The following is a 247,138-nucleotide window of genomic DNA, read 5'->3' on the forward strand; positions in this document are numbered from 1 at the left end:
TCCTTGTCCCATCACGCTCTAGCGACTCCTGTGGCGGGCCGGGCGCATGTGCGCTGACACGGTCGCCAGTTGTACTGTCTTTCCTCCGACACATTGGTGTGGCTGGCTTTCGGATAAAGCGAGCAGTGTGTCAAGAAGCAGTGTGGCTTGGCAGGGTTGTGTTTCGGAGGATTCATGGCTCTCGACCTTCGCCTCTCCCGTGTCCGTACAGGAGTTTCAGCGATGGCACAAGACTGTAACTACCAATTGGATACCGCGAAATTGGGGAGAAAGAGTTGTTTTTTTTATAAAATACGCACATCAACGTAATTTATTTCATTGCCTAAAGAGCTGGAGGGAAAGGATGTGGAGGACCTCTTCACAGCGGTTCTTAGTCCCAGCACCAGCCAGCCTCCACAGCTGTCTCACCCTGGGGCCAATGGACCTGGAGCCATGGCCCTTCCAAACCCAGGTACCACCACCACCCCAAGCCTCTTGGAGAATTGTATTTGGTCACATTTTTATCTAATCTACTATTGACTGTAAAATGAATGTGTAGCCATGGGCATTTATTGATTGAGGATCACATTGATTTATATGCATGTCATGTTCACATAATCAACAGGACATGAGGATGTACACGTGAGTATACCAAACATTAGGAACACCTTCTTAATATTGAGTTGCATCCACCCATTTGGCCCTCAGAACAGCCTGAATTTGTTAGGGCATGGACTCCACAAGGTGTCAAAAGTGTTCTACAGAGATGCTGACCCATTTTGAATCTAATGCTTCCCACAGTTGTCAAGTTGGCTGGATGTCCTTTGGGTGGTGGACCGTTCTTGAGTGTTCAAATGCACTTAAATATTTTGTCTTGCCCATTTCACCCTCTGAATGGCACACATGCACAATCCATGCCTCAATTGTTTCAAGGCTTAAAAATATTTTTTTAACCTGTCTCCACCTCTTAATATACACTGACTGACGTGGATTTAACAAGTGACATCAATAAGAGATCATAGCTTTCACCTGGTCAGTTTGTCTTGAAAAGATTAGGTGTTCTTGATGTTTTGTATAATCAATGTATGTATGGAACTACTTATCTGACATTCTCTATGCTCTCTGTTGCAGGCGACGGTGGGATGTTCCCCCGGATGCCAATGATAAACGGCATGATGGGGCCCAACCCCCATTTTCCTCCAACTCCCATGATGCCCGGCGGCACAGGCCCCGGCAACTTCTCGCCCATCCACAGAATGCCTTTCCAAGAGAATATGAGGTAAGAGCTGGCATAGCAGGAAGCTGTTGTACCCATCCGGCGTATTACTAGAGCATTGCTTTCACCTTTAAAGACAACTGCTGGAAGGCAATCAATTGGATGCTGTTTTATTTTTTAACTTACCTATTGAGTCTTCTTGACTATGTTTTCCTCCATTGTTTGGACTTCATTGTAGTTCGCTTTTTAAAAAAAAAAAATCCTCTGAGGTCTGCTCACTTGTTAGCGTTAATATCTCCATCAATGAATAGGATGTATTTTTTATACTAAAGCCCAAACTACATTTGCCTCAAGGTGATCCACATTGTAAGTGACATAGAAAGTGCCAGTATAATAATAATGTGTCTCTAGAATGCCCTTCAAGCCAATCAGAAACAAGTATCCAACAATGCAATGGTATAAGTCAATATAATGTGTAACCAGAGAGCTCCTTCCAGGGACAAGAAGTTTAGCCAGATGGGGGGTGAAGTAGTGATTCCATGGAGCGCGCCCGTCCCCGGCCCCCTTCCGGAGGGAGAGACAGACACCATGTCCAACGCGCAGAGAAGCACGCTCAAGTGGGAGAAGGAGGAGACTCTGGGCGAGATGGCCACTGTGGCCCCAGTCCTTTACACCAACGTCAACTTCCCCAACCTCCTAGGGGAGTTCCCAGGTTGGTACAGAAGTTTTGGTTCTTTAAAATTCTTGTGTGAATTATCGAAATGTTATTTTTTTTTATTATTAAAAATAATGAGCTCGGAAGTTGTCGCACCCATTTAAAAGATTGTATGGATATTGTGAAAACGAGACTAGAAAAGGTACTCTACTTGGCCATATTGCATGCGTGTCCTAGCGCTGTACGTTTTAGCTAATCTTTTTTCTATCTCAGACTGGGCTATGAGAGTGAAACAAATCGCAAAATTATGGAGGAAAGCCAGTTCCCAGGACAGGGCTCCATATGTGGTAAGTTTGTTTACATCCATGCTGGACTATGATTCAATGCATTTATTTTAATCAGCATTTGGTTTTCCTGATTGCTGAATAGAAGTTTGTATAAACCTGTAGACAAAATCCATACATTGAAGAAATAATGGCAAATCTTTTCCAAAACTTCCAACGAAAACAGCCGTAGTACCAATCAAAAATGAATTATTTCTACTTCACCAGAACAACTTTGTTATTGACTTACTCCACAAACCAGATTTGAGATTTTGATTGAATGGGGCCCTATGTTTATTGGACTGATGAATGAAAGGAAAGTAGCCAATCTCTGACGAAATGTTCAAGAGGCCATTAGGGAGAAGGATGGTATTTGTTTGTATTGTTCTGTTCATCTGTTTTCTGATGGCATTATAAACCTAAGGGCTCTCTCTCACTCTCTCTCACTCTCTCTTATCTTTGTTCTGTTTAAATGTTGTGCCTAGTAAGTTTTCCAACTTTACAGATAGTTATTTGAGGGTTTTTCAGGACAGTTAGATTTTCTCCATGATGACATTACATTCAACGATGCTCTGCATGTCAATTTCTTTGTTGTTGATGAGATTGGGTGATTGTAGATGGTTTCTTTACCTTATGTTTTCCCCAAGACATTCAGATTTTTTTTATATACACAACTGTTCAAAAGTTTGGGGTCACTTAGAAATGTTCTTGTTTTTGAAAGAAAAGCCAAAAAAATGGTCCATTAAAATAACATCAAATTGATCAAAAATACAGTGTAGACATTTTTCATGTTGTAAATGACATTTGTAGCTGGAAACGGCAGATTTTTAATGGAATATCTACATAGGCGTACAGAGGCCCATTATCAGCAACCATCACTCCTGTGTTCCAATGGCACGTTGTGCTAGCTAATCCAGTTTATCATTTTAAAAGGCTAATTGATCATTAGAAAACCCTTTTGTAATTATGCTAGCACAGCTGAAAACTGTAGTGCTGATTAAAGAAGTAATAAAACTGGCCTTCCTTAGACTAGTTGTTCTATTGTGTTATTGACTGTACGCTTGTTTATTCCATATGTAACTGTGTGTTGTTTGTGTCGCACTGCTTTGCTTTATCTTGGCCAGGTCACAGTTATAAATGAGGACTTGTTCTCAACTAGCTTACCTGGTTAAATAAAGGTGAAATAAAATAAATAAATAAAACATGTCATGGAACACAGGAGTGATGGTTGCTGATAATGAGTCTCTGAACGCCTATGTAGATATTCCATTAAAATTAGCAACAATAGTCATTTACAACATGAACAATGTCTACACTGTATTTCTGATCAATTTTTGGTTATTTTAATGGACAAAAAAACCGTGCTTTTCTTTCAAAAACAAGGACATTTCTAAGTGACCCCAAACTTTTGAACGGTAGTGCATATGCAGTGTATATATACAGTACCAGTCAAAAAGGTTTAGACACCTACTCATTCAAGGGTTTTTCTTTGTTTTTACTATTTTCTACATTGTAGAATAATAGTGAATACATCAAAACTATGACATAACACATGAAATCATGTAGTAACCCAAAACGTGTTAAACAAATATATCAAAATATATTTAATATTTTAGATTCTTCAAAGTAGCCACCCTTTGCCTTCATGACAGCTTTGCCTACTCTTTGCATTCTCTCAACCAGCTTCACCTGGATTGCTTTTCCAATAGTCATGAAGGAGTTCCCACATATGCTGATTACTTGTTGACTGCTTTTCCACTCTGCAGTCCAACTTGTCCCAAACCATCTCAATTGGGTTGAGGTTGGGTGATTGTGGAGGCCAGATCATCTGATGCAGCACTCCATCACTCTCCTTATTGGTCAAATAGCCCTTACACAGCCTAGAGGTGTGTTTGTTCATTGTCCTGTTGAAAAACAAATGATAGTCCCACTGTCTGCAAACCAGATGAGATGGTGTATCGCTGCAGAATGCTGTGGTAGCCATACTGGTTAATTGTGCGTTGAATTCTAAGTAAAGCACTGACAGTGTCACCAGCAAAGCATCCCCACACATCACACCACCTCCTCCATGCTTCATGGTGGAAACCACACATGCAGAGATCATCCGTTCACCTACTCTGCATCTCACAAAGACACGGCGGTTGGAACCAAAAATGTCAAATTTGTACTCATCAGACCAAAAGACAGATTTCCACTGGTCTAATGTCTGTTGCTTGTGTTTCTTGGCCCAAGCAAGTCTCTTCTTATTATTGGTGTCCTTAAGTAGGGGTTTATTTGCAGCAATTCGACCACGAAGGCCTGATTCACGCAGTCTCCTCTGAACAGTTAATGTTGAGATATGTCTGTTACTTGAACTCTGTGAAGCATTTATTTGGACTGCAATTTCTGAGGTTGGTAACTAATGAACTTATCCTCTGCAGCAGAGGTAACTCTGGGTCTTCCTTTCCTGTGGCGGTCCTCATGAGAGCCAGTTTCATCATAGCGCTTGATGTTTTTTGTGACTATTTCAGCTGTTCTTGCCATAGTATGGACTAAGCCCTATTTGGTAAAAGACCATCTTCTGTATTACACCCCTACACAACTGATTGGCTCCAATTCATTAAGAAGGAACGAACTTCCACAAATTCACTTTTAACAAGGCAAACCTGTTAATTGAAATGCATTCTAGGTGACTACCTCATGAAGCTGGTTGAGAGAATGCCAAGAGTGTGCAAAGCTGTCATCAAGGCAAAAGGTGGCTACATTGAAGAATCTCAAATATTAAATATATTTCGATTTGTTTAACACTTTTTTGGTTACTACATGATTCCATATGTGTTATCATAGTTTTGATGTTTTCACTATTATTCTACAATGTTGAAAATAGTAAAAATAAAGAAAACCCCTTGAATGAGTAGGTGTCCATAGTTTGACTGGTACTGTATGTGTAACCATCTGTAATAATTAGCTTTATCATGGGTCAAGTGATTGACCACTTGGAAAAATTACAAAATTGACCCTTTCTTCCAGCAAAAGGCACGCGATAACCGGGCAGCGCTGCGCATTAACAAAGTTCAGATGTCCAACGATACGCTGAAGCGACACCAGAATCCTCACCAGCAGCCGTTGACTGACCCCTTTGACCCCAATAGTGTCCCCATGGATGCTGAGCTGCTCTTCAAAGATGCTCTCAAGCCCAAGGAGTCTGAGCACGAGCAGGAGTGGAAGTTCAGACAGGTAAGAGTACCTTTAGGGTTAAAGTGTGCTGGAAATGGGGGGGTATGAAGCATGGGTGCACTGTAAAGCAGGGTTTCTCAACCACTTTTCTAGGAGTTGTTGTGGATTTGTTTTTCCTTAATTTGTTTTATGTAAATGTTTTTTGTTTAAATTGGATGCAAGATTGTGGGGCAATTGCATGCATGCCTTTTATAAAATTAGGAAGTTATTTGTTTCATGGCAGCAAAATGGTATAAGTGGGATTTTATTCCTGCCTGTTGAGAAACCCTGGTGTAAGAGAGCAGTGTGCGTTTATTTGTGTGTACATGTATTTTATGACACCATAATACACCACCATAACAATCAAAGTACCGCATGTCAGGGGAATTGTGAGTGGAAGCAAGGTGGTGAGATTGAACATAACATAACTTGGGGGGCATGAAACATAATTTTTATATTTAACTTTATATATGTGCATGGTTGAGTGAGTCATTTTTAAACAATACATTTGGCGTTCTCATACAGTCTACTAATTCTTAATTTGCATTGAAAAGGGAGAGTTAAATCAGATGTGGGGACCGCTTAAGACGCAGCAGGAAAAGGTCCCAAAAAGCAAAGCCATAAAATCAACAAATAAAGACGTCCTTTTTGGACATTCCAACCAGGCAACTATAGCTGCAGGAGGTGGAAAAATGTCTCTGGTAAGATTCCCAAGGCAAGGCACTGTTCTGGTTTTCGTCTGCCGAGAACCAATAAAGCAAAATTTACGAGGTGTAAGAAAAGCAAAATGTAAAGTGGAGTTGTAGGGAGAAAAGCTTGGTTAACTGGTAAAATCTGTCCTTTGCCCTGAAAACACAGTAACAGCCTCCAGAAGCTTTTTTTCATGACCATATTACATACACCCTCACATTGTTCCCTCTTGCATGGCTTAACAACACACGCTAGACCCACTCATATTGAAAAAGTATTAACTTTGTTGTGAGTGAGGGAAAGAGAGCATTCTTAGCACCATGTCATCATAAAATTTCAAATTCAACACTTTCAAAAAGGCTTCATTCACTGAAGTGCCTCCCCTCCCCTGCTTTTCTTGTTTCCATGGCAGCAAATGAGACAAAAGAGCAAGCAGCAGGCGAAGATCGAAGCTACTCAAAAGCTGGAGCAGGTTAAAAATGAGCAGCAACAACTCCAGCAGCAGCAACAACAACAGCTGTTTAGCAGTCAGTCATGTGGAGATACAACACCTAATAGTGGGAACCAGAGCCCCATGACACCTCAGCCCAGCAATGGTGGAAAGTCTGGAAACTCATCCCCTCTGCAGCCAATAGTGTCTAAGGATGGCTTCGCTAGATCCCAACTCCCAGTCACGCCCACCTCCGGGTCACAGGATGACGTGTTCCTCAGACCACAGCTCCTACCTTCGTCGTCGAGGACACCCACCCAGGAGACCTCGTACCCGCAGCAGGGACCATCCTCCGAGCCCCAGTCACCACAGATGTTCTCCCCGAGTTCCTCCTCAGGCTCCCGGCCATCCTCACCTTGGGACCCCTACGCCAAAATTGTGGGCACCCCGAGACCGCCTCCTGTGGATGGCGGATCCACCACGCCCCAGCAGAACTCTCTGTCAGAGATGCAGGAAAGGGGAGGGAGGCCTTCCCCGGCACACGAGTCCTTTGGCTCGCCCACGTCTGGTAATGCTGACCCTTATGCTAAGATGCCAGATACCCCCAGGCCACCTGACCCATTTGTTAAACCCATGGGACCCGCCAGGGTGGGCCCTTCAGGACTCGTTGAGCAGCAGCAAAAGCAGCAGGTCAAGCACATGATGAGCCCTCCCTCTGGAGGTGAGGCTTTTGCCAGAATAGGGGGCCACCGAGCTGAGGTCTACCAGCGCATGTCTCACAACCGCATGATTCTCTCGGACCCCTACTCCAGGCCCTTGCTCACTCCCATCCCCGGTAGCAACGAGTCGGGCTCTGTGCCAGTGTTCAAAGCCCCCATGCCTCCCCAGCAGTCCCAGCAAGAGCCCTACGGTGGCCCTATGCCTGGGGGACTTAGACGAGGGCCATCTAATGGCTTTCCCCAAGGACCACAGCCCGACCCCTATGTCCAGCAGCCCCTCACCCTCCGTCCGCCCATGGGGGAAGGGTTCCCCAACGAGCCCAGGATGATGCGCCAACCCCAGGAGGGCCATTTCTCTCAACCCGTGCCAATGATGAGACACCCTCACAGAAACTCATACGCCCAAGCACCATCCACCCCGAGACCAGATTATTCCCAGCAGATGCCTGACCCTTACGTCCAACCTCCAGGCACCCCCAGACCTCACTCTGATGGCCATGCCCAACCTCCCGGCACCCCAAGGCCACACTCAGATCCTTCATACCTGCAGACGCCACCTAGCCTTCATCTAGACCAGTTTCCCCAGCAGCACCCAGCCAATCGCAGACAGTCTCCATCTCACTCCATTGATCCTTATGCCTCCATGCCAGGTACCCCCAGACCAGCCCCAGGGGATAGATTTCCCAAATCCCCTGCTAGTCAAAGGAACATGGACCCCTATGCCCAACAACCCGGTACCCATCGGCCCTCCAATGCCATTCTATACGTACAGCCCCCTGGAACCCCAAGACCACTCCTCACCGACCCTTATTCCCAAGCTTCAGGGACGCCCCGGCCAGGAGCTGGTCCTGACGCCTTCAATCGACTAGGCTCCAGACCGATACCCATGTCCCAACTCCCAGCTGACCCCTTCTCCCACCAGTCTCCGGGCAGGATGCAGGACACGTTTGCCCATCCAAGTGCCCCAGGCTCTCAGATATCTAAGCACCCGGAAATGTCGGACGAAACTTTCTCTCTGCCGCAGTCGAATCATCACGGTGGTCAAACGCCGATTCACGACCCCTTTGAACAGGGTCCAATGACACCTTGTGTTCAAGCTTCAGAAAGGCCAGCCCATGATATCCCCCAGTTGAGCAGCAACACTGTTGCTGCTCAGAACAGCATGCAGCCACACCTGGGAGACACCGAGGAGAAGCTCAGACAGGTATTTGCATTTAGTAGAGACGCAATGACACTATCACATGGATAACACTTGAATTGTCATAAAGCCTTCTTCTGTTTGCACAGTTATTAGCAGGTGATTAGTCATTCCCAAGCCAATATGACAGTGCACGTCAGTGCAACATGAAATAATTGGTTCTTCTCTGTAAGGACCCCTAAAATACAAATTAATTAATAGCTGGATTTATTTGTTGATGCAGGATTTATTTGTTACTTGCTAATGTGTACCTTGCTCCCCCCCGGGCAGCGCCAGAGACTGCGCCAGCTAATCCTGAGGCAGCAGCAACAGAAGACGGCCATCCGACAAGAGAAGGGACTACTACAGGAAGCTGGTGGAGCTACTGGTGCGGTGACACCCCGTCACTGGTCACAAGAAGATCCCACCCCGCAGAGCCACATGTTTGGCAGACCACCACCCCCTTACCCAGGACCCATGAGGGGTGGCCCCCAAGTTCCCGGGGGTCAAAGGTTCCCTGGTACCTTCCTAGGGGACCAGCGAGGACCCTTCCCCAACGAGGGCCAGTTTGCCATACCGCACTTCCCCAGGGACATGGGCAACATGGGCTTGAGGCCTCAAGGAATGAGGTTAGTCAAGATTGACAGCATAGGTATACATAAACTCTGGCCCTTGACACTTTATTTTTTTATGGACAAGGCCTTTACCACATTTAAATGCAGCTGTATATTTTCATAATGCAACACATTTGTGGTGGATGAGGTGAGTTTCCCCCTACTATGTAAAGCGTTTTGAGTACCTCATTTGGTAGGAAGACGCTCTATATATCAAATCCAATCCATTATAATTGTCTTAAAGATTGTGTTGCTCCTCTTGAAACGATTCAGTTAATGAAATTATGTTAAACATGCATTGTGGAATGAAGTGGCATTTTTGAAGTGCTACTCACTGTGTAATCTTCCTTATTTGTGTGTAGGGAGCAATCAGCAGCAATCTGTGACATTGTGTTCTGCCTTGTTCATGGATTAGCATTTGACAATGTGTTTTTCATCTTTTCTTCTCTCAGGTTTGGATTTCCCTCCGGCCAGGAGCAACATTTCCTCAGGCCCCCTCAGCAGATGCCTGGCGGGCCCATGGTCGAAAACATTCCTCCCCAGATGAGAAGGTCCCCCTCGGTGGACTTTTCCAGGGGGGGCAATCCCCAGATGGGACTCCCCCAGGACTTCCCTCCACGGGGCCTTACCGTCCAGCAGCACAATATCATGGGTCAGCCGTTCATCGAGCTCCGCCACAGGGCCCCTGAGAACAGGATGAAGATCCCCTTTGGGCATGGACCTCCCGACGTCATGGACCCCTCCAACCAAACCCAGAGACCACCCCAGTGCTTCATGGGAGGCCAGGAGATTGGCTTCGCCAGGAACCAGGGACCCAGAACGATGGATCCCATGATGGGCAGACCTTCCCAGGGATCGGTTGGCCAAATGCAGATGTTGGTTAATATGGAGAACCTGCACCAGCAGCAGACTGAAGTGCAGGTGACCACTGAACAACAACAGCATCCTCCACTGAATAGGTCCCTCAGCCACCCTGTCACTAGTGAGTCACTCAATGCAGAGCCATCTGGTATGCTCTTGCCTGGGTCTAGCACCGGTCAAACGGAGGAGACTCAGATACCCAGTGGAGATGGAATCGACGAAAACCTGGACGCTGACGACTCTGCAGTGAAGGACCTCGAAGACGTGGAGGTCAAAGACCTGGTCGACCTGAACCTGAACCTCGACCCGGATGATGGCAAAGACCTGGACCTGGGACCCAATGACCTGCACCTCGACGCCTTCCTCATGTCTGGGAAGTTTGACCTCATCGCCTACACAGATCCTGAGCTCAACCTAGATGACAAGAAAGACATGTTCAGTGAAGATCTCGACCTGGGTGACCCCATGGAGGAACACCAACAGGGAGAGACCTCTGACCTCCAGAAAGCCCTGTCGGAAAAGAGGAACGCCAGCGGAGACTTCGCAGCCACCTCGTCCCAGTCCGTAGGGAAATCCGTGCACGGCCAAATCAGACAGGAGGCCAACAAATCGAAAGAGACCTTGGACATAGTCAAAATAGAGGAGACAATCAAAACAGAGGTCAAAGATGGACACATGCAAAACCAGGACCAGCCACTCTGCAGTGGCCGGATGAATGACAACAGAACCATGACTAACCAAGGGGCCACAGGGCTGTATGAGCAGCCTGGACAGACTGTCTCGGCTCCGGTCCTCTCCAACCTTCTGGTCAAAGAGAAACTGGAAAACACTGGGTTAGGCCCAAACGGCTCTCCTCATCAAGGGAACATAGCTTCCCAACTGAACCAGGCCACTGGGCTACACCCAAACACAGGCATGCAACATGCCCAAGACAACAACAGGCTCAATCCCAGCGTGGCTATGGGACATCGGGTGAACCCTGAATTGGTTCAGAGCAGGCTTTCAATGGGAAACCCAAACCACATCCTAGGGGGGAACCACTGCTTCGGGGCCTCAGCAAACCAGCAGGTGGAGCTAAACCTAGCCATGGTGGGAGCCAGTCAGCAGCCCACTACCCATGGCCTGAACCCCCAGGGCCAGCAGGGCTCCTCGCTGGGGCAGGCCGGTCCACAAAACAGGCCTCTGCTGCTGGACGAGCAGCCCCTCCTACTGCAGGACCTGCTGGACCAGGAGAGGCAAGAGCAGCAGCAGCAGAGGCAGATGCAGGCCATGATCCGACAGCGCTCCAGCGACTCCTTCTTCCCCAACATAGGTAAGGACAATGAGCTTCAGATAGACGTGACTGCTGTTTTGGTGATCCGTTTAATTGAGTCACACACATTACCCCTCTACATGTAGTTATTTCCAGAGTGTAGTCAGAACAGTCCTCTGGGGGTTTTGCAGTCATTTTGCATAATCATCCTTTTTGGTAGATATGTGGAATATGAAGCCATTTTCGTTTGAGACAAATGCTTTTTTATATATTTCAAAGCAAAAAAAAGAACGTTCCCCACATGTAATTGAGGAACAGAATGTTGGACATAATTTTTCTTGACTAAGAGACACTTTTGGGAGTCTTACTTCACCAGCGTTCCATACATAATTTAGATGTGGCACTCGTGACGGGTGAATTCTTTTAAAATGGCTTAGAAAGAGGTCAGACCTTAAAGGAGAAGTTATTTTTTACAACCAAATCTCTATTCCTGATCTAAATGGCATGTTATAGACACCTTTTTTGTGACTTCACTTATTTTTGAGAAACTTACCCCAAACAGCAAATCACTTCTTCGTTGAATATTATGGGGGCCCTGAAAAACATTAACAATTGCTCCAAGAACACCCAAATACTATAAAGCTCTCAGTATATTGATGCAGGTCTTTAGATGCTGTACACATGAAATTGTGTCATTCCGAACTTTATCCATTACGTTATATTCCATTTCCCCCATACTACACAACGAGATGTTAAGTTTTTCAAAAACAAGTGAAATCACAAAAAAGGTATATGGACCCTTCTATAACATGCCATTTACATCAGAAATAGATATTTGGTTGTAAAAACTTCTCCTTTTAAAAGGAGGTCAAATAATGCCTTTTATTGCATTATTCGGAGTGGCATCACAGGAGACCCCTCGAAGCAGTTCTATGGGCAACATGCTGGCATGTACTACTCTTCTAGCTAGACGTCTTCTGCTGTTTAAGTGGAAGGATTGGTTTCCTCCTACTTTTAACCATTGAATAAAGGAAGTTATGCAACATCTCAAGCTAAAGAAAATACGCTACTTCGTTAGGGGATCTGCAATTCCATTTTATAATATCTGGTAACCTTTCCTATCCTTTGTAGAAGACATGGATCCAACTAATTTCACAACTCCATTAACCAACCCAAATTCGAATTTGTATCCTTATTATTACTCTTTTTAAATTATTATAAAACAGTTTTTTTTAATAGTATCTTTGTATTCTTTTACTATTTGCTTATATTACTCATTGTATATCATGTCTGGTTTTGGGGTGGGGTTCTGTTAGAGCATGGAGGGGTTGGGGTGGGTTTTATTTAGTAGGGGATCCATGTGTGTTCTGTTAGAGCATGGAGGGGTTGGGGTGGGTTTTATTTAGTAGGGGATCCATGTGTGTTCTGTTAGAGCATGGAGGGGTTGGGGTGGGTTTTATTTAGTAGGGGATCCATGTGTGTTCTGTTAGAGCATAGGGGGGTGGGTTTTATTTAGTAGGGGATCCATGTGTGTTCTGTTAGAGCATGGAGGGGTTGGGGTGGGTTTTATTTAGTAGGGGATCCATGTGTGTTCTGTTAGAGCATAGGGGGGTGGGTTTGATTTGGTAGGGTATCTGTGTGTGATCTGCCCTCTACCTGTTCGTTATCTGTAGAATCATAAAAAATGGCAAATAAAAAACACGGAAAGGAAATCAACTACAATTAAGGGGACTTGTCAAAAAAATTGCTGATACTTTTTAGTTTTGTTTTCTTATTTAGCAGATTTCGATGCCGTCACGGACCCGATCATGAAGGCTAAGATGGTAGCCCTGAAGGGAATCAATAAAGTCATGGCTCAGAACAACATGGGAATGCCCTCAATTGTCATTAACAGGTAAGGCAAAAGCTTCCCCAATGCTAGCTTTGAGTTCTTGTGCTAGGTAATGTTATTAAATTGAAAGGGTAAAAAATTATTTAATGTTCCCTAAAGCAATGATCCTCTCAGAATTCAGCATACGCCAGGAGCCCATGGACCAGATGTTGCTGCCACTCTGCCTCCACATGTGTTTGGACAGGTAAGCATCGTGAATCAACCACTGTTTGTCTGTCCATCAGTCCGCCTGCCATATGTTTCATATATTATGCTAGAAAAAAAGGCCACATTATCGTTTGTTAATTGTCTTCGCAGGACGGGAAGTTGGCTCCACAGATGGCGAGACCGAACCCCCCAAATTTTGGACCTGGATTTGTCAGTGAGTGGACAACCCAAAGTTTTTCTATTTGCATTTGATTATGACATCCTCATTCATTTTAACCAAATTATTAATCATAGACCCATTTGGTCTCTTCAGTATTTCATTTGTTGACGACCATATCCAATCCAAGGTCTATTCGATTTCATTTGTATGTCTTTTGGATTTATGTATACAGTTTTGTCTCCCGTCTCTCAGACGATGGCAAGAGGAAGCAGTACGAGGAGTGGCTCAAGGAGACCCAACAGCTCCTGCAGATGCAGCAGAAGTTTCTGGAAGACCAGATTGGGGCCCACAGGAAATCCAAGAAGGCCCTGTCAGCCAAACAGCGGACGGCCAAGAAGGCTGGCCGTGAGTTCCCTAAGGAGGACGTCGAGCAGCTGAAGCATGTGACAGAGCAGCAGAGTGTGGTGCAGAAACAGTTGGAGCAGGTAGCTAACTAAATGTAGCAAGGGTTCATTGCAGGCATTCTATGTTGAGGTTTATGAAAAGATTGGGATTTGAGTTATTTCTTTAGTCTCTTGATTCTACATCTTTACATGGCATTATCTGTAACATAATTGGAAAATCCTGAGACCTTAAATAATGTGAAGATGTGAGGTTGTACATGCTGTGTCTATATAGAGCTGTCATTTACCTTGGAGAGGTGGATGAGAGAAAGATCTCATATCTTAAGCCACTTGAAACATTTTGTATTTGAATTATTAGGATCCCAATCATCCGACGCCAATGGCAACAACTGTCTTACTGGGGTCCGACACATAACTAAAAAGACATTACAGACAAAAGACTTTACAATTTACATACATTTAAAAACATGAACATGTAGTGTGTCTGAATATTTCTGAATGCCCTGTACATGACAGTACATACACACAACAATTAGGTCACATGGGGGAGAGGTGTTGTGCCGTGAGGAGTTGCTTTATTTGTTTTTTAAACGATGTTTGCTGTTCACTTGCACTATATAAGATGGAAGGGAGTTCCATGCACTCATGGCTCTGTACAGTTGAAGTTGGAAGTTTACATACACCTTAGCCAAATACATTTAAACTTATTTTTTCACAATTCCTGACATTTAATCCTAGTAAAAATTCCCTGACTTAGGTCAGTTAGGATCACCACTTTATTTTAAGAATGTGAAATGTCAGAGTAATAGTAGAGAGAATTATTTATTTCAGCTTTTATTTCTTTCATCACATTCCCAGTGGGTCAGAAGTTTACATACACTCAGTTAGTATTTGGTAGCATTGCCTTTAAATTGTTTAACTTGGGTCAAACGTTTCGGGTAGCCTTCCACAAGCTTCCCACAATAAGTTGGGTGAATTCGCACATACTTTTTCAGTTCTGCCCACAAATCCTATATAGGATTTAGGTCAGGGCTTTGTGATGGCCACTCCAATACCTTGACTTTGTTGTCCTTAAGCCATTTTGCCACAACTTTGGAAGTATGCTTGGGGTCATTGTCCATTTGGAAGACCCATTTGCGACCAAGCTTTAACTTCCTGACTGATGTCTTGAGATGTTGCTTCACTATATCATCATAATTTTCTTTCCTCATGATGCCATTTATTTGGTGAAGTGCACCAGTCCCTCCTGAAGCAAAGCACCCCCACAACATGATGCTGCCATCCCCGTGCTTCACGTTTGGGGTGGTGTTCTTTGGCTTGCAAGCCTCCCCCTTTTTCCTCCAAACATAACAATGGTCATTATGGCCAAACAGTTCTATTTTTGTTTCATCAGACCAGAGGACATTTCTCCAAAAAGTACGATCTTTGTCCCATGTGCAGTTGCAAACCGTAGTCTGGCTTTTTCATGGTGGTTTTAGAGCAGTGGCTTCTTCCTTGCTGAGCGGCCTTTCAGGTTATGTTTATATAGGACTAATTTTACTGTGGATATAGATACTTTTGTACCTGTTTCCTCCAGCATCTTCACAAGGTCCTTTGCTGTTGTTCTGGGATTGATTTGCACTTTTCGCACCAAAGTACGTTCATCTCTAGGAGACAGAACGCGTTTTCTTCCTAAGCGGTATGACGGCTGCGTGGTCCCATGGTGTTTATACTTGTGTACTATTGTTTGTACAGATGAACGTGGTACCTTCAGGTGTTTGGAAATTGCCCCCAAGGATGAACCAGACTTGTAGAGGTCTACAATTTTTTTTCTGAGGTCTTGGCTGATTTCTTTTGAGTTTCCTATGATGTCAAGCAAAGAGGCGGTGCGTTTGAAGGTAGGCCTTGAAATACATCCACAGGTACACCTCCAATAATGTCAATTAGCCTATCAGAAGCTTCTAAAGCCATGACATCATTTTCTGGAATATTCCGAGCTGTTTAATGGCACAGTCAACTTAGTGTATGTGAACTTCTGACCCAATGGAATTGTGATACAGTGAATTATAAGGGGAATAATTTGTCTGTAAACAATTGTTGGAAAAATTACTTGTGTCATGCACAAAGTAGATGTCCTAACTGACTTGCCAAAACAATAGCTTGTTAACAAGAAATTTGTGGAGTGGTTGAAAAACAAGTTTTAATGACTCCAACCTAAGTGTATGTAAACTTCCGGCTTCAACTGTATTTTTGAATTTGTTCTGGACCTGGGGACTGTGAAAAGACCCCTGGTGGTATGTCTGGTGGGGAAGGTGTGTGTAAGATGACTATGCAAACAATTTGGAATTTCCAAACCATCTTTCCTCAACAGTCTTTACTCAACTCTTAGCCAAGAGAGACTGACATGCATAGTATTAATATTAGCCCTATGATTACAATGAAGAGCAAGATGTGCCACTCTGTTCTGGGCCAGCTTAACTAGGTAATTTTTTGCAGCACTTGACCATATATTTGGACAATAATCAAGATAAGATAACTAAACCCTGCAGGACTTGCTTTGTAAATAGATTCTCTCCATCTTTGAGGGCTTAATTTAGGGTTTTCCTCTGGCCTGTTTGTCTTTAGCTCCCACATCCTGTTGGATTCCATCTTGTCGATTTTCTCTTGAAATTAAACTCTTGATGTTGGCTCAGTTATCAACTCTTTGCTTTGAATTCCTGTCCCCTCAATTTTGACAATCTTAACTTGTTTGTGACCCTCCTCAGCAACACACACAGCACACAAACTTCATTGCTGAAAAACAGCTGCTACTTTAAAATAACTGTTTGGTTTCTTGAGAATCAAGGGAAACATTGAGCCTGAAAACAAACCTTTTGACCTTTTCTTATCAAAAATGGCGCCTTTGCTAATTATTTCCAACTTCCGTGACCTTTTCAATGTGGCGAGGTGCGAGACAAACACCACAGGAGAACAAAGGCATGATTTTTTCTGTGAAGTTAACACACATCCTCCACTCAGTCAATATTTTCACAAGTTTTTTTTAAAGAGGTTTTACTATGATTACGCTATTTACCTGGTATTTACTTCGTAATGGTTCAATCTGATTTCTTGTGGATTCATGGAAACATTTACTGTATCGATACGCATTATCTGGTTCCAGGTAGTTGCCAATTTTACGGAGGTATTTTGAATAAGTAACAGGAAATAGCATTTGATCACTGTTCTTTCTGTGATTGTCAGGTAAATACCAGTTGTAATTGGACTGTAAAAGCAGTGCCTAAAAATGTCTCTCAATACCATCTTGCACTGTGAAGAATTGGGTGGGATAACATTCAGTCTGCTCACATTTCTCTTATTATTTTTTTTCCTCTTTTGTGTTATTTCTCTCTGGTAGATTCGGAAACAGCAGAAAGACCATGCAGAGCTGATAGAGGAGTACCGTGTCAAGCAGCAACAGCTAAGTCTACAGGCTCCTATGATGCCAGGGATGCCAGCTCATGCTGCCCCTATGATGCCCAGGGGGCCCCCTTTGGGCCAGCCCATGATGACAATGCAGCCCCACCCCAGCCAACCTAACCTTGCCCGCATGCCCAATGTGCCAGGCTGGCACCCTGGGGGAGCCCCAGGACCGATGGGAGGCCCGGGTCCAAGAATTCCAGCTCATATGCCCCCTGCCAGCCCTGCCCAGTTACCACCCCAGACCCAACTACCGCCTCAGCCTCAATCGGCCTCAATGGTGCCCGGAGTAAAAGCCACACCTGCAGGCAAAGGAGCAGGAACCCAGGGAGCAAGCGGTGGTGGTGGTGGCAGCAATAGCCTCGCTGTGAAATTTGATGACAACAATCCATTCAGCGAGGGCTTCCAGGAGCGCGAGAGGCGGGACCGCATGAGGGAGCAGCAGGAGAGACAGCGGGTTCAGCTGATGCAGGAGGTAGACAGGCACCGGGCCATGCAGCAGCGGCTGGAGATGGAGCAGCAAGGCCTGGGTATGGGTCCCGCTGGGCTCCCACACGGCTCCGGAGCGACTAACCCCAGTGGGGATAGCCTGGCCCACATGCCATTCTACAATACTGATCTGCCCCAAGACTTCATGCAGCCCTCTAGACCTCAACAACAAGCACCACCACAGCAGGGGCAGCTAGGGCCCATGTACCCCCAGCAGGGCAACGGGGCCTTCATGCTGGGAGACGAGCGCAGGCCTATGCCCAAGACTGGGGCTTTTGGTGGTCCCGAGATGGGTCCCAATTTCCGTCCCAAAAACCCCATGCTGCAGGGGCTCAACTTCCCCTCGGGACAGCCCCGTCCCGCCAGATTCGGAGGCCCTGAGATGATGCCCCAGGGTGGGGGCCGAGGCGAGGGACAGGGACCACCGTTCGGAATGGACTCATCCACCCCCCTGCCTCCCAACTACCCCGGCTCAGGCCAGTCCTTGATCCAGCTCTACTCCAACATCATCCCAGAGGAGAAGGTCAAGAAGAAGAGGAACAGGAAGAAGAAGAGAGACTCGGTCGATGACACAGACTCTGTCATGACCCCGTCCACTCCCCACTCAGACCGCTGCTCCCCGCTGACACCCTCCCGCGGGTCTGACACCTCATCCACCCGGAGCCTCAGCATTCCCGGTGAGCAGGATCTGTCCGATCTTTTCCTCCCAGTGGGGTCCTCTGGTTTGGCCCCCTCCACAGAACTGGAGAGGCAGCTCTCAGGCAGCAGCTTAGCCCAGGGTGGCTGCTCCAGCATGGGCTCTGAGAATGACCGGGCCCCCCTGTTTGACAAAACCCTCCAAATCAAGTTGGAGAGCATAGAGACTGAGTGCAGAAGGGACGAGGCGGCCAACGAGGGGTCTGCCATGCAGCACGTTCCCCGAGCCGGCGGGACAGTAAAGGTGGAGGAGGGAAGCGAGGGGGGGTTTTCTTCGCCCCTCCACGGTGCCAAAGGTGGCGACACAGGGAACGAGCTGCTTAAGCACCTGTTGAAGAACAAGAGCACACCCCCACCGGTCGCCAATGCCAACCAGACCCTTCCCACACAGCAGATGTCCTGTGACAAACTGCGCTCAGAGCAGGAGGACTCATCAGACCGCAAAGCTACTGCCAGGCCGGCCTCCACCGCCAACAACATGGTGAGAAGGGAAAGACCACAGTCACTATAGTATAGCATAGGTTACTGCATGTTCTATCTGAAATCGAAATATTGGGGTACAAAATTGGCTAAGCAATTGCTATACAGTACTACATTCCTAATGAAAACTCTTTGTTGTGTAATAGTAGCTCACCAACCTTGTCTCGTTGTAATTTCCCAGACTCCCCGGCGCAGTCAGCTTACAGGAAGCACCGAGCTCCTAGAACCCTCGGTGCCGGAGCAGGGCAAGAGGAAGCAGCAACGCAACAAACTGATGCATAAAAACGGGGTGGAGAAACCACCATCGCGCTACAAGAGGAGGAAGAAGGAGGAAGAGGAGAAGCAGATTGGTTATTCCAGTACTGACACTCTGATGACCCAGCTCAAACAGGTACAGGTCATAGTAGTCAGCCACCGAACAGTGTTGAATGAATGTGTTGATTGGCTGATTGGTCTGGTCATGTTCCCAGTCCTGAAACATAAAAACGAGTTTTATTTTGTACATATTTCCATATATGGCATTAAATATTTCACGTGTGTGGTGTCGCTATGTGCAGATTAGCACTCAGGCTGCTGATTTTATAGATAAAAGTGTATCATTCTCTGCAGTTGCTTAGGTACAAATGTGGGTGTTTATTTTGCTATTTTCTGTTAGCACACCTCATAAATCACTCATCTTAATGTGGAATGAAATGGTCTGTGGATTTTTTTAAAGAATCACTCGACATTTGTGGAAGGCATAAACCGAATACTAATGATAAAAGAAAGAAATTGTCATTCAAATTATGACGAGATATACCATGGGTTATGCAGTGGTGAACCTTTCACAGGGGCACAATGAAATGTTTGCCAAAAAAATCCCAAGGCTGCAATTCCCAAGGCATACACTTTTGATAACCATATAACATTAGGTTAAAATTACTTCAGTTTTTACACCCCCAAAAAATGTCATTAATTACAGTCAAATGTTTTCATTCAATTTCTAGAACTAGTTTTGATCCTGTTCAGTGCTTACCTCGAAATATAAGCAGTGAGAAAGCCTTTAAAATACAGTACCACGTACAGCGTGCCTTCTGCTCTCACTAACCCTCCTTCCTCTCTTCCTCCACCCCCACAGCAGCTTTCCCTGCTGCCCCTGATAGAGCCCCTGATGGGGGTCAACTTTGCTCACTTTCCCCCCTTCGGCAGCGGGCCGCTGAACGGGGAGAACAATCTGTCAGGATCCTTTGGCAGCGCTTCGCTGGGCGGCGTGTCAGACTACTACTCCCAGCTCATCTACAAGGTGAGGAGAGATCACTAGTGTATGCACATCCATCCTATTCCCAGGTGGAGTGTAGAAAAAAGTATAGGATAGGAAAAGGAAAATTTTTCCTAGAAAATAAAATGGATAGCCGCACATTGTTGAATGCTCCTGTATACCAAAACAAATTTCCCTAGTTGGATCCAGTTACAAAGTTGTGTGGTTTGCCATTTTGTAGCAGAACAACTTGAGCAACCCACCTACCCCTCCAGCATCACTCCCTCCCACGCCGCCCCCCGTGGCGAGGCAGAAGATGGTCAACGGGTTCGCCACGGCCGAGGAGCTTACCAGGAAAGCTGCCGTCTTGGGTGGCCATGATGGTAAAGTGGGACTCAACATCTTCTGTGCCTCTGTCTCACTTCTTTGGAGATGTAATGCTGTAGTAATATTATAGCTAATATTAAAGAGTGATCTAAAATGTATTCTATATCAAAGAATCCCTACTGGGATTGCAATGGAAAAAGACACATTTCTAAGGTCTGAAAATAAAAGGAACAATAAATGTTTTACTTTCTCCCTATAGGCCTGAAAGCCAAGCAGCTACCTGCAGCGTTCCGGACAGAAAAAGACCTGCTGGCCCATGCCATCACCCAGGGGCCCAAGACGGTGGACGTCCCTGCCTCGCTCCCCACACCACCCCATAACAACCAGGAGGAACTCAGGTGAGCCTTTGAAGGACTTGCAAATCCACATTTCAATGGGAATTTTGCTTCTGAACGGAGAGTGGAGTATTAAACAGACTTATACCCTTCTGCACTACTGAGCTGAGCCAAGCTGTGCTGCCCGGGCCTGGTTACGTGAAGGAGCCCAGTAGTTGAACTAGTTTCCCTGATTCTGTGTACATCCCAGGAGCCAGGACCACTGTGCGGACAGGGACACCCCTGATAGCTTCGTCCCCTCCTCGTCCCCCGAGAGTGTGGTCGGTGTGGAGATCAGCCGCTACCCCGACTTGTCAAATGTCAAGGAGGAGCCCCCCTCCCCTTGCTCCTCCCCTGTAATTCCCATGCTGCCTAGCGCCAGCGGGAAAGGTAAGAATCACACATACACAACTTTCACTCCTGACTGAACAAGGGCTACAAAAATCGAATCCAATTTTATTCATCAGGTGTGAGCTAACAGTGACATGCTTAATTACAGGCCCTCCCAGTAATCCAGAGAGAAAGAAAATAGAGAAATAATAGATACACAATGAGTAACGATAACTTGGCTATATATATATACTGAACAAAAATATAAACGCAACAAGTCTGGTTGACATTCTTGCAGTCAACATGCCAATTGCATACTCCCTCAAAACTTGAGACATCTGTGGCATTGTGTTATGTTACAAAACTGCACATTTTCATGACCCTTTTATTATCCCCTGCACAAGGTACACCTGTGTAATGATCATGCTTTTTAATCAGCTTCTTGATATGGATTATCTTGGCAAAGAAGAAATGCTCACTAACAGGGATGTAAACAAATGTGTGCACAAAATTGGAGAGAAATAAGCTTTTTGTGCATATGGAACATTTTTGGGATCTTTTATTTAATCAGTGTACAAGGGGTACCAGTACAGAGTCACTGTGCCAGGGTACGAGGTAATTGAGGAAAATATGTACCTATAACTAGGAATAAAGTGACAGATCGTAAACACTACCAGCAGTGTATGTGATGAGTCGGTTAAATAGCTTCCCAGACTATTTGCATTAACTACTTATCAGTCTTATGGCTTGGTGGTAGAAGTTGTTCAGGGTCCTGTTGGTTCCAGACTTGTTGCATCAGTACCACTGGTCGTGCGGTAGCAGAGAGAACAGTCTATGACTTGGGTGTCTTTGACAATTTTTAGGGCCTTCCTCTGACACCGCCTGGTATAGAGGTCCTAGATGATAGGGAGCTCGGCCCCAGGAATTTACTGGCCTGTATGCACTACCCTCTGTAGTGGTTGGATGTCAAGCAATTATCATACCAAGCGGTGATTGACTGTCAAGATGCTCTCAGTGGTGCAGCTGTAGAATTTTGAGGATCTGAGAGCCCATGCCAAATCTTTTTTGCCTCTTGGGGGGGGGGGGGAAGAGGTGTTGTCATGCCCTCTTCACGACTGTGTTGGCGTGTTTGGACCATGATAGGTCCTTAGTGATGTGGACACTGAAGAACTTGAAGCTCTCGACCCTCTCCACTACAGCTCTGTGTGCTCGGTCCCCCATTTCTTGTAGTCCACGATTAGCTCCTTTGTCTTGCTGACGTTGAGGGAGAGGTTGTTGTCCTGGTACCACACTGCCAGGTCTTTGAACTCTCTATAGGCTGTCTCATTGTCGTCAGCAAACTTAATGATGGTGTTGGAGTTGTGCGCGGCCACGCAGGAACAGGGAATACAGGAAGGGACTAAGCACGCACCCGAGGTCTCCCAGTGTTATTTTATAGTTATGCTGAGTCATAACAAGTTTTTCTTGTTGGTAAATATCTTTAATAATCATTCCCAGGCCAGTGTTGTACAAGCATCATTTGTGTTAGTTCCTCTATAATATTAGATTGTCTGGTTGTTTCCCTCAGGGACTGAGATTAAGCGAGAGGTCAAGACTGAACCCTCAAGCTCCTTTTTCGGGTCCCAGTTCAGACAGGCTCCCTCCTGCTCCAAAGCTGGCCTAGTATCCATTGCTATCACCTTGAATCCGGTCGCAGCGGAGGTGAGTGGTTAAATACAACTGTAAACAACCCATTTTGACGACTATAGTTGATCTGATCTTAGACACTAAATGGCAGTAGACATTCTGAAAACATACATACAGTTGAAGTCGGAAGTTTACATACACTTAGGTTGGAGTCATTAAAACTCGTTTTTCAACCACTCCACAAATTTCTTGTTAACAAAGTATAGTTTTGGCAAGTCGGTTAGGACATCTACTTTATACATGACACAAGTAGCTTTTCCAACAATTGTTTACAGACAGATTATTTGACTTATAATTCACTGTATCACAATTCCAGTCAGAAGTTTACATACACTAAGTTGACTGTGCCTTTAAACAGCTTGGAAAATTCCAGAAAATGATGTCATGGCTTTAGAAGCTTCTGATAGGCTAATTGACATCATTTGAGTCAATTGGAGGTGTACCTGTGGATGTATTTCAAGGCCTACCTTCAAGCTCAGTGCCTCTTTACTTGACATCATGGGAAAATCAAAAGAAATCAGCCAAGACCTCAGAAGAATAATTGTAGATCTCTACAAGTCTGGTTCATCCTTGGGAGCAATTTCCAAACGACAGAAGGTACCACGTTCATCTGTACAAACAATAGCACACAAGTATAAACACCATGGGACCACTCAGCCGTCATACCGCTCAGGAAGGAGACGCATTCTGTCTCCTAGAGATGAACGTACTTTGTGCAAAAAGTGCAAATCAATCCCAGAACAACAGCAAAGGACCTTGTGAAGATGCTGGAGGAAACAGGTACAAAAGTATCTATATCCACAGTAAAACGAGTCCTATATCGACATAACCTGAAAGGCCGCTCAGCAAGGAAGAAGCCACTGCTCCAAAACCGCCATAAAAAAGCAACACTACGGTTTGCAACTGCACATGGGGACAAACATCACACTTTTTGCAGAAATGTCCTCTGGTCTGAGGAAACAAAAATATAATTGTTTGGCCATAATGACCATCGTTATGTTTGGAGGAAAAAGGGGGATGCTTGCAAGCCGAAGAACACCATCCCAACTGTAAAGCACGGAGGTGGCAGCATCATGTTGTGGGGGTGCTTTGCTGCAGGAGGGACCGGTGCACCTAACAAAATAGATGCCTTCATGAGGGAGGAAAATTGTGGATATTTTAAAGTAACATCTCAAGACATCAGTCAGGAAGTTAAAGCTTCCTGACTTATTGTGGGAAGCTTGTGGAAGGCTACCCGAAACGTTTGACCCAAGTTAAACAATTTAAAGGCAATGCTACCAAATACTAGTTGAGTGTATGTAAACTTCTGACCCACTGGGAATGTGATGAAAGAAATAAAAGCTGAAATAAATCACTCTACTATTATTCTGACATTTCACATTCTTAAAATAGTGGTGATCCTAACTGACCTAAAACAGGGCATTTTTACTAGGATTAAATGTCAGGAATTGTGAAAAACTGAGTTTAAATGTATTTGGCTAAGGTGTATGTAAACTTCCAACTTCAACTGTACATTTAAATAAACTACCGGGTAACCAAGCCAGACCATATGCAAGATAGACAAAATGGGTTGTCTCGCATAAGGCTGTTTGTATTGGCCGTCACTGGCTATGAACTTATTTGACCCCCCCCCTGACCCTTTCTGGACCTGTAGAACATCCCTGGCATGGTGGCTGCGGTGGCCAACCTGCTGTGTGTGAACATCCCCGTTAGCTATGAGGTGAGCCGCGGCCCCGAGCGTAGCTCCCTGGCCCTGCTGGCTGGAGTCAAGGTGCCTCAGACGCAGGGTGTGGACCCCCACCACGCGGCCATGTTCCCCCAGCAGCCCCCCGCCATGAGGTTCCTGAGACCCCCCGGACCGCCCACCCATCCTGGAATTAGCCAGCAGCCACCTACCAGCGCTGGTCAGTACACACCAGTAATGCAACTTTAAACTACTGATAGTGATGGGAGAAATAGGTGTTTCTGGCCCACAGAGCTAGTTAAATCGTGGTGGAACCATACCTTTAAGTTAGCACTTTCTTTTACTGATTTTCCTATTACGTTCCATACAAACAATTGTCTGTTTCGAAAAGATTTTGAACAAAGAGCTAGGCATGGAAACACTAGTCTGTGTGTGAGCCAGAGCTCTCTGATAGTCCTATCTAGCCTTTATCGATCATGTCTGAGATTTGAAGTTTAATGAAATCCCCTAATGGTTGGGGATGATGAACCTGTTAGGTTTTCAGTTTCAGACTTTCAAAGTATAATATGGTTGTCTTAATTGATTTTGAAGAAGCCATGTGAAATGACCCAAATGCAATCGTACTAGCGGTCTGTTTTGTTCTTGTTCACCCGTCTTTCACCCAAGTGTTTTGATTGACGAATTGAGGTTGAAATTGCATGTTTTGTTGGTTGATACATTTAAGTGTTCTGCAATGTTGATGGTCAGTTTGATTGAGTTGTTTGTGTTTTAGGTCCGTCTGCCAGGGGAGACAGGCCTAAACCCCAGTGGTGCTGGAACTGCAAGGTGCTGGTTCTGGGAAACGGAGTCCGCAAGTCCACCAAAGACCTACCCTGCAGCAAACGGGTATGCCCCAGATCAGTTGTTGCTCGACTGAAGCAAATATTTTTATTTTACTAGGCAAGTCAGTTAAGAACAAATTCTTATTTACAATGGCAGCCAAACCCTAACGACGCTGGGCCGCCCTATGGGACTCCCAATCATGGCCAGTTGTGATACAGCCTGGAATCGAACCAGGGTCTGTAGTGACGCCTCCAGCACTGAGATGCAGTGCCTTAGACCGCTGCCACACTCGGGAGCTCCAAAAGTATTGTTAGTTAATTTGAACACGTTTAGTTATTTGAATTGTATAAGGCTGAAAGTCATTCCTATCATGTCTACAGTATCAGTTTGGTTGCTGAGGAATGAGATTTATCTGAGCCAAAAAAGGAATGAAAAAAGTAAAGCTAAGGCCTGCTTTTATGAATTTATCAACCCCTCTTTGGGATTGACAGTTTTTTTTTTGCGTTCTTATTCAAATTCATGTCATCATTTGCTCTTAGTTCCTCCAGCCCTCCCTTATGTACCATCCATATAAAGAGCTTGAGGTTAAAGTATACTTGGAGGACTTCAAAGCATGCGACCTGCCTCAAGTCCTCCCCTTAGGGGGGTACGTAGAAAACGGTTGCCTTATTATGCTAATCCCCATTCCCTTTGGGGAAGTAACGATCCGCCCCAGAACAATTACCAGTTTAACTGCCTAACCCCCGAGGGACCACTGCCACGACACACTTCCTTATTTACCACGGGAGGAGTCGAGATGGCCCGAGTTGAGTATGTAAATACAAGTCTGTTTAAATCAGGAGTTATCTTTGTCTTCCTCCTCTTCCTGCCAGCCCACACACAGGCTATGCAAATGTCCCGACTCTTTATGGCGTCAACACAATGGCTGTGGCACAGCAGGCTTTTTGATCCATAGGTTCCCATATGTAGGATATCTTGAGGATCACTTTCAGGAGTGCATATGGGGTAGTAGTAGTTTCTGGACTGTGCGTCTCATGCACGTTCAGGCAGAGTGGCCTTGTCTGTAACCTGGGTCATGTTCATTAAGGCAAAACGTTTTGCAACGGAAAACAAAAATGAGTTTCTCTAATTGCACAGGTTGTTAATACCTGCCCGTTTCACTGAGACGTTTCTTCCTTTTTGTGCTAATGTACATGATGCCGACTTGTCTCTGCTTTCCACAGGAGAGACCGAACCATGCGGGGGGCAGCATGGTCTTCTGCAGCCATAACTGTTTCGTCCTCCACGCCACTGCCACACAATCCAAAACCATAGACAGTAAGGTGTGTATCTCTAACTGTACTCAACACTTATCTTTTGCTCTCTTAGCTTTTTGAGAGAACCTCACTGATACCAGTATGGTATGTAGACAATTTGTACTGTCAAGAAAATCCTGAAAAAGTCCAGGATTTTTTTTAATGGTGTTTTCCAGGTCAGGAAAAGTAAAAATTATAAATTAATTTCATAGTTTCTGTTAAGGTAATTTATTCAGGCACATTTTATCAAAGGAATAAAAATCGACAGGAACGGAATGACACTTTAGTGCGTCTGTGTTTGCGAGCATCACCTGCATTTGTGCAAGATGAGTGGGCCGTTGCTCAAGTAGAGCAAGACAGTCGGCATTGCAACAGCATGTAGGCCTAGCCTATAAAATGATAGTCTGTTCTCTAAAAACTAGGTTGCCAATTCAAAACATATATTGTACCCCCTAAGGTCGATGTCCGCGCCCCCCCGCAAAAATCGAATTAGCATAATACAAAAATATATTTGTTGACTGATCTCTCTCAGATATATAGGACAGACGGTTCAGAACAAATTTCCTTTAGACTATCCGTTGTTCCATTCATTTGTATGGGTTAATAGCAGTAAGGCCAACATTTATTTTATCATATTCTTTTTTAAACTTCAAGGGGTCTTAAAATTCTAAATCAAATAGCAAAATGATCCTTGGTATGACCTTCCTAAAACAATTCCATATAGCTTAGCTCCCCGGCTTAACCCATAAGAGTCTAATTGTTTAGCTATTATTAGCATATAATGTTTTCGTCATGTCCCAAAAAACTTTCCACCGACACTTGCAAATAAGGCCATAATGTTTCTTAACTTTTTTTGAATGATTCATGTTTAATTTAAAATATTATTTTAGAAAGAATGATTCACTTCGCTGTTGTATTATTTGGGATTCGTTCAATTCCAGTTGATTTGGATGTATGGGACATTGCAACTCGATAGATGCTAGTCAGCCTGCAAAGTAAACAATTCTAAAGTAGCTAAGATAAATATGACTAAACCAGAAACATTTATTTTAGAAAATGGCCTACCATAGCCATTTGATCTTTGATATATTGAATGAGCAAATTTTTTCAAAAGGCATGAAATGTTATACATTAAGGGTGGTTAACCATTCTCCAGAAGAGCTAATGGGTGTGCAAGCTTTTATTTCTAATGGGTGTGCAGGCTTTTATTTCTAATGGGTGTGCAAGCTTTTATTTCTAATGGGTGTGCAGGCTTTTATTTCTAATGGGTGTGCAGGCTTTTATTTCTAATGGGTGTGCAGGCTTTTATTCCCCTCCAACAAAACACATTTTAGAAATGACCTGCTCAACCGGACCTTGATAAATGGGCTCTGATGTGTTTCACGAGGTAGCTCTCCAGACTGAGGGTTGACTATGTGTTTGATACAGTTGCCTAACAGGTATTCTACTGTGGGGGGTTAAGTACCTTGCTCAACGACAGGAGATGGTACATGTAATCAGAGAGCAGACTCCCAGAGAGCCTCACTTATTTATACGTACATAGCGACGTCGCCAATTGTTGGTCATGGAAATGTTTTTAAGTCATGAAAAAGTGTCTCCAAAAAAGATTCCAGCTGTCAAAATGTGTATGAACGTTGGTATTGTTATAATGGGTTGGACTCATAGATTGCATGGAGAATGAGTGGATTTATGTGTTCATTTAAGCGCAGTCAAAAAGCAGGTGGATTATTTTAACATGGTCTAACAATGACCAAAGATGCCATTGCTGAGAGGAATTTGCATTGGATTCCTAATGAGTAAACTCTCTTTCGCAGCCAAACATGTCTCCTCTCTTGCCTGAGTCGTCGGTCAAAGAGAGCCCGTCCAAGGTGCTCCACCAGTATAGTAACAACATGTCCACACTGGACGTCCACTGCCTGGCCCAGCTGCAGCCCAAACAGTCGCCCCCCTCCAGCCCCCGTCTCATCTCCTTCCCCTCTGAGAAACCCAAGCTGGACACTCTCAAGGTGACGGTCAAATTCAAGCCAAGGCCCAGGGCGGTCCACTCAGCCAGCGGGGGAGGTGATATGTTGCCGCACCACCACAAGCGCTGGAAGGGCCTGCGTTGGCGCAAGTGGAGCGTGCACATTGTGGTTCCCACTAGGAGAACCCTGCTGTCCTCTCTGCCCAGTGAGGACGAGATGGACAAGCTGCTGAGGAAGCTGGGTGCCTCTCTGCGTCCTGATCCCCTTTTCCGCGACCTTCGACGTTGCTGCTTCTGCCACGAGGAGGGCGACGGTGTGACGGATGGGCCCGCCCGGCTCCTCAACCTGGACCTCGACTTGTGGGTGCACCTTAACTGCGCACTGTGGTCATCGGAGGTGTATGAGACGCAAGCAGGCGCCCTTATCAACGTGGAGCTGGCGTTACGGCGGGGCATGGCGGTGCGCTGCGCCTTCTGCCAGCAGACGGGTGCCACCAGCCGCTGCCACCGGTTGCGCTGCGCCAATGCCTACCACTTCACATGCGCCCTCAAGGCCCAGTGCACCTTCTTTAAGGACAAGACCATGCTGTGCCACCTGCACCGGCCCCGGGGCAGCGACAGGGCCGTGGCGCCCGCCACTAACGACCACGAGCTGCGCTGCTTCGCAGTGTTCCGCCGTGTCTACGTGCAGCGTGATGAGGCGCGGCAGATGGCCAGCATCATGCAGCGTGGCGAGAACCAGCACACGTTCCGTGTGGGCAGCCTGGTGTTCCACACTGTGGGTCAGCTGCTTCCTCAGCAGATGGCCGCCTTCCACTCGACCAACGCCATCTTCCCCGTGGGCTACCGGGCCAGCCGCATCTACTGGAGCACGCGTCACGGCAACCGCCGCTGCCGCTACCTATGCTCGGTGGAGGAGAACGAGGGCCGGCCGGAGTTTGTGGTGCGGGTGATGGAACAGGGCTACGATGACCTGGTACTCACCGGCGCCTCACCCAAAGGTAAGGGGGCGTGGTGGGGTGAAAAACAGACGTGGGGGGGGGGGGGGCTTGCAACAGAAAATGAAAATGTCCAGGTAGTCCCTCTCTGTTTCAGTCAGTTTTAATGTCCAGCTAGTCGATCTGTTTGTCAGTTTTCTTCCATGAAGTGCCTTATGAACATGACCTTATTGACCTCACCCCCGAATATCCCTTTTGTTGTGTTGTAGGTGTCTGGGACAAGATTCTGGAGCCTGTGGCTGAGCGGCGTAACGAGTCTGGAACTCTGAAATTGTTCCCCGTCTACCTGAAGGGAGAGGACCTGTTTGGATTCACTGTCACTGCTGTCACCAGGATCGTGGAATCGGTAAGAGCAGAGATGGCAAGAGAGAGTAGAAGGTTTTAGGTGGGTGTATACAGTGCATTCGGAAAGTATTCAGACCCCTTGACTTTTTACACATTTTGTTACGTTAGACTTATTCACAAATTGATTCAATCGTTTTTTCCCCCCTGTTAATCTAAACACGATACCCCATAATGAAAAATAAAAAAATCAGGCCCTTTACTTACTTTGTTGAAGCACTTTTTTGGCAGCGATTACAGCCTTGAGTCTTCTTGGGTATGACGCTACAAGCTTGGCACACCTGTATTTGGGGAGTTTCTCCCATTCTTCTCTGCAGATCCTCTCAAGCTCTATCAGGTAGGATGGGGAGCGTCGCTGCACAGCTATTTTCAGGTCTCTCTAGACATGTTTGATCAGGTTCAAGTCCGGGCTCTGGTCGGGCCACTCAAGGACATTCAGAGACTTGTCCCAAAACCACTCCTGCGTTATCTTGGCTGTGTGCTTAGGGTTGTTGTCCTGTTGGAAGGTGAGCAGATTTTCTTCAAGAATCTCTCTGTACTTTGCTCCGTTAATATTTCCCTCGATCCTGCCGAGTCCCTGCCACTGAAAAACATCTCCAAAGCATGATGCTGCCACCACCATATAGGGATGGTGCCAGGTTTCCTCCAGGACACTTGGCATTCAGACTAAAGAGTTCAATCTTGGTGTCATCAGACCAGAGAATCTTGTTTCTCATGGTCTGAGTCCTTTAGATGCCTTTTGGCAAGCTCCAAGCGGGCTGTCATGTGGCTACTCTACCATAAAAGCCTGATTGGTGGAGTCCTGCAGAGATGGTTGTCCTTCTGGAAGGTTCTCCCATCTCCACAGAGGAACTCTGGAGCGACCATCCGGTTCTTGGTCACCCCCCGACCAAGGGCTTTCTCCCTCGATTGCTCAGTTTGGCTGGGCGGCCAGCGCTAAGAAAAGTTTGTGGTTCCAAACTTCTTCCAGAATGATGGAGGCCACTGTGTTCTTGGGGACCTTCAATGCTGCAGAAATGTTTTGGTACCCTTCCCCAGATCTGTGCCTCGACACAATTCCTTTGACCTCATGGCTTGGTTTTTGCAGTTGTGTGCCTTTCCAAATCATGTCCAATCAATTGAATTTACCACAATTAAGTTGTAGAAACATCAAGGATGATCAACGGAAATAGGATGCACCTGAGCTCAATTTCAAGTCTCATAGCAAAGGTTCTGAATACTTATGTATTTTTAATACATTTGCAAACATTTCTAAAAACCTGTTTTCGATTGGTCTTTATGGAGTATTGTGTGTAGATTGAGGGAAAACATGTATTTAATCCATTTTAGAATAAGGCTGTAATGTAACAATTTGGAAAAAGGGAACAGGTCTGAATATTTTCCGAATGCACTGTCGCTAACCCAGTTTGGGTTTGACTTTTGAATTTTCTTCTCCAAGGCCATTGGTTTGGGTAAATCAAAACATTTTTGTTAAAAGCACCAATACAAAATAGCTTCAACTCCATGAAGTGCTTTGAAGGAAAAGGCTTTTCACAGGCACAGGAGGTTCTCCAGCAGACACTATTGGCTTTTCAGTTGATTATGAAAGCACTTTTTCAATCGAAGGTTAAGTGGTGTAAGACATTTCTTTAAAAAATTACCTGTAGGAAAAACTGTTCAATATATCCACTTACACATCATAATGGAAACCTGCAATGCACTATTGAGTGTTTAAATTAAGTTTAAAACTTTTGGTCATTATAAACCCTCAAACCACTTAAATGTTAGAGATAATGAAAAATATATATTGTGTGTGTGTGTGTGTGTGTGTGTGTGTGTGTGTGTGTGTGTGTGTGTGTGTGTGTGTGTGTGTGTGTGTGTGTGTGTGTGTACGCCTGGATCTCCCAGCTCCCTGGAGTGGAGGCCTGTGAAAGTTATACTTTCCGTTTTGGACGGAACCCTCTGATGGATCTCCCCTTGGCCATCAACCCAACTGGCAGTGCCCGCTCGGAACCCAAGACCTGCACCCATGTCAAGAGGTTGGTGTTAAGGTATTCTGTATGATTTTACACTTAACTTCCTGCCATGTTTGTTTCGGCCACTGTTTTAATCTCTGGAAAACGTTGTCTTTGTTCTATCCACAACAAGGTGTTTTCTCTCTTCTTCAGTATCTTCTTTATGCACGTTTTTTTTAACGTCACTTCACAGATTCCTAGTTGTAGGAAACGAGTCATGAGGTTCCTTTGATTTAAATCAATGTAACAAAAACAACCGCTTTCCTCCATCACTCTTTTCTTGTGATGTCGTCATCCTTCATTGTCACGTCCATTTTCAGTCAATCTTGTACGTGTCACTGTTTTAGTGCTATATTAACCCATAATTCTGTTTATGTAAATTCTACTTTCTTATAAAGCTAGATGTTGGTATCCCTGCTAGAAAGGGTTTTGCTCTTAGCCACACAATAGCGGCCTCTCCACCCAATAACTAACTCCTACTTGATTCTCGTTTGGTGAAACTCTTACGGCCGTCCAAATTAAGCCTATTCCTGTACCTTTAAATGGACTGTCGCCATTAACAGTTAGGAGTGGGCATAATCTGGGTTCAGGAAGCCCCCATACACAGTCCAACCCTACAAAAGTAGTACTGTAATTCTAACTTCCTGTTGTGGAAATGCTTCAGGGTGTCTCGTGTGTTTTGGCTTCTCCTCTTCCTGTAGATCTCACACTTTGTCCAGCACCGGCGGCTCCTCTAAATCCATGCAGACGGTTGGCAGCGTGGGTGTGGTGGAAGCACCAGAAGAGGTGACCCCCAAGCAGTTTGCATCCGTCCCCTTCCAGTACCGACGCATGAAGGCAGAGTGGAAGAGCAATGTGTACCTGGCGCGCTCCCGCATTCAGGTGGGCACCTTTGCCACTCTGTGCTAGGGCTACATGCGGTCTCTACACATCACTGATGCAGATTCAATATACTTCTCTAACTTATTACAAACGTGTCATAAGCTATTTTGTTTTGATGTACATTGATTGGGTTATGACTGATATGGCAGCATTCATAGTGGTTGTTTGCTGTCGAGTTAAGTTGTTTGAGGTGTTGACCCGCACTGTGTCTGTCCTCGGGCAGGGGTTGGGTCTGTACGCCGCCAGGGACATTGAGTCCCACACCATGGTGATTGAGTACATCGGTACCCTCATTCGCAACGAGGTCGCCAACCGGATGGAGAAGATGTATGAATCCCAGGTGAGTTTAAATAGTCATTTTTACCACAAGACTAGATACACTACATGTGTAAGGCCATTCTGCTGTGTGCTTGATTTTATACACCTTTAAGCAACGGGTGTGGCTGACATAGCCGAATCCACTCATTTGAAGTGGTGTCTAAATACTTTTGGCCATGTATCCGGCCTCCTAAAAACATAGCGCCTCCAGAAAGTATTCACATTACAGCCTGAATATAAAATGTTGATATTTTTGTCACTGGCCTACACACAAACCCCATAATGTCAGTGGAATTGTTTACAAATGAAAAGCTGAAATATTTTGAGTCAATAAGTTACATGGACTCACTGTGTGCAATAAGTTTTTAACATGATTTTTGAGTGACTGCCTCATCTCTGTACGGTCCCTCAGTCGAGCAGTGAATTTCAAACACAGATTCAACCACAAAGACCAGGGAGGTTTTCCAATGCCTCGCAAAGGGCACTCATGGGTAGATAAAACATTATTTACAAAAGCAGACATTGAAAATCACTTTGAATAGTGTATAAATACACCCAGTCACTACAAAATATACAGGTGTCCTTAACTCAGTTGACAGAGAGAAAGGAAACCCCTCAGGGATTTCACCATGAGGCCAATGGAGACTTAAAAACAGAGTTTAAATGGCTGTGATAGGAGAACACTGAGGATGGATCAACAACATTGTAGTTAGTGCATTCAGACCCCTTGACTTTTTCCACATTTTGTTACGTTAGCCTAATTCTAAAATTGATTATAGTTGTTTTTCCTCAATCAACACACAATACCCCATAATGACAAAGCAAAAACAAGTTTAGAAATGTGTTAATTTAAAAACACATTTACATAAGTATTCAAACCCTTTACTCAGTACTTTGTTGAAGCACCTTTGGCAGCAATTACAGCCTCAAGTCTTCTTAGGTATGATGCTACAAGCTTGGCACACCTTTATTTGGGGAGTATCGCCTATTCTTCTCTGCAGATCCTCTCAAGCTCTGTCAGATTGGACGGGGAGCGTCGCTGCACAGGTATTTTCAGGTCTCTCTAGAGATGTTAGATCGGGTTCAAGTCCCAGTCCAGGCTCTGGCTGGGCCACTCACACTTGTCCCGAAGCCACTCCTGCGTTGTCTTGTCTATGTGCTTAGGGTCGTTGTCCTGTTGGAAGGTGAACCTTCGCCCAGTCTGAGGTCCTGAGTGCTCTGGAGCAGGTTTTCATCAAAGATCTCTCTGTACTTTGCTCCGTTCATCTTTACCTCGATCCTGACTAGTCTCCCGGTCCCTGCAGCTGAACATCCCCACAGCATGATGCTGCTACCACCATGCTTCACCGTAGGGATGATGCCAGGTTTCCTCCAGATGTGACGCTTTGCATTCAGGCCAAAGAGTTCAATCTTGGTTTCATCAGACCAGAGAATCTTGTTTCTCATGGTCTGAGAGTCCTTTAGGTGCCTTTTGGCAAACTCCAAGCGGGCTGTCATGTGCCTTTTACTGAGGAGAGGCTTCTGTCTGGTCATTACCATAAAGGCCTGATTGGTAGAGTGCTGTAGAGATGGTTGTCCTTCTGGAAGGTTCTCCCATCTCCACAGAGGAACTCTGAGTGACCATCGGGCTCTTGGTCAACTCCCTGACCAAGGCCCTTCTCCCCCAATTTCTCAGTTTGGCCAGGCGGCCAGCTCTAGGAAGAGGTTGGTGGTTCCAAACTTCTTCCATGTAAGAATGATGGAGGCCACTGTGTTCTTGGTGATCTTCAATGCTGCAGACATTGTTTCACTGTCATTACGGGGTGTTGTGTAGATGGGTGAGAGTCAATTTAATCCATTTTGAATTCAGGCTGTAACAAGTCGAGGGGGATGAATAATTTCTGAAGGCACTGTATCTACAAGACAAGCATGGCAATTTTGTATCTTACATATTTGATTCTATTGCTGTGCTGCAGAACCGTGGAGTCTACATGTTTCGCCTGGACAGTGAGCATGTCGTCGACGCCACCATAACAGGCGGACCAGCAAGGTAGGAGTTTCTACGTTCCAAATACATCATTTGACCCCCACTTATGTTACATTTCAATGCTGAGGTCAAGCTAGTCATTTCACTAGCATTTAGAAAAGTTGTTTACCCTTTATCATCCTCAGATATATCAACCACTCCTGTGCCCCCAACTGCATCACTGAGGCCGTGAGCTTGGAGAGAGGTGTTAAGATCGTCATCAGCTCCTGTTGTAATATCCAGAGAGGAGAGGAGGTAAGATATGTACCTTTCATTAACAATATTACTTTATATTGGGAGTAGAGACTGGGAATGAATTGCACTGTAGCTACCTCAAACATTAAGCTGACACATGAATAACAATAGTCTCGTCATATCAAGCATGCATCTTTATCAAAGTTTTGCATGTCGATAGAGCTGGATTGAACTGATTTCTCTCTCTTCTTCTTAGCTGTGTTACGACTACAAATTTGACCTGGAGGACGACCAGCATAAGATCCCTTGCCACTGTGGTGCAGTCAACTGTCGGAAATGGATGAACTAGAACAGAGTTGCAGGAAAAGACGGGCAACGACACTTTAAAATTACACACACACGTGCATTCCTTATAGGCTTGTTGGTTGATACGCTATTACTTTAAAAAAAGAATTTATCGGGGGAAGAGACTGACCGCAGAACTGTTAGGGGAATCAAAAGGCAGAAAGACTATTTTTATAAAGGCAGTGAGCCGAGTCTTTCACTCTGCAAAAAAGAGTTGAGATGGATTTTTGTTAATATTAAAAAGTGTGAGAGGGAAATGGGTTAAGGGATTGGGGTAGAATTCACCAGTTGACCAGGAGAGTTTTGTGCTGGCCACCGCCTTATTTAGTTAGAGAGGCAGGTCCTCCGGATTAAGAAATATATACATATATAGTTACAGAAATGTAGACGCCACTGAACAAGGAATGTACAGAGAGGACTTCCTTAGGGACAAAGCTAAGGGATTATTAACTTGCACTAAAAACAAAAAATTAGTTAAATACTTGATTCCATGAGTCAGTTTGTTTTTGATTTATGTAAAATAAGAGATTTTTTTCGTATTTATTATCAAATGAAGTTATTTTTTTAAATGAGGAGAAAGCGTCACCGGCAAACTGCAGCCCAGTCTAATCAGAACGTGTTACTATATACAATGTGTAAATATCTGTAAAAAAGGAAAGATGAAATTAAGTAAATGATCAGCCAAATGCTACCTTAGCTTCATGGATGATTCTTTTGAAAAAAACAACAACAAAAAAGTATTTAAGAAGGATATCATTGTGCAGAATGTGTAAAAGTCCAGAGTATTTTTGTTTTATTTAGAATGTAGTTGTGTTGTCTAAAATTATGACCACTTGAAGAATGTTTTCTGTTTCTTTAATTTTACGACAATTTATTTGCATTGACACGCGCAATCTAAGAATTGCACAGAGCACCAATCAGAGACTGTTACATCCTAACCCTTAGTTAATCAGATTTGAACGTAGAATTAGAGAACTGTGAATTTAGGTTGGAAACCACCTACACCATCGGTTAGCTTCTTTAACTGTATCATACGCACAGTAGTCTGATTTACCTCATGCAGTTAATTAACAGACACATGTTTAAAAAATATGTCTTTCACTTACCCGTTGCAGGGGACTCCATTATGCTTTTGACAAAATTTGTTGTTTACATTTCGTTTGAAGAAGAAACATGCTGGGTAGTTGAGAAAAAAATTCTGATTTACTTCTTGACTCAATCACAAAAGTCAATCTGGTACTAGCATTTTTCTGACCAGTTTGAAATGAAGTTTTCATTTGTGTGCACAAAAGTCGGTATAAACAGTACATGGCATGTATGTTTTCAAATTGTACATAATTTTCCCTCGTACAATATTCAGACCTCTTAACAGTATGTGTATTTTCTTTGTCCTGTATAGTAGTATCTAATGTAAGAAAAAAAAATGGAAGGCTTTTTAAAGTATACAGAGTGTGATGGGTTGTGGAATCAGATCATTTACAAAAAATAAAATATTTTACATCTGAAATTTGCTATATCTCAGTTCCGTGCCACTTCTGTACTGTGGGAGGAAATGGACCAAACTTTAATGTCAATCAATTGCAAATTAGACAAGGCATGTTCATACTTCAATTAACATTTATTTGGTTGTCTCATTTGCAAGATAATTACTCAACTGCACATTTAGATAAGGAAAAAACAAAACAAATCATAGCTCACTAGAACAGTGCAGGACAGACGGCTAGTATGATCCAAGACTGCTATAGTCTTCAATTTACTTTGGGAAATTGAAGACTATCCCTACATTTCCATTTACCCAATTCAACATGATTTCCATAGACTGCACACAATGTCAATAAACCTGATGATGTATAAAGTAGAGCTAATGCAGTGTAGCCCAAGGCTCTCCAACATACCTGATTCTAATAATTAGCTGGTTGTAGAGCGGAATCGGGTTAGTTAAAACTGGGGTTGGCGCAAAAACCTACAGGAGGGTAGCTATCCAGGACCAGGGTTGGAGAGCCCTGTTCTAGCCGATCAACATTTTCAAAGAAGTTGCTGTGCACAATTCAAGGGTATGACTGACAAATACATAACTTCAAACAAAATTCCAGTGAAATATTTGTACAATAGAAAGTTTCTGCCAAAGACAATTTTACTAAATAAAATTAAATGGTGTATGTCATAGTAATTCAAGTGGAACTGACAGCATTGTAACATTAAATCTGTTTGTATACACCCCCAGGAAGATTTTTTTGTTTTACATATTATTTCCACATATTCATAGAATGTTTGGGAATGACGTATAATAAGGCATTTGTGAACATTTTTAAGCAATATAGAGTGGGAAACAGCTGTGCTTTTAGAGAGTTAGACACGAGTAAATAAAACCTAATCTGTCTTGCCCAGGACCGGAGACTCCGCAGACCGGTGCGCCGTAGGCTTATATGCAATTAAGCCATTTGCCACATGGGCCTGGCATAATTCACTTTGAACTGGACTGTGTTTACAGGCAGTAGTAACAGCGTGACTTTAGAATGCATTCGCCAAAAGCCATAAAATACACTTGAATCGATTTCTGCAAATATGTACAGTGCCTTCGGAAAGTATTCAGACCCCTTGACTTTGTTACGTTACAGCCTTATTCTAAAATGTATAACATAAAAACTAAAATCACATTTACATAAGTATTCAGACCCTTTACTCAGTACTTCTTGGGTATGACGCTACAAGCTTGGCATGCCTGCATTTGTGGAGTTTCTCCCATTCTTCTCAGCAGATCCTCTCAAGCTCTGTCAGGTTGGATGGGGAGTGTTGCTGCACAGCTATTTTCAGGTCTCTCCAGAGATGTTTGTTTGGGTTCAAGGCTGGGCCACTCAAGGACATTGAGACTTGTCCCGAAACCACTCCTGTGTTGTCTTGTCTGTGTGCTTAGGGTCATTGTCCTGTTGGAAGGTGAACCTTCACCCCAGTCTGAGGTCCTGAGCGCTCTGTAGCAGGTTTTCATCAAGGACCTCGCTTAACTTTGCTCCGTTCATCTTTGCCTCGATCCTGACTAGTCTCCCAGTCCCTGCCGCTGAAAAACATCCCCACAGCATGATGCTGCCAGGTTTCCTCCAGATGTGACGCTTGGCATTCAGGCCAAAGAGTTCAATCTTGGTTTCATCAGACCAGAGAATCTTGTTTATCATGGTCTGAGATTCTTTAGGTGCCTTTCACTGAGGAGTGGCTTCTGTCTGGTCACTACCATAAATGCCTAATTAGTAGAGTGCTGCAGAGATGGTTGTCTTCCTGGAAGGTTCTCCCATCTCCACAGAGGAACTCTTGTCAGAGTGACCATCGGGTTCTTGGTCACCTCCCTTGCTATGTCTTGCTTGTCCTATGTTGCTCTGCGTGTGCTCACTGCTCATCGATTGTCTGTATTGTAATTGTTTTTAATAACCTGCCCAGGGACTCCGGTTGAAAATTAGCCGGCTGGCTAAAACCGGCACTTTTACTGAAAAGTTGATTAATGTGCACTGTCCCTGTAAAAATTGAACTCAAACCAAGGCCCTCCTCCCCCGTTTGGCCGGGCGGCCAGCTCTAGGAAGAGTCTTGGTGGTTCCAAACTTGATCCATTTAAGAATAATGGAGGCCACTGTGTTCTTGGGGACCTTCAATGCTGCAGACATTTTTGGTATCCTTCCAAAGATCTGTGCCTTGACGCAATCCTGTCTTGGAGCTCTACGTACAATTCCTTCGACCTCATTGGCTTGGTTTTTATTCCGACATGCACGGTCAACTGTGGGACCTTAGACAGGTCTGTGCCTTTCCAAATCATCTCCAATCAATTTAATTTACCAGAAGTGGACTCCAAGTTGTAGAAACATCAAGGATGATTCATGGAAACAGGTTGCACCTGAACTCAATTTCGAGTCTCATAGCGAAGGGTCTGAATACTTATGCAAATAACATTGTTTTTAATACATTTGCAAAAATGTCAACTCGTTTTTCTTTGTCGTTATGGGGTAGTGTGTGTAGATTGCTGAGGATTAGATTAAGGCTGTAATGTAACAAAATGTAGAAGAAGTCTGAATACTTTCCGAAGGCACTAAAATACCACGATAGTCCTCTTACATTTGGGAACTTCACGGTCCTATTGATCAAACAGTAATGAAAAGGTAGGCTCTCTCACTCAGTTATGCACATCAACAAGGGGTGTGTTTGTAAATTCACTCGAGTGCCTGGGTGCTCCGGCCAAGGAGTAGGGTTGATCCGAGGCTTCTGACCTCACAACGGCACCCAAGCTAACTGGCTAAAGTTGGCTAGCTTGCTACTTCCAGACACCACTCTGACCATTTACTCACCCAAGCAGAGCTGGTTATGCTGTTTTCATGTTATCTAAAGTGTTGCTGACAATTTTTTTTTTTTTTACTGACTGCTCATTCATAAATTCCTGTTATTCTGCGCTATGGCACACTCAGACAAGAGTGCTCTGAAATTGGAGTAGATAGCATATCTCTTGCGTTCGTAAATTCGCTCTGGCTAACTGGAGCCGTTCAAGCACAGCCTAGCTAACTCGCAAAGCGATTCACATTTCATGCTTGCTCAACAAATGACACCTGCATCCCTAGCCACAAAAAAATGATGCGGGGAAAAAGGTCACAAAAACATTTCTAGCCCAATGACCACTCAAAACCCTCCCAAAAGGCCTGAAAAGTAGCAAAACATTTTTCAGCGAGAGGAGTTGCCATATCTATACAATAAACCATTTTTCCATAATGCTATTGAGCCAATTAAGAAGGACTATCATAGTAAATTGTAATGACATTAGAACAAAATTTGTATGTGGCAAGAGAAAAGAATTCGCCCTTAAACTCACCAGAATTTATCAATGGATGTCAATTTAACTCGTTTGACAGCTTGGATTAAGCAATAAGGCACAAGGGGGTATGGTATATGGCCAATATACTTGGGCTAAGGGCTGTTCTTATGCAAGACACAACGCAGAGCCGTTAACCGCTATATACCCACCAATGTTTTGTTTTACCCATGGTATATGGTCTGATATACCACGGCTTTCAGGGCTCAAACCAGGTTTCTAACTGTAATTATAAACTGGGTGGTTTGAGCCCTGATTGGCTGAAAGCCATGGTATATCAGACTGAATACCACGGGTATGACATAACATTTATTTTTACTGCTCTAATTACATTGGTAACCAGTTTATAATAGCAATATGGCCAATATACCACGGCTGTGTCCAGGCACTCCAACAGAAGCAAATGTATAATTCTCTGCATTTAGCTTGTCAGTTTCATTGAGAACTTTTCCCCATAAAAAGAACTACGTGAGGGAGTTCCATAACTTCCATTTCAAATTTCCACCCGGGCAGCCCCTGAGACCCAAGAACTGAGCATGCATAAAGCACTTCGCTTGATACCGTTGTCTTTAAGCAGTCAACATTGGAATGCAGTTTAAACCACTTCGGAGCAAATATATGTAATGCGCCCAGTCTTTTTCCAGTGCTTTGTGTGCATTATTTCTTGATTTGCATCAGTTCTAGCACATTAATGTTTTATGGAAAAAGGTGTTTCCATAATGAAAACGTAATTACCTACCTACAACTGGTAAAAAGTTGCCACAATGAGCGCACGTGCTGCTCGCTCTCCTCTTGCGCACGTGACTCAGCCAATAACTCTAGTGCTCTCAACACACACTCCTCTGGTCCTCCCCACCACTCACTCAGCAACAGCCTGCCTCACTGCCTGACAGTCAGTAGCAGGTCTCAGCAAAAAAACATTTTTTAAGAGAAATGCCATGGCAGCCGCAGTGCAACTTAGCCCAAAAACCCACAACCAATACATTTTCACCCACAACATTGTTTTCAAAGTGGAGGTAAAACTGCAAACATGGCAACAATGGGTCACCCACTCCTCCAATGGCATGACACCTTCCCAATGTTAGGCTCCGTGTTTTTAGCTTGCTAAATAAATAGATACGCCAGGTTGATTGTATTGAGTTACATTCATCCATTTTTGTCCAAAATATTGAGTCATTGAAACTAACACAGTGCATCCTGATTGGGTGGATGCAGCAAACTATAGTGTAACAGACCAGCTGTGATTTACAGTCTGATAGCAGTATTTCATGCATTGAACCGCATCCAGCTATTCTGCCAACAATGGCTTACTGTACGTCATGGAATTTTCAGTCATAAACCTTTATAAAGTTGGTTTTGATATTGTTGACTGATGATTGTCTGTTTCATATCTGAAAAGTAGTTAAAACGCTGCCAATTCCACTTAAATAACAGATTGTAATAAGTACAGAATAAAATTATTCTAAAACCAGGGTCCTAATACTGGTAGTCCAAAGTTCTTAGTAAACACTTTTTTGGGACTTACACAATATTAATTGTCTAATGCAAGACTGCTGTGCAAATTTGATAAAATTCATTTAAACATGATTGTAAAAAAATGTTTCAATCACTTGCATGACACATTCTAAAACATAGGACAAGGAATAGATTGTTCTCAGGGAAAAGAATGGAGTACTAATTTTCAAGAGGGGAAGTCATACAAATGCGGTTGAGACTACAGTGTACTTACTCTGTGCACTTCAGGGAGGCTGGAACCAGTTCTGAAGACAAACAACATTCGTTCTCCAAGTCTTCAAGAAGACAGTCCGTATAATTAGTTCCATCCCTCTTTCCTTGTCACAGCAGCAGCGTGCAGTATCCCCCTCCATCCAGAGGGGGGCAGTCAATGTCTGGAACGTTACTAGTCGTGGCGTATCAACATCAGCCCTCCAACTGCCACTGCTGGGACTGAGAGCCATCACAGATCGCCATGGCAACGTATCCCTTGGGGCTGATTGTGTCGACCACGGCCAGGCATTGGCCCACTGAGACTTGATATAGCCGGTTGCTCTTCTGGAGATGGTTGGAGGAAGACGGGGCCATGTTACATAGAGAATGGAGGGAGAGGAGAGCCATTGGAGACTTTATATAAGCATTTTCTACTGATTCCAACACAGCATTACTGTACCTAATAAAAAGGTTAGTGCAGTAGCCCAGAGCCAACTGGTGGTGGTCGAGTAGAAGTTGCCCTTCTTGCCATCATCATGATGCCCCATGGTACCAGCCAGTATTAAAACCACAGTAATACTGTAGTATTAGTTATATCAGTACTGGTCTGGTGGTGGTAGCAGTCATTACTATAGTCTTATCTGCCTATACAGATATGGGGACAATTTGATTCAGCAACAGTGTGGTTGAGTGAGGGCAGGGGGTCTAGTTAACTCACCCCCAGGGTCCACTGCTGGGAGCCTCCTGAGCCGTGACACTTCATGAGACGGGGCGGGTCAGACGAGCGGATTTCGGACATGTCCAGACACAGCAGGCCAGTCAGGATCAACTCGTGCTCCTCATCATAGGCCCACTCCTAAGGAAGGGAGGGACAGCGAAAGTGGGTGAGTGAGAAAGAAAGGCCGATGGATTATATAGTGTACAGTTAAAATTCTATACTGTACAGCGACTAAAGAAAGTATTCACCCACCTTGACTTTCCACATGTTGCGTTACAGCCCAAATTTAAATTGTGTAGGCCAGTGACACACACAATACCCCATAATGTCAAAGTGGAATTATATTTTTCAAAATGTTAACCAAAAGTATTCAACCCCTTTGTTATGGCAAGCCTAAATAAGTTAAGGAGTAAACATTTGATTAACAAGTTGCATGGACTCACTCTGTGTGCAATAATAGTGTTGAACATAATTTTTTAATGACGACCTCATTTCTGTAACCCACCCATACAATTATCTGTAAGGTCCCTCAGTGAATTTCAAACACAGATTCAACCACAAAGACCAGGGAGGTTTTCCAATGCCTCGCAAAGAACGGTGCCTATACATTTAAAAAAATAATAATCTACTCCATTTTTTCAAGCATAGGCAAAATCCTAGAGGAAAACCTGGTTCAGTCTGCTTTCCACCAGACACTGGGAGATGAATTCACCTTTCACAGCAGGTCAATAACCTTAAACACAAGGCCAAATCTACAGTTGAAGTCGGAAGTTTACATACACTTAGGTCGGAGTCATTAAAACTCGTTTTTCAACCACTCCACAAATTTCTTTTTAATAAACTATAGTTTTAATTAACAAGTCGGATAGGACATCTACTTTGTGCATGACACAAGCAATTTTTCCAACAATTGTTTACAGACAGATTATTTCACTGTATCACAATTCCAGTGGGTCAGAAGTTTACATACACTAAGTTGACTGTGCCTATAAACAGCTTGGAAAATTCCAGAAAATGATGTCATGGGTTTAGAAGCTTCTGATAGGCTAATTGACATCATTTGAGTCATTTGGAGGTGTACCTGTGGATGTATTTCAAGGCCTACCTTCAAACGCACTGCCTCTTTGCTTGACATCATGGGAAAATCAAAAGAAATCAGACAAAAATGAGGACCTCCACAAGGTCTGGTTCATCCTTGGGAGCAATTTCCAAACGCCTGAAGGTACCACGTTCATACAATAGTACGCAAGTATAAACACCATGGGACCACTCAGCTGTCATACCGCTCAGGAAGGAGACGTGTTCTGTCTCCTAGAGATTAACATACTTTGGTGCGAAAAGTGCAAATCAATCCCAGAACAACAGCAAAGGACCTTGTGAAGATGCTGGAGGAAACAGATACGAAAGTATCTATATCCACAGTAAAACGAGTCCTATATCGACATAACTTGAAAGGCCGCTCAGCAAGAAAGAAGCCATTGCTCCAAAACCGCCATAAAAAAGCCAGACTGCGGTTTGCAACTGCACATGGGGACAAAGATTGCACTTTTTGGAGAAATGTCCTCTGGTCTGATGAAACAAAAATAGAACTGTTTGGCCATAATGACCACCGTTATGTTTGGAGAAAAGAGGGGGAGGCTTGCAAGCCGAAGAACACCATCCCAAATGTGAAGCAAGGGGGTGGCAGCATCATGTTGTGAGGGTGCTTTGCTGCAGGAGGTACTGGTGCACTTCACAAAATAGATGGCATCATGAGGAAGAAAAATTGTGAATATATTGAAGCAACATCTCAAGACATCAGTCAGGAAGTTAAAGCTTGGTCGCAAATGGGTCTTCCAAATGGACAATGACCCCAAGCATACTTCCAAGTTGTGGCAAAATGGCTTAAGGACAACAAAGTTAAGGTATTGGAGTGACCATCACAAAGCCCTGACCTCAATCCTATAGAAGATTTGTGTGCAGAACTGAAAAAGCATGTGCGAGCAAGGAGGCCTACAAACCTGACTCAGTAACACCAGCTCTGTTAGGAGGAATGGGCCAAAATTCACCCAACTTATTGTGGAAGGCTACCCGAAATGTTTGACCCAAGTTAAACAATTTAAAGGCAATGCTACCAAATACTAATTGAGTGCATGTAAACTTCTGACCCACTGGGAATGTGATGAAAGAAATAAAAGCTGAAATAAATCACTCTACTATTATTCTGGCATTTCACATTCTTAAAATGAAGTGTTGATCCTAACTGACCTAAGACAGGGAATTTTCACTAGGATTAAATGTCAGAGTTTAAATGTATTTGGCGTATGTAAACTTCCGACTACCAAGAAGAGCTGTTCCTGAGTGGCTGAATTACAGTTTTGACTGAAATCTGTATGAAAATCTATGGGAAAACCTGCAAATGGCTGTCTATTGATGATCAACTTGACAGAGCTTGAAGAATTTAAAATAGAATGTGCAAATATTGTACAATCCAGGTTTACCCAGATTGACTCCGCTGTTATCGCTGCCAAAAGTGCTTCTACATAAACTCAGCAAAAAAAGAAATGTCCTCTCACTGTCAACTGTGTTTATTTTCAGCACACTTAACATGTGTAAATATTTGTATGAACATAATTCAACAACTGAGACACAAACTGAACAAGTTCCACAGACATGTGACTAACAGAAATTGAATAATGTGTCCCTGAACAAAGGGGGAGGTCAAAAGTAACAGTCAGTATCTGTTGTGGCCACCAGTTGCATTAAGTACTGCAGTGCATCTCCTCCTCATGGACTGCACCAGATTTGCGAGTTCTTGCTGTGGGATGTTACCCCACTCCTCCACCAAGGCACCTGCAAGTTCCTGGACATTTCTGGGGGGGAATGGCCCTAGCCCTCACCCTCCGATCCAACAGGTACCAGACGTGCTCAATGGGATTGAGATCCGGGCTCTTCGCTGGCCATGGCAGAACACTGACATTCCTGTCTTGCAGGAAATCACGCACAGAACGAGCAGTATGGCTGGTGGCACTGTCATGCTGGAGGGTCATGTCAAGATGAGCCTGCAGGAAGGGTACCACATGAGGGAGGAAGATGTCTTCCCTGTAACGCTCAGTCCGATGATGCTATGACGGACCATCCACCTCCAAGTTGATCCCACTCCAGAGTACAGGCCTCGGTGTAACGTTCATTCCTTCGACGATAAACGCGAATCCGACAATCACCCCTGGTAAGACAAAACCACGACTCGTCAGTGGAGAGCACTTTTTGCCAGTCCTGTCTGGTCCAGCGACGGTGGGTTTGTGCCCATAGACGACGTTGTTGCCGGTGATGTCTGGTGAGGACCTGCCTTACAACAGGCCTACAAGCACTCAGTCCAGCCTCTCTCAGCCTATTGCGGACAGTCTGAGCACTGATGGAGGGATTGTGCCTTCCTGGTGTAACTCAGGCAGTTGTTGCCATCCTGTACCTGTCCCGCAGGTGTGATGTTCGGATGTACCGATCCTGTGCAGGTGTTGTTTTTTCTTCTTCTTTTTTTCCCCTTTTTTAAATAATTTTTTTCAAAAAACACAAGGAAGGGGTAACATTAAAGTATTAGAACATGAAGGACAAACAATACAGCATCAAGACACTATCAAACATGTATCAGTTTCTCCGCAACAAAGCCATCCTTATGTGTGAGGGTGCGTGTGCATGATAGTGATATAAAATGTCAGTTTCCTTTTTCATGATCACAACCTTGTGAAACCGAACCCTCCAAGATCCCCCCCATAGTTCCCCAATAGTTCCCCGAAGAAAAATAATAAAAAATACTATTAATTCCATTCCCCACCCCCAATGCACCAACAACATGAACTAAAGAGAAAAAAGGATAAGACAGAAGAAAACAGCAAACAACAATGCAAAAAAAGAATACAAAGGACAACTGAAATCATAACAGCAATGCCTACTTTATATGTTTCTGTGCATGTCTGGCACTATTACATGAATGTGTGTGTTCCTGTATGTGTTTATTTGAATGAGTGTGTGTCTATATGCATGTGTACAAACACCTGCACGGCATCAGCCTCAGGCAAACCGGCATTAGTTGTAAAAACACTGCCACTTAGTGTCATTCAAATGTACTTTTATTATGTTTTATTTTGACTTGTTTTCCCCTTTATCTTTTGACCATCATTCTCTCTCACACACAGCAACTCCACTCCCACTTGTCTCCAATTCCACATACCAACCCTTAGCTTATCCCATTTATCTCTGCTGGCCACCCACTTCATGTTTCTACGCAACACATATCTTTCAACTATGCTATGATGTTTAAAGTACAATTTCTATCTAATCAAATAGAAACTACAGATTGCGTGTTGACGATAAATACTTTTACCAAGAGTATTAGTATATTAGTAATTGACTGACCCGGTCTCTCCAGATTTCCTAAGAGTACTATTTCTGGGGTCAATTTTAGATCAATGCTATGCATTTTCAGCCATTCCTGAACCTGAGACCAGAAACAGGCTACCTGAGGGCAATACCAAAATAAATGGTCTATTGATTCTGTACCCTCTATATAATAATTTTAGCTGAAAAGCACGAAGTCTTGAATCTTACGTTTTTATATATCAACTCATACACCCTGTACCATGGAATCGGTACATCAAAAATCTCTTCCCAACTATTTTGCAATCTGTATGGCACAGTTGTCAACATCCTGGTCCTCAAATGAAACTGGTATACTTTCCTATTTATGCTATTTTTATTTTTCTGCCAGTTTTGATCCTTTATATTGGGCAGACAGACCAGTTCCCTACCTCCTCCCGCTGCCACCTGCCTCCATTTTTGGGGCAATGCTGTAATCAAATCCCATACAATTCTGATAACTCCAATGAAGGACATAACTCTACCATTACAATATAATTTAAGAACAAAATACCCTTTTCAAACATCTTTCCCATAAATACAGGTATTTAATCAACCAACACATTTGAGTTCAGCCATAATATCTTTTCAGGGGGATGAAATTGTAGCCAGCTCTGCAATGCTTGTTTGAAAAAGACAGATACTTTGAAAAAAGTATCATTTTCAATTAATCAAAAATGAGACATGGCAATCTGCACAAAGGCGAAATGGCAATTTTTAAACTATGGATGAGCTTTTATTAATCTACTTGAGAACCATTTAGGGTTCAAATAAAACTTTTGAATGAGTGAAGCTTTTAGAGAGGTTTAGTGCTTTTATATTTAATAATCTCAACCCACCCAATTCATATTCATTATATAGATAGGCTTGTTTTATTTTGTCTGGTTTAGTGTCTCATATGATGTGAAAAATGAATCATCAGGAGTAGGCAGCACCATAAGTAAGTGAGTAAACTGAGATATGACTAAGGAGTTAATCAGGGCAATTTTTCCTTAAATAGACAGGTATTTACCTCTCCATGGTTGCAGGATCTTGTCTATTTTTACAAGTTTTCTATTGAAATTCATTGTGGAGAGCTTATTTATATATTTTGTGATATGAATACCGAGTATGTCTACTTCACCATCAGCCCATTTTATAGGTAAGTTGCAAGGTAATGTAAAAGTTGTATTTAAGGATCCAATACGTAATATTGTACACTTATCATAATTAGGTTTTAGTCCAGAGAGTACAGAAAAGTTATCTAGATCTTTAATGAGACATTGCAGGGATCTAGCTTGCGGACTTAACATAAAACTTGAGTCATCGGCATACATGGACACCTTGTTTTTAAGCCTTGGATTTCTAATCCTCTAATGTTGTTATTGGATCTGATTTTAATAGCTAGCATTTCGATGGCCATAACGAATAGATATGGTGACAGCGGACACCCTTGTTTAACTACTCTTGACAATTCAAAACTCTGAGAAGTAGCCGTTTACTATTTTACACCTGGGGTTGCTATACATTATTTTTACCCATTTTATAAGAGAATTACCAAAATTGAAAAACATCCAGGCATTTATAAATAAAGTCCAGTCTTACTTTATCAAATGCCTTTTCAAAATACCATTCCTGGCTTATATGTTTCATGATGTTCTATTATTTCTAGTAGTTGCCGTATATTACCTCCAATGTATCGTCCATGTAAAAAAACAGTCTGATCAGGATGAACAATACCTGGTGCTATTCATTTTGATAGTATTTTTGCATCACAACATTGAAGTATAAGGGGCCTCCAGTTTTTTAGATAGACCTTTATATTTGCCATCTGGGTCTTGTTTTAATAATAGAGAAATCAGACCTTCCTGCTGAGTACCTGACAGACTACCATTTCTATAGGAATAGTTAAAACAAACTAACACTGGAGATTTTAGTATATAAAAAAATACTTGATATACCTCTACCGGTATGCCCATTAAGCCCTGAGGTTTTTCCAGACTGAAAGGATGTGATAGCCTCAAAACGTTGTTCCTCTGTAATTTGGCCTTCACACTGATCTTTCTGTACATTTGTTAATTTTCCATTTTTTATATTATTTGGAAAGAATTCCTTACCGTAATCTTCATTCAGTGGGAGAGGATGAGTATCTTTTTTATTGCCATCTACCTGTACTATTAGTTCATGGATTTCCCTTGTTAGTCTTGTTACTTTAGCCAGATACTGCTTTTTTAACATTGATGAATATTGAATTGAATGACCCCTTAAGGTATATTTAAAGGTATCCCAAACAATAAGGGGATTTGCTTAACCTATATTATACAGGAAAAATTCAGTTAGAAATTCTTTTGTCTTAGTTAAAAATAAGTTGTCCTCCAGTAAACGTTGATTAAATTTCCAATATCCCCATCCACGTGGAAAATCTATAAGAGTTATGTGAATGCCAAATAGATGATGATGCGATCACATTCTGTCTCCTATAAAAATAAATGTAATCTTTGATGCAAGAGAGAAAGAGACAAGAAAGTAGTCAAGACGACTAGCTTGATTAAGTCTCCTCCATGTATATCTCACTAGGTCGGGGTTTTTTAGTCTCCAAATATCCACTATTTCTAATGTGTCCATAATATTTGTGATTTCCTTAAGGGCACGGTGATGATAGTTTGTAGAGTGATTACCTTTACGGTCCATTGAGGTACTTAACACTGTGTTATAGTCTCCTACCATAATGATTAGATCATGTGTTGCCTGTAAGTTCAATAAATTGGTATGTTTTCGAAGAAGTGTGGATCATCCTGATTTGGACCATATAGATTAATGAGCCAAATCTCTTTTTCGTCCACTTTCATATTCAAAAGAATCCACCTTCCTTGCGAATCATTCCTGATTATTTGCACATTCAGATTGAATTTCTTGTTAATTAATAATCATCACACCCTTTGAGTTCCTTTGTCAATGACAGAAAATTATTTCACCCCCCCATTCCTTTTTCCATGCAACTTCCTCTAAGGATGTAGAGTGAGTTTCCTGTAAACAGTATATGTTATAATACTTTTCTTTTAGAGATGTAAAGACTGATCTTTTTTATAATCTGCCAAACCGTTACAATTATAACTAGCTATACTTATTTCACCCCTTACCATAACTAGATACTATTCTCAGTCTAAATTGACCATAATTAGTTCTTGTAAAGATACTGCCATCAGAGAGGTATTATAAAAAGGTCAAAACTAGAGCTTTCAAATGTCTGATATTTAGAATTCAAGAAATAGGTTCTAGCAATATTATTTTATTCCCTTGCCTGTTTGCCTGTGAGCCAATGCCACAGATGTTAGAAAATTGAGACAAATTAGGTGTGTAACAAATTTGAGTAGGTTGATGTGTATGATATTGGATATGATATAATGAGTGTGTATGATGTCTGTATAAGAGAAAGACTATAATGTGTGATGTCCAAATAAATAATAACTCTGCCAATTTGCATGTTTGAGTGTCTGTGTGTAACATGTAGTGCGTATAGCCTTAATATTCATAATTGTAATCCATATCGTATCACCATCATAGTTGCATCATAATTACCTTTAACATAATTGAAAAACCCATCCCAGCATTTCCATAGCAATTGACGTTTCACATGATCATGAAAGAGACCTTGCATTACTCTAGAGATGGCTTCACTACAGTACAAATGTATTCCGTACAATATGTTATTATTCCCCAATGCCGCTATTTTGATATCTTCCCCTTGCTTGTTGTAAACATATATAAACTTGTAGACAAATACATAAAAAAAGACAAACAATAAACACATTCAATTATAAAACAGTTTTACAAGAGCGAGAAAAAAAAAAGAGAAGAGAGAGCGAGATCAGGTGTGTATGTATAAGTCCATATGTGTAAGCAAGCATGTAGTTGAGTACGTGTGTGTTCATATCCACTTCATAATGTTCAGATATTTTTAACAGTTCCCATACCTTTTTTTTCGTAACCTGAAGTCCCTGTAGAATTTAGTACAGCCATGGTGTTATGGAGCTGTCTCGGGAATAGCTGACCATCTATAAAGAGTTTGTCTACAATGATAAAGGCACGCCTACCATCCATCCTTTGTCTTTGTACCGGATACAGTCTCTTACGACGTTCGTTTATCTCCTGTGGAAATTGTTCATTGAGACCGAATTTGGTCCCTTTAAGCTCCCTTCCTCTGCTTTTGATCAGCTGCTTTTGTTGGTAGTGTTCAGATTTTGCGATGATCGGTCGGGGACCCTTGGTCTTGTCGCTCTGAGCTCCAAATCTGTGTCACTAGGTGGAAAGCCACCTTGTTACAGTCTCTATAGGAAGTTTCAATGCGGATTTCATGAATTCTCTGATCGCGGCCTCTGGATTATTGGATGCGTCCTCAGGAATACCAGAAAAAAATATTTCACGCATGCTACGACTTTGTATGTCTAGTAGCGTCTCCATCACCCTGTTTTCCCTGAGTGGACAATCCATGTTGGAATCGTGTATTTTTACCTTGGCTGCGAGTGTTATGTTTTATCTTTGGAGCTTGAGAATTTCACTCTGGCTGAACTCCAAACTCCCCCTCAGCCCTGCTACCTCCTCACACAACTTTTCCATTGTTGCATGGATTCCAGCCAGAGCACTAGCCTCTACGTAAGTAAGTAAATCGTCCTTGTCTGTAGATAAATCTGTTTCTTTTTTTTGTCGGGTTAAAGTTATTTTGTGAGGTGGTCGGATCTTTCCACGAAGGAGTATGTTGTTCCTCCATAGCGTGAAGCTGTTGGTACTCATCGATTTCTCTCAGGTTCTCCTTGGTATCCAGATTGGCTCTATACTGCAACCAGTTGTTTTACGAAAAAGATAACAAAGAGTCTTTCCCACGACAACGACAGGTGTCTGTAGTACAGACAGCTAGCACTCGCGGAATCCAGGCAACAAAAAAAAAAGGAACACAAACTTGCAGTCCCAGCCGTAAAGGCCAACTGAGTTGTGGAATCCTTAGTAACAAAACTTTTGTTCGGATTAAAATCGATTTAATGAAAAAGTTTTAACGTAAACAACAAACCGAGTGTAGACAGTAAAGTGTCCTGTTGTGCGCTCTGATGACGTCTCTCTCTCTCCAGAGCTGTGCAGGTGTTGTTACACGTGGTCTGCCACTGCGAGGACAATCAGCTGTCTGTTCTGTCTCCCTATAGTGCTGTCTTAGGTGTCTCACAGTACGAACATTGCAATTTATTGCCCTGGCCACATCTGCAGTCCTTATGCCTCCTTTCAGCATGCCTACGGCACATTCACGCAGATGAGCAGGGACCCTGGGCATCTTTCTTTGGTGTTTTTCAGAGTCAGTAGAAAGGCCTCTTTAGTGTCCTAGGTTTTCAGAACTGTGACCTTAATTGCCTTCCTGTTAGTGTCTTAACAACCGTTCCACAGGTGCATGTTCATGAATTGTTTATGGTTGTTTATACCCTTTACAATGAAGATCTGTGAAGTTATTTGGATTTTTACTAATTCTTTTTTGAAAGATAGGGTCCTGAAAAAGGGACGTTTCTTTTTTTGCTGAGTTTAGTATTGTCTCAGGGGGTGTGAATACTTCGGTAAATGAAATCTTTCTGTATTTAATTTGCAAAAATGTATAAAAACATTTTCACTTATTGTGTGTAGCTGGGGCCGAGAAGCTGTTTTTTTTTCTATATCTCAAGGCCATTAGACTGTTAAATAGCCATCACCAGGCGTCTTCCACCCGGTTATGTAACCCTGTACCTTAAAGAGGCTGCTGCCCCATAGACTTGCAATCACTTGCCACTTTGATAAATGGACCACTAGTCACTTTAATAATGTCTACATATTTTTGCTTTACTCATCTCATATGTATATACTGTATTTTAGTCTATGCCACTCCGACATTACTCAACCTAATATTCCATTATTTAACTTTTAGGTTGTGTGTATTGTTAGATATTACTGCACTGTTGGAGCTGGAAACACAAGCATTTCGCTGCACCCGCAAAATCATCTGCTAAACATGTGTATGTGACAAATAATATTTGATTTGCTTTAGATGGGAGAGAAAAATAAATATTTAATTCATTTTGAATTAGGGCTGTAATACAACAAAATGTGGAATAAGTCAAGATGTGGTACAGACCCGAGTGAGGAATGTAAATTAATCTATTACAGAAACACCATAACCTTATGGGAATTTAATAGAAATGTAGATCTTGACTAAAGCAGAATAGAAAAATTGCAGAATTTCAACTTTAAATACTGCCAATATTTATGAAAAACAAAACTACTTCCCAATATATACAGTGAGGGAAAAAAGTATTTGATCCCCTGCTGATTTTGTACGTTTGCCAACTGACAAGGAAATGCAATCTATAATTTTAATGGTAGGTTTATTTGAACAGTGAGAGGCAGAATAACAAAAAATCCAGAAAAAAGCATGTAAAAAATGTTATAAATTGATTGGCATTTTAATGAGGGAAATAAGTATTTGACCCCTCTGCAAAACATGACTTAGTACTTGGTGGCAAAACCCTTGTTGGCAATCACAGAGGTCAGACGTTTCTTGTAGTTGGCCACCAGGTTTGCACACATCTCAGGAGGGATTTTGTCCCACTCCTCTTTGCAGATCTTCTCCAAGTCATTAAGGTTTCGAGGCTGACGTTTGGCAACTCGAACCTTCAGCTCCCTCCACAGATTTTCTATGGGATTAAGGAGTGCTCCTAATCTCAGCTCGTTACCTGTATAAAAGACACCTGGGAGCCAGAAATCTTTCTGATTGAGGGGGTCAAATACTTATATCCCTCATTAAAATGCAAATCAATTTATACCATTTTTGACATGCATTTTTCTGGATATTTTTGGTGTTATTCTGTCTCTCACTGTTCAAATAAACCTACCATTAAAATTATAGACTGATCATTTCTTTGTCAGTGGGCAAACGTACAAAATCAGCAGGGGATCAAATACTTTTTTCCCCTCACTGTAATACTTCATTTTTGGATGTCAACATTTCACTCCTCACTTGTCAGCAGACAATTTCACAAACAACCGTTCACAGCGGAAGTTGTTGACCTCATCGTGTACCCGAAGACTCAGTGCCGCAGAGGGGGAGGGGTTCAAATGGAAAGAGAATACAGAAAGTGAGAGAGTGGTCCGTATGAGGGAGAGAAAGAGAGCAAGAGGGGGAGAATGCGTGTCACAGTGCAGAACTGCAGTAGCTTCAGCCTCTGCTGAACTTCTACCCGACAGACACACACACACACACACACACACACACACACACAGGGAGTGACTCACTCTGCACCATTTTTACACACACAGGAAAGTGGAGGACCTAATGGAACAGTCATTTTCAGTTGAATGCAGAAAAGATGGATGACTCTTCCAGTAAGTGTGCACAAAACTAATCTCTGACCATGAGATCCTGGAGTGAGAGGAGGTAGTGGTACAGTTCATGTACATCCAGCTTGAGATACTGCACTTTCACCATGTGGCCAAGGTACACTCTTACAAAAGTAATTGTGGCCAGAAACAGTTGAAATAAGGAAATTAAAGCATACAGTAGAAAGATTAGGGATACGAGGATGAAATGGAACTAATTTCACGTTCTAGCCCGAACCCGAACAGGCCAGGCTTGTGTTATGGTTCTATCATCACTGTAGAATGTCATAGGCCGACATCATTACTAATGACTTGTGTTGTCATGAGTCCCAGTGTCACATAGACCATATGATGGAGACTCTGAAAAATATGAGGTGAATTCATGTCAGAACTCTAGAAAGAGACTCGAGTTCCCGAGTTGGACAACCATTCCAAACAATTTTTCAGAGTTCCCAGTTGTTTTGAACACGCCATAAGTTTACCTGTTCTAGGTTGTGTGCGTCACAGGCCCTCAGCACCACGGCACCCCCCTTCTGGCTTGGCCTCCCCTGAGCCACCAGACACTTGTCAGCCTGCAGGTTCCGCAGCTGAAGAGAAAAGGAGAAGGGAGAGGTCAGAGAGGCCATCTAGTTGTATTCCAACTCATGTCCCATGTGGCTCAGTTGGTAGAGCATGGCGCATGCAACACCAAGGTTATGGGTTCGATTCCCACGGGGGACCAGTATGAAAATGTATGCACTCACTAATTTATTTTATAACCTTTATTTAACTAGGCAAGTCCGTTAAGAACAAATTCTTATTTACAATGACGGCCTAGGAACAATGGGTTAGTGGCAGAACGACAGATTTTTACCTTGTCAGCTCGGGGATTTGATCTAGCAACCTTTCGGTTACTGGCCCAACGCTCTGACCACTAGGCTATCTGCCGCCCCAAAACAACACCCACCCACTAGGACTAAGTCGCTCTGGATAATCTTTTCTATTGCAACCTGACTCCGCAACTGAGTTTTATTCATGTGATTCCGGAAACGTTACATACAGCTTCAGGAAATGTAAGATCTGATTATCTGTGCAGTGCTACTGCAAAGAATATGACAAGGAACATGCCTATAAACTCAAATAAAAAGACTGATAAATACCAAGTGAAGTTACGTCCAGAATATGGCACTGAAATGCACAATATACCAACACCCACCCACTAGGACGGCAGGTAACCTCGTGGTTAAGAGCATTGAACTAATAACCGAAAGGTTGCTGGTTCATATCCCAGAACCAACTAGAAGAAAAATCTGTTGTGCCCTTGAGGAAGGCACTTACAGGAGCAATTGGCTTTAAGTCGCTTGAAAAAATGTGGGGATTATCTCAACGCCTTGCACCAACTGCCTCACTGCTAAGTTTGCCTATTTCCATAACTTTATATCTTCAGAAACCAAGCCTTTTTAGAATTCACGATCTTTCCTTCCAGACTAACTAGAATATGAATGTTCTCTCTGGGAAACTGATGTAGCAGAGCTGTTGGTTGTTTGACTTGCATAACTCTCGTTTTCTATTAGTCTTTTTGAAGCAGGAGAACTTATCTATTCCTGAGTTATGAGCTAAGTGGTGTGTGTCTGTAACCTGGGGACTCCTTAATGACTTGTGCAACACCACATTGCCCCCTGCTGACTGGATATGGCATTTATTCCATTTCATTCAATAACAAAAACTTAAAAAGGTGCAGTATGTAGTAATGTTGTATTTATTATTTTTGCTTTCCCTCAGTTTTTGAAGAATGCAACGCAGAAATACCTGAACAATCTTAAATGCTTTCTGACATTACCATATGAACCCCAAACAACCATGTGCAGGAACGTGGGATATTGTTACCGTTTACAACTTCTGATGACCTCTTGTCCATCAGGAAGCAGCTGCTGTTTATACACATTGAAGGTGCATCACTCACAGTTAACAAGCAACTTTATTTAATGTACAACTATAGATCTATCATAGAGGGCTATTTGCGTGTGAAAGATATACAGAATTACATCGAAGAGATTGAGAACATACACCTGAAATGAAGAAAAATAGAATGTAATTTTTTGGCCTCTGTGGCAAGGGTTGACCGTCAACAACACATGGCTCTATTGGTGAAAAACAAACCATGTAAAAGTTATGGCAGAAATTGTCAGTCCCCAGCTACTTAAGACAAAATCCGGGGAGGGGGTGGAGAGTGATGTATCGCTAAAAGAAGACCAATTGGCCTCCTTTTGTTACACTAAATTGCAAGTGAAGTGCTGAAGTTTGAACAGGGTTATTCTGAGACATGATGTAGCGTACAACATAAGTGAAATTACTATTTCTATGGTGGACAGTAGCATAGCTCTAGCCTGGTCCCAGATCAGTTTGTGCTGTATAGCCAACTCCTATGGTTGATGCGACCAATGGCTATAAAGCACAAGTTCAACTTTACTTTAGTGGGTTAATGGAGAGAGCGAGTCTACAGTGGTTTAGAGCGTCGAGGGGCCGGGGCTTTTAACCAGCTGGCCTATCTTACCCGGCCTCTTTCCAGCACTTTGGGCCGGCGGAGACCTTTGTTGACGAACACAGGCTGCTGAGGCTTGTTGTGTGTGGAGGCCACCTGCATCTCGGGGTAGATGGTGTCCAGATACCACTTGAAAGAGTGGCACTGCAGCCGTTGGCGCACCGCCTGCCGCTCGCTGATGTCACCGTAGGCGCGTTCCCGGAGCTCCGGCCGCAGGTTGAAGTACTGCTCCTGATTGGAGGAGACAATAAATAGGTGAGGTTGATTGCTATTGAAACGTTAATTGCCATTCCACAATTAATATAGCTGCATCTCTGTTGTCTGTAAAAGCACATGGTTTAATAAAGTTAGTTTATAAACAAACATTATCAGAAAAGCTGAATAAACCTAAAACGTACAAACCACTAGCTAATAGTAGTGCAAGACTCAATTAGTCTTTCAGAGGTAAAATTCAAATTGGGCTAAGCAATAATAAAACCAAGATGTTCCCTCGATTGAGAATCTGTTTGATACATCCTGATTTGGGCCAGCTGTTTCCGTGGAAAAAAAGCATGTCCCAGTCTCTGATTAGTGTGGTGACGGAGAAGCCAGAATCCTAACCTGATCTTAACCCTCTGGAAGATTTCAACAGTACTCTGCTGTACTAAGAATTCAGAGTGAGGGATGGCAATTTATGAATCACACTCTTAGTTCAAATGTACTGTATATCATTTCAAAGTGGAAAGGAACAAATGGAAGTTAGGGAAAGAGCACAGAAGAGAGACTACATGGCAGCGTCCATAATCTTCCCGGAAACAGCGGCACTCTCGCGGATGCCTTATGTGCCCCTAAGGCACGAAGATGTCTAATTAATAATGATTATGTATTAACTAATAATATTCAAGGCCTCTGTGCACATTGCATAGTCAGGGTAACAATAACCGTCCACACACTGAGGGGAAATGAGAAAGCAAATTCAGACTCAACGATGAGGTGTGTGAAAGGGAGATCACAACGCAATTAGCTTACTTTCCAATTAGATCGGCAATTTTCAGACCGTGGAAAGCAATTATAGCTCTCCTTTGTAGCTTGGAAAGGAACAAACATCACTGTGCTGATAAAGACATGGAGCTGAGAGTAATTAGAAGAAATGGTGAACCCATTGGAAGTTTCCTTTGCTTATGGCCATAGATGGCTTGGGGGCTATAATAGAAGCCTCTGGGAAAAATAAGATGTGAAAAGTGATTTCTTCAGATCAGTGGTTTTCAGTCTTGGCTATTACCTATTACAGGCCACCAGCATGGAATGGGTGACTTAGGACTGAATTTCAATCGTGTGTACTAGGGCTGGGCGATATGGCCAAAATATCATATCACAATATTTTTCACATTTGACGGTATTTTAGGTTTTTGAATAATACAATTTGTAAATATTGTTTATGAGCAGTGCATGGCAACACATTAAGTGTTTTTATTTTATTTAACTTTTTAGGGTATAGGGGGCAGTATTTTCGATTTCGGATGAAAAGCGTGCCCAGAGTAAACTGCCTAATACTCGGCCCAGAGTCAAATATTTGCATATTATTAGTAGATTTGGATAGAAAACACTGAAGTTTCTAAAACTGTTTGAATGATGTCTATGAGTATAACAGAACTCATATGGCAGACAAAAACTTGAGACAAATCCAACCAGGAAGTGGGAAATCTGATGCTTAGTAGTCTTTTCAAGTCATTGCCTATCTAACACACAGTGACTTAGGGTTCATTTTGCACTTCCTAAGGCTTCCACTAGATGTCAACAGTCTTTAGAAAATTGTTTCAGGCTTTTGCAGTGAACAGAGAGCGAACAAGAAGTCCGGGAAATTGGTGACTCAGAAAATGACATCAGTTCATTGGTGCGCATTCACGTGATGAGGTAGCTGTGTTCCATAACGTTTTTCAAGACACTGGAATCGTCCGGTTGGAATATTATTGAAGTTTTATGTTAAAAAGGCCCTAAAGATTGATGCTATACAACGTTTGACATGTTTCTACGAACGTAAATATAACTTTTTTTGACTTCGGCGTGAAATTTTCGGCGTGCTTCCTACATTTGGAGTAGCTTACTGAACGCGCAAACAACAACGAGGTATTTGGACATAAATTATGGACTTTATCGAACAAAACAACATTTATTGGGGACCTGGGATACCTGGAAGTGCCTCATTTTTACATTTAAGTCATTTAGCAGGCGCTCTTATCCAGAGCGACTTACAAATTGGTGCATTCACCTTATGATATCCAGTGGAACAACAAGGTAAGTGAATATTTATAATGCTATTTATGATTTTAGATGACTCCAAAATGGCGGGTATCTGTATTGCCTGATGTATTTTTCTGAGCGCCGTACTCAGATTATTGCAAAGTGTGCTTTCCCCGTGAAGCTTTTTTGAAATCTGTCACAGCGGTTGCATTAAGGAGATGTTTATCTATAATTCTTGAATAACAGTTTAATATTTTATCAACGTTTATGATGAGTATTTTTGTAAATTGTTGTGCCGATTCACCGGCAGTTTTGGAGGCAAAATATTTTCTGAACATCACGCGCCAATGTAAAATGGGGTTTTTGGATATAAATATGAACTTTATCGAACAAAACATACATGTATTGTGTAACATTGAGTCCTAGGAGTGTCATCTGATGAAGATCGTCAAAGGTTAGTGCTTAATTTTAGCTGCATTTCTGGTTTTTGTGACCCCTCTCCTGCTTGGAAAATGGCTGTGTGGTTTTTATTGTGTTGGCACTGTCCTAACATAATCTATCTTTATGCTTTCGCCGTAAAGCCTTTTTGAAATCGGAAATGTGGTTGGATTAAGGAGAGGTGTATCTTTAAAATAGTTGTATGTTTGAGAAATTTGAATTATGACATTTTGAATTTGCTGCCCTGATATTTCACTGGCTGTTGAATAGTGTGAACCGTGAGTGGGACGGTAGCGTCCCACATAGCCCTGAGAAGTTAACCAGGTAGGCTAGTTGAGAATAAGTTTTTAGTCACTCACTCACACACTCACACACTCACACACTCACACACTCACACACACACTCAGCAAGACAAAAGAGCTGATCATGGACTGCAGGAAAAGGAGGGTCGAACAGGGCCCATTAACATCGACGGGGCTGTAGTGGAGCAGCTCGAGTGTTTCAAGTTCCTTGGTGTCCACGTCACCAACAAACTATCACGGCCCAAACACACCAAGACAGTCGTGAAGAAGGCACGACAACACCTTTTCCGCCCTCAGGAGACCTTAAAGATTTGGCATGGGTCCCCAGATCCTCAAAAAGTTCTACAGCTGCACCATCGAGAGCCTCCTGACCAGTTGCATTACCGCCTGGTATGGCAACTGCTTGGCATCTGACCGTAAGGCGCTACAGAGGGTAGTGCGTATGGCCCAGTACATCACTGGGGCCAAGCTTCCTGACATCCAGGACCTATATACTAGGCGGCGTCAGAGGAAGGCCCAAAAAATGGTCAAAGACTCCAGTCACCCAAGTCATAGACTGTTCTCTCTGCTACCGCACGGCAAGCGGTACCGGAGCGCCAAGTCTAGGACCAAAAGGCTCCTTAACAGCTACACCAAAGCCATAAGACTGCTGAACAACTAATCAAAATGGCCACCTGGACTATTTACATTGACAAACCCCCCGTTTTTACACTGCTGCTACTCGCTGTTCATCATCTATGCATAGTCAAATTACCTCGATTAACCTGTACCCCTGCCCATTGACTCGGTACCGGTACCCCCTGTATATAGCCATGTTATTGTTATGTACATTTCTAGTGTTACCTTTTGATTGATTTTATTTTACTCTTTTTTTCTAATTGGATGATTTTATTTGTATTATTATTCATGTTTATTTTATTAATTATATTTCTTGAACGGCATTGTTGGTTAAGGGCTTTTAAGTAAGCATTTCACTGTAAGGTCTACACCTGATGTATTCGGCGCATGTGACAAATAACATTTGATTTGTATTAGCTAGCTACATTTGCTCTGACTAAGTACATTTAGCTAGCTAGCTACCCAGCGATTAGCATTAGAGGCTAACACGATTTATTTTAACCACAACTTTCTAAAAAAAATATACAAACTAGCTGTTTGCAGATAGTAAGATACATAAACTAAACTAATAGTGTAGCTTCCATTTTCAGACCATCAGAATCTTAAAACAGTCATCACTAACTGGCCTCCGCCCAGTAACCTGCCGTGAACCTTAGACATTGTAACTAGCCGGCTACCACCCGGTACTCTACCCTGCACCTTAGAGACTGCTGCCCTATGTACATAGAGTCATAGAACATTGGTCACATACTGTTTTACCACTTTATATGTGTATATACTGTATTCTAGTCATGGCTCATCCTATATAACTACTGCAGTACACACCTTTTCTATTCATATACTGTCTATAAACACACACCATTTACATATTTATTTATATTCCTGACTCTGACATTGCTCATTCTGATATTTCTTAATTTCTTGTTTGTTTTTTGGATTGTGTGTATTGCTAGTTTATTGCTGCACTGTTGGAGCTAGAAACATAAGCATTTCACTGCACCAGCAATAACATCTGCAAAACTGTGTACTTGACCAATAAACATGGATTAGATTTTTATAGAACGCTTGTGGATTTATATTAAGAAGCAAAGTGGAAAGCATTATCGTTGTCACCATCTTGTTGTATCTGCAGCATTGACCATGCAGACACTCACTGTGAGTGAATGGCAAGTGAAATGGTTGTGACTTGTGGTAGAGCACTCTGGGATTGGTGTGTGTGGAAGGAGAAAGACGACTCGGCGTAGTGGCATAGCACATTAAACAAACCAAACATTGAAATGCCGTTATAAAAAAGTTGAAGTAAAAACCCAAAACTGGTCCATGCATCAAATACCGGTATAGAGTAAAATACACTATACCACCCAGCCTGTACTACTACTCCTTACATGTACCTTGTATTCATCCATCCATACGTGGGCCAGGCGCAGGGAGTTGTGGGCCATGGTGTCCTGACCTCCGGGTGACCCGTAGGGCCGCCGTTTACGAAATATATGACCAACCCGCGAACAGGGAACGATCAGGAGCTGGCCCCCACACATCCAGATCTGAGAAAGTGTAAGACACATTCAGCAGTTCAGAAAATATTTGAATTCTTGGTTAGAGCGCCAGCGCACTTCATCTAAGCTATATTATATGCATGTTGTGAATAACTTCCTACTGTAGACCACACACACGTTCATGACTTTGAGCTCCTATATAGAAAAACTCAAACCCCTTTTACTTAAACCATGCAGAAGCCGTCTCTATGGCCAAGTACACCACTATGAAGATGACTCTACAAACTTGTTGAACGCATTTGCAGTTTGTTTTGTCCAAATACTTACGACACCTTCAAATGGGAGGGGGGAGGGGGGGGGGCTAGATACATAAAGTACTTTCATGTATGAAAATACCCTTAAATAAAGTGACATTCTGTACTATCGCCTCAATATTTTTTTTTTAATCTCAAATAAAAAATGCTGGAGTATAGAGCCAATATTTAACGTTTTAGCTTAACTGTCCAAATAAATATGTAGGGGAGTGTATAAAGTCTGACCAAACATCAGCTCCATTTCCCATAGTAGAGAGCCATATGGTTCATGTAATCTGACAATGTTTCACATACAGAGCTTTCGGGAAAGTATTCAGACCCCTTCCCTTTTTCCACATTTTGTTACGTTACAGCCTTATTCTAAAACTGATTACATATTTTCTTCCCTCATCAAACCTTCCCTCAATTTATTTGGACAGTTAAGCTAAAACGTCTAATTTGGCTCTATACTCCAGCATTTACCCCATAATGACAAAGTGAGAACAGGTCTAGATTTTCTTTTTGCAAATTAGAAATAAAAAAAAACAGACCTTATTTACATAAGTATTCAGACCCTTTGCTATGAAACTCGAAATTGAGCTCAGGTGCATTCTGTTTCGAATGATCATCTTTGAGATGTTTCTACAACTTGATTGGAGTCCACCTGTGGTAAATTCTATTGATTGGACATGATTTGGAAAGGCACACCTGTCTATATAAGGTCCCACAGTTGACAGTGCATGTCAGAGCAAAAACCAAGCCATGAGGTCGAAGGAAATTGTCCGTAGAGCTCAGAGGCAGGATTGTGTCGAGGCACAGATCTGGGGAAGGGTACCAAAACATTTATTCAGCATTGAAGGGCCCCAAGAACACAGTGGCCTCCATCATTCTTAAGTGCAAGAAGTTTGGAACCACCAAGACTCTTCCTAGAGCTGGCCGCTCGGCAAAACTGTGCAATCGGGGGAGAAGTGCCTTGGTCAGGGAGTTGACCAAGAGCCCGATGGTCACTCTGACAGAGCTCCTCTGTGGATATGTGAGAACCTTCCAGAAGGACAACCACACTCCACCAATCAGGCTTTTCTAGTAGAGTGGCCAGACGGAAGCCACTCCTCAGTAAAAAGGCACACGACAGCCCGCTTGGAGTTTGCCAAAAAGCACCTAAAGACTCTCAGACCATGAGAAACAAGATTCTCTGGTCTGATGAAACCAAGATTGAACTCTTTAGCCTGAATGCCAAGTGTCCCATCTGGAGGAAACCTGGCACCATCCCTACGGTGAAGCATGGTGGTAGCAGCATCATGCTGTGGGGATGTTCAGCTGCAGGGACCGGGAGACTAGTCAGGATTGAGGCAAAGATGAACGGAGCAAAGTACAGAGAGATCCTTGATGAAAACCTGCTCCAGAGCGCTCAGGACCTCAGACTGGGGCGAAGGTTCACCTTCCAACAGGACAATGAGCCTAAGCACACAGCCAAGACAACACAGGAGTGGCTTCAGGACAAGTCTCTGAATGTCCTTGAGTGGCCCAGCCAGAGCCCAGACTTGAACTCGATCGAACATCTCTGGAGAGACCTGAAAATAGCTGTGCAGCGACGACCCCCATCCAACCTGACAGAGCTTAAGAGGATCTGCAGAGAATGGGAGAAACTCCCCAAATACAGGTGTGCAAAGCTTGTAGCGTCACACCCAAGAAGACTCAAGGCTGTAATCGCTGTCAAAGACGATTCAACAAAGTACTGAGTAAAGGGTCTGCATACTTTTGTAAATGTGATATTTACATTTTGTATTTTTAATACATTTGCAAAAATGTCTAAAAACCTGTTTTTGCTTTGTCATTATAGGGTATTGAGTGTAGATAAAATAAAATACAAATGTTTAATCCATTTTAGATTAAGGCTGTAACGTAACAAAAGGTGGAAAAAGTCAAGAGGTTTGAATACTTTCCGAATGCGCTGTACATAACGTTTCCTTAGTGAAGTAATATACTGTACTCTCTTTTCAAATAGGGTAACATAGCAACACATGAGAAGGCAGTCTTGCCAAGAATATTCAAACAGGACTGGAAGAGAAATGTACAACTCTGATGTGGTAAAAGTAACTAAAAACTCTGAAGCGAGAAAGGAATTTCTGTTGGAGAGATTCGTGTAGCCAAGCCAATATATAGTTGCCAGCCTGCGGCGATCCAACTCAAATGAACCAAAACGTAATATAGAGAAATAAACTTGCCTTTGGCTGTCAGTTAAAACATTTGATTTAATTCTGTATTTTTCTTCGGGGAAGAAAAGCTTGACTTTGCCAAGGCAAAGCCTTAGACTAAATGAGCCAAAACGTGGGTAAATAAACCAAGTGTCTTGAGCGTATGACGAGTGGTTTACATGTCACCGCTCAGGTGCATGTGTGCTCCCCACCTAGTTGATTTGGCACGCCTCCTAAAACGGGAAAAATATGTTCAATTGAAAGGGTGGGTGTCACTTTGGGAGCATCTGTACCCTGCCTAAGAATAACATGAAGCAGACATGTTGTGTATGTTATATGACAGAGTGTACACACTACAAAGACAGGCTGTGTCGTGTGAAAGACAGTGAGTATGTGTGACCCTTTTGTTTACCCGGAAGGAGATCTCGAGGTTCTCGCCGCCCCAGATGTCCATGCCGCTGTCGTATTGGCCCAGCTCGTTAAAGTACTTCCTGTCCATGGCAAACAGACCACCGGCCATGGTGGGGGACCTGGGGGAGGGGGAGTAAGACAGAGTGTGAGTCGGCACTCTCGTTACTTCAGTATCCTTTAAGGTATTACTAGCAGCGCAACCACTAATATGTGAGAAAACAATGCCTCTGTCTTCTAGTCAGGCTAGTTAGGCTGTGACCAGAGAGAATTAATGATTGAGAATGTTTTTTCCAATGGAGCCATCCGTTTGACAGATCGCCAGAGATGATTGTCCGTCCAAACAAATAACACAACGCCGGCCTGCGTATAAAACTCTTCAGAAAATAATTGACTTGAATTTGACGATGACGGACCATGATGAATGCGTATCTGATTTAATACGTTTTCATGCATCTCTGTGTGACCAAAGGCTTATGTTCTTATGGAAAGTCCAGAACGCAAGCATTTGAGCGAAACGGAGAGAAATTGAAAGAGATTGTATTTTTTTTACACTAAGGGGTGTCCGAGAAGCCCTTAAGGCTAAAACCGGCCTACGCCATAGTAATGGATTGAAAGCACTCAGGCTCTTCAAAACGTGGATCGAACCAGGCGTCCTACTATGGCCACTAATTAGCTTTCACATGACTCCATACGTAAGGGGATGGGAACACAATGCTATACCACATGGGCTTTATTGATATCAGGTTCATGCACACTGAAATAAAAAAAATGGGGGGGGGGGGGGGAATCTGAGCTATTCCCAATCGATTTGAGCATTAACCCTTCATACTCAATGGAATTGGCCTATATGGATACATGTGAAATGTGTCTTAGAGCAGAAATATGAAAACATATGCATAACAATGGTAGCAATTTAAAGGGACATTTTGAAATTATGGGGAAATTATTAGACCAAAGTTGAGTAAACAGTTCACCTGACAGACTAAATCCAAACAGCACACTGATTTTACGTGCATTTTACATTTACTGTACTTTGCCACATTTGTTGAATGTATTCTGGATACATTCAGTAACAAGAATATTCTTGGTAATGTGAGGTAGGTGCAACATAAGACAAAACAATGACAAGGGTTTGAGTGAGAGGACTAACTGGTGTCTCCAAGGGGCAACACCTCTCCAAAGTGTGCACAGTTCCTACGTCATTTCAATGCACTTTAATGACTCATTAGTTTAACTATAAGGTGCTTTTTTTTTAGCTCTCCTAGCTGTGCTGTTGAGGAACTAGAGCAAGCATACTTGTAGTTGTTTTGAACACAACCCTGCCTCCTCACCAGCACACAATTAATGTTGTTTAAGCAATCCAAAAGGTCCATTATAAATTACAATCTGGGTCAGGTGAGCATCATTTGAAATTTCACTCTGGCCTTGCAAGTTGCCTATGTTTTGACCAGGGCCCAGGCACTCCGAGGCAGCTGGAGAGAGAACAGAGATACGGATGAGCATATAACGACTGTCTCGTCTTTGGAATGGGGCAGATTGGAACCTCTCAGAGGAACGTGTGTCTCCCTATTGTTTGTCTATTAAACCATTAAATATAGAAGTCATTGGCCTTATCCTTGGGTTCAGCCTTTTCCACACCTTGAGCAAATCAATTATTCCTGACAAGGTCTGGTTGGTTTCCCGCCAGGGGGTTACCTGATGGCGCCCAGTGCTCCGTCGGGGCCGTTGAGCTCTGAGGCGGGCACAGGGTCCCACTTGAAGTGCAGGCCCCAGTTGAAGCCCCCCCGGACGATGGGGGAGGGGCTGTAGGCCAGCGTGTCGGCACTAATTATGTCGATGACGGGACACACCACCATCTTGCGGTCCCGCTGGATGGGCGCCAGCAGGGGCCGCAGCCACGCCTCGTTTACCTCGCAGTGGCTGTCGAGGAACACCAGCACCTCCCCTTCAGAAAGGAAACACCAGGAGAGAGGATGGAGAAGAACGGGGAGAGGGGTGGCATGGCCAGTGTGGATGTATCTGAGAGGCAAGACATCTTCAGTGGTTCCTGGGGTTAGAGGTACACACTGTTCACACAGACACACACACACACTGTTCACACAGACACACACACACACACACACACACACACACACACACACACAGTTCACACAGACACACACACTGTTCAGACACACACACTGTTCAGACACACACGCACACACTGTTCACACAGACACACACACACTGTTCAATCACACAACACTGTTCACACACACACAGTTCACACACAGACACTGTTCACACACACACAGTTCACACACAGACACTGTTCACACACAGTTCACACACACAGTTCGCGCAGACACACACACACTGTTCGCGCAGACACACACACACACACTGTTCGCGCAGACACACACACAGTTCGCGCAGACACACACACAGTTCGCGCAGACACACACACACACAGTTCGCGCAGACACACACACACACAGTTCGCACAGACACACACACACAGTTCGCGCAGACACACACACACACACACTGTTCGCGCAGACACACACACACACACACACACACACTGTTCGCGCAGACACACACACACACAGTTCGCGCAGACACACACACACAGACTGTTCGCGCAGACACACACACACACACAGACTGTTCGCGCAGACACACACACACACACACAGTTCACGCAGACGCAGACACACACACACTGTTCGTGCAGACACACACACTGTTCGCGCAGACACACACACACACACACTGTTCGCGCAAACACACACACTGTTCGCGCAAACACACACACTGTTCGCGCAGACACACACACACACACACAGTTCACGCAGACACACACACAGTTCGCGCAGACACACACACTGTTCGCGCAGACACACACACACACACACACAGACTGTTCGAGCAGACACACACACAGTTCGCGCAGACACACACACACACACACACAGACTGTTCGAGCAGACACACACACAGTTCGCGCAGACACACACACACACACACACACACACACACACACGCACTCCGTTCGCTCAGACACGCACTCCGTTCGCTCAGACACGCACTCCGTTCGCTCAGACACGCACTCCGTTCGCTCAGACACGCACTCCGTTCGCTCAGACACGCACTCCGTTCGCTCAGACACGCACTCCGTTCGCTCAGACACGCACTCCGTTCGCTCAGACACGCACTCCGTTCGCTCAGACACGCACTCCGTTCGCTCAGACACGCACTCCGTTCGCTCAGACACGCACTCCGTTCGCTCAGACACGCACTCCGTTCGCTCAGACACGCACTCCGTTCGCTCAGACACGCACTCCGTTCGCTCAGACACGCACTCCGTTCGCTCAGACACGCACTCCGTTCGCTCAGACACGCACTCCGTTCGCGCAGACACGCACTCCGTTCGCGCAGACACGCACTCCGTTCGCGCAGACACGCACTCCGTTCGCGCAGACACGCACTCCGTTCGCGCAGACACGCACTCCGTTCGCGCAGACACGCACTCCGTTCGCGCAGACACGCACTCCGTTCGCGCAGACACGCACTCCGTTCGCGCAGACACGCACTCCGTTCGCGCAGACCGCACTCCGTTCGCGCAGACACGCACTCCGTTCGCTCAGACACGCACTCCGTTCGCGCAGACACGCACTCCGTTCGCTCAGACACGCACTCCGTTCGCGCAGACACGCACTCCGTTCGCTCAGACACGCACTCCGTTCGCTCAGACACGCACTCCGTTCGCGCAGACACGCACTCCGTTCGCGCAGACACGCACTCCGTTCGCGCAGACACGCACGCAAGCACACACTGTTCGATTCCTCTGTAGCCTCTTGCTCTCATCCTACTGCAGCGGATCATAATACAACACTATTACTTCTGTGTGGAACTTGACAGACAGCATACAGTAAACAGTTATTTTACCTGCATCCCTGCCTCAGGGGGCATGTTACATTAGTGAAGAGTTATGGTCTCAGGAGGGCTCACCTGTGGCATGAGAGGCCCCTATCATCCTCCCTCGGATCAGTCCTTCTCTCTTCTCGTTGCGGACCACCTTGACCTTGCCCTGGAGGTTGAGCTGGACATAGCTGTCCAGGTCTTCCTTTAGGTCCGCTGTGGTGGAGGGAAAGGACAGTAGCTTTCAGTTGAGATTCATTTATACAGGTAGATCCTATTGAGATCCAAGATCTCTGACTTTATTTGACTTTATTTACACACAGGCATTCGATAACGTCAGCACAATACAGTAGCCTGCGTTTGTTCACCAACTAGGTAATTGAAGCATGCACACTGTAGACAGATGCACACTGCAGACAGATGCACACAGTCCACGACAGCATCCAATCATTTACTGGGCCTTGTTATAGTCTACCTGGCTCAGGCGAGCCTGAACAAAACCCAAGAGTTCACGTCCTAAATAGAAAAGAGCAGCTTGCCGAGTTCACTGCTGTCATCCACCAGTATAATCTCATGCAACAGGTAGGCAGGCGTGCGATCTAGGACGCTGTGCACGGTGCGCAGCAGGGCGGAGAACGCCTCGTTGAAGAAGCAGATCACTACGCTGGCCGTGGGGAGGGACAAAGGATAGATCCCATCTCGGCACCTGAGAGACAGAGAGGGGGTGGGCGGGGCCACCAGCACATATTAGCCAACCCCTGGGTGTCACAACAGGGACCATAGACATTGCTTCATTGTATCTGTCCCATTGTGGGCAGCGCCATCGAGGCCAACTCCATTTTGAAGTAGTACATTTTCTTCTACTACTACTTCTAGGAGTTGGTAAACAAACTGAAAGGGTGCACACAGCCACCTAGAGTGTGTTGTTTGATCAGTTATAAAACCAAGGTTGGCAATTTACTGCCAGCTGCAGTTCTGGAATGTTTCCTCACTAGTATAATTCATTGGCTGATCCCTCCTGGTGACATGTATGGAATTAAGTGATCCTTCCTTTTACCCATAGGAAGTTCCACCATGTTGACTACTTCAAAATTGTGAAAATTCAATGGCGCTGCCCATGCTAAAACTGTCTTTTGGGCACTAGAGTCCTATCTAGGTATTTGACAGGGACAAACATAACTAGGATCAGTATTCACCATCTTTAGTAATGGCATGCATAAAACACTCATGCGGTTTCACTGTGCGGCTTGTAGTGAAACATTTGGATCAAGACGGTCACACCTACAGAGCTTTCCTCAACCTTGTGAAAGCCTTGCCCCTTGGAAACATTAACAGTTTTTACCCTTTGCTTCTGTAACATATTATGCCTTAACTACTCACCCTCTGCCATATCCTAACATGTCTGCTGAGTAAGCAGGATTTACAAACTCTCCTAAAACCACCTGATTGTACCAATGATTGTCAAGACTGACCAAGCCAATTCATTTTTGCATTTACAAGCAACTCATCTTAACACATAACATGTGGGAATACTCCAAGCTGCAGGTCTACTTGTTAGCCTCAGAGCGTTGCTAAACCAAATCATCTCTAGACAGATGCCTTTGCTTTTATTTGGATTTCGTAGGGCTGGCAGAGAGAGACTGACATGATCCCATTTAATCTTTGGTTACCGTTGCCCTTCATGATGGCTTGCAAAGTGCTGCGTCGGTGTCAGCTGTTCACGCTCACAGAGTCAATAAACCCAAATGTACGGCACACGCTGTCGCCCTCTCACTCGCCTGTCGTCCCTAGTGTCGGGGAGGTCTCGGTGGAAGCCCAGTCGATTGCTGATGAGTACGTTGAAAGCGTGCTTGTGATAGCCCATGTCTCGAACCTCCTGGTCTTGCTCATTAAAAATCATACCTGAAGAGGAAAAGACAGGATGGAGAGAAGAAAGAAAGAATGGTTCAAAATAGTACGGGCGCTTGTGTCAGTATGAGGATTTGGTGGTGGTTAGGCTGGTCCACATTGCCATGGTAACACAAGCAGCCTTCATCCTGAGTGTGTGGTAATGGCTTTGCTTAGTAACTCTGTGCAACCATGGAAACAACTCACTCACCAGCCATCTGAAGGCCTCACTCCAATCCAACGACACTTCAAACATGCCTTTGTATTGCTGCAATGCACAATGTGTGTTTCTTGCGCCTGCTTCGGACAGTTAAAAAAATAATAATAATAAATCACTCAATACCAACCGAACCTGCTCAACAATAATCCATAATGAATTATGGTTAGCTTGATTGTTCCTATGTTTCTCACTGTCCAGCTCCAAATGGGCATTGACGCATAAAGGCATCGTGGAATCGCCTAGGCTACATTCTGGAGCCGATCGTTTTCACATCACTCTGCCTGCCTGTTAAATGTTTCATTAGTTGACATGGGAGCAAGCCAACACGACAAGCATCCCTTGGGGACCAATGAATAACACAGACCGTCAAAATGTCCTAACCATTCGAATCGGTCATGAGTACGAGTGAGCTTGTGGAGCTTAAGCTCATCATTCTGGATGTGTGAAACTCTGAAGGCAACGCAGCTGGTTATGAGGCAGTTCACATGAGCTTTGTTAACAAACTGACAACCATTTATAAACTCCTATCATCAGAACATTCCTTCTCACGTACACCCCTCCTAAATTCTGTATATAGATGAGAGAGATCTTTCACCAATGGGGGTTGTTTTCAAGTTTCATGCTCTGAAGGGCTCACTTACCCATCTCCGGAGAGAGATCGGCCTTTTTGTTGCCTCTTGCTGCAGGGACTGCCTTGATTCCTTGCTCGTGGCCTCCTCCAGGGCTCCTGGTGAAGCGTGATTGGAAGCGTTTGGCCTGGGGCCCCTGGATGGGCACATTCCTGAAGGAGGGCTGGCCGCTGTCCTGGCTCAGGCTGAAGTAGAGGAAGAGCAGGACGGACCAGGTCACAGAGGTGAAGAGGCAGCCATAGCAGAAGTAGCGCAGTGTGACGCTGCCCATGGTAGCCCTAGCATTGTCGGCGGTCCATGGCTCAGGCCCCTGTTGAGGAAACCAGAGAGAGACAACAGGTTAAAGATCTAGATCAGGGATGGGCAACATTGATGGAGGTGGGGGCCACAAAACAACGGAACGCATCGCGAGGGGCCGTACTGACTCCATTTTAGCGCCCCCCAACCCTTGACAGCGGAGAAGGGAAAAAAACGTTTCAAAGTTGATTTCCTGCAAATTTGCACTTTTTGCCATGCATGGTAGAGAAAATATGCACTTTACAGCAAAATTCATGCTATTTTATTTATTGGACATACAAATTGAACAGATACATGCTTTTATCCCCCTATACTTATTGAACCACCTCCCTCTAACAAAAGCAGCATACATACAAAATAAAATACTTTTACAATTGGAAATAATATATACATATACAAAAAAAATATATATATATATATCTATATCACAACATACTATTCCTTCCTTCCCACACCCTCCCCTATCCCGTTGGCCAAAGTTCTTACTCCTGATCAATAGAAGGGAACTGTTCAAAAAAGGAAATGAAAAGGTTGCCATCAAGAAAAAGTTATCAGTACATCCTGAGTATATTTAATTGTTTCTAAGTGTAGAAAAGACATTAGATCATTCGACCAGGATGATGCAGTGGGAGGTTTGAAGGATTTCCAGTTAAGTAAGATCTGCCGGTGGGCTATAAGGGGGGCAAACACTACAACATCCGCTCTACTTTTAGAGAGACTATACAACAAAGATGGAACTCCAAACATAGCTATTAGAGGACAAGGCTCCAGGTCAAGATCTAGAATTTTAGAGAGAGTATGAAAAAAGGTTTACCAATACTCAAGACAGCTTAGAACACATGGGTGTGGTCTGCCGGATGAATGAACATCTATCACGTGTCATTTGTTTCTGGGAGGAATTTAGAACGTTTTTCTTCGGTGTAGTGAATTCTGTGCAAGACTTTGAACTGAATGAAACTTAACCGGGCACATGAGGATGTGGAGTTAACCCTAAGAAGGGCCTCCTCCCACCAGTCATCTGCAAGGTCAAGTTCCCTACCCCAGTCCGTCTGGATTTTGTTTATTGGAGAGGGTTCAGAGGACAGCATAATGTCATATAATCTACAAATCAGACCTTGCCAACTCCACAGAAGGGACAAATTCTCCTCTAGCAACGCCTTGGGAGGTAGTTGTGGAAAGGTAGGAAAATTAGAGCGAACCAAGTTATGGGCTTGAAAATAGCAGAAAAGATTAGAATGAGCCAGATTAGATTTAGCTACGAGATCATTAAAATTGACAAACATCCCATCTAAAAATACATATTTGAAACAAACCAAACCTCACTCACGCCACAAAACAAAAGCCTGGTCAAGTTTGGAGGGTAGAAATAGGTGGTTGTTACAGATAGGGCTTAGAAGAGAAGGGGCAGAAAGTGACGAAATTGTCTCCAGATCTTCAAAGTAGAGCACACAATGGGGTTTCCAGTATACTTTGAAGGACACAAGGACAGTGGGGCACAAGCTCGAGCAGAAAGGGAGGATGATTGGCAGGAGTGCACCTCCAATGAGCACCAGTTGGTATCTGGAGCATTACACCAGACCATCTTTTGAATATTGGCCGTCCAATAGTAAAGCTGTACATTTGGAAGTGCCAAACCTCCATCATGTCTCGTCTTTGAAGTATTGCTCTACGTATCCTAGGTGATTTGCCTGTCCAGAAAAATTAGTGATGAGCCTATCCAACTTGGTAAAAATGGCTTCGGCAGAAAGATCGGAAGACATTGAAAAAAGGTATAGAAACCTAGGTAAAATGTTCATTTTAACAGATTGGATTCTGCCAGCTAATGAGGCAGACTATCCCAGTTAAAGTCCACTTTAACTTGTGTGGCTAGGCTTGCAAAGTTAGTTTTATGGAGGGAAGCCAGAGACTGTGTTATATCCACACCCAAATAGGAAAAACCAGAGGGCGACAGACGGAAAGGCAGGGCTCCAAGGTGAATTTGCTTGGCAGCAGGGTTGATCGGAAAACATTCACTTTCTGAATGTTCAATTTGTAACCTGAGAATGATCCAAACGTGTTTAAAATATGCATTATGTTATCGACACAGTTCACAGGGTTAGTGTTATAATAGATCATCGGCATACAGCGACACTGTGCTCTTCACCAGCTCGGTGGATTCCTGTGAATTATGGTGATAATTTTAAGGGCAAGGAAAGCAGTTTTATCCCAAGAGCAAAGGGGGGTATTTTGAATGTTGGTGTGTACGCTAGCCGTAGGAGCAGAATAGAGCAGACATATTTCATGAGATGAAATTGGACCCAAAACAAAATCTTAAATAAATAATCCCACTCCACCAGAATTCTCCGCATCAAGAGAAAAACAATTTTGGGGTCTGGAGAGATAGGAGAGTATAATGTTCAAAAACCGGCGTACAGTTGTCACTCTGATGAAACCTGTTGGATGATCAGATATGACATCCTGAAGGCAGGTTCCAACCGGCATGCTAGAACCTTAGCTAATAGTTTAACATCAGCGTTCAAAAGTGAAATGGGCCGATATCCACCACATTCCGCCGGATCTTTTATCTTTAAGTATAAGTGAGATGGAGGCTTGAGTTACCGTCGGGGGGAGAGAGAGCCCTGAGATAACGAGTCGGTGAACATATCTAATAGTAATGGGGCGAGTTGATCTGAGAATGTTTTATAAAAATCGACAGGGAAGCCATCAGGGCCTGGGACCTTGACACTTTGCATTAACTTTAGACCCTTTGTTATCTCATCAAGATGCAGATGGTTATCCAGAACTTTACTCATGTCCATATCAATGGATGGGATATCCACGTTATCTAAAAAGTTGTCCATAGCCGTATTATCTGACGGGGGTTCGGATTGGTAGAGGATAGAATAAAATGACACAAAAGTTGAATTAATATTAGAGGGATCACTTGTAAGATTACGGGAGGAGTCATATACCTGAGAGATGAGATGATATGCTGACTGGCGTTTAAATTGGTGTGCCAAAAAGCGGCTGGCCTTGTCACCATATTCGTCGTACGTCCCCTTGGTTCGTTGCAATTCTACACATTTTGCCATAGGGTGGAGGCAAATGTTTGCCGTTTTTAATATGACAACTGATGATCAAATGTGCCTCACGCCAGTCGGTAATTCGACCATGCTTTCTACAAATTTACATAGCTGGTAGCTAGACTAATTTAGCTGACTTGGGCTAATTGAGTGACGACTGATGCACAACCACATTTCAAAATAGAAAAGTAGAATACATAAGGTGCTAACTCTCAACAGTATGTTGAGACCCCGACTTAGTTCCTAAAAAAAACTAAAAATGTATATTGGTCCGCAGACCTACAAAAAGGGGGGGGGGGGGTTCTGCTGTGCATATAAGCAGTTCTGCTATGCATCGAATGAGTTCTCCGAAACTTCAATGAACTCAGATCTGCTCAATAATTTCTATGAATAGCCTGAACTTTATAGACAAACGCATGAAAGAAATATCACGTCTTCTCTCAGGGGAAAAAATTTATTAATTATCCAGATGAGGATTTTACTTCAACACAAAACACTTTGGAAACGCACAGCTATTTATAACCCACAAACATCCCGTATAATTTATGCATTACTCTTCCCCCATCCCCGGCAGAATACCAGATATGTGCGTTTCAACCAGTCTGGTTGAAATGGTGGGCTTTTGGCACTGCATTCAAATATATTTACTAATATTAAGAGAAACATTGAAAACAACAAAAGAACCAAGCCTGGGGGATTTGCGCAATCACAATCTCTGTCAGATGAGGACAGCAGGGTGGAAACAAGGTGAGTCCTCTGAAAAACAGACTAAGGCCTAAGCATGATTAATTGGTGACAAGATGCACACGGACGTCAGTGTTGTCTTGCTGTGGCACTTAGTGGCTCGTTAGTCGGACCAGCGAAAAGCAATGTCCATAAACACAGCTGAAAATGGAAAGATGAGCAGAGAAATAAGACAGACACAGACAGACACAGAGTCATTAAGAAGAACAAATGGGAGAGATGGAGCAAGTGCAAAGCCATAGGTAGATAAATATGGAAGCAGTAGCACTGCATGTGATGAAAGGATTAGACTATTAAATAATAGGCCTACATATTGCAGAGTAAGCTGTAAAGTTCCATACGAAAACAAGTGTAGCTTTCTAGCACCTACAGACGGAAGGTTATGGAGTCTAAAGGAGGCCTGGGTCACATGGCCAAAATGGCATACATACAGTTGAAGTGGGAAGTTTACATACACTTAGGTTGGAGTCATTAAAACTCGTTTTTCAACCACTTCACAAATTTCTTGTTAACAAACTATAGTTTTGGCAAGTTGGTTAGGACATCTACTTTGTGTATGACAAGTAATTATTCCAACAATTGTTTACAGATTATTTCACTGTATCACAATTCCTGTGGGTCAGAAGTTTACATACACTAAGTTGACTGTGCCTTTAGACAGCTTGGAAAATTCCAGAAAATTATGTCATGGCTTTAGAAGCTTCTGATAGGCTAATTGACATCCTTTGAGTTAATTGGAGGTGTACCTGTGGATGTATTTCAAGGCCTTCCTTTAAACTCCGTTCCTCTTTGCTTGACATCATGGAAAAATCAAAAGAAATCAGCCAAGACCTCAGAAAGAAATGAGGACATCCACAAGTCTGGTTCATCCTTGGGAGCAATTTCCAAACACCTGAAAGGTACCACGTTCATCTCTACAAACAATAGTACGCAAGTATAAACACCAAGGGACCACGCAGCCGTCATACCACTCAGGAAGGAGACACGTTCTGTCTCCTAGAGATGAACGTACTTTGGTGCAAAAAGTGCAAATCAATCCCAGAACAACAGCAAAGGACCTTGTGAAGATGCTGGAGGAAACAGGTACAAAAGTATCTATATCCACAGTAAAACGAGTCCTATATCGACATAACCTGAAGAAGCCACTGCTCCAAAACCACCATAAAAAAGCCACACTACGGTTTGCAACTGCACATGGGGACAAAGATCACACTTTTTGGAGAAATGTCCTCTGGTCTGATGAAACAAAAATAGAACTGTTTGGCCATAATGACCATCGTTATGTTTGGAGGAAAAAGGGGGATGCTTGCAAGCTGAAGAACACCATCCCAACTGTAAAGCACGGGGGTGGCAGCATCATGTTGTGGGGGTGCTTTGCTGCAGGAGGGACTGGTGCACTTATCAAAATAGATGGCATCATGAGGTAGGAAAATTATGTGGATATATTGAAGCAACATCTCAAGACATCAGTCAGGAAGTTAAAGCTTGGTCGCAAATGGTTAGCCATTTTCACTGGCTAACGTTGAAGTTCAGCTAGCTACGGTTAGCTGTCCTCAGCTATCCATTAGCTCGAAAAGCTATCGCCAGTTTTTGTACAGCGCGACTCAGACCAGAGCATATCGGACCTATTCTCTCTCCTTTCCTCGATTTCTACCGCAGGCTCTGGACATTTACACCTGGATCTTGCAGCTAACTAGCTGCTACCTGAGTGACTATTGGCAACGTCGGTCACGGAATTTAACACACACTATTACGGAGCTAGCTAGCTAGCCAGCTGAAGAGTTCCGTCAGCCACTCCTGGGCTATTCCTGAGCTAGCCAGCTGAAGTGTCTCCTGGGCTACAACTCACCTATCCTGACCCGTTTTACTGCCGATGCGGAGCCCCATTGGGTCTTCACGACTGGATCACCGACGTTATCTGCCCGAGGGAGTTGTCCAACTGGCCCCTCCGTCGCGACGTAACCTGATCGCCCATCTGCGGCCAGCTAATCGTTAGCTGTCTTTTCGGCTGCGATCTGAATAGGTCTGTCGGACACTTTTCTTGGGCCACTATAACTAACTATTTTGCCAACTTGGACAGGTCCCCCCTTCCACACGGAACCCCACTAACCCACAGACGGAAACGCACGAGGCGGCTAAAAACAGACCTCCCTCCCATCTTCCACCAGCTTGCTACCTATGGCCCGGCTAGCTGTCTGAATCTCACTGGACCCTCTGATCACTCGGCTAGCATGCCTCTCCTTAATGTCAATATGCCTTGTCCATTGCTGTTCTGGTTAGTGTTTATTGGCTTATTTCACTGTAGAGCCTCTAGCCCTGCTCATTATACCTTATCCAACCTCTCAGTTCCTCCACCCACACATGCTATGACATCTTCTGGTTTCAATGATGTTTCTAGAGACAATATCTCTCTCATAATCACTAAATGCCTAGGTTTACCTCCTCTGTACTCACATCCCACCATACCTTTGTCTGTACATTATACCTTGAAGCTATTTTATCGCCCCCAGATACCTGCTCCTTTTTCTCTCTTTTCTGGACGTCACAGACAACCAATTCTTATAGCTTTTAGCCGTACCCTCATACTTATTCTTCTCTGCTCCGCTGGGGATGTAGAGGTGAATCCAGGCCCTGCAGTGCCTGGCTCCACTCCTACTCCCCAGGCGCTCTCTTTTGATGACTTCTGTAACCGTAATAGCCTTGGTTTCATGCATGTTAACATTAGAAGCCTCCTCCCTAAGTTTGTTTTATTCACTGCTTTAGCACACTCTGCCAACCCGGATGTCCTAGCTGTGTCTGAATCTTGGCTTAGGAAGTCCACCAAAAACTGTGAAATCTTCATCCCTAACTACAAATTTTTCAGACAAGATAGAACGACCAAAGGGGGCGGTGTTGCAATCTACTGCAGAGATAGCTTGCAGAGTTCTGTCCTGCTATCCAGGTCTGTACCCAAACAATTTGAACTTCTACTTTTAAAAATCCACCTCTCCAAAAACAAGTCTCTCACCGTTGCCGCCTGCTATAGACCCCCCTCGGCCCCTAGCTGTGCTCTGGACACCATATGTGAACTGATTGCCCCCCATCTATCTTCAGAGCTCGTGCTACTAGGCGACCTAAACTGGGACATGCTTAACACCCCAGCCATTCTACAATCCAAGCTTGATGCCCTCAATCTCACACAAATTATTAATGAACCCACCAGGTACAACCCCAAAGCCGCAAACACTGGCACCCTCATAGATATCATCCTAACCAATGTGCCCTCTAACCAACACAAAAATATCCTGTGGCGTTCTGCATTAGCATCGAACTGCCCCCGCGATATGCAACTTTTTAGGGAAGTTAGAAACCAATACACACAGGCAGTTAGAAACGCCAAGGCTAGCTTTTTCAAACAGAAATTTGCTTCGTGCAACTCCAACTCTAAAAAGTTCTGGGACATTGTAAAGTCCATGGAGAATAAGAACACCTCCTCCCAACTGCCCACTGCACTGAGGATAGGAAACTCTGTCACCACCGATAAGCCCACTATAATTGAGAATTTCAATAAGCATTTTTCTACGGCTGGCCATGCTTTCCACCTAACTACCCCTACTGCATTCAACAGCACTGCACCCCCCCACAGCTACTCGCCCAAGCCTCCACCATTTCTCCTTCTCCCAAATCCATTCAGCTGATGTTCTGAAAGAGCTACAAAATCTGGACCCCTACAAATCAGCTGGGCTTGACAATCTGGACCCTTTCTTTCTAAAATTATCTGCCGAAATTATTGCAACCCCTATTACTAGCCTGTTCAACCTCTCTTTCGTGTCGTCTGAGATTCCCATAGATTGGAAAGCAGCTGCTGTCATCCCCCTCTTCAAAGGAGGTGACACTCTTGACCCAAATTGCTACAGACCTATATCCATCCTACCCTGCCTTTCTAAGGTCTTCGAAAGCCAAGTCAACAAACAGATTACCGACTATTTTGAATCCCACCGCACCCTCTCCGCTATGCAATCTGGTTTCAGAGCTGGTCATGGGTGCACCTCAGCCACGCTCAAGGTCCTAAACGACATCGTAACCGCCATCGATAAGAAACATTACTGTGCTGCCGTATTCATTGACCTGGCCAAAGCTTTTGACTCTGTTAATCACCACATCCTCATCGGCAGACTTAGTAGCCTTGGTTTCTCAAACGATTGCGTCGCCTGGTTCACCAACTACTTCTCTGACAGAGTTCAGTGTGTCAAATCGGAGGGCCTACTGTCTGGACCTCTGGCAGTCTCTATGGGGGTACCACAGGGTTCAATTCTTGGGCCAACTCTTTTCTCTGTATACATAAATGATGTCGCTCTTGCTGCTGGTGAATCTCTGATCCACCTCTACGCAGACGACACCATTCTGTATACTTCTGGCCCTTCTTTGGACACTGTGTTAACAACCCTCCAGACGAGCTTCAATGCCATTCAACTCTCCTTCCGTGGTCTCCAACTGCTCCTAAACACAAGTAAAACTAAATGCATGCTCTTCAACCGATCGCTGCCTGCACCTGCCCGCCCATTCAGCATAACTTCTCTGGACGGTTCTAACTTAGAATTTGTGGACAACTACAAATACCTAGGTGTCTGGTTAGACTGTAAACTCTCCTTCCAGACTCACATCAATCATCTCCAATCCAAAGTGAAATCTAGAATTGGCTTCCTATTTCGCAACAAAGCATCCTTCACTCATGCTGCCAAACATACCCTCGTAAAACTGACCATCCTACCAATCCTCGACTTCGGCGATGTCATTTACAAAATAGCCTCCAATACCCTACTCAACAAGCTGGATGCAGTCTATCACAGTGCCATCCGTTGTCACCAAAGCCCCATATACAACCCACCACTGCGACCTGTATGCTCTCGTTGGCTGGCCTTCACTTCATAATCGTCGCCAAACACATTGGCTCCAGGTCATCTACAAGACCCTGCTAGGTAAAGTCCCCCCTTATCTCCGCTCACTGGTCACCATAGCAGCACCCACCTGTAGCACGCGCTCCAGCAGGTATATCTCTCTGGTCACCCCTAAAGCCAACTCCTCCTTTGGTCGTCTCTCCTTCCAGTTCTCAGCTGCCAATGACTGGAACGAACTACAAAAATCTCTAAAACTGGAAACACTTATCTCCCTCACTAGCTTTAAGCACCAGCTGTCAGAGCAGCTCACAGATCTCTGCACCTGTACATAGCCCATCTTTAATTGAGCCCAAACTACTACCTTTTCCCCTACTGTATTTATTTATTTTATTTATTTTGCTCCTTTGCACCATATTATTTATATTTTAACTTTTAACTTTCTTCAAACTACAAATCTACCATTCCAGTGTTTTTCTTGCCATACTTTATTTACTTTGCCACCATGGCATTTTTTTGCCTTTACCTCCATTATCTCACATCATTTGCTCACATTGTATATAGTCTTATTTTTTTTCTACTGCATCATTGATTGTATGTTGTTTTACTCCATGTGTAACTCTGTGTTTTTGTATGTTGTCGAACTGCTTTGCTTTATCTTGGCCAGGTCGCAATTGTAAATGAGAACTTGTTCTCAACTTGCCTACCTGGTTAAATAAAGGTGAAATAAATAAAAATAAATTAAAAAAATGGGTCTTCCAAATGGACAATGACCCCAAGCATACTTCCAAAGTTGTGGCAAAATGGCTTAAGGACAACAAAGTCACGGTATTGGAGTGGCCATCACAATGCCCTGACCTCAATCCCATAGAAAAGTTGTGGGCAGAACTGAAAAAGTATGTGCGAGCAAGGAGGCCTACAAACCTGACTCAGTTACACCATCTCTGTCAGGAGGAATGGGCCAAAATTCACCCAACCTATTGTAGGAAGCTTGTGTAAGGCTACCCAAAACATTTGACCCAAGTTAAACAATTTAAAAGGCAATGTTACCAAATACTAATTGAGTGTATGTAAACTTCTGATCCACTGGGAATGTTATGAAAGAAATAAAAGCTGAAATAAATCATTCTCTCTTCTATTATCCTGACATTTCACATTCTTAAAATAAAGTGGTGATCCTAACTGACCAAAGACAGGGAATTTTTACTAGTATTAAATGTCAGAAATGGTGAAAAACGGAATTTAAATGTATTTGGCTAAGGTGTATGTAAACTTCCAACTTTAACTGTATGCCAACCTTGATTAATTTTTTCTCAATTATGCTTTTAGATACAAAATGTCAACAATCCTTCCTCCAAGGGACTATATGGTTTACATTTTGGGAAATCAAACAAATTCTTATTTACAACGACAGCCTACCCCAGATGACGCTGGGCCAATTGTGCGCCGTCCTATGGGACTCCCAGTCACGGCCGGATGCGATACAGCCAGGATTCGAACCAGGGACTGTAGTGACACCTCATGCACTGAGATGCAGTGCCTTAGACCGCTGCGTCCGTGTGTGTGAACTATTTAACTGTACTGGAATGCTTAAACATTTTTAAATATCGTTTACAGGTATCATTTTTTTGGCAAAGGAAATATCGGCCAAAAATGTCATATCGGTGCATCACTAGAAATTAGGCTTAATGAAGTGCACCAATGCACTAGTATTGCCTGCTAGACTAGTTTATATTTCTGTGGTCAGTAGTATAACAAAAAAGTTATAGCTGATGTCAAAATGTTGACAGCCGTTTATTTCCCAGAAAAAGAGAACGTTATAAGGACAAAGGTCTTTTGAATTTCACCAACAAGTTAACTATTAACCACCCACACACGAGAGAATAAACCCCAAAAAGTTCATATGAATAGTTAGGCCAAGATTCATATACTAGGCTAACACAAAACTATTGTACTCAGCAAAACAAGTCTGTTAAACACAAATGATTAGCGTAAAGGTGAAACCAAATAGGCCTAGTTCAACAGGAAAACCCTGAGCTTCTCTTGGTCTCAAGTGAGCTGGCCTGAGGCTGGGGTGACCAGCTACTGATTTAACAAACCAGAGACGATTCAGGAAAGAATACTAGATCATTCTTTGCTAAACAAAGCAGTTGTATTTCAAAAGTATAAAAACAATGAACACGCGTCAGAATAAACCAGTTAGTAAGGTGATTTAGGCTATGACTTATGCTCGCTAGACAACTATTTGACGGCTCGGGACTTTAAGGTTCTATCTGCAAAAAGACGATTGAGATAACTGGCTTTAAAGTTTCGAACCCTCATTTGTTTGAATGGTGTCAGAAACACTTATCTAGTATCATTATGAATTTAACAACATGAATTGGGTTATTTAGAGTACAAGGCTATGTCAAAAAATAAATGTTGACAAAAATGCAGATAGAACCTTTATAGTCCCAAAATACACACTCATACTACTCACTGATACCCCGCGTCATTTCATGATAGCATGGCTCCAATGACGTTGCAAAAAGATACAACAAAAATATGAGAGTAACTGGAGACCAGTCGTCCTGCTACATCATGATGCCAAGAGGGGAGGGACATTATCCGCTATGGAGATGAGGTGCCATCTGACCTCAGATCCTGCTTCTACCGACCTATTTATGCCCATGGGTCTCTTTCAGATGCGACTGTTGCCTTGGCAGGGCTAGGAACTCAATCATTCTGTTCGTCCTTCTATAGGCTACTTTTTATGAGTTTAATGCGCCATCTAGGTAAACAATGTGTGGCATTTACTTCATCAGGCTTAATCCCATTTAAAAGAAAAAAATGTAATCCTGAGATGACAAATGTAGGTCTACACTAGTACATTTCGATCTTCAGCCATGTAACATCTACAACTTGCTGAAAAAAAGAGAGTATATTTCTAAGAGCCCACTCAGTTTCACAGAGTACCAAAATGACATCGCCACGCCACCACAAATGAATCAGAGGGACCAAGCCGGGCAGGGAGGGGACTATGAAAGGGAACGTTTGAGAATTTGAGATCTCTGAGACACGGTTAGGAGAGAAACAGCCTGGCTCCGGTTCCTAACCCCCTGCCCTGCCATTGAGCCCAGCAACACGAGAAATTCAATAAGTCATCAACAATTAAAACACCAGTGGGGGAAGGCCTTACCCAGGGAAGCCTGTCAACCTGCCTCATTATCTAATAGTGACTCTTGAAGGGCCATCTAGGCTATGTGCCTGGTAACATTTAATGTCTAAATCCAGTTGTCCTATAATCCTATATGGATTAACAGATTCTGCATCAACACAATACATTTTGACTGTTCATTGACGTTATTATAACATCTCTTCTCTGATTGTCTGTCAGCGTGCACTCCAGGAATTGGTCTTCGTACTGTTCCTTGCATAGAGTATCATCTCCCATATTCTCATGTTTTGACTCATTGTCAAACCACCCCATGCTTTTACAAACAAGGCAATAGACAGTATTTTTGCCCTTGAGCTCTGACAGCTGGTCAAATAACAGGACTATCAACTGTGGCTAGCACTGTCCCATTAGGTTGACTACAGTATGTCTGTGGATCAGGGCTCCAGACTGTCCCATTAGGTTGACTACAGTATGTCTGTGGATCAGGGCTCCAGACTGTCCCATTAGGTTGACTACAGTATGTCTGTGGATCAGGGCTCCAGACTGTCCCATTAGGTTGACTACAGTATGTCTGTGGATCAGGGCTCCAGACTGTCCCATTAGGTTGACTACAGTATGTCTGTGGATCAGGGCTCCAGACTGTCCCATTGATCCACGGCTGAAGAAGGTGCCAGCACAAAACAGCTGCTAACTGTAGCCTAAACGTTAATGAGCGTTAGGCCTAGGCTACGTGTGCTAATGCTACTTCAGGACAGTAATTGAGGCCTGAATGCTCAATGCTTGTCACAAATTAGGCAAGTTGCTCTCTTGACACTTTCTAAATGGAAAAGGCTTAAATAGTGTGTGAAAGAAGTGGAAAGGACATTAACTTTAAAAATGACTGGCTGAATTTATTAACAAAATCAATATCCATTTCAGAAGAGTGCGAGCGTTTCAAACGAAGTAGAATTTGAGTGCTTTTTGAGGCCAGAGTTTCTCAACTTGAGAAGAAGGGGCCTGTAAATTAAAGTTGGCACCGAGCTAAATGGGATTCATCAGATGTAGCCACAGTGGTCCAGAGGGACAAGGCTGTTTTAAATTGTACCACAGAAAAGAGAACAGAGCCTTGCTAATTCAGTTCCCTTCTGGTTTCAATTTAGAAAATGGAACGAGCAAGTTCAAATATACTTGCAGTCTGTCTCTCGCTCTCTCTAGCATAGTCCCGTCACACACACACACCCCACACTTTTACATTAATAACAACTTTTTTCCAAAATGCTGAACTGGCCCCATTACAAAGATTAAAGGCTAGAAAAGGAAAGAAAACACCAGTGTGGACTATAATTAGCCACCTGGAGCCTTTCTCCAGCTGAAACAATAACTGAGGGGCTCATGCAGTTAGTATAATCTGAAGCTGCCATATTGCAGCAGTGATTTGGACTGTATGGCTGCCTGTCACACCCGAGTCAATACTTTGTAGAAGCACATTTGGCAGCGATTACAGCTTCGAGTCATCTGTATCAGCTTTGTACATCTGGATTTGGGGATTTTCTCCCTTGCAGATTTTTGTTGTTGTTGTGTGTATGTGTGATTTAAGCCTTGTTCACACTGCAGGCCTTAATGCTCAAATCAGTTTTGTTTTTCAAATCGGATGTGTGTGTTCAGCGAGCATTCATTTGCCGACATGGCTACGCTAGTTGACATAGTAACGATGGGTGTGTGTGCACAGTGTTCTAGGCTGATTGGTGTTGGTGCTTCCCATCACTCAGAAGTTATGTTGCAAGCTTAGGTGACGATGCCTGCTATGGACATTTCCCCAGTCATAAGATGATCCATCTTTTTGGCTAGCCACAGCAGTCATCTAGCTAGCTAGGTAGCCATTTAGCTTTCTAGCACATTCACTCATTTGTTTGTAAACAATTCACAGAGTAGCTAACAACAAGATTGAGGGCAAATAAAAACCCCTTCAAGGCAAATACATCAGATTTAACCATTCACACACAAGTCCCATGGTCAGTAATCAGATTTGTATTTCAGCGGCTACATTCGGCCACATTTGGCTCCATGTGAACTACAATTCCGACACTGTGTTTTAACGTTTAGAAAAGTAAATCAGAATATGCCGAATAAGAAAAGATACACTTACTGTAGCAGTTTTGCACAGATCCACAAGATGTACGTGCCTTCAGCTGATGAACTACACTTCCTCCACAGCTATGCTTACACATAAGTGTTCGGAGCACGCTAGATAGATAATTAGCACAGGTGGCAGCCTATGTCTTCGGTCTGTCTTCCGTAAACAAGCGATGTAACATGGAGATATGGCATGGAGATGTGGTAACACTAACCCTATCCAAAAGGTGTGTAGTAATTTAAGCTTTTGCTTACTTCTCACTAATATGAAAGATAGTCTTTATGTTTCCAAGAATGTACCGCAAGCGATGCGTGTTAATGTTTAGAGCAAGCGTCGAGGCTCTTAATAACAAAACTCCCCCAGTCAGAAGATACCATTTCTACCAGCATGTCACCTGTGCAACTAGAGGTGAAAAAAACTGTAGATCACCTTTACGCCACAGACACATACAAAGCTCTCGCCCTCCATTTCACAAATCTGACCACAACTCGATCCTCCTGATTCCTGCTTACAAGCAAAAACTCAAAACAGGAAGTACCAGTGACACGCTCAATACAGAAGTGTTTCGATTCTACAGCTACAGGATTGTTTCGATATCACAGATTGGAATAAGTCCCAGGATTCATCCGATGGCATTAGTCACCGGCTTCATTATTAAGTGAATCGACGTTGTCGTCCCCACAGTGACCGTACGTACATATCCTAACCAGAAGCCATGGATTACAGACAACATTCGCACTGAGCTAAAGACAAGAGCTGCCACTTTCAAGGATCAGGATCAGGACACTAATCCGGATGTTTATAAGAAATAACACTACACCCTGCGACGAACTATCAAACAGACAAAGTGTCAATACAGGACTAAGATGGAATCTTACAACACTTTTTTTTTTTTTTTTTAGCTCTGACACCCATCGGATGTGGCAAGGCTTGCAAACTATCACGGATCACAAAGGGAAACCCAGCCGTGAGCTGCCCAGTGACACCAGCCTACCAGACGATGCTACCAAGCAACACCAAACCATGCTTGAGAGAAACAGCTGTTCCGGACGACTGTGTGATCACCTACGCCGTAGCCAATGTAGTTTTATTTTTGAACTCTCCCTGACCCAGTCCGTAATACCTACATGTTTCAAGCAGACTACCACAGTCACTCTGCCCAAGAACAGCAAGGTAACCAGTCTAAATGACTATCACCCCATAGCACTCACATCTGTAGCCATGAAATGCTTTGGCTGGTCAGTGCTCACTCAACACCATCATCCCAGACACCCTGGACCCACTCTAATTCGCACACTGTCCCAACAGATTACGCAATCTCTATTGCACTCCACACAGCCCTTTCCTACCTGGACAAAAGGAACACCTATGTGAGAACACTGTTCATTGACTACATCTCAGCATTCAACTCCACTAGAAAGGTCTATTGAGTGCTGACGTCATTTCCTGTCACAACTTGTGGACTTGTTTACGTGCTGCTGTGCATTTTGTTGCTAGCATTACTTTGCGTTTTTTTTTTTTTAAATTCAACTTATTCACCCCGGACGCTTTATCTGGACATGGTTCTACAGGACCTCCTCCAGGCGAAGCTAAGTAGTAACATGAACATTATGCATTCTAATTGCAGTCACTGTACTCATTATATACAGGAGAACGATCGCCTTATGGTGAGGATAGCCGTGCTGCAAGCCCAGCTTCAGAAGCAATCGTTAGACAAGGGTAATGTAAGTGTAGGAAAGGATGAAATAGCGTCTGTGCCACAAATAAGTACAGATAGTAGTATAAATCCCCTCGCACAGTCCCCGCAGTCAAACAATTTTATCATGGCTTCTGGAAGGAAATGCTCAACCGGTGTCGCTCATTCAGCCGACAAACTTTCAACCAGTTCTCCCCATTAAGCAATGAGTCGGAGTCAGAGGCCGAGCCTTCTCTGGTCTCTCCACCCGTTACGGGGTCTGAGACGCCGAAGCCTCCCACCATTGGCGCCTCCATTACCCGCAGTATTAGACTTAAAGAATCATCCAGCGATGCCTGCAACATCCTCCAGCATGACCGGTTTGGCGGTGGGTCAGTCATGGTGTGGGGTGGCATTTCTTTGGGGGGCCGCACAGCCCTCCATGTGCTCGCCAGAGGTAGCCTGACTGCCATTAGGTACCGAGATGAGATCCTCAGACCCCTTGTGAGACCATATGCTGGTGCGGTTGGCCCTGGGTTCCTCCTAATGCAAGACAATGCTAGACCTCATGTGGCTGGAGTGTGTCAGCAGTTCCTGCAAGAGGAAGGCATTGATGCTATGGACTGGCCCGCCCGTTCCCCAGACCTGAATCCAATTGAGCACATCTGGGACATCATGTCTCGCTCCATCCACCAACGCCACGTTGCACCACAGACTGCTCAGGAGTTGGCGGATGCTTTAGTCCAGGTCTGGGAGGAGATCCCTCAGGAGACCATCCACCACCTCATCAGGAGCATGCCCAGGCATTGTAGGGTGGTCATACAGGCACGTGGAGGCCACACACATTACTGAGCCTCATTTTGACTTGTTTTAAGGACATTACATCAAAGTTGGATCAGCCTGTAGTGTGGTTTTCCACTTTAATTTTGAGTGTGACTCCAAATCCAGACCTCCATGGGTTGATAAATTGGATTTCCATTGATTATTTTTGTGTGATTTTGTTGTCAGCACATTCAACTATGTAAAGGAAAAGGTATTTAATAAGATTATTTCATTCATTCAGATCTAGGATGTGTTGTTTAACCTCTACGGGCCACGGGGGCAGTATTGAGAATTTTGAAAGAAATATGTGCCCATTTTTAACTGCCTCCTACACCAACTCAGAAGCTAGGATATGCATATTATTAACACATTCGGATAGAAAACACTCTGAATTTTCTAAAACAGTTTGAATGGTGTCTGTAAGTATAACAAAACTCATATTGCAGGCAAAAACCTGTGAAAAATAGATTAAAAAAAAAGAGAATTTTGTGACTGTACTATTTAGTGTCATTGTTTTAAAGATACCACAGTGAGAAAGGATTCAGTTCGCAACTCCTACTGCTTCCACTAGATGTCAACGATCTTTAGAAAGTTGTTGGAAGCATCTGTCATGAATACAGACCGAATTAGAAAGCTTACAAGTTGACACGTCATCACTTCATTTTTTGCGCCTGCGCATGAATCTGAGAAGAGTGCCTTTGTCATTATCGTTTATTCTAGACACTTGATAGGTTGTGTGAAAATATTACTGATGTTTAACGTTAAAAATGGAACAAAAGATTAGTGCTAAACAACGTTTGACATGTTTAAACAAACGTAAATAGATTATTTACTAGGTTTTCTTTAGCTTTTCGACGTGACTTTACACTGCCCACCTCATTTTGTGGGAGCCTACTGAACGCTAACTATTTGGACATAAATTATGAACTTTGTCAAAAGAAACCACATTTGTTCTGGACCTGGGATCTCTGGCAGCGCCTTCTGATGGAGATAATCAAAGGTAAGGGGATATTTAGAATGTTATTATCGATATTAGATGATGCTAATGCTAACGGTATAGCTTAGCTTAGCTTAGCATATAGCTTATTGTTGTTAGCATAGTACCCAGTTTATGCAAAATGTGATTTCCCAGTAAAGTTATTTTGAGATCTGGCCATTCGGTAGCAATTACGAGATGATAATATATTATTCTTTGAATGACAATATTATAATTTACCAATGTTTTCGAATAGTAATTCCGTGATTTGTAATGCTGGATTCACTGGGTGCATTCGAGCCGAAAAAAATTCTGAATTTCACCGCGACTGTAAATGCTGTTTTTGGATATAAATATGAACTTGATGGAACTAAAAATGCATGTATTGTATAACATAATGTCCTATGAGTGTCATCTGATGCAGATTGTCAAAGGTAAGTGCATAATTCTAGCTAGTTTTCTGTCTGTTGATGCCCTTCTTTGAATTGGCTAAACATTACACGCAGCTATTGTCAATGTACTCTCCTCACATAACCTAACTTTATGCATTCTCCGTAATGCCTCTGAAAATCGGACAGCGTGGTTAGATTTAGGAGATATATCTTTCAAATGGAGGAAAATAGTTAATTATTTGATTTTTTGAAATGATTACTCTTGCAGTTTTGAATTCCCCGCCATGGTCACATGACAATGAATCCCAATACCGGGATAAGATCGGGATAAGATCCTCAACAGGTTTTAAGTGTTCCCTTTATTTTTTGAGCAGTATATTAAGTTAAAATAAGTGTTCATTCAGTACTGTTGTAATTGTCATTATTACAAATAAATAAACAAAACAAAAGAAATTGGCCGATTAATCGGTATCGGGTTTTTTGGCCCTCCAATAATCGGTATCGGTGTTGAAAAAGGCTCTGCTGAGCCTTCTTCACCACGCTGTCTGTGTGGGTGGACCATTTCAGTTTGTCTGTGATGTGTACGCCGAGGAACTTAAAACTTTCCACCCTCTCCACCACTGTCCCGTCAATGTAGATAGGGAGCTGCTCCCTCTGCTGTTTCCTGAAGTCCACGATCATCTCCTTTGTTTTGTTGACATTGATTGTGAAGTTATTTTCCTGACACCACACTCCGAGGGCCTTCACCTCCTCCCTGTAGGCCGTCTCGTCGTTGTTGGTAATCAAGCCTACCACTGTAGTGTCGTCTGCAAACTTGATGATTGAGTTGGAGGAGTGCATGGCCACGCAGTCGTGGGTGAACAGGGAGTACAGGAGAGGGCTGAGAACGCACCCTTGTGGGGACCCAGTGTTGAGGATCAGCGGGTGGAGATGTTACCTACCCTCACCACCTGGGGGCGGCCCATCAGGAAGTCCAGTCCCCAGTTGCACAGGGAGGGGTCGAGACCCAGGGTCTCGAGCTTAATGACGAGTTTGGAGGGTACTATGGTGTTAAATGCTGAGCTGTAATCGATGAACAGCATTCTTACATAGGTATTCCTCTTGTCCAGATGGGTTACGGCAGTGTGATGGCGTCATCTGTGGACCTATTGGGGCGGTAAGCAAATTGGAGTGGGTCTAGGGTGTCAGGTAGGGTGGAGGTGATATGATCCTTGACTAGTCTCTCAAAGCACTTCACTTTAAGCAAACAGCTGGAGGCAGGGCTTTCTACTATAGAGCTCCATTTTTATGGAATGGTCTGCCTATCCATGTGAGAGGCACAGACTCTGTCTCAACCTTTAAGTTTTCATTGAAGACTCATCTCTTCAGTAGGTCCTATGATTGAGTGTAGTCTGGCCCAGGGGTGTGAAGGTGAACGGAAAGGCACTGGCGCGACGAACCGCCCTTGCTGTCTCTGCCTGGCTCCCCTCTCTCCACGGGGATTCTCTGCCTCTAACCCTATTACGGGGGCTGAGTCACTAGCTTACTGGTGCTCTTCCATGCCGTTCCTAGGAGGGGTGCGTCACTTGAGTGGGTTGAGTCTCTGACGTGATCTTCCTGTCCAGGTTGGTGCTCCCCTGGGTTTAGTCCCGTGGGGGAGATCTTCTTGGGTTATACTCGGCCTTGTCACAGGGTAGTAAGTTGGTGGTTGAAGATATCCCTCTAGTGGTTTGGGGGCTGTGCTTTGGCAAAGTGGGTAGACTTATATCCTGCCTGGTTGGCCCTGTCCGGAGGTATAGTCGGACGGGGCCACAGTGTCTCCAGACCCCTCCTGTCTCAGCCTCCAGTAATTATGCTGCAATAGTTTGTGTCGGAGGGCTAGGGTCAGCCTGTTATATCTGGAGTATTTCTCCTGTTTTATCCGGTGTCTCTCTCAGGACCAGAGCCCTCAGACCATGCCTCAGGACTACCTGGCCTGATAACTCCTTGTGGTCCCCAGTCCACCTGGTCGTGCTGCTGCTCCAGTTTCAACTGTTCTGCCTGCGGCTATGGAACCCTGGCTTCACTGGACGTGCTACCTTGTCTCGGACCTGCTGTTTTCGACTCTCTCTCTACCGCACCTGCTGTCTCTAACTCTGAGTGATTGGCTATGAAAAGCCAACTGACATTTACTCCTGAGGTGTTGACCTGTTGCACCCTCTACAACCACTGTGATTATTATTATAACCCCGCTGGTCATCTATGAACATTTGAACATCTTGGCAATGTACTGTTATAATCTCCACCCGGCACTGCCAGAAGAGGACTGGCCACCCCTCAGAGCCTGGTTCCTCTCTAGGTTTCTTCCTAGGTTCCTGCCAATTTTGGGGAGTTTTTCCTAGCCACCGTGCTCCTACATCTGCATTGCTTGCTGTTTGGGGTTTTAGGCTGCGTTTCTGTATAGCACTTTGTGATGTCGGCTGATGTAAAAAGGGCTTTATAAATAAATTGGATTGATAGCACCCTCCAAGCTCATCACTAACATAAGGACCCTGGGATTAAACACCTCCCGCTGCAGCTGAATCCTGGATTTCCTGATGGGCCGCCCCCAGGTGGTGAGGGTAGACAACAACACATCCACCACACTGACCCTCAACACGGGGGCGTGTGCTTAATCCCCTCCTGTACTCCCTGTTCACCCACGACTGCATGGCCATGCACACCTCAAACACCATCATTAAGTTTGCAGATGACACAATGGTGATCACTAAGGACCCACATCACTAAGGACCTATCATGGTCCAAACACACCAACAGTCATGAAGAGGGCACAACAACACTTCTTCCCCCTCAGTAGGCTGAGAAGATTTGGCATGGGCCTTCAGATCCTCAAAGTTTCACAGCTGCACCATTGAGAGCATCTTAACAGGTTGCATCACCGCTTGGTTACTGCAGCATAAATATTGAAGAATGTATTGGGCTACTATTATGACATTGATGTTGTGTAAAACGAAGTGTTCAAAACCTATTGCTATCATGTTTGAAATCATTAACCCTGAACTTCTGGTTGTGTAGCCTACCCTCTAAACTGCAGTAATGGTTCAGTCCAAGCTGGGCAGGGCTGTGTATGCATTTAGCTGGGCTCAGCTTGTTCTGAGGTTGTAGAGACTTTTGTATAAACGGTCTTTCTTTATTCTAATTAATTAAGCTTTCTTTAGTCATTCTCATATCCTGGGACCCTTCATTTTACATGTCTCATTATTTTTGTAACTCTTTTGGTTAATAAATCCACCACCTCTTTTGCATGGACCTCTGGCATTCCGCTTCCATCCTTCTCCATGCACCATCGTCTTTAAAAGGATAATCCAATTCCATCTAACTTTAGACACAAACACATCCCTACTCGGTGGTGCTGCTACTGGCGTCCCCACAATTGGGTTAGATCACACGCAACCAGGGAAAGATTAACAGACTAGTGCCCATGCAATCTGGTTTATTTTTCTGCATAGTTTTGTATTATAATACATGGTTGTTTTTACTAAGCTTGATATCCTTAGTTTGAGGTCTAAAATATGAGCGTTTTAGTCATGAAGATCTGGTTTGTCAACCATCGACATTGTTTCCACAGGCAGGTTCCATGCACCTCTGTGGCATTCTAGCCATAGAGGACGCCAGAAAATATTCGGTGTAGTTAACGTTCTAGCTAGAATGAATACGCTCTTATACTGACGTAGCTGCACGCGCAGAAACTTTACTAACTTGTTATTATATGGTAGCTGAACATAATTCATAGATTCGTGAATGCACCCATCTGCAAGTAGTTAACGTTAACTAAAGTTGGCTATTGTGTAAGGTCAGCTAACAAGCTAGCTAGTTGGGTAACGTTATAGTTAGTTGCCAGGGATCAAGAGTACACTGACGTTACAGTAGCAGGCAAACTAGTTACAGTCGCTATTGGCTGATAATATGCATAGCAATGTAGTTATATCTTTCGCTATAGCAAAACTGAGTGGCAAAGTTCTAGTTGCTAGCTAATTAGCTAGCATGCAATACAAGACACGCTAGCAAGTTAGTTACTTTGCTTTAACTAACACATGAGTTGACATGTAATATTGGTCATTCATTGCAGTGATCATACCAAGCAATAAGCAAATAACGTCAGCTAGTTTTGCTGCCCGCTAGCTATTTAGCGCGAGCCCTGAAATCGCCTATGAGCGAGAACCGAGGCAACTCGAAGGAAGACTGTCATGCCAACATTTCTGAAATGAAAAGTGTAATGTAAACTTACGATGAACTTGCTTCATGGACATCCCAATGTGTCTATGCTGGTGTTGCAAATTCAGTTGGCTAGGTAAACAGACAGCGGCAAGACCCAAGTGATACCTCCCCACCGTCAGTCAGTACACAACACAACAAGCACCCTCGTGACACAAAATTACATACACCCCAATGATCCCATCCAAATCCTTTCCTGGCTACTTAACCATTATTTTACTTCAGCTTACAACAACCAAATGCACCAACTAAAATGGCTATAGCTAACGTTAGCTAGATACATTTTTAATGGACTACCTTGGAGTGCAGTCTCTCTTACATTGAGTGGGTCTGCGCAGTGGCAGTGATACTAGGAGTTGCTAAAACTGGATTACCCAATCAGATATGAGCAATTCACACAGTTCAGACCAATCGAAACTGGAACAAACCTGCAGTCAACTAGTGTGAACCATAGAGATTGATAGAGGATTCATCTTTGTGTCTGTGCCATTGTAGATATTTTTCCAGTACAGGGCACACTGACATTACGCAAAGATTAGAGCGACTCTTGGCGGCAGTGAGAAAGCCATCGCCATCTGCGCCCATTCAACAAAGATTTACGTTTTTATTACTTCTAAACAAAATAACCTTTTTAGGATCTCAAACACTTACAATGATGTTTTGTTTCTTGCTTGAACAGTCGCTAAGATTATATTTGGTTGTGATCTTTGCAAAATAACTATTTTGAATGCAGCAGTTGTTAGCTAGAATGCTAAAGCTAATTGATATAGGTTGTAGTTAAAGCTAGCCAAAGAGACATTTTACTGTGTCACATCCTGATCTGTTTCACCTGTCCTTGTGATTGTCTTCACCCCCCTCCAGTTGCCACCCATCTTCCCCTGTGTATTTATAGCTGTGTTCTCTGTTTGTCTGTTGCCAGTTTGTTTTGTTTGTCAAGTCAACCAGCGGTTTTGTTCTCAGCTCCTGCTGTTTCTAGTCTCTCCTTTTTCCACACCCTCCTGGTTTTGACCCTTGCCTGTCCTGACTCTGAGCCTGCCTGCCGACCTGTACCTTTGCCCCACCTCTGGATTGGAATATTAAACCATTGTCAATTCGACGCATCTGGGTCTTACCTTGTTTCCTGATATACTGGTAGAAGTTGAAGTGTTTAAGTATAATGCCATTGATTTGCGATGATGACACAAACATTATATTAAGCAGTACATTCGTATGAGCCTTAAAATCCTATTATAATCCAAAAGCAGTGTGAAATGCACTCATTTTAGCTGGCGTTCTATAAGAACTCCCACTTGTTCTGCCACCAACTTGCGCACATCGCCCTAGTTTGTAAACACAAAGGGGTCTATAGTGATCAGCTTTTCGCTAACAACACAAAAATTTCCTTCGAGTCAAGTTCTCTACATAATGCTACAAAAGTGTCAATAACCTGTATTTATTCATGATATGTTAAAAATAATTGTCTAAACATTAACAATGATTAATATTTAAGTGACATTTGCATCACATTTGAGCTCCTGAGTGGCGCAGTGGTCTAAGACACTGCAACTCAGTATAAGAGGTGTTACTGTAGTTCCTGGTTCAAATCCAGGCTGCATCATATCTGGCCGTGATTGGGAATCCCACAATTGGCACAGCCTTGTCTGTGTTTGACTGGGGTAGGCTGTCATTGTAAATAAGAATTTGTTCTTAACTGACTTGCCTAGTTAAAGGTTAAAACATGTTTTGGTTTTAAAACATGTTCCAAGGTCAAATAAACGCTCTCAATGCGAATCACTGTATTTTGAATCAATACATATTGGCTTATAGAGCAAAAACTATTCTAGATGTCGCAGTAAAAGTATTGTAGGGAATACTCATTAGAGCCTGTACACTCCATATATGGTGTCATTTCAAGGGGCACTGAATAATATGGAGTGTTGCTGGCATTTTACTCCACCCATTCCATTGGCCACAATGTAAATCCACTGCATATGTTATACATATGGGCTTATTAGAGAAAAATATATTATTTTGTAAAAGTGGGGTGATTGATAGCACCCTCCAAGCTCCGTTATTTGTGCTGATGTTTCATTCTTAACTTTTTCTTTCAGTAATTGGAGTGACTTGATTTCATCAGAATCCAAAAAGTTATTTGTGCGTTTGTGCGGCAGTGTTATGTAATGATAATGCAAGTTGCTCCCTCTCTGGATCTCAACATTTTTATATAAATATATCCTTTTCTGAGTGACTGAAAATGTATGATGTCGAAAATGTACAACGCATTAAAGATTGGGCTCTTGAATCTTTCCTGCAAATAGGCCTACCCATGACAACTTTTTGAAATACTTACCACTTCTCTCCGAATGGACTTCTCCCATTCATCACGATTCAATGTTAACACCATTATTTGGAGTGGTATGCCTGCACCCTCCAAAATTTGCCTCATCTGAAGAAACACATTTGAGTATCCTGGCTTATTTCGACTTCAACCTCTCCAGTTACACACTGCTCATCTGATTCGGTTGTCATAGAGTTTACGATTTCCTCATCTGATAAACGTCTACCACAACATTTTGTCTCTAAGTGGTAGCATTCCTTCCCAATATCTTATTTGTCAGATTTGATTGTGCTGCACCACTGACATTTCCTCATACGAACTCTTGGCTACATCAGGATGAAAATCAGAAGCAGGATCTTTATCCTCAAACGTGTGTACGTTTAACATATGTGGAAGTCTTCTTTGAGCAGTTGACATTCCCTCCTTTAAACTCTCCACAGGCAATAGGTTTGGAACCTGAGCTTCATTTACATTCTCTGTTTGTACCGTTTTGCTTCATTTCACCCTGTTGGTCACTAGCAATAGAATGTATAAATGTGTCACAGTCATACAGGAATGACAGTCCATCATTGTTATTCTTAATAATCACCTGCTGATAATCGGTACACTCTTAGAAAAAAAGGTGCTATCTGGAACCTAAAAGGGTTCTTCGGCTGTCCCCATAGGATAACCCCTTGAGTAACCCTTTTTGGTTCCAGGTAGAAAGAACCCTATTGGGTTCCATGTAGAACCCTTTCCCCAGGGGGTTCTACATAGAACCCAAAATAGTTCTACCTGGAACCAAAAAGGTTTCTACCTGGAACCAAAAAGGGTTCTCCTATGGGGACAGCCAAAGAACCCTTTTGGAACCCTTTTTTCTAAGAGTGCATTTGGCACTTCAATTAGCGCAAGGCAAGAGTGCATGAAAGTGGTAGATGGAATGGTATTTTATTTCACACTAGGGTAAGATTTTAAAAAAAGTTTTAAGGTGTTTTGTTTCTTCAACTGATATTCAACACAAAAACAGTCAATTAATATAACATGCAGGATTAAATTAAGGCATTACAAGAACGACAGTGTAATAACCAGCAGGCTGTTCGACACAGCCCCCCCTGAAAAACAAAACATATTTGCTTAGTTGAACCCCAACTGAGTAATTTCCACCCCAGTTTATTTCAGGACAGGTAGTAACGTTTTCTCTTTACCAGTGTGTCATCTTTCAATGGCTAAATTATGAAATCACATGAATATGCTTATGGACCAGATATTTTGACAGTGACAACATAACATTCTAAAAGGGTAGCTGTCCATGGTGCTGATATGTCTCACGGTTCAAATGTCAACATAAAGCTTCCTATGACCTACCTTTTTGTTCAAACTCACCTGTTTTGATTTCTAGAGACTACTGAGTAGACTGGATGGTTTTTCCTGTACAGTGCTATATTTGTACCATTTAGTGTCCATGCACCCCACTTTATGCTGTTTGACCACAGTAAAAGTCCAGCAACACTCCGTATTATTCAGAGCCCCATGAAATGGTACCATATATAGATTCCACAGACCCTACTGAGTCCTTCCCACCCCACCTTTCTTAAACATTACATTTCAAAATTACATCTCCAAACAATAGCACAAGTAAATAAACAAGAATCATACAATCAAAATTATAATTTATTATTGAAAATGTTGATTGTATATTTTTTACCAGTAGGCTATTATTATGTTCCTGACATTAATTTACTTAAGCTCTTAGCATTTGTCAATGTGCTCCACCTTCTAATATTTGTTATCTTATATAAAGTAGTAATTCTCTTTAGTTTAGATTTTTCCCACATGCAGTTATAATATTTTTTCAACATCATTTTAACATTATGCACTATGTGAAGCTGCAAAAAATATTGATTTCGTATCATGCACCTAGCGTTTTACCGTGGACTTTTATTTTTAAGTCAAAATATGATAACGGAAGTCTTAATGTGGATAGGATCCAGCTAGTGTTGCTGTCATGACGCTAATGTTATCATGTGACAGCATGGGCAGAACCATTGAGGCAATCCCATTTTCTTCTTCACTATTGGCTGATCCCTCCTGATGACCTGGTTGGACATGACTCCAACAGGGTCACCATAGGGATCAGCCAATGAAGTTGAGCCCTCCCGATGACCCGATTGTACATGACTCATGACTCAATGAAGTTAGAAGTCCCACCCAGTTGGCTACATTAAAATGGTGGAAGTCCTCAATGGTGCTCCCAATGCTAATATGGCCTTTTGGCCACTAGAGGCCTCTATGATTCTCTATGGTGTGGACCACTGAGGTGAGGACAAGCAGTTAACTTCTTCAGACAAAAAAATTAAGGTGAGAGCGACCCCGTTTGTACAATGTACGAATTTTATAGATAGGTTTTTAGAAATTCCTAGGGAAAGTGATAAAACTGATGAACTGATGAGTTTGCAGACTATTCACATCAGAGGAAAAGATGGGAGCTATGATTTCATGCCACTCCGATACGAAATAATTTTCATTGTAGGTTAGGAAAGCATTTTCGCTAACCCTAACCCTTTTTCTAACCTTAACCTGAGCCTCTTAACCTGCTATGTTAATTCTCCTAACCTGCTGCGTAAGTTCTCCTAACCTGCTATGAAAGGCACTCTGGTATCAAGAAGTAAGTGGGGTGAAAAAAAAGAGTGTTTCCCATTATGTAACCAGGTAGGAACCATGATTTCTAATTATGTTTTGCAGGGGACCTTAATTAGTGCTTTACATGTAAAAGGTATAAAAGCCAATGACTGTATATATTAAACATGTCTCCTGTTCAGCTGAAAGCTCTCTGTGTCTCTCTGTGTCTCTCTTTGTCTCTCTTTGTCTCTCTGTGTCTCTCTGTGTGTCTCTGTGTGTGTCTCTGTGTGTCTGTCTGTCTGTGCTTGCACATGCACTTGTATTACTATCCTCGTGGGTAACAAAATACCAAAAAGTCCCCACAAGGACAGTAAAACAAGGAATATTCTCCCTCATGGGGACATTTCCCAGGTCCCCTGAGGAAAAATGTTATTTTAGGGTTAGGGAAAATAGGATTTTGGAAGGAAATACATTTTAGGTCCCCACAAGGATAGTAAAACGTGTGTGTGTGTGTGTGTGTGTGTGTGTGTGTGTGTGTGTGTGTGTGTGTGTGTGTGTGTGTGTGTGTGTGTGTGTGTGTGTGTGTGGTGGCGGCGTTGTAGCGTGCCGGTCATGCTGGGGTGTGGTCGATGTGTGTTCAGAAGGCGATGTGTGTTCAGAAGGCGATATGTCTTCAGAAGGTGATATTCGTTCAGGAGGTATGTTTTATTTGTATCAGTGTCTGTTGATTTTAAGGTTGACAAAATCCAAGTGTTTAATGCTTTGAAAGTTATTCCACTGCAATAATGTTTTCAGATGGTTGCTTATTATGTTGTGTTTGGAGAGGTTTTGATGGAGAGGTTTTGATGGAAAGGTTTTGATGGAGAGGTTTTGATGGAGAGGTTTTGATGGAGAGGTTTTGATGGAGAGGTTTTGATGGAAAGGTTTTGATGGAGAGGTTTTGATGGAGAGGTTTTGATGGAGAGGTTTTGATGGAAAGGTTTTGATGGAGAGGTTTTGATGGAAAGGTTTTGATGGAGAGGTTTTGATGGAAAGGTTTTGATGGCTTTGGGGTCCAACAAGTTTATTGAGAGCACCTTCCCTAAAGGTAACGTCCCCAGCAAAAAAAGAAGCGTCCCTTTTTCAGGACCCTGTCTTTCAAAGATAATTCGTAAAAATCGAAATAACTTCACAGATCTTCATTGTAAAGGGTTTAAACACTGTTTCCCATGCTTGTTCAGGACTGACAGGACTGGCAAAAAGTGCTCTTCACTGATGAGTCACGTTTTTTTCTCACCAGGGGTGATGGTCGGATACGCGTTTATCGTCGAAGGAATGAGCATTACACCGAGGCCTGTACTCTGAGGCGGGATCAATTTGGAGGTGGAGGGTCTGTCATGGTCTGGGGCGGTGTGTCACAGCATCATCGGACTGAGCTTGTTGTTATTGCAGGCAATCTCAATGCTGTGCGTTACAGGGAAGACATCCTCCTCCCTAATGTGGTACCCTTCCTGCAGGCTCATCTTGACATGACCCTCCAGCATGACAATGCCACCAGCCATTCTGCTCGTTCTGTGCGTGATTTCCTGCAAGACAGGAATGTCAGTGTTTTGCCATGGCCAGCAAAGTGCCCTGATCTCAATCCCATTGAGCACGTCTGGGACCTGTTGGATCGGAGGGTGAGGGCTAGGGCCATTCCTCCCAGAAATGTCCGGGAACTTGCAGGTGCCTTGGTGGAAGAGTGAGGTAACATTTCACAGCAAGAACTTGCAAATCTGGTGCAGTCCATGAGTAGATGCAGCTGGTGGCCACACCAGATACTGACTGTTACTTTTGATTTTGACCCCCCCCCCCCTTTGTTCAGGGACACATGATTCCATTTCTGTTAGTCACATGTCTGTGGAACTTGTTCAGTTTATGTCTCAGTTGTTGAATCTTGTTATGTTCATACAAATATTTACACGTTAAGTTTGCTGAAAATAAACGCAGTTGTCAGTGAGAGGATGTTTTCTTTTCTGAGTTTATTTACTGTTTATTCCTAAGTGTGCAGTAGATAACTGTTTAAAATGTTCTTTCATTCAGAAATTGTCACTGTTTTTGGTGTTTTGAACTGGGCCAGTAACTAGGCCTAGTCTGTGAAAGCACTGTGTAGCACTTTAGAAAGTGATAGGGCCATAGAGTGAAAGTATTGTGAGATTTCTGTATTTGTACATGTCAATCAAGATTTTACTGCACACATGCAAACTTAAACCTGAATTATATATTACATGATATTTGTGCGTCTGTAACTTTCTCACATCATTATTTACGATACATTCAGGATTATCTGTAACCATGGTAGCATCCACAGTAATGTAAAAGTGTTTAGAAACATTCTATTCTTATTTACAATAAAAGTGACTCCAAAATTACACAATACATTATTTACCATTAATTTCTATTGGGCACAAAATAATCTGAAACACAACCAAAACAAACAGGACATTCAACAAATTTGTAGTCACAAGCTTGATGCAGTCATTGCGTGCTATGAATATGGGACCAAATACTTAACTTTTTACTACTTTAATACACATAAGTGAATTTGTCCCAATACTTTTGATCCCCTAAAATGGAGGGGGGGGGGACTATGTACAAGAAGTGCTGTAATGTCTATGGTTCATCTGATATGGATGATAATACCCTGAAATTAAAGCTGACAGTCTGCACTTTAACCTCATAGTTCTGGAGTTCAGAGCCAAAACAACAATGTGTCACTGTCCCAATACTTTTGGCGCTCAGTGTATATGATTGTAGCTCCACCTTGCCTCAGATGGGTTAGGTGGAATTTTCACCATATTGCTTACAACTATCCAACCTGGGTGTAGGTAGAGACTAAGCTAGGCATTTTTCTGGACCGAGTCATAACAGGTATTGGAAAATGACTTCTAATTTGTATCTTCATGCAATCTTCAGGCTATAATATTGTGGAATGGCGGGGAAGCGAACCCAGGTTGCTGGTGTGAAAGGCAAACACCCTACGCATCGTGCCAATTGTTATTGGGCTCATAGAGTGAGGATTCCTACACTGCTCACTCCAAACAGTAAGCCACATCCATGTGTGTCAACTATTCAGCCCCCTCACACATCCCGGGCCGTGCGTTCCATTGGCCAAATGGTTACCAACCCACTTCTGACACCAATGTAGCGAACCTGGGTTGCTGGTGTGAATGGCAAACATCATATGCATCATGCCAATAAGGTTAACCCACTTTGTGGGAATTGTAATGTGTCTCATATTTAGCTCGAATATTTTTAAGTTGCCTGTTATTAAATCACAAATCACTCTAGGTATAAATTCAACAATGGGTGGATCTCAATATTACATTTATTTTTATCCTTTCCTTCAACTAAACTGATCTGAAAACAGGTGAAAGCTAAATGAATTCCTGATAACTCATTCCTATTCATGAATTGAGTTTGAGTTTCGAACAGGCCTGTCCGACCAAACTAGTTAAGATGAGGAAGATGTGACAAGGAGAAGAAGCCACTTTCTAAATGATCACATCAATTGGATACCACGAAATTGGGGAGAAAAAGAGGTAAAAAAATATATATCAAGTGTAGTATTCCATTAAGACCACAAGGTGGCCAGATCGGAGAGACCTGGGACTTTGATTATGATGATGACTGCAGATCTTGAGAGTGAACTGTAGGGCCGCCATATGTTGGCCATTGTAGAATGATTGTGAACAGAATCAGTCTAAAGCTTATTAGCTGGTGAATATGATGGTGTACGTCAAGAAAATAGAATACTTACACTTTTACTCAATTATAGGTCAGTCGCTTCCTCATGCTGCTGCCACAACGTAAACACAGCCATGTGACAATTCGGAGCTGCGCGCAAAGCTTGACGCACCCACTGGCACTGGTCCCACGATGAGCCCGAGCTGGTACAAGTGGCCACTGGCCAACCAACGTGCATGCGTACTTGTCTCTCCACTCTGAAGCGTGAACCCATCAAATCCTTTCTGGGAACGTCCGTATTTGGATTGTAATACGATCGTCTTTGTTTCAATTGTGGATTTACTCTTGCTGTTTGTTGTCGTTTGAAATATCAGCGCGTGTAATAAGCCACCCAGAAGGGAAGGTTTGGCTACATTTTATGCCAAGTGAATCGCATTCTGCGCGGTGTATTTTTTTGTCAGGTCTGGTATATCCGATCTCAAGCCGATAACTTTCATCAACACACGAGTTGAGTGGAGGAGCACATTAATGCGTACAGTACACGGACCTACTTGCCATAAGGACATCTGTCAGAATCCGAATAATGTTTTTGCAGTGATTGTTTTGGTATCGTTTACCACACTTCCACTGTTGCCAGTCTATCTAGCACGAGAGTAGCCAAAGTAACGCTTTTTAAAAACGATTTAATGAGTCCAGTTGTTTAGAGAATTCTAGAAAAATATGGGAAGCACGGCAAATGACTCCAAGAAGAGAGACGTGAAGAAGACACCTAGAAAGAAGAGGACGCTTCGATTGAACATGCCCGTAAGTTTTTGCCTTCAGACATATTAATTGGGGCGAAATGATAGCCTATTTACTATTTATGTTCGCTCTGCTCTGAAGTTGGGCTTGTAGCCTACACGTGGGCGGGGTTGTGGTATGTGTTTCCTTCAGTGAAAGATACTGTTGCAACATTTTTTGTTGTTCTCCATAGTGTTTCTTTTGAATGTGTATACAATATATCCGCGGTAAAGAATGCCTGGCTCGGATTCTGTTGCATATGTCATGCAGAAAATAGAGTAACACAACACACATGCTTAGTTATCTCCATATTTATGGGGTTAGCCCAGTTGTTTGCGTTGAGATTCCTGTCTTCTTCATGCTGAGTGTAGGTTACATTTTATGAACCATATTCAATTTATGTTCATGACAAGACATTTACATTTTACAGCATGCACAAAGCCTTTGTTTCTTTTCAGAGACATTATAATAATAATAATAATATATTTTCAGGGCCATTATAATAATAATATTAAATGTATAGCCATCGTGACATAACTCGGTAGTAGTATTTTCAGAGCTTCCTCTTCGGCTGTAGGGAGAGAATGTAACATCTGTATTCAGTTTGAGGTCATCGTGAGTCATTCCTAGTCAGTATGATATCAGCTATACCAAAAGCACTGCACATATATCCTGTAATTACACGTTTACTGCTGATGTGACCGGTGACAATAGTTAGTAGAGATACTAGGGATCATGCCTCATGATGTGAATACTAATAGGCAATCGATATCATTACTCACATATTCATGTGCACACACAGACACATACATTTACTTATGTGGAGATGTATGCTGTCATTATTGTCAGTGATATTGCTGTTATGCAAAATCCCAGCCCTTGAGAAGAGGGATGACCTTCAAATCAGTGGTGCTGATGTTAAGGCAAATTCACATCATGGAACATTCTGTGATTTAGGGCCCTTCCTCATAGATCTCCAAGCTCACCATGTGTTATAAAGGAAGTGGTCACAGACAGTTTATAACCAATGACCTGCTGGGCATCCATCTGCACTCCCTCAACAAGATGGTGTTTTATTTTTGGAGCAAAAGAGCAGAAGGACCTGATTCCAAATTGACAAGGCTCTACTCTTTCTGCCCTTGTGGCCTGCTTCTCTGTGGTCTGACATGGTTGTCCTTGTAGAACTACAGTGTAATTAATGTACAGTAGATCACTTCATCTCTACATTTTGTATACAAAGCTCTGCTGCACAAGCTTCCAACGTATCTCACTTCTCTATTAAAGTAGAAAAATACGGGCACCAAACCCGCTCGCAGGGTTGGTTAACTCTTGAGGTCCTTCGTGTCTCTACCAACCTAAGGAAATCAGCATTCAACTTGAACACGCCCCATGTTTAGAATAATTTACAAAACTCTTACATCTTGAACCCCTGGTGCCAATAGGTCAGTTTAGAACACGGTAGAGGGATGAATTCACTGAGGTTTGCAAGTGTTGTGGTTGATTGTGGTGGTTTATTAGTGTTTTGGTTGATTGTGGTAGTTTATTATTGTTGTGGTTGATTGTGGTGGTTTATTAGTGTTGTGGTTGATTGTGGTAGTTTATTATTGTTGTGGTTGATTGTGGTAGTTTATTATTGTTGTGGTTGATTGTGGTGGTTTATTAGTGTTGTGGTTGATTGTGGTGGTTTATTATTTTGTGGTTGATTGTGGTGGGTTATTATTGTGGTGGGTTATTAGTGTTGTGGTTGATTGTGGTGGGTTATTAGTGTTATGGTTGATTGTGGTGGGTTATTAGTGTTTTGGTTGATTGTGGTAGTTTATTATTGTTGTGGTTGATTGTGGTGGTTTATTAGTGTTGTGGTTGATTGTGGTGGTTTATTATTTTGTGGTTGATTGTGGTAGTTTATTATTGTTGTGGTTGATTGTGGTGGGTTATTATTGTGGTGGGTTATTAGTGTTGTGGTTGATTGTGGTGGGTTATTAGTGTTATGGTTGATTGTGGTGGGTTATTAGTGTTTTGGTTGATTGTGGTAGTTTATTATTTTGTGGTTGATTGTCGTGGGTTATTATTGTTGTGGTTAATTGTGGTGGTTTATTATTTTGTGGTTGATTGTGGTGGGTTATTATTGTTGTGGTTAATTGTGGTGGTTTATTATTGTTGTGGTTGATTGTGGTGGGTTATTATTGTGGTGGGTTATTAGTGTTGTGGTTGATTGTGGTGGGTTATTAGTGTTGTGGTTGATTGTGGTGGGTTATTTACATTTTACATTTACATTTTTAGTCATTTAGCAGACGCTCTTATCCAGAGCGACTTACAGTAGTGAATGCATACATTTCATACAATTTCATACATCTCATACATTTTTTTTTCTGTGCTATTAGTGTTATGGTTGATTGTGGTGGGTTATTAGTAGAGGTCGACCGATTAATCGGAATGGCCGATTAATTAGGGCCGATTTCAAGTTTTCATAACAATCGGTAATCGGTATTTTTGGACACCGATTTGCCGATTTTAAAAATGTATTTATTTATTTATTTTTACACCTTTAATTTAACTAGGCAAGTCAGTTAAGAACATATTCTTATTTTCAATGACGGCCTAGGAATAGTGGGTTAACTGCCCTGTTCAGGGGCAGAACGACAGATTTTTACCTTGTCAGCTCTGAGATTCAATCTTGCAACCTTACGGTTAACTAGTCCAACGCTCTAACCACCTGCTTTACATTGCACTCCACGAGGAGCCTGCCTGTTATGCGAATGCAGTAAGAAGCCAAGGTAAGTTGCTAGCTAGCATTAAACTTATCTTATAAAAAACAATCAATCAATCAATCATAATCACTAGTTAACTACACATGGTTGATGATATTACTAGTTTATCTAGCCTGTCCTGCGTTGCATATAATCGATGCGGTGCGCATTCGCGAAAAAGGACTGTCATTGCTCCAACGTATACCTAACCATAAACATCAATGTCTTTCTTAAAATCAATACACAAGTATATATTTTTAAATCTTCATATTTAGTTAATATTGCCTGCTAACATGAATTTCTTTTAACTAGGGAAAATGTGTCTTGCAACAGAGTCAGGGTATATGCAACATTTTGGGCCGCCTGGCTCGTTGCGAACTGTGTGAAGACTATTTCTTCCTAACAAAGACAGCCAACTTCGCCAAACGGGGGATGATTTAACAAAAGCGCATTTGCGAAAAAATCACAATCGTTGCACGACTGTACCTAACCATAAACATCAATGCCTTTCTTAAAATCAATACACAGAAGTATATATTTTTAAACCTGCATATTTAGCTAAAAGAAATCCAGGTTAGCAGGCAATATTAACCAGGTGAAATTGTGTCACTTCTCTTGCGTTCATTGCACGCAGAGTCAGGGTATATGCAACAGTTTGGGCCGCCTGGCTCGTTGCGAACCAATTTGCCAGAATTTTACGTAATTATGACATAACATTGAAGGTTGTGCAATATAACAGGAATATTTAGACTTAGGGATGCCACCCGCTAGATAAAATACGGAACGGTTCCGTATTTCACTGAAAGAATAAACGTTTTGTTTTCGAGATGATAGTTTCCTGATTCGACCATATTAATGACCAAAGGCTTGTATTTCTGTGTGTTTATTATATTATAATTAAGTCTATGATTTGATATTTGATAGAGCAGTCTGACTGAGCGGTGGTAGGCACCAGCGGGCTCGTAAGCATTCATTCAAACAGCACTTTCGTGCGTTTTGCCAGCAGCTCTTTGCAATGCTTCAAGCATTGTGCTGTTCAAGCATTGCGCTGTTCAACTCCCAAGATTAGGCTGGTGTAACCGATGTGAAATGACTAGCTAGTTAGCGGGGTGCGCGCAAATAGCGTTTCAAACGTCACTCGCTCTGATACTTGGAGTAGTTGTTTCCCTTCCTCTACATGGGTAACGCTGCTTCGAGGGTGACTGTTGTCGATGTGTTCCTGGTTCGAGCCCAGGTTAGGAGCGAGGAGAGGGACGGAAGCTATACTGTTACACTGGCAATACTAAAGTGCCTATAGGAACATCCAATAGTCAAAGGTATATGAAATACAAATCGTATAGAGAGAAATAGTCCTATAATTCCTATAATAACTACAACCTAAAACTTACTTGGGAATATTGAAGACTAATGTTAAAAGGAACCAGCAGCTTTCATATGTTCTCATGTTCTGAGCAAGGAACTTAAACCTTAGCTTTTTTACATGGCACATATTGCACTTTTACTATCTTCTCCAACACATTGTTTTGCATTATTTAAACCAAATTGAACATGTTTCATTATTTTTTTGAGGCTAAATTGATTTTATTGATGTATTATATTAAGTTAAAATAAGTGTTCATTCAGTATTGTTGTAATTGTCATTATTACAAATACATTTTAAAAAGAAAAAAATTGGCCGATTAATCGGTATCGGGGTTTTTTGGTCCTCCAATAATCGGTATTGGTATTGGCGTTGAAAAATCATAATCAGTCGACCTCTAGTTATTAGTATTGTGGTGGGTTATTAGTGTTGTGGTTGATTGTGGTGGGTTATTTGTGTTATTGCTGTATCCTGCGGTACATTTCTTTTCTGTTTTATTGATTTATTGAATTATGTTTGAGAGTTGTTTGTTCTCAGTACACCATTGAAAATGAGACTATGGTCTCAATTGGGCTCCCCTGAATAAATAATAACTATAGTAATGGTGTACCAAGATCACTAGAGAGCTACTTAGATGGGGGGAAGAGGGCTTTATTGGATTAGGGAAGAGAGCTTGGCATTAATCCATATTCTTCAGCTCTTCTTCTTGTTAGGTTGTTTCTGGACAGGGCCTGTATGTGCCCCAGATCACCGACCTTTTCCATACCCTTCAGACGAGTTCTACAGGTACTTGTGATGTTTTTACCTGACGTCCAAGGACTGTCACACCTGGTAGTGATACGGAAAAGTCATAGAATTCCATTGGTCAGGAATATGATGCTCAATTATTATTGGTGATGACAATAGATGTTCCCACCGTTAGAATCTATCTTATCTTCCTTTGTGCCACCATGCTATTTCTATGACATGCCAAGATAAATGTACGAAACCAAATGCCCTACATTTGTGCAAACGGTAAGAAGCTTTGCCCTGTTCTCATAGACATGGGAAATGGTTTCATTTTGTGTAAATCGTTGAATAACAACAAAAAACCTCCATTTGAATAGGTCTGCCTGCGTATCCCCTCTTCCATACGTGTAGGTCTACTTATAATGTCCAACTGGAGTGCAGTATGTTGACCAAACAAATGCAGTAGTGTTGATTTTCAGAAGTTACACACTGATTTGTGTGATTCACTGTTACGTTAGATTGCCTCATATTGACTCGGATGCCGTTAAGCCTGCTTGACAAAAAAGACAAGGTCACTCTTGGGTTTATGTCAGTTCTATAGTGTAGGCGTAAAGAATTCCCCTCTCTCTCTATCATGTGCAATGCTGGGCAATGGGCTTTATACGTGACACCAGACATGCTTAGGAGACAGTGGATCACCATACCTCCTTACAACTAGTGATAGTAATCTGATTTGTATTTTATCCATACAGCTATTTTTGAAATACCACTGGCACATACATTTAGCCTACAACATATCTGAGGTATGTTTTCTTAATTTGCAGGGGTATGCTTATGTGGTTTGTGACTGTGCTGGGTGGATATGGTATGGCTCGGTTAGGAGGGGAAGCAGTGACATGTCTTACAATGGAACATGTTGGCAACGTTTACTCTCTTTGTTTTCAGCTGCTGGTGATTTTAAGCTAGGAGCAGACAGAGAAAGGGTTATATTTCTTATTAATTGTGATGATAATAGTATTGATTAGGCTTTGCACAGTGCTGTTGTATTTTTGGAGTGAAGTAGTTGTTTGGTAGGAGCATGGGTTATCTCCAATGCTGGGTTGGTCAATATTTAGGCTACTATTGACAGGCTGATAATGCAAGCCATGTGAATCGGATGCACATTTCAGGAGACTCCCATTTTACATTTTGTCTGGATAAAAATGTAGATGTGCATTTCACCTTTTTCTCCTTTTTACATGTTTTCGTTATCCTATTGAAAGGAAAAAACTTGTTCTAATAGAATGAATGCATGTACACATTTACTTCTCTGATCATACAATTCTCTGTCATAGTGTAAGAGTACATGTCAAAAGTATGTTGAAAAATAGATACATGGCTGTATACGTACATATACGCTCCCCATGGACAATGAGTCCACAATGGACCATGGTGACAATAATCACCTCTCTTTTGTTGTATTGTGTCTTGACAATAGGCCGCTGCAGTGTTTATGGCCCTGCCTCTGTGCAAATACTTGTGTAAATTTGGAACGGTGTGATGTTGATTCTGTGTTGTTGTTGGGTTAATTTGCATTGGAAAACATTTGACTGCACAAAATACTTTCGTTTTTTTAAGTATTTTTTTTTAAGGGGTGTGTGACGAATCCTTTTGTAAAGAGACATTTGAAGGTCAGGGACTCTCGCCAGACCAATCACGCGCCCGCTGAAGTTCACAAAGCGAGGGATGGCGTTCAATTACAATTGATAATGAATATATATTGTACTGAAAGGCTGTAGGCTATTTTGTAATCCAAGGTCTTGTTTTTCAATACCCGCTGGTATTCCTGTCAGTTCCATTTTAACCAACACAGTGAGGTATGTATGTGTGGCAGATGACGCAGGGGGCTTATCTGCAACTTCCTCTTCCTCTGTCTGTGTGCGGAAGAGGAAATGTGTTTGTCTCTATTGATAGACTTTACGGAAAGATGGACTCGTTTTTTTTCTTCTTCCAGATGTTAGCAATTTCGTACATGTATATTAGTTTCTCATTGTGTTTTGGAGCTATCATTTCTAGTTTGAGGTATCTTATTAACGTAATGTGCTTGAATGTATTTTTTTTATGGGTCTGCCAACTAATTGGTAGTTTAGTCAGTTAAGGTAGCATTAATGCATTGGTTACTTGCATGATAATAGCATGTCTTTACAGGATGCAATTAAATAAGATGTCATATGGAGGAAACTGAGAACTATGGATTAGACAATTATGGCCTATTTGAGTAATGGGAAATATTATTGTATGTTCTCATGTTGTAGAGGATCAAACCAAGGTCAAGGTTGTGCCATTTATACTTAGCCTGGGGAATTCAACCTGAAATCCCAATGGAGATACATGCATCTTGTTGGAATGTTCCATTTGTCCTGGACAAAGATTCCCATGTAACTACACATCATGAGGTACAGTGATGCTATTGGGGCAAAAAAGTTACAATGTATCATATTATGGGCTCCCGAGTGGCACAGCGGTCTATGGCACTGCATCTCAGTGCAAGATGCGTCTCTATAGTACCTGGTTTGAATCCAGGCTGTATCACATCCGGCCATGATTCGGAGTCCCATAGGGGGCACACAATTGGCCCAGTGTCGTCCGGGTTTGGCCGGAGTAGGCTGTCATTGTAAATGAGAATTTGTCCTTAACTGACTTGCCTAGTTAAATAAAAAATTATGTGACCAATTTAGATATGTGTATGTCTTTGGTTTCACTAGTGTGTCAATATATATTTATGATGGCTGTAATACATTAGTTCAATAAATACTTTATACAGTGCAGTGGTGAGACATTTTGATAATCGATAATGTCGTGTCTTATACAATGCCTGGTTAATGCTTGTTGGGTAAAGGATACCTGCACATTAGTTGTCTGACAAAAACTCGGTCAGTAAATGCTGAATTGTCTTGCTTTCAACAAATGCTCAGGTTTTCAGTGATAAAATATGCATTGCCATAAAAATAGATCTAGTTTTATGCATGTATGCCAGTTAAAATCATGTAGGGTCAAAGTAAGGTCAATGGGGGTGATAATAACACATGGCAGCTTTTCCTTGTGTTTAATCAAAAACAGTATTTTGGAGAATACGTCTGTGATGACATTATTGTTTCTTTGCTATGGGGTTTGGCTTGGGGGAAAGGGGTCATCCTCTGACTACATAAAAAATGTCAGATTGGAACCAAGTCAAAATCTTAGGGTAATATTCTTCTGTTCCACAGAATGTGCTCTTTGAATTTGCTAATCTCCAGAACATTCAGATATTGACCTACATCCTACACAGTGTTTCACAGTTGTAAAGCCCAAAGTTATGGAAACACTGAGATGATGATACAAATTCTGCTTGAGGAACAAGTGTTGAGAAAGCTACTATAGGAGGAGCATTGGAGTCTCTGCCTGATTTTGAATTTTCCTCAGAACAACATCCAAAACAGAACAGTGGGTTCATCATAGAATATCTGTGGACTTTGATACAGTGTGGTGTGATTGACTAAGGGTTTAAAATACTTTTGAAGAATTCGAGGCGAGGTTAGTTCAGCTTAAACTGTTTGGAGGTTAAACAATCGGCGTCTATTAATAGCTTTTACCCACAATAAACAAAGGTGGCAGTTTGAACTTGAAGGGCTTGACGGACAAAATGCACTGCCCACAGCACAGTCTGCTTTTTCTTATCAATGTCTTCCAAACTGGCAAGTGAGTTAGTATTCAAAGAAGGAGCCTCTTTCTCGGAGAATGACCCATCTAGGCTGGCAAATGAAAGGGTTCGTTAAAAAAACATAGGAACTCAGAAGAATAGAGTCGGGGCATAATTGAAACCAATGATGGAATGTGATTGAAGCAATTATTTTAAATGAAGACATTTCCCCTTCAATAACTACAGCTCATGAACATAATGTGGGTTGTGTGTTTTTCAAAGCACTCGACCGATTTTGATTTCATCCACCAAAACTGTATGAAAGCATCCATAAAGTCTTCATAAGCCCTACATAGATGTTTCACAAATGATTCATAAGTACATTCATACTTTATAAAGGGTGATATAAAAGGTCCTTATTTACCAAATAGGGTTTGGCTGATTGTATATGATTAAATCCGTTATCATGATATTTGACTATGAAAATATATTGTGAAGTGCAAGATGATATATCGTGATGTTCAAGACTACTATTTGAACTTTACAACTTTAGGCTGTATCAATATGTTGAAAATTAAGTCTAAATGAATTAACTAAGCTTTATGTTTTTCGTCATACTAAGATTATTTAATGAGAATGTGACAATATTACAGTAAATAAGCACAAATTGCACTGTTTGGAATGATCTAGTCATTACCGGTGCAGAATGATTAAATCGGATATCACGATATTTGGAGTAGCATATCTCAGAAGAGGTCTCCCAAATATCACCCAACCCTATAAAGCCAAATGTGGCCTTACCCTATTCTCAACCTTAGTGTGACATTTGTTTCGGAGTGATTTCTGAAGCATTTATAGAGCCCCGACAAAAGGCTTTTTACAAAGGCTTAATTAAAAACGCATGTTTAATTTCAAGTGGGACCATTATTTTACAGTAACTGTCATGCCTGTGAATTGTTGTTCATTCATGCCACAGATGATCCATTATATTGACCAGATACTCAGGTGGCAACTCGAACAATGAAAATAAATGTCTTAAAAATGGAAGGCAGTTGGGAGGAGGCAAGAACAGGTGGGACTATTCTTGCCTCTTCCTCTCTGACTGGAAGTATCAAGCATGGCCAGAGAGGTCACACGCGAGTGGGGTCACTAGGCCCAAAATCTGTTGTTCCAGCAGGTGGCTTCTTATTTCACCAAGCAAAAGGTTTTTGTATGCAGGTCAATGAGAGTGTTGAATTTGGTTAACAAAAAATGCAATGGCTTATTTGCTATGTGTGACTTTTTTGATCAACTAGAAGTTTCGCAATGCTTAGATTGTTAAGAGTGGACTGATATAAGTAGGACACGTGTTGTGCCTGTTGTTCACACGTGTATCTGCCGTCTCATTGGTTAAAATGCTTCCACCTGATCTTGCCTCCTCCATATTGCCTTCCATTTTTGAATACATGTATTTTCATTGTTAGAGCTGCCAATAGAGTATCTGGTCAATATAATGGATAATCTGTGGCATGAAAGAACATTAAGAATCTGATGATGATTGACAGACACTGCTCCTCCTACCTCTGTAACCGTGCATTCCTCATAATGAAAAGCTCAACTCTTAAATTGAAGAGAGACATCACAACATGGAAACGCTGACTCCAAATAGAAGCCCCATAGCTTGAATGTGATCTGCACCTCCACATAATTGCCATTACTCAATGCCAGCATTGCAATTGTGATATTCGAGGTGTGTTTGTTATTTTTTTCTAGACATAGCCCATTACTTGCACCAACATTTCATGATATAATGTGTGAATTCTATAGCTTAATTTTGAATTAAAAAAGCATGGGGTCATTGCCCACCGTGTTCCTGTTGTTCAGTCGCCGGGATCGGCTCGATAAAGCGTCCGCATGCTTCACAGCCGAAACAGTTCAGAAGAGTTTGTGCATATATTATGATGACATTTTGTTAGTTTTTGTTAGTTTTGGACTTCAATTAGTTGTTTTTTTCGGCTGTTCGGGCACACTGCATTTTTTATAGAGGCAAGCTGAAGTTCAGAGCCGAAGTCTACGCACCTTCGTCTTTAAGAGATACTGCACCAAACATCTTAGATGTAAAATTACGCGACTAAGATGTACTCAGTAAAAACGTCAAGATTAATGATAGATTTCTTGAGTTATTTTAAATAAATTCTGACTATTTTGAGGAAATGTATACTGGCTACGGTGTTTCAAAATGGACAAACATTACTATTGCTGCTTTTTTCTCGTTTTTCAAGCGGAGTTTTTTTAAGGGAGCATGTGAGCGCACAAGAAGGACTAAGATCCTTCTTTATCTCTCTCCCCTTCTGAGGTTCATCAAATAGGATTTGTAAGCGCTTGAGGCAGCACTTTTGTTGACTATCTCATTACAGCATAGCTAAGTACTCATTATGCAACACTGGACTAGCCTTGCGCTCAGGGAAAGGCTACTGTTTAGGCAGTTAGACTTTGAGTTGTGATTTTTAGAGCTCTAACAGATTAGCATCACCGGTGATTGGTTTTTCTCTCAATACCGAAAGGCAGGTTTTTTTTTCCAGACTCTGCTTTTCAAGGCTGGAGGAGGAAGGTCAAAGTGAGCTCCGATCTTGGGGGAAGGAAGTTTTTCTCCACTTGTCATTCTCCTCTTGCCTGCACGTAGATAAGAACACGCAGTGGTTCAGAAACATATGCACGGCAGAGGGGATTTTGCTGGTTGTTCTGCACTTTGGGAGTAAAGGTAAATTAAAAAGTGTGTGAGTGTTGGACTGGAGTTGGGTTTGTGTTCTAAACTGAAGACATGCAAAGAGGAGATGGTGATTGGAATGAGAAGAGAAATCAAAGTCCTATGGGGAATATTTGTTACATGGTTCTATTTGTTACTTGCTCAGAATATGTAGTAGCTGGATCCACTGTAGTAGCTGGATCCACTGTAGTAGCTGGATCCACTGTAGTAGCTGGATCCAATGATGCAATTTCCCATTTTCCATTCATTTCAATACGTATAATTGTTTCTCCCACTATGTTGTAAACCAGGGGTGGGGAATATTGCCCTTCAAGGGCAGGTTTAAGTGCAGGCTTTTGTTCCAACAAAACAGTAACACAGCTGATCCCAGGGTCTACAGATGGAAATATTTACAGAAATGTTGATTGATGCATATTGTCAATTTTACATGACATTTCTCTAATCAATGTCTTGGTTAAAGACTGTGAGTAGTTAATTAGTAGAAGTGGAATGAAAACACAAAAACACTGATTCCCAGGGTATTTAAAAAAAATGTTTAAGTTGCATTATCTACAATCCTTTAATTGTGAAGGTATTTTTAAATAAGCATGTGATACAAAGTGCAAAATAATAAAATCCGGACTAAGAACTATGTTAATGCATTTATTATCAGTGTGTAGACTTTTAGGAAAACTAAGTGCACCGTGTACAATTCAAGCCTTTCCCGGATTTCATGTGGCCTTCAGCGGAGTGGTCTAACTTGGAATTGTATCTTGGGCTGTCCTATTTCTGTTTTAAGAGTGTGTACTGTAGACCGCAGACAACAAGATGGGGTCTGGCACAGGCATCATGGTTCAACTGACAAACACTGTCTCTAGATTTGAGATAAAGATGAGGTGGGACCTTGAATGAGTTCAAGGTCAACCAATCTGGACCAGCTGGGAACAGCATGTCGTGTGGTTAAGATCGCCTGGTCCCTAGTCTGTTTGGGCTGTATTGCAAACTGTTTATGACCCTGGACCACTCTGGCAAGACAGCACAAATAGATCTGTGATCAGGCTAGGGTTAAGATGCACACACTCCAGATATGGTACAGTGGCCTTGTGTGTGTGATACACATTTTCATTTGTTTAATTTTGGATGGACTTCTTAGCAGAGATACTTGAAAAAAAGATATGGTTGGGGGGGATTGGGGGGAGAGGGAGTGGGGGGGATTGGAGTAAGAATGAGACAGAAGTGAACAGCAGGATGACAGAGGATGTTTCCCAATATGTTGAATTGATTCAATTCCTCATTATCCTTTCTGTAATAACCACTAATACATTAAAGTACCTTGTCGATTCCATATTTTTATATTCTTTCTAGCCCTTTCCGATTAGTGGAGGAAGGAATCATGCCAACTAGGGTAGGAAATGATTAAAGACTATTGGGATGTGGCCAGAGAGCCACTAGCACTGAAGTTCATTTTTTTGGCTGGGATGTCACCGACACTAAGGATCTGTAGGATTTATGAGGTCATCATTCATTTGTGGCTGTCATCATTGATGCGATTGGGTAAGGGGCTGGCCTTCATTTGTGCACATGGTTGGTTCACTCAAGATTGGACCTGTCAGTCAGTTGTCATCGGCAACAAGGAGGGATTTGTATTTAGGAAAGATTTATTCTCCTGACACAATTCTAACCATTGAGTGGTAAGAATGTTTCTCAAGTCCTACAGTGCATTCGGAAAGTATTCAGACCCCTTGACTTTTTCCACATTTTGTTTTGTTACAGCCGTATTCTAAAATTGATTAAATTGTTTTCCCCCTCTCATTAATCTACACACAATACCACATAATAATAAAGCAAAAACAGGTTTTTAGACATTTTTGCAAATGTATTAAAAATAAAAACGGAAATATCACATTTACAGAAGTATTCAGACCCTTTACTCAGTACTTTGTTGAAGCAGTACTTTGTTGAATCCTCTCAAGCTCTGTCAGGTTGGATGGGGAGCGTTGCTGAGAGTCCTTTAGGAAAACATAAAGTGGGCTGTCTTTTACTGAGGAGTGGCTTCCATCTGGCCATTACCATAAAGGCTTGATTGGTGGAGTGCTGCAGATATGGTTGTCCTTCTGGAAGGTTCTCCCATCTCCACAGAGGAACTCTGGAGCTTTGTCAGAGTGACCATCGGGTTCTTGGTCACCTCCCTGACCAAGGCCCTTCTCCACCAATTACTCAGTTTGGCCGGGCTGCCAGGTCTATTAAGAGTCTTGGTGGTTCCAAACTTCTTCCATTTAAGAATGATGGAGGCCACTGTTCTTGGGGACCTTCAATGCTGCAGAAATGTTTTAGTACCCTTCCCCATATCTGTTCCACGACACAATCCTGTCTCGGAGCTCTACGGACAATTCCTTCAACCTCATGGCTTGGTTTTTGCTCTGACATGCACTGTCAACAGTGGGACCTTATATAGACAGCTGTGTGCCTTTCCAAATCATGTCCAATCAATTTAATTTATCACAGGTGGACACCAATCAAGGTGTAGAAACATCTCAAGGATGATCAATGGAAACAGGATGGCCCCGAGCTCAATTTTGAGTCTCATAGCAAAGGGTCTGAATGCTTATGTAAATAAGGTATTTCTCAAAACCTGTTTTCGCTTTGTCATTATGGGGTATTGTGTGTAGATTGATGAAGAGGTTGTAACGTAACAAAATGTGGAAAAAGGGAAGGGGTCTGAATACTTTCCGAATGCACTGTATAGACTGAACAAAAATATAAACACAACATGCAATAATTTCAAAGATTTTACTGAGTGACAGTTCATATAAGGAAATATGTCAATTTAAATAAATTCATTAGGCCCTAATCTATGGATTTCACATGACTGGGAATACAGATACTATATGCATCTGTTGGTCACAGATGCCTTGTATGGGCGTGGATCAGAAAACCAGTCAGTATTTGGTGTGACCACCATTTGCCTCATGTTGTGCGACACATCTCCTTTGCATAGACTTGATCCGGCTGTTGATTGAATGTTGTCCCACTCCTCTTCAATGGCTGTGAAAAGTTTCTGGATATTGGTGGGTACTGGAACACACTGTTGTACACGTCGATCCAGAGCATCCCAAACATGTTCAATGGGTGACATGTCTGGTGAGTATGTAGTTGTGTTCGCTGTCCATAGCTTATGCCTCCCCATACCATAACCCCACCACCAACATGGGGCACTTTGTTCACAACATTGAAATCAGAAAACCGCTTGCCCACATGATGCCATACACACACACTGTCTGCTATCTGCCCGGTACAGTTGGAGACGGCTTATGGTAGAGAAATTAAAATGAATTTATCTGGCAACAGCTCTGATGGATATTGCATCCAATTGCATGCTCCCTGAACTTAAGACATCTGTGGTATTGTGTTGTGTGACCAAACTGCACATTTTAGAGTGGCCTTTTATTGTCACCAGCACAAGGTCCACCTGTGTAATGATCATGCTGTTTAATCATCTTCTTGATATGCCACACCTGTCAGGTGGATGGATTATCTTGGCAAGGGAGAAATGCTCACTGAAAGGATGTAAAGAAATGTGTGAACAAAGTTTCAGAGAAATAAGCTTTTTGTGTGTATGGAACATTTCTGGGAGCTTGGGATCGCGACATGTTGTGTTCATATTTTTGTTCAGTGTACAAGGGGTACCAGTACAGAGTCACTGTGCCAGGGTACGAGGTCATTGAGGTAGATATGTACATATAACTAGAAATAACGTGACAGATCGTAAACAGTAGCAGCAGTGTATGTGATGAGTCAATGCAGATAGTCCGGGTAGCTATTTGGTTAACTATTTAACTGACTACTTATCAGTCTTATGGCTTGGTGGTAGAAGTTGTTCAGGGTCCTGTTGGTCCCAGACTTGTTGCATTGGTACCACTTGGCGTACGGTAGCAGAGAGAACAGTCTATGACTTAGACCAACACTTTACATGTTGCGTTTATATTTTTGTTCAGTGTAAATTAACTATTTTTATAAATATAAACCGTTTCTAGTTAGAAGCTGAAATCAATGGCCTTGCTCTTTTTGTCTTGAGGTGTCAATCATTATTCTGGTCCCAGATCTGTGTGTGCTTTCATGCCATCTCCTATGGTCATTGGCGTGACAAAGCTGTACAAACAAATCTGGGACCAGGCTAGCCAAGTTAAAGCTTTCTGGAGAAGTGTTCAAGGCAGGTATTCCTTTTGGACTTGGCAGTGAAAGGAGAGAAGGATAGTTCCATTCGATGGAGTAAAATGATGACGGGTATCAGGAGAAACCATGACAGTTAAGTGGGGGAGAGACGAAAGGCAGTGACTTTCTCATGGAATTGGGTTTCAAAGAACCGGTTTTAACATTGCACATTCAATACATTTTCCTGCCTGCACAAGTATGATAGTGGAGCATGAAAAGTCTTGAGATCAGCATTCTAAAGGTGATTGTTGGAGGTCATTGTCATTAACACAAACACGATCTTGGGAACGGAGTGTGTACTTCTAAAGTCAACTCTCTGATTTAGATGATCATAGAGGTTATATTATTAGATACTGTATTATATTAGATTAAGTTTTTATAATTTTATATGCAGTAGATGCTTCTGGAATCAAATGTTATGTTATACAAACGGTGGAAAAAGGATTCTGGCTTTGCTAATAAATTATTTGTGAAGGCAGTGTTTTCTTTGCGGGGGTGGTGGGAGGCGGGGCTGCCACGAGTCCAATACTAATGCCAATGTTTATCTAACGCCGGCGTTCTCTCTTTGGTCTACAGGACCTCGGCTCGTTTGCCATGCCCTTCTTGGAGGGAGATGCCGACCATGTGGATAAGGCCGACATACAGAAGGTACAGTGATGTCCCAAGCCCGGCACATCCTAACCACTACCAGTGTGCTCTGGGAAAATATCAATATTTCATATTTTTATATTTTCAGCTGTTGATATCGACTATTGAGAATCCAGCTGTCACGTCCTGACCAGTAAAAGGGTCATTTTGCCTTAGTAGTATGGTCAGGGCGTGGCAGGGTGGTTGTTTTGTGTGTTTTGGGGTTTTGTGTTTCTAGGGGAATTTGTTCTAGTTTTCTATTTCTATGTTTCGTTTTCCATGTTCCAATCAGAGGCAGGTGTCTTTCGTTGTCTCCGATTGGAAGCCATACTTAGGCAGCCTGTTTTCCTTTGGGGTTTGTGGGTGGTTGCTTTCTGTTTAGTGTGTGAGTATACCTGACGGAACTGTTTGGCTGTCGTTTGTTTTTCTTTGTGAAGTGCTTTCATTAAAAGTAAAAGATGAGCACTCAACACGCTGCGCCTTGGTCTCTTCAATATGACGCCGGTGACACCAGCGATGGTTGGGGTTAATTTATAGACTGATGGTCTAGTCTAGATGTGCTGCAGCCAACTCTTGTGTTTTTTTTCAACAATATAGTGATATAGTTGGCTACAGTACTTACAGTTTGGGTCCAGGCTAGGGTTCATCACAAAGGCCATAATTTGGTCAGTGCTGTTTTGTGTGAGGGAAATGTCACCAATAGCCTCCTGCTGAGTGATTTTGCACTGTTGCGCAATGACAAATTTTACATTTAACTCTTGTCCAGAGAGACTCATCCAGAGCGACTCATATAAACTAAAAGCATCCCCATCGCAATTAACATAGTTTTGATTAAAACCTAATCTTTTAATTTTCATCATTACCATATTAAAATGCCTTCTCATAATTGTACGCCTACTGTAGCTCCAGCGGGGATTGCAGCACTGACATTGGCTTTTGGTCTCTATTTAAAGTCGGGGAATGGCCCTAACTTCAACCTGAGCTAAACCCCATGACACCTTTGATCGGATGAGTGCTCTGTGGGGATAATGTGGTTAGTCACACTGATGACATAAGCCGAGCCAGACCTGGCAATCAAGAGTTCTGGTGCGGCGTCATCTGGTTAGAGCAGGACCTGAGAGTTTTGGTGCTGAGTCATCTGGTTAGAGCAGGACCTGAGAGTTCTGGTGCTGACCAGTGGCGTAGCCAGAAATTAGTTGCTATGGGGCAAAGAGAAAAATGTGCAGTTTTATAGCTAATGTCATGCTATTCTACAGATTTTGCCATGGGGCAGAGAGAACATTTTGCATTTTTAAAGCGAATTAAAGCAGAAAAATGGTTGTGTTGATTGATAAAAGCACTGGATTATGAGCTGTCTTGTTTGCTAAATTACAAATTAAATAGGTGCATATAGCCATAGAAGCACAGTGACATTATGCCTCAATGCAGTCATATACTTGGCTTGGCATATTGGTGTTAGTTATTGTTGGCAACCCATCCCGTGAGAGTGAAGGTCATTCTGTTCTGTTATATTTAATCAAATCTGATTAACCCAGCTTGCTATGAATTTTATCTGATTGTGTTTGCATGTTTAGGTAAAAAGACAAATAATGTCCAGTTTGGAATACTAACTAGGTTTCCATCCAACCTTTTTATTAGAGTAAAGTAAACTCAGCAAAAAAATAAACGTCCTCTCACTGTCAACTGCGTTTATTTTCAGCAAACTTAACATGTGTAAATATTTGTATGAACTTAACAAGATTCAACGACTGAGACATAAACTGAACAAGTTCCACAGACATGTGACTAACATAAATGGAATCATGTGTCCCTGAACAAAGGGGGGGAGGGGAGGGGGGGGGGGTCAAAATCAAAAGTAACAGTCAGTATCTGATGTGGCCACCAGCTGCATTAAGTACCGCAGTGCATCTCCTCCTCATGGACTGCACCAGATTTGCTGTTTTGCTTCTTGCTGTGAGATGTTACCCCACTCTTTCACCAAGGCACCTGCACGTTCCCGGACATTTCTGGGGGGAATGGCCCTAGCCCTCACCCTCCGATCGAACAGGTCCCAGATGTGCTCAATGGGATTGAGATCCTGGCTCTTCACTGGCCATGGCAGAACACTGGTATTCCTGTCTTGCAGGAAATCACTCACAGAAAGAGCAGTGGCTGGTGGCATTGTCATGCTGGAGGGTCATGTCAGGATGAGCCTGCAGGAAGGGTACCACATGAGAGAGGAGGATGTCTTCTCTGTAACGCACAGCGTTGAGATTGCCTGCAATGACAACAAGCTCAGTCCGATGAGACACACCGCCTCAGACCATGACAGACCCTCCACCTCCAAATCGATCCTGCTCCAGAGTACAGGCCTTGGTGTAACGCTCATTCCTTCAACGATAAATGCGAATCCGACCATCACCCCTGGTGAGACAAAACCGCGACTCGTCAATGAAGAGCACTTTTTGCCAGTCCTGTCTGGTCCAGCGACGGTGGGTTTGTGCCCATAGGCGACGTTGTTGCCGGTGATGTCTGGTGAGGACCTGCCTTACAACAGGCCTACAAGCCCTCAGTCCAGCCTCTCTCAGCCTACTGCGAACAGTCTGAGCACTGATGGAGGGATTGTGCATTCCTGGTGTAACTCGAGCAGTTGTTGTTGCCATCCTGTACCTGTCCCGCAGGTGTGATGTTCGGATGTTCCGATCCTGTGCAGGTGTTGTTACACGTGGTCTGCCACTGTGAAGACGATCAGCTGTCTGTCCTGTCTCCCTGTAGCGCTGTCTTAGGCGTCTCACAGTACGAACATTGCAATTTATTGCCCTGGCCACATCTGCAGTCCTCATGCCTCCTTGTAGCATGCCTAAGGCACGTTCATGCAGATGAGCAGGGACCCTGGACATCTTTCTTTTGGTGTCTTTCAGTCAGTAGAAAGGCCTCTTTAGGGTCCTAAGTTTTCATAACTGTGACCTTAATTGCCTACCGTCTGTAAACTGTTAGTGTCTTAACGACCGTTCCACAGGTGCATGTTCATGAATTGTTTATGGTTCATTGAACAAGCATGGGAAAGAATGTTTAAACCCTTTACAATGAAGATCTGTGAAGTTATTTGGATTTTTACAAATTATCTTTGAAAGACAGGGTCTTGAAAAAGAGATGTTTCTTTTTCTCTTTTTTTGCTGAGAAACTGGAACTTTGTCAGTTAACTTTCCAAATATCGACCTTCAAAATATGCTAGACAAGGTCGGATCTTTTTGTGTCGGTAAAATTAATTATACGCAAAATGATGTTGGAAACACTTTTATGTGCAAATATTGATATAATAACCATCATATCAAAATCAACTTGGAGTCACGCGATGATATGTTGTGTGGTCCTCCCACTACGACTCTTCGCTAAAGCATGCAGTTTATTAGGCTACAGATGAAATAAGTTATGATGAACTTCACAGGGTGGTGAAAGTGCAACGTGATGAGCTTGATGCTCCTTTCCAATAAATATCGAGGGTCTTTTTCTGGTGGCATGTTCATCGATGCTTGGCTGCCGTTTGACAAATAAAACAAAATATTTTGTCCGTAATAACCTCATCATGTAGGCTATACCCACACTGCTATCTGCCAGCTGTTGGCTAGAGCGCACATGCCAAGACCAGAGTCGGTACACTTGCTATGCTATACAACACAATGTTTTTGGTGAGCAAACCATCAGTAGAGTTGAAAATGTGAAAAACCCATTTAACTTGTATTTTGTATTTTTGTATTTTTTATAAAAAAAACATGGGAATTTAACCGCAAAATGTATTTTTATATGCAATACGTATTTTTATGTGCAATGCACAGACTTTTATCCGCAACATAGGACGGCGCACAATTGGCCCAGTGTCGTCCGGGTTTGGCCGAGGTAGGCTGTCATTGTAAATAATAATTTGTTCTTAACTGACTTGCCTATTTAAATAAAGGTTAAATAAAAAATAAAAAGTACATTTTGATGGAATGACATCTCTGGTGGGAAAATGCGCATATTGTTTTTATCCAGATTTTAAAATATTCAAATGAAAATCCGTCGCCAATTAGATGTAAACCTAGATAGTGACAAGGAAAGAGCATAATATATATTTTATTTATTTGATAGGGTGGGCCTGGCTCCCAAGTGTGTATGCCCCTGGTGCTGACGAAGGTGGCCTCTATCTGAACCTTCACACACAAACTCACAAGACTCACTTGCACAATCTGATACGTGCACGCACACGCACTGCACATTTTCAAATGAAGAATGTGGCAGAGACGTCATCAGGAGACATGTTACAGCAGGCCTACCTGTCAATAAAGGGACTGTAGATTTCCCTGTTGCCATGCGGAGATGGATGTCTCTATATTTGGCATTGTTCCCAATCTAATCAATAATCTCATTCACACCTGATTGTGCAAATGGCAGTGTCCTCATTTAAGTGTTTCCATTATTATTCTTAATTGGATAAAGCTACACTGTTCTAATAACCTGGTTTTGAATGAAGTCTTTAACTCTTTGTGTTGTTGAACCTGCTGTTATAGACTGTCATCCATCAACACTGGCAGTCTATCCCCTACATTATGTTCCAGGCTGGGGGTAAAAGGCCTTCAAAGCAACATCCCAGCACCAATAGGATCAATTGAAACCAATAGAAGCCAAACTATTTTAAGTGGATGCAAGAGAGGTCTTGCCTGTACAATGCTGGATGAAACACTGTTGTATGGTAGACCTATACATTCCCTGCTCCATTGTTTTGTTGCCTGAGGGAAGGTGCGTGTGTTGGAATGTTAACAACAGAAAGAGCACTGCTAGTGGTTCCCTTCTAATGCAGTGTTTGTTTGGCTCAAGAGTTAGGTCTTACTTCAGACAGAATCCTCTCTGTCGTCCTGCGTCTCTCACCTTGGAGCATGAAGGTCGGACCCTTTTTTCCTGGTTTTGTAGCAGAAGCTACAGGGCCGACTATGAATCAGGAAAAAAACAAGATAACCAGTGAAGGCTGTTGAAAAAGATAAGCTGATAGCTTTCAAGGAAATGGAGTGTAGTAGATCACATTTATTCATTTCCCTTTGTTGATTTCCTCCCAAGGTTTTAGTACATTTAGTACGTATTCTATTTTATTCCCATACTGACTGTTGTACCCCGAGTTGCTGAACTGTACATAATACAGAACAATAGTTTTATAGTAAATAAAGCCCATGCATTGTTTCTCATATTTTTCCAGATTGTTATTTTCACAATCAGACTAGCTCTGAAAATGATCTGATGTGAAAAGATCTGATATGATTGGTCAAAAGACCAATTAGTGGAAGAAATATCAGAATTGGGCTTCCTGTGTCAAGGCAGCCCTAGTGGCTTACATTCCAGAAGTAGCACTACAAGAATGAGCAGTCCATTCAAACTACTCTCACCTTTTCTTAGTAACAATTTCTTCATATGTATAGTTTTAAATCTCTACATTCTTACTGCATGGCTTAAAAGCTTTGAATATGATTTGATGCAAACCTGAAGCCATCTGTGTCCATATGCATATTCATATTTATAAAGGTTGAGTCACTCCTCACATTGATTATGCTGGGTGAATCTTCTCAGCAGCCTTTGGCTCTCATCTGATAATAATAATAATGGACTATATTTGCCCTCAAGTCAAAACCTCTGACTCAGAACTGCTTGAACATTTGTAATTATTCAGCGAAGACCTGAAATACATTTCTGGGAATCATCTTGATATTCCAGACACTCTCAGACAGTGAAACCACACTCTGCAATATATCACCTAGGGGAAAGCACAACAGACTGTCTTCATTGCATCTCTAACTCTATTGTTTACTGAAAGGAGCACATTTCCAGTATTTGCTATTATTTTATTTAACTAGGCAAGTCAGTTAAGAACAAATTCTAATTTACAATGACGGCCAACCCCGGCCAAACCCGGACAATTGTGCACCGCCCTATGGGACTCCCAATCACGGTCGTATGTGATACAGCCTGGATACAAACCAGGTACTGCAGTGACGCCTCTTGCACTGAGATGCAGTGTCTAGACCACTGTGCCACTCGGAAGCCCTACAGTAGACCTTTTTGGCACGTGAATTCATATGTTCAATTATTTCAAGAAGGTCCCATATTTTTAAATGGTTCATAGTGTTACTAGTAACCAGTTTTCTATCTGACGAGGAAAACATTACAAGGAACTTATAAATCAGGACAGTATACATTTGACATTGAACCAATTATTTTGGCTTTGCAAAGTCCTGCCTTTGAGCATTGTAGACTGGACACCCCCATGCATGGCAAAGCGGTAGATAAAATCAAGAAAACGTGTTCAACCTGGTTGTCTATCTCTTGAAACAGAGAATGGGAGCTATTTCCTCTCAACCAGGAATGACATGAAATAAAAGTTAAGCCCCTTCTCTCTTCTCAATCCTCCTTAGTAGGTTCCAGCTGTGTCTAATTTGAGAAGTCAAATGGCTATATTGAATTGTGCATTTTATGTACATTTGGCATGTTGCCACCAAAAGTGCTTATTCTCTGTGATTGAACATAGTTTAGATCTTAATCAATACTCTCTCGTGCCACTGTTGTAAAGCTGTGCTGTCAAAGGAGAGCAAAAAAGCCTTGTTTCCTACAAAGCGACCAGTAAACTCTTTGTTTTCTACCTCAGGATGATGGGAGTTGCCACTCAGCCAGCCCGACCAAAGGCTTCTTCACGCGGGGGCCCTTCAGTCGGCCCTCCAGTCCCAAGTCGGCCCCTGCTAGGACCAAGAACAGCCCGGGCTCCCCCAAAACCATCTTCCCCTACCCCTCGTCCCACCAGGACTCCCCACCCAAATCACCTCGTCGCCTGAGCTTCAGCGGCATCTTCCGCTCCTCCTCTAGAGACTCTACCTCCACCTCTCCCGTCAGCATCAAGCTCTTCTCCAGGGCCAGGAAAGGTAAGACCAGTTGCTCTAACCCTAATCCTAACAGCGTGGTTCTGTGAACCACGCTCATATGTTATGTAAACCTGTAGACTTGTGTTAGCTCCCCAACTTAATGCCTAGGCTTTAGCTCAAAAGGCTAATATAGTACTGTGGCGCGCAGGAAAAAACAGATTCAAACTCTGGTCGATCACATATGCGCAGTTTATGAGCAGTATGTGTGTGAATGGGGGGGGGGGGAATACAAACTACAATATGCATCTGTGGTAATTAGTATTTGTGTACTTTTAGGTTGTTTTAGGATGGTAGACGGAAATGCCTGCATTGTGTATTGGGCATGTGGTTGAGGGGGTGATGCTCGTTCCTATAGGTTGTGTCAGATGAACCGTGTGGATATGCTGTTCTATGGGTATTATTGTGGGATCCATCATCATTTGACATAGAATGCAACGAAATGATGCCTTTTATCATTAAATGAATTTGTATTCTATAGTCTAGAGATGGATATTATTGTTGTCAGAGGAGATGTTGTTTCTGGTGGACTGGTGGTGAACTTGCTTGCCAGCCTTTTGTCTCTCACCTCCCACACATTGACTTGCAGTTGCATGCCTTTACGTTCACCTCATTTCAGAGGACATAAGTACATAAGTACAGCGACAAGACCAAGTACCTGAGTTTAGTGTTTAAAACCTCTTACATCTAGATGTTCCGCTAGCGGAACACCTGCTCCAATATCCAATGATGGGCTTGGCGCGAAATACAAATTCCTCTAAAATCCGAAAACTTCAATTTTTCAAACATATGACTATTTTACAGCTATTTAAAGACAAGACTCTCCTTTATCTAACCACACTGTCCGATTTCAAAAAGGCTTTACAGCGAAAGCAAAACATTAGATTATGTCAGCAGAGTACCCAGCCAGAAATAATCAGACACCCATTTTTCAAGCTAGCATATAATGTCACAAAAACCCAGAAGACAGCTAAATGCAGCACTAACCTTTGATGATCTTCATCAGATGACAACCCTAGGACATTATGTTATACAATGCATGCATGTTTTGTTCAATCAAGTTCATATTTATATCAAAAACCAACTTTTTTACATTAGCATGTGACGTTCAGAACTAGCATACCCCCCGCAAACCTCCGGTGAATTTACTAAATAACTCACGATAAACGTTCACAAAAAACATAACAATTATTTTAAGAATTATAGATACAGAACTCCTCTATGCACTCTATGTCCGATTTTAAAATAGCTTTTCGGTGAAAGCACATTTTACAATATTCTCAGTAGATAGCCCGGCATCACAGGGCTAGCTATTTAGACACCCACCAAGTTTAGCACTCACAAAAATCAGATTTACTATAACAAAAATGTTATTACCTTTCCTGTTCTTCGTCAGAATGCACTCCCAGGACTTCGACTTCAATAACAAATGTAGGTTTGGTCCAAAATAATCCATAGTTATGTTCCATCAGCGACGTTTTGTTCGTGCGTTCTAGACACTATCCCAATGGGAAATAACGGTCGTGCGCATGGCACATTTCGTGACAAAAGATTTCTAAATATTTCATTACCGTACTTCGAAGCATGTCAACCGCTGTTTAAAGTCAATTTTTATGCCATATTTCTCGTAAAAAAGCGATAATATTCCGACCGGGAATCTGCAATTAGGTAAACAGCCGAAAGAAAATAAAACACGGGGTCGACTCGGGCACGAGCATGAAGCCCTTTGTCCTCTGATAGACCACTTAGCAAAAGCGCTCGTGTGTTTCAGCCAGGGCTTTGAATTACGTCATTCAGCTTTTTCCCGGGCTCTGAGGGCCCATGGAAGCCGTAGGAAGTGTCACGTAACAGCAGAGATCCTTTGTAATGGATAGAGAGAATCAACAAGGGGAAGAAATGGTCTGACAGGGTACTTCCTGAACAGAATCTTCTCATGTTTTGGCCTGCCAAATGAGTTCTGTTATACTCACAGACACCATTCAAACAGTTTTAGAAACTTTGGAGTGTTTTCTATCCAAAGCTAATAATTATATGCATATTCTAGTTTCTGGGCAGGAGTAATAATCAGATTAAATCGGGTACGTTTTTTATCCAGCCGTGAAAATACTGCCCCCTATCCATAACAGGTTAATAGGTGGATGACATGCCTTTAATTTTGTTTTTTTTACCTAAAGTACCAGGTGTGTAGATCTCTGGAATATGACCGTTATTTTGTCATTATAGTGGCATGGAGAGAGGTCCTCCTTAGGGTGACCATTTATTAATTTATCACACAATTCTAGCTAACTCATGACTGTTATGTTATTGATGTAATTGATATATGTTGCCATTAGATTAAGATCACTATTGGTCAATTGCCCAACCGAAATTTGTCTTCCGATTCTAACCCAACCCTTCCGAAAGACACACATACATACAAAAGCAAGTTTTTGTTGGAGTAGTGAGTTGGGCTGCCACAATGGTCGCCCTGGGAGCTGTTGTTGGCTGGGATTAAGTGCCTTGCTCAAGGGCACAACGGCAGGCAATGGCAGAAATGGCAGATGCCAGCAACCCTCTGGTTGCCAGCTCACTTCCCACCAGATTTTCCTCATCAGACCCAGGATTCAAACTGGCTCACCTCTAACCGCCAGGCTACCCGCCACCCCATTACAACTGACACCTGTAATGACGGCTATTTAAATGTTTTATTTGAACCTTTATTTAACTAGGCAAGTTAATTAAGAACAAATTCTTATTTACAATGACGGCCTACCCCAGCCAAACCCTAACCCGGACAACGCAGAGCCAATTGTGCGCCTCCCTGTGGGACTCCCAATCACGGCCGGCTGCAATACAGCCTGGAATCGAACCAGGGTCTGTAGTGACACCTCTAGCACTGAGATGCAGTGCCTTAGACCACTGCACCACTCGAGCCCTCTTTCACATCTGTGCAGTATGAGTCAGCATCATTACAAGACTCACTGGAGCCAAATTAATCTCCTAGAAAAGCGCAATCAGCCATGTTGTTTTTTTACACGTGCCATATTGAAAGCAATGGCTTTTTTCCCACACATACTATTTCAAAGGCATTTAAAGGCATTGTTGTTTTTTCACCCCTCACCCTAAAGAAGGCCTAATGAGACGTTTAGTAGCATTGTCTTCATTAATAGCTTTGTGGGTGTAATCTTCCCCAGTGTCGGATGAACTCATGGATACCATTTGTATGTTTCTGCATCCAGTAGGAAGGAAGTTAGAGGTAGTTTCGTGAGCCAACTTGCGTGCTAGCAGTTACCATAGACTTCCAGTCATTGCACTAACGCTAGTTAGCAACTTCCTTCAAACTACACGCAGAGACATAAAAATGGTATCCACGAGTTCATCTGGGGATGTAGATAAAGGGCTTCATTTACAAAATCCTGAAGTATGCCTTTAAATTCCTGTAGACATATGCATGGACTGCTCTCATTAAAAAACAGCCATAAATCACAGAGACCAATTTTTTAAAGCTTAACACATTATCTGACTTGAAAAACATGTCAATTACATAATTGGGACACATATAGAACATGCATACATTGCCTGTCTGTTGAGAACAGCTACATTACTCTTGACATTTGGGTGTAATGGTTGTGGAGACTGGAGTTTTCTGTATCAACTATGATTGCTAGATAGAGCCAGTCTTTCCCCCAGATTATTTTTAAGTTTTACAGGCATTTTGCAAATGTCCCCAGAGCAACATCCAGGCCCTCTGCATAAAGATGGGAGAATTCAGATATGAATTAATTGTTTTAACACGATCCACTGAGTTTGTAAAGTACAGCACAATCAACCTTTCAGTTTTTTCAAATTGCGGGTGTCTGGAAGCTAAAATTGGGATCCTATATACTCTGCTAATGACAATAAAAAAAGAAGTAACTGAGAGCAAAGTATAATACAGTGAACTTAGCAAAACAAGGAATTGGTGGTAAGTGCATGGGGGCTGCTATCTTTATGCACCTTCGCTATTGGTACCATTAGGCCTGGAAGGCAAAACATTGGGATACACTGGAATGACCTTATACCATGTGACAGTCCAACTTAGTTCAATATCAACTTTTCTCTCTGTGGTATTTATAGTCTGGTCATTTCATAGGTCGATATATCGCCGCCCCTCCCTTGGCAGAGTCATACTGCATCAGTGGGTGAGTTCGTTTTGCAATACCCCGGTGGCCCAGGTGGGCGGAGTTTGTGCAGTTTAGACCATTCCATTGGTCCTAAATCTCCACCCACCCGGAGCACTGGGCAATGCAAAAGTAACTCACCTAGTGTGGATACGGACATAATGTGAATCAGCAGAGTTTGTGTTTGTGTCTCTGGGGCTTACCTCACATTTGCCTAAAGTCTTGACCCAGAGGAAAAGTTGCTGCTAATGACTGCCTTGTGACACACACTAAATGTACTCTATTCCATTCCAAGGAAGCTCTACAGCTGTTAGATTTTGTTTGTTTTGTTTGCTATGGTTCAATGACATTTGTATTTGTTTTGTCTGTCACAGTTTTTAGCTTATATTTGCAGTTCTAAAAAGGATCTCTTATATATAACTTGCGATCTCATTTGGCATGGACTAAAGTGATTCCTGTTGAAATCTGTGCTCTATCTCCAAGTTGTATTGTTACAGATTTCTACTGCTCTTGTCGCTATGTGTTACGGTACCTGAGATTGTGTGAGGTGCATAGGCACCTGAGCAATGGACCAAACGTAGCAGCTGAAACCCCTCTCTTTAGAGAGAGAGAGAGATACTTAGATTATTTTTTATGATACATCCTCATTTCATTAAACCTCACTACCCCAACCCCCCTTTAAAAAACAAATATCCCCTGTGCTGCATACTCACCTTGCCCTCTACCCCACGATACAAAACCACATAACACATCACAATAACCAAAACCTCACCATTTCTACAACCGTATATCCAACCCACCTTCCCTAGCTATACAGACGGCCTCCCCGACACACCATATGTCCTTAAACATCTCCACACTTTTTATAATTTTATAGAACTCAAATTCCACCCTAAGGCGCACAGAGACCATCCCATTAAATAATAGTAAAGGGTCTGTTATCCCCCCACCTTTGACCCTGTTCCTCCTTGTTAGCCAAATAGCCAACTTTGCCTGAGCAAACAGAAAATTCAACAACACACATTTGACCTTTTCCTACAAACCCCCGGGAAGCTATCCCTCCATGCCCCACATAACAGAGCTTTGCTCTCGCCCCAATTCACCTTAGCCGACGAAGCTCACTTGTACACCTTCAGAGTATTTCTAGTGCCTGCATATCTTGCCCATCCCTGACCATCACAGAACCATCATCTGCGTAAGCTGACACTGCTATGCCTGTCAACACACCCATACCAGTCCAGCACACTCCCTGCAGTCTCCTGCGTAGGAGGCCCAGGAAAGGCTCAATGTCTAGTGTATATCACTGCCCCAATAGAGGGCATCCTTGTCTAATGCCCCGCCTCACCCAGATTGACCTACTGAGCCCCCCTCCCGCCTTGACCATACATGACGCCCCAGCATACAACATCTTCACACAGGCCAAAAACCTTTCCCCAAACCCAAACATCACATTAAACAGATACTCATGGTCCATTCTTTCAAAAGCTTTCTCTAGGTCTAGAGAAACCAGTTACCAAAGTTCACATTTGAAACTCTCGACAAGTCCAACATGTCCCTGAGTGTCCCGGTACACAATATGTCTGGTCCTTGTGTACTATAGAGTCCAGATGGGATTTCAGTCTGTTAGCGAGGACCTTGGCAAATATCTTGTAGTCCTCACAGAGCAATGCCATAAGCCTCCAGTTCTTAAGTTCACACAAGTCCCCTTTTTGGGCAGAAGAGTCTGGGTTATGGCCTCTGCCAGTTCATTTCATCCTCTGTGCCAGAGAGAGCTTAGGGAGATCTGCAAACAAAACCTGAGCACACATAGAATCACACAGTTCTGCCCTATACAACTCTTATAAAACTCCACAGTCCGCTCCCGCATCTCCCCTATCACAGATGTCACCCGCCTATCTGACAGCCACAGACAATGCATACCCTTGGCTTCACCGCTCTGTCTTTCCAAACCAAAGAAGAAGGAGCTGGGAGCATCCATCTCCTTGAGCATGGAGAACCTAGCTCCCTTTGCTATAACCTGGAAAAAACTGCCCAGGTCCCTACATCATTTAGCTAAAATAGCCAGGGGGCCTACATTGCCTTGCCCTCTTCACTGATACTACGCTCGAGTTCCCCCAATACTCTCCTAGCCGCTGAGGATGACAGAGCTGTATACTGTTGACAGAAAAGCCGAATTTGGACTTTTCCCACATCCCACCATTGACTCAGAGATTCACCACTCCTCACTATGCTGCCCCCACCTTTCCCAAAACGTCTGGAAACCTGAGCAAAAAGTGGCATCTTATAAGAGCTTTACTTTACGTCCCTATGTTATATCGGCATCGAACACGTCACCCTCCCTAGGGTGACCGCGACAATTTATTGTTAAAACGAGAGGCTGCCTGGATCTTTAATTTAAAGACCCTTGCTCCCTTCGGCCTCAACGTAGACTTTGATCTGAAGCAATTCTTGTGGTTATGCTATTCATTGTAAGTGTTTGTAGGCCTATGTAGCAAAATTGTATCTATGATCCCATGCTATCCCCTCATGTTTTTTGTATGTTCTATTTATATCTGAAAATTAACCAATGATGTCAAGCCACACCCGGCCATAATTACAGACACCTGTGTGTGTACTTTGACACAATATAAACTAGTGACCCGCAGTGTTTGTTATTATACCCTGATGAAGACAGCTTGTCTGTCGAAACGTTGGTTATTAGGTTATTAAATGATTGCATCTGAGCTCCTAGAGTGTGTGGCTCTCCTTTTCTGTTTCAAGTGTTCTACTCCGCTAGCCAGCACCTTGCCTAAACAGGTGTGTGTTTCTTTCGCCTCCAGATCTAAAAGATAACACTGGCATATTGAGAAAGAAAATTGTTAAAAGATAATTCAAAAGTTCACATTTCTAATTGTACTACATTATTGGGGTCACATTATTTGTGACAAAAAGGAGATGAAAATTGAATGTGCAATTTAACAATGCTTTTTCTTAACCTACCAAGTACAATGTTCAAATCCATATTGGGTAAAGCAATATTATTCCTCCCATTTTCAATTTCATTTCCTCACTCTCATGCATTATCCCGGCTACATTCTTAACAGTTTGGCCTGTCAATCGATCACTGTGGGTGGGTTTGTCAGGGGAGGAGCAGGTTATTTGTGAGAGTTACAGGGTTGTCAGGGTTTCAGACCTGTCAATTCATTATTGGGGGTGGGATTTTCAGGGAATGGAGTAAACTAGTCATTTGGTAATTAAAACCCTTTTTCAATATAATTTTGTTCAGAAATATGGATTCCCCCTGTTAATTAAGAAAAATAAAATATTCAATGCTAAAAGTTTCTGGGGGAGTTCAACAAGAATCCCCCCCCCAAGATTTTGCACCCCCACTTTACTTTCAAACACAGTCAGGTGCCTATGGTGAGGAGTTATTGTTTATTATTGGCGTCATTACTATGTTGTAAAATGTTCAGCTCTCCACTTACTGCTTTAATTTGGGAAATGCTCTTGGCTTCAGCAGGTGTATTGCATTCAAATGTAGGGTTGCAAAGGGTCGGAAACTTTCCGGTAAATTTATCCATGGGAAGTTAAGCCCGGGAATTTTGCTTAAATTCATCAAAAAAGTTAGCATATAACAGTGAACCTTTTTTGTGGGATACACATAAGGCAATTCTAGGTCTTGGGGCATATTTTGGTTAAACTATCCCCAATTCAATGGAATTGCAACCTTCTGTATGCACAGTGCATTCTTCCATCACATGTACAGCTGATTCTCAAGATCTTGCACACTAGTGAGATGCTATTGATCCCACACTACTACACTGTCTGAGCCGAGGACTACATGCTTTCTGGTAAGTTTTGATTACAATACTGGGTGGGGTGAATATATTTTATATGACATACATTATTTTTTGTTAACTAGTGAATAGTAGCCTACAGCAAAGTGTGTTTAAATCATTTCTAACTTGTTAAAACCTGTTGAGGCTAGACGTTCCGCTAGCGGAACGCCTCGCCAATATCCAATTGAAGAGCGTGGCGCGAAATACAAAAACCTCAAAAATGCAATAATTTCAATTTTTCAAACATACGACTATTTTACACCATTTTAAAGATAAGACTCTCATTAATCTAACCACATTGTCCGATTTCAAAAAGGCTTTACAGCGAAAGCAAAACATTAGATTATGTTAGGAGAGTACATAGCCAAAAATAATCACACAGCCATTTTCCAAGCAAGCATATATGTCACAAAAACCCAAAACACAGCTAAATGAAGCACTAACCTTTGATGATCTTCATCAGATGACACTCCTAGGACATTATGCTATACAATACATGCATGTTTTGTCCTATCAAGTTCATATTTATATCAAAAAACAGCTTTTTACATTGGCGTGTGATGTTCAGAAAATGTATTCCCACCGAAAACTTCCGGTGAATTTACTAAATTACTCATCATAAACGTTGACAAAATACATAACAATTATTTTAAGAATTATAGATACAGAACTCCTTTATGCAATCGCTATGTCAGATTTTAAAATAGCTTTTCGGCGAAAGCACATTTTGCAATATTCTGAGTACATAGCTCAGTCATCACAGCTAGCTATTTTGACACCCGCCAAGTTCGGAGCACACTAAACTCAGAATTAGTATTAGAAAAATTGTATTACCTTTGCTGATCTTCGTCAGAATGCACTTCCAGGATTGCTACTTCCAAATAATCCATAGTTATGTCCAAATACCTCCGTTTTGTTTGTGCGTTCAGGGGGCTACAAAGAATTAACTTAAGGGGGCTGAATAATTTTGCACGCCCAATTTTTCCGTTTTTTATTTGTTAAAAAAGTTTGAAATATCCAATAAATTTCCTTCCACTTCATGATTGTGTCCCACTTGTTGTTGATTCTTCACAAAAAATTACAGTTTTATATCTTTATGTTTGAAGCCTGAAATGTGGCAAAAGGTTGAAAAGTTCAAGGGGGCCGAATACTTTCGCAAGGCACTGTATTTGCACTGGTGACAGACAATGCTGCGAACATGAAGGCTGCTTGATCTAAAGTGGAGGAGTCCTACCCTCACATCACACCCATTGGCTGTGCTGCTCGTGCATTGAATCTGCTCCTCAAGGACATCATGGTACTAAAAACAATGGATACACTCTACAAGTGAGCCAAGGAAATGATTAGGTATGTGAAGGGTTATCAAGTTATATCAGCAATCTACCTCACCAAGCAAAGTGAGAAGAATAAGAGCACCACATTGAAGCTGCCCAGCAACACCCGTTGGGGTGGTGTTGTCATCATGTTTGACAGTCTCCTGGAGGGGAAGTAGTCTTTCCAAGAAATGGCCATATCACAGTCTGCCGATATGGACAGCCCCATCAAGAGGATCCTCCTGGGTGATGTATTTTGGGAGAGAGTGGTAAGCAGCCTGAAACTCCTGAAACCTATAGCAGTAGCCATTGCACAGATTGAGGGAGACAATGCCATCCTGTCTGATGTTCAGACTCTGCTTGTAGATGTAAGAGAAGAAATGCGTACTGCCCTACCCACTTCACTGTTGCTCCAAGCAGAGGAAACTGCAGTTCTGAAATACATCAAAAAGCCTGAAGCCCATACACGCCACAGCATACATGTTAGACCCCAAGTATGCTGGCAAGAGCATCCTGTCTGGTGCAGAGATCAACAAGGCCTATGGTGTCATCACTACCGTGTTTTGCCACCTTGGTCTGGATGAGGGAAAGGTTCTTGGCAATCTGGCAAAGTACACTTCCAAGCAAGGGCTTTGGGATGGAGATGCAATATGGCAGTCGTGCCAACATATCTCATCAGCCACCTGGTGGAAGGGACTTTGTGGATCTGAGGCTCTTTCCCCTGTTGCCTCCATCATCCTCCAAATCCCACCAACATCAACCGCCTCAGAGCGCAACTGGTCCTTGTTTGGGAACACACACCAAAGCACGCAACAGGCTGACCAATACAAGGGTTGGAAAATTGGTGGCCATCCGGGCCAATTTGAGGCTTTTTGAGCCTGACAACGAGCCATCCTCAACAAGGTTGGAAAGTGACAGTGAAGATGAGGCCTCAGAGTCTGATGTTCAAGAGGTGGACATTGAGGAATTCCAGGGAGAAGACATGGAAGCCTGAGAGCAAGACAACCAAAGCTTTAGTTTCTTGACAATAATTTTACAGATGTATATTGAAGACGTTTTTGGGAGATGTGATGGATCATTGGGGATCATTCAATATTGCCTTTCTTTTGTTGTTCAGTGAAATCATCCCATGTGAAGAGTCAACTCATTTAAATAAAGTTCAATTTGTAACAAAATTGTTTTTTTTCTTCCTATTGGAAGGATTTAATCATTTGCAATTATGTCTACTTATGATAAGGTAAAATATTTATGTTTCTGTCTCCATATGATATGGTAAATATATCCAATGTAAAAAAAAACATTACATTTAATTGGTATTAATATTAATTCCCATATATTCCTGTTAATTCCCATATATTCCCGTTATTTCCCATATATTCCCGTTAATTCCCATGGAAAGACACATATTTCCCTCAGATTACACAGACCCACAAATAATTCAAAAACCAAATCAAATTTTGATAAACTCCCATATCCATTAGGTGAAATACCACAGTGTGCCATCACAGCGGCAAGATTTGTGACCTGCTACCACAAGAAAAGGGCATTCAGTGAAGAACAATCCAACATTGTAAATACATTTGATTTATTGTCCCTTTTGTACTTCAACACATTGTTACAACACTGTACATAGTGATAATGACATTTGAATGTCTCTTTGAAACTTTTGTGAGTGTAATGTTTACTGTTAATTTCTGATTGTCATTTCGCTTTAGTTGATTATCTATTTCACTTGCTTTGGCAATGTAAACAGGGAGGGAGAGGATATGGGAGAGAGCCTTCCCTGTAGCTCAGTTGGTAAGAGCATGGTGTTTGCAACACCAGGGTTGTGGGTTCGATTCCCACGGGGGGCCAGCAAAAAAAAATAAAAAATGTATGAAATCGTATGAAATGTATGCATTCACTACTGTAAGTCGCTCTGGATAAGAGCGTCTGCTAAATGACTAAAATGTAAAAAAAATATGGGAGAATTAGAGGGAGCATACCTAAGATCACACAGGACAGCAGATAAGACAGGAGAATTACACTAGATAGGAAAGACTGACCCCAGGCACATAGACTATTAGAGACTGAGAAAGGGTATTCGACAGCACACAAAATGTGTTGAGAATGATTTCACAGCATTCTTGTTATGTTACATTTGGATGTGTGAGAATGGAAGGCGTCAGTGTCGGCAGCAGTGTGGGCGATTTGATTCTAATGGCAACACTTATGTAACACCACCAAGCTCGTTCCCAGTCGCCTGCTGTGCGCGCGCACACACACACACTCTGTCATTTTACTCACCGTTAAGGCTGGCTTTTCCTCTTGCAACTATTTATTGCCCAATGTAGAACGAGAAGTACTTGCATTAGCACACTGATTTAAAGTCTCCCATAGTGATTTATTGCACCAACAAATGTGGCTTTGACCTTCTGTAGTCTTTCTGTAGATTCAGCCAGTTCCTCTTTCAAGCTGTAATTTCTTTCAACCCTTCACCTCCATTACAGTTTTTCTCCATTGCTAAAACACAATATCTGAAACCTTGCTCCATTTCCTGAAAACATTAAACACAAAACCTCATCTTCAAGCAGTATTTACATAACCTCTGACTCCTCTCGCAAAATGAAACATTCGCCTCAAAACAGTTTTACCTGTGTTCAAAATCAAACACTGCTCTCAAATCATAAACAAAGTGATCAAAATGATATACACTCTCAAGCAGTCAGTAAACAATACACCGAAAAATAGAAAACACATTGTTCAAAACATACAATTCTCAGGGAGAAGTACATTTTTAATCTAAAAAAATATTCATATTTTTCCGTCATTGTCTTTTGATGAACGAAAACATGTTCTATCATAGTAGCTCAAAATTGATAAGAAATTACTACTTTGCTTTGCTCTTTGCAATTTTATTTTTTGTTCTTCCTCCTCCTTGTACCCCTATTTTTTACAGTACTGTACCCTGCATCTCACAAACTTGTCCTTTGTCTCTGTGATACTGTAATTCTTGTTCTTTGTTGATATGAATCTGCAACCAGTCAAAATCTATTGAGCAGTCAGTACTGTTAATAAATGGAAAGCACAGTGTTTAGGGCCATACAATTTGTCCATTGTACAGTATACAGCCTACAATGCACTGTACTACAGTATACAAAACTAAAAGGGACAAAAATCAAAGGAGTAAACATGTGATCAATGTGCTTCTTCTTGTCTTTGGGCTGGGTCAGGCCAGAGCACTTCGTCGACATCACAAGCAATATTGTCCCTCCTGAGGCAACGGGGGAAGAAGCCTCTTGTGTGCCGTATCCAGCCCTGACATGATTCCTCACCTATATCACCACAGGCTAAATCCATGGCTTGCAGCAGATTTACTCTGGTGTAGGGTTGTCTATCATACACTTTCCATCTCCAAGAGGAGAAAAACTCCTCAATCGGATTCAGGAAAGGCGAGTATGGAGGGAGGTACAAGTTCATAAACTGCCCATTGATGTTAAACCATTCCCTTACCTGAGCAGCTCGGTGGAAACTGACATTGTCCCACACTATCACATAGGTGGGAATGGGATTCTCATTTAGCTCTTGACCCTGCTGCTCTTGAACCTGCTGCTCAAATAAAATATCTCTTACATTGGCAATAAATCTTAGAAGGTGCTGGGTGTTATATGGCCCGAGTGTAACATGGTGATGTAAAACACCATGGTTGCTGATAGCAGCACAGATTGTGACATTGCCACCTCGTTGACCAGGGACTTCAACAATGGCCCGCTGTCCAATCATGTTTCGGCTTCTCCTCTTTGTTAGATTGAAGCCTGCTTCATCGACAAAGATGAACTCATGGGGTCTGTCCAAGGATTCCAAGTCAAATATTGTCTGTGTAGAAATACAATATACTGTATGTAGGATTTTGTAAGTCATACAGAGACAGTGCTATACTGTAGAGTACAATTAGGCCTACTGTATGCACTTCTGATTCACATACATTGTATGTACTGAAGAGTAATGTCATTCACATAGTATGTGTTAGTACTGTAGACAATCTGGATTACAGTAAATGTTTCTGAATGTACACTTACTTGCACTTACTGAGCTCGCAGTTCTTTCACCCTCGGTGAGTTGCGCTCAAAAGGTACTCTGTATACTTGTTTCATTCGCATCCTGTTACGATGGAGGACACGGTCAATTGTGGAAATGCTCACACTGTCGATTCCCTGGAAGTGTGTGTTGTCTTGTATCACTCGTTCCTGGATTTCTCTGAGTCGTATTGCATTATCTTGAAGGACCATGCCAACTATAACGGCCTCTTGCTCCCGAGTGAATATAGCTGTCCTTCCACCTGCATGTGGCAGCCTTGCAATTCTACAAAAAGTAGTTGTGCAGTTACAAAACATATTCATGCAGTACAATACATACAGTGATTAACTTTACAAATGTCTATTGAAACAGCTGCATATAGTGTAGTACAGTAAATTTGCAATTACAAAAATACAGTAGTATACTGTACCTGTTCTCTTCTCTGAATGTCCTTACTATGGTGGACACAGAAAATCGGGAAGTCCTGCTTCCCTCATTGTCAATCCATGGACAAGAACATGGTCTAACTGTTGCTCGAATTTCATCAGATATTTCCACTCTTTGTCTTCCTCTTCGTCCTCCTCTTCCTCTTTCTTGCCCTCCTCCTCCTCTTCCTCCTCGTCGCCCACCTCGCATACGCACTCGTCCTCGTCCTCTCACATTGTTTCTTCTATCCATTCTCAGACTTTCTCCTTCCCACCTTCAACAACCTGTTTGCTCTCTGAACTGGCTTATATTTGTTGTGTCGCATCATTTGAAACAGGTTAAATCAATTTTGAGTGGTTGTGTTCAATCAATGACATGTGTTCTCTATTTGTATTTGATTGTTGCCACTTGTGTTTACCAGTATGGATGACATGTGCATTAGAGTGCAGAATGTGTTTTGAGAATGAGAATGTGTTTAGAGTTTTGCTGAAAAGTCTAAGTGAGATCTGCAAATTGTGTTTTACCATGTGAAATGGTTTAAGGTATTGACAACAGACTGCATAATTAGCTAAATGAGTCCAGGCAACTGAGAACTTTGTTCAGCCAATGGGTTTTAGTGTTTTAGCAATTGAAAAAAACTGTAACATTTGGGTAGGTGTACGTATGTATTTTCACTCTTTTTCTGAGACTGTTGAGATAAGTAGGCAATCAAATGCAAATAAGAGTTAATCTCGACTTGTATTTGGCATCATTGCCTTCCCATATGTGACTTGTTTCAGGAAACTAGGCGTATGTCGCGTGCCACTACTTCAGAGGAGCGCCATTTGAGTGTAAATTATATATATATTTTTAAATCAAAATGTTTTTTGGCAGAAATGCCTTCTGGAACATGTAAACTTTCATGTGCCTTAATAACAAACTTGTATGCCATCTGTAAATACTAAAAACAGCAACCTTCCCGCTAGCCATGATTGGCTGAGATAATGAGTGGGCTGGACATGCCGAGAGATGAGTTCAGATTGGTATGCCATGTAGCACGCTTCTGTCTATTTGAGCTGATCAGAATGTGTAGGTAATCCTGTCTAACGCATCTTTTTTGAAAGATATCACGTAGTAGAACTGCATATGTGCTCACCATGACAAGAGAGGGAAAGCGTCCATCCATGTATGTCTCGCTCGCTACATTTTCAGATATTACACGTTTCTAATTTTGTCAGAAAGTCGTTTTCTTTTCAAGTTAAAGCATGTTGTTGCTGGCTGCAGTAATACCCACAAGGATGTGTTTTTACGACTCATTTGTGGTACAAAAACGAAAAGCTAGCTTTGAAGTGGGACCGGATTGGAGTATAGGAACCGGGGGCACGTCTACTGTATGCGGTGCTCATTTCACCCCAGAAGATTTTGATGATCTATACTGAACAAAAATATAAACGCAACATGGACAAGCAGGCACACACAAGCCTAAGATCACCATGCACAATGCCAAGCATTGGCTGGAGTGGTGTAAAGTTTGCCGCCATTGGCCTCTGGAGCAGTGGAAACGCGTTCTCTGGAGTGATGAATCATGCTTCACCGTCTGGCAGTCCGACGGACAAATCTGGGTTTGGCGGATGCCAGTGTAATACCCTTGTTTGAACTAGGTATTGAGTTTGTTCTTGTTAAAACCAAGTATTGAGTTTATTTTTTACAATTAAGTGGTATTATATTTAAAAGGTGAATGAATTGCTCCTAAACTGTAATGTTGTTGATGCATTATGCTTTTTGAAGAAATATTTATTTAATGTATAAGTGAATAGTTTGGTTTACTTTGAAGTTTAAGTTTTGACCAATAAGGTCGCTTGTTAAACTGTGGCCAATGGGAGTTGACCTGGTTAACGGGAGGCCTGGGAAAAAAGGGAGGGAAAGAGACGTTGAGAAAAGGATGGACGTTTTACATTAGGACCGTTGGTGAAGAAAAATCATAAAAGAAGACGACAAAACTAGAACAAAATCCATACCTACTAAGACATGAAGGGAAATACCAATTTTATTTTATAAAAGAGTTGTTATAATTTTGTTAAGACTTAGTAAAGTCTGAATCTACCATCTCGTCGTGGAGGTATTTGCCAGCCTTGAGGTTAGCCTAGCATCGTGTGACACCGGGAGATAATTGCTTGGGAAGCTTAACGAGTTCGTGTTCCCATGGGATATCGGTTACAGCTAAGGAGTACTGTCTGCATGGGTAGCTGTGCTTGCCTTGGACTTTGTGAGGAAACCTGCATGGAACTGCCATACTTCGCTGAGGGAATATCTACTAAGTAGTGAGTAACCACAACGTGAGGTGCTTCTGGATATTTTTGGGTGTCGTAATTTTTTTGAGCTCCAACGCGCGCCAACGGTTTATTTAAGCAAACTTGAGATAATTTGGCACGGGTTGTGCACGACTCATTGGGGTTTATTATTTTTATTTCCTTTGATGTTGTGTCTGAAAATGTATTTGTGTTTGAAAATGCATTAATACACATATTGAACCTTATGTATGTTGCCTTGGTGGAGTCATTGATTGTTTCAATTTAATTGAATGCATGGGATAGTTTATCCTGATTCAATAACAGAAACCTATAATCATTTAATCTGAAGTTAATACCCTATTGTCATAACCCTAGATAGTTTACAATATGAATTCTTATTGGAGATGTCCTTCTCACTTATGTAGAGCATCCCATGCTGTTGAGATACTCTACATAAGTTAATATTGTGAGAGTCATATTCAAGCCTGGTGAGAGGGTTACACCAGGAAAACGCTACCTGCCTGAATGCATAGTGCCAACTGTAAAGTTTGGTGGAGGAGGAATAATGGTCTGGGACTGTTTTTCATAGTTCCAGTGTAGGGAAATCTTAATGCTACAGCATACAATGACATTCAAGACGATTCTGTGCCTCCAACTTTGTGGCAAAAGTTTGGGAAAAGCCCTTTCCTGTTTCAGCATGACAATGCCCCCGTGCAAAAAGCGAGTTCCATACAAAAATGGTTTGTCAAGATCGGTGTAGAAGAACTTGACTGGCCTGCACAGGGCCCTGACCTCAACCCAATCTAACATTTTTGGGATTAAATTTAACGCCGACTGCGAGCCAGGCTTAATCGCCCAACATCAGTGCCCAACCTCACAAATGCTATTGTAGCTAAATGGAAGCAAGTCCCAGCAGCAATGTTCCATCATCTAGTGGAAAGCCTTCCCAGGAGAGTGGAGGCTATTATAGCAGCAAAGGGGGGACCAACTCCATATTAATGTCCATAATCTTGGAATGAGATGTAAGATGACAGGTGTCCACATACTTTTGGTCATGTAGTGTATTATTCAACAAATAAACATGACTTTCAGCAGAAGCTTTTATTGAAGTGGTTCATTTTTTTCAAGGTGAAGCATATACAGTATATGCTTGTACATATTGTAATATATCTATTAGGACAGAAACTATCGAAGTTCAGTGGATTCATTTATTGAGTATCAAGCAATCAAGGTTATCTTCTCTTTAAAATAAATACCTTTTCAAGGCCAGCATACAGTGAGTTTCAACATTAGAAAATTACATTTCAAAGACTGGTTGAATACAAGACATTTACAATTCCGTTATTAGATTGATGATAACTCATTATTATTCAATAATTCTATAAATATTCTTTTTTTTAAATTCACCACACACAGTATGATTACAATCCATTAACACAATATATATAAATGTAAATGCAGTACACAAATGAAAATGGCTACTCTCAAGCAATTACAACTAATTATTTTCATTCAGGATAATACATGTAATGTTTACCTTTATATTAATGTTAGGTTCCAAAGGTCTTTTGTAATTGATTTCTGTGATGGTATAGAAAACTCACACAAGACAACAACTTGTACCTAGTAATTAAAGGAGCTACATGCACAATTAGCAATAGATTGGATTTCTTTGCGTTTAAAAAACACGACTTACAAATGCCTAAAATAGCATTGCACTACTTCTTGACCTTATCATAATCTCAAAAATACCTGCTGCAGGGACAGCGTTTAATAATTATGTTTATATCATGGAATTGTATTCCTTTACTACTGGAGATATAGCGTTAACATTTAGCACTATTTGCATGTAGAAATGCTAAGTCTAGCCCATATTAAGGAGAATTTTGCCTTGTTACAAACAAATCTCTATTTTTGATGGAAAAAGATGGAAATGGTCCAGACACTATTTTTCTCCCGATTTTGTTTTATTTTTAGGTTTTGAGAAACTTACACCAAATAGTGATTCATTTCCTCAACCTCATTATGCAGTACGGGGGCTCTGAAAAACATGAACAAAGGCTCCAAAAACACCCAAATACGTCCTTTTAGAAATGGAAAAGCTCTCAGTATATTGATACAGGTCTTTAGATGTTGTACACATGAAATTATGTAATTGCAAACTTTATCCGCAATGTTATGTTCAAATTTGTTGCGACTTGAACCATACGTTTTTGTCCATTCTACAGGTAACTGCCAAAATAAAGGAAACACTTGAGTATAGGAGAGATACAAAGTATATTGAAAGCAGGTGCTTTCACTACAGGACATTCCATACACTTGTAGAATCTATGCCAAGGTGCATTAACGCTCTTCTGGTGGTGTGTGGTGGCCCAACTCCCTATTAAGACACTTTATGTTGGTATTTTCTTTATTTTGGCAGTTCCCTGTAGCAGCAGGCTACACGACAATGGAGCACCTGGACAGGGGAAACGACTCGAGTCACACAAAATGGAATATAACTTGCAGAGAAAGTTTGGAATGACACACTTTCATGTGTACAACATCTAAAGACCTCTGCATCACCACACTGATACTTTCCAATTCTTAAAGGAAGTATTTTGGTGTTTTTGGAGCATTTGTTAAATGTTTTTTCCGAGTCCCCGTACTGCGCAATGAGGATGAGGAAATGAATCGCTGGTTGACGTAAGTTTCTGAAAAACAAGTGAAATCGCAAAAAAAAAATGTCTAGACCCTTTTATAGCATTTTTTGATTTGGTTGTAAAAAAGCAAACATCTCCTTTAAAGGAGATCTCTTCAGGGACTGCTGATACAGGGCAGTTTCCCAACCCTGTGCAAGTAGAGAAGGGGCTGCACAAACCCAAAGACCACAATGATGGAGAAACAAATGGAGAATGCCAAACCAAGCTTACTATCTTCTAAGAAATTCTGAAGTGGAATTGCTACTATAATAGTAAAATAATTCATCAGCATTGCCACCACGATAATTACAATTATCCTAAAGGCCCTCATCTTCATATTTATCCCTTCTCTCTCCCTGTCTCCTTCCCCCGGCCCAGGGCGTTTCAGCGCCCTGAGAACAGCCAGGCAGCAGAAGAGCATCACAGAAATCACAACCAAGTAAAACCCCAAAATAAAGTAATTGATTGCAAATTGGAATTCATTAAGCACATGCACAAAGCAGGACCCAAGCACCATCAGCCAGACCAGCCCAGAGCACCCCACCCTGTATCTCAGGGGTTTGTACTTCAGGAAGGTTACAGGGTGAACCACCGCCAAGTAACGCTCCACACAGATACTACACTGAAAAAGAGGACGACCAGTGCTGATGAATCCCATGCAGAATCTTATAACGCTCAGTACAGCACCATTCATTTGGAAGTAAATGTAGACTATATTCAACAGACAGTTCAGGCAGAAGATGATTTCAGACAAAGCGAGGTTGAGAGTGAAGAAATCTGAAGCCACCAACCCTCCTGCTCCGGTCACTATCAGCCACAGGACGTAGAGATTGGTGGGGAGACCCAGGAAGAGGTTGATGGTGTAGGCAGCAGTGTAAATGTTATACATAGATGGATAGAGACCGTATTTGGTGAGGAGAGTAGTGTTGCTTTCTATGGAGGTGTTCATCTCTTTTCAATTAGTAGTATACACCAATCCAGTGACTTGCAGGTGCTGGGTACAAAAAAATAGTCATGAAATAAATGTATTTCAGGTGTTCATAACTTCCCAGTTGTTGAGAATGAGATCTGTGAATATTAAGGACAAACATTTCCTCTTGGAGTGATATTTTAACAATCCATCAACATGTGTTTCTTAGTTGATAGACAGCCACACATTACAAATGTAACTTATATTTAAGCAAGTTGCTAGCTACAGTACCAGTCAAAAGTTAGGACACCTACTCATTCAAGAGTTTATTATTATTATTTTTTAAACTATTTTCTACATTGTACAATAATAGTGAAGACATCAAAACCAGACCAGTATCCCTTCTTTCTTTCCTCTCCAAAACTCTTGAGCGTGCCGTCCTTGGCCACCTCTCTTGCTATCTCTCTTAGAATGACCTTCTTGATCCAAATCAGTCAGGTTTCAAGACTGGTCATTCAACTGAGACTGCTCTTCTCTGTGTCATGGAGACTCTCCGCACTTCTAAAGCTAACTCTCTCTCCTCTGCTCTCATCCTTCTAGACCTATCTGCTGCCTTTGATACTGTGAACCATCAGATCCTCCTCTCCACCCTCTCCGAGTTGGGCATCTCCGGCGCGGCTCACTCTTGGATTGCGTCCTACCTGACAGGTCGCTCCTACCAGGTGGCATGGCGAGAATCCGTCTCCGCACCACGTGCTCTCACCACTGGTGTCCCACAAGGCTCAGTTCTAGGCCCTCTCCTATTCTCGCTATACACCAAGTCACTTGGCTCTGTCATATCCTCACATGGTCTCTCCTATCATTGCTACGCAGACGACACACAATTCATCTTCTCCTTTCCCTCTTCTGATAACCAGGTGGCGAATCGCATCTCTGCATGTCTGGCAGACATATCAGTGTGGATGACGGATCACCACCTCAAGCTGAACCTCGGCAAGACGGAGCTGCTCTTCCTCCCGGGGAAGGACTGCCCGTTCCATGATCTTGCCATCACGGTTGACAACTCCATTGTGTCCTCCTCCCAGAGTGCTAAGAGCCTTGGCGTGACCCTGGACAACACCCTGTCGTTCTCCGCTAACATCAAGGCGGTGACCCGATCCTGTAGGTTCACGCTCTACAACATTCGCAGAGTACGACCCTGCCTCACACAGGAAGCGGCGCAGGTCCTAATCCAGGCACTTGTCATCTCCCGTCTGGATTACTGCAACTCGCTGTTGGCGGGGCTCCCTGCCTGTGCCATTAAACCCCTACAACTCATCCAGAACGCCGCAGCCCGTCTGGTGTTCAACCTTCCCAAGTTCTCTCACGTCACCCCGCTCCTCCGCTCTCTCCACTGGCTTCCAGTTGAAGCTCGCATCTGCTACAAGACCATGGTGCTTGCCTATGGAGCTGTGAGGGGAACGGCACCTCCGTACCTTCAGGCTCTGATCAGTCCCTACACCCAAAGAAGGGCACTGCGTTCATCCACCTCTGGCCTGCTCGCCTCCCTACCTCTGCGGAAGCACAGTTCCCGCTCAGCCCAGTCAAAACTGTTCGCTGCTCTGGCACCCCAATGGTGGAACAAGCTCCCTCAAGACGCCAGGACAGCGGAGTCAATCACCACCTTCCGGAGACACCTGAAACCCCACCTCCTTAAGGAATACCTGGGATAGGATTAAGTAATCCTTCTCACCCCCCCCCCCCCAAAAAAAAGATATAGATGTACTATTGTAAAGTGGTTGTTCCACTGGATATCATAAGGTGAATGCACCAATTTGTAAGTCGCTCTAGATAAGAGCGTCTGCTAAATGACGTAAATGTAAAAATGTAAATGTAAAACGTTGAAATAACACATATGGAATTATGTAGTAACCAAAAAAGCGTGAAACAAATCTAAATATATTTTAGATTTGAGATTCTTCAAAGTAGCCACCCATTGACTTGATGACAGCTTTGCACACTCTTGGCATTCTCTCAACCAGCTTCACCTTGAATGCTTTTCCAACAGTCTTGAAGAGTTCCCACATATGCTGAGCACTTGTTGGCTGCTTTTCCTTCACTCTGTGGTCCAACTCATCCCAAACCATCTCAGTTGGGTTGAGGTCAGGTGATTGTGGAGGCCGGGTCATCTGATGCAGCACTCCATCAATCTCCTTCTTGGTCAAATTGCCCTTACACAGCCTGGAGGTGTGTTGGGTCACTGTCCTGATGAAAAACAAACGATAGTCCCACTAGGCGCAAACCAGATGGGATGGCGTATCGCTGCAGAATGCTGTGGTAGCCATGCTGGTTAACTGTGCCTTGAATTCTACATAAATAACAGACAGTGTCACCAGCAAAGCACCCCAACACCATCACACCTCCTCCTCGATGCTTCACGGTTGGAACCACCCATGCAGAGATCATCCGTTCACCTACTCTGCGTCTCACAAAGACACGGCGGTTAGAACCAAAAATCTCAAATTTGAACTCATCAGACCAAAGGACAGATTTCCACCGGTCTAATGTCCATTGCTCGTGTTTCTTGGCCCAAGAAAGTATCTTCTTCTTATTGGTGTCCTTTAGTAGTGGTTTCTTTGTAGAATTCAACCATGAAGGCCAGATTCATGCAGTCTCCTCTGAACAGTTGATGTTGAGATTTGTCTGTTACTTGAACTCTGTGAAGCATTTATTTGGGCTGCAATTTCTGAGGCTGGTAACTCTAATGAACTTATCCTCTGAGCTGTACTTAACATAAGATGGATTTGTTTTTTTACCAAATAGGGATTTCTTCTGTATACCAGCCCTACCTTGACACAACAACTGACTGGCTCAAATGCATTAAGAAGGAAAGAAACACAAATTAACTTTTAACAAGGCACAGCTGTTAATTGAAATGCGTTCCAGGTGACTACCTCATGAAGCTGGTTGAGAGAATGCCAAGAGTGTGCAAAGTTGTCATCAAGGCAAAGGGTGGCTACTTTGAAGAATCTCAAATATATAATATATTTAGATTTGTTTAACGCTTTTTTGGTTACTACATGATTCCATATGTGTTATTTCATAGTTTTGATGTCTTCACTATTATTCTACAATGTAGAAAATATTAAAAATAAAAATAAACCTTGAATGAGTAGGTGTGTCCAAACTTTTGACTGGTACTGTAGCTAAATGAGTAACCCTTGTAATTACCAGACTTGTATTGTTAATAAGGTAGTTATTAGGGCTGAGTATTGGCAGAGACCTCACAATACGATTTGTATCACAATACATAGACATAACAATTTGATACATATTGCAATTACATATGTATCTCAATTCTGTATGTATTGCGATTTAATTCTGCCATAGGGTAGTATGGTGTGTGCAACGCCAGGTTTGTGGGTTCGATTCCCACGGGGGGCCAGTACAAAAAATGTATGAAATGTATGCATTCACTACTGTAAGTCGCTCTGGATAAAAGCGTCTGCTAAATGACTAAAAATGTAAATTATGGTATTTTAAATCATGCCAGGAAAACCTTTTACCTGAGTAATTTGTTTACAACTTCTCAAAGTCAGATATTATCTGTTAATCTACTGTATGTTAAGGGTTTTAATCAAATATTATGATTCACAATAAATAGTTTGAGCTTTTACATAAGTAAAATCTAGGTACATTTTAGACTGTAAAATAAAAAAGCAAAACAAATATAACAGCAGCATGCTAAACATTAATGTTATTTAAACGTCTAGTCTCTACTACAATCCAACCATTTAAACTTAAAAAATGATGAAATTCAGACATTTCTAACCTGGATTGTCGAAGCAGTCTTTTCTTCTGTAAGGCTGTAGTGGTAGTATCCAAAAAGTCTAATGTAGACATCCATTGCTCTTACCAGCACACCTGTGTATGTCCCCTCACTACAAAAACAACTTTGTTAATTGTCCAGAAACTGATTTGCAAAAGTAAGAACATGAGCAAAACTATTTGCCTAACTTTCCAGTCTGGTATATTTCTACATTAAAGCTCACATATACAACACATGAAATTCTGTAGAAGCTTTTATTGAAGAGGTTAAATCCAGAGGTTACAATCAAACACGTACAGGTAAGTGCCAAAATAATAAACACCAATATAGTGTCTTAATTGGACCACCATGAGCCAGAACAGCTTCAATGCACCATGGCATATATTCTACAAGTGTCTGGAACGCTATTGGAGGGATGCAACACTTTTTTTCCACAAGAAATTCCATAATTTTGTGTTTTGTTGATGGTGGTGGAAAATGCAGGCTCAGGCGCTGCTCCAGAATCTCTTCTTCTTCGTGTGAATTTCTGGCAAACTAGACTCTGTGTTGTGCCTTTTGCAGGTCGGTGTTCAGGTTGTCAATTTTTGGCACAAAATAAATGGAAAAGGGGAAGTGGATAATCTTAAATTGCACAACCATCAAACCCTGCACCTATACACTACCCCCAAAACCCACCACTCCATTCTACTACCTTGGCCCTAAACAATCCTACACCAGGCCGTCTACTCCCTGAAGATCTTCTGCACTAAAATCTCTCACACCCAAATATTTATCTGCTGCTGCAACTACCACATCTATCTTCTGTGATTTCCGCTCCATCAGTGCAGTCCAGTTGATCACAATGGCTATAAACGCAGCAAATCCAACCTTACTAAGCCTCATCCTCTCTGGATCTCTCTCTTCAGGCCTACTCACTGGGGGCTCCCAGTCAAATCACTCACCCTTGGGCTATCCTCTACTCTCTTCACTGCCTCAGCATTGGAAACATTCTACCCCCGAACAGCGAATATAACCTAATTTGACCTTGTCAGCTAGAAACTCTGTGTCAAAGCTCAACAAGACACAGGGTATTTTCAATCTCGCCATTGCCACCGGGTCTACATCTCACCAAATGGCATGTGTCATAAATACCAGGAATATTATTGTAATTTTTTTTCTCCCCAATTTCGTGGTATCCAATTTGTAGTAGTTACAGTCTTGTCTCATTGCTGCAACTCCCATACGGACTCGGGAGAGGCGAAGGTCGAGAGCCATGCGTCCTCCCAACCCAACCAAGCTGCACTGCTTCTTGACACAATGCCCATCCAACCCGGAAGCCAGCCGCACCAAAGTGTCGGAGGAAACACCATACACCTGGCGACCTGGTCAGCGTGCACTGCGCCCGGCCCGCCACAGGAGTCACTAGTGCGCGATGAGACAAGGATATCCCTGCCAGACAAACCCTCCCTAACCCGGACGACGCTGGGCCAATTGTACGCCGCCCCATGGGCCTCCCGGTCGCGGCCGGCTGCGACAGAGCCTGGACTCGAACCCAGTGCCTTAGACCACTGCGCCACCCGGGAGGCCCTAGGAATATTATTTTTAATTTGATTCACCATTACACTCAACACTACCCCACTGATCACTCCTTTGAGCGGCTCCCTGCTCCGGAGAGTAAAGCAAGACACAGGTTGAGCCCCGAGACGCATGAAGCACAGCGCCCGCTGCCTCTGGGCGGAGGATGCACGAAAAATACAAACAATTCCACTTCTCCAAACTTTCACAGATGTAACCACTCCCAGTTTGTCCTTTACCCAGCTTGAAACAACCGGCGGGCTAGACAAAAAGCAGGAATCTACTTTTTTTCTTCTTCAATAATCGTACTCCTACCGGTCCAAAATCATCTCTGATAGGACTCCCATGGCAACCATTGGAAGTGTCTACCACACCTGTATCCGCAGGTACTTCATCCTGGTCTGGCTCATACATTTTTTAACACAAAAACAACCAAACTATTTACAGACGTACGTTATTTATCACAGTGTGTAATATATAAATATAAAAGATTTGAGAAGTTCGACCAACTAGGTAGAGCAGAAGGAGTGAGTACAACAGAAATACAATGTTTACATACAGTACTGGTCAAAGTTTGGACACACCTACTCACCACCCCTACCTTGTCACAAAACAACTGACTGGCTCAAATGCATTAAGAAGGAAAGAAATTCCACAAATTGACTTTTAACAAGGCACACCTGATAATTGAAATGCATTCCAGGTGACTACCTCATGAAGCTGGTTGAGAGAATGCCAAGTGTGTGCAAAGCTGTCATCAAGGCAAAGGGTGCCTACTTTGAAGAATCTCAAATATATAATATATTTAGATTTGTTTGACACTTTTTTGGTTACTACATGATTCCATATGTGTTATTTCATAGTTTTGATGTCTTCACTATTATTCTACAATGTAGAAAATAGTAACAAATAAAGAAAAACCCTTGACTGAGTAAGTGTGTCCAAAATTTTGACTGGTACTGTATATTGACTGCAATATTGGGAAAGCAATGGTCACTATTTTTTTATTTAACCTTTATTTAACTAGGCAAGTCATGTGTTATTTGGGAATAGGAAAGAACCGAAAGGCCTGTACTCTGCATATGCTACCAATTACCACCTTTATTGACCAACGTTTTCATGCAGAAGGATCTTCATCAGGTGACAAAAGGTGAAATTAAGCTCTGATTCATAAAAAGGTGTGCTTCCACTGGGACAATGAGAATTTGCATTGGGTCTTGCATTGGTTAGGGCAGCGCTCACTCTCTGTTCTACCTCCTTGAACTAACCAATACATCCTAAGCTGTCACCAGCACATCTGTGTATTTCCCCTTATTACAAAAACAAGTTTGTTAATTGACCAGAACCTGATTTGCAAAAGTAAGAACATGCGCCAATCTATTTGCATGCTCATATACTTCTATAACAAGGCTCACATATACAGCAACCTTGCAACACATGAAGTTCAGTAGAAACTTTTATTGAAGAGGTCAAATCCAGAGGTTCCAATCAAACACGTTCATTGAACTTTGCAAAACAAACATCTCATATACCAAACATTAAGAACACCTTCCTAATATTGAGTTGCATCCCTTTTTGCCCTCAGAACAGTCTCAATTCGTCAGGGCATGGACTCTACAAGGTGCCGAAAGTGTTCCACATGGATGCTGGCAAGTTGGCTGGATGTCCTTTGGGTGGTGTACCATTCTTGATAAACACAGGAAACTGTTGAGTGTGAAAAATCCAGCAGCGTTGCAGTTCTTGACACAAACCAGTGCGCCTGGCACCTACTAACATACCCTTTTCAAAGGCAATTCAATATTTTGTCTTGCCCGTTCACCCTTTGAATGGCACACATACACAATCCATGTCTCAATTGTCTCGAACGCTTAGAAATCCTTCTTTAACCTGTCTCCTGTGGATTTAACGAGTGACATCAATAAGGGATCATAGACTGACCAGGTGAATCCAGGTGAAAGCTATGTCATGAAAAGAGCAGGTGTTCTTAATATTTTGTATACTCAGTTTGGTAAATAAAAAAGTATTACAGAACTTCTTCCATATTGGATAATATAGTTCTTGGAGTGGTCTACACGTTCTGTGTGTAAATAAATGACAACCCAAGATCCTCAGTACAAAATCTGTACAAAAAATCCTATTCTACAGTTAATCTTTGCAATGTCTTGAATTGGAAAAAACATATGGTCAAATACTTTACTATGAATGAACATGGCAATTGTGGGACATAAAGTTATTGAATTGTCTAGTATAAGCTATGTAAGAGCAAGAGATTCCGTAATAATAGACTTGAAGTATGTCAGATACCAGTAGTGTGCTTTCAAGAACACTTACAAGGCAGTATGTCTGATTACACTAGTGCTCCTGCTGAAGCAAGCACACCAATAACAGTAGTGTTCTTGTTTTCATCAAGCACACTAATAATAAAAAAGTATGTCAGATTGCAGTAGTGAGATTTTAACAAGCACACTAATTAATCTGCGTCATCAGACAGTAGGACAATAGTACGAGATCTGTTGCATAATGCCAGGTTGACCTCATACAGAGAGCATAAGTGGTCAAAACAACTGCTCCCTCTTTTTCTCTCACTCTGTCTCTCTTACACACACGCACATGCACTCACACACACACACCATTGATACGCACACACACACACACACACAGGAGTAGTCTGTATATCTAGGCCACTGGTAGTCCGATTAGACCCCTGGACCTGCTGGAATTTTGTTTTGATGGAGTTGTTTTTCCAGCGATAACTAGGGGCTTCTGCAGAGACAACATCATGCCCTTGATCGGTGTACAGATCATTGTTCCCACTGGAAAAACTGGTTGCAATGACGTCAAGACGTCATGTGCCATTTATTGCACGCTAGGTTATATATATTGTCACAGGACTGTATAGATCGCTTGAATGTAGATTGCACCTGGTAATGAAGTGCAGAAAGGCTTTTATCTATCATGTACAGTGCATTCCGAAAGTATTCAGACCCCTTGACTTTTTCCACATTTTGTTACCTTACAGCCTTATTCTAAAATTGTTTAAATAAATAGTTTTCCTCGTCAATCAACACACAATACCCCATAATGACAAAGCGAAAACAGGTTTTGAGGAATACCTTATTTACATAAGTATTCAGACCTTTTGCTATGAGACTCGAAATTGAGCTCAGGTGCATCCTGTTTCCATTGATCATCTTTGAGATGTTTCTACAACTTGATTGGTGTCCACCTGTGGTAAATTCAATTGATTAGACATGATTTGGAAAAGCACACACCTGTATATATAAGGTCCCACTGTTGACAATGCATGTCAGAGCAAAAACCAAGCCATATGAGGTCGAAGGAATTGTCCATAGAGCTCTGAGACAGGATTGTGTCGAGGCACAGATCTGGGGAAGGGTACCAAAAAGGTCCCCCATTGGTGGTCCGCCATTGAAGGTCCCGAAGAACACAGTGGCCTCCATCATTCTTAAATGAAAGAAGTTTGGAACCACCAAGACTCTTCCTAGAGATGGCCGCCCTGCTAAACTGAGCAATCGGGGGAGAAGGGCCTTGGTCATGGAGGTGACCATGAACCCGATGGTCACTCTGACAGAGCTCCAGAGTTCCTCTGTTTAGATGGGAGAACCTTCCAGAAGGTTCTGCAGCACTCCAGCCAATCAGGCCTTTATGGTAGTGGCCAGATAGAAGCCACTCCTCAGTAAAAGACACACGACCGCTGTTTTGAGTTTGCCAAAAGCCACCTAAAGACCATGAGAAATAAGATTCTCTCATCTGATGAAACCAAGATGGAACTTTTTGGCCTGAATGCCAAGCATCACATCTGGAGGAAACCTGGCACCATCCCTATGTTGAAACCTGATGGTGGCAGCATCATGCTGTGGGGTTGTTTTTCAGTGGCAGGGGCTGGGAGACTAGTCAGGATCGAGGGAAAGATGAACGGAGCAAAGTACAAAGAGATCCTTGATGAAAACCTGCTCCAGGACCTCAGACTGGGGGCAAAGGTTCACCTTCCAACAGGACAATGACCCGAGGCACACAGCCCAGACAACATAGGAGGGGCTTTGGGACAAGTCTCTGAATGTCCTTGAGCGGCCCAACCAGGACACGGACTTGAACCCATTCGAACATCTCTAGAGAGACCTGAAAATAGCTGTGCAGCGACACTCCCCCATCCAACCTGACAGAGCTTGAGAGGATCTGCAGAGAAGAATGTGATAAATACAGGTGTGCCAAGCTTATAGCGTCATACCCAAGAAGACTCGAGGCTGTAATCGCTGCCAAAGGTGCTTCAATAAAGTACTGATTGAAGGGTCTGAATATTTATGTAAATGTAATATTTCCATTATTTAAAAAAAAATTTATCCACTACCATTCAAAAGTTTAGGGTCACTTAGAAATGTCCTTGTTTTTGAAAGAAAAGCAATTTTTTTCCATTAAAATAACATCAAATGGATCAGAAATACAGTGTAGACATTGTTAATGTTGTAAATGAGTATTGAAGTTGGAAACGGCAGATTTTTTTATGGAATATCTACAAAGGCAAACAGAGACCCATTATCAGCAACCATCACTCCTGTGTTCCAATGGCACGTTGTGTTAGCTAATCCAAGTTTATAATTTTAAAAGGCTAATTGATCATTAGAATTATGTTAGCACAGCTGAAAACTGTTCTGATTAAAGAAGCAATAAAACTGGCCTTCTTTAGACTAGTTGAGTATCTGGAGCACTAAGTACATACTAAGTACATTAGTATCTAGTTTGAGAAACAGATGCCTCACAAGTCCTCAACTGGCAGCTTAACTAAATAGTACTCGCAAAACACCAGTCTCATCGTCAACAGTGTAGAGGCGACTCCAGGATGCTGACCTTCTAGGCGGAGTTCCTCTGTCCGGTGTCTGTGTTCTTTTACCCATCTTAATCCTAGAAGGCCAGCATCCTGGAGTCGCCTCCTCACTGTTGACGTTGAGACTGGTGTTTTGCCTGTTATCGAACCCACAAATGCCGATGCTCCAGATACTCAACTAGTCTAAAGAAGGCCAGTTTTATTGCTTCTTTAATCAGAACAGTTTTCAGCTGTGCTAACATAATCGCAAAAGGGTTTTCTAATGATCAATTAGCCTTTTAAAATGATAAACTTGGATTAGCTAAAAAAACATGCAATTGGAACACAGGAGTGATGGTTGCTGATAATGGGCCTCTGTACGCCTATGTAGATATTCTATAAAAAAATCTGCCATTTCCAACTTCAATACTCATTTACAACATTAACAATGTCTACACTGTATTTCTGATCAATTTGATGTTATTTTAATGGACAAAAAAATAACTTTTCTTTCAAAAACAAGGGCATTTCTAAGTGACCTCAAACTTTTGAACGGTAGTGTACATTTGCAACAATTTCTAAAAACCTGTTTTTGCTTTGTAATTATGGGGTATTGTGTGTGGATTGATGATGGAAAAAACAACTTCATCCATTGTAGAATAAGGCTGTAACGTAACAAAATGTGGAAAAAGTCAAGGGGTCTGAATACTTTCTGAATGCGCTGTATGTACTGTACATGGGAAGTGCCAATAGTAGCAGTCTTGGCAGATTTAAATGTTGTTGATGTCTGTGAGAAAGAAGTCCCCTTGCTTTGTATGATGATGTCATGTTCCTGAGTCTACCTTTAAACAAATGTGTACTTGAGATTCTGCAGTCCCATCCTACTGCTACTGGGCCAGTGGTCCTAAGTTACCGCACACTGGTGAGTGTTGGAGGAGGCCATAGGAAGGTGTTGTCAAACACCCTTGAATCCGTCCCGTCACCGTGGTTTCAGTCCAGACACATTGTGCCCTCTACTGGCCACATCAGTACAGTATACAATAACAACGGTCCAGTGCTTTAAGCAGGTGCTGGAGATGACATAGTATGTTAAGCAAAAGGAAAGAGAAGATTATGTGCACTGTTTAAGGACGCAGCATTTCAACCTTCAAGCTGAGGTATGCAGACTATCGGCAACCAATGTTTGGTTGAAAAGAGCTAGATTGGAGAATGTAAGCTAGAGAAGGAAGGTAGAGACAAGGAAGCTGATCATGTTACAGGTAGAGAGGTTAGTGTAGATCATGTTACAGGTAGAGAGGTTAGTGTAGATCATGTTACTGGTAGAGAGGTTAGTGTAGATCATGTTACAGGTAGAGAGGTTAGTGTAGATCATGTTACAGGTAGAGAGGTTAGTGTAGATCATGTTACAGGTAGAGAGGTTAGTGTAGATCATGTTACAGGTAGAGAGGTTAGTCTAGACCATGTTACAGGTAGAGAGGTTAGTGTAGATCATGTTACTGGTAGAGAGGTTAGTGTAGATCATGTTACAGGTAGAGAGGTTAGTGTAGATCATGTTACATGTAGAGAGGTTAGTGTAGATCATGTTACAGGTAGAGAGGTTAGTGTAGATCATGTTACAGGTAGAGAGGTTAGTGTAGATCATGTTACAGGTAGAGAGGTTAGTGTAGATCATGTTACAATCATATTACAGGTAGAGAGGTTAGTGCAGATCATGTTACAATCATGTTACAGGTAGAGAGGTTAGTGTAGATCATGTTACAGGTAGAGAGTTTAGTGTAGATCATGTTACAGGTAGAGAGGTTAGTGTAGATCATGTTACTGGTAGAGAGGGTTGGTGTAGATCATGTTACAGGTAGAGAGGTTAGTGTAGATCATGTTACAGGTAGAGAGGTTAGTGTAGATCAGGTTACTGGTAGAGAGGTTAGTGTAGATCATGTTACAGGTAGAGAGTTTAGTGTAGATCATGTTACTGGTAGAGAGGTTAGTGTAGATCATGTTACTGGTAGAGAGGTTAGTGTAGATCATGTTACTGGTAGAGAGGTTAGTGTAGATCATGTTACTGGTAGAGAGGTTAGTGTAGATCATGTTACTGGTAGAGAGGTTAGTGTAGATCATGTTACTGGTAGAGAGGTTAGTGTAGATCATGTTACTGGTAGAGAGGTTAGTGTAGATCATGTTACTGGTAGAGAGGTTAGTGTAGATCATGTTACTGGTAGAGAGGTTAGTGTAGATCATGTTACAGGTAGAGAGGTTAGTGTAGATCATGTTACTGGTAGAGAGGTTAGTGTAGATCATGTTACAGATAGAGAGGTTAGGGTAGATCAGGCTACTGGTAGAGAGGTTAGTGTAGATCATGTTACTGGGAGAGGATAGTGTAGATCATGTTACTGGTAGAGAGGTTAGTGTAGATCATGTTACAGGTAGAGAGGTTAGTGTAGATCATATTACTGGTAGAGAGGTTAGTGTAGATCATGTTACTGGTAGAGAGGTTAGTGTAGATCATGTTACAGGTAGAGATGTTAGTGTAGATCATGTTACTGGTAGAGAGGTTAGTGTAGATCATGTTACAGGTAGAGAGGTTAGTGTAGATCATGTTACAGATAGAGAAGTTAGTGTAGATCATGTTACAGGTAGAGAGGTTAGTGTAGATCATGTTACAGATAGAGAGGTTAGTGTAGATCATGTTACAGGTAGAGAGGTTAGTGTAGATCATGTTACAATCATGTTACAGGTAGAGAGTTTAGTGTAGATCATGTTACTGGTAGAGAGGTTAGTGTAGATCATGTTACTGGTAGAGAGGTTAGTGTAGATCATGTTACTGGTAGAGAGGTTAGTGTAGATCATGTTACAGGTAGAGAGGTTAGTGTAGATCATGTTACAGGTAGAGAGGTTAGTGTAGATCATGTTAAAGGTAGAGAGGTTAGTGTAGATCATGTTACTGGTAGAGAGGTTAGTGTAGATCATGTTACTGGTAGAGAGGTTAGTGTAGATCATGTTACAGGTACAGAGGTTAGTGTAGATCATGTTACAGGTAGAGAGGTTAGTGTAGATCATGTTACTGGTAGAGAGGTTAGTGTAGATCATGTTACTGGTAGAGAGGTTAGTGTAGATCATGTTACAGGTAGAGAGGTTAGTGTAGATCATGTTACTGGTAGAGAGATTAGTGTAGATCATGTTACTGGTAGAGAGGTTAGTGTAGATCATGTTACGATCATGTTACTGGTAGAGAGGTTAGTGTAGATCATGTTACTGGTAGAGAGGTTAGTGTAGATCATGTTACAGGTAGAGAGGTTAGTGTAGATCATGTTACAGGTAGAGAGGTTAGTGTAGATCATGTTACAGGTAAAGAGGTTAGTGTAGATCATGTTACAGGTAGAGAGGTTAGTGTAGATCATGTTACAGGTAGAGAGGTTAGTGTAGATCATGTTACTGGTAGAGAGGTTAGTGTAGATCATGTTACAGGTAGAGAGGTTAGTGTAGATCATGTTACTGGTAGAGAGGTTAGTGTAGATCATGTTACTGGTAGAGAGGTTAGTGTAGATCATGTTACTGGTAGAGAGGTTAGTGTAGATCATGTTACAGGTAGAGAGGTTAGTGTAGATCATGTTACAGGTAGAGAGGTTAGTGTAGATCATGTTACAGGTAGAGAGGTTAGTGTAGATCATGTTACTGGTAGAGAGATTAGTGTAGATCATGTTACTGGTAGAGAGGTTAGTGTAGATCATGTTACAGGTAGAGAGGTTAGTGTAGATCATGTTACAGGTAGAGAGGTTAGTGTAGATCATGTTACAGGTAGAGAGGTTAGTGTAGATTATGTTACAGGTAGAGAGGTTAGTGTAGATCATGTTACTGGTAGAGAGGTTAGTGTAGATCATGTTACTGGTAGAGAGGTTAGTGTAGATCATGTTGCTGGTAGAGAGGTTAGTGTAGATCATGTTACAGGTAGAGAGGTTAGTGTAGATCATGTTACTGGTAGAGAGGTTAGTGTAGATCATGTTACAGGTAGAGAGGTTAGTGTAGATCATGTTACAGGTAGAGAGGTTAGTGTAGATCATGTTACTGGTAGAGAGGTTAGTGTAGATCATGTTACAGGTAGAGAGGTTAGTGTAGATCATGTTACAGGTAGAGAGGTTAGTGTAGATCATGTTACAGGTAGAGAGGTTAGTGTAGATCATGTTACAGGTAGAGAGGTTAGTGTAGATCATGTTACTGGTAGAGAGGTTAGTGTACATTTACATTACATTTAAGTCATTTAGCAGACGCTCTTATCCAGAGCGACTTACAAATTGGTGCATTCACCTTATGATATCCAGTGGAACAACCACTTTACAATAGTACATCTAAATCTTTTGGGGGGGGGGTTAGAAGGATTACTTCATCCTATCCCAGGTATTCCTTAAAGAGGTGGGGTTTCAGGTGTCTCCGGAAGGTGGTGATTGACTCCGCTGTCCTGGCGTCGTGAGGGAGCTTGTTCCACCATTGGGGTGCCAGAGCAGCGAACAGTTTTGACTGGGCTGAGCGGGAACTGTGCTTCCTCAGAGGTAGGGAGGCGAGCAGGCCAGAGGTGGATGAACGCAGTGCCCTTGTTTGGGTGTAGGGCCTGATCAGAGCCTGAAGGTACGGAGGTGCCGTTCCCCTCACAGCTCCGTAGGCAAGCACCATGGACTTGTAGCGGATGCGAGCTTCAACTGGAAGCCAGTGGAGAGAGCGGAGGAGCGGGGTGACGTGAGAGAACTTGGGAAGGTTGAACACCAGACGGGCTGCGGCGTTCTGGATGAGTTGTAGGGGTTTAATGGCACAGGCAGGGAGCCCAGCCAACAGCGAGTTGCAGTAATACAGACGGGAGATGACAAGTGCCTGGACTAGGACCTGCGCCGCTTCCTGTGTGAGGCAGGGTTGTACTCTGCGAATGTTGTAGAGCATGAACCTACAGGATCGGGTCACCGCCTTGATGTTAGTAGAGAACGACAGGGTGTTGTCCAGGGTCACGCCAAGGTTCTTAGCACTCTGGAGGAGGACACAAGGGAGTTGTGAACCGTGATGGTGAGATCATGGAACGGGCAGTCCTTCCCCGGGAGGAACAGCAGCTCCGTCTTGCCGAGGTTCAGCTTGAGGTGGTGAGCCGTCATCCACACTGATATGTCTGCCAGACATGCAGAGATGCGATTCGCCACCTGGTTATCAGAAGGGGGAAAGGAGAAGATTAATTGTGTGTCGTCTGCGTAGCAATGATAGGAGAGACCATGTGAGGATATGACCGAGCCAAGTGACTTGGTGTATAGTGAGAATAGGAGAGGGCCTAGAACAGAGCCCTGGGGGACACCAGTGGTGAGAGCACGTGGTGCGGAGACAGATTCTCGCCACGCCACCTGGTAGGAGCGACCTGTCAGGTAGGACGCAATCCAAGCGTGGGCCGCGCCGGAGATGCCCAGCTCGGAGAGGGTGGAGAGGAGGATCTGATGGTTCACAGTATCAAAGGCAGCAGATAGGTCTAGAAGGATGAGAGCAGAGGAGAGAGAGTTAGCTTTAGCAGTGCGGAGAGCCTCCGTGACACAGAGAAGAGCAGTCTCAGTTGAATGCCCAGTCTTGAAACCTGACTGATTAGGATCAAGAAGGTCATTCTGAGAGAGATAGCAGGAGAGCTGGCCAAGGACGGCACGTTCAAGAGTTTTGGAGAGAAAAGAAAGAAGGGATACTGGTCTGTAGTTGTTGATATCGGAGGGATCGAGTGTAGGTTTTTTCAGAAGGGGTGCAACTCTCGCTCTCTTGAAGACGGAAGGGACGTAGCCAGCGGTCAAGGATGAGTTTATGAGCGAGGTGAGGTAGGGGAGAAGGTCTCCGGAAATGGTCTGGAGAAGAGAGGAGGGGATAGGGTCAAGTGGGCAGGTTGTTGGGCGGCCGGCCATCACGAGACGCGAGATTTCATCTGGAGAGAGAGGGGAGAAAGAGGTCAAAGCACAGGGTAGGGCAGTGTGAGCAGGACCAGCAGTGTCGTTTGGCTTAGCAAACGAGGATCGGATGTCATCAGCCTTCTTTTCAAAATGGTTGACGAAGTCATCCGCAGAGAGAGAGGAGGGGGGGGGGGAGGATTCAGGAGGGAGGAGAAGGTAGCAAAGAGCTTCCTAGGGTTAGAGGCAGATGCTTGGAATTTAGAGTGGTAGAAAGTGGCTTTAGCAGCAGAGACAGAAGAGGAAAATGTAGAGAGGAGGGCGTGAAAGGATGCCAGGTCCGCAGGGAGGCGAGTTTTCCTCCATTTCCCGCTCTGCTGCCCGGAGCCCTGTTCTGTGAGCTCGCAGTGAGTCGTCGAGCCACGGCGCAGGAGTGGAGGACCGAGCCGGCCTGGAGGATAGGGGACAGAGAAAATCAAAGGATGCAGAAAGGGAGGAGAGGAGGGTTGAGGAGGCAGAATCAGGAGATAGGTTGGAGAAGGTTTGAGCAGAGGGAAGAGATGATAGGATGGAAGAGGAGAGAGTAGCGGGAGAGAGAGAGCGAAGGTTGGGATGGCGCAATACCATCCGAGTAGGGGCAGAGTGAGAAGTGTTGGATGAGAGCGAGAGGGAAAAGGATACAAGGTAGTGGTCGGAGACTTGGAGGGGAGTTGCAATGAGATTAGTGGAAGAACAGCATCTAGTAAAGATGAGGTCAAGCGTATTGCCTGCCTTGTGAGTAGGGGGGGAAGGTGAGAGGGTGAGGTCAAAAGAGGAGAGGAGTGGAAAGAAGGAGGCAGAGAGGAATGAGTCAAAGGTAGACGTGGGGAGGTTAAAGTCACCCAGAACTGTGAGAGGTGAGCCATCCTCAGGGAAGGAACTTATCAAGGCATCAAGCTCATTGATGAACTCTCCAAGGGAACCTGGAGGGAGATAAATGATAAGGATGTTAAGCTTGAAAGGGCTGGTAACTGTGACAGCATGGAATTCAAATGAGGAGATAGACAGATGGGTCAGGGGAGAAAGAGAGAATGTCCACTTGGGAGAGATGAGGATTCCAGTGCCACCACCCCGCTGGCTCGATGCTCTAGGGGTATGCGAGAACACGTAGGCAGACAAGGAGAGAGCAGTAGGAGTAGCAGTGTTATCTGTGGTAATCCATGTTTCCGTCAGCGCCAGGAAGTCTAGGGACTGGAGGGTAGCATAGGCTGAGATGAACTCAGCCTTGTTGGCCGCAGACCGGCAGTTCCAGAGGCTGCCGGAGACCTGGAACTCCACGTGGGTCGTGCGCGCTGGGACCACCAGGTTAGAGTGGCAGCGGCCACGCGGTGTGAAGCGTTTGTATGGCCTGTGCAGAGGGGAGAGAACAGGGATAGACAGACACATAGTTGACAAGCTACAGAAGAGGCTACGCTAATGCAAAGGAGATTGGAATGACAAGAGGACTACACGTCTCGAATGTTCAGAAAGTTAAGCTTACGTTGCGAAAATCTTATTGACTAAAATGACGAAAATGCTAGCTAACTAGCTGGCTAACTAACACAACACTACACTAATCAAGTCGTTCCGTTGTAATGTAATAGTTTCTACAGTGCTGCTAGTCGGTAGAGGTTGGCTATTATACAAAAGCAACTTTGTAGCTAGCTAACATAACACTAATCAAGACGTTCCTTTGTAATGTATTTAGTTTCTACAATGCTGCTCGTCGGTAATAGTTGGCTAGGTATGGAACAATGGCGTCGCGGGGGACGGAAATAGCTGGCTAGCTAACCTAGCTAACCTCGATAATTACTAAACTACACAATTATCAAGCTATGACAAAGACAGCTATGTAGCTAGCTAGCTAACACTGCACTAGTCAAATCGTTCCGTTGTAATGTATTAGTATCTACAGCGCTGCTAGTCGGTAACGGTTGGCTAGCTAGCTAGCTAGCTAGCGGTGTTGACTAGCTAGCAGCTAGCAGCTAGCAGTGTTGACTACGTTAGGAGGACGAAAAAATAGCTGGCCTCGATAATTACTCTAATTACTCTAAACTACACAATTATCTTTGATAGCTAAGAGAAAATTGCTCAGATCAAACAAACCAAGCCGTTGTAATGTAAAGAAGTGTAATATTACCTGTGGAGCTACGGGCTAAAAGACTGGAACAAGTCCCTCTCTGCACTCTCTGTACCCTCCAAGCTCATCATAGATGATGTAGATCATGTAGATCATGTTACAGGTAGAGAGATTAGTGTAGATCATGTTACAGGTAGAGAGGTTAGTGTAGATCATGTTACAGGTAGAGAGGTTAGTGTAGATCATGTTACTGGTAGAGAGGTTAGTGTAGATCATGTTACTGGTAGAGAGGTTAGTGTAGATCATGTTACTGGTAGAGAGGTTAGTGTAGATCATGTTACAGGTAGAGAGGTTAGTGTAGATCATGTTACAGGTAAAGAGGTCAGTGTAGATCATGTTACTGGTAGAGAGGTTAGTGTAGATCATGTTACAGGTAGAGAGGTTAGTGTAGATCATGTTACAGGTAGAGAGGTTAGTGTAGATCATGTTACAGGTAGAGAGGTTAGTGTAGATCATGTTACTGGTAGAGAGGTTAGTGTAGATCATGTTACGATCATGTTACTGGTAGAGAGGTTATTGTAGATCATGTTACTGGTAGAGAGGTTAGTGTAGATCATGTTACAGGTAGAGAGGTTAGTGTAGATCATGTTACAGGTAGAGAGGTTAGTGTAGATCATGTTACTGGTAGAGAGGTTAGTGTAGATCATGTTACAGGTAGAGAGGTTAGTGTAGATCATGTTACTGGTAGAGAGGTTAGTGTAGATCATGTTACTGGTAGAGAGGTTAGTGTAGATCATGTTACAGGTAGAGAGGTTAGTGTAGATCATGTTACTGGTAGAGAGGTTAGTGTAGATCATGTTACTGGTAGAGAGGTTAGTGTAGATCATGTTACAGGTAGAGAGGTTAGTGTAGATCATGTTACTGGTAGAGAGGTTAGTGTAGATCATGTTACTGGTAGAGAGGTTAGTTTAGATCATGTTACTGGTAGAGAGGTTAGTGTAGATCATGTTACTGGTAGAGAGGTTAGTGTAGATCATGTTACAGGTAGAGAGGTTAGTGTAGATCATGTTACTGGTAGAGAGGTTAGTGTAGATCATGTTACTGGTAGAGAGGTTATTGTAGATCATGTTACTGGTAGAGAGGTTAGTGTAGATCATGTTACAGGTAGAGAGGTTGAAATGAAAGTGAGGTACAGAGGAGGGGATGGAAGAATGGGGGGGGGCAACCATCTTGATCCCCCCTCAGAGATGTGAAAGTTCTGGTTTGGGGGCCTGTTGTTGTGAGGGTGGTAGGGGTGAGGAATGTATACATAAGCTTGTACCCTAAGTCACTAGTGCCTCCACATGATATGCAGGGTTGGCAGACTTGACCTATACACCTGCTACACTCTAGTTGTTTCCTCCCCTAGCAGCTTTTCAATGGTGTATGTTTGTGTTTGTATATCCCTTAGTATGAATTATACCTCTGTGTGGACTAAATGTTTGTATATCTGTTAGTGTGAAGCATACCTCTGTGTGGACTAAATGTTTGTATATCTGTTAGTGTGAAGCATACCTCTGTGTGGACTAAATGTTAGTATATCTGTTAGTGTGAAGCATACCTCTGTGTGGACTAAATGTGTGTATATCTGTTAGTGTGAAGCATACCTCTGTGTGGACTAAATGTTTGTATATCTGTTAGTGTGAAGCATACCTCTGTGTGGACTAAATGTTAGTATATCTGTTAGTGTGAAGCATACCTCTGTGTGGACTAAATGTTAGTATATCTGTTAGTGTGAAGCATACCTCTGTGTGGACTAAATGTTAGTATATCTGTTAGTGTGAAGCATACCTCTGTGTGGACTAAATGTGTGTATATCTGTTAGTGTGAAGCATACCTCTGTGTGGACTAAATGTTTTTATATCTGTTAGTGTGAAGCATACCTCTGTGTGGACTAAATGTGTGTATATCTGTTAGTGTGAAGCATACCTCTGTGTGGACTATATGTTTGTATATCTGTTAGTGTGAAGCATACCTCTGTGTGGACTAAATGTTTATATATCTGTTAGTGTGAAGTATACCTCTGTGTGGACTAAATGTTAGTATATCTGTTAGTGTGAAGCATACCTCTGTGTGGACTAAATGTTTGTATATCTGTTAGTGTGAAGCATACCTCTGTGTGGACTAAATGTGTGTATATCTGTTAGTGTGAAGCATACCTCTGTGTGGACTAAATGTGTGTATATCTGTTAGTGTGAAGCATACCTCTGTGTGGACTAAATGTTTGTATATCTGTTAGTGTGAAGCATACCTCTGTGTGGACTAAATGTTTATATATCTGTTAGTGTGAAGCATACCTCTGTGTGGACTAAATGTGTGTATATCTGTTAGTGTGAAGCATACCTCTGTGTGGACTAAATGTTTGTATATCTGTTAGTGTGAAGCATACCTCTGTGTGGACTAAATGTATGTGTGTGTGTGCGTGTTCGTATAATCTCTGCTTCACTGTGATTCTCTGTGTACCGAGTGACCACACAGCAGCAGCAGCAGGAGCTCCACCTAAGCCCTCCAGCAGCAATCCCATAATCACTCTCCCCTTTCACAACCCCAGTCGCTCGGCAACCGTCAAATAAACAGAGCATCGCCAGCAAGCATCCTCGCGCGTGGAGCAGCTGACTGGCCAGTTAGCACTGGAACAGGAGAGTGACATCAGGGTGTCACAGAAGCCCTTATTTTAGCGGCGTGACAGTCACAACGTTCTCAGAGTCCGTGTAAACGTCGGACCTTCCTATTAGCCACATGACTGGGCTAAATCTCTCTGCACACTGTCCAGAAAAGGGATTCCATCATGGACCCTCCATCTTAGGGCAGGAATGAACGTCCAGTACAGTGGAACTCTGTGGCTGAATACTTGCTCCAAAGGCATATCTAGATAAAAATGCTTGCCAGATTACAGTGTGTTTGTATTTCCAAATTCAGGCAATGTTTTTGCTCTCTGTTAATTGCTAACTTGTGGAGGGCAAACTGGAAGCATAAAGAAAAGCATCGTAGGACCTTAGAAGTGCTTGTGTGTTGTGAGAAAGGCCCGTTCTCAGCCACATTGCGAGACGTGCTTTAGAGAACAGAGGGAGGACAATGTTTAGTTGTGAATGTGTAATTATGTTGGGATTGTGAGTATGGGTGCAAGTCACTTAAGTTTGTGAGTACACTAAAACACCCCTCAATCATTCAGATTTGTTATATGGATTGTGGGCTGCTGAGCTGAGAAACATGCTGTCACACGGACATGACAATATGTCCTCTTGGTGTGTGTGGTCATTTTGTTTTGTGGTTAGCCATTCTGTTTGATTGTGTAAGAAACATTGGTGGCCTGTCCATGAACCAGACAGTAGATGTGTGGCAGCACTGGCTGGCTTTATTCTGCTGTAATACTGAGCTCTAGTTATGGGATTGTGGGAAACCTACTCTAATAGTTGGCCTGGATAGGGCTGAATATCATATCGCGGTGTTAAAAACAAAATGGACGGAATGACAGTATTTGACAGTATTTCATATTTTAAATAATAAAAGTTCTAAATTTGCTATATGAGTAGTGAGTGACCTTAGGGTGGCAACACATACATTCTAAGTGATTTCAATGGGTCTTTCTCCATTCTGATTGCTTTATACTGTTCAATTCAACTTTTTTTCTGTATTTTCATACATTTCTGCCTTTCCTGCACTCATTTTAGATTATTTCGACACTGCCGTGTGCGGGTGAACAATATGGGCAAACAATCTAGGCCATATATCATTTATTTATTAACAGTGGTTAGACTACTGACCATTCTCCCTTCTCAATATGGATATCAAGTTATTTGACTTACAAGGAGAGCTTAGTCTTGGTTGCCGTGGAGAGAGGTTTTGACAGGTGTTTGTGCTCAGTGGACATTGGCTAATCGCCCTATAATCACCCTATAGGGCAGGGCTCAGGCCAGGGACTTTAACAGTTTGTAACTCTTTTTCTTATAGCACAACCCATAGTTATACTCTGTTGTTGTGAAGTTGACATGTAGTGATGGAGAGAAGGATCTTCCTCTGGTGCAGATCTGGACAGGTTAAATCAAGCGCAGCTAAAGTTTTAGAAAGCCAACAAACCCAGGTATGGTACAGTCCTTGAACACAGGTCTGGTACAGTCCTTGAACACAGGTCTGGTACAGTCCTTGAACACAGGTCTGGTACAGTCCTTGAACACAGGTCTGGTACAGTCCTTGAACACAGGTCTGGTACAGTCCTTGAACACAGGTCTGGTACAGTCCTTGAACACAGGTCTGGTACAGTCCTTGAACACAGGTCTGGTACAGTCCTTGAACACAGGTCTGGTACAGTCCTTGAACACAGGTCTGGTACAGTCCTTGAACACAGGTCTGGTACAGTCCTTGAACACAGGTCTGGTACAGTCCTTGAACACAGGTCTGGTACAGACCTTGAACACAGGTCTGGTACAGTCCTTGAACACAGGTCTGGTACAGTCCTTGAACACAGGTCTGGTACAGTCCTTGAACACAGGTCTGGTACAGTCCTTGAACACAGGTCTGGTACAGTCCTTGAACACAGGTCTGGTACAGACCTCACATAGTCATTTTGTTCTTAGTATGTTGCCATATTCTGCATTAGCATGCAAGTTCACCAGGTTCTCACGTCAAACCAAGCTGCATTAGAGGCAGCTTTGACAGACGGGTAGGTCATTTCCACACATGGCTCCCACTCTGTAAATTCTTGTGTGTTTTAAGAGGTTTTATTAAGAGGGTGTCAACAGGTGAGTAATTAGCATGGACTAGACTGATCTGGATTCTGTCCAGAAACACAAGTTGACCTTCAGCAGCCAGCAGATGAGGTTGACCTTCAGCAGCCAGCAGATGAGGTTGACCTTCAGCAGCCAGCAGATGAGGTTGACCTTCAGCAGTCAGCAGATGAGGTTGACCTTCAGCAGCCAGCAGATGAGGTTGCCATAGAATCCTGCAGAATTTAACCCCCCCCACCCCCACCCCCCACCCCTTTATGAATGTATTGAACTATTATGTACATGTTTTCCCATGAGCCCCCAGTGCTGCAGGGTTAGTACTGGAGTGTGATAAAGTAAGGGACCTATACTGTGAGTAAGGACTATAATGTTAAATGTCATGGCTTGAAGCCATGATGCAAGACAAGTGATAACAACATACACACACCCCAACACACATTTTTATCTGCTGAACGTGTACCAACAGTACATGAAAGGATTCCGAGCTAAATGTCCAAGCGGTCAAGCAAAGTCAAGGACATTTCTCACAACCTCTCTTTCCATCTTGTTTGCTATCTCTCTCTGCCCCACTGTCTCTGCCCTTCTCTCTTTGTCTTTGTCTTTCTCTCTTTCCCTCCCTCACACAATCTCTATATCTTGTTCTCGCGCTCTCATTTGCTCTTTCTCTCCCCCTCTCCCTCTCTCCCCATCTCCCTCCCCCCCTCTTCCTCTCTCCCACTCTCCCTCTCACCCTTCTCTCTTTGACCTGTACTCCTAAATGCATTTTGGTTAAAAAAAAAGAAAGTCAAACGATTTTGGGAGGGATTAGTTAAACCCCGCTCACAAGAAGAAGAAAAAACTCTGACTTAAATAAGGTTGTTTGGGAGATTTACTGGCACATTAGTGCCCCTCTAAACAGGAAATAACAGGGCAGAGACAGGGATATGATGAATATGAGAGGAGATCCATCAGAGCCTATTTAATTATTGTTATATAAGCCAAACACTGCCGTCTGAAGAAGAGTTGAGCCATTTTACTTTGTCACAGTTTTCTGGGGTTGCAATTGGCATCAATCTGGGGATGGATGGGACATTTGGCAATTTAGGTTTGGTTTCAGTAGGTTATTCCTGATCTCTTTGTCGTCAACATTAATTATGGACTTTGGCTCCCAGGTAGGAGGTGTAAAGAGCTTTGTGGAATTATAGTGTTATAATGTTAGTGTTGATTTGTTGTTGCTTTTTAATTCTCTTTTGTGACTTCATTAGCCCCATGGTGTTTACAATACAACTGACTCTGGTCGCTGCTGACCTGTGGAGTTTTCCAGAACGAAACAATCTGCTCTCCTTCTCACACGCGCCCCTGCTCCAGCCAGTGTTCAGTTGAGCGTAGACTTCCCAAAGAAAGAAATATCACCACCTTCAAAAAAGACTGCTCCCTACACACAAACCAACTCAAGCTTACCTCAGATAGTCTTTGGCATATCAGGGGCTGAGAAAAGAACAGTAGCTCTGAGGCAGTTGTGCTGCTCTTCCATGCAGAATGCAGAATGCTCAAACTCACAAAAAACCTCTCCAAAGCATTGGGTTTTTACAAAAGTGCTATTAATGATGGTCTCCCTAAGCAAGATTGGTAGTCTTGTTCAAGTTAAAAATCCCCAGGACCACCCGGGCTTTACCTATGACTAGCCAGGTAGTTCCCAGCACACTTTTCCCTTGTCATACTAACCTGTGGTCTGTAACTTACAGGTACTGATGCGTATCACTGGGGCATCGGCTTAGTCCATGCATTAGTGTGTGTGAGTTTGACCCTTTGACCCTTGAATGAAAAATATTCCGTATCAGTGAACATCCATCGTATTGTCCCTCCTGATAGTAGAACTCAACAGAGGCACTTGTGTAATAAAACCATGTTATATTGTTAGATACCTGTTATCAACACTAGCACATGCTAAAGAAACACTACGCAGGAAAGTTGTGTGTTGTGTGAGAGAGATGGAGAGTTCTGGAAGAACAGGAGAGCTTGAGCGGCAGGCGGGGGGGGATTGTCAGGGCTTTGCTCAGAGCCAATCGCTGTCAGAGATAAAGAGTGTGTGTGTGTGTGTGTGTGTGTGTGTGTGTGTGTGTGTGTGTGTGTGTGTGTGTGTGAGAGAGGGAGCGGGTTTCGTTTCCTTTTACAGCCTCTCTGTGATGCAGCCTCTTTTTTAAAGGAACACCAGCCACACAGCTGTACATGACAGTCTACGGCAGCAGGGACTCTGTTGCTGCTGGAAGCCTCAGTGGATCAGAGCGTTCAAAGATTCAAAGAGAGGGAGGTAGACAGAGAGAGAGAGCTGCAGGGAAAGAAGGACAGAACAGGTTCTCTTGGGAAGTGCGTTTAAGAAGAATAGCCGATTCAGAGCTGAAGGAGATTTATATGAGACCAGCTCTCCTCTGGGGGTTAAGCTTTCAGCCTGCCTGCCAGCCTGCCTGCCTGCCTGCCAGCCTGCCTGCCAGCCTGCCTGCCAGCCTGCCTGATTTCTTTCCTGCTTCCCTTCCTACTGTGTTTCTACTGTGAACTATCTAGCTGGCTCTAATCTCCAGTCTCGCCACGCTGTCTATATTGGAGAGAACCCCTGGGATCATCTACTTGGATTGACGGTCACTACTCAGTATTGTCCTTGGATCAGTTTGGCAGGGCTCCTAAAGGAGAAGATTGACCCAGCTTGTTTCAAGTGCGGATTCTGCAAGAAGGTGAACATTGATGCTTGAATCGGGTCTTGTTCAGGCTTGATTGAATCATATCTCGTATTTAGTTGGATATGTTCTACTTGGGTTTATACACTATACTTGTGTATCATCGTGCCCCATGAAGCGATTCGGGAGCCTGAGGGCGAGCAAGAAGAAGAAGGAGCCGGACAGACGGACAGGGAGGAGGCAGTCCGAGCCCCATGACCTCGTGGGAAACAGTAAGCGGGCAGCATTTGTATACACACTAATACCAATTTGTACTTAAACAGTTACAGTAATGTGATTTAATAGCCTAGGTTTGTACATTTAATGCCAAAACTGTGGCAAGTCTTCAGAAAAGCTCAGTGAGTGACTGTGTGTGGGAGTGAGTGTGCGAGTTTGCTTGGATCTAACATAAAGTCCACTGTCTTCTCATGGAGCTGGCTTGATGACTGATGTGATACTGGAAGGCTTCAGAAGCTTAGGATGTTGTAATGTCACCAGGGTGTTGCTAGCATGAAAAGCCAGAGAAAGATAGTTTCTATTGAGAGTGAGAAAATGCCAGTGAAACAAACTAAGGCATTTCAGTTATCTGTTTCTGTAACATAAGGGAAGATTTTTTTATTTATTATGACAAAATTTGAAAACCGCATTCATGGGTCTGATCTCAACTTGGGGTAGTGCATCTCACTGTGTGCCACGCTGGCTGGATAGCTCATTTCCTAGAGTGCCTGCACTTCATTCTTTGGATTGATACGGAGTTCTCTTACGTCCTTTCACCGTGAGGAAAGGATACGCTCCTTCCACATACACACACTTATTTTTGCCATCAGGGAATGGAAGATGGTTCCATTGTAAACTAAAACCAGCCATTTACGTAATCACCATGGCTACTGTCAGTGAATGAGAATGGAGTGACAGATTACAGTGTGAAGGCCTGATTACAGGAATACCTCTGGGGATGGCCAAAATTTAAAGCCACATTTAGACCGCAGAGACAGTTGCTATTTTGCATTATTGACGTTATGCTTAGGATTTTTTTAAATTCCCATTTAAAAGTGGAATTAGGTGTTCCTCATTTTTTGAGTACAAACGAGAAATATAAATAAAATGAACAGAGCAATACAGCATAGGTTTGAACGTCTGACATGGATAACATTTGATTAATAAAGATACTTTTTTTTCCTCATTAGCTGCCTTGAATTACTCGACAGCTCTGAAGTTCTTAAAAAGCCATGACGATCACCTCAAAGTCTATAAATAATGTCAAATACGTTTCCTGGTAGATGTGAGGTGTGTCATGAAGTCTTGTCATCTATGCTCTTTCAAATAGCATCCCCAACAAGTGATAAACACAGAGAGATTTTAAAGAACCTTTTGGTTTAACTTCACTCACCGAAGGGCTGACATTTGAACATCACCTGGCAACACCCCATCTAGTAACAAAACGTTTGTTCAATAGGCACCAAACAGAAAAAAACAGAGTAAAACAGCAAGGAACAACCTGGACCTGGAAATGCTTGTAGTTATTTACAGTAGTTCAGCATCACATACTGCATACGCTGATCATTTATTTACTGCCTGTAGTTTTTTATTTTCCAATAGAGGATGATCATTTAAAGTGAGAGGGAAATGTTTGAATACATGAGCTTTGACTGTCCATACTTTGGGTGGAGTGATAGGATGCCATTACCCTGACTGTCTAAGCCCTCACGACACAGTCTGTTTGTTTTCACAGATTGCATTTAGATTAAAATCTGCATTTGATCCAAACTGGCAACCGGGTGTTTGCAGAGAAATTCAAAACTGTATTAGCGCTGTGCTATGACAGAATGTTTGAATGGGTATTCAGTGGAGTTTCGTTTGACATGGTGGAATGCAGTTGTTTGCTGACGTCATTAGGTGGCACTGTTGGCTTCCTTTAGAATTCAAACGTCTTCCTTTTTCAGATCAAGAATCAACAACAGTGAACACATCTTTTGTTGTGTTTTCCCAAAATCTTTGCAAACGATTAAAGCTTATCCCGAGTATATTGGTGCAGGCCTATGAAAAAGGGTACTGATCGATGTTTAGTATAATGCGGTGAGGGGATTTGCACACTTTAAAACTGCACCTCTCCTGTCTGGCTGTTGTGTGCAAAGCTCTTTGAGGAATGACATTGCAGGACATATCAAGTCAGACTCCTACCATTATGAAAACATAGTGCCATTGATTGGTCAATCAATCAATTTATTGGTCACCTCCCTACTTATGATCACACAATTAAAGTCACTATATAGTCGTTATGTAAAGTCTTGAAGGGTCTGGAAAGGTCATAGGTCATAGTTTGTTGCCTCCGCAGCCATTGAATGTGTTTAGAGGCTTTCTTCATTATCCAAATGATTAATGTTTAGCTCTAGGTAGAGTCGAACCAGTAACACTTCTAATACTGTAGGTCAGAATGGGTGACCAGTGACCACTCATCCAAATGATTGGATGTCAAGAATAAGTCAGCAGTATTTCCCCCCTGTAAAACACTGGAGGTGTCACATGGCCATGTGTGTGTGTGTGTGTGTGAAAAGTGTAAATCTAACGGTCCTATTAGGTTCTGTTTTGGTTTATGCTCCCCCGCCCACCCTGAAATGCATGCTGGTACACCCTGCTGAATGCTCTCGCCTCTCTGTCACCTTACATGACACTGTCGCAGATGGAAACTGCCCAATAGCGCGCTCTCTCTCGCTCTCATACACACACTCTGTTACCATGGTTCTCACACCATGACATCCCATGATTCAACTTGTTGATAATATGGCACTGTGATTTAATGAAACCCAGGGGTTGTTTGACTTCTAAGTCGTTAGGATTTTTTCCCTAGTTTGTTTTAAGTGTGACACTTTAGGCATGTTGTTTATCATAGCTAAAATGGATAACAGTTAAATGCAGACCACCCACACATCTCTGCTAATCTAAATGGATTGTGAGCTGTCAAATAAATAAATAATTGTCTCTTTCGGTCAGTTTGTACTGTGCCATTTTATTTGATCAGCTGGCGAGCGCGTCAGGCGACCTGTGCTTATTTATTTCTCTCCATCTGCTTCATGATGTAGCAGTGACTAGGGTTGCAAAGGGAGGGTATATTACTTGAGTTATTCAAGTATAAAATGACCAAAGTCACGATAGATTGCCATACATTTTATGTTAATTACCCAAATTACTGAAGATTCCGGTAACTTTGGTAAATTATTTGTAGCTTTGCAACGCTAACAGTGACACATCAAGAACCAAATACAACTATAATGGTGCAATGAAGACGCAGACAAGATAATCACAAATAGCTCTACTGCTAGTCAATGAGTTCAACAACATTTTGAATGCATTGAAATGAGTTGTTATACACCCGTCCAATGTCAAGTGTATGGTAACAAAAGGATACTTTTGGTAGACAGGGGTTCAGTGTTTTTTTGTCATAAGCAGTGGCGATTTTAGAATGTAAATCTTAGTCGGGCAAAAAAAAACTATGTGGGATGCATGCCAGCAAAGCCACTACACAACACTAAATAATACATTAATTGCACTATACCGGTGACAAACTGTGCACACAAACTGTTGGGCCTACATAAAGCTGTCCCAACACCTTACCACTGCTACACCTGGCTATCAGCGGAGCCTTGTCTGGCAGCGAAACAGTTCATTCAGCCTCAATTACTGCCATTTTAAAAATCAGAGCTGATATGGCTGACTTGCTTAAACAAATGTGGTTTCTACTGACAATTGAAATGTACAAACTATGGCATAAGGGGACGACAAGCGGATAAGATGCAATCTGTAATTTTGATTAAGACATCAATGAGCAAGCTAGGACGGACGTAGTCAATATAACTATTTGTTCAACACTTTTGAAATGTACAGCGACAGAATTCAGAACATGGGCCGTTCTTACAGTGTTATCCCTGTACACCAAGTCAGAACCGTAGGATAAATAAAGGGGGCATATAAGCAGACAATGAAAGCTCTTACAATATTCGATGATTACTTTTGTCAAAAATAGGTTATAGGCTACATGTGCACCACCAAGCCAGAACAGTAGGCAAAATTAAGAGATGAAAATAGACCAAATTATTAGGGTGAGGCACATAAGCGACTAACAGCTTACCACACAACATATACTTAGTATTACTTTCTTAGCTACAGTATACATATCTCCCTGACATATTACATAATTTATGCTGCAGCATACAGTACATTTTTGGATTCACCTTTTTTTGCTTGTTGGTATTTTATTAGGATCTCCATTAGCTGTTGCAAAAGCAGCAGCTACTCTTCCTGGGGTCCACACAAAACATGCATAATACAGAACATCAATAGACAATAACAGCTCAAGGACAGAACTACATTTTAAAGGCCCACATAGCCTACTTGTTAATACATACACACAAACTATCTGTGTCAAATAGGGGAGAGGCATTGTGCTGTGAGGTGTTGCTTTATCTGTTTTTTTTAACCAGGTTTGCTGTTTATTTGAGCAATATGAGATGGAAGAAAGTTCCATGCAATAAGGGCTCTATATAATACTGTCCGCTTTCTTGAATTTGTTCTGGATTCGGGGACTGTGAAAAGACCCCTGGTGGCATGTCTGGTGGGATAAGTGTGTGTGTCAGAGCTGTGTGTAAGTTGACTATGTAAACAATTTGGGATTTCCAACACATTGTTTCTTATAAAAAGAAGTGATGCAGTCAGTCTCTCCGCAACTCTTAGCCAAGAGAGACTGGCATGCATAGTATTTATGTCAGCCCTCTGATTACAATGAGAGCAAAACGTGCCGCTCTGTTCTGGGCCAGCTGCATCTTAACTAGGTATTTCCTTGTAGCACTGTACCACACGACTGGACAATAATTAAGATTAGACTAAACTAGAGCCTGCAGAACTTGCTTTTTGGAGTGTGGTGTCAAAAAAGCAGAATCTCTCTTTATTACGGGCAGACCTCTCCCCATCTTTACAACCATTGAATCTATATGTTTTGACCATGACAGTTTACAATCTAAGGTAACGCCAAGTAATTTTGTCTCCTCAACTTGTTCAACAGCCACACGATTTATTACCAGATTCAGCTGAGGTCTAGAATTTGTACCAAATACAATGCTCTTAGTTTTAGAGATGTTCAGGACCAGTTTATTATTGGCCACCCATTCCAAAACAGACTGCAACTCTTTGTTAAGGATTTCAGTGACTTCATTAGCTGTGGTTGCTGATGTGTATATGGTTGAATCATCAGCATACATGGACACACATGCTTTGTTTAATGCCAATGGCAGGTCATTGGTAAAACTAAAAAAGAGTAGAGGGCCTAGAGAGCTGCCCTGCGGCACACCACACTTTTCACTTGAACAGGAAGGTGGCGCGGTGGTTCTTCGTGGGCAAATTCTGTCATCAAAGTCTGCCATTCTCTGGATTTATGGGGCTTTCAAGACAACTGGTCGAATCATGTTGACGTTAGTGATCTTCAGGTCGTAGCTCTAGAAAGAGGCCCAAGTTCCGGATTTACAATTCCGAGTTGGATGAAAGTTCAAAATGTATTTTCCCAGTCATAGCAAATTTTTCCCGAGTTCCCAGTTGTCTTGAATTCACTAAAGTCAGATTTTGCAGTTCCGAGTTAACAGTTGTTTTGAACGGGGCACATATCATGCTTTATTGACAGCATGGCCAATGTTGAATGTTTATCATTTTAAACTAGGAAAAGAGACCCTTCATCTTAGACTTGGTACCACACAGCCACTCCACTGAATAGCAGGCTAATGATTGCTTTGCAATGCTTGCAGTTATCCACTGATTCCTTCCAAACCACTCATTGTTGAATTTGCGATTTCCAACTTGTTGTGTAATGTTTTTGTCGAATGGCCGATGAGCACCGATACATTTTGTCTATATTTTCTCTTCACTATTTATCTTCATATGACAAGGATTAAAAATGATATGCCTGTAGATTGTCGACTTGATTCATGATGATGACTGCTAGCTAAGATTTTGAAAGTATGATGATCAGTCCAATCAAAGCTACTGTAGATATAACGTGATTTGAAGTCATTTTATCTGTGGCCAATGATCTTGAGCCTTCTTGGAAGGGCACTTCTAATGTAACTCCATGGCAGCACCCAAGGGGCTATAATTTTCAAGATCTACCCTTAGACTTGGCGGTGACTTAGTGTCCTCATGAGTGACAGAACACTGAGCCAATCACGGCACAATTCTCCATATTTTCTGCTGGCTTGCCCCACCACCACAGAAAGCACTGAGCTAGGCTGAAACTCCTGCATTTTGGAGCTGCCTTACTCAAGAAAACAAAAAAGAGACCATGTTTCTGGCAGCTTTATTAACTCAATGATATATATATATATTTTTACATTGTTTGCAAACTGATATGTGACACGAATGAATGCCAAAATAACATGCAAAACAGGCAAGTCCCCCCCCCCCAAAAAAAATGTGGGTCTCAAAAAAGGTGGGGCTCTGCACCATCTGCCCTGAATGACGGGTCGCCACTGGTCATGAGTGTTACTTAAAGGCAAATTATGCCGAAATGGAGAGCAATGTTTTTGTTCAAGTGAATAATTCCAGCTCCTTAATTGCCAGTGAAGAAGACACTTGAAACCAGCCCTTTAAAGTGCCCTTTAAAGTGCTCTGTAGTAGAGTTCAATTGGTGCCACTGCTATTCACGTGAATTAACTGTTCATTTGTTTTAATGTGTTTATAATATATTTAAAAGTATGTTTATAATTCCATCATAGTGTGATTATTTAGTCCAACTGCTTTATTCACAAGAATGTCCAATTCCACATCAAACAAATACAGTCTATAACCAATAAGGTAGTGATGCATGTAATTTATTGGCATCATAACCTTCTTGTGACATCTTGTTATTATGATGCCTACAGAAACTACAGTGACATAGGGACATGAATGCAAATATAAAACCTGAGTGAGATGGAGGTAGGGATGTTGACAGACAGACACAGACCAAGAGATATGGGGCAGCAAGCTGTTGTTTCTGTCAGACAAGCCACACACATGCTGTGAGAGTGTGAGGCTAGCAGATGTTGCATAGATCACACAACCATGGCGAGAAGAATTCGAGATTAGTCAACACATGGAAACCATCATGCCGCAGTAAACAATATTACCTACATTTACATTTTAGCAGACGCTCTTATCCAGAGCGACTTACAGTAGTGAATGCATACATTTCATTTCATGCATTTTTTTTTTTTATTGTACTGGCCCCCCGTGGGAATCAAACCCACAACCCTGGTGTTGCACACACCATGCTGGCGTTGCAAACACCATGCTCTACCAACTGAGCCGCAGGGAAGACCTACATTTCCAGTGGTTGCCTTGCTGCATAGCAGACAAGCTGTAATTTCAACTGTGCAATTAACCTTTCTTGTAATTACCCAGGTGATGGAACATGTAGGCCAGCACACATTATTAAAAAAGACAGACAAAACGCCAAATCAGTAAGAAGCCGCCCCTTTTTTTCCATTTTCACATAAAATGACATATCCAAATCTGAGCCTGTAGCTCAGGACCGGAAACAAGGATATGCATATTCTTGATACCATTTCAAAGGAAACACTTTGAAGTTTGTGGAAATGTGAAATGAATGTAGGAGAATATAACACATTAGATCTGGTAAAAGATAATACAAAGAAAAAACCTACAATTTTTTTGTATTTGTTTTTGTACCATCTTTGAAATGCAAGAGAAAGGCCATAATGTATTATTCCAGCCCAGGTGCAATTTCGATTTTGGCCACTAGATGGCAGAGGTATGGGCAAAGTTTTAGACTGATCCAATGAACCATTGTATTTCTGTTCAAAATTGTATATCAAGATTGCCCAAATGTGCCTAATTGGTTTATTAATCACTTTTCAAGTTCATAACTGTGCACTCTCCTCAAACAATAGCATGGTATTCTTTCACTGTAATAGCACCTGTAAATTGGACAGTGCAGTTAGATTAACAAGAAGTGTTCTTGTTACTTACAACCTCATGCTAATCGCATTAGCCTATGTTAACTCAACCGTCCCGTGGGCGGGACACCGATATGTAGAGATCCTTATTAACGTGAAGTATTTGAGGGAAGCCAACCCATTTGAATGAAATTGTCTGGCTGCTAGACAGACAAATGACACATTTCTGTTTAGGGACACAGACAGACAGGCAGACATGCAGGCAGACATGCAGACAGGCGTGCAGACAGGCGTGCAGACAGGCATGCAGACAGGCATGCAGACAGGCATGCAGACAGGCATGCAGACAGGCATGCAGACAGGCATGCAGACAGGCATGCAGACAGGCATGCAGACAGGCATGCAGACAGACAGGCTGTGAAGGAATGGTTGCTGACTGGAACCAATAGGCCTTGTCGATGAGGTTCAAAGTGGTGTGAGGGGGAAGGTTAATAGACCTGACATGTTGGCGTGCAAAGGTCACAAACCCTCTCACTAGAGGGAAGGCTTTAAAAAGACAGTTGAGAAAGATGAAGAGAGAGTCATGTTTTCCTTTCTGTGTGAAACATTGTATATGGGATTCCCTTCACTCAACGCAGCCTGCTGTCTTTGCTCAATCTGTTCAAACAACAAGCTTTCTGTTCGAGTGAGCATTCAGACATATAGCTTTTCCCCCACATCCTACCATCACACATTAATATTTTATTGGCATCCATTCAGGGGGAGTTTTCTGTATTGTCAGTGAGCGTTAACCAAAACTGTAATCAGAGCAAAAGTAATCATCGAGTTACCTCCTTGGCTTGTATTGTTTATGTAATTAGAAAAATATTTAATTTAGCGCTGGTCTGATGCATGCATCTCTAACCTAGTTAGCTGAAAGTGATCTTACTGTGAGCTCAGAGGACTGTGAGAGACATCATATTTGCCAAAAGTGGTTGAGCCTTTTTAAATGAGATTTGGATGCTGTGTTGTATTGTCTTGCAGAGGACAAAGCAGAATCTGCTTTGGAAGAATATTGTTCATCCGTCCAGGATATTGATTTTGATTTCTAAAAGATAATTTACACTTAAAGGAAAATACCACTCAAAAACGATCTTTTAGTGGACTAATGAAGCAAATACCAAAATATATAGTTTTGCTGGAATTTCCCTTTAATACACCACAAGGAGTTCTCATTTACATGATTCAGTTTATGCAAAACTCTTTGAAATAGTTACACTCCTGACTTTATGGAGAAGGCTATTATGACCTTTAGAGTAATCCAAAATATCATTAGTTAGATAGCTAAAATGGTGTCTCCCTCCCTCCATCCCCCTCTCCCTCCATCCCTCTCATAATGCTTGCTTCTAGCCTGGGAAGCTGTGTACACTGGTCCACAGCCTAATGGCTTTACAGGGAACCTGTCCTGTTTCTCTTGCAGTTAATGGGGGTTTTAATGCCTTACTGCTCACCAATGGAGTTTACTACCAATCTATTCTCCATAGAGCTCCGACAGCTCTGGGAATCAGTCTCTAGGGTTTCAGCAGATGTTTTGAAAGCTAATGGCATGACTTAAATAGTATGTAGGAAACTGTAGGAAATTACACCTTTATTTATTAATTGACGCAAGATCATGCGACACACAATCAGTTACAGGTTTCACTTTAGACCTCATTGTAATGCCGTTCACGTCTTCTGCTGGGGAGGACTACATTACACCCTACAGAACCTACCCGTATTTCACCCTACAGAACCTACCGTATTTCACCCTACAGAATCTACCTGTATTTCACCCTACAGAACCTACCCGTATTTCACCCTACAGAACCTACCTGTATTTCACCCTACAGAACCTATCCATATTTCACCCTACAGAACCTACCCGTATTTCACCCTACAGAACCTAACCGTATTTCACCCTACAGTACCTAACCGTATTCTGTGCACTCTGCAACACATATTTCATTGTGAATTTGGTCAGGCTGCCAAAAAAGTTACATATTGCTGCTTTAAAATGTCCTGCATTGCTGGAAAGTTCTCCTGCAACAGGGTGGTCAAATTAAGATCCTACATCTGTACTAGTCTATGCCATATGTCCACTATGTCCGTTTCTACATGTGACTAACCCCGTAGCTCTTTACACTCGTACCTGTATACGGGTTCAAAATAGCAGATTTGGACCTTGATAGGCGCCTAAATTGTAACGCCATGGCTGTAGCCTACAGTAACATTCTATACATGACATCAGAGCTCAAGGTCTTCCGCTTCACAGCGCAGTATTGTTTTGACTGACAGCGGTTCTGAACTTGAACAAGAAGTTGCCCCCATCCCTCCCACCAATTGGGCAACTTTTGCAAATGTTTTGTTGTCCAAGTGGAAAAAAATGTAGAGGCGTCTGTTTCTCAAACTAGACACTCTAATGTACTTGTCCTCTTTCTAATGTACACTCTTCTTTCTATTCTGGTTAGAGCCAGTTTGCTCTGTTCTATGAAGGGAGTAGTACACAGCATGGTACAAGATCTTCAGTTCCTTGGCAATTTCTTGCATAGCCTTCATTTCTCAGAACAAGAATAGACTGATGATTTTCAGAAGAAAGTTCTTTGTTTCTGGCCCTTTTTACCCTGTAATCAAACCCACAAATGCTGATGCTCAAAAATACTTAACTAGTCTAAAGGCCAGTTTTATTGCTTCTTTAATCAGGACAACAGTTTTCAGCTGTGCTAGTATAATTGCAAAAGGGTTTTCTAATGATCAATTAGCCTTTTAAAATGATAAACTTGGATTAGCTAACACAACGTTCTATTGGAACACAGGAGTGATGGTTGCTGATAATGGGCCTCTGTACGCCTATGTAGATATTCCATAAAAAAATCTGCCGTTTCCAGCTACAATAGTCATTTACAACATTTGATTTGATTTGGATCTCTTTTAGTCCTCATTTGGACTAATCTTCCAAGAGTCCTTAAACATTAAAATACAATGTATAATACGAACACATTTTCACATATAACACAATATTACAAACATAATATACTAACATAATGACCCAATGAATACTAAATAAAAAAATATTGATTCTTCATCTACTATAGTCCCACAACATTTGTATGTATTATATTTAAATAGTTTTAAAATAATTTTTAAATATATATATTGAAATGTTTCTGGTTTGCTCAGTTAATTTATTCAATTTCTTTATTACTCTAAATCGAAATGTTCTTTTGCCTATTTCTCTTTTCTGTCTGGATAACGCATAGATGGTGGACAATCTATTCCTAGTATTTACGGAATGTCTGTCTCTTACCAACTGAATACCGTTGTGAATAGAACTTGGCTGTTTTAAATTATGTATAATAAAGTAAGCATGTTTTTTTCAATTATCTTGTCGATTGATGACCAACCAAGAACATTGTGCATGACTGCAACAGAAGAACCATATCTCCACCTTAAAACAATCCTTGCTGCTTTGTTCTGTGCATTCTGCAGCCTCCTAACTTCACTTGATGATGCATTTCCCTAGACCACAGAACAGTAGTTCACCTAACTCTCAATTAATGCCTGTGTTATTTGCTTAAGAATTTTTCCTGGTAAATATTTAGCTATCCTTCTGATTATGCATGCTGTTTTAATATATATATTTTTTTACATAGATTAGTTATTTGAGACGACCATGATAAGCAGTTGTCTAGCTGCACTCCCAATAGTTTGGTTTCTGCCACTTCTTCAATTTGTACTCCTTCCATACTTAATTGTATCCCATGCTGTTTTGGCCTTTTCCTAGTGGAACAGACCAACATAACTTTGGTTTTCTTGGTGTTTAAAACAAATTTCTTCTGGCAAACCCACTCCCTGATATTCTCCAAATCTCCTTGTAAAGCTTGCTGTACCTGTTGAACCATTGTCTTGCTGCATAAATTGTAGTATCATCTGCAAATATAGTAGCTTGAGTTTCAGCTAAGGCATAGGGAAGGTCATTGGTATATATTAAATAAAGAAGTGGTCAAAGGCAGCTGCCCTGCGGTATTCCACAGTTTAAAGCATAAGGGGAAGAAAATGAACCATTGATATAGGTGGACTGTTTCCTGTCAGTTAGATATGACTGTACCCAATTCAATGCTACCTCCTTAAAACCATAATGCATTCATTTTGTCAAAATTATTTCATGATCCACTAAATCAAATGCTCCACTGAAATCTAAAAATAGTACACCCACAAACTTGCCATTATCCATAGCATTGAGCCACTGGTCAGTCATGTCAACCAATGCAGTGGTAGTGGAGTGGTGTTTGCGATAAGCATGCTGATTGGCTGTAATCAGATCATTCTTTTCCATGTACTCCCATATTTGTCTACTCACAATACCCTCCAATATCTTACTGAGTGTAGGGAGTAGACTAATTGGTTGACTATTGGCAGGAGTAATGGGTTCTTTGCAGTCTTTCGGAATAGGACACAGTTTCGCATGCTTCCATACATTTGCAAACATCCCCTTTTCCAGCGACCAATTAAATATGTATCTCAGTGGAACTGCAATATGGGGAGCAGCACAGCGAAGCGAAAAATTGTCCATAAGACCATAACCTGTAGATTTACCATCAGGTAATGACTTCAATAGGTTTAACACCTCCTCCACTCACACTGTTTGCAGACTAAAAGAGCAGGTCTTGTTGCTCATAATATGATCATCAATCCATTGGACAATAGCTTGTTTGGAAGAATGTATGTTTACATTGTTGCTCAGTAAATGTATTTTCTTTGTAAAAAAAATCAGCAAAATGATTGGCAATATCAACTGGTTTTGTTATTATTCTCCCGTCAACCTCCACACTAGATGGGCATGATGAGATAGATGTACCAAGTAAGCCCTTAACTGTGTTCCATACCTTTTTAGAATCATTTTTACAATCAATAAAAGCATTGTTGTAAAATAACTTTGTTTTCCCTTTCGATTCAATTTAACTGCATAATTACGTAATGTTTTATAATTCTGTTCATCAATTTCTAATTTTGATTTGGCTGCTAAGACTTTTGCCATATTTCTTTGAGAAAAAGCTTCACCCAGTTCATCATGGAGATGGATGAGCACCAACTGTTCTCTTTCTTATAGGGGCATGATGGTCCATTACCTCAGTGAGCAAATCAATAAAACATTCTGTAGCGTGATGTAAATCATCCTCTAGATAAATCAGCTCCCAGGGTACAGCAGCCAAATCATTTAGAAATAGCTCATGATTAAATGTTTTAAAATTTCTCTTGACCACAATCCTAGGGGGTTTCTTTGGAACCTTGGTGTTCATGGTTATGGTCACAATATTATGGTCTGTCCAGCCCACTGGCATTGATCTGGCTTTTAAGCATTGCAATGGTATATTACAGAAAATCAGATCAATGCATGTGTCTGAACGATGACCCAACTTAATTGATGATCTAGTAGTATCATTAACCATTTGTTTCAAACCACAGTTCTTGGCATAGCTCATCAATTTTGTTCTATTCGAATTATTGTGATCCTTCCAATTTACATTAAAATCACCCAAGATAAATACATCTCTGTTGCTATCTGTGGCCTGGTCAAACCCAGTACATAAGTCATCCAAATAGGACACCTTAAAGCTAGGAGGTCGAAACACACATCCCACCAATATGGCTGCCTGGTGAGGCAGATGTACCTGAGCCCATAGTGCCTCTACTTGACATACATTAAGGTCATCCCTCCTCTTAAAAGGTATCTGATTCTGAATATACAGTGCTACACCCCCACCCTTCCTATTCCTGTCCCTTCTCAGTAGACTATATCCATGAATGTTCATTTGCCCATCATTTACAGATGCATCTAAATGCGTTTCGGTCAAGGCCAAAATATGAATATTATTTATCTTGACCAAGTTAAAAACCTAACAAAATGTATTTTGTTAGGAAGGCTACATACATTAACCTGAGCTATATGCAACCCTTTCCTTATCAAGTGAAGATCAATAGAGCATGTATTCGTTATAGTTGAAGTTGTCATTATACACTACAACACACAAACTCAGATTTGAACATTAGATTAAAATAGCCAGGGAGTTACTCTAGAGTCCCGATACAATTGCCCGTTGATATAACGTTTATCCATCACCACGGAGACTCGTTGACTCAGGCAACGCTTTTCCTTCATGATGGGATATAGTTTTTTTCTACTTTCGTTGATCTCGGTGGGAAGTGATCATTCATTCCAAAATCAGTGTTCCTGAGTTCTCAGCCCACGTTCTTCGTCATTTCCTTTGCTTAAATTTGTCAAAACATGACTCTGGAGAAAGTGACATTACGCACGACATCAGTGGGCAGTTTTAGTTGAGTTGACATAAAGTCTCGGACTGTGTCCCCACAGCCTCTGCTGTTGTCATTCTCCGGTATCCCTGAAAATATTAGATTGTCCTGCATTGATCGACACTGTACATCAAGCAAGGTTTCTTTAAGTTGTTTGTTCTCCCTTTGCACCACCTCCACCTTGCTATGAATAGAGTCTACAGTACCTTTCATCCCTTTGTACCGCCTCCACCTTGCTATGAATAGAGTCTACAGTACCTTTCACCTCCGTGTTCTCTTTCCTTAGATCATCAATCTGATGTTGGCTGAATTCCAAACTAGCACATAATGCATTGATGTCCTCTCGTAATATATCCAAGATATCAAGTTTGGCAAGCCTTTCATTGGTGGATTTTAACAAGTCAACATCCATATCAGTTAACCTCTCCTCACTCGCCCTCTTACTAGGGGATGGTTTGGTTCCATCGTTGATAACTATTGGCCAACCTGGTTTTGGTTTGTTTTGTTGATTGGGCTGGTTGGCCTTAACAATGCTTGAATCCTCCGAAACCAGCAACATGTTTCTTTGAGTTCGTAAGTATCTATCGTCAATGAATCGTTCAAGCTCTTCAATGGACTCTGAATCATCAGGCGTGTTTACGGGCAGAGTTAAACACACAAACAAACTGTTCAGCTGCAACTGAAAACCGCGAAGTTAATTGTTTACATTAACAATGTCTACACTGTATTTCTGATCAATTTGATATTTTAATGGACTGAAAATGTGCTTTTCTTTAAAAAACAAGGCCATTTCTAAGTGACCCCAAACTTTTGAACGGTAGTGTATATAATATATATTGTTACTGCTCGACTAAAACAATCTCAGTCGACCAACAGCCTAACGACCAAACAATCGACCAGTCGACTAATTGGGGTCAGCCCTAATACAGTGTCAACGTTTATGATCACTATGCTTGATATACAGTTACAAGATGACATGGTGTCATACCCTGGGTTGTTCTGAACAGAATGAGCCTATGTTTTCTGTATTGAGAATAAATTTGGCGTTGAAAACGCATCTGAATGCACTCGTGACTATTCTATGCGCACCAAAATTACGATCTGCTGCTCTGAATTGCCCTGTGAAAGCCTATTTTGTAATTTAGCTAGCCATGTTGGCAATAGAACACGCTTTGAAATTATGCCCACCTGACCAGATTGCGATTTATAATGGAGCTTTTTTGGAATGCGTTAACAACAACCGTAATTGTGTGATGGCAGGAATGCAGGGCTGTGTTTCAAACAAAACAACTACAAGTCTGATTGCTCTAGTTCCTCAACAGCACAGCTAGGAGAGCTCAAAATAGCACCTTATAGTTCAAGACTCTTCTTTGAGTCATTAAAGTGCATCGAAATGACTTAGGAACTGTGCACACTTTGGAGAGGTGTTGCCCCTTGGAGACACCAGTTAGTCCTCTCACTCAAACCCTTGTCATTTCTTTGTCTTATGTTGCACCTACCTCACATTACCATGAATATTCTTATCATGTTACTGAATGTATCCAGAATATTTTCAGATTGCGTCATCAAATGCGGCAAAGTACAGTAAATGTAAGCACATGAAATCAACAGTGTAATGTTTGGATTCAGTCTTGTGTCAGATTAACTGTTTTGTCCTCACCTTTAGTCTAATAATTTCCCCATAATCTCCAAACTGTTCCCTTTTAATCCTATCGTGGTTATACATTATAATTTAGCCTATCCATATAGGCCAATTCCCACGAGTGTAAGGGCTTAAAAGTCTGGTTAAGTGCCTAGAGGACTTTATTGATTCTGCTTGAGCTCATCAAGGAAGATGTACTGCACCATCTGCATGTCAATAAGGTTGTGTTAGATTAGAACCTCTGGGAGTAAAAGCTGATTGGTGGTACCTACTCCCTGTAAATTCCTGTTTTGTTGGATAGCCAGAAAGCAGGATGTGTGAATGCCATGGATTTGATGAGAAGGTAACTAGTATGACAGTAGCTCATTAGTATAATTTGGACTTTCTCTTCACACTTGACTGTTTAAATGGTGTGCCTGTCATTTATTTTGAAACCTCTTCTTGAATATCTCTAAGGGCTATGTTGTTATAAATGAAGATGTCTTTTGATCTAGCTCTGTCCTTTTGAATTCGAAGTTGAAAGGTGATCGTCCCTCCTAGCTTTGTTACCGTGTAAAAATGCTTGCTACAGCAATAAATGATCCTCTCTGGGGGGTTTTAAATAACTTTCCAGCTATTTTTGCCTCTGAACTCCATTACTGCTGGTGCAGAATTACATCATCTTCTCTGAATCTTCTGAATAACCTACAGGCTGACTATGACTGTATTGGTTGAATGAGTTCACAGTCTTGTCGCTCATTGCACATACCAGAATATTGCATTCAAAAAAATACATATAGAATTGACAGGAGAATCTGATTAACATGAGATGCAGCATCTGTCTCACACCTCCAAGCTCTGTCCACATCACCAAAATAATGTTATCTCAACTGGCAAAAAGGCAGCACTACAGGTTTATTCCCTACCTATCTCATTCTCAATCCTTGCTGAAAGTTCAATCAGATAACACCCCATCTGTGGTTCCTTGCATAGTGGCACTCTGGATGCCCATCGCCCTCAGACATGTTAGATTACGGCAGAAAGAGCCTCAGGTCTTTTTCATACTGAAAGTCTAATCCACCTCTTGTACCCGTTCTCCGTTTCTCCTTAGCCTCCGGGATCTCCTCGCCCCCCTCAACTCCTCCGACGCAGGCCGTCAAGCAGCCGCCGCCGTTCCCGCTGGAGGCCTATCGGAGCGAGCCAGAGAGGCTGGAGGCACGGATGCGCTCCTACTCATCCCCGCCGGACACCGGGCAGCGCTTCAGTCTACGCTGCTCCAAACCACCCATGACTCCCTCCGCCCCCATCGCTAACTCACGATCACGACCAGTGAGTACTACCCCACTGATAAAAACCCGTTGAAATAAGGTACATCTGAATAGTCTAAAGAAGATTCCTCTTCTTCAACTGCACTGATCTGACCACACAGGATAGGCAAAAGCAATACTGCAATGGTCCTTTCAGATCAGTGCAGATTAAGGAAAGGAGATGAGGAGAGGAAGCCACTTTAAACTATTGAGATTCACCTATGATGTCAGTTCTGGTGGCTGTTCCCTCCCGTTATGCATTGATGGGTGGTCCAGACCACAGCTAGGTACATTAACATAAGCATTTACATATTTTGACGCTTTATGCAAATTATATTGTCATCACTTTAACGTCCATCTAATTTGATATTAACTTATATAGAATTCCAAGCAGCTGCACTGTTTGATAGTGAATGTAGAGTCTGTTTTGTCTCAGTGGCCCATGAGAACTACAACAGTATGCTGCTGGAATCTCTGCCCTTACTGTGCATCCTATCCCACTGGGCACAGATGTCAGTTCAACGTCTAGTATGAGTTGTCAACTAACGTGAATTCAAAGTGAAATCAACAATACATTTCACCATGTCACTGGATTTAGGTTAAAAAAAACTAAATGCCCTTACGTTGATTTACTTTTTGCAAATACAATCAGTTTACTTGTTGATTCAACGTTATCACATAGATTTTTGGGGTTGAAATGACATGGAAACAACATTGATTCAAGACGTTTTTGTGCAGTGGGATTCCTCTCTGTCTCTGCCAGGTGATACACTGGTTTCACTCAGCTAGTGGAGAGACACTAGCCTGGTCCCAGATATGTTTGTACTGTCTTGCAAACTTCTATGATCTTTGGCATGCTGTTTGGCATGGCAATGATCATAGGAGTTGGCAAGATGGCTGGATGAGGCAAAAGGGACACTGTATAACAACCACAATAGTCAATAACTTCAATCTAGAGAAATCTCAAAGGTATCTGTAGCTCTCTCTCATGCATAATTTTGCTAATTCCATACTTCACAGTTTAAATATTACATTGATAGGTCCAGAACCAAAGTTTTGATTGAGCATGGCACATTAGAAATTGTGATTGTGTGTTGTCATTTGCATACAATTTCATTAATCACTGAATTAACATTGTCTGCCTGGTATCGTAATTTGTAATTGGAGGACTAATCAAGAATGTGAAAAATGTTAAACAATGGCTGCATTCCAAACACTTAAAAGACACACCCTCGCCCCTCAGCCCTCAAATTAATTGGACACTTCTGATGACGTCTGACACTTGCAGGGCAAGGGGCGAGGGAGGAAGTTATACATTTTTCTAATGACTGCCTTGCCCTGAAATTTGTCAGTCGTTTGTCCCGCGACGATTGTGTTTTCAGCTACCGGTAACTTGTGGGTGCTTTATATGTGCTACAGTCAATTATGATTGCATGTCTACTTATATTAACTATAGAATTATTAATATACGCCTACTGTATGATAGCTAGCAAATTAATAAGCTAACTAACGTTGGCCTGCCTAGCTGGAACTTCTGAAGAAGGAAAATGTTTTATTTCTACAATTTCCAAAAGCTTACCAAACAAAAACATCACTTTTGAGACATGTTTGTGCATTAGTAGCAACATGTATAACTTATTTACGTTAGTTTTTACTTACGTATGTTGACTTTTCCATATTTAATTTTTTATTTCAGTATTTTTTTATATTGCAACAATAATAACAATATTACACATCAATACAGGGACATTCCTGTGAATACAATGAAAAAAATGAAATTCTCCATATTGACATTGAGATTTTAAGTTTTTACTGACTTTTCTTAGCAGATGTACGATCATCGCGAATTGCATTATGGGGCGTTTCAGGCCCTGAAGTGAACATAATTGTACACTCGCAAACTCGATCAAAAACGAGGGCTGAGGGGCTTACGTTGGCAACTTCCCTTGCTTGGCTGATCATTTGGATCGATGACGAAGATGGTCGCGAGGATTCCCCAAGGGCATAACACGGAACCCAAACCAGCTACGCGCGTGCACCATCGTGCATACATTTATTTTGTCCGCCCACACAAAACGCGATCACGACACACAGGTTAAAATATCAAAACAAACTCTGAACCAATTACATTAATTTTGGGACAGGTTGAAAATCATTAAACATTTATGGAAATTTAGCTAGCTAGCTTGCACTTGCTAGCTAATTTGTCCTATTTAGCTAGCTTGCTGTTGCTAGCTAATTTGTCCTGGGAAATAAACATTGAGTTGTTATTTTACCTGAAATGCACAAGGTCCTCTACTCCGACAATTAATCCACACATAAAACAGTCAACTGAATCGTTTCTAGTCATCTCTCCTCCTTCTAGGCTTTTTCTTCTCTTGACTTTATATTGCGATTGGGAACTTTCATAAATTAGGTGCATTACCGCCACTGACCTCGTTCATCTTTCAGTCACCCACGTGGGTATAACCAATGAGGAGATGGCATGTGGGTACCTGCTTCTATAAACCAATGAGGAGATGGGAGAGGCAGGACTTGCTGCGCGATCTACGTCAGAAATGGAACTGACTTCTATTTTAGCCATTGGTAAAGCAGATGCTTGTTGGCACGCATGAGCAGGGTGGGTGCAATAATTGAATAACAGATTTCTAAATTTATTTTGCAACTCTCACACATGCACACAGCCTGTGAGGCAATGGTAAGTGGAGGAGGGTGTATCTTGAATGAGTTTGAAACGCAGCCAATGCCTTCCTCTGCTTAGACGTTGCTTGCATCAACCAATGGTTGCGCGCCGTGTCATCGACTGACAGATTGCTAAAACATATGATGTGGTTAGCTGATATGTAAAGTACCTATCCAGGCGTTGTAAGATCTGGCAGGCGTCAGCGACGAGAGGAGCGCGCCCATTGTTATCGTTCATTGCGACTGCAGCAAATTGGAATGTTCCACTTTTACTTGAATAGGGGATTGGTAGCGTGCATCCTATTTTACGTCAAGCGTCGGCACGAAATTACGGGATGTAGGCTACCTGACAATGCTCTCTAGTCTACACAAATACGCTTACTATACTCTTTTTACCAACACCGAGCAAGAAAGGAAAGACATGCGTCCATGAAAATCACCGGAGCCTTTTATGCACGAAACGGTTGGACTGTGTTTCTCATGCCGGGCGACTGTCAAATCAGTAGCAGTTCGGAAGGCTAGTTGCAGCTCGGGAAGGCTACATTTTATTAGCGAAGCTTTCTGTTCGCTATATTGTATCCACTATAGTGTGGTTGACAACCGTTACTTTTTCTACGACCTACTAATATTTCATAACCGACTGCGCCCTGGTCTCTGCTGCCTGGCTGCCATCGTTGCCTGTGCAGGGTTGTTGAGTGAAAGAGGAGCGGGAAGAGTCAGTCGGTCAATTGGCTATCTGTACCTCTTATCTACAGGTCCACGGTTTAGCTGAAGGCATGCTGGAGAAACTTGATCTAGAAGATGAAGGTAAGCCTCTTTGCAAACTTTTTGAAAATGTATTTTCAACCAGTAGATCCGCAAACCCATTCATGACCTTTTGTCATGGCAGTTGACAAGGTAATGCGTCAGCTAAATGGATCTGTGAATGATCTATGATTTTTATGTAATTAGCCTAAGAAACAGTTCATGAAGGCCATGTAGCCCGTTGATTATTGGTCAATTGAACGTACATGATACATTCAAGTCATATATCATGCCATCAACGAATTTATTGGTCAATTGATTTTTGCCCGAACAATCCCACCCATCTAATGGATCATATTCCCATGATTCTAGTGGTGTAGTCTAATAATCAAAACATAATGAATAAAAAAACATGTTTTGAACTGCTTTGTGAATATATCAAAGGTGGAACTGAACTATATACCTGCTCTGTAGCCCATCATGTCAATGTATAGAAGCTTTAGTGGATTGCAGGGAACTTCATATTTAGTATGAAGGGGATTCAGCTCATGTTAGGAGGGAACTTGTTTGCTGTTATCCCTGCTAACCTGTTGGCTGCCTCCCTCAGTCCAGCCACAATGTGATGTTGCAACTGTATCAGATACAGTACTGCTGCAGCATAGATAGTGTTACCCCATAGCTTGACAGTGGTATATTAATGAGTTTAGAACGCTGAATCATAGCGTGTCCATTTTATCTAGTGTTTATACCAAATAGCATCTCAGCTTCGCTGTTAATAACTGATATTATCAGAAATACACTACAGAAGAGCTTGAACAAGGAGATATGATGGGGGGGTACTGACAGGCCAGTGCTATTCTGCCTTGATTAAGGGAGCTTAATCTAGATGTTTGTGAATATGACTGACTTCACCAGATGTGTTTACCATCTGATGTTAAAGACCAATTACATGTGAAGTAGAACTAGAAAAAACTGCCACAATCTACCCACCTAGGCAGCTACCCTAAACTTTACATGAAATACAATATGTATGCCACTTATCAGACTCATCCAAAGTGACTTCTAGTACAGTGAGTTCAGGTCACTTGACACATTTTCAAGTGTAATCTCAGTAGCCTATTTGTGAGGGCTCAGAGCTTAGATTAAGTTGCGTAGTGCACAGGATATAATGTCATGCCCGTTCTATACACCACATATCTACAGTGCGTTCAGAAAGTATTAAGACCCCTTCACTTTCTCCACATTTTGTTACGTTACAGCCTTATTCTGTTGTGTGTAGATTGCTAAGGAAGAAAAACAATTTAATCCGTTTTAGAATGAGGCTGTAACGTAACAAAATGTAGAAAAAGTGAAGGGGTCTGAATACTTTCCGAATGCACTGTATCTGCAACATTTCTGAATGCCCTTCCCTACTGAACAAAGCCATGGTTTTGTTCTTCGTTTTCATGACTGGTGGTGGTCTTCATGCCCTGTAGTGTTTAAGGTAACTAGGTACGTCAGCGCTGAGTGTTTCACCAAGGCTCTTCACTGTACCAGCAGCTCTCACTCTGTGTCACGTCGCATCACAGTATGCATGGCACACGCAGCAGTCAGTGAGCATGATGCTGCTTGCTTCACAAAGCTGTGTGGGTGGGTGGGGGGGCTGGCTGGCTGAACACTGTTACTATACCTTTATTACAGAGAAGACGTGTGAAATTATATTCATGGTACCATTGTTACATAACATTCCATTCTGATGGAAATAGCCTACATGTACACTGTAGAGGTTTACATAAAGGGATCAACACCAGACATCTGGGTTTTTACTAAATCCTATTTACATCATTTTTTTCTTTTTACCCCATTTTGTTTTTCAAGTTAAGCCACATATGAGCCAATCATCATTCAGTAGGCTGTGAGATGGAAGGCTACTGCTGCCTTCTTTCAACGTTGGTAAAATGAGAATCATCAAGGTTCTCCAAAACAACAAACAGACCGTTTTACATTAATTCAATTCTCAGAATAGCCAACATGGCTGCTTGCCAGAGTGTCAAGCCTGTGCTCAGAGGTACATCAAAATACTCAGATGGTCAGAGTAGTTTTACTTGGAGATTGGTGAGGGTGTGATCGTGAGGCAATGGCTTTGGGCACCAGCCACAGCCATTGTGTTCAGGGATTTTGGAAGTTGGTATGTGCGTTGTGCACTCTATAAAACCTCTGTTTGATACTCTAACCTATAGTGGTTTAAGTTCCAAGGTTTTCCAGAGAACCAAGACTCTATTTTATTGATAACAGAATACATATAAATGCTCAGTTTTTCCCCCCCCAAGGACATTCCGACTACAGTAGGGTTGTCGTAAACCAGTTTGAACTAGTCTCAATCAAATGCACCTCGTTCCTCTCAGGTTTGTAAGGCTGCTTTCTCCTGCTGCTCTGCATAGCAAAGGAGCAAAGTCTAACGGAGCTATTATGGGATTGTTGGGTGGCGAACATCTAGGACAAAGCAGATGGAAGAGGTTGTTGTTTTTATTATGGCATTAGATTTATTTCAAGTGATACAATGTCCATGGACATACAGTTGATTCACGTCCCTTTTTAGGCATTGACTGTGGTTTAGCAATGCTACATGCGGCATTGGGCTCGGATACCCAGGTTGTGATATGTATGGATCTGGGCTGTGACCATCAGCAGAGGTGTCGACAGAGCCCCCTCACCCGTCATTAGAACTGACAGGGCGAAAGCCATGGGAGTGGAGCTGTCAGTCTTACGCATCAACCTGATACACCGACAGGTGTACAGACGTACAGACGGCACAGCAGTTAGACTGCAGCGTCGGTTCAAATCACGGCCAGAATGTATGGCAACGTCCAGACGAAGTAGGCCAAATCGTCTAGACTCCTTGAGGAGAGATTTTGGGGAGGGTGAGTGGGGAGCGTGGTGGCTCCTTCCAATCATAGAACAAACAACTGCTCTGTTGTCTCAAGAGCTTAACAAAAAAAAGTCTGTTTAGTGTAGCTGAATAGTACAGGGAGAATTACCATGGCAACCGGCCCTGGAGATTGAGTCAGTAGTCAGCAAGTGAGAAACTTCCAGTTTCTTAGTTCATTGAGTATACCCTTTATATTCAGGTCCTTTGAGAAGAAAGGCAATATCAGACACCCAGGATATCTCGCACAACAATGTAGTGGTTTATGAGATCATATTTTGTAGCTATATGAAAATGCCCAGGAAGTCATTTTCTCCATGTACCACGTCTTCTTCAAAGAGAATATGGAAGAGATGTGCATAGAGCAAACCATGAATCAGTGTATCATTTTACCTTCTCATTACTGATCAAAGCACAAGGCATCAGGATTTCCATTGCTGTTCCATTCCTAGTATTTTGTGTATTAATGTTTTCTGGTAAGAACATCAAATTAATGCTTGTGCATATATGTGCTTTACTTTCAGCTTTCGAAGAATCCGAAAGTGATATCTACATGCGCTTTATGAAGTCACACAAGTGCTACGACATTGTTCCTACCAGCTCTAAGCTCGTGGTTTTTGACACTACTCTGCAGGTAAGTGCTCCGTCTATTGAACATCTATCGTACAAAGACGTCTTACACAGTCACAAAATATTGTTCTGTAGTCCTGTCTACTGATAATGTTCCATCTACACAGGTGGTCAATAGGAAACTTTTTTTTGTGTTTTATCGACTAGTAACTTCAAAACGCAGTTGCGTCATGGCTTGACCCATGATACTATGTCTCTGGTTACTAATTGATCTGCTTTGTTAAACATGTAAACTCCGTTATGGTCTTGGTTTGGAAAGTGATACGAATGTCTCTACACAGTATTTAACTGCAGCACAAAAATTAGCTTCTCCTCAGGCCAGAATATACTATTATGATATCCTCTCTATAAAAGTCTTTCAGTTCCTCTCTCTTGAAGCTTCTCACACTTTAAAACCCCTTGCAATCTCTCCCACTGTTTTATCTTCAAAAGCACCAGCTAGAAAAATAGCTTTTGTGTGACCTTGTGACTCGATAGACATCTGCAATTAAAAAGCCCTACATTTTAATCCAGTTAAGGGTTTTCTCTTATCCACCATGTCTCTTGGAGGTCTCATCCATCCATGGTTAGACCACACTACACTTCATTCTACAGAGATGGTGTCAGTCTACAGAGATGATCCCTTGACCAGCACAAAAACATCCTGTGGCGGACTGCACTAGCATCGAATAGTCCCCGTGATATGCAACTGTTCAGGGAAGTCAGGAACCAATACCCGCATTCAGTTAGGAAAGCAAAGGCTAGCTTTTTCAAGCAGAAATTTGCATTCTGTAGCTCTAACTTCAAAAAGTTTTGGGACACTGTAAAGTCCATGGAGAATAAGAGCACCTCCTCCCAGCTGCCCACTGCACTGAGGCTAGGTAACATGGTCACCACCGATAAATCCATGATAATCGAAAATTTCTATAAGCATTTCTCAACGGCTGGCCATGGCTTCCTCCTGGCTACCCCAACCCCGGCCAACAGCTCCACACCCCTCGCAGCTACTTGCCCGAGCCTCCACAGCTTCTCCTTCACCCAAATCCAGATAGCAGATGTTCTGAAAGAGCTGCAAACCTGGACCCGTACAAATCAGCTGGGTTAGACAATCTGGACCCTCTCTTTCTAAAACTATCTGCTGCCATTGTTGCAACCCCTATTACCAGTCTGTTCAACCTCTTTCGTATCGTCCGAGATTCCTAAAGATTGGAAAGCTGCCACGGTCATCCCCCTCTTCAAAGGGGGTGACACCCTAGACCCAAACTGTTACAGACCTATTTCCATCCTGCCCTGCCTATCCAAAGTCTTCGAAAGCCAAGTTAATAAACACATCACTGACCATTTCGAATCCCACCATACCTTCTCCGCTGTGCAATCCGGTTTCCGAGCCGGTCACGGGTGCACTTCAGCCACGCTCAAGGTACTAAATTATATCATAACTGCCATCGATAAAAGACAGTACTGTGCAGCCATCTTCATCGACCTGGCCAAGGCTTTCGACTCTGTCAATCACCGTATTCTTATCGGCAGACTCAATAGCCTCGCCTGGTTCACCAACTACTTTGCAGACAGAGTTCAGTGTGTCAAATCGGAGGGCATGTTGTCCGGACCTCTGGCAGTCTCTATGGGGGTACCACAGGGTTCAATTCTCAACCCGACTCTTTTCTCTGTATATATCAATGATGTCGCTCTTGCTGCGGGCGATTCCCTGATCCACCTCTACGCAGACGACACCATTCTGTATACTTCTGGCCCTTCCTTGGACACTGTGCTAGCTTCAATGCCATACAACACTCCTTCTGTGGCCTCCAACTGCTCTTAAACAATAGTAAAATCAAATGCATGCTTTTCGCTGCCCGCACCCGCCCGCCCGACTAGCATCACCACCCTGGACGGTTCCGACCTAGAATATGTGGACCACTACAAATACCTAGGTGTATGGCTAGACTGTAAACTCTCCTTCCAGACTCATATTAAACATCTCCAATCCAAAATCAAATCTAGAATCGGCTTTCTATTTCGCAACAAAGCCTCCTTCACTCACGCCGCCAAACTTACCCTAGTAAAACTGACTATCCTACCGATCCTCGACTTCGGCGATGTCATCTACAAAATAACTTCCAATACTCTACTCAGCAAACTGGATGCAGTCTATCACAGTGCCATCCGTTTTGTTACCAAATCACCTTATACCACCCACCATTGCGACCTGTATGCTCTAGTCGGCTGGCCCTCGCTACATATTCGTCGCCAGATCCACTGGCTCCAGGTCAACTATAAGTCTATGCTCGGTAAAGCTCCACCTTATTTCAGTTCACTGGTCACGATAACAACACTCGCCCGTAGCACACGTTCCAGCAGGTATATCTCACTGATCACCCCCAAAGCCAACACCTCGTTTGGCCGCCTTTCATTCCAGTTCTCTGCTGCCAGTGACTGGAACGAATTGCAAAAATCGCTGAAGTTGGAGACTTTTATTTCCCTCTCCAACTTTAAACATCAGCTAACCGATCGCTGCAGCTGTACATAGCCCATCTGTACATTGCCCACCCAATCAACCTACCTCATCCCCTTTCTGTTTTTAATTTATTTACTTTTCTGCTCTTTTTGCACACCAGTATTTCTACTTGCACATCATCATATGCTCATTTATCACTCCAGTGTTAATCTGTTAAATTGTAATTATTTGCTCCTATGGCCTATTTATTGCCTACCAACTCATGCCTTTTGCACACACTGTATATAGACTTTCTTTTTTCTACTGTATCATTGACTTGTTTGTGTTATTGGCTTGTTTGTTTACTCCATGTGTAACTCTGTGGTGTTGTCTGTGTCACACTGCTTTGCTTTATCTTGGCCAGGTCACAGTTGTAAATGAGAACTTGTTCTCAACTGGCCTACCTGGTGAAATAAATAAAAATAAAAAATGATGTCAGTGAAAACAAGGAAGCAGTGAGAAGGCTTTAATGAAACGGCTGCAGTCCAGCAGTCACAACAATGGAGAAGAACAACAAACACAACCACTACCAACACCTCAGTCAAACAGCTTGAACCTGTTCTTCATTAAACATCAAACCACAACTATTACAGCAGACAGTGACCTTTGACCAGTGCGCAGGTCACAATAATGCAAGAAATATATTTGTCTAGTAGACCTGGTCCTCTCTCAACATCATCACAGTTTAATCAGTGCGCTACTTTTTATTTTTGTAAATGTTTTATTTTGTTTTACTTTCATACTGTTGTGATGTATTTTCCCCAAATCTCTTCTGTTATGTACAGCCAAATGAACTGTGAACGTGTTACTGATATTACATGGGAAAGAGTAAAACCCCACTGGAGGTGTTGTTGTTTCCGCCGTCATCGAAGACTTCCCTGTTAGCACTGAGCTGTGCGTAGACACTGTCTCCCACCTCCAGCTCCACTACGGCTGCGTTGCTGGCAAAGTCTTGTGCCGGGCCAGACCCAACGTCCCGTGAGGACACCAGCAGCTGTCCGTTCTTCCGCAAAGACACGTTGGCGTTTCCGTTGTAGAACATGGTATAGCAGAAGTAATACACTCCTTTGACCATGCCTGTGAAGACAACTGTAGCAGGGTTGTTTCCACTGCCGACGTTGGGGAAGACTCTTTTGTACTGTAAGGGTATGTCAGTGGTGAAGGGTCCGACGTTCCCAGAACCATACGTTCTTAGAGCTGCAGAGAAGGCCACCTTTGGCTGACCAGCTGATAAGTCCTTCTTTAATGTCTTCAGTTCTTCTTCCTGAGCTTTGTTCATACTTTTCACTTCCTCCACCTGGCTCACGCTGGCTTGTAGCCTGGTCTCCACAGCTCCTAGTCTGGACCATGTTTCCCAGTTCCTCCTTCAGGACAGCCAGCTCTCTGATCAAGGAGCAGGTGGTATCAGGCACACAGTAAGACAAACTGGTCCCCCGCCTGGTCCCCCCACTACCTTGTGCCCCAGACAGTGTGAGGCACAGACAGCATTAGTAGAACGACTTCCCTCCCTTCATTCTTAAAACCTTTTCTTGTCAAGACAGGTCAGTTCTGTGTAGTCTTTTCGCTTGTGTAGTTCTCTTTTATATATGCCAAGCTTTACAGAGGGTTTAGCAGGGAAAGTTGCAATATTCAGGAACTCTCTGCAGTCAATGAGGGGGTTCTTTCTCTTTATAGGGAATGTATTTGGCACGTGGATGTGGAAACGAAGATAGGAAAATGGGTCGTCCCTCCCGCTTACTGGAATATCCTTGTATTAATGATTGGAAAATAGGTCAGCCCTATAGCTCTGATCACATCCACGTTTTGACTGGTAGTAGTTGCTTAGCCGATTCCCAATCTTTCATTGAGTGCTTGTCCAGACCAGCAGCCCAGAACAGAAAACGGACTGAGGCTGACCCCAATGGAAGATTAAAGTTTCCATGTGAAGGCAAAAGAAACCTTCTCATTATGGCTAAACGGCCTCATTAAACTTTAACCTTCTTAAGATTACTCTTTCACAAATGCCAAAAGAAAAATAGATGCTCTCATTAATGTTTTACAGTGCCTGGAGACAATGGAGTTTAATAGCATGCTTGTGTGTTCATTCCCAGACCTTTAGCATTGGAGAAGAATTTAAAAAAGGCTGTGAGGCATTCAATTTGAGAGATGACCATGCATTTGTCTTTGTGGGGGGATATCATCTGTGGTTTCCCTCTGCGGTGTCATGGTTTTAAGTCATTCACTATCTTGGGAGGTGCAGTACAATGATATATCAGTAGGATTACGATATTACCAGATACCTGCTTCTCAGGGAGAGACGTTCACAATGAATGCTAATGGGAATGAATTCTAATGAGGAAATGGTATCTGTTCAGCATGTCTACACAGGCCCCTTACGGATTTACGTAGTTATTTTACCCCCAGCTGAGGTGAATGGGGTCATGGTACACTATGTATCCAGTCAGTCAGGTAGATGTGACTCTGGCTAGAGTCTTTGATTTTATACCATCTTATCATCCCACCAAACTGAAATGTCCAGGACCCAGTTTTTCAAAAGTTATCTGTCTGGATTTCGCCTATCGGATTGGATTAATGCAAAGGAATAAAATGGGAGTCCCCCATTCAAGTCTGTTCTATTCATTCTATTTCTATGCATTTAATCCAAGCCGATAGGCGAAATCTGGATAGATAACTTTTGAAAAACTGGGCCCACGGGGCATTATCATAATGAAAGTAGATGGAAAGATGGATACTTATTTGTCCTGCGTGTGGAGAATTGTTTCCACTGCCTGTTGTTTACAGGGAACAAAGGTCAAACCACCAGAACCACACACAGCAGCATTCTTTTTGTGTGATGAAAGACCACAATACTGTATACCTGCCCCCAGTTAACAGGTCCTTGGTTGCCTACATCTAACCACACAGTGGCTGGTGGGAATGGGGAGGAAGCAGCGGGTGCTAACTGACACAGCAAGGGAGGTGTGGTGAAACTCTACCCTGCCCAGAAACACACTCTTTAGGGGGGAGATGCTGTGTCGTCTGACCCCTCTACTGGGAGCTTGGGAGGCAGAGGGGGCTGGGAAGTGGTGGAAAATGCTGCTCTATTCCACCTACATTTAGAAAATACATGTTTATAAAGTCTTGTAAAAACATTGTTGTGTTCTTCTTGCCTGTAGGTAAAAAAGGCCTTCTTCGCCTTGGTTGCCAACGGGGTGCGGGCAGCCCCACTATGGGAGACGAAGAAGCAGAGCTTTGTCGGTAAGTGGAAAAATATATTTTTCTTTGCAGTCGAATGTTACTGTATTATTTTCCATACATAGTGAACAGAATGGAACCAAATCAAGTTCTTAGGAAGAAATGGTCAGACTGGGATAAAGAAGAGGGGAAGAAATGGTCAGACTGGGATAAAGAAGAGGGGAAGAAATGGTCAGACTGGGATAAAGAAGAGGGGAAGAAATGGTCAGACTGGGATAAAGAAGAGGGGAAGAAATGGTCAGACTGGGATAAAGAAGAGGGGAAGAAATGGTCAGACTGGGATAAAGAAGAGGGGAAGAAATGGTCAGACTGGGATAAAGAAGAGGGGAAGAAATGGTCAGACTGGGATAAAGAAGAGGGGAAGAAATGGTCAGACTGGGATAAAGAAGAGGGGAAGAAATGGTCAGACTGGGATAAAGAAGAGGGGAAGAAATGGTCAGACTGGGATAAAGAAGAGGGGAAGAAATGGTCAGACTGGGATAAAGAAGAGGGATAGAAATGGTCAGACTGGGATAAAGAAGAGGGAAAGAAATGGTCAGACTGGGATAAAGAAGAGGGGAAGAAATGGTCAGACTGGGATAAAGAAGAGGGGAAGAAATGGTCAGACTGGGATAAAGAAGAGGGGAAGAAATGGTCAGACTGGGATAAAGAAGAGGGGAAGAAATGGTCAGACTGGGATAAAGAAGAGGGGAAGAAATGGTCAGACTGGGATAAAGAAGAGGGGAAGAAATGGTCAGACTGGGATAAAGAAGAGGGGAAGAAATGGTCAGACTGGGATAAAGAAGAGGGGAAGAAATGGTCAGACTGGGATAAAGAAGAGGGGAAGAAATGGTCAGACTGGGATAAAGAAGAGGGAAGAAATGGTCAGACTGGGATAAAGAAGAGGGGAAGAAATGGTCAGACTGGGATAAAGAAGAGGGGAAGAAATGGTCAGACTGGGATAAAGAAGAGGGGAAGAAATGGTCAGACTGGGATAAAGAAGAGGGGAAGAAATGGTCAGACTGGGATAAAGAAGAGGGGAACAAATGGTCAGACTGGGATAAAGAAGAGGGAAGAAATGGTCAGACTGGGATAAAGAAGAGGGGAAGAAATGGTCAGACTGGGATAAAGAAGAGGGGAAGAAATGGTCAGACTGGGATAAAGAAGAGGGGAAGAAATGGTCAGACTGGGATAAAGAAGAGGGGAACAAATGGTCAGACTGGGATAAAGAAGAGGGAAGAAATGGTCAGACTGGGATAAAGAAGAGGGGAAGAAATGGTCAGACTGGGATAAAGATGAGGGTATCACAACTATAAAGGAGGGAGGTATAGAAACAGAGGTGATGAGGAAAGTAGATCAAATGAAATAGTCCGCACAAATGATAAAATGTGGGTGTCCCTGCCATAGTCGTCCCCTCTGCAACAGTGCCCTGCCTCCTTGGCTTTTTTAAAACCTGTTATGCCAGTCGTGTTCCTTCACAAAGAGGTCCTGTTCCCTCCCACAGCAGCACTGGGTTCCTGTGACTTACCAGTCTGTTTCAGGAGCGCTGACGGGAACTCAGTCAGGCTTTTTTAAGGAACACGGACAGTACAGTTGAAGACTTGTGCAGAAGGGCACAGCACAGGGAACACTGTCCAACGATTTTACTTTCCACTGGGGGAGGGCACTGGTGGCCTGTGTTCACACACTTAGTGTACATCCAGGAGATGCACTGAATATTATGTAACACAGGAAGCTCTCTCTAGCCTAAATCTGTTGGATCACTTACATCATGGCTAGCCACATCCATAATACCCTCCCCCCTAATATCATCATTGCCTCGTCTTTTCCCCCCCCATTCCCCTCGTCCTTAGAAACCCCGTCTCCTTTGTGTGCTCTCCCTCACTTCTACCCATCCTTTTACTAATTCTTCCGTCTTTACACTGTACCTCCCTCTCCTCAACCCCCCCCTTTCTGTCCATCCTCTCTCTCTCCATCCTTTCCAACGCCTTTCTCTGCCCTCCATTTTGACGACTCCATCCTCTCTCTTTCCCTTTCTTCCCCTCAAGAGGCGGCCTCCTCTCGTCTCCTCTCCTTGTATCTGGGCCAGCGTCATGGAGACGGATATAAATACTTTTCTCTCCTCTCTAGCCGGCTCTGAGAACAGACAGGCAGACGATTTATAATGAGCCGTGGTCATGGGCTACCATTCACTAGTGCTAATTTGAGATGGCAGAAATTGACTCAATAGTATATTCTTACTGTATTGGTCTATATGTTTTTCAACAATTGAATCAAGGATTCATCGAACAATATCGCTATGTGCCCACCTATGGTAGGGGACATCCATATTGTGCAGCTGTCCTGGCTGCATCACTAGGATGTGAGTGTAGAGCCTGATGTCTCCCTGCAGCCTCGCATACATAAATCAAGTCCACTCAACTGAGAGAGAGAGAGAGGAAACGTGTGTGTGTGTATGACATGCACAGATGGGCTTTACTAAGAATCTATCCCTCTGTTCCACTCCACTGTTCTCTCACCCCTAGGCTGTACTGACCTCAATGAGGTGTGTGTGTATGTGGAGAGGATGTCCCAGAAATAGGCCCATCTATTTCACTCTCCCTCTCCTCTCACTATCCCCTCCCCATCCTCTCCACCCTCTATCCTCTTTCTCACTATCCCCTCCCCATCCTCTCCACCCTCTATCCTCTCCTCTCACTATCCCCTCCCCATCCTCTCCACCCTCTATCCTCTTTCTCACTATCCCCTCCCCATCCTCTCCACCCCTATCCTCTTTCTCACTATCCCCTCCCCATCCTCTCCACCCTCTATCCTCTCCTCTCACTATCCCCTCCCCATCCTCTCCACCCTCTATCCTCTTTCTCACTATCCCCTCCCCATCCTCTCCACCCTCTATCCTCTTCTCTCACTATCCCCTCCCCATCCTCTCCACCCTCTATCCTCTTTCTCACTATCCCCTCCCCATCCTCTCCACCCTCTATCCTGTTTCTCACTATCCCCTCCCCATCCTCTCCACCCTCTATCCTCTCCTCTCACTATCCCCTCCCCATCCTCTCCACCCTCTATCCTCTTTCTCACTATCCCCTCCCCATCCTCTCCACCCTCTATCCTCTTTCTCACTATCCCCTCCCCATCCTCTCCACCCCTATCCTCTTTCTCACTATCCCCTCCCCATCCTCTCCACCCTCTATCCTCTCCTCTCACTATCCCCTCCCCATCCTCTCCACCCTCTATCCTCTTTCTCACTATCCCCTCCCCATCCTCTCTATCCTCTTTCTCACTATCCCCTCCCCATCCTCTCCACCCTCTATCCTCTTTCTCACTATCCCCTCCCCATCCTCTCCACCCTCTATCCTCTTCTCTCACTATCCCCTCCCCATCCTCTCCACCCTCTATCCTCAATCTCACTAACCCCTCCCCATCCTCTCCACCCTCTATCCTCTCCTCTCACTATCCCCTCCCCATCCTCTCCACCCTCTATCCTCTTTCTCACTATCCCCTCCCCATCCTCTCCACCCCTATCCTCTTTCTCACTATCCCCTCCCCATCCTCTCCACCCTCTATCCTCTTCTCTCACTATCCCCTCCCCATCCTCTCCACCCTCTATCCTCTTTCTCACTATCCCCTCCCCATCCTCTCCACCCTCTATCCTCTTTCTCACTATCCCCTCCCCATCCTCTCCACCCTCTATCCTCTTTCTCACTATCCCCTCCCCATCCTCTCCACCCTCTATCCTCTTTCTCACTATCCCCTCCCCATCCTCTCCACCCTCTATCCTCTTTCTCACTATCCCCTCCATCTTCTCCCCTCCCAATCCTCTCCACCCCCTAATTTTCTCCACCCTCTCCACCCTCTATCCTCTTTCTCACTATCCCCTCCCCATCCTCTCCACCCTCTATTCTCTTTCTCACTATCCCCTCCCCATCCTCTCCACCCTCTATCCTCTCCTCTCACTATCCCCTCCCCATCCTCTCCACCCTCTATCCTCTTTCTCACTATCCCCTCCCCATCCTCTCCACCCTCTATCCTCTCCTCTCACTATCCCCTCCCCATCCTCTCCACCCTCTATCCTCTTTCTCACTATCCCCTCCCCATCCTCTCCACCCTCTATCCTCTTTCTCACTATCCCCTCCCCATCCTCTCCACCCTCTATCCTCTTTCTCACTAACCCCTCCCTATCTTCTCCCCTCTCTTTTTCCTTATCCTCTCCCTATCTCACACATTGCCCATCTGTTCCACCTGTACCTCCCTCTGCTGCTCCTCTCATCTTCTCTCCCCTGTCTCCCTCTGTCAGTACCAGTGAGAGTATGTGCTTGGACAAATCCAACACCTGTGCAATGTGAATAATCACTGCAATAACAAGACCACTCCTTTTTCTCCCACTCGCTCTCTCTTCAGGAATGTTAACCATCACAGACTTCATCAACATCCTCCACAGATACTACAAGTCTCCCATGGTACGTGACCCCTCATCAGACAGATCCCAAGGACTTCTGGGTCATGTTCATTAGGGCAATGGAACTAATGTAGAAATATTTTTCAACAGAAAACCAAAATGAGTGTTTTCTCATTGAGCATGTCCAGGTAGTTCCTCCCTGTTTCAGTCCATACTACTGAACACGACTGTGGTTTGAAATGGTTTGACTGTACGGCTTCGGCTTCCTATTGTCACCACAGCCAGCGACATTAACTGACTGGACAGCAGTGCTGTGTTGGGAGGCTGGGAGCTTTAACAACACCTCCATCTCAGGCACTGTGTCATGGAGCTTTACAGGCAGAGTGGAGAGAGACATCATCAGGTCATGAGAAGATGGTGATTCTGCAGTACGGTCTCTCTGTTCTGACCCAGGGCTTACACACACGTTTTAACCTGTGTGTCTACACACACTCTCACTCGCTCTTTACTGTCTCTCACACCAGCTCACCCACACTGATTATAGTCAAGTATAACACACACACACACACACACACACACACACACACACCCACTGAACTCCCTCACACTCACCACAGCAGATGTGCCAGCCAGCTGACTACAGTAGGCTGTAGTGTAAATAACCTGCATTGCTCAGTTCAGCTGTGTTGTGTAATGAGAACCACTTTTATGTAGATGTTTTCCAGGAGTCCTCCCTAGTACAGCTAAAGCTTAATAACGGCAGAGTGCAGTATTATCAGATTTATTTTCGAGAAAGCCCTGGTCAAAATAGCAGCAAAACCTTTATGAACAATGACCAATGATTTTTCAGCTGGAAAATACATTTGACATGGTAAGTAAAAAAATAATAAAATACAATGTGTCATTCATAATGTAATTTGACTCAATGGAAGTGTTGTCAGTGGTGAGAGTAGGGAGTTTCTGTGTTCGTGTTACCTGAGTGGTCACTCCTGCATATGACACACATTATAGAAAGCCCAGCTAGTGAGGCTAGGCCCTCTTGGGATTTTCCCCGTCCCAATACTCATTGGTATTTGTTAGGCCAGGTGACTGCGACAGTGTGTGGTCATCCTAATGGCTATCGTAAGTTAATCCATAGTCAAGAAAACAACCATTCTAAAGAAAAATCGACACGCATTACCGAGCAAATCCCCCGCTGTTCATATTCGCCTAATGTGCTCAATGTAGCTGTGGGTACCATAGAAATGGCCTTTGTTTTTGTAATGAAGTCATTGAGGACCTACTGCTCCCTCATCTCTCCCTCCACCTTCCTTTCTTTGCTGTTGTTATTCATTAGCAGCGGTTCTCATAACTGTCTTGTTTTACGTCAGAGAGGGTTGAGGTGGACCTGATTGAGACCCTCTAGGGAACCTTCCATATCAGCCTTATGCATATTCATGAGGAAATGGTTAGTGCCCCTGTCATTAGCTGAGACTGGGAGATAACTTGGAGATAGCGGTGCCAAATTCTGGTACTTTCCCACCCGTTTGATTTTTCATGATGCCAGCACTTACATGTTCTCCTTCTGAGAATTGCTGTGATATATAAATGTATTAAGTTTCTAATTCTAACAAACGCTTGTAAAAAAAACAACAAAAAAAACATGTACTGCTGTGTGCTATGTTCGAATCATGGAAAGCATGTTAAATATCACTAATTGTTGAACGTTCTGTCTATAGGTACAAATCTACGAGCTGGAGGAACATCAGATTGAAACATGGAGAGGTATGGGAACTTTCCAGCAGATCCACTTTCAAAACAACCCTTTTGATCAGTTGTTCAACGGATTAGAAAGAAATTGATTTGATAGTTTGTTGGTGCTTTTTGTTATTTTTCTGTCCTGTAGAGCTCTACCTACAAGAAACCTTTAAGCCATTGGTGAACATATCACCTGACGCAAGGTGAGCCTGTTCCACATTTCTTATACATGTATATTTGTCTTATATATGAAGTTCAAATAAAACACAACATTTATGATGGGGAAATTAACCTGCAGATAGTAATGATCCGTTCATGATCAACTTTGCTTGGCTCATCATTACACTGAGAGACTTGCGTTGGATTTAATCAGTCCATTATACTAACGGTCCACATTCAGCTCATAGTTGATTGAGAAATCTAATTTGTCTACTCGTGTTTTCTACATCATAGTCATAAACATAATTTGAAGTGCATTTCTATGGTCATAAACACTGCTAATTAGCCAGGCTTCCTCACACAGTTAGAATTAATAGGTAGATTATAATTTATTGGCAATACGCTCTCCCAGGTGGAGTTTCATGTATGCTGTACGTTCCCTAGATTTCTGGGGAAAGGTCTGGTACTTTCCCCTCGTATTTTTGTCCTTTTTTCCCCTGCTCTGCGACAGCCTTTCCCATTGTTTATTTTCATCACACTGAATAATTCAAGGTCCATCCTGTGAAAAGCCGTACGGGCCAGTCTCTAAAATAAGAACCTCTGCTTGAAATACCACCTAGGGCTCTCGACTAGGGCATCATCCCAGGTTAACATGCCTCCTGGTTTGGTTTCTGCCTCCTTTTGGGAGAACACCAGTATCATTGAATTGCTTAATGGCTGATTCAGCTGTCTTCATGGTTTCACTTTCTGATAGAGTATTTGGTTTGAGTCTGTGAAGGAGAGAGACTGGGATAGAGGGCAGATCTGTTTACCTTCCTAGTTAGCCCCTTGTTTCAGATGACTTCCTGTGTGGTTCCTGGTTTAACATGCATGGATACTTTGTGTTTGCACATCATCTGGTCAATTTGCTTGAGCCTTTCGCTGAATAAGGTCCACCTAGTGTTTTATGGCGTCTCCGTTAGGTACTGCAGCATTTCTCTCCAAGCAGAAGCAAATATTCTGAAACAGGTTTTACGAAAGCCTCCTAGCCAATGCAGTACTTAAAAAGGTAGCCTGGACTATGATCCTGTTTTTCTGGAGACTCGACCACGACGTGCTGTTTTAAAGATGGAGACGATTGATGGAGAGAGAGAGAGAGTCAATGTATCAACACCCTCGGTCTCGAGTGCTTTATTGGCAAAGACAGGTTGTCTGTGTTATTTTAACCCAATCTTCTATTGATCCCCCTCTCCCAGCATATTCGACGCGGTGTACTCGCTCATCAAGAACAAGATCCACCGGCTGCCCGTCATCGACCCAGTCAGCGGCAACGCGCTTTATATCCTCACGCACAAGAGGATCCTCAAGTTCCTCCAGCTCTTCGTAAGTCAAACTGGATGTGTGAAGCATGGGCTCTTATAGGAATAACACAGTAGGTGGGAATTTAAGAGTATGCTGCCCCCTGTTGAATCTCTGCACAATTGAAGGTAACATACACTCTGGAAGAGGGAAAACAGAGGGGAAAGATGGGATGAGAGAAGGAAATTAAGGATGATGAAAGGATGGCACTTAGAGAGGCTGGCCTTATCTGATTCAGTAGAGGATTAGTTTAATCTAGGGGTGTCTAACTCATTCCGTGGAGGGCCTTAGTGGCTGCTGGTTTTTCCTTTCAATTAAGACCTAGACGACCAGGTGAGGGGAGTTCCTTAATTATTACTGACCTTAATTCATCAGTCAGGTTCAAGAGAGGAAGGAAAACTCGCAGACACTCGGCCCTCCGTGGAATGAGTTTGACACGTGGTTTATTAAGACTGACTTGCCTATTAAAATAAAGGTTCAATAAAAATAAAACATCTGATTTTGCCTGGATGACCTCAAGCCTAGTGATGAGATGGTGTGACTATATAACGCAGTTACCAGTTTCAAATCCACTAATTCAGGAAATTATTTTATATTCATTCAATCGGTTCGAGAGTTAATTCATTCAATGAAATGTTATTTAAATGAATTAATTGGTTGTGTTAAGGTAGTACTGTAGCAGGCTGCTGGCTAGGTAAGCAGTCTTGTCTAGGTGAAGGTGTCTGACCTGTAGAAGGGAGTGTGAAATGTATCTCTGCATAATAAAGTAGACCACAGGAAAGATGTTAGGAAATATGAACCTACTTGACAGAAGGACATCCGTCTGTCGCGGGCTAGGAGAAAGGGGATACCTAGTCAGTTGCACAACTGAATGCCTTCGTCTGAAATGTTTGGGGGTTAATTGCCTTGCTCAAGGGCAGAATGGCAGATTTTTTTTCCCACCTTGCCGGCTCGGGGATTCGAACCAGTGATCTTTTGGTTACTGACCTAACGCTCTTAATTGCTAGGCTACCTGCCGCACTAAGGAAGTGATAGACCAGGTGATTGCACACACACAGGTATAGACAGACAGAATACAAGACCGACAGACAGACATAGAGAATATGAGACAGACAGACATTCATGGTAATATGAGCAGGGCATGCAAGAAGGTCAGACAGACATGGACAATATCAGAAATGGGACGACTGCTGACACTACATTAGACAGTCAAATGGAGGTGAAACCAGTTTAGTCCTGAAGTGCTTTGTCCCGTTTCTCCTATCTCAAGTTCATGTTCATTAGGTCACGCAACAAAAAACCTTTTACAACATTTCAAAAAGGGTTTCTAATTGGTAGTTCTGCCTGTTTTCAGTCAATGTTTTTAAGAATTTCCAAAAGTTTTCTCCCTTATGAACATGTGGCAGGTGTGCGAGATGCCCAAGCCTGCCTTTATGAAGCAGACTTTGGAGGAACTAACCATCGGGACCTACCACAACATCGCCTTCATCCACCCCAACACACCCATCATCAAGGCCCTCAACATCTTTGTGGACCGGAGGGTGTCTGCACTGCCAGTGGTGGACGAGTCAGGTGTGTGTGTGTGTGTGTGTGTGTGTGTGTGTGTGTGTGTGTGTGCGCGCGCTTCAGGCTGAGGAGACGTGTGGTGGTGTATTTATTAGAGATCCCCTGCCAAGACGGCAGCTACTCTTCCTGGGGTCCAAACACTAAGGCACTTACATATAAAACAGTACATCATATAACATTATTACACCACTACATATCAACAATACAACATTTATAATACCACCATACAACAATATTACAATGTGCGTTTGTGTGGTGTGTGTGTCTCTTCACAGTCCGCGTTGTTCCATAAGGTTTAGTTTTTTTCAGATTTTAGTGCTTGCATGAGTTACTTGATGTGGAATAGAGTTCCATGTAGTCATGGCTCTATGAAGTACTCTGTGTGTTTTCTGGAGTGTGTTCTGGACTTGGACTGAAGAGACCCCTGGTGGCATGTCTTGTGGGGTAGGCATGGGTCTCTAAGCTGTGTGCTAGTCGTTTGAACAGACTGCTCGGTGCTTTCAACATGTCAATACCTATCTCAAAGACATGTAGTGATGCATTCTATCTCTCCTCTACTTTTAACCAGGAGAGATTGACATGCATGCCACTGATGTTAGCTCTCCATGTACATTTAAGGGCCAGCCGTGCTGCTCTGTTCAGGGTAAACTGTAATTTGCTTATGTCCCTCTTTGTGGCACTTGACCACATGACTGGGCAGTAGTCCAGGTGCGACAAAACCAGGGCCTGTAGGACTTGTTTTGTTGATGGCTATGTCAAGAAAGCAGAGTAGTGCTTTATTATGGACAGACTTCTCCCCATCTTAGCTACCGTTGCATCAATATGTTTTGACCATTACAGTTTACATCCAGGGTTACTCCAAGCAGGTTAGTCTCTTCCACTTGCTCAATTTCCACATTATTCATTACAACATTTTGTTGAGGTTTAGGGAATGGTTTGTCCCAAATACAGTGCTTTTAGTTTTTGAAATATTTAGTACTAGTTAATTACTTGCCACCCATTCTGAAACGGACTGCAGCTCTAAGTGTTACGGGGATTTCACTTGCTGGGGTAGCTAATTTTGAGTCATCAGCATACATAGACACACAGGCTTTACTCAGTGCCAGGTCATTAGTAAAGATTGAAAAAAGGGGCCTAGACAACTGCCATCGGGAATGCCAGACTCTACCTGGATTATGTTGGAGAGGCTTCCATTAAAGAACACCCTCTGTGTTCTGTTAGACAGGTAACTCTCCATCCACGATGTAGCAGGGGATATAAAGCCATAATACAGGTTTTTCGATAATGTCAAAAGCTGCATTGAAGTCTAACATAAGTTTCCACAAGCTGACTGTTGACTATAATCAATTTCTTTGTCATTTGTGTAAGTGCTGTACATGTCGATTTGTATGGTTTTAGTCGGATTGTGAATCTCTCTGGTTTTGTACTTTTCAGGAAAAGTAGTGGATATCTATTCCAAGTTTGATGTCATTGTAAGTAACCATTTTCTTTATTTGTTTGTAAAACATTTTTTTTTATTCCTTTCCTAAACATTTCATCAAACACTTCATCAAACACCTGTTTAAAAAGTTGACTAATTCAATGTTGATGAATATTTCTTATCATAAGTGAACGTTCAGAGATGGACCGAGTAGTTGTTTGTCTTTACTGTGTGTAGAACCTTGCTGCTGAGAAGACCTACAACAACCTGGACATCACGGTGACCCAGGCTCTGAGGCATCGCTCACAGTACTTTGAGGGCGTCATGAAGTGCAACCGGCTCGAGACACTGGAGACCATCGTGGACAGGATAGTCAAAGCAGAGGTCACTGACACACACACACACACACACACCAGACCTTCAAAACCCTCTCCTGTCACTGTCTCAGATATAATATAGCACCCTCTCCTGTCACTGTCTCAGATATAATATAATATAGCACCCTCTCCTGTCACTGTCTCAGATATAATATAGCACCCTCTCCTGTCACTGTCTCAGATATAATATAATATAGCACCCTCTCCTGTCACTGTCTCAGATATAATATAATATAGCACCCTCTCTTGTCACTGTCTCAGATATAATATAATATAGCACCCTCTCCTGTCACTGTCTCAGATATAATATAGCACCCTCTCCTGTCACTGTCTCAGATATAATATAATATAGCACCCTCTCCTGTCACTGTCTCAGATATAATATAATATAGCACCCTCTCCTGTCACTGTCTCAGATATAATATAGCACCCTCTCCTGTCACTGTCTCAGATATAATATAATATAGCACCCTCTCCTGTCACTGTCTCAGATATAATATAATATAGCACCCTCTCCTGTCACTGTCTCAGATATAATATAATATAGCACCCTCTCCTGTCACTGTCTCAGATATAATGTAATATAGCACCCTCTCCTGTCACTGTCTCAGATATAATATAATATAGCACCCTCTCCTGTCAATGTCTCAGATATAATATAATATAGCACCCTCTCCTGTCACTGTCTCAGATATAATATAATATAGCACCCTCTCCTGTCACTGTCTCAGATATAATATAATATAGCACCCTCTCCTGTCACTGTCTCAGATATAATATAATATAGCACCCTCTCCTGTCACTGTCTCAGATATAATATAATATAGCACCCTCTCCTGTCACTGTCTCATATATAATATAATATAGCACCCTCTCCTGTCAATGTCTCAGATATAATATAATATAGCACCCTCTCCTGTCACTGTCTCAGATATAATATAATATAGCACCCTCTCCTGTCACTGTCTCAGATATAATATAATATAGCACCCTCTCCTGTCACTGTCTCAGATATAATATAATATAGCACCCTCTCCTGTCACTGTCTCAGATATAATATAATATAGCACCCTCTCCTGTCACTGTCTCAGATATAATATAGCACCCTCTCCTGTCACTGTCTCAGATATAATATAATATAGCACCCTCTCCTGTCACTGTCTCAGATATAATATAATATAGCACCCTCTCCTGTCACTGTCTCAGATATAATATAATATAGCACCCTCTCCTGTCACTGTCTCAGATATAATATAATATAGCACCCTCTCCTGTCACTGTCTCAGATATAATATAATATAGCACCCTCTCCTGTCACTGTCTCAGATATAATATAATATAGCACCCTCTCCTGTCACTGTCTCAGATATAATATAATATAGCACCCTCTCCTGTCACTGTCTCAGATATAATATAATATAGCACCCTCTCCTGTCACTGTCTCAGATATAATATAGCACCCTCTCCTGTCAATGTCTCAGATATAATATAGCACCCTCTCCTGTCACTGTCTCATATATAATATAATATAGCACCCTCTCCTGTCAATGTCTCAGATATAATATAGCACCCTCTCCTGTCACTGTCTCAGATATAATATAGCACCCTCTCCTGTCACCGTCTCAGATATAATATAATATAGCACCCTCTCCTGTCACTGTCTCAGATATAATATAATATAGCACCCTCTCCTGTCACTGTCTCAGATATAATATAATATAATATAATATAGCACCCTCTCCTGTCACTGTCTCAGATATAATATAATATAGCACCCTCTCCTGTCACCGTCTCAGATCTAATATAATATAGCACCCTCTCCTGTCACTGTCTCAGATATAATATAGCACCCTCTCCTGTCACTGTCTCAGATATAATATAATATAGCACCCTCTCCTGTCACTGTCTCAGATATAATATAATATAGCACCCTCTCCTGTCACTGTCTCAGATATAATATAATATAGCACCCTCTCCTGTCACTGTCTCAGATATAATATAATATAGCACCCTCTCCTGTCACTGTCTCAGATATAATATAGCACCCTCTCCTGTCAATGTCTCAGATATAATATAATATAGCACCCTCTCCTGTCACTGTCTCAGATATAATATAATATAGCACCCTCTCCTGTCACTGTCTCAGATATAATATAATATAGCACCCTCTCCTGTCACTGTCTCAGATATAATATAATATAGCACCCTCTCCTGTCACTGTCTCAGATATAATATAATATAGCACCCTCTCCTGTCAATGTCTCAGATATAATATAGCACCCTCTCCTGTCACTGTCTCAGATATAATATAGCACCCTCTCCTGTCACTGTCTCAGATATAATGTAATATAGCACCCTCTCCTGTCACTGTCTCAGATATAATATAATATAGTACCCTCTCCTGTCACTGTCTCAGATGTAATATAATATAGCACCCTCTCCTGTCACTGTCTCAGATATAATATAATATAGCACCCTCTCCTGTCACTGTCTCAGATATAATATAATATAGCACCCTCTCCTGTCACTGTCTCAGATATAATATAATATAGCACCCTCTCCTGTCACTGTCTCAGATATAATATAATATAATATAGCACCCTCTCCTGTCACTGTCTCAGATATAATATAATATAGCACCCTCTCCTGTCACTGTCTCAGATATAATATAATATAGCACCCTCTCCTGTCACTGTCTCAGATATAATATAATATAGCACCCTCTCCTGTCACTGTCTCAGATATAATATAGCACCCTCTCCTGTCACTGTCTCAGATATAATATAATATAGCACCCTCTCCTGTCACTGTCTCAGATATAATATAATATAGCACCCTCTCCTGTCACTGTCTCAGATATAATATATATAATATAGCACCCTCTCCTGTCACTGTCTCAGATATAATATAATATAGCACCCTCTCCTGTCACCGTCTCAGATCTAATATAATATAGCACCCTCTCCTGTCACTGTCTCAGATATAATATAGCACCCTCTCCTGTCACTGTCTCAGATATAATATAATATAGCACCCTCTCCTGTCACTGTCTCAGATATAATATAATATAGCACCCTCTCCTGTCACTGTCTCAGATATAATATAATATAGCACCCTCTCCTGTCACTGTCTCAGATATAATATAATATAGCACCCTCTCCTGTCACTGTCTCAGATATAATATAATATAGCACCCTCTCCTGTCACTCTCAGATATAATATAGCACCCTCTCCTGTCACTGTCTCAGATATAATATAATATAATATAGCACCCTCTCCTGTCACTGTCTCAGATATAATATAATATAATATAGCACCCTCTCCTGTCACTGTCTCAGATATAATATAATATAGCACCCTCTCCTGTCACTGTCTCAGATATAATATAATATAGCACCCTCTCCTGTCACTGTCTCAGATATAATATAATATAGCACCCTCTCCTGTCACTGTCTCAGATATAATATAGCACCCTCTCCTGTCAATGTCTCAGATATAATATAATATAGCACCCTCTCCTGTCACTGTCTCAGATATAATATAATATAGCACCCTCTCCTGTCACTGTCTCAGATATAATATAATATAGCACCCTCTCCTGTCACTGTCTCAGATATAATATAATATAGCACCCTCTCCTGTCACTGTCTCAGATATAATATAATATAGCACCCTCTCCTGTCAATGTCTCAGATATAATATAGCACCCTCTCCTGTCACTGTCTCAGATATAATATAGCACCCTCTCCTGTCACTGTCTCAGATATAATGTAATATAGCACCCTCTCCTGTCACTGTCTCAGATATAATATAATATAGTACCCTCTCCTGTCACTGTCTCAGATGTAATATAATATAGCACCCTCTCCTGTCACTGTCTCAGATATAATATAATATAGCACCCTCTCCTGTCACTGTCTCAGATATAATATAATATAGCACCCTCTCCTGTCACTGTCTCAGATATAATATAATATAATATAGCACCCTCTCCTGTCACTGTCTCAGATATAATATAATATAGCACCCTCTCCTGTCACTGTCTCAGATATAATATAATATAGCACCCTCTCCTGTCACTGTCTCAGATATAATATAATATAGCACCCTCTCCTGTCACTGTCTCAGATATAATATAGCACCCTCTCCTGTCACTGTCTCAGATATAATATAATATAGCACCCTCTCCTGTCACTGTCTCAGATATAATATAATATAGCACCCTCTCCTGTCACTGTCTCAGATATAATATAATATAGCACCCTCTCCTGTCACTGTCTCAGATATAATATAGCACCCTCTCCTGTCACTGTCTCAGATATAATATAATATAGCACCCTCTCCTCTTTTCTCTGCTTACCTTTATCTTCTCCTCCTCCTTTCACCCCCCCCCCCCCTCCTCCTCTCTGGTCCCCAGGTCCACAGGCTGGTTGTGGTGGATGAGAATGCCCGGATCGTGGGCATCGTGTCCCTGTCGGACATCCTGCAGGCCCTGGTGCTCACCCCTGCAGGTATAAACGCCCAGCGTTCCTCCTAATAGAAATAAAATAAAAACTCCACCCTGTACTGTCCTGTCTCCACCCCCAACAATAGACGACAAAAGGAAGGCCACTGTAAACCGGTCTGACGTGGCACGGTGTGGCTCGGGCTAGTCTGAGTCGGCCCTGGGTCATACACATGCTGTATGTTGAATGCTTTCAGATACTTGAGCTGCACTTGATTTGGTTTACTTGGTACAATGGAACCTTTGGAATAGTCTCAACACTCCCAAGCCATGTTAAGTGCACCTCAAATGTGTAAGTATTTGACTCATGTGTTTAACCCAGGTCTAGTCTGGGTTGACTGAGGCGGTAGGCTGTGGGATGTGACTGTGGTTTCTCTCTGGGAACATGCTGGGGGAAGGTACTGATGAGGGGGACCATGCTATATGGAATACACAGGGTTTGCTTGCTCACACATAATCAAGCTTGCGGTTAAGGGTGTGTCTGTTTTTGTGCTGTGTACAAATGTGTTCCAGCATGAGTGAGAATGTTCCTTCAGTGTGTGTGTGTTCTCGCGCCCATGTCATGAAGGCTGAGTGATGAGCGAGTAGCAGGCCCTGCCATTTATCTCTCCATGCCCCACCCTCTCCTCTCTTTCTGTTCTGTCTCCTCCCTGATGGATCGCTTTTCTACTACTTCCCCTCCCCTCCATCTCTCTTTCCATCCTCTCCTCCTTCCTGATGGATCGCTTTTCTACTACTTCCCCTCCCCTCCATCTCTCTTTCCATCCTCTCCTCCTTCCTGATGGATCGCTTTTCTACTACTTCCCATCCATCTCTCTTTCCATCCTCTCCTCCTTTCTGATGGATCGCTTTTCTACTACTTCCCCTCCCCTCCATCTCTCTTTCCATCCTCTCCTCCTTTCTGATGGATCGCTTTTCTACTACTTCCCATCCATCTCTCTTTCCATCCTCTCCTCCTTCCTGATGGATCGCTTTTCTACTACTTCCCCTCCCCTCCATCTCTCTTTCCATCCTCTCCTCCTTCCTGATGGATCGCTTTTCTACTACTTCCCCTCCCCTCCATCTCTCTTTCCATCCTCTCCTCCTTCCTGATGGATCGCTTTTCTACTACTTCCCCTCCCCTCCATCTCTCTTTCCATCCTCTCCTCCTTCCTGATGGATCGCTTTTCTACTACTTCCCCTCCATCTCTCTTTCCATCCTCTCCTCCTTTCTCATGGATCGCTTTTCTACTACTTCCCATCCATCGCTCTTTCTCTCATTTCCTCCAACCCTCTTTTCCTGCTCTCCTCCATCCCTCTTTCCCTCCAGCCCCACTGTCTGACCCCAGCCTCTATCCATCAGAGCTTTTCGTTATCTCTGAGCAAACTTTGTCAGAAAAGCCACAACACCTGGACTTGTTCAATAAGAAATGCTCATTTTCTATTGCAAAACATGAAACAAATGTTCTGTTGCGTCCCCTAATACACCCAACCCCTGTTTTCAGCCTGTCAGAGATGAGGGCGTTGTGCAGGTGTTGTTTTGACTGCTGCCGCTCTATATCTAGATGTAGAACACTGCATATGAATGATCTGCTTGGGGACGTGTGGTTAATATTAACACGCACAATGTGTTGGCTTTAATGTTGGGAACTATAAGCTGGGTGGTTCCAGCCCAGGATGCTGATTGGCTGCCTGCCGTGGTATATGTAAGGGATAATCAACGAGGGGCTATGCGTTCTATGGAGAAAAAATCATGAATGACATAGGTGTGTTCGCGGAGTGAAACTGACCCAGCACGGATTTGAATTATATTTGAGAGAACGTATAGAGCGCCAAGTTGGTTATCCCTTTTATACCATGGCTAAAATTGAACACATTTGCCGCTAGAAAGGTGTTCATTTGCCAATGGACGTTTTCAACATCCACGGAAGTAGTAGCTTGGAAGTTTACTAGATGGCTATAGGTAACAAGCAAACAAACAGACGTGCTAGTTTAGCTAACCAAACCATCTGTCCTAGCTTGCCATTATGAAAATCCAATTCAACAATGCCAATCATGTTTTCAATTTGACTTGCTTTCAAAAGAAGCTCAAGCATAGAACATGTAAGAATGAACTATGGCTATTGAATTCTACCGTGCAAATACACTGTGCGTTATAGGGAGATGATTCACACTCTAGAATGCCCTTCAAGGCAAACAGAAACAAGTATTCAACAATGCCATGGTATAACAGACCATATACCACGGGTATGACAAAACATGTATTTTTACTGCTCTAATTACGTTAGTTTATAATAGAAATAAGGCACCATTGGGGTTTGTGGTATGTGGCCATAATACCACGTCTAAGGGCTGTATCCAGGCACTCCACATTGCGCCGTGCATAAGAACAGCCCTTAACTGTGGTATATTGGCCATATAACTCGGGCCTATTTGCTTAAGTATAACGTGTGTGTGTGTGTGTGTACATGGTATTCAACAGCAAGGCAAAGCCTCACGTCTCTGAGCTAAGACGATAGCATGAGACATTTTAAAGAGGTACACACAGAGATGCCACCAACAATCCAACTGTAGGTCTTTCCTGAGCTGCAGCAAAATTATAATCACTAAGATTTTGATTTGGGTAGACATGATGAGAGCTCCCCACCAATTACGGCAAATAGATTTAACCTCCTGCTTAATTGAGATTTATCTTATCTAATTGCATTACTCAGGGAACACCCATGTTTTAATTTAGCATGGGTATGCGGCTAATTACACTTAATGACAGCAACAAATAGATTTCCACTGCTAACTGGTCATGCACACATCTCTGAATGCATCTGCATGAGCATTGACAAGAGCCTCTGAGACACTTCCATGCTAACCCAATCCTTCTCTCTCCAGGTATTTGCAGGAAGAACAGCCAACCAGAAGTAGAGGCAGGGGCACCACCAGCAACGTTAGTAGAGGCAGAACCAGAGGTAGAGGTAGCAGCAGATACAGAACTACAGGAAGAGGCAGAGGCACCACCAGAGATGTTAGTAGAGGCAGAACCAGGGGTAGAGGTAGCAGCAGATACAGAACCACAGGAAGAGGCCGAAGCAGAGGCACCACCAGAGACATTAGTAGAGGAAGAACCAGAGACTGAGGAACCACCAGAAACATTGGTAGAGACCGAGGTAGTGGTGGCTGAACCAGCGACTGAGGTAGAAGCTCTAGTGGATGCTGAGATAGAGGTGGTGGTGGAAGCTGAAGCAGAGGTGGAAGATAAGACTGAGGCTGAGGTGGTGGTGGAAGCCGAAATCAAGACCGATGTAGTGGAGGTTAAGGGTGAAACTGAGGCAGAGATGGAGGCTGAGGTGGAGGTTAAGGCTGAAACCAAGACAGAGGAAGTAGAGGTTAAGGCTGAAACTGAGGCTGTGGTGGTGATGGTAGAGGTGGTGGGGGTTAAGGCTGAAACCGAGATAGAGGCTGAGGTGGAGGTTATGGCTGAAACCGAGGCTGGGGGGGGGATGGCAGAGGATGAAGCAGAGGTGGTGGTGGTGGAGATTAAGGCTGAAACCGAGACAGAGGCTGAGGTGGGGAATGCTGAGGCCGTGGCAGAGTCTGAGGCAGTAGTGAAGGTAGAGACTGAAGCTGGACCCAAGGATGCTGAGGAAGGAGAGGCAGAGTGACATCCATGGCAGTCGCTACAAGCCGTACGTGACTGACCTGCCATGACGCTGCTGTGAGAGGAAGTTGACTCAGGAAGAGGAGCGAGCTGAGAAAGAGGGTGGCTCTAATTGGTGGGATGGGTGGTTTAGTAGAAGTGTGACACTCCGGCTTACCAGGGTCCTAATGGGTAATTTTCTGTGATGGGGAAGTGGTCACATGGGTGACTTACTCGGGCTGACCAACCAGGGATCACTTTACTATAACTGGGTTTTGCCTCCCTTTTCTCCAGATTGTGCACTATCACACCCCTGTCCTTTTACCTCTGGATTTTCCAGCATCACTTGTCTATGGGCCCCATCCAGAAACAACCCGTACTCCCTACCCTCTAGGCACTTGTGTAGACTTGAAAGGAGTGGATGTGTGTGAGCAATGTGGCTAATATTCCACCTAGCCTATCAGAGAGAAAGGTGGAGCTACCACCATGTTGTCCTGTCTACACCAAGTGTCTACCTAGAGCAGTGGTTCCCAACCTTTTCTGAACCGGGGCATACCTTGATGTGAGACAAATTCTGCGGCACACCTAAAATGTCCCTATTAATTGATTTTAGTAGAAATGACCCCCATTTCACCCGAACTGCTATTTTCTGTGACAAATGTTTTTCTTATAGATAAATAGGGTTAATTTGTGTGTACCCAAGAGTGCCTTGTGACTTCATGCTAGAAATTTTAAAACATGTAGCTCTGGTGAAATAGGTCATTAGTTATGAGATAATTGTTTTTTTCTGCATTGTAAAGATGCAACCACCGACAAAGCCATGCTCCCATATTTTTCTATGGCAGAGGCTGTGGAACAGCTAAGCCTAATCAGACTCACCTGTGCTAGTGGTTCTCAGTCACAGGCAAAGTAAAAAATTACGCAAATGACTTTGCTCGTGATGCGCAACCCTCCGATGATACAAATGTAACAGCCTGAGCGCACCGGACTTGAAATGTTTATTAGTGTTTACTTTTTCATTTTTTTTTATAAGATTAGGGAAAAGTTTCAAGTTCCTCAAGGCACACCGGTTGAAAACCACTGGCATGGAAGTTAGGGGCTAAGGATTGTTTCTGGACAGGGTCATGGTCTCAGCCCCTAACCTCTATGGTTAAGGATCGTTTCTGGACAGGGTCATGGTCTCAGCCCCTAACCTCTATGGCTAAGGATTGTTTCTGGACAGGGTCATGGTCTCAACCATGAGCACACAAATGGTTTGAATATCAGTCTTTTAATCTTATTTTTTGTTCCAGTGTACTTCTACATCTTTATCATGATTCTGTCTGCTCTCCTTCAGGGAGTGTTGTTTTCGCTTTATTTGCACAAGGTTTTGTGAACGTAACAGAGGCTCTCTGAAAACTATACCAATCCCCCCTGCTACTTACGATGTCCCTTTGACAACGGGCTGTGCTCGCTGTCCTGTCTTTAACGTCATTGGTGCCTTTCGCCCCCACAAGTAGTCACACGTCATTGGCTGAGAGAGAGCTGGAGAATGTTCAAAAACGTGTTAAAATTGAAGGTGAGCGTTTCCAAAACCAAAAACATGATCTATCACAGCTTTTGTTTATTTTTCTGATGTTGAGATAATTTTCTAGAATCAAAGTTTGTCTGTTATATTCCTGAGATGTTCATTTTGAAATTATGCTGTAAAGATAGATTCAAAGTTTTATTTATTAAATAGTATTTTCTCTGTGCTTAACTCTTTTAGAGGGTGGAAGAGAACGAAAGTGAGGTGATGGTATGCTGACTTTGACTTTGTTGTTCAATGCTTTTCAAGGCGCAGCAGCTGCCTATGTCCAACATTCTCTTTACTTCTCCAGTTACTTGGAGGCATGCAAGATATCTTGTACTCTGTATTGATCATTCTTTTTTTTCCTGTGTATACAATGCCGTAAAATAATGTTCTTTGTAATTTACAGATTTTTCTTTTTTCTTGTGGATTAGGTTGTGATGTATTGTTGATGGTCTCAATAAGGGGATTATCCATTGAAAATGGATAGAACTGGTTGAGTACGACAGTATAATGGTAATACATATTGTACTTTTCAGTTTTATTTTTTACTTTGCTGTTTGAAAAAGTAATAAAACGTACTGTTGAATCTTTTTATCTGGTGTGTATGATTGTGGTATTGAATTTTCTAACATAATGGCACCACATAGTGGCACAATGGTGCAAATGTCGCCTTGAACGAGGCTACACCAAAGACCCACCGAGTTCATCATGGAAATGTATGCGTTTTCAAATTTGCCTGATCATCAAACATTTTTAGTCTGCCTGACTGCAACAAATAGAAAATCTCGGCCAAACTTGGACATGCTCAAATAATGAGAGAGGGAGACGACTAGGCCTAACCTACAGTGCATTTGGAAAATATTCAGACCCCTTGACTTTTTCCACATTTTGTTACTGCCTTTCTAAAATGTATTAAGTAGTTTTTTCCCCCTCATCATTCCATACACAATACCCCATAATGACAAAGCAAAAAAAGGTGTATGTTTTTGCAAATGTATAAAAAATACAAAATGTAAATATCACATTTACAAAAGTATGCAGACCCTTTACTCAGTATTTTGTTGAAGCGTCTACAGCATCGTGTCTTCTTGGGTGTGACGCTACAAGCTTGGCACACCTGTATTTCTCCCATTCTTCTCTGCAGATCCTCTCAATCTCTGTCAGGTTGGATGGGGAGCGTCACTGCACAGCTATTTTCAGGTCTCTCCAAAGATGTTAGATCGGGTTCAAGTCTGGGCTCTGGTTGGGCCACTCAATGACATTCAGAGACTTGTCCCGAAGCCACTCCTGCATTGTCTTGGCTGTGTGCTTAGGGTTGTGTTCTTGTTGGAAGGTGAAACTTCGTCCCAGTCTGACGTCCTGAGCGCTCTGGAGCATGTTTTCATCAAGGATCTCTCTGTACTTTGCTCCCTTCATCTTTCCCTCGATCCTGACTTGTCTCGCAGTCTCTGCCGCTAAAAACATCCCCACAGCATGAGGCTGCCACCACTGTGCTTCACCGTAGGGATGGTGCCAGGTTTCCTCCAAACGTGACGCTTGGCATTCAGGCCAAAGAGTTCAATCTTGGTTTCATCAGACTAGAGAGTCTTGTTTCTCATGGTCTGAGTCCTTTAGGTGGCTTTTGGCAAACTCCAAATGGGCTGTCTTGTGCATTTTTGCGGCTTCTGTCTGGCCACTCTACCATAAAGACCTGATTGGTGGAGTACTGCAGACATGGTTGTCTTTCTGGAAGGTTCTCCCATCTCCACAGAGGAACTCTGGAGCTCTGTCAGAGTGACAATCGGGTTCTTTGTCACTTCTCTGATCAAGGCCCTTCTCCCCCGATTGCTCAGTTTGGCTGAGCGGCCAGCTCTAGGAAGAGTCTTGGTGGTTCCAAACTTATTTCATTTAAGAATGATGGAGGCCACTTTGTTCTTGGGGACCTTCAATGCTGCAGAAATGTTTTGGTACCCTTCCCCAGATCTGTGCATCGACACAATCCTGTCTCGGATCTCTACGGACAATTCCTTCGACTTCATGGCTTGTATTTTGCTCTGACATGCACTGTCAACAGTGGGACCTTATAGACAGGTGTGTGCCTTTCCAAATCATGTCCAATCAATTGAATTTACCACAGGTGGACTCCAAGTTGTAGAAACATCTCAAAGATGATCAATAGAAACAGGATGCACCTGAGCTCAATTTCAAGTATCTTAGCAAAGGGTCTGAATACTTGCGTAAATATATATATTTTTTTTATCAAACATTTCTAAAAACCTGTTTTCACTTTGTCATTATGGGGTATGGTGTAGATGAGAATTTTTTTTTTTTAATCCATTTTAAAAAACAGCTGTGATGTCACAATGTGGAAAATTCAAGGGGTCTGAATACTTTCTGAATGCACTGTAGATGTGAGTGCTGTGGGGTGATAAACATTTAGGCAGGTTACCTTGGTGTTCTTTTGCACAGGGACTATGGTGGTCTGTTTGAATCAAGTTGGTATTACAGACCGGGTCAGGGATAGGTTGAAAATGGCAGTGAAAACACTTGCCAGCTTGTCAGCGCATACTCTGAGTACACGTCTTACATCGTCTACGGAGAGCGAGGTCACACAGTAGTCTGGAACAGCTGGTGCTCTCTCATGGTTCAGTGTTGCTTGCCTTGAAACGGGAATAGAAAGCATTTAGCTCATTTGGTAGGCTCGTGTCTCTGGGAAGCTCATGGCTGGGTTTCCCTTTGTAATCTGTGATAGTTTGCAAGCACTGCCACATTCATTGAGCGTCAGAGCTGGCGTAGTAGAATTAGAACTTAGTCCTGTATTGACGCTTTGCCTGTTTGATGACTTGTCTGAGATCGTGTAAGCGTCCGGATTAGTGTTCCGCTTCTTGAAAGCAGCAGCTCTAGTCTTTAGCTCAGTGCAGATGTTGTCTGTAATCCATAGCTTCTGGTTGGGGTATGTACCTATGCTCACTGTGGGGGTGTCGTCCTCGATGCACTTATTAATGAAGCCAGAGACTGATGTGGTAAACTACTCAGTGTTATCTAATGAATCCCGGAACATATTCCAGTCTGAGCTAACATAATAGTCCTGTAGTTTACCGTCTGCTTCATACTTCTGAATTGAGCACGTCACTGGTACTTCCTCTTTGTGTTTTTTCTTGTAAGAAGGAAGCAGGAGGATAGAGTTATGGTCTGATTTACCAAATGGACGGCAAGGGAGGGCCTTGTATGCGTTTCTGTGTATGGAGCAAAAGTGATCTACAGTTTTGTCGCCTCTAGTTGCACAGGTGACATGCTGGTAAATCCAGCGAGATGTATATAAAACATTTATTGTTGATAGGATAGTCTCTCCAGTTTGTTCTCCAGTGATTGCATGTTCGCCAATAGAACCGCGGGAAATGGCGGATTATTTGCTCGCTGATGTAGTCTCGTCAGGATGCCGGCTCACCTGCCTCTTTCGCCGCCGCTTCTTCTTTCAAAACCTAGGGATTAGAGCCTGGTCCAAAGTAAGCAAAATGTCCAGAGCTGCCGACTCATTGAAGTCAATATTTTCTGTCATAGGAAATGATGGCGGGGACATTATGTACCAAAGTTAAGATCAGTGTTAAAGAAAGAAAAAAACACAAAATAGGAGATTTGGAGAATTGGTTAGATAGCTGCTATCCACTGAAGTGCCGTTTTGCACAAAGTGCCATTTTGCATAAGGCTGGCATAGCAGTCCTTCAGCTAAGAATGATTAAGCTGTCAAGTGCCGCTTGTTGCTTTGGAGCCACTCCGAGACAGTAAAGGCAGAAAATATGGGTATCACATGCCACACGGTCTGAGCTTGTGCCAACCATGGCAAAAGGTCATTGGGAGGGCTGTGTGACGCTGGAGCCAGGCTGTTGGATTAGAGTCAATAGGGTGAAGCGTTACACTATTCAGCCAGTAGAGGGAGTGATGTCATTCCTGTCTGAGTTAATGTAGGCTGAATCTGATTGACTTTTTGAAATACATATTACAAATCAAGGTTTCCAATCAGATCCTACGTTTTTTTTATATGAAGCCAAGCCATTATATACTGAACAAAAATATAAACACAACATGCAACAATTTAAAAGATCTTACTGTGTTACGGTTCATAATAGGAAATCAGTCAATTGAAATCAATGAATTAGGCCCTAATCTATGGATGTCACATGACTGGGAATACAGATATGCATCTGTTGGTCACAGATACGTGGATCAGAAAACCAGTCAGTATGGTGTGACCACCATTTGCCTCATGCAGCGCAACACATCTCCTTCGCATAGAGTTGATCAGACTGTTGATTGTGGCCGGTGGAATGTTATCCCACTTTTCAATGGGTTTGTGAAGTTGCTGGATATTGATGGGAACTGGAACATGCTGTTGTACACGTTGATCCAGAGCATCCTAAACATGCTCAATGGGTGACATGTCTGGTGAGTATGCAGGTCATGGAAGAACTGGGACGTTTTCAGCTTCAGAAATTCTGTATAGATCCTTACGACAAGGGGCCGTGCATTATTATGCTGAAACATGAGGTGATGGCGGCGGATGAATGGCACGACAATAGGCCGCGATCCCGTTCACAGTATCTCTGCGCATTCAATTTGCCATCGATAAAATTAAATTGTGTTTGTTGTCCGTAGCTTATGCCTGCCAAAAGCGTAACCCCATCGCCACCATGGGGCACTCTGTTCAGCAAACCGCTCACTCACATGAAGCCATACACACGGTCTGCGGTTGTGAGGCCGGTTGGACGTGCTGCCAAATTCTCTAAAACAACATTTGAGACGGCTTATGGAAATGTATATTCAACTCTCTGGCTACAGCTCTGGTGGACATTCCTGCAGTCAGCATGCCAATTGCACTCTCCCCCAATATTTGAAACATCTGTGGCATTGTGTTGTGACAAAACTGCACATTTTAGAGTGGCCTTTTATTGTTCCCAGCACAAGTTGCACCTGTGTAATGATCATGCGGTTTAATCAGCTTCTTGATATGCCACACCTGTCAGTTGGAGGGATTATGTTGGCAAAGGAGAAAGGCTCACTAACAGTGACGTAAACATATTTGTGTACACAATTTGAGAGACGTAAGCTTTTTGTGAGTATGAAACATTTCTGGTATCTTTTATTTCAGCTCATGAGACTGGGGAAAAACACTTTACATGTTGTGTTTATATTTTTGTTCAGGGTGTATGTAGATGTGTATGTGTGTGTGTATATACACTGCTCAAAAAAATAAAGGGAACACTAAAATAACACATCCTAGATCTGAATGAATGAAATAATCTTATTAAATACTTTTTTCTTTACATAGTTGAATGTGCTGACAACAAAATCACACACAAATAATCAATGGATATCCAATTTATCAACCCATGGAGGTCTGGATTTGGAGTCACACTCAAAATTAAAGTGGAAAACCACACTACAGGCTGATCCAACTTTGATGTAATGTCCTTAAAACAAGTCAAAATGAGGCTCAGTAGTGTGTGTGGCCTCCACGTGCCTGTATGACCTCCCTACAACGCCTGGGCATGCTCCTGATGAGGTGGCGGATGGTCTCCTGAGGGATCTCCTCCCAGACCTGGACTAAAGCATCCGCCAACTCCTGGACAGTCTGTGGTGCAACGTGGCGTTGGTGGATGGAGCGAGACATGATGTCCCAGATGTGCTCAATTGGATTCAGGTCTGGGGAACGGGCGGGCCAGTCCATAGCATCAATGCCTTCCTCTTGCAGGAACTGCTGACACACTCCAGCCACATGAGGTCTAGCATTGTCTTGCATTAGGAGGAACCCAGGGCCAACCGCACCAGCATATGGTCTCACAAGGGGTCTGAGGATCTCATCTCGGTACCTAATGGCAGTCAGGCTACCTCTGGCGAGCACATGGAGGGCTGTGCGGCCCCCCAAAGAAATGCCACCCCACACCATGACTGACCCACCGCCAAACCGGTCATGCTGGAGGATGTTGCAGGCAGCAGAACGTTCTCCATGGCGTCTCCAGACTGTCACGTCTGTCACATGTGCTCAGTGTGAACCTGCATTCATCTGTGAAGAGCACAGGGCGCCAGTGGCGAATTTGCCAATCTTGGTGTTCTCTGGCAAATGCTGGGCTGTAAGCACAACCCCCACCTGTGGATGTCGGGCCCTCATACCACCCTCATGGAGTCTGTTTCTGACCGTTTGAGCAGACACATGCACATTTGTGGCCTGCTGGAGGTCATTTTGCAGGGCTCTGGCAGTGCTCCTCCTGCTCCTCCTTGCACAAAGGTGGAGGTAGCGGTCCTGCTGCTGGGTTGTTGCCCTCCTACGGCCTCCTCCACGTCTCCTGATGTACTGGCCTGTCTCCTGGTAGCGCCTCCATGCTCTGGACACTACGCTGACAGACACAGCAAACCTTCTTGCCACAGCTCGCATTGATGTGCCATCCTGGATGAGCTGCACTACCGGAGCCACTTGTGTGGGTTGTAGACTCCGTCTCATGCTACCACTGCATCCGCCAGCATTCAAAAGTGACCAAAACATCAGCCAGGAAGCATAGGAACTGAGAACTGGTCTGTTGTTACCACCTGCAGAACCACTCCTTTATTGGGGGTGTCTTGCTAATTGCCTATAATTTCCACCTGTTGTCTATTCCATTTGCACAACAGCATGTGAAATTTATTGTCAATCAGTGTTGCTTCCTAAGTGGACAGTTTGATTTCACAGAAGTGTGATTGACTTGGAGTTACATTGTGTTGTTTAAGTGTTCCCTTTATTTTTTTGAGCAGTATATATATAGTTGAAGTCGGAAGTTTACATACACCTTAGCCAAATACATTTAAACTCAGTTTTTCACAATTCCTGACATTTAATCCTACTAAAAATTCCCTGTTTTAGGTCAGTTAGGATCACCACTTTATTTTAAGAATGTGAAATGTCAGAATAATAGTAGAGAGACTGATATATTTCAGCTTTTATTTCTTTCATCACTTTCCCAGTGGGTCAGAAGTTTATATACACTCAATTAGTATTTGGTAGCATTGCCTTTAAATTGTTTAACTTGGGTCAAATGTTTTGGGTAGCCTTCCACAAGCTTCCCACAATAAGTATTTTGGCACATTCGTCCTGACAGAGCTGGTGTAACTGAGTCAGGTTTGTAGGCCTCCTTGCTCGCACACACTTTTTCAGTTCTGCCCACAAATTTTCTATAGGATTGAGGTCAGGGCATTGTGATGGCAACTCCAATACCTTGACTTTTGTTTTCCTTAAGCCATTTTGCCATGACTTTGGAAGTATGCTTGGGATCATTGTCCATTTGGAAGACCCATTTGCGACCAAGCTTTGACTTCCTGACTGATGTCTTGAGATGTTGCTTCAATATATCGACATACTTTTCCTTCCTCATGATGCCATCTATTTTGTGAAGTGCACCAGTCCCTCCTGCAGCAAAGCACCCCCACAACATGATGCTGCCACTCCCGTGCTTCACGGTTAGGATGGGGTTCTTCGGCTTGCAAGCATCCCCCTTTTTCCTCCAAACACAACGATGGTCATTATGGCCAAACAGTTCTATTTTTGTTTCATCAGACCAGAGGACATTTCTCCAAAAACTTTGATCTTTGTCCCCATGTGCAGTTGCAAACCGTAGTCTGGCTTTTTCATGGTGGTTTTAGAGCAATGGCTTCTTCCTTGCTGAGCAGCCTTTCAGGTTATGTCGATATAGGACTCGTTTTACTGTGTCTTACGTTCTCCCCTCGGGTGTAGCTCGTCTGAGGAGGAGACGTAAATGCCTGGGCCTAAACACACCAGGTAACACGGATGAAATGGGAAGAAATGTGGGGTGCAATGAGCGATAAATAACTCAGACCACAACTCAATTTTAACCCTCAGGGGATGTTTAGTGAATTATTTAAATAAACAATATAACACACCCATAAATAATCAGTAAGAAACAAAACAAACAACAAGGGAAGGTAAGAGAAGGGAATGTTTGGGATCGGGGTCCAAGTAATGAAAATAAACAAAAGGTCCCTCCTCTTCTACACACCTAAACCTTCCTAACACAATCTAAACCCTAAGCCACTGTCCTACCTGGTTCCAAGAAAAATACAAGGGTGACACCCGCCCGGCTAACCTAGTGTATAAAACAATGGGTTATCTACGTGAGAATGTACACCCATGGGCAGATCTACCTTTTCCCTTCTCCAGGACCTAGGTAGGGTGGAGCGCCTCAGGAGGACAGGCTGAAACACAAACAAAGAAATTAACACAAATAATCAAACAAAAAACAAGTGTCCTCTCTCTCCCCCTCTCTCTCCGCAAACAGATATCCTCTCTGTAATCAGCTACAGCCACGCCCACCATCGTTAGCCGCAACTCGGTACACCTGTAATGCTCAGGACAAACACACTAACAGGGGAAAATGGGGAACAAGAAAAACGTAACACGTAACACTGTGGATATAGATACTTTTGCACCTGTTTCCTCAAATCTTCACAAGGTCCTTTGCTGTTGTTCTGGGTTTGATTTGCACTTTTCGCACCCAAGTACGTTCATCTCTAGGAGACAGAACGCATCTCCTTCCTGAGCGGTATGACGGCTGCATGGTCCCATGGTGTTTATACTTGTTTACTATTGTTTGTACAGATGAACGTGGTACCTTCAGGCGTTTGTAAATTGCTCCCAAGAATGAACCAGACTTGTGGAAGTCTCCAATTGTTTTTTCTGCGGTCTTGGCTGATTTCTTTAGATTTTTCCATGATGTCAAGCAAAGAGGAACAGAGTTCAAAAGAAGGCCTTGAAATACATCCACAGGTACACCTCCAATTGACTCAAATTATGTCAATTAGCCTATCAGAAGCTTCTAAAGCCATGACATCATTTTCTGTAATTTTACAAGCTGTTTAAAGGCACAGTCAACTTACTGTATGTAAACTTCTGACCCACTGGAATTGTGATACAGTCAATTATAAGGGAAATCATTTGTCTGTAAACAATTGTTGGAATAATTACTTGTGTCATGTACAAAGTAGATGTCCTAACCCACTTGCCAAAACTATAGTTTGTTAACAAGACATTTGTGGAGTGGTTGAAAAACGAGTTTTAATGACTATGTGTATGCATATGTGTTATTTAACCCTCTCCTTGTTTCATACCCTGTCTGTCTTTTGTTTTTGTGTCCGGATATAGATAAGAGTGCTTGACTACTCAGTGCCACAGTACAACAACCTCCTGGACCCTCTTCTTGATGACATAGGAATCTCAACACAGAGCAGAAGCAGCTCAAGGAGAAGGAGAAAGGGCCCTGAACAAAGCGCAACAAAGAGAAGGAAATTGCATCTAAATCCTAGTGATCAAATCACAATCACAACTGGATCATGTTCATCATGGCACACAATAATACAATTTATTAAATTGTTTTTTAACGTAAAATTGTAATGTAATTTAACTATTTCAAATTACATGCATGGCTAGATGTATTGCTTTAAGGTGCATGGAATCATCTCACCTAAGCCAAATAGACCTATCAAAAATGATAAGTAATACAATAAGGGACTTCGGCCCTAGGACTAGGTGTTTGGTAAAAGAAGCTCTCCCTCTGGAAAAGGGTGTATACAGTATTTCAGAAATGCTCACTGGGTAATGGCGTGGCGTGAGTTCAGTGACACAAAAATGGTGTACTGGGCTGCACTGTATATTTGTAGCAGGTGAATGGGTGGAATATTGTATTCAAAAACATGTTCTGGAAGTGCTCCAAAGGCACATTAGGTTCAGCTCTCAATAGATTAAGCTCTAAGTAGATTTAGCTCTCAATACTATAGTTTCAGTCCAAACGTTTTACATTACGAAAATCTCTGATGCAGTGTAAATGTGGACCAACTTTCCTCTTGTTTTATGATTTGTTTGATTAGATGTTGAATGTCTGTTTTTTTTTCTTCACAGGATTAGGATGTTTGGTGTAAAGGTGTAAGACTGACCAGTAATGTTCAGAAATAGGCGAAAGATCACACTGTTACTGTTGAATGTACATTACCATGACATATACCTGTTTTTCTTGAACTAAATATTGCCAATATTGTAGTTCAAACACAAGGTGGCAATGTAAACTCACTCTATGAAAGATTTATTTCACATTGTTGGAATGGTGATTCGTTCTTTACAAGTTCCAACCTCCCCATATGAGATATTACCACAAAGATTTATTGTATATAATAATAATATTGTATATAACAGAATATTGTCTACTCACAATCAAGTCTGTGATAAACTGGCTTTCTCCTGAATTTGGATCCCAATTAAATATGAAATGGATTAAGCAATAATGCAATGAAATACTTAGAATAATCTAGTGTTTCAAACCCTCTTCATTTTTGATCAGATAGAATGGTTACTAAAGATGATTTCAACATTGATATGTAATCGTGTTATTCTTTCTTTCTCGTTCGTTCGTTGTCTGATAGTGTACCGTCTGTGTGGTGTTGGAGAAGTGGGTAAGGCTAGGAGAGTGGTCTGGAGAGCTAAACCTAGGTCAGTTGATAAAGGTCCTCACTTGAGTGTAAATAATGTTGTTTTGCTAGACCAGTCTTCATTTATTCATGTGTTAAAAATGGTCTTTTGACTGTCGCTAGCATGACATATGTAATAAGCATGAATAATAACTGATATCAGATTATGCCAACTGACTTAACACAGGCAAACGTGGTTTAATGGTTAGCTCGCTAAAATGTAAGGCACGGTTAGATTGCACACTGATGTATGCAACATGATAGAGTTCTGTCATTTTATACATTTGCTATCATGACTTTTTGTGACATACGCTACACTACCACACCAGTACTGTAGAACTAGTGCAGTGGAACTACAATGTTATGATGGTGGGTTCAAGTAAAGTGTTACCACAGTTTGGTGCAATGCTACAGAGCACAGTCTCGGTACAAGTGATTCTGATTTAATTATCATAACATTAGCATTGTATCACAATAACATTTTCATTTTTTATTGGCCGATAGGCCAAATGCTGAAGATGTAAAAACATATAGTATTGCTTGGCTGAAATCCAAAATATTATTAAGTAAGTAGTGTACAGTATATTACTTCAACCAGGACAAAAATATTAAACTCTGGTATTCCACTGGCCTACACATTGGATTTACACCCTATAAAAAATGGATAGAGTACAATGTTAGATTAAAAATCAATTTCACAACACCATTTTTCCTTGCTCCTCTTTCCATCAGAAAAATTCCCCACACCCACTCTAATCTGACCAGCTCCACCAGACATGTTGTGCAGATCTCAGATTCCCACGGCTGTGATATTGTGTTTCAGACTTGCAGTAGACACAGCCTTTTCACCTGCAGCACCCGCTCTCTGAGAGAGAGAGAGAGCTCAGGTGTTTGAGCCAGGGCTTCAGTTGAGGAATCCCCCAGACACACCCTGTTTACAATGATGGGGAAGAGCACCTGGCTGTGCCTGTTTGTGTCGAAAGTAGCACAAACTCTCTCTTTCCATCTCCCGCCCTTGAGAAACCCTATAGCATTCATGGAGGAAGTAAAATGCTACCTCAGGAGAAATCCAGCCAGGAAACAAATAGGACCACAACACAGAGTGAGGCAAGGCAGAGAACAGACAGAGAGAAAAGACAGACACAGGGCAAGAGAGGGAGGTAAAGAGAGGGAGGTAAAGAGAGGGAGGTAAAGAGAGGGAGGTAAAGAGAGGGAGGTAAAGAGAGGGAGATAAAGAGAGGGAGGTAAAGAGAGGGAGGTAAAGAGAGGGAGGTAAAGAGAGGGAGGTAAAGAGAGGGAAAAAGTGAGGCAGAGGTAAAGAGAGGGAGGTAAAGAGAGGGAAAAAGTGAGGCAGAGGGAAAGAGATGGAGTAGAAGCGAATAAAGTGAGATGTAGAAATGAAAGAAGAGCGCCAAAAATAAATAGGCTGATGTGAAATGTGTCAATGAGATAAAGGCAATTGAAAGGAACAAGTTAGAAAAAGACAGATACAGAGAGAGGGAGAGAAAGACAGATTAAGCAATTTCAGTTGAGGATTGGGTATTTCCCACAGTTTGGAGCTGGAGTTGAGACTTGAAAAGCAAGGTGCGTACTCTGCTGAGGGACTCCCTCCACCTAATTAGGGAAGGCAGAAAAATAGTTCCTCCCAGGATATACGTTACCAGGCTCCACTCTACTAAGAGGACGGATAAAGTGATTTTCCCAATCCCTTCAGGATACAGGTTCACTCCGAGCCTCCGCCTCCGGCGCATTCCGACATACAAGTGACTTTCACCGTTCCCACAAAATTCCCATTTCAGGAACGTTCCCTTGAAGAATGTTTGGTATTCCTTGTAGTTTCAAGATTTTGCCTGCCTTTGAGTGGTTCAGCGCAATAGCATCACTTTACCACAAAGGTCGGTTTTGATATTGGAGTTGAAAGTTGAGATATTAGAGTAACTCTCTAAGGACTGGAACATTGACGTTTGAAATTTCCCCATGGGTATAGGCCCTTTACTTCTCAGTTGGCATAGTTAGTATCCTTCTTCTCCTTACTGTGTAGTGTATTATAGTACCATTGTGAACAGTTCATATTGAGAAGCTGTTTCATAACAGAATGATCTATTAATTGTTGGTTGCATGTTGTGTACTCACTCTGGGTTGACTCTCAGACAGTATACTGCAGTTGACTCTCAGACGGTATACTGCAGTTGAGACTGACGGTATACTGCAGTTGAGACTGACGGTATGCCGCAGTTGACTGACGGTATACTGCAGTTGACTCTGACGGTATACTGCAGTTGAGACTGACGGTATACTGCAGTTGACTGACGGTATACTGCAGTTGACTCTGACGGTATACAGCAGTTGACTCTCAGATGGTATGCCGCAGTTGACTCTGACGGTATGCCGCAGTTGACTCTCTGACGGTATACCACAGTTGACTCTGACGGTATGCCGAAGTTGACTCTCTGACGGTATACCGCAGTTGACTCTCAGATGGTATACCGCAATTGACTCTGACGGTATGCCACAGTTGACTCTCAGGCGGTATACCGCAGTTGACTCTCAGACAGTATACCGCAGTTGACTCTCTGACGGTATACTGCAGTTGACTCTGACCGTATACCGCAGTTGACTGACAGTATACGGCTGTTGACTCTCAGACAGTATACTAAAGTTGACCCTGACAGGATACTGCCTCTGGAATTCACTCACCCTAATTTCTTTATTGTGATAGATCACCTTTACTCCACACACAGAGACGTGTACAAAGCTCTCCCTCGCTCTCCATTTGTCAAATCTGACCATAATTCTATCCTCCTGATTCCTGCTTACAAGCAAAAATTTAAACAGGGAGCACCAGTGACTCGGTCTATAAAAAAGTGGTCAGATCAAGCAGATGCTAAACTACAGGACTGTTTTGCTAGCACAGACTGGAATATGTTCCGGGATTCTTCCGATGGCATTGAGGAGTACACCATCAGCCACTGGCTTGATCAATAAGTGCATCGAGGATGTCGTCCCCACAGTGACTGTACAAACATACCCCAACCAGAAGCCATGGATTACAGGCAACATTCGCACTGAGCTAAAGGTTAGAGCTGCGGCTTTCAAGGTGCGGGACTCTAACCCGGAAGCTTATAAGAAATTCTGCTATGCCCTCAGACGAACCATCAAACAGGCAAAGCGCCAATACAGGACTAAGATTGAATCGTACTACACCGGCTCCGATGCTCGTCAAATGTTGCAGGGCCTGCAAACTATTACAGACTACCGAGGGAAGCACAGCCGCAAGCTGCCCAGTGACACAAGCCTACCAGACGAGCTAAATCACTTCTATGCTCGCTTCGAGGCAAGCAACACTGAGGCATGCATGAGAACATCAGCTGTTCCGGACGACTGTGTGATCACACTCTTTGTAGCCGACGTGAGTAAGACCTTTAAACAGATCAACATTCACAAGGCCAACATGCTTCAAGCAGACATCATAGTCCCTGTGCCCAAGAGCACTAAGGTAACCTGCCTAAATGACTACAGACCCGCAGCACTCACATCCATAGCCATGAAGGGCTTTGAAAGGCTGGTAATGGCTCACATTAACACCATTATCCCAGAAACCCTAGACCCACCCTAATTTGCATACTGCTCAAACAGATCCACAGATGATGCAATCTCTATTGCACTCCACACTGCCCTTTCCCACCTGGACAAAAGGAACACCTACGTGAGAATGCTATTCATTGACTTACAGCTCAGCATTCAACAACATAGTGCCCTCAAAGCTCATCACTAAGCTAAGGATCCTGGGACTAAACACCTCCCTCTGCAACTGGATCCCGGACTTCCTGACAGGCCGCCCCCAGGTGGTGAGGGTAGGTAGCAACACATCTGCCACACTGATCCTCAACACTGGAGCCCCTCAGGGGTGCATGCTCAGTTCCCTCCTGTACTCCCTGTTCACCCAAGACTACATGACCAGGCACAACTCAAACACCATCATTAAGTTTGCAGATGACACAACAGTGGTAGGCCTGATCACTGACAACAACGAGACAGCCTATAAGGAGGAGATCAGAGACCTGGCCGGGTGGTGCCAGAATAACAACCTATCCCTCAACGTAATCAAGACAAAGGAGATGATTGTGGACTACAGGAAAAGGAGGAACGAGCACGCCCCCATTCTCATCGACGGGGCTGTAGTGGAGCAGGTTGAGAGCTTCAAGTTCCTTGTCCACATCACCAACAAACTAGAATGGTCAAAACACACCAAGACAGTCATGAAGAGGGCACGGCAAAACCTATTCCCCTCAGGAGACTGAAAAGATTTGGCATGGGTCCTCAGATCCTCAAAAGGTTCTACAGCTGCAACATCGAGAGCATCCTGACTGGTTGCATCACTGCCTGGTACGGCAACTGCTCGGCCTCCAACCGCAAGGCACTATAGAGGGTAGTGCATACGGCCCAGTACATCACTGGGGCTAAGCTGCCTGCCACCCAGGACCTCTATACCAGGCGGTGTCAGAGGAAGGACCTAAAAATTGTCAAAGACCCTAGCCACCCTAGTCATAGACTGTTCTTTCTGCTACCGCATGGCAAGCTGTACTGGAGCGCCAAGTCTAGGACCAAAAGGCTTCTCAATAGCTTTTACCCCCAAGCCATAAGACTCCTGAACAGGTAATCAAATGGCTACCAGGACAATTTGCATTGTGTCCCGCCACTCCCCCCCCCCACACTGTAATCCAGAAAAACGCATGTCAAAAATGCTAAAATGTTATAAATTGATTTGCATTTTAATGAGGGAAATAAGTATTTGACCCCCTCTCAATCAGAAAGATTTCTGGCTCCCAGGTGTCTTTTATACAGGTAACAAACTGAGATTAGAAGCACACTCTTAAAGGGAGTGCTCCTAATCTCAGCTTGTTACCTGTATAAAAGACACCTGTCCACAGAAGCAATCAATCAATCAGATTCCAAACTCTCCACCATGGCCAAGACCAAAAAGCTCTCCAAGGATGTCAGGGACAAGATTGTAGACCTACACAAGGCTAGAATGGGCTACAAGACCATTGCCAAGCAGCTTGGTGAGAAGGTGACAACAGTTGGTGCGATTATCCGCAAATGGAAGAAACACAAAAGAACTGTCCATCTCCCTCGGCCTGGGGCTCCATGCAAGATCTCACCTCATGGAGTTGCAATGATCTTGAGAATGGTGAGGAATCAGCCCAGAACTACACGGGAGGATCTTGTCAATGATCTCAAGGCAGCTGGGACCATAGTCATCAAGAAAACAATTGGTAACACACTACGCCGTGAAGGACTGAAATCCTGCGGCACCCGCAAGATCCCCCTGCTCAAGAAAGCATATATACATGCCCGTCTGAAGTTTGCCAATGAACATCTGAATGATTCAGAGGACAACTGGGTGAAAGTGTTGTGGTCAGATGAGACCAAAATGGAGCTCTTTGGCATCAACTCAACTCGCCGTGTTTGGAGGAGGAGGAATGCTGCCTATGACCCCAAGAACACCATCCCCACCATCAAACATGGAGGTGGAAACATTATGCTTTGGGGGTGTTTTTCTGCTAAGGGGACAGGACAACTTCATCGCATCAAAGGGACGATGGACGGGGCCATGTACCGTCAAATCTTGCGTGAGAACCTCCTTCCCTCAGCCAGGGTATTGAAAATGGGTTGTGGATGGGTATTCCAGCATGACAATAACCCAAAACACATGGCCAAGGCAACAAAGGAGTGGCTCAAGAGGAAGCATATTAAGGTCCTGGAGTGGCCTAGCCAGTCTCCAGACCTTAATCCAATAGAAAATCTGTGGAGGGAGCTGATGGTTCAATTAGCCTCGAAACCTTAATGACTTGGAGAAGATCTGCAAAGAGAAGTGGGACAAAATCCCTCCTGAGATGTGTGCAAACCTGGTGGCCAACTACAAGAAACGTCTGACCTCTGTATTTGCCAACAAGGGTTTTGCCACCAAGTACTAAGTCATGTTTTGCAGAGGGGTCAAATACTTATTTCCCTCATTAAAATGCAAATCATTTTATAACATTTTTGACATGCGTTTTTCTGGATTTTTTTGTTGTTATTCTGTCTCTCACTGTTCAAATAAACCTACCATTAAAATTATAGACTGATCATTTCTTTGTCAGTGGGCAAACGTACAAAATCAGCAGGGGATCAAATACTTTTTTCCCTCACTGTACTAGCAAACCACTTACAATGCATATCCAATTCATAGCTTCAATCTAATGGTAGTGTGAACATTTGAACAGAGACAATGTGCCTAATGATTTGGTCGAATCGGTTGAATCACTTTTTCTCAAGTCAACCAAATGACTTCATACCCCATTTTGTGCATTGCTGACTCACAACATAAGTGGTTATAATATTTAACCTTAACTAAGATACTATTTTTTTCAGCTCAAGTGTGGCTGAGCTCACTTCTGCTTTTGCATTTACTGGTGACCATCGCCTGAGACTCAAGACGAACTACCTCATGACTATACACGGAAAGTGACATCAACGGTTTCTAACGAAACTCAAAACCTAATGTCTCTTTGGTCTCATCCAATTTCATACACTGATGAAGACAACACACAACACTTGATTCTGAGGACTGGTTTTCCCAGACACAGTTTAAGCCTAGTACTGGACTAAAAAAGGGTTTTCAGTGGAGATCCTCCATTTAGAGTTGTTTTTTAGCCCAGGACTAATCTCTGTCCAGGAAACAGATCTAAAGAGTTTGGCTCAGTTTGACAATGCTCTTACAAGAGGAGTGTCCTGAAAGATTATTGAAACAATAAATAATTGTTTGTTATAAAAGATGTTAACCCATTTGGTTTCCATGTGATCCACAAAAACATCTTCTAACACAGTTTTGTCATAGTGTGTCTTATCTTTTGAGACTGACATTGGATTGTGCAACACAGTCATGTCTATCTCTTGAGATTGACATGGTCTTATGTCTTATGCAACACAGTCATGTCTTTCTCTCTCTCTCTCTCTCGCTCGCTCGCTTTTTTCTCTCTGTTCCTCTCTAACTCTCCCGAAAGATTATTGAAACAATAAATAATTGATTGTTATAAAATATGTTTACCCATTTGGTTTCCATGTGATCCACAATCATCTTCTAACACAGTTTTGTCATAGTGTGTCTTATCTCTTCAGACTGACATTGGATTGTGCTGTTTTGATTGCTTAATATAAGTCATTTTAAATTATTTATACTTACTTTTGATTCTTAAGTATATTTTTTGCAATTAAATTTACTTTTGATACTTAAGTATACTTAAAATACTTTTAGACTTTTCACTTTTACTTGAAAAGTCTTCACTTTTACTTGAGTCCTTTTCTATTAAGGTATCTTTACTTTTACTCAAGTATGACAATTGGGTACTTTTTCCACCACTGGGAATGAAATAATAAAGTATCAAATAAAAATGAAAATAAAAATGTAATATACACAAATGAAATATTTTATGAAAGTAATGTGAATAAATGATGGTTAATAAGTGATAAGCAGTAATGAGTAGTCGCTACCATCATGGGACTTGTATTGTTTTATTCTGTGTTGTTACAGCATTCAACCCAAATAATCAAAACCAAAATCCATGATTAAATTGTATTTTTTTTATAATGAAACCAAACTGACATCAAAAAGCACTAATCGCTCAGCCCTAGTGTATGTGAGGCCTTTGTGTCGTGTTAAAAGGATAGTTCACTTTAAATACAAATGATTATGATTTTGCCAGTTACCTGAGGGGTTGAATTAAATGCGGAAGACACATTTCAGTTGAAGGCATTCAGTTGTACAACTGCCTAGGTATCCCCCTTTCCCTTTCCTTGGCTGTGTTCATTTGTATTTTGAGTAAACTACCCCTTTAACATGACACAAACATCTAACATTGCTCTCACTTTTTTGTAACATTGCTCTCACTTTCAGGGCTGAGAATCTATTCTTGTTTTGGAGCCTTATTTTAAGATGGATTATTTTTTATAAACAAAGTAAAACATACTATGACCAACGTAAATTGTGGATGAATTCCTATAAAGGAAAAATGTTGTTCATCCTGCAAAATCGGTTAAACTGATGGTTAGCTGCAGCAACATTAATGAATTTTTAAGCACAAGTTTCTGAAATCGTATACATTTTTTTCTGTACAAAAAGCAAAACTAAACATACTCCTGTTCTCCACTTCCATTTCTAACCCTGAAATTAAACACGGTCTTAAATTCCGTCACAGTCATCAGTTTTCGATACCCGAGAGTGCGAGAAAACAGCACTCGATGCCAGCAATATTCTAGCTATCCACACAATTACCAACCACACAAGCAAAACTGCCAACTAAAAACGTTTTTTTTTTTTTTAATTCTCCTTCTTCTCTGCAGCTGAAGTATTTCATACATTGAGTGTGTGATTTTCTTTTCAACAGTGAGAACTCTGGACACAAATGAAATGCATTTCACAGTTCCATGCGGGATGTAGATCCCACCCTGTTTCCTTCCCATGTATCATGATGGTACAGTATGTTGGGAGTCTGTAGACAGGGGCTAAGTCCTGCGGGTGTAGGATGCTAAGAGGGGTTATTGCAGCATAATTTGGAACCCGGGTTGTCCTGGGAGATAAACAGCAGTAATTAGACTGTTGGCAATGGATTAATCCAGATCATTATCTTGATCAATAGAGGTGATCATCGTTATCAGTGATATGATGACCACCTGATGATGACGATCATCATCCTCATCCTCATCATCATCGACCTCTGTAGTAGCTGTAGAGAGCAGGGGTTGCTATTTGGTACAGGCCTACACCAGGGGGCTTTTTGACGCTAGCGACCTCGAACTGAGTCATTGTCACACTTCACAGCTTTGTTCCTTCTCTTAGGTGATTATTACTGTAATACTGCAATGGGAAGCCATGATTTATACCACTGATGTGTGTGTGTAGTACCCAGAGTATTCAACACACACACACACACACACACACACACACACACACACACACACATACACACACACACACACACACCTTACTACACTTGAGTGTATGGAGCTCTTAATGTCTTCCATACAGTACTGTGCAGTTTGAAGATAGCATACTGGGAGTGCTATTCATGAGTCTAAGTAAACCATTCTTGTTTTAAACAGCATGTTAGAGGAATAGTACACCCAAATACAAAATGTACATATTTGTTTAGTTTCATTGTTAGCAATCTAAGGACAAAGTGCACTTTGTTATTTGTTACTTTTATTTTTATTTTTTTTACTTCTCTATCTAACACCTTTTTTTTTAAACTGCATTGTTGGTTAAGGGCTTGTAAGTAAGCATTTCACTGTAAGGTCTACAAAATAAATGTCAAAGCATACACATTAAACAAACTGATCTCATAGTCAGAAGCAAAACAACATATTCAAAAATATCCATGAATGCTTGTGTCTTGGCATACTAGGACCTCAAGCCTTGCTTTTTCTTCACAAATTACCTTTTTTTCTCTCTTTTTAAAAATAATGTTAAATAACCAGATAGTCATGCTTGAACTATTATCAAAGATATTAAAATTACACAGAGCGATTAAAGTGTTATCATCATACATAATGAAGTAGAATGGCTATACAATGAGATATTACCATGGAGACTAGAGACATGTAGCCTACATACAGAATTATAATGAAATAACTTAATTGTAAACCAATTTATGTGCATATACAGTATCAATGCAACACTATTGTATATAGTTAGATTTCACTGAGAAAGAAGATTGCTAATAGGTGAATCAACAACAGAAGGAATATACAAAACTGTCCTCATTTTACGATCTTATTTTCTTCTGCTTGTCCTACGTGTTTTAGTTTTAGTCCCAAACAACAACAGGCGCAAATTTGGACCAGTCAAATACTGCTAGATGGACTGTGTGTACAGTTTATCAAAACTATTTATGCCTTAGCAGTGAAATATGCATAAATTAAAGTAACTATCCAGTGAAAATCTCACTTTTAAATGTTCATATTCTGTTAACTCATACCCAAATAATATTTACTCGTCCTATACTCGTATTTGTTGCCAAAGTATGAATTAGAGAAAAAACCCACTTCAAACTTGTATCTCAAAAATGCTTGCTATTTCCTCATATAACGTGACTTCTCCTTGGCCAATGAGCTGGCCAATCAGCTGTTAACTTGTCATAAATCGTTTTTTTGAGTGATATACACCCCCAGCATTCTGTTGTTGGGGTACGCCCACACCTTTCCAATACAGAAAAGCAATTTTTACATACTTAATTACCTTACCTCATATTTTAATTCATTATAGGTCATATTTCATATAAATCTGTAAACATATAACAGTTAAGTCAAATAATAAATACATAATTGATATCAGTTTTGTGAACAAACTGTGGTTTATGGAAATAGCCCTCACTCATGTATTGGTAAGATTGGTAGGATATCACATCTTCGTGGTTTTTGTTTAGGTCAATATACAGTTACTAATCCATACAATCTGTATGTGCTGTTCAAAACCACTCTCACTTCTTTCTGGATAGAGGACCCCGCTGGTTTAAAACATATTTAGGATCTTCATTGCAGTCAAAGAACGTGATGGATGTCAATTCCAGAAACATCACGCACCAGTCTGCTGTGCATGGGGTGTCTGGGTTTGATCAGACATTTTCTTGATGATACAGGACAAAGTACCAAAGTACAGTACTGCTATCACTGACATTGCCATACTTGAGAAGTATTTGAGTATTTATTTTAATAAGTGCAGTAAAACGTTACATTTTTCCATATGGAAATAATGATTCCATTTGTTATGCATTATATTTGCTATTTTCATTTCAATCTGCAGCTTCAGGAAGATATTTCATGGACCTGTGCATCTAATGAGTAAAAGTGAATTAATACAGAATGTAGCTATGATTGTTGCATATAGGATTTATATTTTTATGTTGCAATGTAAACTGTGAAAACTGAGGATAGAAAAAAAACTGTATAAGTTCAAGAGGATGGAAGTTCAAAAGAAAATGAATGACCTGATCTGTCTAGTCTGATAAGAGAGCGAGCTGTGGGAAAATAAAAAAAGCTGTCAAACAACCAACATTTTTTTGGAGCTTCCTTTGTATGTTCAGCTTTAACAGACTTATCACACAATCTACAGAAACAGAATAGATTTATTTGGTGGATCCTACAACCCTTAGTTAAGATACTATATGCAAACTCCACGGCTTCCTTATGGTTTCTATGTGACTGGAAGTTTCAGTCTAATTAATCTCAACTCACAATACATTTCTATCTTAATCCTAACCTTGTACCCTCATGAACAGTCCCCTGCTTTTCTATGGATATAGCTAATCAGTAGGTACCATGACAGTAGTTAGACATCAGGAGGAACCAACCAGAGACCATGGAAAATCCCCTCTGTCCAATAAGAACCTTAAATATATCAGCAACATCCTCGTGTCTCCCTGACAGATAGAGTCGTGCCTCAATGTCTGTCTCTGCTGATCGGAAATCAACCCTCCCATCGGAGTAGACTTGGGCCGTTATCTGATACCAGGTGATCGATGCATCTCTCTCTTAGGCGGAAGCAGCAGCAGATAGATTAGATTTTTCTGTTTTCTTTGTTCAACCCCCATTCAACCCCCATATGTTAAAGTCCCTTATGTCTCTCTGGAAGGAGATCCTCGCCCTGAGCTCATCTATTTTATAGTCCAGGGACTGAACGTTAGCCAGCAATATATTCAGAAGCGGTGGGTGGTATGCACGCTTCCTGAGTGTGGCTAAGACCCCACTCCTCCTTCCTCTTCTCCGACGGCAACATTTTGGAGAACCACCCGGGATGAATGGATCTGCCATGAGCAGTTCAAACAAAGGATCCAGGTTCTAGATCCAAGTCGAATTTCTGGTGAGTGACCGCTGATCTAATATCCAAAAGTTATTTTCGGCTGTAGTTAATAGTACTAGAAACGTTCTAAGCAAATTACGTAAGAAATAACAAACACAAATACTGCAAAGTTGGCTAGGAGCTAGAATCAGGGTGACCGTGTCTGTCGGCACCATCTTGTGTGTTTGTGTGCGTATGTCTAAGCACACGTGTGCAAGCGAGAGTGGCAGAAAGGGGGGTTGGGGGAGAGAGAGAAAAATGTAAGAAAAGGGGGTGTAATAGCAGAAACACACCTGTGGAATGAACCGTTATGTGACCTTGGGTGGGAGGTGGAGGGGATTCTGGAACGCCACCAAACCATAGCCCTATCAAACTTATTTTCCCATAGCAGCTTCAATAGCCCTTCTGTTCTCTACAGCTCGCACACACACTTTTGTTTTATACTGAACAAAAATATAAACCCAACATGCAACAATTTCTAATATTTTACTGAGCTACAGTTCATATAAGGAAATCAGCAGTGGTGGAAAAAGTACCCAATTGTCATACTTGAGTAAAAGTAAAGATTCCTTAATAGAAAATTAAAAGTGAAAGTCACCCAGTAAAATCCTACTTGAGTAAATGTCTGAAACTATTTGGTTTTAAATATACTTTAGTATCAAAAGTAAATGTAATTTCGGCCTGAGTGGAGCAGCATTCTAAGGCACTCCATCTCAGTGCAAGAGGTGTCACTACAGTCCCTGGTTTGAATCCAGGCAGTATCACATCCGGCCGTGATTGGGAGTCCCATAGGGTGGTGCACAATTGGCCAAGCGTCGACCACGTTTGGCCGGGGGAGGCCGTCATTGTAAATAAGAATTTGTTCTTAACTGACTTGCCTAATTAAATAATTTAAAAAAGTGTCAAAGAATAAATAATTTCAAATTCCTTATATTAAGCAAACCAGACGGCACCATTTAAAAAAAAAATGTATTTTATTTTTACGGATAGCCAGGGGCACGCTCGATCACTCAGACATAATTTACAAACGAAACTTGTGTGTGAATTATACCATTTTCCTGTCCTGCTAAGCATTCAAAATGTAATGAGTACTTTTGAGTGTCAGGGAAAATGTATGGAGTAAAAAGTACATCATTTTCTTTAGGAATGTAGTGAAGTAAAAGTAAAAGTTGTCTAAAATATGAATAGTTAAGTACAAATACCCCAAAACTACAAGTATTTTCACATAAGTACTTTACACCACTGGAAATCAGGCAATTTAAATAAATTCATTAGGCCCTAATCTATGGATTTCACATGACTGGGAAAACAGATATGCTTCTGTTGGTCACAGATACCTTAAAAAAAAGGTAGGGGTGTGCATTAGAAAACCAGTCAGTATCTGGTGTGACCACCATTTGCCTCATTCAGCGCAACACGTTTGCCCACTCCTTGCTGGATATTGGCGGTAACTGGAACACGCTGTTGTACACGTCGATCCAGAGCATCCCAAACATGGTAAGTATGCAGGCCACGGAATAACTGGGACATTTTCAACTATGTTTCAGAACATTCAACTCTCTGGCAACAGCTCTGGTGGACATGCCTGCAGTCATTATGCTAATTGCACACCCTCAAAAACTTGAGACATCTATGGCATTGTGTTGTGTGACAAAACTGCACATTTTAGAGTGGCCTTTTATTGTCCCCAGCACCTGTGAAATGATCATGCTGTTTAATTAGCTTCTTGATATGCCACACCTGTCAGGTGGATGGATTATGTTGGCAAAGGAGAAATGCTCACTAACAGGGATGTAAACAAATCTTGTTCAGTGTACTATCCTTGTGGGGCCCAAACAATTGATTCCCACTTAATATCCTATTTTCCCTAACTCCTGGGACGGCAAGTAGCCTAGCAGTGAAGAGTGTTGGACCAGTAACCAAAAGGTTGCTGGTTCAAAGGTGGAAAAATCACTGGGAGCTTATGATGTCGATTAAGGAAGCCACCCTCTCTAATTCAGACCTGAATAGGTATTCTCTTCCCTTAACCTAATATGCCAAACCTCATTGTGCGTGAGAGTTGCACATACACGTTATTCAATCATTTCACCCATACCAGTGAACAAGCGATAAAACAGTACTTGGTTCTATATGGGATACGCCGCAAGTCCCCTTCTTATTGGATATCCAGAAGATACAACCCCACGTGGAGGCTTGGAAGACAAACGAGGAGGGATAAATTAAAGATAACTAACTAGGTTTCCCATTTTATCTGTGGATTAATAGTTGGAGTAGAGAAACACACGATGGTGTATGACTCCGGGTCAAAATTCTACAAAGAACCAGCTAAAAAAGAGGACCATACGCGTGACAGGTAAAATAACAACCCAATGCTCATCTCCCAGGACAAACTAGCAACAGCCAGCTAGCTAAATGTCCACGAAGCTGTGTTTTGATCTGCCCCCAAATGAATATAGTTGGTTCAAAGTTGGTTTTAATATTTTAACCTGTGTGTCATGATCACGTCTGGTGTGGATTGATGAAATCAACAGGAGTGCGATGAAGCATGTGGACACATGCGCGTGG

General features: G+C 42.6%; 3 protein-coding genes across 6 annotated transcripts in view; 2 read left to right on the plus strand and 1 right to left on the minus strand.

Annotated features, from left to right (window-relative positions):
• The window catches only part of LOC115195273 (histone-lysine N-methyltransferase 2C), a 225,697-nt gene extending 188,580 nt beyond the window's left edge, over positions 1-37,117 (plus strand). Inside the window, exons 31-61 of the mRNA XM_029755045.1 lie at positions 329-451; positions 1,111-1,258; positions 1,693-1,907; positions 2,124-2,197; positions 5,183-5,389; positions 5,923-6,069; positions 6,471-8,411; positions 8,676-9,013; positions 9,451-11,171; positions 12,891-13,005; positions 13,102-13,186; positions 13,300-13,363; positions 13,562-13,794; positions 17,087-18,814; positions 18,995-19,204; positions 19,931-20,095; positions 20,292-20,433; positions 20,637-20,775; positions 20,963-21,141; positions 22,649-22,782; positions 24,422-24,671; positions 25,224-25,336; positions 26,497-26,595; positions 28,383-29,532; positions 29,739-29,875; positions 31,759-31,889; positions 32,567-32,747; positions 32,971-33,087; positions 35,021-35,094; positions 35,217-35,325; positions 35,522-37,117. Coding sequence (XP_029610905.1) covers positions 329-451; positions 1,111-1,258; positions 1,693-1,907; positions 2,124-2,197; positions 5,183-5,389; positions 5,923-6,069; positions 6,471-8,411; positions 8,676-9,013; positions 9,451-11,171; positions 12,891-13,005; positions 13,102-13,186; positions 13,300-13,363; positions 13,562-13,794; positions 17,087-18,814; positions 18,995-19,204; positions 19,931-20,095; positions 20,292-20,433; positions 20,637-20,775; positions 20,963-21,141; positions 22,649-22,782; positions 24,422-24,671; positions 25,224-25,336; positions 26,497-26,595; positions 28,383-29,532; positions 29,739-29,875; positions 31,759-31,889; positions 32,567-32,747; positions 32,971-33,087; positions 35,021-35,094; positions 35,217-35,325; positions 35,522-35,614 — 10,562 coding nt within the window. The 3' untranslated portion in view covers positions 35,615-37,117. The remainder of the gene's footprint in view (positions 1-328; positions 452-1,110; positions 1,259-1,692; positions 1,908-2,123; positions 2,198-5,182; positions 5,390-5,922; positions 6,070-6,470; positions 8,412-8,675; positions 9,014-9,450; positions 11,172-12,890; positions 13,006-13,101; positions 13,187-13,299; positions 13,364-13,561; positions 13,795-17,086; positions 18,815-18,994; positions 19,205-19,930; positions 20,096-20,291; positions 20,434-20,636; positions 20,776-20,962; positions 21,142-22,648; positions 22,783-24,421; positions 24,672-25,223; positions 25,337-26,496; positions 26,596-28,382; positions 29,533-29,738; positions 29,876-31,758; positions 31,890-32,566; positions 32,748-32,970; positions 33,088-35,020; positions 35,095-35,216; positions 35,326-35,521) is intronic.
• A 3,993-nt stretch (positions 37,118-41,110) lies between these two features.
• LOC115195540 (polypeptide N-acetylgalactosaminyltransferase 11) lies at positions 41,111-94,432 on the minus strand. 2 transcript variants are annotated; one of them, XM_029755488.1, is made up of 12 exons: positions 94,124-94,432; positions 71,778-72,075; positions 70,808-70,931; positions 69,569-69,735; positions 69,120-69,245; positions 66,822-67,071; positions 65,128-65,245; positions 62,123-62,275; positions 57,166-57,384; positions 55,115-55,219; positions 42,876-43,013; positions 41,111-42,502 (listed from the first exon to the last, which is right to left on the minus strand). In XM_029755488.1, the coding sequence occupies exons 2-12, from the start codon at positions 72,034-72,036 to the stop codon at positions 42,371-42,373; spliced, it is 1,791 nt and encodes a 596-aa protein (XP_029611348.1). In that variant the 5' UTR covers positions 72,037-72,075; positions 94,124-94,432; the 3' UTR covers positions 41,111-42,370. The 2 variants fall into 2 exon arrangements, with proteins under 2 accessions (XP_029611348.1, XP_029611347.1); XM_029755487.1 differs by lacking the exon at positions 94,124-94,432 and adding an exon at positions 83,222-83,346.
• An 8,475-nt stretch (positions 94,433-102,907) lies between these two features.
• LOC115195541 (5'-AMP-activated protein kinase subunit gamma-2) lies at positions 102,908-222,813 on the plus strand. Of its 3 annotated transcripts, none has more exons than XM_029755489.1 (16): positions 102,908-103,534; positions 119,518-119,589; positions 126,215-126,485; positions 188,715-188,932; positions 192,348-192,399; positions 195,766-195,875; positions 201,503-201,584; positions 205,959-206,017; positions 207,675-207,720; positions 207,842-207,896; positions 209,088-209,214; positions 210,597-210,762; positions 212,191-212,228; positions 212,414-212,560; positions 216,971-217,064; positions 219,923-222,813. In XM_029755489.1, the coding sequence occupies exons 1-16, from the start codon at positions 103,451-103,453 to the stop codon at positions 220,690-220,692; spliced, it is 2,391 nt and encodes a 796-aa protein (XP_029611349.1). In that variant the 5' UTR covers positions 102,908-103,450; the 3' UTR covers positions 220,693-222,813. The 3 variants fall into 3 exon arrangements, with proteins under 3 accessions (XP_029611349.1, XP_029611350.1, XP_029611351.1); XM_029755490.1 differs by lacking the exon at positions 102,908-103,534 and adding an exon at positions 114,452-114,744; XM_029755491.1 differs by lacking the exons at positions 102,908-103,534; positions 119,518-119,589; positions 126,215-126,485 and adding an exon at positions 171,235-171,951.
• Positions 222,814-247,138: the final 24,325 nt, after the last annotated feature.

The sequence above is a fragment of the Salmo trutta genome, chromosome 6 (assembly GCF_901001165.1).
Source record: "Salmo trutta chromosome 6, fSalTru1.1, whole genome shotgun sequence".
Taxonomy (NCBI): domain Eukaryota; kingdom Metazoa; phylum Chordata; class Actinopteri; order Salmoniformes; family Salmonidae; genus Salmo; species Salmo trutta.

Excerpts from the sequence above, each read along its gene's own strand:
- LOC115195540 (XM_029755488.1), bottom strand. The coding sequence starts at position 72,036 with ATGGGCAGCGTCACACTGCGCTACTTCTGCTATGGCTGCCTCTTCACC. Across the intron at positions 65,246-66,821 it reads GGAGCACTGGGCGCCATCAG|GTCCCCCACCATGGCCGGTG; the intron begins GTAACCCCCTGG and ends CCCCTCCCCCAG. Across the intron at positions 57,385-62,122 it reads TATGGATGGATGAATACAAG|GAGCAGTACTTCAACCTGCG; the intron begins GTACATGTAAGG and ends TCCTCCAATCAG.
- LOC115195541 (XM_029755489.1), top strand. The coding sequence starts at position 103,451 with ATGGGAAGCACGGCAAATGACTCCAAGAAGAGAGACGTGAAGAAGACA. Across the intron at positions 206,018-207,674 it reads GATACTACAAGTCTCCCATG|GTACAAATCTACGAGCTGGA; the intron begins GTACGTGACCCC and ends TTCTGTCTATAG. Across the intron at positions 207,721-207,841 it reads TCAGATTGAAACATGGAGAG|AGCTCTACCTACAAGAAACC; the intron begins GTATGGGAACTT and ends TCTGTCCTGTAG.